Source organism: Pezoporus flaviventris, unplaced genomic scaffold, assembly GCF_033815535.1.
Source record: "Pezoporus flaviventris isolate CSIRO_AGI_PZ_B2104156 unplaced genomic scaffold, CSIRO_AGI_Pfla_v1 ptg000096l, whole genome shotgun sequence".
NCBI classification, from domain to species: Eukaryota; Metazoa; Chordata; class Aves; order Psittaciformes; family Psittacidae; genus Pezoporus; species Pezoporus flaviventris.
Genome location: NW_026892644.1, coordinates 817,016 through 1,105,373, shown reverse-complemented (window position 1 = coordinate 1,105,373; position 288,358 = coordinate 817,016). Strand labels below are relative to the sequence as shown.

At 42.9% G+C, this 288,358-nt stretch overlaps 5 protein-coding genes and 2 long non-coding RNA genes across 22 annotated transcripts; 3 read left to right on the top strand and 4 right to left on the bottom strand.

Moving 5' to 3' along the window:
- Positions 1-81,893: 81,893 nt before the first annotated feature.
- Positions 81,894-92,919, top strand: GPR19 (G protein-coupled receptor 19). The gene is made up of 3 exons (XM_061476393.1): positions 81,894-82,021; positions 82,111-82,202; positions 91,505-92,919. The coding sequence occupies exon 3, from the start codon at positions 91,525-91,527 to the stop codon at positions 92,767-92,769; it is 1,245 nt and encodes a 414-aa protein (XP_061332377.1). The 5' UTR covers positions 81,894-82,021; positions 82,111-82,202; positions 91,505-91,524; the 3' UTR covers positions 92,770-92,919.
- A 13,952-nt stretch (positions 92,920-106,871) lies between these two features.
- Positions 106,872-120,036, bottom strand: CREBL2 (cAMP responsive element binding protein like 2). Of its 5 annotated transcripts, none has more exons than XR_009747391.1 (5): positions 119,851-120,036; positions 112,694-112,891; positions 111,410-111,557; positions 107,937-108,092; positions 106,872-107,366 (listed from the first exon to the last, which is right to left on the bottom strand). XR_009747391.1 is itself a non-coding variant. In XM_061476348.1 (4 exons), the coding sequence occupies exons 1-4, from the start codon at positions 119,863-119,865 to the stop codon at positions 107,362-107,364; spliced, it is 366 nt and encodes a 121-aa protein (XP_061332332.1). In that variant the 5' UTR covers positions 119,866-120,032; the 3' UTR covers positions 106,872-107,361. The 5 variants fall into 5 exon arrangements, 3 of the variants coding, with proteins under 3 accessions (XP_061332332.1, XP_061332334.1, XP_061332333.1); XR_009747392.1 differs by having other exon boundaries at positions 107,937-108,082; positions 119,851-120,034; XM_061476348.1 differs by lacking the exon at positions 107,937-108,092 and having other exon boundaries at positions 119,851-120,032.
- An 863-nt stretch (positions 120,037-120,899) lies between these two features.
- On the bottom strand, positions 120,900-122,486 carry LOC133281153 (uncharacterized). The gene is made up of 2 exons (XR_009747402.1): positions 122,362-122,486; positions 120,900-121,203 (listed from the first exon to the last, which is right to left on the bottom strand). It is a non-coding gene; the product is annotated as an uncharacterized LOC133281153 (long non-coding RNA).
- A 13,185-nt stretch (positions 122,487-135,671) lies between these two features.
- On the bottom strand, positions 135,672-138,387 carry LOC133281145 (uncharacterized). The gene is made up of 2 exons (XR_009747400.1): positions 138,285-138,387; positions 135,672-137,407 (listed from the first exon to the last, which is right to left on the bottom strand). It is a non-coding gene; the product is annotated as an uncharacterized LOC133281145 (long non-coding RNA).
- Positions 138,388-139,066: 679 nt separating this feature from the next.
- On the top strand, positions 139,067-204,227 carry DUSP16 (dual specificity phosphatase 16). Of its 11 annotated transcripts, none has more exons than XM_061476381.1 (10): positions 139,079-139,187; positions 153,010-153,131; positions 154,120-154,174; positions 169,489-169,566; positions 175,918-176,518; positions 177,671-177,809; positions 190,826-190,989; positions 197,648-197,807; positions 198,502-198,625; positions 202,387-204,227. In XM_061476381.1, exons 5-10 carry the CDS (start codon positions 176,288-176,290, stop codon positions 203,552-203,554), a joined length of 1,986 nt encoding a protein of 661 aa, XP_061332365.1. In that variant the 5' UTR covers positions 139,079-139,187; positions 153,010-153,131; positions 154,120-154,174; positions 169,489-169,566; positions 175,918-176,287; the 3' UTR covers positions 203,555-204,227. The 11 variants fall into 11 exon arrangements, with proteins under 11 accessions (XP_061332371.1, XP_061332374.1, XP_061332370.1 ...); XM_061476380.1 differs by lacking the exon at positions 139,079-139,187 and adding an exon at positions 139,378-139,492; XM_061476386.1 differs by lacking the exon at positions 153,010-153,131 and having other exon boundaries at positions 139,076-139,187.
- A 4,564-nt stretch (positions 204,228-208,791) lies between these two features.
- On the bottom strand, positions 208,792-275,994 carry BORCS5 (BLOC-1 related complex subunit 5). 2 transcript variants are annotated; one of them, XR_009747401.1, is made up of 5 exons: positions 275,865-275,994; positions 275,117-275,260; positions 230,437-230,594; positions 214,985-215,166; positions 212,798-212,935 (listed from the first exon to the last, which is right to left on the bottom strand). XR_009747401.1 is itself a non-coding variant. In XM_061476392.1 (4 exons), the coding sequence occupies exons 1-4, from the start codon at positions 275,920-275,922 to the stop codon at positions 212,705-212,707; spliced, it is 591 nt and encodes a 196-aa protein (XP_061332376.1). In that variant the 5' UTR covers positions 275,923-275,985; the 3' UTR covers positions 208,792-212,704. The 2 variants fall into 2 exon arrangements, 1 of the variants encoding a protein (XP_061332376.1); XM_061476392.1 differs by lacking the exon at positions 214,985-215,166 and having other exon boundaries at positions 208,792-212,935; positions 275,865-275,985.
- A 4,579-nt stretch (positions 275,995-280,573) lies between these two features.
- Positions 280,574-286,749, top strand: MANSC1 (MANSC domain containing 1). The gene is made up of 3 exons (XM_061476351.1): positions 280,574-280,952; positions 281,806-281,946; positions 285,409-286,749. The coding sequence occupies exons 1-3, from the start codon at positions 280,589-280,591 to the stop codon at positions 286,407-286,409; spliced, it is 1,506 nt and encodes a 501-aa protein (XP_061332335.1). The 5' UTR covers positions 280,574-280,588; the 3' UTR covers positions 286,410-286,749.
- The last annotated feature ends 1,609 nt before the right edge of the window (positions 286,750-288,358 follow it).

Genomic DNA, 288,358 nt, shown 5'->3' with positions numbered 1-288,358 from the left:
TTAAGGGGGTTGGACCAAGCTCACAAGCTTTCTCCATTTATAATTATTCAGCACTTTTACATAGGTTAAAACTCCTGTAAAGGAAGGAAAGTAAATTTCTGCTCCTGAGAGGCCATTTAGTGGGCTATGACCAGTACTTTTGTCCAGAATAAAAGCCTGCAATTCTGTATCAAGAAAAAACAATGGTTCATATGCTCAGCTTTCCACTGACAGCAATTAGACTTGTGATATTATGGTTGAAGGATGCATGTGTTGAACACTGCCTTCAGAAAGCTTAAAAGAGTAAAAGAGAAACGGTGGCAATGGGGAAAAATTGGGACCATTGTTGGTGTCAGTGTGGAACTGATGCAGCCATCTTCTTGAACACTGCACATCAGAAAGACTTAACTCGCCTATTAGATCTTTTCCATCTCCACTTTTAGGAGCTAGGAGTATCTAGCTAAAGATCCATCAGAAAGAGTCACGAGGAATACGGCTGTTGCTATAGGGTCCTTAGATTTCCTTGCTTTCCAATAGGATTTGCCAGGGCAGATGAAAAGCCCTCACTTGGAAAGGATGAGTCTGAACTCATGTGGTTCTGAACTCATTTGAATTGACCAAATGTGTCAATTATAAGTCTAATAGCAGAAAGCTTTTCTAAGGGAAGATGATTCACTTGGACCTGAGAGATCACCTTCCATGCCATGTTTTACTCTCTTTATGGTTTTGAGTTTTGTTGGGGTTTCGATTGGTTTAGCTTAGGTTTTTTATGTTTGGTGTTGGTTTTTGTTTTTTTGTTTGGTTTTTTTTTTTTGTCTTTAAGCAAGGTCTTTAAAATGAAATTGAAAAGAAAATAAAAAAAAGGGAAAGATTGTGAGGGAGGAATAATCCAGTTGATTTTGCAGCTCTACTCTAAACAGTTGCACTTTCTCAACGTCAACCTCAGATAAATTAGTGTGTTTATCAGAGAAAATTCAACTGAGAACATGTAAGTTTGTGTGCTGAGATCATACCACCAAGCCCCATTGTATGCTAAAAGGAACCAGTTAAAGAAAAACTTAACAAAAAAAACTAGATGTGCAAAGTAATAATTGACCATTTCTTTCAATGCCCACCTGCCAACTTCTGCCATCATTCAACTTAGGTTAAACACTAGCATGTGCTGTACCCTTCCAGCATGGGGTGGTGAAGACTGCAGAGACCATCTACACCAGTTTCACAGGGCACTCTGTTATTTAAATCATGGTAAAGTCTTTGATGATGAATGTTCCTATTCCTAACAAACATTTATACACTAGCATGCTTCTGATGACTGTAGTGAGGCTAAAAGTACCAGTCACCTGAGAGGCCCATCTACCCCAATTTCCTGTCTCTGACATTGTCTACAAGCAAATGCCTAGTGAAGAATGTAGCCTATAAATGCTATTTCCCAAGAGTATTCTCCCAAACTCTAATGGTTTCATAGTCAGGAATTTCCTGGTGGTTTAGTGTTTAATAGTCCAGGATGGATTTCCCTTCTGCAAGCTTGTTCAATCACCACTTGAGCCTGTGTAATACCTTAATACCTACATCTGCTGGTGACAAGTCCCAGGGCTTCACTGAGCCTGATGGGAAGAACTGCTCACCCTTTGTTTTTCTGAACTGTCACCTTGACGGCTTCTTTGCTTTGTACTGGGAGAGACAGTCAACAATCCCCCCCTCCAAGACTTATATGAGTTGATAGGCTTCTACCATGGATGTCCTCAATCAATCCTCTCACAGGCTGAAGAATGAGAGAAGCTTAAAAGAGCTGGTTTAATTAGTTGTTCCTTATAAACAATCCTAAGAGTTAGATCACCTTTCTTATCCTTCTCTCAACATTTTCCATTTCCGCACTTCTTTTCCCAGGTGAGAAGAGCAGAACTGCTCATGGATGTAGGCACTCCACAGATTTGTACAGGGGCAGAGTCAAGATTTCTGATTTGCTCCCTAAGATGAGATGAGGTCTTTGACCTATGCTGGTCTCCGGGTGGCTTCCTGTATTACAGCCCATAACTGCATTCCTCAGTGATGGCGGTGAGCATTTAGCCCATTGTTTTCCATGTGAAGCAAGACTGCTTTATCCCATATGTATCACTCTGTGTTTATCCACAGTGACATTAATAATGTATCTGTGCTTCACATTCAGCTTAAGCTGCTCCTTGCTGCTCTTCAGCTTTGTCATACCCTCTTAGCCCAGTGCCTCCCCACAGCTCACTTTTTGGCCACAGAGCATATAATAGAGTTGCAACTTGTAGAGCTGGCTTTCATCTAGGTATTGAGCCAGAGGCCAGGAGGCAATATGCCCAGTCCTGGAGGGATAACGGTGGGGATAACTGGCAAGTACAGGCAGAATATCAGGCTCAGATACCGCTTACCTGCCCCTTTACACATATCCCTACACCTCACAGCCAAGCCACAATGAACTTCTGGCCACAGACTGTACTCCTAATTGTAAAGACAATTGACAGCTCATGGACTCTTTCCTCCTCCCTGACACATTCTGAAAGAAACAAACAACAGTGCTTAGAAACCTAGTATTTCAACCTTTGTCCCATTACTCTGCCTGTTTGGGTCATACTTAAATGATTCTTATTACACACTCATAATTTTTCTTGCCATTTGCACTCCTTGTTGTTTCCTTGGGTCAAATGGCAAATCCATTAAAATCAGACTGACCACACAAGAGACCACCAAGCTCCTGGGTGGGCTTCTATAACCCCTGCTTAGCGCTGCCCAGATATCGCTGTACTCTTTAATCCCACATATAAAGCCCCAGGCCCAGTGGCTGTGATTGAAAGAAGGAGCTGGTTTTCTTTCTCCTGTTCCCAAGTGTTAGGAGCATGCCTCTGGTCACTGGACAAAAACACAGATGCACAGGGTCTTCTGACGATCAAGAGGAAGACCCAGGTAGGGCATGGCATGGCATGGCATGCCTTTGACTAGCCTTTGCCTCCCCAGATCTGGTCCAGAGCAGCTGAGGAGCCAAAGACACCTGAAGCACAATCTGCTCCCCACAACCCAGCTAGATAGCAAGGCTTCTATAGAGAAACCAGCACTGTAACCAGACATACAACAAATCTAACATGTTTAAAAAGACTTTTATGATTAGAGATGCCAAAAAGAGGTACTAAGATAGGACATGAAGAATTTTGTTGTTTGGGCTTTTTACTTGTGTCATAGGCACATGCTTTATTTATGCTTGGAGTGACTACTCAATTTTACAGTGCACATAAACACGAACTACTTGGTACGAGATCCACTTGTATGTGAATGTAATAATGATTAATGAAAGAAATCCCAGATATTGTAAGGTATTTCATCTGTACCATTTCAAAGAGAATCTGATAAAAGACAAACAGAACACAGATCTGTATTAAATTAAAGGGCCCCCACTACTCCCTCCACCCCTACTCATGAAGTCATTAAAGTGATTTGGGGAAAAAATGTAAGCTTGGAACATCAGCTTATTGCAAAACTGCAGGATAAAAGAAAAAAAGCAGTTGCTCTCATTGACTTCACTAGGAGCAAATGCCATTCTTGTTTCTTAAAGATTCATAGGTTAATGCCAAGGAATTTGGGAGAAGAATATAAATCACTTTATGCCTGCATGTCATGGGCTGTGTTATCTATAATACATACAACAAAAAGAGGAGTAAAATAAGCTAACCTAATTTTTCTCTATTTATATTACTAGAATCCACACTTCACCATGCATTTATTAACAGTCTGAAGGATGGGGATTAAAAGTAAGGTGATAAAATTTGGCTGTTGATAAAGATCCTTACATTGCCTTCCTCATACAAGTTCAGATGTGCTTTACTATGAGAAATTTCATATGGGATGAGAGATCAGTAAAAGGTGACAGAATGTGACTTGCAATAATTAGGCTGATCAAGTTTTGTGAAAAGCAAGAAATCATGAGCAGTGGTCTTTTGGTTGATTGCTAGCCCAGTGTTGATAGTATCTGCTGAAGGCACTCATGTAACAGAGTGCTAAATGGGTTCAAATGACGGAAAACTGACATAAGAAACCAAGAAACACTTTGTGGCCCAGAAGCATAACCACATATATGAGAGTGAACTGTTGAGTCAGAAGTCCTTAGGAAGAGTTGAAGCCCTCCAGAGGCTCACTGGTCACTCAGCATGGCCACTGAAGACCTTACCCAGAGGACAGCATGAAGCAGAGCAGTGTCCAAGACATGGCACTGGTTTTGGATTAGATAATAGGAAAAATGTCCTCACAAAAGGGTTGTCAATCATTGGAACTGGCTGCCCAGGGAAGTAGTTGAGTCACCATTCCTGGAGGTGTTTAACAGACGTTTAGATGTGGTGCTTAGGGACATGGTTCAGTGGTGGACTTGGCAGTGATAGGTTAATGGTTAGACTTGATGATCTTAAATAACTTTTCCAACCAAAATGTTTCTGTGATTCTATGATTCTAAGCTCATAGCTGTTCTTTGAAGAACCCTTTGCACAACCCCTTGATATGAGGATGGCCGTTAGAAGAACAAACAAGGCATAGGACCACAGTGCACAACATTTTTGAGAATTCTGAGATTAAAGTCATGAAGAACAGCAGTGTCTGAACAACTCTCCCTGCCACCCCTGCCCATAGAAAAAGGGCTTTTTTCTTTACTTCTTTTACAATTAATTAGCATACACAAAGAACATCTCAAAAGAATGAAAAATAGCCCCTTCCTGAAACATCTGTGCTAATTTTTGGGCTTCGCAGGTAAAGGTAATTGAACATTAATTTACCCAAGAGAGTCACCAATAGTGTGTTGTAAAAGTTATTATGATACCATATGCAAGGCTGGGCTAGAAACGTACCTTGGTTAAATTATCCTGCAGATTTCAAAATATTTCAGACCACATCAGCAAGAAAGCAGAAGAGCTCAGAACCAAGTTCCCACGGAGGGCACACAAACAATGACTCAAAAAGGAAGTTTGTGAGATGTGGGGAAATATTCAGTAATTACTTTTTGGCTTTTTGTTTTGCTTTATCCAAAACAACTAAACAAGGGAACATGAAACATGAAATAAAAGCATACAGTAAACAGCAATAATGAACTTAGCCCAGACTAAGCTCCTTGTTTATGAACCTACTACCTCTACAAAACAAACCTAACACATTCCATGCCAGAAAACATCTCTGATGAAATGCGGGAAGATGTACCTTGAAAACTATGACCAAAAGAGAGAAGAAAACATGTTTTATTTAAGCACTAGCCTGACTCACATTAAAAGGGAAAGCTCTCCATTATCTTCAAAGGGAGATGGATGTTGAACAGCAGAGGAGAATGATCTACAAGCTGAGGTCCTCTTTCAACCTCTCTTGATAAATTCCTCCAGCCCAAGGTTTTGCCCTGTCCGGGTACCATATTTCTGGGTCAAAACACGACTCTTTTATATATAAAGCATGTGTCTGTGTCTTGAGAGAGTAAGAAAGGCGCAAACCCCTGCAGGAGTTGTCCCAAGCACTAGGTGTCACTCTGAGCTGTGGGGGAATAGGAAAGGGACAGTAGAAGGAAAACGAAGACCACAGAAACGTTTCCCATCGTAGAGGTGGGATGGAGGTGAGCAGCAACACGGTACATCAGCTGGGATGCACAGATGCAATTATAAAACCAGAGAAGCTGTTTAGGTGGCAACTCAAACCGGGAAAAAAGAAAGTGATTTTAGGGAACATTGGAGAGAGGTTACTGGGACTGTCTGTATTCTTGAAGCACCAGGCAAGAATTGGCCTAGCCAGTTTTTCCCTTCCATGAGGCTGAGGGGAAGATCTCAGCTGATGGCAACATGCAAACCAGCCTCTGAACACAGATGTCAGCATCAACACTCTAGGGACGATGTGGGCTAAAAGTCAATGTTGTTTCCTTGCTTAAGCCAAGCCAAAGAACTGAATGAAAATGCCTTTTTGCAATTTATTTTCCACCTCCCTCCCCATTTCTCCCCAAACAGTAGCAGGAGGATCTTGCCACCCACATTTGCACTGTCCTTAGGAATGTGTGTGCCTATTTTTGGACAATTTGGAAACCTTTGGGAACATTCCTTATTATAAACTCACTTTCTTTTTTTTTTTTTTTCTGTATTCTCCTGTGAATTTCCTCATCTTCCTTTGCCAGTTATTGTGTAGTGAGACATTCATGACCCAATAGCAAGGCAGTCCCTGGAACTCCAGGAATCCTAACCTGGTGAAGCACTTAGCATGGAGGGGGGAAATTATTCCCTTGACGCAGAAAGCAGTTGTCTTTCCAGTCAGCTCTAGGCCTGCAGTGTTACAGTCAAGCTGTTTTGTCTGGAAGGCAGAAATAGGGGAACCTTAAAAGGTTCTGCTCAGAAAACTCCTCCAGTCTGTCATGTGTACAGGGGACAAGGACAAGGAGGAACAAGTTCACATGGGTCTCTTGCTGTTTACTAAAAATACTGCCGACATGATGGTTTTGATAATTTTGTTTGCAGTCCTGGTCCAGAAGGAGGAAGTGTAGATGAGTGAGGAGATATAAAAAGCATTTGTTTTTCTTCTCCTCGTGACATGTTGTGTAACTGCAGTCCTGGAGAGAGAGCTGCCACTGAGGACAATCATTAGGGTCTGCTCCTCTATCCCCAGGTGGGTATCCAGGGAGGATACAAAGCTGCTCACCTCACGATCCCACATGCCATCCTCTCTGAGTCTAGGATGAAGTTTTAACTTATTTTTACTCCCCAGCTAGTCCATATATTGTCATCCTATACAGTCAGTTATCAATTGGAGACCAGGTTAAACCAAACAACATTCACCCAGTAGCCTTCTAACAGCTAGCAGGTATCAAAACTATTTTGCCCACTATCATCTTGTGCTGTATTTAAATCAAGATAGTGATTCAGTGCAAAAACAGCTCAAGTAATCTGATTTAGTTTTGCTCAGGCATAGAAGTTTAAACTTCCCCCCAAAATAGTCAGAAGACTTTATCCTTTTGAGGTATTCTGAACACAACTGGTTGTGGCCCTGAGCAACCTGCTCCAGCTGACTGTGCTCTGAGCAGGATGGTTGAACCAGATGATCTCCAGAGATGACTTCCAACTTCAAAGACCAGAGAGTCTGAAGCTTAAGAAAGGCAATTCCTGTGTTTAAGGGACACCACTGAGAGTCAGGAAAACTGAATCCACTCCTGCTTTTCTTAGAAAGTCACAGCCTCACTGTTAACTTCTCTACACAAGGGATCTAATAACTAACTCTCAGAAACATTTTGAAGGTTAAAGTAAGTGATGCCTGGTAGGTCATTTGGAATTCACTCAAGAAAGGTGCTGTAGGAAAGCTAAGCGCTGTGATGCACTCAGGGTTTGCATGCCCACTGGATTTTAGGCCTTTCTGTGGCATGCTGTGCCACATCTCTGCCATATTTATCCTGACAACACTCCCGTGAAGCAGGGGAGTCCTGTTTACCCATTAACTCAAGGGGAACAGAAGCTCATATGCCCAAGTGACTTGTCCAAGGTCATCCAGTGACCCTCCAGGTCTAATGCTCTTGCAACTAAGCCTTCCTTCTTCTTGCCTACACAAGAGATTTGTACCCCCACCTCCCCAGGCCACTGCAGCTGCATTAGGACAAGTTTCAAATTCAGACAAGTAGAGAGGCTTCTCTTTTATAACCCTACAAGCAGAAGGACCTCAGTGACTACCACAGAGAATTCCCAGTATAGATACTGATTCTTTATATCAATCAGTTCATACAGGACTGTATGCTGCCTCTGTTACCTCCATGTACCTCATTGAGGTTTTAGGCTTCCATTCTACACCAAATAGGGGCAAAGTACAGTGCTGTGTGCAGGCTGAGGCACTGAGCAGTATAAAGCCAGCCTTCCTGAACAGAGATGACTTGTTTGAGAACTTGGGCCTTGCCAAAACGTTCTTCTGGATTTGCCTTTATTATTATTGTGATTCTTGCTCCTAAGGGATCCCAGTGAACTGTCAGGATCACAAAATAGAAGGTATAAAACAAGGGTCACACAAAGGTCTTTGGCAACAAGAGAAATTTAGTTTCTGCCTGGAACAGCTACTAGCCACAGGCAGCCCAGGAGAAAGGCATTTTACCAGAGCTGTGAGCTCACAGGTAACAAATTCAACCATTATTGCTTAATCCATGGGTACTAAGCAGGTCCAACACCCTGACTGCTTTAAGACCCTTTGCTTACACCATCCTAAGCAGTGCTGCTGCACGTTGGCAGCAGAGCTATGCACAGCTGCACATCAGCTGTGCAAGAGCAGCTCGCTGCAGACAGGTCTCAGGGACTGTATATGCCGGGGCTACCTACACACAGCTCAGAGATTGGGCTGCATCTTCCTCTTGCGTTCCTAAAACACCCTATAACAAGCATGTAAAAAGGTTGATGGTAATAAGTCAGATGAAAACAAGATGCAGTTAAGCAGTACTGAGCATATTGTCAGCTACTGAGGAGGCATTCTGCTCCGTCTTGAATTATTTAACCAGTGAAATTAGTAACACATCTTTCAAGATGGAGTGAATATTGCATTACTTGGTAAAGCTGAGCAGTGGAAACCAGTCCATGGTGTTCAAATTCTTCAGGACAGGAATACTCAGAAAGCTTTTTGACCCCAAAGGACAGGAATATTGTTAGAATTTCTGGAGGATATGTCAATGGGGTCTGGGAGGAGTCTGAAAGGTGCAGTGAGTCTTCCCCCCTCTCTCAGTTAAGCCTCTGCTCCCCACTTAGTCTACTCTCTGTGAGGTCAGGATCTTCATTTCATGGTGGAAGCTGCACCTTGGTGCATAAGCAGGACTCTTGACTCATTTCTCAGACAAACTGATACTACACCAGCCCCACGATACCCCCTACCCCAGCCCTGAGCCCTTAGCACTTTGGTCCAACAGCTCTGCCTGGCTTTGGCACCTCATTACAGGAAGAAAGGGAGAGAAGAATATTGCCAGGCACGGGGATAGCAAGGGGACTATGACCTGCCTCCAGTCTTAGCCCTCTGAGTGCTGACACAGAGAAGAGCTGTGTAGAGCTGGCACCTGCAGAGAAGGGGCAGGCCTGGAGGAAAAGGTGCAGAAGAGCTGGGGAGCATGCTGCCCTGATGTGTACCTTGCAGATCACAGCCCTGTTCTTTATCAGGGATACTGCAGCAGTATCAGCAACTGTGCTCATGTTGCTAGCACTTTCATTTCAAGTCAAGGTCCTCCCACATGAACTGCTGCATCTAGCTAAAGGTCCTCCACCACCGTGCCCAGACAGACTGGCATGGCTCAGCAAGAGTTCCCTTCCTCCTAATGCCTCACACAGCTTCCTTGACAGTGCTCTAACTCCAGCATTGCAGTACACACCAAACAGGAGCACCAACATAAAGGAGAGAATTAACCTTCCTTCACTGAAGTCAGCTATCTCCAAGTTATCTGAAACTAAGGCTCTTTTTCAACAGTGAGTCAGTCATCTCCAGCTCAGATGCCAAAAACAACATGGCAGATGCTGAAGAGCAGCATAAAATGATTATAAAGACCTAGTGCTGTCCAGATGCACGGAAAGGGGAAGATGTGCTGAGCTACATCTCCCAGGTCATGGTTTCAGAAGGGTTATGCATCCACACAGAGCCACAGCCCCTCCCAGGGTCAGCACAGTGTCTTGGCTGCCCTCATGCCCTATGTCCCAGCTTCTACTCACTCTTTTGTAATAGAAGGAAAGATGCAGCTCAGCATCTTTGTAAAGTGGCCCACCCCACTTTGGAAACTCCCAGGCACTACCACTGAAGTGATCCACCCATGGAAGAGGAGTTGAGGAAGGCAAGAAAAACTTAATGGAGGTGTTGAATGTGCTGCCATACCCATGGCCTAGAGGTCTGTGTGCCTCAGGAAACTCAAGATTTTCTGTATGTCACATGGATGAACAAAATTACTAGCATTTCTGTGATGCTTAGCTTCTTGAGGCCACTGGTGTGCTCATGGAAATGGATAGCTTCACTCTGCTGTTAATATAGGCTTTTCCCAATACCAGACGGAGAATAAGAAGGAGTTTTTTCACCAACAGAGAAGTTCGTAGTTTGACAGACTTGTAGTAAACACAAATTAACAAGCAGGTCATGGTCCAGACCCTGAAAATTCACAGCAGCAGCTACTAAGACTAATGGTGGGGATTTCCCTTGCATGCTGAACTGTAGCTATAATTAGACCATTGAGATACTATCTTCCTAACAGAAAATTGCTCAGCTCCACAATGCCTGCTACTGCTGATCCTGGAAGTTCCCCCATATAGATAGTTACACAAAATCAAAGATCCAAACTCTGTTTTCTTTGCTGAAACAAAACTCTGCCTTCCTTCACAGAATCCCTACCCCAGGTAGTTCAGGATTAGCCTTTTAGATACTTGGAATAAGAAGATACTTAGTTATTTACATTGTTCACCTCTTTCCTTCCCCCTTTACTTCCATCCCTCAGGGACTTCTCTCTTATGGGTGATGAGCTGTAAACAGTGCAATATACATTGCAAATTGTGAGTGCAAAGAGGATGGGTAACTGTTCTGAAAATACAAAATACCATGTAATCACTCCTTTCATCCGTATCAAAACCCTTCAGCTCCCAGACAAGCTGCCAGTTCCTGAATTTACACATAATGTGGAAAGTCAAGATCTTTCTGCAAGCTCCTTTATGCAAATGGCATAGCAGAGGACTAGTCCAAAGACTCATTTCCCAGCTTCCCTGGGCACTAGCATCTTTGCTGGGGACATCTTTTCATCATCTTACTGTCCCATTCTCCCTGAAATATGGTTAGCCTTTTTCCCATAGGACTGTACTGAAAAACCTCTTGCAGAACAGCCTGAATTCACTTCCAAGGAAAATTTGGGTTGCCTTACAGAGGAAAAATGTTGAAATTTTTTAAGGTGCCTGTTAACGAACACCTTGCATCTCCACTGATCTCATCGCAATAACATGAAAGGAGATATCACCCCACCTCCCTGGACAGAAATGCAAGCTGAAGTCATGCAGATTGCTTCAGGACATTCTCACCTATTCTGCAGCCCTGTTCCACTGCAGACAGCTGAGTCTGTATCTTAGAATCATAGAATCATAGAATCATAGAATCATAGAATCATAGAATCATAGAATCATAGAATCATAGAATCATAGAATAGTTAGGGTTGGAAAGGACCTTAAGATCATCAGGTTCCAACCCCCCTGCCATGGGCAGGGACACCTCACACTAAACCATACCACCCAAGCCTCGTCCAACCTGGCCTTGAACACTGCCAGGGATGGAGCATTCACAACTTCCCTGGGCAACCCATTCCAGTGCCTCACCACCCTAACAGGAAAGAATTTCCTCCTTATATCCAATCTAAACTTCCTCTATTTAAGTTTTAACCCATTACCCTTTGTCCTGTCACTACAGTCCCTAATGAAGAGTCCCTCCCCAGCATCCCTATAGGCCCCCTTCAGATACTGGAAGGCTGCTATGAGGTCTCCACGCAGCCTTCTCTTCTCCAGGCTGAACAGCCCCAACTTCCTCAGCCTGTCTTCATACAGGAGGTGCTCCAGTCCCCTGATCATCCTCGTGGCCCTCCTCTGGACTTGTTCCAACAGTTCCATGCCCTTTTTATGTTGAGGACACCAGAACTGCACACAATACTCCAGGTGAGGTCTCACAAGAGCAGAGTAGAGGGGCAGGATCACCTCCTTCTACCTGCTGGTCACACTCTTTTTGATGCAGCCCAGGATACGGTTGGCTTTCTGGGCTGTGAGCGCACACTGAAGCCAGCTCATGTTCATTTTCTCATTGACCAACACCCCCAAGTCCTTCTCCACAGGGCTGCTCTGAATCTCTTCTCTGCCCAACCTGTAGCTGTGCCTGGGCAAGTCTGTGTCTTCTTGGCAAGTTCACTCCTTTCAGAGTTGGGAATATGAAAGGAAAGAAAGAAATACCTTGTCTGAGAGCTGATGGCAACTGAATTTGAATTCTTGTGTCTTGCTGTTGTCAGAAAAAGGAGTGTTTTCAGAGACAGACTCTATGAGGTCAATCTTGAGCTCATTGCAGGATGAGGAGCCTAAAGTAAGTGGTTTTTCTTACACCACTGTTACCATTGTTGAGGATACAATTCTTTGCTTTGCATCCTGTGCTAACAGATTGTCAATCTCTTTTCCAGCTGCTGATGGAAGTTTTCCCCAGGAGCTCCTGGTGAGGAAAGAGTCAGCACTGACGAAAACAGAAGAATCCAGCTGAGGCTGGTGCAGACAAATATAAAGAAGGATAGCACCACTGGCTGGTGGGTGCTGGTTTCTATCATCCAAACATTCACAGATGCCAGGAGGCAGCTACTGTCACACACCTCACATTATCTATTCATTTTAGCTGTGCAACAGCTTCACATAGCGAAGACAAGAGAAGCAGGAGTGTAAGGGATTAGAACAGGACACTTTCATGTATTTCCCACTGTATGTCATTGTTGATTCTGCAGACTTGGGTCTCACATTAGCCTAAGCATCATTATGCAGCATTGTGCACCCCCCAAGCTCTGCAAAGGCCTTCACACAGAGATATGAAGCCACTTTCATTAACCATTACCCCAAGGACAGAGCCAACCCATGGTGAAAGGACACCTGGGGAAGTAAGGAGGGAAGGGCATAGACAGCCCCAAAAACTGTAAAAGGGATTCGGATATTCCTACCATGGAACAATTCATGTGTGAATCAGGAAAGAGCTGAGCTTTAAGGTCTCTTTGACAGTTTCAGCAGAGGTTTAAGAGAAAGAGTATGCCTGGCTGGGCAGAAAGGGAGGCTGTGGGCTTCTGCTTTGAGGAATAGTTGTTATTTTGAGTTTTCCCCTATACTACCAGGTAAAAACCAGAAGTGGGCTCCCTTTTAACTCTCCTTTGGCCTTTTGAGAGCAGCTCGTGGCTGTAAAATCAGTGTCTGGCAGAGGTTTGGTTCCCCATGACCTCTTGGTGAAGGCTTACAAACTACCATGTTGCAAACCACAGGAGAAGTTTCTCTTCACTTGGCATTTACACTCTCACAAACACCTCCCAAGGAGTCCAACAGTGCGCAGAAATAAGCATGACTTGCACCCTACCTATGGATGTCAGGAGTAATTTCAGACTGCTTTTCTGACAACATTCATCATCTGATTTCACCAACCAGATTTATGGCAAAGTTGCCGTTTACTTATTTGGATACTTAAATAACTGCAGCCCTTAGGCTGTGCACGCCCATTCTCTTGTAGCTGCAGCCATGCTTGTTAAAGAGATTATGACAGCCTGTCCACAGCTGCTCTTCAGTCCCCTGCCAAAGCTGCCAGCCCCCCAGGTCTGCCTGATTATCTGTTGGCATGAGCAGTTCTAAATGCATTCCAGCCTAAAGGAGAGGGACCAGGAACATCTCATTCCTTTGATCATTTCAATTAACCTGGTTTATGTCAAATCAACCCAAAGCTTTGTTTAGGACTCTGACCAAACCTGAATTTCTTAGGCATTTGAAAAAAAAGTTACCACTTTTACAGTTACCTCGGCACTTAGTGTAAAATCTCAGACTTCTGATCTAAACTTTGCTAAACGAAGCTGTTTTTAAACCCAGAGAGGTTAGAGCCATGTGCACCAATAAACTGGAAACTTGCTTTATGAATGCTAGAATGCCATAGGAAAGTTTGTATCACGGTGTTTCCAGGCTGGCTGCAATTACCATGTTATTTTCAGCCCTTGGATGAGTGAAGCAAGTCTTCACACTTTTACAGTGGCATAAATCAGTATTTACTACACTTGAAGGATAGGAGGGTGAGCGCACAGGATCCCAGACATGACATTCACACGTTGGCACGCATTCCCTAACAGCCAAGGATATGGCTTGTGCATTTAGGCAGTGTAGCAGAAAGGCTTTACATATTGTTACACCATGTATGAACTGCGGATGACAATGGCACTACACACAGGTGGTACTATAGATAATGCTGGAAAAAGCCATACCAGAAGGTAAGGTTCACAGCTACAAACTGCTGACACATCACAGCTTGTATCACACAGCTGGAAGCATCAGACATGTCCTGCCACATGATCTTAAGGTATTTCCTTGCTGCTCTTGAAGACACCTGAGAAGTCTTATTTAGTGAAACACAGGAAAATCAAGCCAACTCGTTTCTCCACAGCTTAGCATTGTAGGTCTCTTCCACCTTCATATGAAACAGATGTAAAATAGCTGTCCCTTGTTATTAATTCTGGTTTGAATGTGATTCCCCTGGCCAATTTCATTCCTTATGGTAAATGACTAGGCTCCAAGCTTGCCAACACTTACATATATTTGTGGTTAATTTATAAGCACGTCATTGGTTCCACTGAAATTCATAAGACACTTGGGTAAAACTCAGAGTTCAAAATCAGGCCTTTCAGGATGATCTGCCAGTAAAGTGGCTGGTGTATCACGACAGCTGAGCCTCCATGAAACACCATTTCACACTCAGTGCTGGAAAATATGGGTATTTGCTGGTGAATGTACAAAAGTATATGCACACCACCAAACTACTTGATGACCGTGGCTTCAATTTTAATGTACTTTTAGGATATCCAGATAATACTATTTGTTTCCGCCTGCCAAGTTGCCTTTAGCTTCTTCAAAGTTTAAGACTCCACATTCTTTTCTCCATGATATTTCTGCTTGTTATACTTTTTAATGCAATACCAGACACTCAAAGCAAATTGATGCAGACTTGGATGTTCACTCCATTTTGCTTCAGCTTCACACCATCATCAGTCCACCACATTCAGTTCACTTTTCCTCCCTGATTTGCAAAACAAGACTCGAGAGGCAAATCAGCTCTGTGTATCTTGGGACAAATTCATTCAGCCCCAGACTCCTAACAAGACCACAAGTAAACATTTCCAAACAATCTCTCAGTGATTTAGGTGCTTGTGTGCTACTCTCAAAAGTGATTTGTGTTTACATTTTAAAGGGACTTCATTGTGTAAAGTTTGGACTAGGAATAAAAGCTCTGTTTTGAGCTCTTGAGACATGATGTTTGGGACAGCCAGTCCAAAACATCTGTCAATAAGCTCCACAGCCACAGCTGCCTTTGCTGCTTGTTCAGGAGGACCCAAGAGCAAAGGACCCAGGCTGCTGGTTCAGGATCCTGAGTGGGATACAATTGAACCTTTTAAAAGCTCCAAGACTGGCAAAAATACGACTTCATCCTTCGCAGTGCTCGGAACTGCAGGCTAACCAAAGAGTGGGAAAGCCCAAGTAACACTCCAGCAGCTCTAGCTGGAGCACGTTGGCCAGTCCCCTCCCGGGAAAATGCTCTTCATCTGAACTACCTGGTTCCTTACCCACGAAACACTGCCAGAGAGGCAAACTATAGTGTCCCTGTGTCAACCTAACCAAGAGGCAGGAGCAGTGAACAGGACATGCTAAACAAGTCATGGGTGCAGCCCCAATGGGAACAGCAAGGGAGATGTCATGCAGATGAGGGGGGATGGGGGGGGGGGGGGGGGGGGAGGGAAGTGCTGTCAAACCAGGGAGATTAAGAGGGCTGCAAGGTCACACAGAGCTCCATAGAGGGAGGTTCAGGACTAAGAGAGTGTGGGCAGGAGAGCAGCACAGGTTGGGGACATGGACCAACCTGTGGGAAGCACCCAGGACTGTGATGGCTGGAAGAAAAGAATAGGAAGGAGAGATCAGAGCAGGAAAAGCCCAGGAAAGGAGGGACAGGGGGGCTACAGGGCAGAGCTGGGCATGTTGCAGGGGAGGCTCAGAGGTAACAGTTAGGTATGGATGGGGAGGAAGATCTAGGATAAGAGCAGCACCCAAGCTGAATTGCAGGTCTGAGGGTACTTTATAGAGGTCATCCCATGTGCTGGCATGGGATGGCAAGGAGCTGAGGGGCATAAGCCAGGTTCTCGGGAAAAGCCAAGAGATTCTTTTGCATAGTCCAGTCATTATGACTGTGTCTACACTGCAGCACAAATGTTTGCTCCTTTCACAGTCCTGGTCCTTCAGGTGTCCAGATAGCCTGGACTTGATGGAGAAGGCAGCAACACTCTCTCAGCCCAGGCATCCTTTGCCTGAATAGCAGGATGCAAGAAGAGAGAAGAGAGGCACTCCCAGGTCCTGCCCGGAAATGAAGGCAGGCTGCAGCCTAGGGTTTACCTTGTTTAACCAGCAACAGTGTCATAGACAATTAGAATCATAGAATCACAGAATGGATTGGGTTGGAAGCGACCTTAAAGCTCATCCAGTTCCACCCCCCTGTCATAGGCAGGGACACCTTCCACTAGACCAGGTTGCTCCAGGCCTGCAGTTAAATTCCTTCCTCCATATGAATTAAAATTCCTTCGAGTGGCAGAAAACACTGAAGCAATCAAAAAATGTCTGAACAGAGCTGCAGCCAGTGCTTTCCTGTTTCTGTCTTAACTGGGTATATTCCTCTGCTAGGGTGACAGTAATGTAACCATGACCAGGGAAACCAAGTGCTGTATCTGTCAGGGGCTCATTTACTGTAAGAAGTGCTTTAGAAAGGTCTCTGGTGGTGTGTATAACTGCTCTTTCCCAGCACAGCATGAGATATCCCTCATCAATTAAAAATTAATTAGAAAGGAACCAGCTGCACACATCAATCTGCAGTGAGGATTGTGGAAAAACATGTTCTGATTAACACCCAAGGAGAAGTTCTTGCTATTCACATAGTGAAGACATGCAGGCAATTCCTGTTAGAGTTAACAAGATCTATATATATGCCAAAAGCCTTTGTTTGCCACCTATCTTGGGAAAAACAATATTCGAAAACAAGGCTCTGAACCCTTAGACAGAAAGCAGGGACGTAACAGGACAGAGGCATCTCTTGTCCCTGATCAGCATCTGCTACAACACATGCTAATGAAGTACTGACTGACAGACAGAAAAACCCAACTGGACCTGGGAAAGAGCCTTGTGTATTATACCAAACAGCTTTAATAGCTCCCCTGCCTAAAGGAAGCCCAGCCCATACTGTGACGGAATGCACTCAGGCTGAGCCAGAGCAAAAGCATCGCTCCTGCTCCTCCCTTCTCCTGCTCAGATATCAGATTTGGCAGCACAAAGGACAGGACTCCACTCAAGCTCCAACAAAAATCCTTCTCTCTATAAAGTACTGCTTGGTCTGGAGGTGAGAAGAGAAGTTTTTCTGCCTCAGTGGTTGGCAAGTCCTTTTCTCCCCCAAATCTCTTTCTTTACTCCGCCCTTCATAAATATATATATGTATTTTTTAAGGGAATAAGAGGGAAAACACATTAAACAACCAACCAACCAACCAAACCTCTTATTTCCTTCCATTTCCAAATAAAACCAAAGACAGGCAAAAGCAAGCTGGGACACCAAACTTCATAAAGCATCTTGCTCCCAAACATGCCTCCTGCCAAGCCTCCCGTGAAATCACAAAGCAGACTACCCCTACATGCACACAACACGTGCACAACCCTATGTAAAAAATTCCTCTACTTCAAGAGCTCCTTAGAGCGGCAGCAGCAGAAACAGTGACATAAGCACAACCACTGTCCTCCCGTTCCTAACATTTTTGGTGTGTTCCTCCCACTCTCCCCCCCCCGTTCCTTCAAAGACAGCTGTGGTGCTGTTGAAAACTGGTGGCTTTGCAGCTCCCCTCCCAGCTCTCCAGACGTGGTTGTGCCTGCTGAGTGCCACTATCAACCCTCTGCTTCCAGCTGCAAGCCTTGTGACTCAGATCCTCCAGAAAAAACCTTGGCTCAGCATTATAAGCAGAAGGGATTAAAACTCATGAAAAATGAGCTTGTACCAACCCTTTTTATAAGTCTCTAATGGAGGGTCATATGAACTGGTCAGACCCCCTGCCCTCCCCTCCTCCCCCCTTCCCCTTCTCTGATCCTCCTGTTATTTTTGGCCGCAAACTGCTGGGCGTCCCAACCGGGGCACTTGGATTGGGAGAGGTATCCCATTCAAAAGCCCTATTCCCAGCGTGGCCTTTTCCTGCTGGAAGCAGTTGTAAAATTTCTTTCTTTTTAATTTTTTCCCTTTTTTTGGTACAGTTTGCCTGACCTACATATCCCAGCGTGCTGTGACTTACGCTCTACCACTGACCTACATTTCCAAACTGAAAAACAAAAACTCTGGGAAGACATGCTTGTATGGGAAGCAGGAACCCACCCCTGTGGGGAGATCTCTAAGTAGCTGCCTGAAAGTAAGGCTGATTAAGCAGCTTCTTTTTATCCCCCCCCCCCCCCCCCCATCCTTTCACCCCATCTGTTTCTACTTAGGAACCAAAACAAAATGCAGATCTCCTGCTAGTTCAGTTTCAGACTGGGAGAGATTCTGAACAAATCACTCAGGCTGCTCTAGGTAGTTCCCCTTTACCTGTAGCACATCAAAAAATGGAGGCCTATCACCCCCAAAGTGATTTGAGCTCCTGACATCCCCCAGGAATTAGACTCTTGACTGCTTCCAGGATCTGAGCCCCCATGCAATAGCAGAGCCCCCTGAAAAGCATCACTGCCTGGGGCTGTAGGTTTTTGCTGCGTTGGTGGTGGGAAGGGCAGCAGGCAGAGGTGGTGGAAACCAAGCTACAAACTGTGGAGGGGACACCAGGAGTGACCCCCTGGGCTGGAGGGGCTGGACTCAGGGGTAGAGAGACGGGGACTGGAGGAGGATAGCTGGAGAAGCACAGCCCTGCTCTCAGCTCCCCAGTGTCCCACGGGGTCGCTCCTCTTACTCTCCCAGCTTTAGCTGCCCTCCCAGAGCTGACAGGCCACAGATGCACATGTCTCCCCACCCTATCTCCATCTCTCGGTGCCAGCCCCATGACTCTACCTGTCCTTCGTATACTTCTTAACAAATCAAATTTAATATAGCTAAGATCAAACACATTTTCCTTCCTCCAAACCCCTCCTGTCTTTATTCACCTCTCTCCCTCCACTCTCCATTGTAGCTGACCACCTTAACCCTCTCTCTGTCATGCAAACTCATCATCCAGGAGCTAACTTTCCTCCCCCCTGCTTTTCCCCCATTTATCAAAATTACTTTTCCATAGTACTTACAAAATTCAGCCTTGTCCTTGTGCAGTGGCAGAAATGCCCAAGACATTATCTTCTGCGCCAGTATAAAGAGCATGTTGATCTGACATCTACACATCACTTCCTCCGGCATCACTAACACGGCTGCTGAACCTGGTCCCTTTTCTTTAGATCTGAGAGAATATAACTGACAGTGTCTTCCTCCATGGGCTTCCCACCAACCTCTGCAGCAACTTTGGACCATCTGTTGCTCCCTGCAAAGCTCACTGTTTATGTAGCTGAGCTGAAAAGACAAACTCAGACTACTCAAGGATAGTGCTCAGAAAGAACTAAATTGTTAAATGGTAAGCATAGCTCAGCCCTTAGCACAGAACAGTTACCAGGCACTATGAAACAATCCGATATACTGAATAAGACAGTCTGATTTCTAGAGGAAAATAGATTTTCCCAAAATCAGAAATGAAGAGGACAGTAGCCTGTGTGCATCCTCCCATTGCACTCTCTTTTTCCACTAAGTGTGAAAAAAAACCCACCATGCAACATAAAAAGTCAGTTCCTGCAACTCTAAAGCTCCTCAGTGCTTTTTAAGCTCATGGACACAATCATGGCCATGCGGATGGTGATGCCAATCCCCCATTAACTTCTGTCAGAGTGATATTTGATACAATTTTGCTTCAGCTGCAACAGCCTCTTGCAGGGCAAAGCCATCAGTACCCCATATGATGATGTGTGGCTGAAGGCAGGTGCACGCAACTGTTTGCCCTTTGGTGGGATTTTTAGCAGCAATTGGCAGTGGCCAAAAGCTGTTCTCTTCTAAGCCCAAAAAACCAGTCTCTGGACTTCAGGGGAAAAGTTATGCCAATATATCTTTTTTTTTTTTTCAAATCCCCATAGCAGTAAAATATTACATCAATGTATAATGTGTCTCTAGTGAAAAATATGCACTTATGTTTGCAGGTATATGCAATCACTCACCACTGCTATTATTGTACTTACTGCTGGCCATTGAAGGGTAGTCCTTAGAATTCAAATGCTGTTATAGCTTCACAACACAACATGTTAAATGTTTAAAGTCTACAAAGCCATGGAGCTGGGGTTACAGACCTCACCGAATTACAGCCTAACTCTCAAAAAACTTGTTGGCAACCACAGCTGCAATACCAGTTTCAGACCATGGGGTCTTGTTCTAGGCACCTTTCCACCACAGATTTCTAACAGTAATTAAAGTATAGCTGAGTATCTGCTTAAGTATTCTAGTGTATTGTTTTTATTTAATTCTGTGCTTGTCAATTTAGATGGTCAGAAAGTCAGCAGATGTAAAAGTGTTCAACTCGATGTACTTCCACATAGGAGAGATGATTTCTGCTGTACAGACAGGCTGAGAGAGCTGGGCTTGTTCAGCCTGGAGAAGAGAAGGCTCAGGGGAGACCTTAGAACAGCTGCCAGTGACTAAAAGGGACCTACAAGAAAGCTGGAGAGGAACTTCCTACAGGTCCCTTGCCTGGCACAAAGCCATGTCCTGCAATGGAGAACAGGAGATGAGGGGATCCAGCAGCAGTTCAGTGCCATTGGTGAGGAACTGTTTAGGCACAGGAAGGATCTGGAGGTGGCACATGGCAGTGGGCACACAGGCTGGCACATCAGCTAGCTGTGTGCTGCCACACTTGCCTGTTCTGCTCAGCATAATGTGGACAGGGTCCAGGCACAGCTCCCTGTCTGCCTGGGCAACTGCTATGCTTCCAAAGCACTCCATCACCTGCAGCAGCCTGACACAAGCTCTCCTAGGCCAAGGAAGGGGAATGTCAAGCAGACAAGCCTGTCCTTGAGCAGTTACCACAAGTAGAAAGGGCTCTACCCCAGAACAAGGGGAGAATTCCTCACTGAATGCAGGGCACAGGGAGGGACGCCAGGCACCACAAGCACAGCCAACCAGCAGAGCAGGAGCCAAAACTGGGCAAAGCCATAGGTACAAAGACTTAGAAATCTGAATTTTAAAAACAGTTTTTAAATACCTTGAAAAAAAGCAACAAACCAACAAAAACCCAACCAAATCCTGCCCAAAATAATAATAATAAAAATATTATTGGAGCATTGTATTATCTCTCCTTCCAGCCCTGCCCTATCTGGTCTCTGACTGTAAGCAGAAAAGAGATATTTTTTTTGCATGGGTGTTCAGGGATGGATTTCAGAGACTAACACGGGAGTCTTGATTTGGAAATACTGAGTATGCTCAAACATACTTTGGTTTCTAAGCAGTCACCTTAAAGAAGGAGAAAGGAATTTACCTACAGCAAGAAAGCTCTGCCATGTGGATGGCTGGTTTTCCCTTCTGGGCATATTTCTCAGGAGAAATCAGTGAGGGCTGAGACTCCTCTTTGTGTTCTGTCTTTACATTATACCAACCAGCCAGGTTTCTTGCTGAAACATGCACTTCTCCCATTCATTTCCTGAACTTAAAACCCTGCATGATCTCAAGTGTTTAATGGGGACTTTCCTGGTGAGTATTTTGTGATGCTATGGCTTAGCAGGGGGAGGAGGTAAGTACTCCTGGTTTTCTTTCTTTCTTGTCCCTTACAATATGACCCATTTTAAGAGAAAATGGGCACCTTAATCCCTGCAACACAGTCCCCACTCAATCATATGGTCAATGAAAGGGTGCTGTGCTGCTAACACGATGCAGTGGTTAGGCTGAAGGGAAACACCTTCACAGTGGGGTCACCACCATCCTATGACAAAGAGAATGTGTCACACCAAGAGGGTTGAGCCACTTCATGAAATCTTTCCCTAAATAAAATCATGGAACAAGGAAAGCCATGGTTATACCAAGCCTATGTGATCTGCAAACATTCAGGGAGGGGGCAATGAAAGAACAAAAGGACTCAGACACCCCAGCAGTGATCTGCAGGGATTTCATTAGCTAACACCAGGCCAAGCAAGCTGTCCCAGGGGAACAGTGCAGTGTGAACATAGGAATGTTAATTTTGAAATCTCAGCAGCTTTGAATATGGTGTTTGTGAAGAAACGACCAAGCCGGGGTTGATCTCAACAAGACAGGAGGGTTGTAAGAGGGGCTGAAGAATAACACATAAGGAATGACAGGAAAACAGAGACACAGGGTAACTTCAGTGAAAGAGTAGGATCACAACAGCAACAAGAACAAAATTCGCATTAGCTTTGGCCACAGAGTTGAACTTCAGTTTTACAACACCCAAGTCAGAGTCAACTAAGGAGGCTGCGAGTCTGCTTTCTTTGCTTGACCCCAGATCTATGCCCTTACAAAGAGTGGACCCCTTTGGAAGCCCCTGTGGGAAACCAAGCCACCTCCAAGGGTCTTGCCAGGCAACTGCTTGGACTCAGATGTGAGCTGATCACCTTGTGGGATGGCTATGGCACTAATAATAGCAATAACCAGAATAGCCTAATATTACAGCAAGTGCAAACAAGACCTTATATGGAGAAGGATCTCCAGCTGCCTTGAGCTAAATAGCTGAGACTACCAAAAGGAGCCTAAGTGAGTTGGACACCCACTCTCTACTGAACCAGCAACTATCAAGTGCCTGATTTGTCCTGCCCAACCTCCCCTTATGCACTGCACTTAATATTTTGAATGACCAGCCACCTGTAAAGGTCTTGAACCAGCCCACTGGAGAGATAAACAAGGATCTGGGCAGAGTTTAGGACCTACCCCAGGGCTGCATATCTACCCTTGCACATCAACTTGTCCAGCAAAATAGCCACTGTGGTCTGGGAGGAAAACTGGTGGTCTTCAGCTAACAATGCCATGTCAAGCACTGACTCTTAAGATACCATTAGGTATTTAGATTGTAAGAGTTAAATACAGAATAGGATAGAGTTTAATCTTCAATGGTTTCATGCGAAAGACCACTTACAGATCCCTTTGAGAGAGATAAGAAGAATTCAGGTTAGATGCCCTGGATTTTCCAAAGAACCTCCAGGTTCTTAACCTATTCTTATGATTTTACTACAAATAGCAGGGACTTTTTGGAGTCAGGGGCCCTGCACAAAAACCAAAGAGACCTTCTTTAAGTTTAGACGCTTAGAAATCAGGAATCTAAATCTGTTTCTTGATCCCCTAACAGTAAGTGACCCAAATTTCCAGAAGTGCTGAGCAGCCGTGGCTCACACAGCAGAGGTGAGGCAGGGTGCTACACAGTCTGCCAGCAAAACGAAGTGAGCCACGGACCTGGAAGCCCAAATGACCCATTTCTTTTTCACAAATCATGGTTTCCTGACCTGGTTGTTCATGACTGCAAAAAAATCCAAGTGTGGATCCAAAGCTTGCGTCTCAGAAAAATCCAGGCTGGAAAATTCACCATGAGAATGTGAACAGAGAGTTGCGGTTTCCTCCCCCCTCCAGATGACTAATGAAAAGCTTTCAGGACACCGAGTGAAAGAACTAAGAAAACAACAGTGACATGTGACGCAGCAGTCACATTGCACGTAACTGATGCATAGCAATAACCCACAATCCTCCTTTAGAGGCTGGGAGGGAGCAGGTGGCAAATGAGCCAATGTTTTGAGGCTGTAAAGGCTCTCAAGTGGAGCAAGTCATCAGGCTCCAAGAATGTCAGCAGACTGTAGCCTCTGTTCATTGCAGCACCAAAAGGTGAGGTCTCTCCCCGCAGGCTATTGAAGTGCAACGCTTTTAAGATCCCCAAGATAAGTAAACCTGACATTGCTTTGTTTTGGCTGGAAAGAAACCTCCAGTATCAGAAGCAGTAGTAGTGAAAGACTGTATTTTCTTCTTCCACCCCCTTATGCATCCTGTAATCTGTACAAATTTTGTGAGCCACAAATAAATTTTCAGCACTTTGATGTGCTGTAGAACAACACACCAGTACTAGCAGAAACCTGAACTAATGGGGAATGAGAGAAAGGCTCATTTAAAATCAAGTAAGGCAGAAATCACAAACCAATTTCTGGGAGGATCAAAGGAATATTTATGTCACCCTTATGATAATAAAAATATGCACTTAAAAGCCTTTTGGGAAGCCATTGTTAGTCACTGAAACTGGCCATCTGGCTGGCTTAATGTTCTTTCCAGATATACCTGTTACCAGGACTGGATGCTGTTCTATCAGTCCGCACAGAAGTAAAACGTGCCTTTCCAGAAACACTGCTGACCACACAAAGGAACAACTGGAAACATCCACTTGCACTGGCTGGTGCTTGACCATCTGCACTACAGACCCCTGAAGAGTCTTCCTCAGTACCCAGGGCTTCTCAAGTAGTTCAGGTGTCCATGTCTACCTATAGGAGAGAGGGGAGGAGAGGTCCAGCACATGTAACAGGTCATGCTATGGAGAGAGGCCATGAATCTAAAGTGCAGAAAGGCACTGTGCAAAGAGGAGAGAGCCCCAGAAACTGCAGAAACTCAGACTGGTTGAGGTTGGCAGGGACCTCTGGAAGTCATCTTATCCGATCCCCCTGCTCAAGCAGGGCCAGCTACAGCTGGTTACCCAGGACTGTGTCCAGACTGCTTTTGAGTATTTCCAAGAAGAGAGACTCCACAAACCTCTGGGCAACCTGTGCCAGCGCTCAGTCACTCTCACACTGCAAAACTGTTTCCTGATGTTCAGATAGACCCTCCTGTGCTGCAGGTTGTGCCTATCGCCTCTGGTCCTGGATGGAGCCAGGATCCTCTTTGTGCCTTAACTTCAGCTATTACATTGGTAAGATCCCCCCTCAGCCTTCTCCTCTCCAGCCTTTCCCCGCTGGAGAAATACTGCAATCCCTTCCAACACTGTAGCTGCCCTTTGCTAGACTGTCTCCCACATGTCCAGGGCTGGACACAGAATTCCAGAGTGGTCTCACCAGGACTCAGTAAAGGAAAAGGATCACCTCCTTCAACCTGATGCCAATACTACGTCTAATGCAGCCCAGGATACCATTTGCCCTCTTAGCTGCTAAAGGCACATCATTTGCTCATATTCAACTTCTTGTCCACCGTGACCCCCAGGTCCTTTTCTGCAAAGTTCTTTCCAGCTGTGCAGCCCCCAGCATCTATGAGTACAAGGGGTTGTTTCTGTCATGATACTTTGCACTTCCCATTGTTGAACTGCACAAGGTTCCTTGCCAGCACACCATGGCTGGCAAAGTTAAGAGGTGAATAACTGCCTGAAGTGGGGAGTAGGGTAGGGTTGGGCAAAACCATATTGGCTCATCAGCAAGACTGATGCCCTTTGTTACCTGAGCTAAGCATCAAGTCATTGAAAAGATGTCCCTGTACTACAGCCAAATGGGACGTGATGCCCTGAGGTTTCACAGAACCTGGTCAGCAGGGGAGGATCAGGAACCCTGGTTCCCCTTGGTTTGAGGGGGCTGTGCTCCTTGAACAGACACTTCTTACAAACTGTTGCAGATGAGCCTTTTCCTGCGCTGTCCTGTTTTATCTCCTCAGTGTTTCTGGTTTCCTACTCCAGGCCTCTCTTTCCCAGTTAGCCAAGGCACACCACTAATCTCTGTTTTCCAGCAAAACAGCCAAACCTCCAATCTCTGCTCTCACTCTCCTCCTGTTCTCCTGCTTTTACTGGTCCTCCTCCAGCCTGCTGTGTTCCCCAGCTTGGCCACCAGTCAGACCTCCACTGTTCCAGCTTCATTTTTAACAACCTGCTCATATTCACCACTATGGTCCCTTCGCACTGCTTGACCTGTGCTCTGACAGTGCAGCACTGATGCACAAAATCCAGGTCCCCAAGAGAAGCTGTGGGTGTCCCATTGCCTGTCCCTCAGCATCCATTTCTTGGTAGGGATTGCCACCACACCAAGATGGAAACATCAGAGCGCATTCCATACAGTGATGAAGCAGCAGCCATGGGATGAATGTGAAGAGCTTGAAGACCACAACAAAATGCGGGCCTAGAGATGGTGTTTGTGGCTACCTGCACCCAAATGATCAGTGCTGGAGCAGCTTCACTGTGACATACGGTGGCAGAGATGCAGCACTCACACAGCAGAGCCAGTGTATCATGCAACACTAAAAATACCCAACCCACAACAATTGTACATTCAGACATTTCCCCACTCATCTCACAGAGGAGTCAAGTGCATCAAGAGACAATAGCTGTCAGAAGCCTTGCTCCCATGTCCATCTTTTTTTCTGCATCCCTACCTCTATAATAACAACAGCTTAACTTCCCTTCCTCTGAATGAGAAAAGCACATTATTCATCCAGTGAAGGATAAATTAAGACCATCACAAAAATACTCTGCCTGCCTGTAGGGCTAAACTCTCTGCCAGACCTCAGTGCCACTGGCAAAGCATGACAACATCCCAATAAAGATAATAATTAATTAACAATCTTTCACACTCCGAACCTTTGAATTTGCATAGCTTTCTGACTCCAGGAAGCCAAGGTTTTAGCAATGCCTGCACCATCTGTCTTTTGTCTGTGGAGGAATTTATCCCTGTTTTCAGACGCCAGCAGGCAAACCGGGTCTGTTTAGCATTCTCACCTAGTTACAGTCAGTACGCTGTGTGCTGCTACTGGAAATAAATGTGTGCCTCTTGCTTAGACTTAAGAGAAGATGATGTGTGCCAATTTATGGGGTTTTTACGTATTCTGTTGAAAAACATAGTTAATTCCAATCTGGGAAATGTTTTATGGACAATTCCTTACTTGGTAAGTAATTCTACATCTGCCTTGTTTATTTGTTAAAAGAAATGGCAACAATGGTTTAAATGCTTAATCTAGAGGGAAGTGGGAAGTTTCCAGCATCGCACCTAATTCCAGTCTCCCTCTGTATCATGTTTTTTCCTCTGTACTGCCTAACATGCTGGAAGTGTTCTCGCATTACAGACTTTTCTGATGGATAGGTCAGACAGGAGTACGGGAACCGCAGGCCAGTGGAAAGGATTTGGGATGGGATACCAGAGAAGTGAGTCAGCCCATTCCTGGACAGAGCGTGCCACTTCAAGTAAACCTCTTCTCTTGGCTGCGTCTCAGCCTCCTCATATGAGCAAAATATGGATAACAGTCTTCCCTGCTCTTTGCCAGGTGCATAGAGCTGTAGGGATGAAAAACTGCGTCTCCTGGTTAGTGACCCACTACTGTGTGAACATGGCACACTGCCGTCCTTTTGTGAGTAAGAAACTCACAAAAAATTGAGGGAAAGCTGGAATCAGGATCAGGAGTAGATCCAGCTCAGTCCCTAGGGGCAGGTAGTGGGTGGGAGAGGACAAGAGAGCAAGTGTAGGAAGGAGAATGGAGAGTACGGAGAAGGAGGAAAGCTAGGCAGAAAGAGGGACATGTCATGTTAATTGGCACCCGAGACACTGTGGTTTTTCATATGAGCAAGGATTAATGGGCAGGAATTAACTGGGGAGCAGGAACAGCAGAGGTCAGAAAAGAAGGGCTGCTCATGCAGGACCAGTTTGGGACTGGTTTTGTTTGTTCATTTTCTCATTCTTTGCCCCATTTGGTTTTAAAAAATCCTGTCCTCGTGATTTCCCCTGGGAAACTAGTCAACAATATAACAGCTGACAGAACATCTTTCCTGAAACTGAGACTAAACTTTGCTTTTGTATATCCTATATCCCAGTCTTTGGCTCCTCGTTACTCACAATGTGCCATGCGAAACACTCCCTGCTTTGCCTCTTGAAATGCTAGCAGGCTACTCTAACCTCCCCTTTACTCCCTTCTCCCGCTGATCATCTTTCAACCAAATGATGCTGATGTCATTTCATATCCATCTCTTCTGCTCAGTCGGACAGGGACCTCAGGGACAACACTGAAAGAAGCATCAGTATGGTATTTCCATCGCATACCTGCGCTGATGAACTGATACCACCACTGCTGCCGTAACGTTTTCTAGCCTGAACAGTTAGCTCAATGTCATGCCATTTTTTTTAGTTACAGGGAAAAATTTGCTTATGCTTCTCTCTCTTAGTACAGAGCATGTATACAGGCTGTAACCTCCAGACACACTGCTGGAATGAAACAGCAGCAGAGAGTGTCTTTGCTCACAGTTTCTAACCTCCTTCTACCTAGCACAGAGACAAAAAGCTCCCCTCCCAGCATTTTCTGGGGGTTAGTCTAGCAGTCATACTTCTGTGCCTGTTTTTAATCTTCCTTGACACTTCTGCAGCAATGCACACGCCCCTGAGACTTCACTTGTCCCAGCTGAGCTGTTTCAGAGCGCATAATGTGAAAACAGGATAAAAAAATCTGCCATCTCCCTCCACGATGCAGGCTCACTTTAGCCCCTGATGAAAGCATAAGCTGTATAAAGAGATGTCCAGCCAACTGGCGAACTGCTTCAGCTGGGGACTAGCCAGAACTAGGAGTAAACATTTGGGCTGGAGATTAGAAAATCTACCCTGTGAAGGATGTTACAGGCCATTGTCTGGGCTATCGCCCCTGGTGTTCAGAAGAAATGAGGTAAGTAACTGAAACGGGGAAACTGGAATAAAAATAAAGAAGTCCCAAGAAAGATCCTAATCTGATTAATGTTGTGTTTGGCTCCTGATTCTCTTCTTCTCTGTCAACATGTCAGATGATGGGTTAAGGGATGGGAAATTGATCCTGAGAGCTCTTTTTGCAGATTAAACCATTAGGGCAGGGTTTTTGGTGAGCATTTTTTGTGCAGGGTGAGCATTCGTGTTTCCCCCAGGAGGAGAAGGAGGGAAAAGAGGGAGGGCTCGTGCTCTGGTCAGCCTTTGCCAAGCTCCTCCCTCTGCTCTTGTACGCCCTGCCACCCTCAAGGGGGGGAGACAGAAAGAGAGCTGGAGAGAGACAGCTCATTTGCAAACACTTGTTTCATTCGAATGGCTTTATTTTTGGTAATGCCACACCAAGGCTGCGAGCAGCTAGAGCAGCGGATGGTGCTAAAACTGTGTCCTGGGCACATTACCAGCTGGAAAGAAATCACAGGACGCTAGCCCACCAGGGAGACAGCAATGTCAGCATTGCAACACTGGGGCAGACCAATGCTTCATCCAACTCAGCGTCCTGTCTCAGACAGTGATCGGCACCAGATGCTCCAGAGGAAGGCATAAAACACCCACTGCACACCTAATTGCATAGCATTACGCAAGGAAGAAAGCTCCACTCTTTCACCTGCTGCCCACCAGGAACTGCGCTGGGAATTCAAGACTTTGTGATCTCCCTCTAGCCAGCGTAGCCACAGATGCAGCTTGGGGACCAAAAGCAGGTCAATCCTGGCCCCAGGTGTGAGCAAAGTTGCTTGAAAGGGTCAAAATTGAGCTGAGGCTCCCCCAGTGATGGTGGTACTGGCAGCAAAAGGAGCCCAGATGCATCTCTTCAAAGACTTGACAGACCAGGGGCTAATTTGAAGGTAACAAAAGGTTACAGAATCATAGAATGGCTGGAGTTGGAAGGGACCTTAAAGCTCATCTAGTTCCAACCGCCCTGCTGTGGGCAGGGACACCTCATGCTAGACTGACCAGGTTGCTCAAAGCCCCATCTAACCTGGCCTTGAAGCCTTTGCTCTTCTGTCTCACCAAAACCAAGCATCTTCGCCAGGAAAAAAAATTACAAAATCACAAAATAAAATGAAGCTCTGCACTGTGAGCTCCCTCCATTGCTATGAAACCTCAGGTGGTGCTAAATGACCATCCAGACTGGATCCTGCCAGTCTCTTCTGTCTCCCTCAGTGCCTGTCTTGTATGAAACAGCAGGTCACCTCTTCACCATGGACTTCTCCCCCTCCTGTCCCTTTCATGCTGACCCATCCCATCCAAACCAGCTTTCAGGAATTCAGTTTCATTCCCAAGTCACACAAAGGCCTAATCCAAGTCATGGTGAACAGTAGAGTGCCGTAAGATCTACAGCCTTTCTCCGGTTTAGGCTGTCTCCTATGTTTTGTATGGCGCGTCTTGCTCCATCTCACATACTAAACAGCTCTTTTAGCAGAAACTCAGCAAGTGAGAGATACCACATCTGCTCTGCTAAAATAGGACCAGTTATTAACTGCAGACATAATGACAGAGGTGCAAACAGACCTACGAACACTGACCAACAGCTTTTAACCCAGATCCCATGCTGGGGAAGATTTCCTATTTTTAATGAATGTTTTCCATAGTGTGACAAACACTGATGCTTGCCTTTTGGGCATTATGTGTGTTAAGTAGGAAAACATGCATCTACTGGATAATAACTACAGTAAGAACATTTCCCAGAGTTTTAGGTCAGAGGAGAGGTTGGAGGAGGCCAGGTTCACTACCCCATCAAGTTCATTTCCTCCTCAGGAAGCTGCACCATACCTAAAAACTCAAGTTGTTCTCTATAGTTTTCAGGCAGCCGTGAAAGACCTCATGTGCCAGGCCACCCTGCAAGACAGGGTCCACCACCTTTAGTCTGCACTGCACCTTGCTAACATGCATACAAAGCTCACATCTGACTTAGAGCCCATGCAAGGGCTCTCGTGTTGGCCTACCGTGGAGCCCTACCTAAGTAAATGCTTTTCCAAAGGCAACTTGCAGCCCAGCACACCTTTCTCATGATGAGTCAACTTCTCCCCAGACAGCACTGGCAGCATGCACACCAAGCACCCTTATCACTGAGGGTTTAAAATCCCATTGAGATAATTAGTGCTGGCCTAAATTGCATTATGCAGCATCTTAATTATTATTTCACTGAAAAAATATTAGCTGTTGAGGTTGTAAAAAGGAAATAAATCTGATTAACGTTTAGATAGGCCTTTTTTGTGCTATTACAGGTAACTTCGTTCAAGCAAGCTTTGGCCTTACAAATCCATGATTGCAGTTGAAGAGCCTCACTTTGCTTTGAAAAAAGTCTGATGTGCAGCCTATCCTTACTGCCAACAAAACAGAGGTAGAGAGACACAGGCAGCATTTGCAATGGTAAGTGAAACAGGGTCAGAGACTATTCTTTGACTGTGAGGCTAAGCAGCACATGCTGCCTACATCCCTGCAATGTAGCTTTTGGCCCATTGAGCCCATTGTGTCTGCTACTCTTAAGGGCTGATTTATTTATTTCTCAGTTCAAAGTAGGAAGTACTGCACATCCTGGAGCATGCCATGAAAGCATGTATATGTGTTTGAGGGTACAAAGCCCACTGAAGTAGGGCTAAAAAAAACATGTTGCATGGATGGCACCAAAGTTCACGCACTCCCATTCACAGTGCCAATCAGAAATGGTCCTTGGCAGGTGGTCCTCCAAACCATGCAGAGCATCACCTCAGAGCATGCAATCTGGCCCACGCTTCCTTGCCAAGCTTGGAAGCAAGCTAACGCCTACAGACTAAGGGTGGCCAGGACCAAGTGATAACTAGAAGTTCGTACATCAGTTTGTGAGAGTAAACAGCAGAAGATCAAGGATAACCATGACCATATGGGTCCCCAGTAGTGAGACCTTTGCCACTTTGTGCTCCTCAGATCTCACAGGCCTCCTGGATGAATACTAGAGACACCAAAATGCTCTAACTTACATCCTATTTTTCATGGCTTCATGCCCATATATACATATATACAGGATGAATCAGAAAAAGGTGGCATGGAGAGCAGATAACAGCCATAACATGCTGCATTTGTTCCACTCCTAATCAGCTGCCATTTTTGTCTGCTCTCTAAAGAGAATGAGATTTGTCCTCATCCACCCTGCTGTCAAACCTCCCCTGGCAGCTTCGTAATCTGTTGGCTCATTTTGCAGAAGGGAAGAAATATCAAAGAAAATGGTGTTTTCACAAGTCTTGTGGAAACTGGCAGCTGAGTAAAGGAAGTGCACTCAAATTAAAGTGCCAGTGCAGAAGACAAACAGAGCTCAGTCATGTACTCTAATCTGGTGGCATCCAGCTGGTCAGGCAAGGTATGCATAGTTTGAACCTCACCACAGGTCACGTGTGTCTCAGCTCACTGGGCAAGAGAGTGGGCAAAAGACTCAAGTCCTTAAGAAGCACGTTTATCGCTTCTGACACTTACAGAGCATTGGTTACACTGGTGTCCTTCTGAGAAAAAATTACTGAAGCCTTTTGGTCTCCCATGTCCTTCAGGCTCCTACCAGCTTTGTGAGATAGGAAAAAAAAGGGAAAAAAAATACTGTCAAATTTAGAATCACAGAATGGTTTGGGTTGGAAGGGACCTTAAAGCTCATTCAGTTCCAACCCCCTGCCATGGGGAGGGACACCTTCCACTAGACCAGGCTGCTCCAAAGTCGTCCAACCTGGCCTTGAACACTGCCAGGGATGGGGCAGCCACAGCTTGTCTGGAAAAATTTGGACACCTCCTGAGGAAACAAGGCCTAAGTGGTGAGGCCGTTTGGCAGTTCTCCCCTAATCACTTTTAAGCACGTGGCTCAGCATCCACCAGCTTTGAGGAACAACAGGCCATGCCAATGCCCAGGCTTCCTTGGATACCATATATATTCTTGATGTGCCTGCTTTTGCGTCTGACAATGGCTAAGATGTGCATACTGCTTTACACAGTACACCCAAGGAGTAGTGCCTAGATCTAGATCAGTGCCTGCTGTCCAAACAGAGAAAGAAGAAAGCCTCAGGAGTGCTGTTTCCACCTGCTGCTTACACCTGTGACATCCCTACATGGGAGCACCAGTTCTCTTCACAAAGAATGCCCAAAGTAACCATCCTGTTCTTCCTCCCTGCAGGGGAAAAAATGGAAAATGGTTTTGCATTTACTGTCTCGTCATACAACAGACAGTTTTCCCTTTCCTCCATTCCGCATTGGCTTTCCCTGCACTAGCGTCTATGTTACATCTGCGCAATCACTTTTACTATTTATGGCAATAACCTTCCTCTTTGTTTTAGACGTATGCTTTCTTTTCCAGTATTTGTTCTTGATCTCCCTGCAGAGGGATATGTCAACAGGCAAAAGGCCATGTAACTGTTACATCCCTAATATGGGGTATACTTTCTAAAAAATATTACATAGTTATATTTTTAGGAATGCCATCCAGAGGGACCTTGACACACTTGTGAGGTGGGCTGATGCCGACCTCATGAAGTTTAACCATGCCAAGGGCAAGGTCCTACACCTGGGTTGGAGCAATCCCAGGCACAGCTACAGGTTGGGCAGAGAAGAGATTCAGAGCAGCCCTGTGGAGAAGGACTTGGGGGTGCTGGTCAATGAGAAAATGTACTTGAGCCAGCTTCAGTGTGCGCTTGCAGCCCAGAAAGCCAACTGTATCCTGGGCTGCATCAAAAGGAGCGTGACCAGCAGGTCGAAGGAGGTGATCCTGCCCCTCTACTCTGCTCTTGTGAGACCTCACCTGGAGTATTGTGCGCAGTTCTGGTTTCCTCAGCATAAAAGGACATGGAACTGTTGGAACAAGTCCAGAGGAGGGCCACGAGGATGATCAGGGGACTGGAGCACCTCCCGTATAAAGACAGGCTGAGGAAATTGGGGCTGTTCAGCCTGGAGAAGAGAAGGCTGCATGGAGACCTCATAGCAGCCTTCCAGTATCTGAAGGGGGCCTATAGGGATGCTGGGGAGGGACTCTTCATTAGGAACTGTAGTGATAGGACAAAGGGGAATGGGTTAAAACTTAAACAGTGGAAGTTTAGGTTGGCTATAAGGAGGAAATTCTTTCCTGTTAGGGTGGTGAGGCACTGGAATGGGTTGCTCAGGGAAGTTGTGAATGCTCCATCCCTGGCAGTGTTCAAGACCAGGCTGGACGAGGCCTTGGGTGGCATGGTTTAGTGTGAGGTGTCCCTGCCCATGGCAGGGGGGTTGGAACTTGATGATCTTAAGGTCCTTTCCAACCCTAACTATTCTATGATTCTATGATTTTGTATATGCTAACTAAATTACACAGAACATTTTTCTCACTCTTCAGAAAGTAAAGCTAGTTTTGTTTTCAATGGGGGATATTGCAGATATGAAAACTAAAGGAATACTTGTTTTCTGGGGAGTAGGAGGAAGAAAACGTTTTCCTGTGCCCTCAAAATCTTAGAGTCTGGTTTCCGTGACTGAACTTTAAAAGCAGTGTTAAGAGGATAAATGGAGTGTGAAAGATTGTCTAGCTTTTCATTTTTCTTGTGTTTATGTCTGGGTTTTATGTTATGGTCAATACCCCTAAGCCTATTTGAAAATGAATCTCCAGTGAACAGGTGAATAGATAATGGAGCAGTGATTCTTCTGCCTCCATTTATCTTTTCACTAACACAGTTAATTGAATATAGGAACTTAGTAATGCCTTTCAAGGCACACACTATTAGAGAGCACTGTCATCTTGCAGCAATTTGTCTTTTGGTTCACTGGCACTTCATAAAGGCTACAAGTGACAGAAAATACAAGCCCCTAGCTTTGCACTGAGTCCAGAACTGATATAATAATAAGGTAGATGTCACTCTCCACATTTATCCCAGTTGCCTAAATTTAACAACCTTTTCTCACCAAACCCACCATTGTCCTTCATTATTCTTCATTATTTTGGTCACACGATGTCCAGGAACACAGGATATGGAGGATGCAATCAGAACATGGAAGAGAGACACATTTATATAGCCTTCTTTCTGCTGCAAGCCTTTCCATCATGCTGTTGTCCTCTCCTGCTGTCAGTGAACTGTAAGGCAGTACCTGTGTATCGAGTTGAGAGCAAGAGGTATCAAAGCAGAGGTGATCTCAGACATTCAAAATGGATGGCAAACCTAACTCAGAGGATAAGCCCTTGCGGAGCAATCCTCTGTAAAAAGCACACTGCAAAACAAAAAGCAAAACCTTGAGGATGAGGTGATGCTTAAACATTAATTGCCTTTGTAATCATATAAAACCTCAGATCATGACTGGAAATGGCTAAAAAGATGATTCACAGCATTTGGCACAAACACACCCTGTGCCTAGATAAGGCACGTGATGACACGTAGCTATGACAGAAACTGTATTATTAATTTGAGCTTCCCCCCAAAAGAAATCCAGTGATAAAAAATGGAATTCTGTTTCCAAAGAGTTCAGTTTTGTGTGGAACAAACTGAGCCCTCACATAAATGGCATTGCTAATTCCATAGGAAATTACTTTACCTAGACTACAATAAAAACAAATGTCACCAGCAAAACAAACGGTTTCATAGTTTGTGATTTGACAAAGGAACAATCCCAAGAAAAAAAGAGCCTAAAATATGAGGCTTAAAAGATGAAGGACAATCAAAAACCACTTTGCAATGCTCAGGGGTGGAATATGAAAGTACACTGTGAATCTTATATGCTGTGGTGGAGGAACATGGGGAAAAGGGCCCTGATGCTTGAATTTAAGAAACAGTCATATTCTCATAGAATTAGTATTTCATCCTTCTCTCAGCTGAAATCTTCACCTTTCTGATCATTAATCATATTTTTATGACTGGTTTGTAAATAAACTAAAAAACCCGTAGCCTTTCTCCCGTTCTTCCCTCTTTTCATGCTCTCGAACATCAGTATAGAAACCCAGAAAAATAGAAACAAGCAGGCCTTTCAGATTCAGAAATGGAAACTCCAGAGATGGAGTTTCCCAACTGTAACAAAAGTCCTGCTCGCTCTGCCTGTATATCATAACCTGAAAAATGAAGACCCCTTTTTCAGCCATAGCTGAGATGTGTCTGAGAATAAGGTTTATAGCTAGCAACTTTCAGTCTCAAAATTATTTAGGAAGCAGACCTTCACTGAAAGAATGGAAATTAAATATCCACAGTGTTAATTCTCTTGCTTGTTGTCGTCTGTTTCTTTAACATGTACATAAATAGGAAGTTCAGAATTGTGAGGTAACTTTCCTCTGATGCTCTGAATTTCGATGCAAGGAGCAAGCATTGAACTGCCTAGGAAGTCAGCATCTGTTTCCAGCTCATTCAAGCTAGCACAGAACCAGAGAGAAAGCAGAAGTGGCCACTGTTATTGCATAGTTCCAGCCCACAGCATTTGTCCTGCGTCTTGGCTCAGTAAGGGTGCATGTATGGACAGGTATGAGTTGGATGGAGTGGGGCTCACAGCTTTTGAGCTCTTAGGTGGTGTAGAAATTGTGGGTTAAGAAAGGATGGACCTTACCAGTGATGTTTTTGCATTTCAGAAACGTTTCCATCTCACTTAATGGGTGTTTTAACACACCCACGCAACTCAGACTGAGCTGTGGGAATAGTGACGGTGCAGCTTTGGAGCCAAGAGCTGGAAAGAGTCCTGAGGAAAGCGAGGAGCCGCATCCTGGTTCTGAGGCGGTGAACTTGCACTGACTTCTGCAGGGCCAGAATGAGACTGTGAATAATGGAAATGATAACAGGCAGTATATAAACACAATAAAAATTTAGAAGAGTTGAAAGTATTTATGATTCATGACGTAACTAAGCATATTAGGAGGAAACTTTGCATAGGGAAAGGTTATTCTATAATTACCCTCCCTGTGGGCTTTTTTATCTCCCTTTGAAATACTTGGAATTAGACAGTCTTAAGGCACTGGATTCACAGGCTGGTCTGGAATAGCTATAATCATTAACAGAGCAAGGCAGAGCATTTGCTACTTCATTCCTTTGTGATATTAAAATGTGCTATTAGGAAAGTTGTTTGACAAATGCCTTCTTGTTTCCTAACCCTGACTCACTGATATCAAACAGCTCCTAATATATATGAGGAAAGTTTCTAACACAGAGGGGTATTCCTGCAAAACACTGCATATCCTTTCCTTAGATATTTGCCTTTTCCTAAGACCCAATTGCCTTTAAATGAACTCGGTTTAAACTGCCAGGAGCTTGGCACCAGATGAAGGAGCTGCGGAAGTGTGATGGTTATTAGCTATGGTGACAGCCAGCACTTCCATGTATCCTGATGGCAAAGGGCAAGGCTGTGCACACCCCTGGAAAAGCTCTGTGTGAAGTTTGGGGATTCTGGATGCCACCTAGAGGATTATCCTTGTTGTTGTGCTCTTGGCTGCTTTTTGCCTGGAAGAGTGTTTTTCCACCTTCCCTGGGCCCTGCAGGGATTCAGGAGCTTCTGGTGGGCACCTGCCAGCCTTGCACCCATTGCAGCTGAATGCTGCAGGCTCACACTGAATGAGCTGAATTAACCACACAGCTCAGTGCAGTACCATCACTGAAACCTGGCTGGGGCCCAGGAGACATTACTGTCCCATTCAGACCTAGTGATCAGCCCCAGATGGTGTTCCAGACAAGCTACCCTGTTTCCTGTCCTGGAGCTCCATGGAAGACACCAGGCTCCAGAGGAGGAAATCAATCCATGCACCAGAAGGGCAGCCCAAACTTGGCACTCTCTGGTTTAATTTCCTGTGGCCGTGGGCCATGCATTTGCAGGACACTAGTTCAGAGAGCTAAGGGCAGGGAATAAGATTGTACATGGATGCAGGAGCCAGTCCATCTCTCTGGACCTCTGCTGCTCAGGTGTGTTACCAGTGGCAGAACTGACATTCAGCTTCCTCCTAGGAGGAGGTAGCCACATCCCTCAGCATGTGAGTTTTCTGTGGCAGACTACATGCAGAACCATCTAAGTGGTAACATTGACCCACTGCTGACAAGCTCTTGATACTGAAGCCACTGAGTGACATTCCCAGAGTAAGTACTAGGGATGCTCAGAGTTCAAGTGGATTAGATAGAACCATGCAAAGATAGTATGTGAGGGGTGATTCTCATCTGGTGAGGGCTAGTCTCATCTGGTTTTGTGTTTGCTGTGGCTGAAGCTCCCTTTGGGATGTTGGAGAAGCCCAGAGTTTGAGGTGCTGCAGTTCTTCTGCTGTTATGTTTGCATGGTCTGTAGACAAATCACAAGTTGACCTATCTCAGCTCGGTCCCCAAACTCTTTCTGCTCTTCCAAATTCAGTAGCACAACAAATCCATGAAGTGGCTCTTTGCTAATGTCACTCTGAGGTTTCTTTTTAGCCTGTTAACTGCAGCACATAACAGCTTGTGAGAGGGGCTGAATTTTGTGAATCAAGAGAAAGAATTGAATGACCTCTAAGATTTTTAAGCTCTCCCAGAAATTAAAGGCCTCGTTCAGGAGTTAGTAGGTTAATGGTACATTTATGCCCTTCTGGCCTATGATATCTGCAAAATGCCTGCTATATCTTCTCCGTCTTGCTACATCCCCACCTTACTTGCCAGAGGAGGGTACACACCCCATCTCTTCTGTCCCCATACCAGCCTACCAAGTGGGAAATCCACCTACTTGTGTTTGCATGGGATTTGCCATTGTAGGAAAGATGGTGTTTGTGACGGGGACCATTTCTCAGGCAATTGCTTCAAGAAAAGTGAATTAAAATGTCAGTCAAGAATCAGGCAATTGCTCTGATCACCTTTAGCTTCCAACCTGGCTGACACTGTAAAACAAATGCTGTGTAGAGTAGTCAGGAGATACCACCTCCACTGTAAATTTAAGCATGTCTTCTGTTTTACTGGTTTCCCTCAGCCTTTGCTGCCTTGGAAGTCTTCCTTTTCAGGCCCCTTCCTTGTTTAAGGGATACTTCCCAGGTACCACTTCTGTGCTTTCTGTCTTTTGCTGCACTGCCCCAAGGGATGTTGTCCACTTCCTCATGTGTCTCTTGTCCCATAGGGCAAACCCTTACTCAATGTACACTGAAATGAGGAAGCACAAAAGAGGTGAGGGCTTTTCACCCTTCTCCAGCCTTCTATAAATAAGACCCATAGATGGGAATTCTCATTCTGGACTGAAGATCAGGATGAATTTATTTCAAAATAAGCCAAGATTTCCTGTAGTAGGACCAAAAGTATCTAGGACACACACCCTAAGGAGCATGCAGTGCCTACTAAACTGAGCGTGCAAAGGGTGACTGATGGTCTTTCTGTCCTTGGCAGGGAGTCACTGCTCTATATACTCACTGGAGAGTGGCACCAGGGATAAAAGATGGAGTGGAGGCCAGGCAAGACAACCGCTGCTTGCAGGAACCACTTTGGCCCAGGACTTCCAGCATATGTTGCACAACAGCACTGAGGGCACCTACCAGAAGTGGAACTCCTATTTCCCCCAGGACATGCCAGCAGACAGTCCCCTGCATAGAAGACCTTGAGGACCACAAGGTGCCCCCCCTTCTACCACAGCTGTGTGGTGGGAGATGTTTGGGGATGATTGCAGCACTTGAACTCTTTGGGCAGGGAGGACAAGAGTCACCACTTTGCCCAGGTGTCACTGCCTGAGAAACCCAAAACTTCCAAGGAAACACTAGCAAGAGTCTCTCAGAAGGGAAGAAAAGAAGACAGGCATCTTTGACAGATGTGTGAGACCCTGCTGTGGCTCAGATGATCAAACCTGGTCCCTGTAGCTGCTTAGAAACTCTCCAGTGGGTCCATAAACCAGTTTTGCTTTAAGAAAGTGCAGTCCTTCAAAGAAGCATCTGTAAGAGGAGGAAGACACACTCTGAATCAACGGGCACGGGGCTTGTGTTTTGAAAAGATGCTGTGCCACAACCCCCTTCCTGGCTCTGGGGTCTGTTTAGGACTTGCTACAGAGCAATAAGATACTGACTGCTTCTTGCAGGAGAATAGTTGGGATGTTTTAAAAGATAGTCTAAGACAAGTAGTGAGGTGATTTCTCAGTCAAGATTCTGACAGGAAAACAGGGTTGTTCATCAGATGGGAGTCTGGGGGGTTTTGCTTCCTCATAGGTTTGGCTGTGGGCACCCTTTCCCAAGTGCCTTAAGGAACACCTTTGAGCCAGCTAAGCTGGAGAAAGACCAGAAACCAGAGAAAGCAGCCAGGTCTCCTGCTAACTTCAGCTTGGATATTATACTCAGTGAAGGCATCCAGGAATTTTAAGGGCAAATCAATCTTAAACTTGGCTAGGTGGCAGAAGGAGTTAGGTTTTCAAATGCTGCTTACCAGGACTTGTTGCCAGAAGTGGGTTTCAGCACCCATAAAAGAGCTTTAGGTTTTTGAAAGTCCTCAGCATCTTGCATGCTAAGCTCTTCTGAACTTCTGGCATCTCATTTTATCCTCTCAATGGGATTTGAGCTTGTTTGAAATATCTAATCCCATATATTAGATCTCCCATGTCCATATTGGGGGTTTGGTTTATCCAAGACTGAGATTTTCAAGACGTAGTCCAAGGATTTTCTTTTGGGAATTTGATGTGAGGCACCAGCTTGAAATTGCCTAGAAGATAATTGAAGCTACAGTTTCAGGAAACAATTTCTGCACAGTGATGTTGATCTCAGTTAAGTCAGACAATAGACTAATTTGCTATTTGAGGGTATGAAAATTAATTGCTAGCGAGATGTTCAGGAAGAGGTTGGAGATTAATGAGGAGTGGAACATTACACACTGGAGTACAAAACAATGTTATTTAATGAGTGCTCTTTTCTTCTCCAAAGCACTTTACAGCCATTAACTAATTAACAGTATAATTTACAGGTAGGAGTACAGAAGTGTAATTCAGAGCACAATGTTGTGATGGTTTGAGGGAACTGCTGTTCAATTGTAAATCTCTCACTAGGTGTGTGGGAGTAAATTATGCAGATATTTCCAGGGGATATTTTTCTTCCGTTTTGTTTTCCCCAGGCAAGAAGCATTTCATCAGGGGACGTGGAAACCAAAATACCATGCTGCACAGTTTAACGCTTTCCCACATGTCTTTCATAACGGAAAACACTTTAGCCTAACAACCAGTACCCTTCTCCTCAAGGCATCTGAGTGTGCAGGATGGCCAGGAAATAATTTGCAGTCTTCTCTTTTGGTGAGGCTTGGAGATCTGTCCCTCTCTCAGTGCTTCTCTCAGAGGTACATGCACACAAATCCCTCCTGGCCAGGCGAAGGATACATTAGCAGTTTCCCTCTACCTGCGGGAACCTTGCCCCTTCAGGCACAACTGAAGTAACTCAGGCAAAGCTGAGACAGGGAAAGTCACATCTACTGGTATGGTCTGACCTCACACTTCCACCCCTTCGCTCATCTTTGCCATCCCTTAATGAAAAGTTAGTTTAGGATTAGGATCTGAGGTTGGATTTGAACCTAGTTATCTTGTTCTGCTTTGGTCAACAAGATCACTGTAATGCTTTACATGAAGATCCAACAGTGTGTGTTTAATGCAGACTTTCAAAGACAGCTGTGGTCCATTAAATAAATATCAATATATTAAAAACCAGCCATAGGGTTTTGTGGACATTGGCACCTCTAGAGTGGAAGGAGCAGCGGTTTTCCTGCTGCATTTGACTCCTCAGACATGCAGAGAGCAAACCAGTGCGAAAGTAGGTTTTTCCTTTTATATATCAATCCTTTTATGTAGACATACTCCATCTCTATTTTTTCTTTTTCATTGCAGACCCTGGATGGTTCTGCTCTATTCTGTGGGAGAGTCTCAAAATCAAAAAGCAGCTCCAATGCAGGCTAAAAACTTTCAATTTCTTCTTCTTTTTATTGTTTATTTTATTTTAAATTCACTAATCAAGGTTGGTGAACCATACCAGCTCTTTAAACCTCTTCTCTTCCAAACTTTTCAGCTTGCCTCAGTCTGATACACTTAGACCTTGGCTTTCTGGGGAGACATTCATAAATCCATGCCTCTGTTGCTAAAATGTCAAAGAGAGAAAATTGTTAAAAATCCTGCGTTTTCACTAGCTGGTCTTAATTCTGAAGCAGATAGTTCATGCAAGATGGCTGTGGAGATGATAACAGCCAGTAAAGAAAAGCAGGTATTTAGGTAGCTATATTTAAACAACAGAAATCTTTCCCTCCCATGCCCCTGTGCTTTCCTACTGGCAGGCTGTAGGCAGCATCCTTGTCAGTACCTTACTTATGCCAGTACAGGTGCTCTTTAAGGTCCCTTAGGCAAAGCAGCCAATTTCCATGGACTCTAGCATCGTAGGTGGAGGCTAAACCATATAAATATGACTGTGGGAAATTTGTATTCCTTTGTCTTTTAAAAGCACCTATACCAGTTTTAAAATGAAGCACCATTATGTGGGCATCTGAGAAGCTAAGCTCTTGCTAAAATTCTTCACAGGCAGAAATGGGAATACTGACTATTTACGTCTTTTCTGAATTTTGTCTACTAGGCATAATTCCGAATGCATTTCTTTTTCCAGAATAAAATGGAGACCTATATAGAAGTCTTTCAAATGGAAGAAATAAGTAGCAAGGATTACTTTTGGTAATGTAGCTTTTTTTTTTCTTACTGCTATTCCTTTCCTGGGCTGCTCCACTGAAGGAGTAGAGCAGGTTTTAGCAATAGCAAGATTTTCTACTGAGTTAGTAATGCATGCCTCTGCCTGGGAGAATGCAGTCTCTCTGGTGTCATGTCTTGCTCCAGGAATTTAACTTAGGTCTAGTTCAGGTACCGCTGTATGCCATTGCACTATGCCATGCAGATGTATCCTTAAGGAAGCTGGCTGCAGGAATCTCATTGTAAAAATTTGGCTGTGAAAACCTACAGAATTCCAGTAATTCTGCTAGTAACGTTCTACACTGAAATCAGTGTAAGACTTTATGCTGCGAGGACTTGATAGCTGTTGCCAGTTTGACTATATAGAAAGTTCAGGTTTAAGTATCATGGAGCCTACATCCTCAACTGAAATTGGAGCAAATTTCTTGCGATAATACAAAAAATTTATACCAGGTAAATCCCATGAACATAAAACGTAAATAATCATCTAGCTTCCATTTCAGCTAATTCTGCCCTATGAACTGAAAAAAAGTATGGATACATTTGCAAGGGTGGGAGACAGGGAAGGAATTGATAGGGAAGCTCCTGCATTGTAATCACCGTTCTGTAGTTAAGGTTGACTTACATTTGCACTTGAAAAAAAGATTTAACCACACGCATGTATAAAAATGTAATGGATGTTCTCCCCGTGTTCCACAGTGCTTTCTCTCTGAGCAAAGAATTAGCTACAATTCAGTCATAGTACAAGATTTTATGCAGTCCTTGAATCTGCAGTTTAATCTAATAAACAGAAATAACATGTCCCATATATATAGTTCTTCTGATGTTATTTTACAGAGTATTTTTATTACTTTTAAGGAGGGAAAAAAAACCCAACTGTTTCTGTTTGGAAGGCAGTGGATCTAAAAGTTGGGGTGAAATGTCGCATTGCTTAGCTTGCCTAAGAGGGTCCAAAGTCTTTTGATCTCAACTGGATGAAAGCCAGCACATTTCCTTTGTTTGGCTTGGTATTACACAGCTTTATGTAGAACATACTAAAGGTATTAGTTTTGTTCATTCATGAGCCGTAGAGAAGTCTAAATGTCTTCTTTAACGTGAAAACGAGATTTGAGAGGTTTCTTGAAAAGCGACCCTTACCAGTGTTGTAGCTCTGACTCTGTGTATGTGGTGTTCTCCAGAATACTACTCAGCAAAGAAGCGAGTCAGAACGCATATACAAGCTGCTGCAAAGAAGTCAGCTTCTTGAAAGCAAGGAGAGTATTGCTCTGCACCAGAGAGTTTGGAAACATCTGCCAAGCTCATTCGACCTTCAGAAACCATGTGCACAGCCTGTGGACAATAAGGGGCATCACACAGAGATAGATGTATTTCTGAAAGAAGCAGTGAAAACAGAAAATACTTTCACTGGGATGAGGTCAGACCAGATCAACTGGAATCACTTTGATGAGAAATTACTGGCCTTAAAAACTGCTGCTTAGCAAGTCTGGACACTACATCTAAGGCGAGCAGTTTAATGTGCATTAAAAATAACTGTACATGAGAAATCGGTAAATAGTTAAAACAACTGTGTATGTGTAATCACGTGCTTGGACAAGTCACTGTACAGTGCACATCATGTCTTCACATACTCTCTTTCGGTTTTAGCAGGGACAGCTTACTAGATTTCAGCATCTCAGCTTTACAGTTTTGATACACCAGAAAAGATTCCCAGCCTTTTCTCTGGTTTTGTGTTTTTCAGGCACAGATTTTTGCGCTAGCAACTATTCAGGGTATAAGTAGCAGCACTTGGGTACCAAACACTGGGATGTAAATGGAGAAAGCTGGAATTACTCTGGAACATTTCCGTTTATATCAGCAGCCATTTTAGCCCTGTGGGTCTGCTCCACACACAAGAATTAGGTTGTTAAACTTATGGGGAGAACTTGCAGATGCATTCCTGTATCTTTCAAGTCATTCCTGTTTTAGCTGGGCCAGATCCAGCCTTTAATTTGCATTGTGCTGTTCCATCTATGTCTATGAGTCTGCACAGTGAAAACAAAGATAAAATTTGCTGTGTATTTGTCCATGGCATTTTAAAATGTCTGCTGCTTGTAAGAAAGTAGTAAGAAGGAGCAAGACAGTTGCTATTTTGTGGGTTTTATTCATGCTACTAATCTTTCTATAAGAAGAGAAAGGACATTAATAACACTGAAATGTCACACGTGCAGCAATCTGGGTGTTACATGCACTGCTTTTCTATGGCATTTGTTAACATATACTTTTCCATCACCTACTTTTTATTTCCCCTTTTTATTCCCCTGACTAGTTGGGATAATTGAAATTTTACAGCACATAATAATCAGCGGGTAAACCAGCAAAAGAAACCTATAAAATATACACTCTAAATTATACTGCTGCATATGGCCTTAAGATGCATGCAGTGTTTAGTGAACTCGTTTGGAAAGAGCTCTGTAAATGTCAGGAGTTTAGAACAATATAAGATGATGGGCTGCTGGTTCTTGTCTCAAATCTAAACAAATGTTTCTCTTGGGTAGTAAAAATTAACGTGCTCTTGTGTGTGCATCAGGTGTATGCATAAGTCACGTAAAAAGTCATACACGCTGCATTACATGCAACATCAGGAGGGTTTTAGCATATTTCTTTTCCCATTAAGATCTACAAGTGTTTAGACGTAAATAGTAGTTGGTTTTCTCCCAAATGGCAAAAGACAGTGTTTCCAGTCTGCTTCTGTATGCTGAGATAAAGATATTCAGGGTCAGAGCCCATATCCAGCTACATGTAAGAGTCATGAGTTGTGATTTTTCCCTCTTGAAGTTTTGATTTAGTGAGAAACAAACCTTATTCTAGCTGATGTCAAAGGGAGTTTTACCCAAATGAAGCAGGATGAGGACCAGCCTGGCAACTGCTGCTTACAGGGCCTTCCATGTGTTTGCGGGCCAGGCCAGTCTGTTACAGCAGAAAGGTGTGGGACTGGGATTTTGTATATTTGGTTTTATTTTAAACTTTGCTTGTAAATGGAATGGTCTATTTTTCTTTTTAAAATGTGGTGATTTTCTCTCATTAAGAAAAATTGCACAGCTGTTTCTCCAGGTGTTTGTGATTTTAAAGCAGACCAATGACACTGCACCTTTTTGGTTTGCAGCAAGGTTATTTGAAGAATTACTTTTGGACAGGATGGCATGACTTGTGCATAAAAGCTCTAACATCAGGCCTGCACAAGGTTATCATGAAGCATCTGAGTCTTTTTCTTCTGAGGAAAAGGGATGATTATTAGAAAAATAATGACTGTCAATGTGCTGCTGTCCCTGAGAAACAAGAAAGGATTTTTTTATGCCTCATAATCAGGACACTATAGGGTCATAGGAATTCATAAAACAACTGTTTAAACTATCAGTAATACAGGTTTGAATACCAAAGGACTTAGAGTGGAACTTCACTAAATTCAGACTGAAAGGTGGAGACCATGCCTGAACATTTGTCCTGTCTTTGTTTGTAGCATCTCAATTAGCTGTGATTGTGACTGGGAGCTCAGGGCTAGGGTGGGAAAGAGTTTTCTGCTGATTGCCTTTCTGCTTGCCAATTATACCTTTATCCATTGTTTTTGAAGTGTCAGAATATTGGGGATGAGATTACACAGTAAAACTAAAAAATATTGGGGGAATAAGGGTTTTATACCAGTGTTTGCAATTAGAAGATTTTAGACTTGTACCAGAGGGCCTAATCTTCCCCTGATGTACACTATATTACAGCTCCACTGAACTGTGGTGGAACTTACACCAGACAAGAACTGAGGTTGAGAAGTTTTCGTAGAACTGTAAAACAGTTTGGGTTGGAATGGACCTTCACAGGTCATCTAGTTCAACCCCCTGCAATGACCAGGGACATCTTCAACTAGATCATGTTGAAGATGTTTTGCACTAGTCCTTTTAGTTACTCTACAGAATAAAGGGACAAGCAGCTAACTCTGCAAAGCCACTGCCTCCTTTCTACATACATGGGTTTTAAAAGAAAATAAAAATGGTTTCTGCTTTAGTTTTTTTGTGTGTGACAGCCAATAATAACAACAAACCTCTGATTAGTGTCTGAGCATCATCATCAAGATAAAGTATATCTGTGTTTCATTACCATGATGATGAAGAAACAGCGAAACATGGAACGTTTCATTATTTTCTTCAATTGTGAATTGCACTTTGTTGTTTAACACAATATGCACAAGGGGATATGTCAGCATGTAGCTGTAGTCCATGTAGTCCACATGTAGCCCACATGTAGCAAAGCTGTAATAATAATATTTGTTTAATAGTAGGTGGGTCTAAAACATTCTTTAAAACAAGGCAGCAGACCTGGTTGAAAAAGCAATACACTGAAGCTTTGGTCTGCTTCATTCCCTAGGCATAAACAGTGCATTGAACATACCAAGCCTAATCCTGTAACAAAGCTGCTGAGGGTTTATTTGCTGACTTGTGGCTTTGATGGGCTGCAGGGGACTACGGCTGTCCATCAAACCCCACTTTTTTGCAGTGAGAAGCAAGGGGATGTGTTCAGGCTTTGGGCATTAGTAGACAGAATAGCAGCACTGGTGTAAAGCCTTGTATAGCTATGTGAGGATTGCACAGGAAAAGGGACACTACAACAGGAGCCCACAGCATACCGTAGCCTTGGCATGCTGATAAGTGAGTATAACTGTGTCTGCCTGAGCCTCCTCCTACCCTTCTTTTGACTATAAGCTGCGTGTATGACTCAGGGCCATTTGTTACCCAACAGCCACAACGTAGCTTCCGCTGATACCATGGTGTGACCAACGCATACATTAGGGAAATCAGCAGTTGAGATTTTTTTCCATCTGAGATAAATGTGTCCCATGTGCCACACAACCTGAGATGAAAATGGGACAGAGGAAGTCCAGAACACTTGGTTTATGTTTTGTACAAACATGGAAATAATCTCTCGGGTATGGATTATTTCATTAAATTCCTTTCAGCAGCAACTGGAGAAGGTTGTTTCACTTGGGTGAAAAAGCCAGGAAAAGAGATTCTCCACATGCTTCTAGTTATTTTCAGAGTGATGCAAGTAGAGCTTTCTTCTACTTAAAGCAACACCTCTGCAAAATCTTCTGAAGTACCATTCTGTAGGGTGGTACTGGTTTTCTGGAGAAGCTATCACTTGCTCTGGTAGATGCTTGATTATTTTTACCATTATCTTTTAGATCCCTGTTAATAGGCTTTAGCGGTGGGCCTTAATATCACAGAAATGTTTGGCTGGAAGGGAACGTAGAAAATCACCTACTCCATTCCTCCCTCACTAAAGCAGGATCAAGACTGGCTTATTCCAAAGCTTGCAAACTGCTGTGAGAAATTATTTGCTGTGCTCACATGGCAAATCTCAGGGGTAGCCAAGATCAACAGTGCTCCTCCTGAGATTCAGAGGGTCCATGTTATACAAGATGTTTTCTTTCAGGTATTCATTTTGCTTTGCTTGTTTTGTTGCAATGCTTTAGACTCAGTTGAACCCCACATAAACTGGTGTGTTGAACCATTTGGTTGTCAGATGTGGGTATTTGCAATGTCATCAATAAATGCTGGTGCATAAATATGTTATAATAGCAAAAGAAGTTTATTTTTCTTCTTTTTAGGCAGGTTTTGTTTCTGCACTGCTCTGACCTGGCCTCCCTACACTAATCCCCCTGTGCTGTTCCACTGTCTACAATTCATCACTTTCACACACAAAACGTTGGCTCGGGCTGTGAGGTACTATAAGCTAAGCTAACCTACAGCCCAGAAAATACGTTTCTGCAGTGGATATTTCATGGTTTCCCACTGAGGTGTCACAAACCATATAGGAAGAAACTTTTTTTCCTCCTTTCTCTATTTTCTGAGATTTTTCTTCTTAGGAAATGCTCTCTCTTGCTTTCAGCAATCTGTTGCCTTGGCAAGAAATATGACTATCAGGTGTTTAAAATTAAAGTTGTTAAAATAAAATTTGCAAAGGCAGGAGGGTTTGCCCCAGTGTCCTGGATATAGTCCAACTTTGGTAATTACGTCTCACCTAACTAAATCCTTCTTGCAGTTTCACAGCATTTTTCCTGTCCCACTGCAATCTGCTACAGAGAGCTGCTGTGACATGACATGTTAAACATCTGCCATGTTTCTACCCAGAAGTGGTTGGGCTTCAACAGGAGATGAAGTGATTTGTAATATATGGCATGCGTATGCACAGAATTTATTTCAATGACTTATACTGTGCTGGAGGAGTTACTTGGGAGCAGCACTGCTGAAAAAAAATAATCTCAGGAGCTAAAGGTCTGAGTCGCTACGTCCCTCTTTCAGATGATCTTTTCCAATCCCATCCCTTTCTCTTATAAGGAGGCACTGCAAAGTGGCTGGTTCATGTGATCAGCTGTGTTTACAGGATAATAACCTTCACCCTGGCCATTAATCCCCTCCATAAAGGCAAGGAGCATTCCAAAGTGCTGAGCAGACCCAGGGCCTGGGGTAAAACCAACACGTACGCACCTGCTAAATAAATATTTTCCCCGGCTTGGTACGAACATGATATTCCTTCCTGCACAGTTACATCAGCCAAAGAGACCAAAGACAGTAGTTTGTCACACTGCAATGCCAAGGAGCCAAGATAAGCTGGAAAGGAGTTGCCCCAGACAAGCGTTTTGCGGCACTGGCTGGGGACCTCTAGTGTTCCCTGAAACTTCAGGAAAGGTGGTCCTCGGGCTGAAGAAAGAGAAGAAACGCTCTCATGGTTCCCCTGGAAAGGGAAAATCACCTTATTCAGGAAATGCATAGCACTTGCTCCTGGTTTTAAAGAATCAAACATTTTTATACTTCAAAATCATAATGTTATAGTTAGCAGAAAAACTTTATTATGGATATTTTTAAATTCCTGCCTCAGACACATCCCTGGAGCTGGAGCCATGCCACTAAGTATACAATGAATGAAATCTCTTTAAAACTCTGTGATAGGAAAATTCCCATTCTAATTGTTTCGGATCATCTGCATCCTGTGTTTGGTTACAGGGGGTAATAGAGACCATCTGTCTCCCTTCTTTCCAATATATGGATTTATATCTGTGTGCAGAGCTGTTTGCACTGACATAGCGCTCTGACCTTCCCCAAATGTGTTAAGAAAATGCATATCCCCAGGGATGGCCAACTTTTCTGACCTTATAAACCATGTATTAAACTATTCATGTGGCTAAGAGTCACAAGATGCACATTTTGGTGTGTTGAGGAAAGTGAGGAACTTGAGAAATTAATGGGAAGTGCCAGTGACTCTGCTCTGCACCCACCAGTCTGTCAGGGCACAGCAGGAACAGCAGGAACAGCACAGGGATGCTGTTGTCAGCAGCAGCATCTGGCACTACCTCCCCTAATGGGAAATAAGTGACATTATCTGAATCTCTGTCCTTTTACGGGGTTTTATGCAGCCTTCTATACAACCCGCTCATATGTGGCCCTTGTGGCCATATAAATGCCTCCGCACAAAAATCTCACCAGCAGCATCAGGACCCTGTGAAACAGTAAGTTGGGCTAAGAGAGGAAGTATAGAGCTGGAGAAGAGGGATGAAGGGGCTCATGTCAGGCACTTCAGCCATGTAAAAAGAGCATCAGGATGTCACCAGCCCCTGGGGAGCAAAAGCTAATTTCTGTTCAAGAAGAAATTGTGCTGTTCAGTGCATTTCCCTGTGGTTTCAGAACAAAAAGCTGGGTTGAAGTTTTCCTTTTCTTACAGCATAGGTTGTTTGAAAACCTACATCAGCAATCATCTGGCTTGCCCGGCTGCAGGGTGATGGGGGCAGAGCCCCTCAGACAAGGGCAGTGCCAGGGGAGCAGAGTACATCCCCCTGACTCTATGGCAAGCACCTCTAAAGGTTTCTTGGCCAAAAACGTAGCAAGGCAGCTATTGAGAACTTTAAATCAAGCCCAGTGGGGATAAATAAGCTTTATGGCGCAGCTACATTAAGCTACAGCTCCCCCTTCCCCAAGTACACCTTTTGCTGAGATGTTGCAACAGTAGACTTTGAAGGCAGCCGAGCAGTACAGCACATTTCTTCCCTCAGATTAAAAGCATTGTTTAAATTCTTGTGGCTAGACAATTTGTCTTGTCCTTAAAAAAAGAAAGAAGCCATATTAAACAGCAAAGCAGCACAAAGAGGCTGGGATGCAGGACTGAGAGACTGCAGGGAATTTTTAGCTTGCCTGCTGCAAATCAAGATCAGCCCTTTTACCTTTCCACAATCTTTCTCCGTTTGCTATTTGCGGTTGCCATAAAATCCTATTCTGAGGTTTTCTCAGATGTTAGAATTAGATAATGTCTCTGGAAGATGGAGCCATGGTCTGGATAAACATAGTCATTAATAATATATTTTGTGTTACGACACCTTTCATCCAGCAAGACTCCAGGGAAAAAAATATATAAAAGCACAGATTTATTATTTAGTAAATAATAAAATGTTTATATATGTTATAATTCATTGTCTATATGTATCCATATATCCCTATACGAATATATAGAGATACAGGTATATTTGCATCTTAGACACAAGGACTTTTTTGCCCAATACAAAGCAATCTTATTCCAGGGATGAACTGCAGCAGCAGATGGGTAACTCACTCATAACACTCCTGTTGCTTTTCATGTAACAAGGAAGTAACACAAAGCTCTTCCTGAGAGATGGGCCTTGCAAAACAATAAGTCACAATCTCGCCTGGGATTTCCAAGGATCAGGAGGGCATCCATCACAGAACAGGACGAGGGAATGTGAGATTTTCTGGTAGCCAGTGGCATTTGTTTGCATCCCATCCAAAACAGGAATCATACCAGGCTCAGCAGAGGTGATTGCAGAGAACACCTGTGATGTTTTAGAGCCATGCTGGGAGCTTCTTATCTTACTGCGTGCTACCTGTCAGGAAAAGGACTGTGTTTACTGTCTCCATGTCACTCTGGAAATATTTTGTTGTAATTTGACATGGAAAGAAACTGTAATGCGGACAGCTGGGGTAGCAGCCTCCTTTCATCTGCAGCCTGTTTTATGCAGATCCATGTTAATGACTCTATAATATACATGTAAACTTTGACATCTTACAGGTCAGAATGAGCAGGTACATCCATGAAGCCACAGAACTCATTCAATAACACTGGTTGTATAAAACAAAAGTCTTACTCATGCCATTTTTCAGCCCCCACCAGTTCCAGCATCGTGTCCATGCGTAGCAGAGCCATTGGATCCTGCAGCAACTTTGCAATTCCAGGTGCCACAGTTTGCTTCAGCCCACTTCCAGCTTCGTTTTTTGTTGTTCTTTTTTTTTTTTTGAAAGAACTGCCCCTCTTAGGGAACAATAATGAGATTGTCTGATACTCTGGTGAAGGTGTCCGATGGGTGTCTGAAAGAGAGGAAATGACAAAGCACCCAAGCTCTTGTTCTTGCAGAGCAAACCTTTGCAGTGAGTATGCTGGTTTGGTTTTCTGAAGAAACCCTCAAACTCAGGGTTTCACGCTAAGTGCAAACGAGCAGGCTGCTCTGACTTGCATATTTGTACATGAATCCAGCCCAGTGGAAAAAAAGAAAAAGGGAAAATCTATTGAAGGCATTGAAAAGAAAAAAAAATAAAATCAGTGCGTGGAAAGGGGTTTAATACATTCACACGTTATTTAGCTCTAACAAAGAGCAGCAACCCCAGATGACCTCCTGGCTCCTGTCTCCACCCAAGTTCCTGGCCTCTGTTCAACGTCCTGGCAAAAGTTGCAGACATCCGCAACACAATGCCAAGTAGCTGTTTTGTCTGTAGATATGTAATAGAGATTAGCTGAGTGGTGGTGAGGAGCTGCTATGCATAATCCAGCACCTCCAAACAGGGAGCTGGCATCCAATACCCATCAAAGAGCCTTTTTCCCAGAGGTGCCAAGCACCTCCTCAGGACTTGGGTGGCTGGGCAAGAGAGAAAGATTTCCACCACCACTTCAGCTCAGGGGGGTTTATGTGTTGTCCTCCCCGTCCCCTCCCACGTCAGTGCCCAGGCGACTCTTCCATGTCAATGATTAACTCAATGGGAAGGGGGCTCTGAGGCCCCACATGAAGGATGGATTGAGCACAGGGCCCATTACATCATACCTTTCTGATGTGCTCAGCCATGGATCACTGATTTGCCTCCCTGATTGCAAGCTAGCAAAGTTGACACTTGAATGGAAAGGAGAATGTAACCCTGTGCACATGGCTTGTTAACACCTCCCGTGTGTGATCACTTTTAAAGAGAGGCTGAACTGTGCTCGTAATGGAAACAGCTTTTGTTTTCCCGTAGTAAAAAATTCATTTTGACTTTAAATACTTCTTCTTTTTTCCTCCCTTTTTCCACCAGAGACAGGAAACGGTCCTTTCATGTGTTCAGAAATACAAATTATGATTGGCAGAACATTAGAGTGCAGAAAAAGCGCTTTTGAAAGCGATCCTGGAGGAGCGATAAAGGCAGATTAAAGGTTAGCCCCTGCGCCTAGCCAGCCAATCTCCCTGAGTCACACTCCCCAGCTCTCTGGATTTTGTTTGTATTTTTATCACAGGACTGGCTAGACCTGCAATTTCAGTAAAATGCAAAGTGGGAAGGGAAAAGTGCTGGGATCTTCTCCTCCTTCTTTCTCCTTCTCCTCCTTCCTTATGTATGAGTTATAAAGGAAACATCAGCTACTAAATGTTTTGCTCCAGCATGTGTTCATTATTACCATTTTATTCTTTTACCAAGACCACTGTGACTGGGGAATGACTGCAAAGGAAGCTGCTCTGAAACAGTATGTTAATTCTGTGTAACATAGTACATCCGTCACATTGCATTTTATAGAATACGTGATAATTATGTAATATGTTAATAAATTCCCATTGTGCTAATACGCTGGCTGGGTTTAATAGCAGGCTGTCATGAGGAATAAAGCAAGAGAGCCTGAGGTCTCAGTTAAGCACACAGATTTGGTAAACACTTTGGGTTTGTTAGAAGGGGCAGCCCAGGCTGCGTGCTGCGAGGCTTTGCTTCCTGCCCTAACCAAGGTACAAATCTTGTCTCTCAGGACCATCACTGAGGAGCAGAAGAGCTAGAAGACAGTAGCACTTTGAAGAATTTATATTTTCCCATCTCAAAAAGGGGCTCCACTACTGATGACCGAATCCCATCATGGCATGAGAAGGGGCACTCTCTGGAGTGCATAAAAATGCTTGGCAGAAACCTTGCTGTGATCATTTATTCTTCGTTCCTATGACTAAATAAACAATATCTTATAGGAAGATGACAAAAACTAGATAAAACACATTCAGCACTGACTACTGATCTGTAAATGGAAGAGTAACAGGTGCCAAACTCACTTGGCCCTTCAACCTAAAAGCGTAAGTAGCTTGAGGTCTGAAATACGGAAGGGGGAAACCAAGAAGATAGAACAAGGGGGTTGTTCAGATAGAGCAGCAGGTGAGCAGAGCTGCTTTCCCTGCCCCCACGCTCCTTTTCCTCTACCTCTGGAGCAGGTTGGGATTCATTTGGCAGCGCAGCTTCGTGTGGGAGGATGCTGCGCTTATACGTTCCCTCTGGGAATAATTAGCCAAGGTCAATGTTGCTGGATCCTTGGATGGGAAACTGTCAAGGAAAATATAAGCCCTACAGAGAGTGCTGCTGGTAAGTCGGCATATGGGAAACCATCCCTGAGTCAGAGATGAGCCGAGCCCTTTACATAGCACTAAGGACCTTTGCAGATGTATCATTCCTGGTTGTTAGCTTTAATCTCACACTGCACGACATCTACACCACACAACATCTACACTGCAAGCCCCTGACGGCAGCTCCAGGCCTTGGAAACTCCTCTGAGGTTCTGTGTCTGAAGTCAGCTGCCTCACCTGCCCCCTTCCCTGCCTCCCTCCTCTGTGAATTTGGGGTTTGTTCAAGCACAGGAAGTCCAGCATCACCGCACTCAGACGCTCTGTTTCTGGCCTCCAGGCACTCCAGCGTCTCCCTATCTGCTTGAGCTGCACATAGATAGGAACATAACAGGCTGGTTAAGCAATTGACCCCACAGCGTGGGCAGATGTAGTGCAGGTTTCTGGGTGTTATCCAAGGTGGACACAGCAGCTCTGATGTGATGATGTGAGGTGAAAGCACATGCAATTCCAGGTTTTTTCTGCAGCAAATCAGCGTGTGGTAGTACATACGGGAAAAAGCTGCTTGCTTCACTTTGGCTGCTTGAGGGCAACTTCCACTCTATCCCAAGTATTGCTCAGCAAGGACAGAAAATGGAGATCCTAACAAGCACATGCCATTGCACTTATCACAGAAACAGGCTTTTGAGACTGAACCATGCACACTGGCTCTTCAACCCTCCCCTGCTGAACTGCTATTTGGGGTAGTATTCTCCACATACATTGCACTGTACACTAGGCAGCAAGCACGGCCACTCTACTTTTGTGCAAGAGAGAGATAGCAGCAGTTTGGTTTTCTTGAGAAGTGATCTGTATCCAGCTCATAAAATGCTTCTGAATTCTTTGAAAAAAAAAGAGGATGTTGATAAATGATTTCTATCCCACCACTGTAATTCCTCCCTCCTTCATTTTTTCTGTAGTTCCCTGTACAACTGAAAACCATTCTTCCTCTCCTCTTCTAAACAGGGGTTGCCTGATTTCATTATATTTTTTCCAGTTAATAATGAAAATAACAAATGCATACTGGAGACTTGAAGAGAGCTGTGCTTGAGAGCACAGATATGTTGTGAAGATGAGAGGGTGAGAGAAGAGACCTTTGGCTGTGATGAGACCCAGATGTCCCATTCTGGATGCGTCCAGCAAAGTTACCCTGTCAAGTCTTTGTTTAAATTGGGTCCCGCTACACAAGTGTATTTATTAGTATAACAAATTTGTAATGGCCAAGGAAAGGGAAAAAATGACTTGCCTAATAGAAATGAATTGTGCAGCATAACCTGGTGGAACTTAGGACTCCCTCATGGTATTTAATGTCTCTCCTCATGCTGAAAGAAAGAGTCTTGACACAGGCGCCAGTAGGTCTGTAGAGCCATTGGTAGACAACCAGGGCAAACCATTTAATGGAAGGACATCATTAAATATGCCTTTACTTTTATTACTTTGTAATATTATTATGCAGCTGAAATAAATCACCAGTTGTTCTTAGTGGGATTCGGTCACAGCCACAAAAGCAGTGAGCTGGGGGGCTTGCTTCTCAGTCTTCCTTGTAAGCAACCTTCTGTACTCTCTACAAAGAGCAAAACTTTTGCATGAGGGTCAGCCCAAGACCTCTTCCACTTTCAATATGTTTAAAATGCATTAATAAATATGTACGATTTCTTGAACTTCCAGGACCAAGTTCTAGGTTCCTGCAGCCCAGATCCGCAGGAAAACATGAGCTGCAGAGCCCCCAGATCAAACTGGATGCTTTGCTACTGATTCTACATCACCCCCTCACTGGCCCAGGGCTAGTACATGCTAAAGGAGTAATGGGAGGAGTCTGGTGGAGGCCAAAGGTGTTTCAGCTATCTAACCTAGCTCCTGCATGGTTCCCTGATCCCCTCCAAAATCGGGAAGGTGCAAAGATGCTGCATGCTCACCTAAGTAGTATGCTGCAGTACAGCATCAACGAAATGAATTTGTCTCAGCCTTTCACAGCCACTTAGGCAAAACATGAAGTCTTTAAGCATACAGAAGGGAAGTCAAAAAGGAGATGTAAAAATCTGTTTGGACTTTGACCAAACTGTCTGATTGTCCTAAGAACTCTTTCCTCACTTGTGTACATCAGCGAGGATGCATCACAGCGGTTCTAAATGGAAGGGACACCCAAAGCTTTTCTACACACTCATTTTCTTATCTTTCATGCAAGTAGGAACTTTGTGGTGCAAAGCATCCTGTAGAAAAACTAAATATGCCAGTAGGAAGTTATTACCCATCATGTGATAGTTTTAGCTTAATACATTTTGTGTTTACTCTGCTCCAAGTCCCTTCTGAAAGTGCTGCTAGGTCTGCAAGCTCTCCCTTGGACACTTCTTTTCTCTTTTTTCTTTATACATTATTTCAGAGGGAAGAAGAATGGCAGACTGATTTAGAGAGTAGTGCTGAAATAGCAGCATTATTTGCGTAAAACACCCATTAGTTCCTTATTGTCACCTTTAAGATGCCATTTTATTTCTCCTTTTTTGCAGGTAAATGTTAAGAGGAGGTTTATCTTTAACCACCTTTGGGTCTTTAGAAGAGTTTATATTATTCATGAACAGTGTGTGTTGCAAGACCCCCTTTTTCACTATTTAGATAAGTATTATTGAGAGCTTGAGTTTTGGTTAAGCTGAAGACAAACCGAAATAGATAAACTCAGACTCAAAAAGGAACCTCAAAAAGCCTCAGTTTGAGTTCAGTTACAATACAAGTATCACCTACTTAGATACTGAAAAGAGTGCAAATCAGAGAAAGGCGTTATTGGGCTCCGGGGTCAAGAAGAAACACTGTGATGTTGAATTTGAGGCGATCATTCAATTCATCCATTCCATAAGTTCAAAACCAAATCTTTACAGCCTGCTCTTTTCTGCAGTGAAGTTGTATCTCAGTCAAGCTTATTCTTACCATGGCAAGGAGCAAAAGGTGGGCTCAAAAGTAGATCTTATCATCTGATGAGTAAAAGTCAGAAAGGAGACAAACAACTACTCTTCCAAAATTTCATTGACACTCCTGTGAAAAGCACTTTTGTTTGTTATCAGAAACAAACTGGAAGTTCTCTGTTATTTTGCAATCAAAGACTGGCTACTATCTAGATTTCTACAGAAATGACATCCCTGATGACTTCCACGTGTTCCACAGTCAGTAACACATAGCCCAGGTTCACCACATAGGTATGAGCAGCAGCGACAGCCACAGAATAGACAAAATCTGCTCAGGAGATTTTCTTCCTAAATGAAAAGGGGCTGTGGAAGAGACAACTCTGAGTAAGGTGTCAAAGAAAGACAGTAAATCCAAACCCGGTTCCTGGTTCTGCTACAGATCTCCCAGATCGTATTATCTCAGTGTGCTTCAGAGTTCATCCCTCAGATGACAACTACTTCACACAGCCACAGCAGGAGGAAGCCATAAAGGGGAAGGAAGAGAGCTGGGGTACAGATGCACCCATCCCATCAGTTCCCAAACATCAACGCCGTGAGAAAGCCTTCAAAAGGACTGTTCCATTAGCAGAAATATTCAGCATCACCTGCCAACACTGGTTTCACAATTAGTCCTTGGCGTCCTTCTGGGAGAAGGATTCTATATAGGAACATATCAGTATAGAAGAAATAGATACTTTAATATTTCTCATTATCCTACAGCTTCTGTTTCTGAACTGCAGGAATGCCCCTTTACCATGTCTTATTTATATCCCTCTGCTATGCACACACATACAGACAAAATTCTTTTTTGTATTTAGGATATGGATTACAGAGGGATTCTGCTCATACAGCTAGAGGGACCTGTGCTTCCCGGACTGCCTCTTCAGAGTGCTAATTCCCCCCTCCTTCTTTTGCTATGTTTGCCAGTGGAAAAAATTAGCAAACCCTATTTACAAATATTTTTGCCTCTTGGCCCTCTGCCTAATGCTGCGCTATTAAGGCTGTCGTTGTTCCACTAAACAATTGCCAAATGCTTTTGCATGCATGCATTGGCTTGCTTTTGAGTTCAGATATTCTTGTTCCACCAGCTGCCCCCCTTTGCTTAATTCAAGGTGAATGCTACAGGCTTCATTCTTGTCAGAAGATTTCCCCTTTACTACCCCACTAAAATACACTATCCCAGCAGCAGTGGTAAAACTCCTCCACTGGGATGTTTTCCTGCAAACAGTTTTTCTGACCCAGACTCTCCTTTCATGATAGAGAACGTTCTGCTCACATTGGAGCAGTATGCCCCAAAGCCTCACACTTACATCAGACGAGGTCAACAAGTCTGTAGCCAGTGAGACCTCGAGGGAATTTGGGTACCCGGTTCCAAAAACTGTGTCCTGGAGAAACATTTCCCCAGCTGAAGGCTGATCCCAGAGACAAGTAATCTCCATTTCTGCATGCCCAAAGATGTCTGAGCAGCTTAGTGTCTAAGCCGATCCATGATCAAGGAACAAAACATTTCTCCTCCTCTTTTCCCTGAGGCTCTTGACCTAATAACTATCCTCAGAACATATTTTCAGGATTCTCCCCCTTCCAAAAGGCTGTGGTGGCCAACACATTCTATTAAGATACGGAATGAAGTAGTAGTCCACATTCATCTTCCTGCCATCTTTCTTTTTCTTTACACTCCTCTTGGTTAGAGCACTGGCATAGAAAGGTGGGTACCCACTTTCCCTTCTCTCTATCTGCAAGGACTCAGTCTCCTGGGATGCCCTTAAGAGCATCTGCCACCCAGCTGGGGACCAGATGCCCCAGCTAGCCTCATTCCTCACCACTCCTGCTGAACCTAGGCCAGCATTGCTCGAAGGACTGTATCACATATGCCCCATTAGAAGGATCACTGCCACAATGAATGATTTCTTTCTGCCTTTTCTAGTTAGTGGAGAAGTCTCTCAGGTCTACTCTGTGCCTGTACAGGCCATTTTGATTAGGGATTGACACATTAGTGAGTCACACTATTTGCTCTAGTGAGCAAATAGCAAGGGTAATGGTAAAGTTACATGCTTCGAAACATGCCATCAACATACACAGCCCATGGAAGACCTCATCATTCTGTTGTACATCAGTTTGGTACTCACACAAAATATGGATTACATACACAAATTATATATAGCAAATCCATAAAATAAAAGGAAATTTCATGTATGCTTAGTCTCTTTTTTAATTCCTGTGCAAGTATATTCATGCTTCTGTGTATCGTGTTTAGTCCCAAATGTAAGGGTGATACAGTTTACTAGCATTTCAATGGCAGCTGAAACAGCCAGTGATAAATGGATGTTGAAGAGCAGTCAAAGAAAGCAAGTTTCATAGCTGTAATTGCAAATGGTAGCATGGGAAATGTGACTCTGAAACAACAAAAGAAAGATTTATGTCTCTAACGAAAACAGCTCTAGTGTCAGATACAGCATAGCTTCCCAGACCAGATAAAAACACAAGAATTATCTCCAGAAATTACTCAGTGAAAAATTCTGAATAACAAATGCAGTTGAGAAAATTGCTCAGACAGAATGCAAATAGGAAAAAAGGAGGGCATAACAGATTTATTAATCAGTATGATTTATGCATCTAGCTTTACTAGCAATGCAAAACAATAAGTTAAAGCACAGCCAAGTTTTCCTCCACACTATTTGGTCAATGAACCTTCATCCTGGCCTGAGGCACTGCTGATTTTAAGCCAGTCCTGCCAAGCTTGACGGTGTTTCTAGGATCATGAAATGCCAACTCACAAGATCCAGAGAGTCTTCAAGAAGAGCATTCCAGCAATTGATTTTTTGTCTCTGCATTTGAAAACTGATGGTACAGGAGATATAACTGCAGACACATAACAGCTTGTCTGTATAGCCTAACCTAGCTATACAATTAACCGTAAGAGTGAAGTTGAGCCATGCAGCCTTTAGTTCAGACAACGTCACAGAGCACAACACTTTGAAGGACTGCTGGTTCCCATCCCAAGCACACACCAAAGCCAATGCCCATCCCTTCCCTGCTCTCATTGCTCAGGCTGGCACATGTGGAAATTGCACCTCTTCCTTTGCTGTATAAACAAGTGTTAGATCACCACCACTTTCTTGGCCCTCTGGTTTGTCACCACATCCAACTATGCTGATTTAACTCTAAATCTGGCTTCAGGGGGAAGGGACAAGTTAAAACACACACCTCCTTTGTTTTGGCTGTTCAGTCATAACAAATACTAAGCAACTGATCACACTCAGCTAAACACAGCCTTGACTTTTGGGGTTGTATAGAGACGTTTTTTCTCCTGGATTCCTCACTTTCACTCATCCGGCACTAATGTGATATTCATCTTGACCAGAAGGACAGCAAAGTTTGTTGTCCAGGTGTAAACTCATCCAATGGGAAGATTACAACATGAGCAATTAAGCCTGTTTTTTCCCATGTTGGGCACTTTCTAAGTGCCCACTTGATGAACACCCATGCTGGGACAGGCTGTGAAGAGAAAGTCTGGAGGCAGAGCCACGAGGACTATTGAGTATGTTGGGTTTGGCCATCCTATCCATCTGTTCAAACTCTGCTCCAGGACTGTGCCTCTAACAAATCAGTGACAATTTAAGACACAAGTTTGTGATTTTTAGGTTTATATTAAGAAAGTTCAAGATGTTGCAAGAGCCAGTGACAGCGCACTGGAATCACGTGGGGTTTAAATGCTGCTTCAGAGTCACGGGAGAGCAGAGCCACTCAGAGCCTCTTTTTATTATATTTCCAGATCATGCCACAAAACGCTGAGTTTATGAGGATGGAGAACATTTTCAGAATACATGCAAAATCTGCTTTGGTCTTGTATATCCCTTGTGAAAGAAACACAGTCGTTCTTGGCAGGGATTAGAGTCAAACCTTTTCCTGTAGCTAACACTCCTAGCCTAGCCTGAGTTGCTCCACTGTGACCAACTGCCCTTAATTAATGAAAAGGAAGCAGTAAGATACGTACTTCGCCAGCTCCATCATTAAGTTCTTTTTATGGGTGCTGCCAGACCATGCACAAGTCTTGGGCCAAGTCTCTGTCACACCCAAGAAGTGGAATTCAACCTTCCTGATGACCTAATTGTGGCATCATCACAAATGAGGTCTTGTAACTTAGTGCCACAGGGCACTAAAGCCCACTAGCCAGCTCTTCCTTTGTGTTTTATTTCTTCATAAAAAGACACTGGCACAATTGTCCTCGCTGGAAATTGAGGTGACTTAGTAATGCCTTAAGACATAAGAGATTTACTGGGTAAATCTCTGTAACGTCCCCAGCTCCATTCAAGCCATATTCCTAACCCCCTGGGGTAAAGAGCACTGTACTGGAGATAGGTCAGTCCAGTTCAACAAAACAACTGTCAAAAACATGTTGCTAGTGAGCTCCTGCTCCATCCTTGCTGCATCCTTGTGCTTCCAAGATTCAGACTGTGCACCACCTCAAGTCTCCCCTCCTAAATCCCTTAGAGATACAACCAAGAAAGCTGCACCCCACCTTCCACAAAACCAATGTCTTTTATGTTTCTTGAGGAACGTGCATCACCTCTGTATTTTAAGGCTAAGAAATGCTGTATCCAAGGGTCCTCTGCAGCCCTTTTCAACAACTTAATGAGAGACATCCCACTACCACTCTTCTTTACAGTGTTCGCTTTTAAACATGGCCCCAAAGCTGCTTATTATTTAAAAGACAGAACTTGAGGGCTTTTAAGTACATTACACTAATTAATTTCCTTTGCAGGGGGAAAAGGGGTGAAGTCTGGGGAATCTGCCCACAACTTAAGCACTGGTCTTGTGGTCTGAGATGTTGCTACCACCCCCCTTTCATGCTATGGTTTTTTTCAGGCCTAAATCAATCTAAACCCTCTGTTGCCCTCCAAACACACGACATATAGAGCCTGAAATGGCAGACAGTCATTCCTCCACCAGCCTAGATCACACAGCAGGGGTATATCCAAACCTCCACCAACAGCTATAAGCTGGTTGTGAAATGGGGTGACCACATGATGTACCCCAGCTAGCTACTGCTCAGCACAGCATTAAAGCACAATTGTAGAGTGCCTGGGACACTTTTGCATATAGAAGCCTTCCCAGCAAACACAGCTCAAAAAAAAAAAAAATAAAGAGAAACGAGAAGGGTACAAGCAGCCATGAGTGAAGCATTAAATCAGTCAGTTCTGGACTCCTTTTTCAACATTACTGCAATGTGGCTTCTGAAACAAAAAGATTGTATTGAATTAGTGCGAGTGGAAAATTGGTTCTTCGACCAAAAAGGAAAAAGCAGGGGGAGGGGGGAGCTGCGTGGGAAAGATTCTTTTAAATAAACTTTTTTTTTTTTTTTTTAATCCTTAATTGGAGAATTTAAAAAATAAGAGGTTGGCAAATTTTTGTCAAAACATTTCAATAGCCAAAGCCCAAATGCTGGATACATTTCACTGTACAAATGACAAAACCTTTTGAAAAATGTCAATAACAAGAGAAAAAGTTATTTTTGTTTTAGTTTTCAGAAAAAAAAAAAAGAGCCTGTGAGAGTACAACTCTCATTTCAGTCTCTACCCATCATAAGCTCCACGGGCAGATGTTCTTTCCTTCAAAGGACTTCTGTCCACTAAAACTTTCCTGGGGAAGGGAAAACAAGAGAAAGAAATGGGAGGAAGAGAAGAGCAGTAAAGGAATCACACAGTAAGGGATACAAGAGAAGAAAAGAGGATGAAAGTTCCCAGCAAAATACCAGGAAGTGTGGAAAAAAAAATCAGCAGGAAGCGTGAAAGAAAGCACAGGGATATGTTTTTCCCCACTTCCCATTACAATGAGTTTAATTTTCTTCAGGTGTTGCAGGAAACCCAACATGTTTCTGATTTAAGTGGTTAAGACAAAGGCTGGGAGGGGAAACAGAGCAAAGCAAGTTTTACAAGGTCATGGCCTGTTTCATCAGCTGAATCAAGGTCTACACCTTTGTGCACACTACTTCAGATCTAATTGACATTTACTGATCTGCTGTCCATTAGCTTCCTAAGCAGCCCATAGATAACAAGATGGCAATGAAAAATTTTAAGTGAAACTGATTTAACACTGCAGCATTTGAGAAAGTTATAAAATGTCGGAAACTATTGCTTTAAAATGCTACAAAATACATTGCTCTGGGGATTTCTGGCATGCAAGACAAGAGGACAGCCTCAGTTCTGAGAACTTATCTGCCTAGCATTTTCATGACACAGATACAGAAAGCTGGCAGCTCACACTGCTCTTTGGTGTGCCAAGAGACATCTAGCATTTTGAAAATGCCTACCCACATCCATAGTTCAGAGAAGAGCTGTTTGGAAACAGAGAGGTCAGGAGCTGGGAAATATTTGCAGGGAAAAAAAAATAATCATTTTCTGTAGTACATTTCTTTCAGAATGCAATGGGTAAACAAGCCCATATTAAAGAAATCGAATAAGAAAACCTTTCAGAGACACAAAATGGATTCAGGCACTGTTTTGCTTGCAAAATATTAGTTCTTCCCTTGAAAACAAATGTCAAATTGGGATGGAGATGCTTAGCCTGCATACAATATTGACTGCTTCTTCCTTAATATGCCTATGCTATTTATCCCTTGAGGTATGCTTATCACAAAACCATCCAACCATGCCAGATAACCAAAGGACTATGGATGAAAACAAACACAAGAGCTGTGCCTCACCCATCCCCTTCTCTGCAAAGTCCTGACTGAGCAGATGGGCATCAGCCCAACACTGAGAAACTCCTTTCTGAGCTGCTAGCAGAGCTTGTTGACTGTCAAAGACCTGGCAGGGTGGCTGCAACAGGGAATAGCTTGCAACACTTTAGGCACTGAGCATGTACTTGATTTGGTGAGCAAGGAGGTTAGAGAAGCCCACTGCCACTTGGCTGCCCAGCTGATGCAGGTGCGTCCCTACAAGCTCTGGTGGTTTGTGGGGCATGTGGGCGAGACGTTTGCATTGTTTTTTGCCTTGGCCACATAAGCACATGGTGAACGTCCCTGGTACATGGAGTTCCTGCTGGAAAGGGTATGTTCACTTTTCCTGAAAGCTTGGCAAGAAGAGGTGGTGAGCTGCAGCCATTTGTGCTGAGCTGAGCTGAGTGACATGCCAGCAGTCCTGGTGCCCAAATGTGTGGCTAGGGGAAGAAATGAAGCAGCAGGCTCTGAGCAGGACACGATAATACCGCCAGGCATGGTGATTCTTTATGCCAGGGACAGTCCAGCTCAGAAATCAAGTGGTGAGCTCTCCTTTCCACCTTTGAGCAGTCCTTCAGCACTCAGAGACCTGAGTATTTCAGTATGTACCTTCTGGAGTCTGGAAGTGGCTCAGAGCACACAAACACCTTTTTGGAGCCATAGGGCCAGGGAACTGTGTCTGACTCAAGTAGAAGTCTTCTAAGCAAACTTACTTCTGATTGAGTGGTTCCAGGCTGCAAACCATAAAAACCTAAATCATTCATTTAGCCATAGAAAAAATCATAGGAAATACCTCTTAAGGCTTTACAAAGAACTATTATTTAACTGTATTCCCCCCCCCTCCCCCCCCCCCCCAAGAATATTGCAGATGAACATACATTTCTCAGAAAGATTTCAGTAGGTTTTGACAGAAAGTGAATTTATCACTGCTGACTGTGGGTACTCTTGGTGGAAATCTCAGGGTTGCACTCATGCAACTGTGGAATAGAAATGACATTTTGACTACCTAAATGCTCGTAGGCAAGCTACAAATAAATAATTATTCACAGAAATTATGGGCAGTATTATTTGAAACAACAAACACATTCAAGAACATGCAGGCAGGCTCACAAATAGTTTGCAAACAGAAAAAAGGCCAAACACTTCCATTCAGTTACTTGCTGTAGATTATTCACACAGCTCTAATAACAGTCCCCTGTCTCCACAAGCCTGCATTAGATGCGGTCCAAAACTAGGGTGGTGGTGAAAGCTCCCACTCTATCATTATGAAAACCCATAGTTGAAGCTTTTTTTTTTCTTGCCCATTCATTTCTACAAAACAAAAACAAAGGATGGGATTTTCTTCACAGGGGTTGGTTTGGAGTTGCTTCATTTCAGTGGTATGCAGATATTTTCACTGTGATTTTGCAGGGTGACCAGAAACACCTGTTAACTCTAAAAGAAAAGCACAAAATCCCTGAAAAGCCTTTTCTTCTGTTTTTTTCTTCATCCTATAATGATCTGGTCTTGACATTATGACAGCAAACACAGCTTGCAGCTAACATTGTTTGGAAGCTGTAAAAAAAAACAGTAATTGCTGTTGATCGGTGCCTGGTTGCACGGTGTATGATAAATGGCCTACCAATGGCTACACTTAACACAGCCACCAGGCTCTCGGCCAGATGCCCTCAATGGCTCACAGCTTCCCACCACCCCTCTCCAGAGGTAGCATCCACCTCCCAGCTGCCCTCCCTTCCCTTACTGATGCTGTGAAATACTCTTACACCACACTCAGGACTCAGGCAGCTGGGATGCACACCACAAACATCAAGCATTAACCCTCTCTCCTGAGGTAGGGAGCTGAAAAGGGTGTCCAGTGGAGCTGCTCTTGCTGCAGGCAGCTGAAGGTATTGATTTCCCTGGTTCAAGCCCATCCTCTTCACCCTTGGTAGTCAGCATGGCTCAAGACACTGATTTGGACTGGTGGTATGCACTGCTGTTCACCTGGATATGCTCCTGTCTTTCTCCTAGAAAGGTTGGTTGCATCTTCAAGCTTTCTGTGAACCAGAGAGTGGTTTGATCTCTTCAGCTCAAGGGTTTTCAACAGCAACTCACCTTTTATGGGTCAGTCTGAGAACTGGATAACCATACTACTGTAGCCTGGACCCAAACTCCCATCACTTGATGCGCTCTTCACACATAGAAGTAGGGCTGTGTGGCTTCTGTGCCAACTCTGGTTCAAACCTGGTCCCCTGAGAAATGCTGAGCACTGTCTGCCACAGGCATTGCCTGTAGGGGCCCCCTTTGCTTGAAGGATTTGCTAGTGTGCCTTAATTAAATGCTATGCAGGTCTGCGGTTGTTTGCTGCAAGAAATAAACTGTGATACATCTGTGCCAAGCTCTTAAACAGATGCCTCTGTGCTGTCAGCCAGCACTCCAACAGTGCCCTGGGCGGCCTGCCCATCGGCATATGAGGGGATGTGCAAGGCAAAGGTGCACATTTGTCCAGGTCAGTCATACAGCACTTTATTTTTTGGACTCACATGGGTGAAATTCAAAGGTGTTCCTGTGCTGCACATCAACTGGGTTGGTAGAAGAGCAAGAGAAGGGCTGACAACGATATGCCCTGCCACAGCCAGATTCTCTGCTGAAGGAGCACAGCACATTAGAAAGATACTGTTCACTCCTGTTTATCCCAACAACCCTTCTGCATGTCTGTTTCTCACACAGCCTGACTCAGTGTGCCAACTTTACATGTTATGTGGAAGAAATCCAGGGGGTAGTTCTCCTTATTCAGGAAGAACGGCATGAAGTTGTCTCTGCCTAGGGATGACCCACCTGCCAGCCCAGATGAGAGTGTCCATGTAGGTTTTAGCCCGTGGGCTCAGCCAGTTCAAGTTCAGAGAGCTGCCATGGGCAGGCGAGGAGATCTGATGTGCTTGCAAGGAAAATCAAACTGGATTACTTTAGAGGGAACCAGGCAGGGGCTTCAAGGACCCTCTTTTCTCCCACTGGCATTTTGGAGTACTTACTGTCCTCCCAGGACAGCAATTGCCCAAGATGGTCATGCCTGTAACTTACTCTGATCAAGGATGAAACGTCTGCAAGGAGATCTACCCATCAAAGCAGCCACACTTGCATGGATGCCTTGAGGGTGGAAGCTCTGCCCTCTTCAATTAGGCCATATCTGTATGTCCATGAGAGAGGGCTCACAAGCTGCTTCTTGGGTTTATTACTCTATGTTTCTGCAAGAGGGAATGGTAACAGAGACTGGGAAGTTGTCCCATGTGCTCCAGCAGATTGGGCAGCACCATCAGAGAGCGCAACTGCTTGTTTTCCAACAGGTCTTTCTAAACCATGGAGCAGGATGTGTTAAAAGCATGTTAACTTCTTTTCAAGGCCTCCTGTCAGAGCTAGTCTTTTACCAGCTGGCGTGTTTTGAAAAGAATCAAATTACATGCCAAATTGTGTTTAAAATCATAGGCAGGCCAATACATTTTCTAATAGGCTTGGTTTCTTGGCTCTTACCTGCTGGAACAGGCAAACCAGTTCTAGCTTCAGTTGCAGGGTTACTGCATCAAAACTCCATTTGAGACCCCACAGGGGATACACTCCTTGTTCACTGCAAAAAGGGAAGAAGTGAGGAAAACAGAAAAGGAGCTCATAGAAACATCATGTCTGATGCCTTGGGCTGGGCCTTCACATCCTGCCCAATATTGACACAGCTTTTTATTAACTTCTTCATCTCAGTTAAGTCATGGACACATAAACAAACAAAAGACCCACCTGCAGATGTTTTCAGACCTCAGCATTCTGGGATGAAGAATCAGGAAAAGCTTTCCAATTGTGACCAGAAAGGTTCTTTGCTGGTTTTGTTTCAAAGCTATTGTTGTTTAACTGTTATTCACCTGAACAATAAGCAACCATAAAGGCACCACTGCTATCCATCTTCTCCTCTGCCCCTTGGCCTGGCACATGAACAGCTTTTGTTGAACCAGGGCTGGGCAAACGGCTTCTCAAACACAAAACTTTCTGGAAAACAGGAAGTTTCCAAAACAAAATCCTAATTGTTGTTGAAAAGAAAACTCTGTTAACTGGAGAAGCCAATGTTTTCACACAATGATTGTCAAGGAAATGAAAACCTTTCAGATGAAAGTTTAGAAATGTTAGGTTTCAACCCCTCAAAAAAAAATGTGATGAAGAAAAGCAGGCATTTTCTAAAAACAGTCATTTTACTAAAGCCTGAGTTTTCAATCAAAAAATTAACAGTGAAACAGTCAGGCATAAAAAACTCACATTACCCTCCAAATAGTCTCCTTGTTTGTCAAGAGAGCTGGAGATGGAGTAAAATGACCTGTAAGATCAGCAGCAATAGGTTAATATTTAACACAGGGAGGCTGTTGGGGAGCTGCTGTTTGAAAGGAACACCTCTTTCCCCAGCCAGCACACACCAGCTCTTTGGTGGCAAAGCCAGGCAGCAGGATGTTTGGACAATTTCAAGTACTATAACTACACTGAATAGCAAACAAGTTTGGACAACACAGACAGACTCTATACGGAGCAATCCTCCTTCTGCCAGAGGAACGACAGCTGCCCAGGGACGTGGTGGGAGATCTGAGTTTTATAGCACAGCGTCACAGGAGCAGGCTCTAAGCGCTTCCTAAACTGCATGGGCAGCATAAAATACTCAAACACGGGAACCGTGTGATGCTGCCTAGCCATTCCTAGCCCAGGCAGCAAGCTCAGGGTCCCAGGGGAGGGAGGAAAAGGAAAGTAACCTTTTCTTTCTGAGCTGCATTAAGTCTGCTCCCTTCCTCAGCTCCAGGACTGAACACAAAGCTCCCTCTGCTGAGCCTGCCACACAACTGTTGTCTGCCGGGCGCAGCCTATGAGGGTGGCTTCCAAACTCTTGACATGTCCTGCACCTTCATCTCACCTTCTAGGCAGATGGCAGGCCATGGAAAAGCCAGAGAAGGACCTCTCTCCCTGCTCCCCTATTGCAGAAAAAAAGAGCTGGAGGCGCAGAACAGGACAGCATCAGCTCCAGGGGAGAATTTTTCTCAGATAAATGTGCATGTATACATAGAATCCTAGAATCATAGAAAGGTTTGGGTTGGAAAGGACCTTAAGATCATCAAGTTCCAACCCCCTTGCCATGGGCAGGGATGCCTTGCACTAAACCATGTCACCCAAGGCTTCATCCAACCTGGCCTTGAACACTGCCAGGGATGGAGCATTCGCAACTTCTTGGGCAACCCATTCCAGTCAGCACCCTCACAGTGAAGAACTTCTCCCTTATATCCAATCTAAACTTCCCCTGATTAAGTTTTAACTCGCTGCTCCTTGTCCTATCACTACAGTCCCTAATGAAGAGTCCCTCCCCAGCATCCCTATAGGCCCCCTTCAGATACTGGAAGGCTGCTATGAGGTCTCCACACAGCCTTCTCTTCTCCAGGCTGAACAGCTCCAACTTCCTCAGCCTGTCTTCATACAAGAGGTTCTCCAGTCCCCTGATCATCCTCATGGCCCTCCTCTGGACTTGTTCCAACAGTTCCATGTCCTTTTTATGTTGAGGACACCAGAACTGCACACAATACTTCAAGTGAGGTCTCACGAGAGCAGAGTAGAGGGGCAGGATCACCTCCTTCTACCTGCTGGTCACGCTCCTTTTGATGCAGCCCGAGATACGGTTGGCTTTCTGGTCTGTGAGCTCACACTGAAGCTGGCTCATGTTGAGTTTCTCATTAATCAATACCCCCATGAATACTTAGCTATCTCCAAAGTCTTGTTAAAGATCATTGTTGCAGTTTCACTGAAGGACAGTAGCTCAGCCAGCCTCAGTGTCTGGGCTGAAGACCTATCAGCAGCTGCTCAATCTGGTTAACTGGAGAGATGCTATTACCAAGATAGGAATAAAACAATCTCTCAGATTCAAACCAGATTTTGGAGGCTTCTATATCAGATGCAGGCCAAACCAAGTGTTGTCTCAGCTGGAAGCTGAAATATGGTATGAACAGGCAATTTTACTTCAGACTATCTTTGTGATTTTTCCATGTTACCCCAATAAAATGTTAAGTAAAAGGTGAGAATTACCTGTTGTATATGCACAGGTATTTTTTCTCACTGCTACATTACTCCTCACTTAACTACACACCTTCATAACTGTACTATCCTGTTCTCAGAGCCTTACATTTCTACACATCCTCCATTTCCATCCCTTTCATATCATGGCTTTTCAAAGCACATGCCTTTTTCCTCACTGCAAAAAAAAATTAATTCTGCCTTCCACCTCTCAAAATGCATTCTTATCTTCCCACAGCCCATGAAAAAAGCTTGCAGCTACACAATCCCTTCCCTGTTTCCTCCTTTAACTATGTTCAGGTCTTCTGATTTCCATTTCTACCAAGTAATCTAACTAATCTCTGTAAGAAAACTCTCATGCCTAGGGTTGCCAGGAAATCCATTTGAGGCATTAAGACCCATATTAGATCCTTTCTTTCCTGAAGTCAAGCATTTGGTGCCCACAAGTTAAGTGGATTAATCACATGCCTTCTATAGGGTATTGTACAGTAAAGCACCAAAGTGCTGTTGCCCATAAGGACATTGCTGCAGGACCTCAGAGTTTCTGTCACCTGTACTCGTCCCTCATGCTCAGAAATGCCAAATACATCTCCAGACGATACTGTGACTTGTTATTATTTTATGAAGGGTATTTGAGCAGACAAAGGATTCCTGGTATTTTTTGGTAGCCTTCAGTTCCTCAGCTTCAGAACTTCAGAGCTCAGTGGTGTAGCAGCAGCCTGTCTGTAAGCTGGATGAGTTTCCCCCCAAAATCCATCAACATGCTCCATAACCAGAGAGGCAGATTAGGAGCAGCCTCTTTCCTCATTCCCTGTCCCACAGACAGGCTGAGCAAGTCCATCTCTAACCCTCCCTCGCTCTGTTTCCAAAACATACACTCTCTTGTTTATAAAGCCATCTCTGTAAATTGAATAGTAAATAATAATGTTCTGCCTATATGTTTTGCCACCACAGTAACAAGACAGCAGAAAATACCACATCCCTGAGGTATTTATACTGTCAGCATAGCTGCAAAGTATCCCTATCTATATCCTAAGAAAAAGGGAGCTGAAGCACAGAAGGATTAAAGGCTATAGATAAACCACCTACTGTGGCATCTGTAAGAGACTTACATTTATGTGGTGCCTAATTCAAAAGACTGAAGGAGTGTTTAGACCTCCTGTTCCCAGGGCTGCCAGCCCTTGGCTCCCTGCAAGACATTAAAAACAAGTAGAGTTGCATTCAGTTCCCCTCTCCGGGTAACTTAGCTCAAATGTTGTGTCACAATACAACGCCTCACTCACTATATAAGAAAGTTGTCTCCTGCCTGCAGAGCAGGAGCTGAGAATCTATCCTTGCTCCTTTTAGCCCAGACCCCAGACCTTATCTTCTGGCAGCCACAGCTGGGTATGATTCCCCATAAGTAGCGTGGACAGCACTGGTAGGGCCAGATAGAAAATTCCATCTACGTCTAACTCAACCTGCCACTGCCACCAGCATTTCATTAACTCACCACCTCAGAAACTGGTTTTTACACAAGAGAATCATGTCAATCTCTGCTGTGTGCAGCCACCTCCAGCATAGAGCAGAGCAACGATGAAAGGCAATTTGATTATACCTGCACCCATTCAATTACTTAGTCTAGATCTCAAAAGATAGTCACCATGGGCTTCACAGCTCACTTATAAAAAGCAGCATTGTTCCCAAGCTACACTTACCAGCTGTCTTTACAAACCAGCAAAGTTGTCACTTTCGCAGATGAGTCCAAAGATGGCAAGAACGGAGACACTGCACAAACGTCCCCATCTCAGGGCATAGCATCTCTATTCCTAACATATTATAATTGCTTGAGTCAGGTGTGCAACAAGTGATTTGTGCTGTAGCCCTGGCACACCAGTTTTTTACCATCTTTATTTTACAGATGGGCAAATCAAGGCCTGTGAGATGAGGCTATCTGCCCAAGGAAACCACACCAGCAAAGTCAGGATGAGGTAAATCTGTTTAAAACATAGTGGGGGACTTATCTATAGAGTGCTAAAAAACTTAGGAGCATGTTTTAACCAGTCACAAAGCTCCCTCCTGCAGCTTTCCGCAGTGCGCAGCCGACAGTGGGGAGTTTACCCTAACTCACCGAGGAGAAACTCCCCCAAACATCCCTTGTCTCTGTGACATTGCTGTCCTCGCACTCCATCCTCCACTCATTTGTCTGACCCATATTTCTTCTGGGTTTCACCAGGGTTGTCTCCGCGCAGGATGCTCGGGAGATGGGCTGGTGGGGCTGGGAGCGTTGGCTGGAGCTCGCTGACACCTACTGACTGAAGCAAGGAGTGCACAGGGGCTGGGAAGCAGGGCAGGAGGTAAGGACAGGCTGCCCGGTGGTGTCTGGAGTCTCCATCCCTGCAGATATGGAAAACCTGAGTGGACATGTCCCTGGACAGATTGAGTGTGTCTGCTTGAGCCGGAGGTCGGACCACACAGCTTCCAGAGGTCCCTACCAGCTTCAGCCATTTGTGTGTGCGCAAAGAATGGAGAGAAGGAGAGGAAGGACACGGCTTCCGGATGCCACGGGACCAAGAAGACCCAAACGCTGTCAACGAGGCACTTCCCACCTCTGAACTAATGAGCACCTCACATGTGCAGCCTCACAGGGTCCAAATTCAGTCACGACAGGCTGATGTGCTGATGTACACCCAGGGCCTTGCTCTTCTGTAACTGCAGAGCCTCCATGCCTGCTCTCCACCTCTGGAAGTCCCCCTAGGCACCTCTGTTACAGTCCTGTTCCTTTCACACCATGCCCCACCACTGGTTATTTGCCTTGCAGCAGCCATGCCCTCCTCTCAAGCACTACAGGCCAAAGATATCTTCCACAACCCCTTGGCAGTCGGTGCCTACATGGCCTGATTCAGCATCCCTGTGAGATAAGAAAAGTGCTGCTATACTTTACACATAATGGCTGACACACAGATTGTTTAAGTAGCATCCAGTGTTACAAAGACCATGTCTTTCCATTAGCACCCAGGAGCCCTTCTCCCCTTGATTCCCAACATTCTGATAACCCAGCTCTTTGCTGTCTTGAGACCAATCTATGTCATGTCAGAAGCACCAAAGACAAACCATTTTCAACCCCTTCCAATAAGATTATTCATCATTCCCATTTACAGGTACTCACACCTAGCAGGCCATGTCCATCTACACAAATTTCAGGTACCATATACCACCCAGTTTAAGCAGAAAGGTAGGATTTAACCTTAAATGAACAGAATGCTCCCTCAAGTATAAGCACTACAACCCAGAGACAACTCTTAGGAAACATAACCCCTGTCATCCCAAGAGGCCGCTGTGCACCAGTATGTGCCGTAGTAGGGTGTGCTTTTGTTAGCAAGCCAGTGCCCCACACACAAGAGAACAGCTTTGCCAGCTCTCACTGCATTAACTTGGGTCTCACAATACCTGGCAGTTTTCCTATCATCCCGTTACTGATATTCTATGGCTGCTTTCATTTTAGAAGAGAGGAAGAGAGGTTTTAACGCTCTCCGGTTGCAGTAAAAGCCTGATCCAGGCATTTAGACTGTGCCAGGGGAAAGAAAAAAAGGTATAAATTGATACTTATTTTTTAATCCTTTCTAAGCCAAATTCACGGTTTAAGGGAGGGCTAAACACTTTAAAAGAGTAAAGTCTGCAGTGCTAAATCTACAGCCTTCTACAGCAAAAAAGAAATATCCTCTAGTCACCTGATCTACCTCATTTCACAAAAGAGCCCATTAAGGACACTTCCTTCCTCTCCTCTTCCCTGAAGTGCTCACATGCTAAATGATACACGGGAGAAAGTACAGGAAAAAAGGTCAGACAGTATGAATAACAACAGGGGAGACATCTGTCTCAATTTTCCTTTCCTAAGAATGTCAGGATTCCCATAACTTCATCGCTACGGAGCACCAGCTAGCATAAACCAGCACAGCAGCGTCAATTTCAGCCAAACTTGGGTTCATTTGCAATCTAAGGCTGGGGACACTGGTATCGGCAGATGTTTTTGTGAATGATGCTGGTTTGGAAGAAGAGAAATAGCATTGTCATAGTGAAACACATGCTGAATTTCACCAGACTATGCAGGTCCTGGGGGAAGAGGTAGCATGAGGCCTGGCTTGCTGAGGTGAGGCAAGTAATTCATTTCAGGGCACCAGCAGAAGGTTTCCAGCAGCAAACTGGGGCATTACAGATCTGACCACTGCTCTTAAAGCCAGTATGCACATACAGCACCTGCACATCAACCATGTGGCTGATGTGCCCTTTTATTACAGAGGTGGCAACCCTAAACCACCCGTAATTACAACCCTAATTATATATAATGCATTTTAATCTGCTACAAGTATGGTCCCTCAGCACCAACTTACATGCCCAGCCATTTCTCAGCGCAAGTAATACCTCACCTGGGCTTCATTATACTTCCTATGAACTTCACATCTGACAAGCATTAAAATCCAGTCAAAAAATAGAAAATCTGCTTCTGCAAGAGCAGTCTTGCCCTCTGGAGCGATTCCTTATGACTCTTGGCTCCCCTTCCCAACTATGGAGCTGGGGGATGGGAACACTCAAGAGATGCCAAATTTTCCCCTCAGATGTGCATACCCTCAGATGCTGATGTCAGCAGGATTTGCATGTGAGGAGAGAAGTCATCCTGGTGTCTTTCTGCTCACAACATTCGAAGTGTCTCTGTTGAAACAGGTATGCGTCTTGGTTGACCCACTGCTCAGCTACAATAAGCCCAGGTGTGCTGTTTTTTGTCTTGCTTATGGAAGCTCAAGTAGAGCTGAACTACACTGAAACATGCAGGTGTATGATGGTGTAAATGAGACCAGAGTCTGGGCTTCTTTTATCCATTAACCCCTCTAAAAACAGAGTGATGTGGTATAAGAAGCTAGCCCCAGAAATGCTATTAGAAAAGAGGAGAAATAGTTGGTCAGAGCTGCTGGATTTCACTCTGTCTTGATCTAACTTTTCCTGAAACTCTTCATCTGCTGCACTTTTTCCTGTAATCACAAGGCCAGCTTCTGCTCTCCATACAAGGGAGTCAGTCCAGTTACTCCAGTTACTCCAGGGTAGTTACTCCAGATTTAAACTTAGTACAGCATTTAGCCCTGTTTAACACATCACCACCTCCCCAGCGTGCCAGCTGTTAGCCAGCATAGCACATTTGTTTAATCTACAACCGCTGTTGTCTTGACATTCCTTCACTAAAAACCCTCCCTCGCTGAAGTCTCATTATAGCAGTGCAGGCATCTCTGGCCCTCGATGGCCAGCAGATGCAGGTCATCAGAAGTGTCCTGGATATTTTTTAGTACAAGGAATGGGTGTATTTGTGTGAAATAGGGAAGATAGATGAGACAGTGTAGCCTCTTGAAGAGCCACCACCTTCTCCATCCAGTGGCTGAGAAGTCCTAAACAGGCAATGCAGTTAAAAAAACAGGATTCAGGGAAGCCTGGCTGTGGTCAGCACTGTCATTGCCCAGAGACTGTGCAGGCACCGATGGCTGCTCAGGCTCCTGAGTCTGCATTGGTGGTCTCGAGTTCCCACTCCAGGGAAAAGGGCAATTTTCTCCAACAGGCAATGATGAACAACTCAGTTAAGTTTATCTGTTATCATTCTGTTTTCATTCTTTGATTTACCAGGTGGGAATTCAGACTCAGTCACCTAATTGCGCTGTCAGAATGGGGGGAAGTGTGAAAAGCCGGAGGGTGGAAATCCCACTGCCTGACGGCTCTCCCTTCTTCCTCCAGAGCAGAACAGTCACGCAGAGGTTGATGGACATACGCAGTTTCTTCCTGGCAAGGAGATCCCGAGGCCGCAGGAGGGCAGCATTGGTTTTCTTTCGAAGAGCCGTGTACGGGCTCTCAGATAAATCCATTCTTCAGGGAGGGAAGAAGCTTTTGCAAGAGAAATTACGCGAAACTGTTGTGAGTCTTTGTCTCGGTGAAAGTGTGAAAAGTTGCAATGGAGTGTCACTAAGAAAGTATAAATGCAGCCTTGGCAGATCGCTGGTGGGCAAAGGCAGCACCTCTTTTCTGGTTTATAAGATACTCAAGTAAAATTCACAATGGTAGAGACTCCTTGGCTGGGACAAGGAACATTGCTGTCCTGAAAGCATGCTGAATATAGACAGTAAATAACAATAACCACCTATGGCCACTGCTTTGTGTATCTCTTTGGAGTATATTTCTCTCTTGTATAGTTTCATGCATATGAGAATTTTCTATGCCGTGACTATGAAAATCTGTTGGGGAGGTAGGGAGGAGGTGGAAGCCCCTGTAATGTGCGTCCTTCTCTGTCCTGCTAGAGCAGTTCCTAAGAGGTGCACGCTTATGTAAGCTCTCCCAGCTCCTAGCAGCCTTCAGAAAGCGGCTCAAAGAGTAAAACCTGAACCTGTCTTAAGAAGGATTAATGACCTGGGTGCTGAGCTGATGCTCCAGAGAGGAATTTACATCCTGACTCTAGCACGTCCCTACCAAATCCACCTCAGGTACCCTGCAAGCAGAAGAGGTCATCCTGGTTACCACCACCTCCCAAACCCTTGCTGCACCCCCCTTGGTGCAGTATCAGAGCCGGTGTCCCCATGGTCACCCCCATCTTCCTGCATCAGCATAGTCCCTGGGATTTGACGCTGGGATATAGTATGCAGCTACTGCTTCCCCCAGGGAAGACAAAGGACCTGGACCCGGCAGCACTGCTGTCGACACTTCAAAGGGGTGACTCCTTTTAGGCTCTTCCCAGCGAGACAGGGTTCGAGCTAAGGACTGGAGCACTTCACAAATAGCCTCAAAGTTTATTGCACAGTGGGGGAAAAGAAATTACCATATCTGTTCAAGTAAGAAAATCTGGTGTCCCTTGTGAGTGACAGTTGATGCAGTTGATGGCTATTTTTATAATAGACACATATAATAGCCTCACACTCATTTTTAAGAGCAAATTCAGAGGTTAGGGGAAACAAGAGCCAATATGTGGCAAAACCTGGTGCCTATTTGCAGGGCTTGTCCATCATTTGTTTTATTTTTGTCTGAAATCATTTCCCCATTTCTCTTTCACAATGGTAAAGCTAAGCCAGAAAACAAGTTGCCTTTCTAATGATACATTATGCACAAAGCTTTCTATCTCATGTTCTCCTGGAAATATATTTCACAACTGTAGTAACATTCAGTTTACCAACCGGGTGTTCTGTAGACATCAATAGTGACTTGGGTTTCCAAACTTCGTGCGCAGCTTTCTGACACAGAAGTTACTTGCTTTGTTAGTCAAGATTTATAACAATATGGCACTTATAAGTAGTTCATAAAAGACTGATGGATAAGCATGATATGCCTATCAGCAGCATTTATCATGGGTGCTGTGAGAACATCAGTCAGGAGTGGTTTATCAGTTGCTGTAAGCAGCCCTTTGACCTCTGGTCTCTGTAAGAATTGAGTCATCAGTTATTAACCCTGTAATAAGTTATTTATGTAAGTAGCTTTAAGACAAAGCCTGACCTTGCTTCCCTTGTGTAACTCAAGCAGACACTTCCAGGGTAGGAAATTATTTCCATACTGAAGTCAGTATGAGTCTTTTTATTGATTTTAATGATACTGCCATCAGGCTGAAAGCAACTGTGCCTGTAGCACTTCTTGGGTGCATTTTCTTTGCTACAGCAAGGAAATTCCATTGATTGCATCTTTTGGAGGGACCTGATTTTCCAGCCATCTTTGTCAGCCAGGCTTGATCAGAAGGCTGTGAACAAAGATAATCAGAACATACAGGACTCCTAAGCCCTATGCCAGATTTGGTGAATGCACTCCATCTTAGAACAGTCAAGTAGCTAAATGTTTAAAAAGGCAGCATGAGAAAGGAAGAATGTAACATAAGAAGGTCATTGAGACCTCATGTGGGCTCAGGCTGTGTAGGAAGGTCCCTGGCCCTCCTTCACTGAAACAGAAACCAAGTATAACAAGGCAAGATTTTATGAAGGGTATCTGAAAATAGCCATTGCACTAAATGTGAACATGTAAAAATGCTTATTGGAGTGTTTATCTGAGGAATCCTTCCAGTTTAGATTACTTCCTGGGAAAACTCAAGAAGTCCATATTACTGATCAAAAAATTAATATGTCCTATTACTTTATTTCCCTAGGCCAAGTGAGGAGCATGCTTTCGCTGTTGATAAAGGCTCAATTCACAGTTCTACCAGTATCTAGCATTTTACTTCTTTTTTCTTCTGTTTCTCCAAGCATAAGACAGAGCTTATCAGAATTTGGCCCAGATAGTGGAAATATATTTAAACATTGCTGTAAAGCAAAGTTAACATTGTGGGAACCCTACCCTGCCTATTGATAAGCATGTTAAACTTACAATGGGGATAGTTCTTCTAAGGAGAGCCATGGAAGCCTACAGTAGGCCAGTCTTCTTACTGTTTTGATTCGGTTTGGTTTAGGGCAAGCTCACATTGTCAGTTCTGGCCTACACCAGGCCCCCAAACTCAGCTGACTCACTACAATGGATCATTTCTGTCACCTCTCTCACACCAACCCTAAGAAAAAATATACAGTTCTTCATCAGGAAAGTAAAAGCTCCTTTTTTGCTCTGTGAAGTAGAAGATAACAATCCAAAGAAGATCTCCTATTCAGTCATGTTCAATCAGGAATGTGCATCAGATTAAAATAATAAATTGTGACTCCTTTTTACTTCACACTGGCTGCCTCCATGCCTCCTGTGCTTGCCATAGCACCCTTTATAGCACTACTCTCCCTGTTTAGGATTCCTTGATTGGCATTGCCAGAAATCCTTTCTGTCCTGATCCTGGTGACCTGACTTTGACATCATTGCATGACTGGAAACTGCCTCCGAGTAAGAGGCACAGGATCAGTGTCTCCAGGGAAATGAGTTCCTCTTTGAAGCAGGTACAGATCTTACTGCTGCTTCTGAATGAATGCTTCAGTGTCAGTCTTTCCCCTCGTTTTAAATATATGCATTAATTTAAGAATGTAGATGTGGCCGCCACAGAATTCTGACTCATCCCAGCTGCACTCTGTGCATGTAGGTCACATGAAATGTCATCTGTTAGAATGCACAATACACTATATTAACTTCAAGGGCCAGAGAATCCTGCTTTGCATGCGATGCGTGGGGAGGAGACAAAGAAAACAAGTTCACATTAAGCTTTGATTAAAGAGAAACCTAGACATTCCCCCAGTTTTCTGAACGCAAATAAGAATGAGTCATATTTCTTCAAGGCATCTTACTATTTCCCACACCAAGAAGATATGACATGACCCCAGAGCTTATTATCCCAGAATTTCACTTCCTTTTCAGGGGTCTGTGCTCAGACCTTACAGGGGTCTAAGCACAGCTATGCAAAGCTGTGGCTTTTGCTCAGCAGTGGGACATTTCTCACTACTCTCTGAACTACTGCTGGGATTTAAACAGGTGAAACCAACAAGCAAACCCAAAAAACCCAACCCTTAATGGGCTGTCCATTAGGGGCACAATTCATACCAGACTTAAAGTCCAAAGGGATCTTGCCTGAGATATATAGCAAGTCGCCAGCCCATCGCTCAAATGAAACCAGGCTGAAAGGCAGCGTTCTTAGAGAACATGGAGTCATTCATGAACTGGTCCCAGTTCTCAAAGCCCTGAACAAAGTTCCGCTCAGAGTTTGGCCCCATGAATAAATCACAGCTGCTTTCCCATTCTCTGATCCTGCAAATACAGAGGTACGTACCTTGTGAAGTACCTCAGGCATAATGGTCCCAATACACAGAAGGCACAGCATAGCATGTATTTTTATCTGCACCTATTATCCCATATCTCTTAGTATGATTTGGTTTTCTGCTTCTTCCCTTTCCCCCCCTAAGCAAACTTTCTGTCACTGAACGCCCTTTTGTCTCTGGTCAGGTGTCAGCTGAGGGACCTGACGTCTCTGTCTGGGTTTGTTGCTGTATTCATTGATAGGAATAAAAGCTTCTTTAATACCAGGAAAGTGACAGGTGTCAAAAAAAGAATTTGAGATTTACTTCCAGCTTTGGTCAAACAAATGCACAATTCAAGACAGACCAATACTGAGTGAAAATATATTTGCCCTGCAAAAACAATTCCAAAATAATCAACAGCAACTGTGACTCTGGCAACAGTTGACAACAGATTTGGGATAACCTGGGTCATTCGGGACAAACTTAAGAGAACACTAAGGTCTTGTCAGAGAAACAAATGTCCAAATAACAGCAGCTACGCCGAATGAGGTGCACATCATCGCCTCTCTTCCAGTTTATCAATACTGCAATAAGGTACTTAGATTTTATAAAGGCTCGATTAATTCAGCAGTGACTAGAAGAGATAATGTAAGCTAAGCTCATGAGAAACCAGTATCACTGTATTTCAAGCTCTGATCCTTATGTCGAAGTAGCAAGAAAGAGAAAATGAACCCCCAAACAACTGTCAAGTTCTTATGCTTTCTCTCAAAACATCGTGCATTTACCACTGCCAAAGGCTGCAATCCTAAACTAGAGGAACAATCATGTGTGTCAGTCCAGAGGTTTCCATGTCCCTGTGAAGCACTCCATCACCACCAGTGTCAGATAACCTTTCTTCACCTTCCTTCACTGTCAGTGAAAGCATGTTTGAAAGAATGTGAAAAATAAGATTATCTTTCATTGATACTGAAAATCACAGGGAAGAAAACAGTCAAAATAGAAACTTGCTCAGGAAAATCAGCAGTTTGAAATATGGAATGTGAAATATCTGGAAATGAGCTGGTGGATGGTCAAGCTGCCATTACTACTGCCATTCTCTAGCTGGGCAAGAATATATTGTAGATGTATTTGGAAAGTCACACTCCCACCTCAAACTTTATAAAATCATTGGCTTGATTATAACTTTCACCGAACCTCAGTACAATACTTTCTCTAGGAGTTCTCCCAACTTCCAACTGTTCTGAGCTCAGAGTTTAGGTCTGTTGAGCCCTTTTCCAAACATTCATTCAATCTCCCCTCACACTCACATGAAGTTCTGCACCCACAACATCGTTTGGCAAGGAGCCCCATAGAGCTACACCCACACTTCGGGAAACCCCCACCTTCTGTGTGTTCTGAACCAGATTCCTGTATTTGATGTCTCCTTCTAAGTTCTTCAAGTTGGAAGATGAACAGAAAGTCCCTGTGCATACTCTTCATGTAATTCGCTCTATCAATCAAATTTGTTCACATTTAACCCATTTCTAACTGAGAAACACAGTCCTCATCTAATTGAACCATTCCTTGTATAGAAGCTATCCCATATTTCTGACTTGATTCCCAGGGTACCTGCTCCACTGCAGGTAATGCACTACGAAAATACAAAATACAGGAAATGAAACTATCCTGCAGTAATTACTCGGGGGGGTTGGGGGAGGAACACTGTTTATTTCAATGTTCTTCCTTGAAAGTAACTTTCAAAAAGCAAATGTACTGCTCCTTCAGTGCCCTAAAGACATGTAGTAAAAACCATAAAATTATACCTGGGGTTCTCTGCTGAAAAATGAGGACAAACAAGGGAAAGCACCCAGCCTTTGAGTCAGCCTGTGTTGGTTCAGCTTACCCATGTACCTAATGAGACATCCTGGAACAGGATAAATCTATCCCCCAAACAAATTTCTTGGTTAGCTCACAAGCAGAAAGTTTGTCAAGGCTATAATGATATATTCCTGCCTTAAACTGATACTGCAATATAATTCATGGATCTGTTGTACTTCTGTGGGACAAACATGGAAGTGATCAGTTCGCTGGTGAGAGACTGCTCAGTTTGATTTGGGGACGGTTGTTGTTACTCCACCTTGCTTAATAAAGTGTATGTGGCAGAGAACATAAAGAAATGTTGTCAGTGTCATGCCCTATAAAATGCAAAAAAGAAGGTGGCCAATGCTGAAAGGGGGGACCAGACAATTTGATTTCTCCTTTTTTCCATAACGAGTTTCCGTGTCTATGTGGTAATTTAAGAAAAAAACAACAAAAAAAAAACCAAACAAACAAACAAAAACCACCATAAATTCCCAGAGGCATCTAATTAAATATTCTCTTCACCTCCTCCTCCTTATTCATTCGCTCTGTTTCTTTCAATGGGCAGGGTCCCATGACGACCATCGTGGAAGACAAGCATCCTCTTCAGCAGCCGCACCTCGCCATAGCAACCGTCACGTCAGCGCCGGCAGCCAAACCCGGCGGCGGGCCGAGGGACAGCCCTGCCCCCGGGGCTGCCCTCCCCTGCCCCCTGGGGCCTTGCGGCGGGGAGAACGGGGACCGTGAAGGGATCGGGGGGCTACAGAGAGCCCCGCCGCTACGGGGTGGTGGGGACGGCACACGACACGTCCCGGTGCCCGCCCCGTCGGGGTCCGGGCGGCTCGCCGCTGTCCGTGGTGCTGACCGGCCCAGCGCCGCCGGGCACCGACGGGGCGGAGGGTGGGCACCCCGCAGGGAGAGGGGAGAAGAGAGAGGAGGCGGCGGGCTTCTGGGGAGGTCCTGGGGCGTCTGAGTGCTGAGGAGGGACTGCCACATGATCCGCATCCCACATGACACAGAAAGAAACTGGTGGCAGCAGCCAGCCCCGAAAAACGTCATCTTTTCCTCCGTCAAAGAAGAGGGGTAGAATACCCCATCCCTCCCCCTCAGCCAGATTCGCAGCTATTCAGGAAGAGGAAGGCACAGATGTGAATATACTGTGCGGTTTCCAGTATGATTGGCACCTGCCCAGAGGTGCCTCCACTTGGGACAACAAGCAGAGAAAGGACGAGACCGGCGCCTCTGGGATTATGCTTTGGAGCAGGTATGTGGATGGATAGGTACTGTGATGAAGACTGCTGTAGCTAAAAGGATAGCTTTCTTTACCGAGGTGATCTTTCCCAGTAATTTATCTTCTTATATTTACTTACTTGCATATAAAATCCTTGGGGTTTAGCAAAGAGGACTCATTCCTCACGAGCAAATGCCCTGCAGGGCTTTAATTTTAAACTGATTCTGCTGAAAGCAGGGAAGTGTGTAGAATTACTGCAGAATAAATGTCCATAATTTCTGTACAAATCTACATTGTGTGCATCTATATTCATTATTTTTAAATTATGCTACTTATTTGTCTTAAATGAGTCCCCTGACATGATTAGTTCGCTGAAAGCAGAAAATTATTTTAACTGAGATGAAGCAGACCAATCTGCCCATCTGTTTTTTCCCTGTCTCTAGATACATTCAAACAGCTTCTTCCTTCCTGGTGTTACTGCACTAAAACATCTGCTTTTGTATTTTTCAGTCATTAATTTGAAGTCACCCTTTCTGAAAGCCTTGTCTCCCTTTTTTTTCTGTGGGGATGCCTGGATGCAGCTACTTAGGGCAACACCACAGGCATAGTAATCTTTGCTTATATGTAGCTCGCAGAGACAAGAAGGCGATTCTGGTTTTGCTAATTCAGGCACATACTCTCTAAGAATGCATTGCAATATTTTTCATTCACCCAGCTGGCTTCCGGCATGTCAAACAGTATGTTGGCTCCATGGAGTAATGGAGAAGTAAAACTGCTCTCAAAAAGTGATTTGTGTGTATGAGGCAGGATTCACAGCCGGTTCTTTCTGGCAAAGGTTTTTAAATGTGGTTCTTGAAGATTTGTTGTTAGAGACCCTGTTAATGGCTTAAACAAGTGGCTTGATTTGCAGGAAAATTGGGTGCCAACCCAGAGGCATCCTTAAAAGCTGATCTTTATTTGGGTGTCTTCGGATTTTTAGAAGCTTGATTCGTGGGTTTATTTTAAACATTTTGGTCTTGGATGAGTCAGTAAGGGGAGGAATTTCTATACCTCAGGCACATTCAGGGAGCTCTGCTCCTTAGCTTGAAGTAAGAGCTTTCAGACTCTTACTCCCCCACAGTTCTCCTGTGAAGCCTCTATTTGCAAACCTGTGCAATGCAGTTCCCCCATCTGGGTCACACCATATGATCTCCATCTGCATCTTCCTTTGCAGCCCCGCCAGTCATCCCTCCTCAGGTGCTTACCAATCTATGGAGCAATTTCAACCAGATGCAGAATAGCCCCTAACATCCTCAGTCTGCTCCCCTTCCCCACTACAAACACAGTTCACCACCACCAAAACATGAAACAGCACTTATGTGTTTGGGATTTCTCCATTCCAGCAGCTTCCATCATTCCCTAAACTTCGTATCTGACAGGCAGACAAAATAGTTCTTGCCACTGGCACCCTTTGTAAGAAAACATCTCCAGTTCAGCAGTTACCAGCAGGCCAGCACCTTGCCTCAGTGGTTTTTCCTACCTTTTTTTGTCTACCCTGAGCCTAACTCAGCTGAAACATCCATTCCAACAAACATCTCTGCATCAGACATTTCCAGCCTAACTATGGCTTTTGCCCTTGTGGCTTCTCCAGGAAAGTTAATATAGAAAAGCTATGGAATGCTCTCACTAATGGCCATATCCTCTGACATAGGAACACCCTTTTACTGCTCATTCAGGTCTCCTCCTCTTATTCCTGTCAGATAAGTCTTCCCGGAAGCATCTTAAGATCTCTGGCAACTCTATCCATAGTATGATTATTAGTCACCAGTGCTACCCCACTTTCTACCACTATGTCTTGCATAGGTGACCTCTGTCTTGTGAGCACTACATCCAAGTTACTGAGAAAGGTCATTAACCATATGACAGGGACTCCTAGATCCCAGCACAGTTGTTTGCACCAATGTGAAAATTCTGTTACCACATTAACTTCTTGTGTGCTGAAAAAAACAGTTTTCACAAGATTTAATATCAAGAATTAACTGTAACATGACATCTTCATACAGAAAGAACAAAAAAATCCCACACTTAATGTTCTCCTAGGATGACAACTTGTGTTTATTGCTAGTGAGAGGGTGAGCTAAGCTGCCAGAGTCCTCACTGATGCTGCTGGCATGTTCTTCCTGTGGGGGAGAGGACACTCAGCAGGGAGGGGGTGAGAATTGCCAAGAGATGGGCAGAGAAATCAGCCAAGTGTGAGATTCACCACAGCTTATCTGTCAACACCCACCGTGGAAAACCAGCCCTGGTAAGCACTGTGTTCCTCACATCAAGCAGGAGAGCATGCTGTGTTGTGGGCAGGACCTGGCGTTGCCAAAAAATAATATAAGTGTGTGGGAGAGAGCATCTATTTTTTTACCTCTGAATCAGGAAAGGGTCCAACCCAGCTGTGTCCAAGGACAGACTCAATCCCTATTAAGAAGGCAAGCAACCTGCAAAGGTGTATTTCAAGCTTCTCCACACTCTCCTTGGACAGCACCAGTGGGTGAGAACCTAGCTTGACAGCAGAGTTGGAAATTAGGTCAGTCCCTCTTCTCCTTGTTCCCACTTTTTCATGCCCCCATAGACACACTGGGCAGAGATCTGGGTTTTGCTATCATTTTTAGAACAGCCCTAACCTAGAGTTTTACTACTAGTCGCTAGTAATAATACTAATAGTAACTGCCCCCATAGACGCATTGGGCAGAGATCTGGGTTTTGCTATCATTTTTAGAACAGTCCTAATCTAGAGTTTTACTACTAGTTGCTAGTAGTAATACTAATAGCAACTACTAGGATGATAGAATAAAGCCTGAGACATGATAAAAGTCTGACACACTTAAAACTCTGTGGGTCTTTCCTTTGGGGAAGAAAAGCTTCTACAAGAAGCCCATATCCACTGTGCACCTGTTTGTAAACAGTGTGTTGTACTCATGCTCGTGAGGCAGTAGACAAAGCACTGTGCTATGTGTCTCTCTTATCATTAGCCAGACCATGCTGTGGGCAAGAGTAGAGGGAGCAGATTGAAGAAACAGGCAGTCCAAAGGCCATTACAGACCCAACAATTTATTTGGCACAGCCCAGGTCTGTGGAAGGAAGACTGTGTCCTCCCTGGGCCTTGCACATGACCCCACCCTACAGCTACTGGATGATTAACTTCCCACTGCATGTGATCCTGCCTATGTCATCCTTTCTACAGATCTGGAGGTTGCAACCTCCACCTGTGCTTCAGCATAGCCCTGGCTGAAGAGAGTTACACCTCTGTCCCTCACTCTGCAGATACAGATGAGGTAAGGGTGTCTATCTAGGCAGTGTTGAGCACAAATATGGCTCATATTTTACCACTGTCTGTCGCTGAACCAAAGAATGATGTTTGGTATAAGTGGAATCTGCAGTTACCATAAGGTCTCCTTCCCACCACCAACAAAGAATAAACATGCTCTTAGGGTTAGGTGCATGAATAAATTACTGGGTCTTAGAAACTCACCTCAAGTTAATAGACCTATGGTGGCTGCCTGTGTGTCAGTCTTAACCCACAGTAAATACATGAGAAAAAGTCATTGACTTCAGATGCAGGAAAAAGCTAGTGTTCTTACAACCTTTAATACCACAATGAGCTTCAAAAGATGGCACTGTCTCTTAAGTAGACTCAGCCAATATACAGTAACTTATGACCTACATACGGTTTTGAACCCTGAATGTTCATCAGAATCATGGCCCATGAATTTGCCCCAGGCCAGGCCTTAGTGCTACAGGTATGCAGAGTAGTTAACTCCAGATTTCAGCTTACAGACCCAGAAGCTTTAGATGGACCCTGTTCTTGGACTATTTAGCTACTGCATGGTTCACCACTTATTAAGCTCAGTTAAAACGATAAAGCTGAAAAAGCATTATTCCTTAGGCAACCAGTACAAGAAATATAAATTTGCTCAAATCCCAGCAAGTGTTGTAGTATATTATATCCTTGTTCTCAGCTTTAATACCTTGTTAAAATGGTCAGGAAAGAACACAAAGAGTTGATGAAGGTTGAAGGCAAAGAGACTGTCTACTTGCCCTTACTTTCCTCAAGCATACAGTAGAAAAATCTTGTTTAGATTCATGCTCATGCAGTAGCTAACAGCATCTTCACATCTTTAGATGTGCTGGAAATTAAGTACATTTCCTTCCTTTATTTGATTCCATCTGTATTTCCTGCTCCCATGACCGCACCCTGCAATACAGGCTAGGCTCTCAGATGCTGATAAAAGATGCAATAATGTGTATTGACTTACATCAGCAGTACAGAATCTGTAAGTTGAACTGCGACCACACTGGTACTGAAAGCTTCATCCATGAAATAGCCCATCCACACTTCTAGTCATGTCATCTTTAGCTACCTATGCTGCAGAACAGGAATCTCCACCAGTGGAGTAGAGCAGGGAGCAGGCAGAGGCATTTGAGAAATGCCTATGGATCACAAAAATTTCCTTGTGTCCAACCCATGTTATTATCCTGATAAAATAGAGGCAGATGTTTTCTATCCCCATATACTGGAATGCAGAGAGCGAGGAAGAACACACTTCACTTCAAGAGATTTTCAGGCTTTGCTCTGCAGAGCTGCTCGAAGAATAGAAAAGCCTTCGTAAGGGCAAAATAGCTGAGCATTTTTATGAGCACTAGACCAGAGAGAAGAACTGGCAGGGAATCTGCGTGCTTACAGAAGCATGTGTATCCACATTCCTCCACTGCAAGCAGAAGTGCTGGATGGCCTCAATATGCGCACAGTTATCTCTACATAGCAAGAAACAGGGGTTAAAAGAGTCTGTGTTCTTCTATAAAAGGATTATTACATTGAGACAATGCACACACAGGGTAGTTAACTTGAATTTAGTCAAGGATGAATGTTACCTTCTAGCACCTTACACCCAGACAAAAGTCCCCCCATTCTGATTCAATTTGCTCCCATTTCTAATGTTGATTAAACTCAGTTAGATGAAGCATTTCTCTTCCAGTCTGGCAGCTATTGCTAAGATATTCTTCAGAAAGGGAATTTTATGGAGTAAATGACCAGCTTAATGCTTTTCAAATAATTTGCTGGACCAAAGCTTGCCTGGTATTTTGAAGGTATGATGCAGAAAGGTAAAATATGTTGACTAAAAAAGCCCCTTCTGTTAGTGCAAGGTTAAATAATGTATAGCAATCTATTTTTTAGCTACCTTTTTAATCCTGAAAAGCTATGGCTGGGAAACAAAAGGTATATTATTTTGATTAAACATTTTAAAAGCCATTTAATGCATTCCTTTGCAAATCTTATTAAGTTTTACTCTTCCAAATGGCAGTGAACACTTATTTTGTTGAGAGGACACTAAACATGCAAACACACAGCAACTATGCCATATGGGCTTTATGCAACAGCAAAGTAGACATGGCAGTGATTTTATGAAGTTCTGGTGGCTCAAAGACTTAATCTCTAAGAAACAGATCTGTTTTGGAGAGTTAGCAAGAATATATTTAACTTGCTATCAACCCAAGGGATAATCCTGAAAATGGAATGTTCGTGCCTTCAAACTGCAAATTAAGGTCCATGACATAGGAACTGTGGCACCAGGAAATCCCTCTGATAATTATGAGTCATTTCACATGCCCCTTATTTTTTCAAGCAAATGCAAAAAACTTTGGGGTTTTAAACAGAAATACAGGAAGTCCTTATACCAGTTTTAAAAGGATTCCCACTCTATAATGTTCAAAAAAAAAGTGAGATTTTTGGCACTGCTGCATTAATGCAGACTCAGTAACTAGAAAGTAGCCTTTCACTCAGCACAGTATTACACAGGTTTAAAGGTAAAATCAAACAAAAGCATTTTTCTTAAGCAAAAATGTAATTAGGTCTCAAGTAATTTTTACTTTTGTATTTCTAATACTTCCTTTTTGACCTGCAAGCAGAGGGAGACTAAAGAGCTCATTCCTATTTTCTTATGGATCTGGTATTTGCTAGCTGAGCAGTTCACTAACACTTAAACCATATTTCAGTAATGATGCAGCAGTCAGGAATGTGGGATACCTAATGTAGCAAGATAGAGAATCTGTGGTTATTTGCATCCCAGACCCAAGAAGAACAATGCATACACTGAGATTTTCTTGCTCATGCTGCCAACAGGAGCATTACTTATTATGTAGAAGTTTATGTCTCCATTATAAAAAACAAACTTGCCCACCGAAGAAGAGATGCTGGGCAATAGACACAAAGGTTCTTACTGCTAAATCAAGGCATGATTCTGATCTTGTTACCACCTACGAAAAATAGGGTTGAATACAGATCCTTTAATATAAAAGAAAATCAGCTTCTGGTCCCTCTGACAGAAAAAATATTTATGACTAGGAATGCAGGAATCTCAGTGCTCCTTAATCAGATAGTATTTATTTTTCAGAAAATAAAACAAGTAATTGACATTCAACCAGAGCAATTGAATGGTCAGGATAGTTAAAGTCGCTATATTGCCCTTATACATTCACCTGGACCTTGTGGGCAGTGTGCTAAATGACTTTAGATTTTCCCAAGGAAGAAAGAATCACAAAATAAAGTATCACTTTCACCTGTGTTTGGTGCCTCTCCTGTTACACTCACAGTGGAGGAACCAGCACCACCACGGACACATAACCAAATACTCTCTCTCTCAATGCAAACACATGGTATCTGGTGAAGGATGGAAAAAGGAAGGTTTCTCCCATTGAGGTGCTGCTTCTTCTGTTAGCAAAGCTCAAACACAAGACAGCTGGATACAGCTCTTGCCATTGTCCTTTCTCTGTAGGCACCCACTAGTTAGCTCACCTCACACACCTCTGAGGATGACACATACTGTTCCATGGTGGGGTTGCTGAATTCCCAGCTTCTTATAGGCGTGCTGGCAGATAACCTGAGTTCTCCATTAAAGAGTGTCTGGGCTGACTTTTAGTCAAAATGAAACAGAAATACTATCTGAGTGTTACAACCTGCATAACTAAATGTCTCGGGTCTGAACTGACACAGACAGCAAATTTGGCTTGCCAGGAGAATTATCATGAGAACAGCGCTAGAGAGTCTGCATATTTTAACAGCTTAGGAAGGTCATTTCATTCTCGTGCCTGACTTCCACTGTTCTTCCGTATTGGTCAAGAAAATGTCATCTGGTTATTCTTCTATGAAGCATAATGTGTGCAGCTGGTTATTTTTAAATAACACATGCTTCTGCATAGCAAGAAGCGAAATTAAGGAAGCAAAATAGCCCATAATGTTCTTTTCTATCTGGTTAATAGGCTCCATGTGTATCATTCTATTACAGATAATTCTAACATGTAATTTAGTGGGTTGTACTGTCAGTACATCCTGCCATTCTGCCAGAGACAGCAGTTCAAATACTGTGCTGACAGCTGGTGATGGCAGGATATCTCCAGGGGGCCAGATCGAGCCGATGGAGGGTAAGGAAAGGCAAGCAGGAGCTGTTTGAGAAACCAGGAATCATCTGCCAGGAAAAGCTAATAAGAAAACAATGAGAGAAGGGATGAGGGAAAGTGAAGGCCAGGCTGGGCAGCACCCACAGCCCTCCAGCAGAAGACGGGATGAGGGGCAATGTATCATCTGCAGATGGTGCCCCTTGCACAGTTGGTAACTCAGACACCAGCAACACATTGGGTCTCACTGCTGGTGTCCTGAGTGCTATTTTGACAGGAGGCTAGCATGTGAAACTCCTTGTTTAACACACCCCTGAAACAAACCCAGCTGTTGACTAGCCCCAGACTGCTTCAGCTACGAGTCCAACTTAACCTGAGTCATGCTGTCAGCTCCCAGACACTACCTGCACACAAAAGCTCCAAAATAAAGCTAGCTGCATTGGAAGCAGCATTGATGACATATATTGGCCCATTTTCTGCTGATGCACAGTAGGCAGCTGGGCATGGTGCAGGGCATAGAGAGGTACAGGGGGGTCCAGCAGCTCTGTGGCTGCAGCTACACAGACTGGCAGTGCCCATGCAGCTGTGCCACACTGCAAGCACACTCTGCATTTTCAAGTATGCTAAATTCATGCCTGTGCTGTGCAGCTGATTGTACATCAAGCCTGTTCGTATGAAACATGCATATTGTATGTTCTAATAAGTGCAGCTAATGAATACAGCTAGAGGAAACAAAACCTTTAGCCACATGAAGCAATTAATAGATCTTTTTCTCTTCCACATCTGACTATGCATTGCATTATTGAAGATGACACATGAAACAGCACAAAGATTCCATGTTCATCCAGTGGCTTTGCACCATGGAGCTCCAGTCTGAGTAGGGAGACAAGGAGAAAGTAATTGGTGATAGATGCAGAGCTGGAGCAGGCACAGCAAAAAGCATAAGGATAACACTGGGGACAAAAATACTCAGAAAGGAAGGTTGGGAATTTGGATTGCTTGGAAAGCTGAGGAGGATGCTGGTGGCTTTTTGAACTTGTCCATTTGGTTTCTGGGATGAACACTTGAACTTCTGATCATTAACTGAAGACAGATTTATCTTTTGTGGTATCAAGACTCTGGACTTACGCATTCACACAACATATCCACAGAAACACAGATTTTCTGTTTCTAATGAATAAGAATTTGCATCTAAACACCATGATTTGAAAGGATACTTCGGGATCATTAGGCCCAGGCAAGGTGTTTGCATACACACAGCCACTAATATTTAGCACTTTTACATTTTAACCCTGTAATAGCCTAGGACCAAGACAACAGACTGAATTCAAGATTGCAGACTCTGTCTAGTAATATATTCATTCCTGTCTCACTTCTTAAAACAGGAAGTCATATATATGTCATACCATGGTGTGTCCCATATCTGCCACAAAGGACAGGCTAGAGTTTGATCCAAGGATTGATCCACTGAATCCAAGGATTCAGTGACAGCTTGGAAACACAGAAGTCATTAGAGCACCCTGGCAGCTGAAAAACACCATCTAAAAAGAAGATACAGTAGTGATCGTGTTTGCCTTAGGGTGGTGGTGGTGTAGTCAGCGTATTCCTCTCACTCAGTTTGCAGGTCACCAGCATGGGTGAAAAGGCACCTCAGTCTCTAGCTGTGAAAGGAACATTTATCTTTCAGAGGACAGAGGTGGATGTCCTAAAACAGTCAGGTTCTTAATAAAACTCAACACAAAACTGAATGGCCTCTGCTGTAACAGAGAGACTAACCGTATACTTCTGACTGTTTCTCTGATATCCATATGTTAAGCAGTATGTAGGTTACTTAAAATTATCTTTCATTGCTTAAGGTAGGTTTTTCCCACAGACCTGTTAAATAGAACCTTGCTTCTTCTCCTTTTATGCAGCCTGAGCAAAAGACGTGGCCATGATTGCTCACAGCATGGATAACAACGGCGGTACTGTTGTTCTCCCTACCTTCCTGCTTCTGCTGCAGAGCGAGAGCTACTCGAACAGCCCCATCCCCTCTGCTGGCTATGAGATGACAGCATCACCCACAGGACCCAGCTCAAGCAGGAACCGCACTGCCTCGCTGTATGACCTGCAGCAGGGGGAAATTACAGCAGCCAGCATGGTTTTGGGAGCGCTGTGGCTGGTGTCCCTCGTTGGAAACTCCCTCGTTTGCTTAGTGATCCATCGGAGCAGGAGGACGCAATCCACCACCAACTATTTTGTTGTCTCCATGGCTTGTGCAGACCTGCTGACTAGTGTCACAAGCGTGCCCTTTGTGCTGCTTCAGTTCACCTATGGCAGGTGGACACTGGGGAACTCAATGTGCAAGCTGGTAAGGTACATCCAGCACATCACCCCTGGAGTCCAGATATATGTGCTCCTCTCTATATGTGTGGACAGATTCTACACTATCATTTACCCCCTGAGCTTCAAAGTGTCCAGGGAGAAAGCCAAGAAAATGATTCTGGCCTCTTGGCTCTTTGAGGCTGCATTTGCATCACCGGCTTTCCTTTTCTACAGCTCCAACAGTGACGACCACTGCAACTTTTTTCTCCCCAGATCTTGGGAAGGAGTTACCTATGGTGTCATCCGCCTCTTGGTGGTGTTTTTGATGCCGTCTACCCTCATTGTCTTCTTCTACCAGAGGGTCATCAAGTACATTTGGAGAATAGGCACTGATGGCAGGACTGTCAGGAGGACAACGAATACTGTTCCGAGAGCAAAAGTGAAAACCATCAAAATGTTCTTAATGTTAAACTCAGTCTTTCTCCTCTCCTGGCTCCCTTTCTACATGGTACAGCTGTGGCACCCACAGGAAATCAACTACAGAAAAAGCTCCCTGGTTTTCCTGTTCATCACCTGGATCTCCTTCAGTTCTTCAGCTGCTAAGCCAACCATCTACTCCGTGTATAATGCAAACTTCAGAAGAGGGATGAAAGAAACTTTCTGCATGTCTGCCATGAAATGTTACAGAAGCAATGCATACACCATCACCACCAGTTCCAGAATAGCCAAAAAGAATCATGTTGGGATCGCAGATATCCCAGCTCCAGCCAAAACTGTCATGAAAGACTCCATCTATGATGCTTTTAACAGAGAAGAAAAGGAAAAAAAGGTTGCCTGGCCTATTCAGTCCAATCCCCCCAATACATTTGTCTAGTTGGCTGCATTGCTTTGAAGAAACCACTATGTACCCACAGAACAAGGAGCTTTATATCCTTTCTGAATATTGATGTATATTTACATATTTTTAACACAGATTTGGGGAAGAAGACAAGATGTTTTATTTTATTAAATGCCTTGATTTTGATGTGTCCAGTTTATTTAATTCCCCTTACCTTCTGCTTTCTGGAAAGACTCTCCCTGAGTCACAAGCATCCCTTTTCTACAAAACAGGAAATTTCTCAGACTTTCCCTAGACAGGCAAAAAAGGGTAGGAAGAAACACTGCTTTTTTTGAATCCCTGTACACTGGCCACTGTGTATCAATGCATATATCCACCCAAGGCCATCTATACTTCTGTCTGTTACGTCCCTGCAAATACCAGCGCACTGTGGTTTTCCTTCTTGTGCAGACCCCATGGGCAAGAGGTCCACAGGTGGGCAGTCAGGCTTAATCCTGACATCAGTGGTGAAACTCCCAGAGCCCCACAGGGTCAGCATCAGTCCAGCATTAAATGCTTTTGCACTTTCGTTGTTGCGCCTCTCCAGAGGTCCTGTGGTCCAAACCACCTCCTCTCAAGCTGCTTCTACACCCACCCTAGTGCATCCACACAGAAGATGGGGCTGGGCACAGCCTGAGAGAAGACCTGCTGGTCAAAGCAGTGCCAGGCACACAGGGACTCCTCACAGCCTCAGTTTGGTGTGTCTCCTGGCCTGAGTTCCTTCTGCTGAGGTTTTCTGCACTCACACACCCTCCTGGGAGCATCCTCCTCCATGGGAGCACCTTTGAATAGGTCCCTCACAGGCATCCCGGAGGAGATGAGCTGGCAGACAGCCGTGGCTGCAGGTGGAGCTGACTCCTGCCGCTCTTTATCTGCCAGCACAGAGAGAAAACAACCCAACAGCACCAGTCAGGGCTTCAGCTTCCCACCAGTGTGAGAAGGGGGATGGCACCTCCTGTGCCATCTGCACTTACTGGAAGAGACAGGCTGGGTTTTGGTGGGGTTTTTGTCAGTTATTGACCTCATTAATAAGAAACGGGCTGAATCCGTGAGATGAAAATTGATTTATTCTCCTAATTCTCACAGTATTTCCCAGAAGTAAAGTAGTCCACCCTCAGAAAACACTGATAATACATGTCTGGTTGGTGAATTCCCTTCCCTCTGCCCAATTAATGTGTTCCCGTGGGCTGGACATGTGGAACGTCCAGGCCAGGCCACTCTAGCATTTGCCTGGGAAGTTTCCTTTTTGCTTTCCTGCAGTGTCTACAGGAGAGTCCCACAGGGTTCAGACCAGACATCCGTCCATGCCAGTATTTTACTGTCTACTGCAGCCATCAGCAGGTGCTTGAAGATAGAGCATAGGTACCAGGGAAGCTACAGAGTGGTCTCCTGACACCTCATTCTAGTCTCTGGCAGTCGCTGCTAAGAACTAACACCTCTCACAGGGCAGCTGCCAAAAAGCAGTGCCATTCAATAAATATGGAGCAGGTCCAGAATGGGCTTAGTCATAAAATTCCACAGGTGGGAAAGAACACACACCCCCCCACCCCCCACCCCCCCGCTTTTCAGGCTCCATCTGAGTGGATTTCAAGAGAGTTTTGCCTGAGAATCAAGGTTTTAACCTCTTTTCAGTTGAGAATCTCAAGTGCTTTTTTTCCTACTCTCTATTTCCTTCTCAACTAGCTCTGACAAAGTCAGTACCTGGTGAATAGCTGCTCCCCACCCACACTCTCTGTGCCACTCTTGCGTTTGTAAACATCTATCATGTATTCTCCCAGTTATTTCTTTTCTGCATTCAAGAATTTCATCCTACTCAGTAATTTCTTGCACAGAACTGGCTCCAGACCAGGCTCTCCTTGGAGCACCCTAATGTAGCAGCCAGGGCTTGGCCAAGCATCCTCAAATCCAGAGTACTAGCAGGCATTTCACCCTCCAGTCATCCTAACAGCATTGTGAGAGCTTTGATTGCAGGTGTCAAACTGGAAGACAGTGTGCAGGTGACAGTTACTCCTCCACATACTCCTGGGTTCAACCTTAAACAGTGGAGATTTGTGTTAGATCTTAGGAAGAAGTTCTTTACTATGAGGGTGGTGAGGCACTGGCACAGGTTGCCCAGAGAAGCTGTGGCTGCCCCATCCCTGGCAGTGTTCAAGGCCAGGCTGGATGGGGCTTGGAGCAACCTGGTCTAGTGGAAGGTGTCCCTGCCTGTGGCAGGGGTTGGAACTGGATGATCTTAAAGGTCCTTTCCAACCCAAACCATTCTATGGTTCTATGATTCTACGACTCTACGATTCTATTACAAAATCTCTAGCTCCCCACTGTATGTCTAAAAGAGACATCCCTCAACCACAACCTCCTCAGAGAAGGATTGTCTTTTTCTTCTGCTTTCAGAGCAAATGTGGCACAGTTGGGCTCCTGCTGGTGCCTAGGGACTGGAAGTGCTGAGTTAATGAAAGTTAATAGACCAAGAGCAGCAAGTACTACAGGGTGTATTAAACACACTTGGGTACCTCCCTTTCCCATCAGCAGGGAGCAGAAGCACACGTGGTGGAGCCCCAAGCTGACATCCTCTGAAAAGACTCTCATGCTGGCAATATGGGTGGGGAGACTCCTTTGTTGAGAAACAATCCTGTATGTATGGTAGAAAGCTTCCTTCTTCCTCCTCTACCATACAAAGTACGGTTGTGAGAACCCTCACGGATTGCAGGAACACTTCCAGTATCTATTTCACAAATTCAGAAATCCCCATTAAATGAGGATCTGGTATTTCTCACTGAAGTCATTAGCAAAAACTCCCATGAACAGGGAGGAGAGAGGATCTTGTAACTGAGACAAGACCAATATTTTCTGTGTGGTTCATGTTCTGAGCAAGTTGTTTCTCCCTTAAACGTCACCATATGCTTAGTTTTTCTTTGCCACTTAATTACCTCTGTCATGGTAAAGTCAGACCTAGGGTATGCAGGCCAGGTCAACCTTGCAATGTTATTTTTAATGTTGGGTTGTGAGACCGAAACCCAACAGTTGTTCTTTCGGTTAGTCACTTTATTAAAGAAATGTGACTGAACAGAATAAGCCCTGAGATTGCAGAAGACCACAGGGTCGTGGTTGCCCACCTCCTGCTAGGTCTGATTCCAGAGGGACCCAGGACACTTGTTCCTTCAAGTCAACATGAATAGGAGTGCGTGAGGAAGCCTTTCTATCTGGACATAATGGACAGGACAGGCCATGACAGTCACTGTCCTGTCAAGGTGCAACCAGAGGTACTGTAAGGGGCGAGTCCTTGAACCGTCGGACCCCAAAGATGTTCCAGTGAATGTTGCCTGCGCACTTCCAGCCCACAGATAAAGGACACTCCTCAGACCATTGCAGATCCCAAAGGAAAATACTGCTGCAGCCACCACATGCAGGGCTGATCTCTCAAACCTGCTCCACTGCTGAAAAGGACAGGAGAGAGGCAGTCCACCCCTAAGGTGCCAGCACCACGCTGCAGACCCACAGCCTGCCAGATGTCTTTTCACATAGAAAGCCCAAAGAACACACTGGCAGGTGTGAAACCACAGGCTTCTGTGCAACCTTCCCTCTTCTGAACTCAACCATGTTCCTCCACCCCCCAGAAGCCATAGAACTACACAAGCTGGCCAGGAAAAGTGCTATGACACAATAGGTAGGGACAGTGTCCCCAGGTTGAAGAAGCTGGCAGTTCTTCCCTGAAATCATGGGCCTAACTGGCCCTGCAGCCATCAGTGAAGTCTGGAGGTTGGCTTTCCTAAGCCACCTTTCCCTATCAGTAAAGCCCAGTCACAGCTGTATCAGAGTGTGACCCTGCTTATATAGCTTCTTTTAGCCAAACTACACTGGTAAAAACACATCCTCACAAATACAAGCTGCATTTGAACTTGGAGGAGTTGGCCAGTGCAGCTGCCCCTTTATGCAGTTATACTGATAAACCTTCCTGATTTCTACTTCTGTATGACACAGCTTTTGGTACAGTTAAAAAAGATTATCCAGAGCAATCAAATAAACCCCATTGCTTCAATTGCTGACATATCCTCAGTCTGAAAAGCCAGCCTTCACCACACAGCACAAGCAAAAGGAGCACTGATGTGCCTGTACGTCAGGTGCATATGCACGTGCTCACTCCCATCTCCTTCCTTTTGCTTTTTTTCCAAGTTCTGCCAGGCATCTCTATCCATTCTCCCAGCAGCCGTGGCTGCTGACCAGGCTCAATGCCCTGGTGAACACTGTGCTTCTGGGAGTGGTGCCTAAGGAAAGGCTGCCTGAGCCACCCCAGCAGCTCCAGCCCTCAGGTAACATCCAGCCACTGACAGTTTGGCGCTGCCACTGTTAGAGCTGAAGAAAACACCACAGTACAGCGGTGCTGAAGATGGAAAATATCCGGCAGCTTGACTTTTGAAATGGCAGCTACTCCATGCTTAGTGCTGACTTTGGAAACCTGTAATGAAATGGATGGACACTGACAAGTGCTGACCTGGTGCCAGAACAAACAGCAAACTTTTCCATTCCTTCCATCATTTTAGGACAGGTAATGGATGGGTTTGATAGCACCCATCCAGGTCCTTCTGGTCCTTCTGGTCTGCCAAGGCCCCAGAGGTGCCAGAGACTCAGAAGGAAGATCATGCGTTACCTAAGCAAGAAATGGAAAATGATGAAGGATTTGCCTGATCAATATAAACAAATCTCTCCACACTCCCTCACAACTCTTCATTGCCAACACACAGTTTCAGTGATACATCTAAAGCAACAATAAAATTAATGAGGTGTGGGGAAAAAAGAAAGATTGGCAAGGAGGATTATAAATACACTCAAGTGACCTGCACCTGTGCAGAACACATATACCATACTAATTGTTGTTTAGCCTTGTCTGTCAGACAGGTAGAACATCTGTGTTTCGGTAACATAAGCCTGTGATAGAGGCAGCTTGAGATTCCTGCCCTGCGGTAGGAGATATCAAGGCACTGTGGTAAACTATGCCTGCCCTGAAACATAGGTGAAACCAGGAGGTTCAGAGATCCTCTAGCACGGACCGAGCATCATGGTACCTGCATCCACGCTTGTGTGCCTCTGCTGGGTGCCCCTTTGGGGCTCCCTAATTGGTGAGGTAATGAAAATAAATTTACTCTTTGCATTTCATCCATGGTTTGTGGTTGTTTCTGTGTCCTGCATCCTTTGTGGCTGTTTCTGTGTCCTGCATCCTTTGTGGCTGTTTCTGTGTCCTGCATCCTGCCTGTGCCGGCTCATACAGAGAGGTGTGGAAACTTCAGGACTAAACCAAGCAACACTCCTCAGATAAAGGCATCTTGAAGAATCCACAATTTAATGTGGGAATAGCCAGTGACTGTCCCTGGAGCTTGATACGGAGAAAACTCCAGGAACAAACTTGCCAACAAAGTTTTCAAGCTGACAAGCAGGTATTCTTTATTGGGGTGCCGGGAGACACGGGGGATAGCTCCTCCTAACGTGTGTCCCCCAATTGCCACGCAAGCCGTCCTTTTATAGCCACTGGGCATACATACATATTCATGAGGCTACGTATGGATTACATCATTTTCCAGAAAGTTCCCCGCATGCGTACAGAATTGTGGTGGTGGTCTCTGAGGGTCGTTTACTTCTTCCAACAATCTTCATCACTTCTGGCCACCTTTGGAGCACGCGCAGTAGATGCTTATACCAGCTTAATTGGTTCGTTAGCACCAGAGACATAATAATCCTCCTGTCCTCCTACTTATCAGTTAGTTTAACTGTAGCCCATCCTGGACACCTGCCATTCCCAGATACTCCTTATCCCTGCATCCTGTTCTTCTAGACTGTTTTTCTTAGACTATGTCACAACTATAACAATTTATCCTGTGATAATTCTCAGTATGTTCTCTAGCTGTACTCTATTTCTTTTCTCTATGTATCAAGCTTCACACAGTTCTTGAGACACTGTGTCCCCCTGAAAGGTTGGTAGGTGCCCAGGATGCCAGCCACTGCTCCTGCATGGGTACGTGTGTGTGCTCATGAGCACACATCTAAGCAAGGAGGAAACCAGCAGACATGGGCTGAAGCTGGCAGGGTCACAAGGGCACGTTTGGCACTGAGCAAACAAAACCTCCCAGTTCTCAAACACATCTCAGCCCCATCTGCAAACAAGCAGTTCTGGGAGAGAGTACTCCTGGGTCTCTAGCCATTCACCCCTTAGTCTTAACTGTTTTCTGTGTAAGAACATGACAGTGCCAACTATTAAACACTTTTTTTTCCATTAAGTGGACATCCATTAAGTGGAAATTCCATCACTGCCGTTTACTTTTGGTATCAAGTGGCTTGTACTTGGGAATTACTATTACAAATCATTAAATTATGTGTGTGTCCCCCCTTTTTTATTTCAGCAGAAAGCTGGATTTTTGGCTAAACATACTTTACAAATTTCCAGTTGAGGGGTGAGGGCTAGTGAGAAGCAGACACACACCACTTGAACCTATTTTTCAGCCAGCCTCCTGGAGGTGATAGCGAGGTGGCTATCACTCATAATTAGACTTAAGAGTTTCCATATGGCCAGTTAAGTATCCCCTGAGTTTTCTAAGTCTCCTCAACTCAACCAGTTTGACTTCAGAATTAATTGACATTGATTTAGGAGTGGGTTTTCCAAGGTGTTGAACGCACGCCATCGATTTTAGCTGAAATTCTGAGTGCTCAGCCTCTCTCAGTATCAGATCCTTCCTGTTTAAAAGAACAAAAAACAGATTTGAAGTTTATTAAAGCCAGACCCATGCACTCAAAGGAAGGGTTATTAGCCCCCTAAGTGATTTTGTAAGTTAATACGTCTTTATTAGTTGGCTCTTTTCAACCTAGCAAGTGTTGTGGAATAGGCCATTATGAATTACATGAGCTTTATTTGAACTGGCTTCTAGTAAAACATAGCGCACCTACTGGAAGATTGTTATATAAATGTCACCTTCTGGTGAGCAGCCTGGCCTAAACCACGGATTTATTCTACATTACTGCTAACACACACAAAGTCTTCTTTCAGTTTATCTCCTGGATAAAATTCAGAAGTGGCATAGACAGCAGTAATTCCCTTGTGCTCAGCATCTCAACCATTTTAGGCCAGCTCTTGATTTGGTCCTACATTTGCGGGGAATAGAAAAGATTGCATCACCAAATAATTTCATTTGTCCTCATCTTATACCTGCCCAGACACATTTCATCACACGTATCACACAGTAAGGGTTGAGGGCTGCCTTGGTTGCAGCGACCACGAGATGGTGGAATTCAGGATCTTGTGTGGTAGGACCAGTAGAATAGCAAGTAGAATTGCACCCCTGGACTTCAGCAGGGCAAACTTTGGCCTTTTCAAGCAATTGCTAGGGGAAATCCCATGGGCAAGGCTGTTTGAAGGTAAAGGGGCCCAAGATAATTGGTTGGCATTCAAGGATTGCTTTTTCCGAGCTCAAGATCGGAGCATCCCGACACATAGGAAGTCAAGGAAGAGGGCCAGGAGGCCTGCGTGGCTAAATAGGGAATTGCTGGGTATGCTCAAGTGGAAGAGGAGAGTTTACAGGTCATGGAAGGAGGGGCTGGCCACTTGGGAGGAATATAAAGCTGCTGCTAGAGGATGTAGGAAGGCAGCTAGGATGACTAAGGCATCCTTAGAATTAAACCTGGCGAGAAGGGTCAAGGACAGCAAAAAGAGCTTTTTCAAATACATGGCAGATAAAACTAACACCAGAGGCAATGTAGGCCCACTGATGAACGGGATGGGTGCCCTGGTGACAGAAGATACAGAGATGGCAGAGTTACTGAATGCCTTCTTTGTCTCTGTCTACTCTGCTGCAGGCAGTCCTGAAGAGCCCTGTACCCCGGAGACCTTAGATGAAGTCAGGTCAACGGAGTGGTATGCCTTAGTCGATGAGGAATGGGTTAGAGACCAGTTGAGCAATCTGGACATCCATAAATCCATGGGTCCAGATGGGATGCACCCACGGGTGCTGAGGGAACTGGTGGAAGTCATTGCTAGACCACTCTCCATCATCTTTACCAAGTCTTGGGAAACGGGAGAGGTGCCTGAGGACTGGAGGAAAGCAAATGTCACTCCGGTCTTCAAAAGGGGCAAGAAGGAGGACCTGGGTAACTATAGACCGGTCAGCCTCACCTCCATCCCTGGGAAAGTGATGGAACACCTTATCCTTGGTGCCATCTTAAGGCATATCAAGGATAAGAGGGTTATGAGGGGCAGTCAACATGGCTTCACCAGGGGGAAATCATGCTTGACCAATCTCTTAGCCTTTTATGAGGAAATAACATGGTGGATGGATGATGGCAGAGAGGTGGATGTGGTCTACCTTGACTTCAGCAACGCATCTGACACAGTCTCCCACAGCATCCTCACGGCTAAATTGAGGAAGTGTGGTCTGGATGATCAGGTAGTGAGGTGGGTTGCGAACTGGCTGAAGGAGAGAAGCCAGAGAGTTGTAGTCTATGGGGCGGAGTCTAGTTGGAGGCCTGTAACTAGTGGAGTGCCTCAAGGGTCAGTACTGGGACCAGTATTATTTAACATATTCATCAATGATTTAGATGAGGGAATTGAGTGTACTATCAGCAAGTTTGCTGATGACACTAAGCTGGGAGGAGTGGCTGACACGCCAGAAGGCTGTGCTGCCATCCAGCGAGACCTGGACAGGCTGGAGAGTTGGGCAGGGAATAACTTGATGAAATATAACAAGGGAAAGTGTAGAGTCCTGCATCTGGGCAGGAACAACCCCAGGTTCCAGTATGGTTGGGGAATGACCTGTTAGAGAGCAGTGCAGGGGAGAGAGACCTGGGGGTCCTAGTGGACGACAGGATGACCACGAGTCAACACTGTGCCCTTGTGGCCAAGAAGGCCAATGGCATCCTGGGGTGTATTAGAAGGGGGGTGGTTAGTAGGTCGAGAGAGGTCCTCCTTCCCCTCTACTCTGCCCTGGTGAGACCGCATCTGGAATATTGTGTCCAGTTCTGGGCCCCTCAGTACAAGAAGGACAGGGAGCTGCTGGAGAGAGTCCAGCGCAGGGCAACTAAGATGATTAAGGGAGTGGAGCATCTCCCTTATGAGGAAAGACTGAGGGAGCTGGGTCTCTATAGTTTAGAGAAGAGGAGACTGAGGGGTGGCCTTATTAGTGTATATAAATATATAAAGGGGGAGTGTCACGAGGATGGAGCCAGGCTCTACTAGTGGTAAACAATGATAGGACAAGGGGTAATGGGTACAAACTGGAACACAAGAGGTTCCACTTAAACTTGAGAAGAAACTTCTTCTCAGTGAGGGTGACAGAACACTGGAACAGGCTGCCCAGGGAGGTTGTGGAGTCTCCTTCCCTGGAGACATTCAAAACTCGCCTGGACACATTCCTGTGTAACATTATCTAGGTGTTCCTGCTCTGGCAGGGGGATTGGACCAGATGATCTTTTGAGGTCCCTTCCAATCTCTAGCATTCTGTGACTGTGACTGTATAAGTAAAAGCGAGAGATGCTTTTGTTTCCATGGTCTGGGGAGGAAGGACTGATCAAGGCCTTTAATTTTGTTGAGGGCATGTAGAATTAGATAGCAGAGACAACATACACATAGGTGTAATTACCCATCTTATTTCCAAAGTCACTACAGCAGTTCTCTTTATCCCTGGAGATTTAGTCTCCACTGCCATACACATTCTGCAGAGCCCCTCTCTGTACTGATCCAAATACAGGAAGGAAAATGATTAAGCAACATCCAAAGCCAGAAAGATTTCAGATTATTTACCAGTTAGCTGTAAATGTGGTAGGAGTAGCCCTGATTTTCTTATTAACTCACAGCATTGCTGAGAGCTGATCTGCTGTCAAGCTTTTTGCAGACTCTGAAACACCTCTTGCCACATCATTGACTTAGTCTTTTATATCGATCCAGAGCATCTTTCTTGGAATGAAGTCTTGAGGGTGTATATTTTTTCCTTAAGAGGAGGGATGTTAGATGTGACCCTTGGCCCTCATACCAGGAGCTGCACTGCCTGCACCAGACTATGGCAGAAAGCATCAAGTTTTCAGAGCTAACCCACGCATAATCTTAGAACAGCAGCAGAAGGCAGCCACCACTTCAGGCCAAAAAGAAGTTAGATAGACATATAAAGGGCTATTTCAAAATATTGCAAGGGAGGGTGATGCAGCACAAGGTGGCCTTCCAAAAACTGCTCTTGAACTGTCAACAGCACCCATGACTCCCACCCAAGAGCTCCAGGCCTGGGTGCAATGACAGACACACTGCCTTTCCACTATCACACTACTGTTCCCTGCCCCCAAACAGCAGCTGCCACCTGCACATCCTGACACTATTAATAGCCAGGTCCTAACAGCCATACAATGGTTTTGATGGTAGTCACCTAGTTGTATCTTAAAAGACCACTTCCTGCTTGTTCATAGCATTAACCATCATGAGAAATTCCTATCAAGGTAACAAAGCATTTGAAGTTTTGTCTTCAAGGGAAATAATAATCTCTTTCCTCCACTAAAAATCTATTCATACTAGGAAACATTTTTTAAATGTACATTTCACATTTCAGGTATTTGATGTTATTGTGGACACTTTGCTTGAGAAAGGACACAGGAGGAATGTCTTTGATTGAAAACGACACTTTCAGCAATCTACCAAGACTCTCCACAGATCTGGCGCAGCTGGAAGAGTGTAAAAGGAAGGACTTACTGCAGCGGCTTTTGTAGCACAAGCAGAGTGTGCACAGGATGTACAATAGCATCCGCCTTGCACAGTTCCAGCTCACACTGCACATATGCAGAATCAAATTCAGTGCGACCTCATCATTAGCATGCAGAAATCTTGCTGGGAGGTGGTACCTCTCTTTAGTCTTCCCAGCTAACCTCCAGCTTGGTGAAGGGAGGAACAATGGTCTGTACAGAAAACTCTTCTCAGAGCCCAACTACCCGCCTGCCACACTGATCTAGAAATGAGTGTTCCTTACACTTTTCAGAGCACTCTGTAAGTCGTTCCTTACATCCAGGGTTTTTTTCCCCAACTATTGAAAAACCAGTAGCATTCTCACCCTAGTTCTCAGGATTACTTTCTTCTAAATTTCCATGAAACCACACTTTATTTCTCAAAGGTTTTTTAACTTACACCATAGAATGGTTTGGGTTGGAAAGGACCTTAAGATCATTTAGTTCCACCCCCCAACCATGGGTAGAGACATACTCATGAAGACAGGAAAAAAGATTTTTCAGTAACAAAGAAAATAATTTTAGTCAATATTAACAGGTAATATTTAAAGTTACAGCTGATTATTGTATTTCTGACAGACCAAGGCAAAGTTGTGCTAATAACAGGCAAATTTGTTCACTTTATATGACTTATTTCATGCAAAGAGCATGATTCAGAAAAAAGCTGCAAGGTGAATGGAAGCAACCCCGAGAGGCCATTCATCATTGTGCCTACGTTTTCTTATTAATACATCCACTGAACTGCAATTGTGGTCATTCCACAAGCAATTCATGGCAGAGGGATTAAAACAGACAGCCTTTATAATCATTCTCCAGCTGTCAGTCAGCCTTTTTTATCTGCTAGCATGTGTAGACAATATCAGCTTCATTAACAATGCCACTCCTTTAGTGTGGTGATGACAACGATGACAACACTGAGCAGCTACTGCGAAAAGACACAAGATTACGTAAATCCAGAAAGCTGTAGTAGTTAATTGGCTGTTTCTCAAACACCTGCAGTAATCCACTTTGGTTCCATTGGTATATTAGTAATTAAAAAGCTAATTACTATTTTATTTCAGAAAGCAAGAAGTCCTAAGAATAAAGTAATGAGAAACGCAGCTTGCTGAAGTGAGAATGGAAACGCTCTTGGTTCTCATCAACAGTCCCCTGCAGTATGAATGAGCTACCACCCTGTGAAGGTTTACACAGATACTGGTCACAAGAGTAATTAGCTGAGCAGAAATCTAGGAGATACCTCTGGCCTCTGTCTCTAGCTGAGATCCCAGACAAGATTTTAGGTTTAAATGGAAAACTAATGCTACTACTCTGTTTGATGAAACCTCTTCTGGCTGATGTTCATGAGGTAAAGGCCTTGGGGCCAAAATTTTCTCTCTTGCAAACAAATTCTCCTCTAGCTCCATAGAGTGCTTCAGGTACGTAAATCTAAGCTGAATTCACCCTTTTGTTTAAGAACCTTGTCACTGGGCAAAATGCTGGGCAATCTGCAATTACACAGAAATACAAGTAACAGAATAATCTAAATCTCAGTGTTTCAAATGAAAGAAGACATACAGCTTTGTAAGTAGTGCAACTGTTTCAACACGTGTCCAACATCTACAGCTGCACAATGTTGTCATTGGTGCCTGCTGCTGCTGTCTGCTAACAGTGTCACCTTCCTCCTGATCATACAGCTAAACAGAACCACAGAAAGGTTTGGGTTGGAAAGGGCCTTAAAAACCATGTGGTTCCAACCCGCTGCCACAAGCAGGACACCTTCCACTAGACCAGGTTGCTCCAAGCCCCGTCCAACCTGACCTTGAACACTGCCAGGGATTGGCAGCCACAGCTTGTCTGGGCAACCTGTGCCAGTGCCTCACCACCCTCACAGTAAAATATTTCTTCCTAATGTTTAATCTGAATCTACTCTCTTTCAGTTTAAAACTATTCCCCCTTGTCCTGTCCCTACAAGCTGTTGTAACTCTTGTAGGCTGCCTTTAGATACTGGAAGCTGCCCTAAGGTGTCCTTGGAGCCTTCTCTTCTCCAGGCTGAACAAGCCCAGCTCTCTCAGCCTGTCTCCATAGAGGAGGTGCTCCAGCCCCCGGAGCATCTTTTGGCTTCCTCTGGACATGCTCAAGCAGGTCCATGTCCCTCTTGTACTGGGGGTCCCTGAGCAGTAAGAGTGCTTGAACAAGCACTCTGTGGTGAGCTGGTATCAGCACTACTTCCGCTAGGCTGCAAAACAAGAACCAGGTCCAGAGCTACCAAGGATGATAATACTATTAAGAGCTTGTAGTGCAGAAAGAGTATTTATGCTGATATTACCAAGAGCTTAAAATGCAGAGTAGGTATTCAGGGTGAGTTGGTGCGCGTGACAGAGCATGTTGCAGAGGCAAAGAGAAACAGGAGAATAACCCCTGGTTTTATGTAGTCCTCTGGAGAAGGAACCCTTGACAGCTTTTGAGAAATAGCTGCCAGGCCACCTGGGAAGAAAGATTTACAGAACACTGTTTTTCTGTAGGTAAAGAGGAATGCATACTAAGAAGTAGATTTCAAAGGGGAAAGAAAAAGCCCAGAAATGCAAAACAGAAAACACTGACCTAGCAACACAGCAGGATCTATGTTTGATAGGGAATAGGAAAGAATTGTTCTTACACCAAGAGGCATTCAGAGCATGCCACATAAGGAGATGGTGAAGTTGGAGGACACTGCTGGTATGCTTTACTAGAGGAATACACAGCACTGCTGTCGCCAGCACTGTATGACTTGATCAAAATGTATTCTGAAAGTCGCTATGAGAAAGAAGGTATGGAAAAAAGTCACCTTTCACAGCAAGCTACTTCTATTCACATGGAACACCCTGTCTCATGAAAACACATACTTAATCCACTTGTAGTCTTTTACTCACAAATCCTTCATCATTAGAATACCTATCAGCTGCAGCATAGTTAAAAATGCCACCATTACCCATCCTAATATATAAAGATCACACAGAATAGCTTGAAGCAGCAGTTAGTGTTAGTAGCATTGATCAGGCAGTTGTGAGCTACAGGCAGAAACACAAAAAAGCAAGGCAAATCTTGTACTACTTATGGAAGCAAAACTTCTACCTCCCAAGTGCTTTTAATGGGGGAAACAAAGAAACTGAAAGTCAGTTGTTTAGGAGTTTGGGTTTGTTTTTTTGTTTTAATGAGGTGTTGCTGAAAATCATTAGCTGAACAATGACAGCATTTTTTAGTTAAAATGTGAAGATGAAATACAAATAATGGTATAAATAATATCAAGCAACAGTCTTTGCAGAAATTGCTTAAGGCAATTCCTGTGACTGACACTACAAATTCTACTTGTATATCCACCTATACAAATCTATACATTCCATAGGTACAGCATCAGTTGAATTTTAGTCCATTGATGTGCTATTCAGTATACAATACCTCCGATTTTACTGAGGATTAGAAGCTTCTGTTTTCCCATACAAATTCACAAGAGTCATACAAGAAGTTCAGTTATTGACACAACTTATACAGAAATTAATGCTCAGCAGCACTAAGAGCAGGACACTCACAAGCTGGTGTTTTGCCTTGCTTACCTACAAAAGGTATTTCTACATCAGATGATCATCTGTCACTCATGCTGTATCTCATAAGCATAATGAGAAGGACCAGGGTTCTTATTTCAGCTTTTCCTTTGATTTCTCTGCATTTTTAGACTAGTCTCACATATTTGGTCCTTATATTAACAGTAATTTCATAGCTAATTATAGAGATTATAATTTATTGGAAAGTAGGAAATGGAATTATGATGTCAAATCTCCTCCATCTCTTCATGAGATGCCAGGAAGAACTAGACTCATTATTTATGTAGATTTATCTTTACCCTAAAATGTAAAAGAGAAAGAAGGAAAAATAAGTCACAGGCATTCTCACAAAGCTAATCAGGTGTCAGCTGTTAAGTAGGAGAAAAGCTTTTTGAAATTTATCTCATCCATTAAAAAAATGAACACCTCTGATACATGTCTTTTGAAGAGCACTTATTAGAATACAGATTCTTTGACAACATTTATTATTATCAGGTATAACAGCAGACTGATTTTTTTTTTTTTTACATATGAATACAAAATGTTCTCAGGTAAGTGACAAGCCAATTAAATGTATCCACTTTTTAGGAGTCTATGCACAAAGCACATATACAGCATATGAAAAGGCAAGACTTACTGCATGTTTTTGTGTTTGGTTTGGTTTTTTTTTTATGAAATTTCTACTATCTGGTAAATCTTTAGGTTACATTCTCCAAAAGGATTGTGTAACTTTGCGGTGCTTACTCCATCAGCATGAACTGAGTTCAGTCTTATTACCTTACTGTAGCAGAGTTCCAGCGTTGTTGTGAACGCCAAATTCTGCAGACAGCATTTTCTGAAGACTGTGGATAGTTTCCAAAAGATACCCACCTTTAGCTGGACAAATAGTTCTAGATGACCATCAGATTTCCATGGCAATTGGGAAAATGAAGCATTTCCAGGTTTACTTCCTTTCTTCAATGTTTGTGAGAGAGAACCAGCTGCACACACTCACTGCAGGAGAAATGGATGGAAGGCTGTACCCATCTCACACAAAAAGAGGATAAGACTAAACCATCCTCCTTTATTTAGGGTACCATACGAGACTCCTAGTCAGTCCTGGTTATACCGCTTCTAGGAGACACCTCAATATGGATGAAGACTGTAAGTATCAAATGAGCATGAACCACAAATATTTGTTAGGTTTCAAGGGGAGCTGCTAAACTTTAAACTCCAAAATAAAGGACTCCTGAAGATCCATCCAAGGCCAGAACATTTATAACATAGCACAACCTGCCATGTGATGGAAGCCACAGAACTTTATCTAATTAATGATCGTTGCAGGGAATCCTAAATTTGTAATGAACCACAGCATCCAGAGCAGGTTTGAAAATTGCAGTTAGAGCCTCTAACTATGTATCACATGTATTTTGGCTTGCAGGACAAACAAGGAAATGGTTTAAGATGATGTAGGCTGTAACACATCTCCTGTTCCATTTGCGTGAAGCACAAAGAACCTGTTAGAACATGGATGCCACTGTTCACGCCACAGAGCTGGGCCCAGGCTTGTCAAAAACAATCCTGTAATGCCAACTGCTGGCTAAGCCATGAAGCAGGGGCCACCATGATGGGGAACAGAAGAAAACTTTTGCTCATCACAATGCGAAATTCTAACGCTCTGTTTCCTCCACAAAAGAAAACTCCCAAGAAGTTTCTTGTTCGATACCACAGAAAGTGACACAAAGAAAAAGTGGCAGGAAGAGAGCAAGTAGGGCATTTCTGGTGAGATGAGAGCTGCATTTGTCACATTACCTAGTGCTGAGTGGAGTTGTTCTGGTCACGAATACCATAACTCTTCTGCATGTTTTTTACAACCCCGATTCAGAAAGACACTTAAATAGACACATTACATTTGAAATACATGTTTAATTACAAAACACAGTTTACATTTGAAACTAGACTGTGTAAGTCTAATTCTAACATATTATACTTCTGGCACGATCCTGTTACAAAGCCCAACTGCAAAGTTCACAGAGTATACTTTTGGACATCTGGCCTGGGGTTTGGTTGTGGTTTTTTTCTTCCAAAGAATCCAGAAAAAGGACAGGCAAGCATTCAACATAGACAAAAATCCCAAAACTTATGGGTTGGGTTTCTTGCTATTTTTCAGGACAAACTGCAGTTCAGAGCTTAAAATACAGGGCACAAGGACACAACACAACTCTCATATCCTCCCCTTCTCTGCTTCACTGTTACTTATCGTTTCATGATAGTTTTCTATGTCTATGCAATATTTCTAGCAATTGATAACTAAGGACATACGTGGAGGGTCTAGAGGATAAACTTAAAACTATGCTTTAAGAATTAATATATGAGTTCTTAGAATGGAATTCTGAAAATAACTGTGCTGTACACTGAAATACAGCACTTTATTATTTCCAGTGCTGTTGACTAATTCTGAATTGAGATAATGCTAAACAAACCAAATTATTTCAGTAAAAAGAAGACAACAGTCTAGCAAAGTCATTCATTATAATATTTATTCTATGAAACGAAGAAAATATGAGATTAAAAAATGTTCCATGCACTTCGTATAACACAGAGAAAGACACTGTCACAAACAAAAGAGTAAGAAAGCAAAACTTCCACTGAAAATCCTAAGAGCTACACTCTCCACATCGCATCACATCAGTGCAAAAAGCATATACAGGAGAAAGAGAGGTCTAAAGAAAGTGGCAGGTTATCTGTCAATACCTAAGATAAGCAAACCAACCTGCAAGAATTTGCCATCACCTCTCTTCCCATAAAACCAAACCGATGCAACTTGTTTTCCTTGCTACCAAATTCTTGGCATTATCTTTGGCTAAGAAACAAGGATAGCATAGCAAAATTCATATTAAGTTGCAGTTTAGAAAGATACAGAAAGATAGCAGGGCATGATGGGTGGGAGGAGATTGCAGCTGTTCCACTGCTAGAAGCAAGGTAGAGGGACATGATCTGACCAAGAGCACAGGGGGTGGGAAATACATCCTGTGAAAGAAGTATGGGCAGAGAATATATCTAGTGCCTCTCCTCAATCGCATAAAAGCCATGCTGCATTATAAAAGGATGCTGAGAGCAACATCTTTATGTAGGTTACAAATTACATTATTATAAACCTTACTGCTGAAAGCTTTTGATCCAGTTTCTTTTCCTCGACCTACAATACTGCATTTGACTTTAGCAAAGTTGTTATGAGATCCTCCTCTTGCTTTTATTTTACAGAACCTCTCAGACTCCCATAACAGTTACCAACCACATAACTACAACCACAGAGCCAGTTAATTCTGGGCTCTGACACAAAAGCAACCCCCATCTCTTACTGGGAGTGCCCAAAAGCTGCCATAGCTGTATTTGGGGAGGGTGGTGTAGAGAAAGGAAGTACAAAGCTCTGCTTACACAAACACCCAGAAGCCCCATTCCACGCAGGCTTAGGAACACCATAATCAAGGAGTTGCATGTGGGGAGGAGCAAAAAGAAGACAGGAGACTGGGATCCTTCCCCCTGCATCTGGGGATGCGTCCACTTCTCTCACAACAGCATTCTTCTGCTAGTTACCAAGCTATCTCTGCTGCAGTGCTGAAGGTTCTGCATTGACCTCCTGCGAATGATGCACCATGGGGGAAGATTGTTACAGTTACAGATGTGATTTTCACATTTCTTAAGAACATAAAGGTAGAAATTCCTACTTTAAAAAATGTACAGTAATTTAACCTTTCACATGAAATATTACATAATTAGAAGATGTGAGATATAGAACTGCCCATGCTACACTTTTAACTTTCCTCTGCATGTACAGATCAGGAATATGACTCTATCTCACACGATCTTTTCACCTTTCAATACCCAGAAGAACCTAATTTCATCCCCTGGACAAGAACAAACGAGGCACAAAGAAGACTCCAAAGGAAATCCCAAGTCCAGCATTTCTCACTTCTGAGTGCTTGCAGCTAGAATAATGTTTTCTTGATGGAGTTTTTAAAATTCAATTATGTTTTATGTGCTCCATTTACTTTGCATTAGGAAAGTAGAAAACACTCTAAAAGACGAAGGTCTCAGGTCTTCACAGGTCTCCACAGGCCTTGGTGAGACACAAAGACTGAGTCTTCTTTTAAAATTAACTGCCCAGCTTCCTAGCTAGTGTAATTTCTATGTTGTTCATGTAAACATTACACAGAGTCTTTGTACCACCCACTAAGCTCTTTGCTTCAATCAACTATTTGTGCCCAAAAGCACATCCTTATGTTTCTTCCTACACCACAGCCACCCTCCTACACCACAAAAGATGTAACAAAATAGGAATTAATCATAGTCTGCATACTTACAGGGATTGCTGCTGTTTGCTTCTGTCTTCCCAGCCTTGGCAAGTTTCGCTGAGTTCTGCTGTGCTTTGCCATGCTCCTCTCCAGTTAGCAGGGCTTTTATTTCAGAGGGGATTTTCCCTTGGTCCATCGCCATGCACCATTGCTTATACTGAAATATGCAAACACATTAGGCATTAGCAAACTGCCAGGATCACATTAGCAGACAAAACAGAACTGTAGTCTTTACCTTCCGGTATATTCATTTAAGGTTTGAATTTACTGGGCTGAAGCCTCTTACAAAACTGCAGAGGACTAATGAGCTAAGCACGTGTCCATGGTTGCATACCTGTCCTCAGTAAATTCAGTTTCAGGCAATAAACTGCTACTTGGTGGCAGTACTAGACAGAATACTGTAATTATTAAACAACATGGAACACTTTGTGAATTTTCTCGCTGCTGCCCTGCCAGAATACCGTTCCAGTTCATGGCCTATTAAAAAAAAAAAAAGTATTTCACATGACTCTGGGGCTGAGTGACTATTAAGAGGGCCTTTCTGATTGTGTAAGGCACAGTTAAGCACATGGACCTTATTCCTAGTTCCCGCATCTTGAATTCTTCATTGACAAACCCTGAAGCACACTGAAAAAATCTGTGGTCAGACGGCTGACTTTCCACCCAATCCTAACCCTATTCACTTGTGATTAGCCCTGCATGTTCAAACAAACCTACTGCAAGGTCAAGGCAACAGCCTCGGCTCCAGTGGAATTTCAACAGCATCTCAATATCACCGAGGAGCAGAGTTTTTGTTTCCAGATGAAACATTCTCTTGGGATAATGTAGCTTATTTGGCCAAGACACCCATCTTATACATGCTAGAACACAGGACAGATGTGCAATCAACTACACAGTGAGTATGCTGCAAGAATCAACTTCCCCAACAGAGACAACCATCTGTGGGAAGCAGTGACTTACTGTGGATATATATTCCCCCCTTGATATATTAACACATCTCTTTCCATCCTCTACCTCTTTCTACCTCTGTCAGAGGCTTTCCAAAACACACATTTCACAGTCATATGCGATGGCACTTTCTTTGCTTGCTTCCAGTTGAAAATCAGCAGATAACTGATGAGTTTTGTATTCAACATGTAAAGTAGACAAACAGCTGAATGCATCTGTTACTGATGTTTTGATACCTTATGGCTAGCCAAATCCCACTCTCAGACACAGTGATTTTGAGAATAAGAGTCCATGAGGACAGGTCCCAAATAATATTGAGGGTTAGGTTAAATGACAGTTTCTTACCATCTCAAGCTCTTCTCTGAGAGCACAGATGGCTCGTTCTCTGCTTGAAACCAGCTCTTCCAGGTACTGGTACCTCAGCTTCTTCCTGGCTCTGCACTCTCTTGCACTCTGACGACTTCTTTCAAGTTTTGCCTTCAAGTCTATCTTGGCTGGTTTACGACCTCGCTTGCCTGGTTTCTTTATCTTGCCTCCAACCACCTGGAAACAAAGGGTAAAGATCATGTTCTGCAAAGGTAATACTGTAACCATGTCACTGCGCCTACAAGATGTCTCAAGCAGACAATCTTCCATATGTTTTCACTGATTCTGGAGCAACAGACAAAGAAAGGGTGCTCATGTATGAAGTTTTCAGTGGCAACATCAAAAAAAAGCGAGGGATACAATTTCATAGTGAAGTCAGCGCTTAAGCAGTCCTACTGTAAATGCTATTAATCTGATCTGTAGGAGCTCCACAGAATGGCTGAGGGTGGCAGGGACCTCTGAGCACCATGTGGTTCAAACTCCCCCCAGCTCAAGCAGGGCCACCTAGAAATGACCACACAGGACAGTGTCCAAATGGCCTTTGAATATCTTCAAAGAGATTCCTTGAAGCCCTCTGGTCAACCTCTGGAAGTGCTCAGTCATCCTGACACCTGGTACCACTCAAGAGAGCATGTCTCAGTCTACTTGCCAGCTCTAGAAATACAATATTACAGAGTTTAACAGTTTAATTTGGAAGAAAAAAAAAGAAATATTTATTTGTATCAACATAACCCAAAACTTAGCTTTGTTGCAATAGAATGACTACAGTTTCAGCCTATTTTAAAGATGAAAATTGTCAGAATTATTCATTAGCCATCTGAGCTTCTCCAGCCCCAATTTCTTTCAAAAGAATACTCTGAGGAGTTCTACTCAACAGGGAACTCAGTAACACTGAGTCCTGCCTCTGTTCCAGTTGTATCAATCCACTCTGTTCATGTTTACCTTCAAAACACTACTACACAGCCTGGCAAACTGTCTCTCCTACCTCTTCGTGCAACCTAATCCAGTGTTCAACTCCTCCCCAGTGCTTAATTTAGATCTTCCTTTCAGAAATGTAACTTCATAGTTTCCTGCCCTGTGGAGTGCAGATTTGGCACCATTTTCTCCAGCCTTCTTTGTGGTTCATTTTTAGAGGTCTGAAAGCCTCTCTTGCTACAAATAACAAAAAAAGGGAATAGTTTCCTCAATGCTTACTCTATGCTTCCCCACACAAATATTCTACCCTTAACATGACGGCATGACACGAGTTAAAGTCTTAAATATTGCCTGAAACTTAGTACACTGGCCATCAGATAGTATTGCCCTGTAAAAGCATTACGTTAGCTACAGTCCCCACCTACCCTCTGAAGTAAGGATTTCTCTTTATTTGCATTCTGACCACACTGTTTAAATGGAAGGGGTGTGGAGAAACACACCTAACACACACCTGTATACAAGAATTTCACTGCTGGCTTCATGTTTCACCACGCTGTATACAAAAAAGACTTCTTCTAATAGGCAGTGTACAAAATACCAGAGTTCATCATAAAAAAAGCACTTTTAGCTGTGCAATACTACAAAACAAGCTGGCTTTGACATTCAAAGAAGTCACTTGTTCTACAAACTTAGCAGGCTGCAATAAAAACAACAACATAGTGAACTGATGTGTTAGAATGGAGGAAAAAAAGGATTATACAATTGAGCCTATTCTCTTTGGAAAGTGAGTCAACAATCACATGCCAACATAATTCTATCCTCTCTATGTAGCCTCTCCTAATTTATTCAGGAGAGTTGCCCACCATAAGCAAATGGAGGAACAGAAAGTATTTAATGGACATCTAGTGATAATGCAACAAACACAATACATTCAGAAAAGCAAAGGAAAAAAAAACAAAATCAAGCTCTTTAACATTTGAGCTGCTGAATACAGTTTGAACAATCCATTCACTCTGACAAGGTGTTCTCCTTACGATCACCTAGTTCAGAGACTATATTCACCAACATAGGACAAAACTAACCAGCCATGGCCCAAGAGAAAAGGAGCTCCAAAGAGAGGAAAGTGTTTGTCCCCTTTTGGGCATGACAAGCACAGCTCTGTCCTCTCATGGAACCACAATCGTATTTATGCATGGTGTATTTTATAGTCCTAGCTCAGGAGGAGTTAGAAATACGCATAGTCTTCCAGGAGGGGCTGTAGGCACTTGACATTTGCCATCTATTACTACTTGCACTTTAAAGATTTCTTGCTATTACTTTATACACTACAGCCAAAGTACTTCAGTCCTCAAACACTTTTAGTACCTGAGGGTTTTTTGTGTCAATGGAAGGTAGTTTCAAGAAAATCTTTGAATTCAAGAGGTTGATAAGGTCTGGTAGACACATATACTCTAGCTCTCCTAAAAAACTTTTGCCACCCTTGAGTTCTGACCCTCTAGAAGAGTGAGCTAGCATTCAACGTCAGAGCTCCAGCACACCACATACTGCCGTATGAACAAAACGCTGCATCAACCCTTAGTCCCACACAGGAGCATCTCACAGCCATGCTCTTTCACCAGAACCTCAGGCAGGACAATAGTTGCTACCACTCTGCTTCTCACTAACAGCAACAACACTAGCGAATAGTACCCAGCCCTTCCCCAGCCAGCACCTTGGTGTAAACTGTTTTGAACATTGAAAATGCATCCTTGATCCACCATTATCGTTTTCCCTCTGGAGAGCTTTCTACAGATAGGTAACCAAGTGCTCTCGCTCCCCCAAGATCTTTTACCACTGCAGCACTACACAAGATCTCTTAAGGAAGGGAGAAGGCTTGTACCCCTTGGGTCACTGCTTGCCAATGCTCTAACCACTAGGACTACGGAAATAATTAAAAGCTTCCTTCCCTTTTAACTCTGACTTTAAGCAGTAAAGCCCTTATAATCTGTCTTCACACCACCCTGAAAGACTCATGCTGTCTTCATGGCTGCTGAATTGGAGTTCCCCATACACTTATGCATCATCCTGCACAGCTAGTTTGGTAAACAATTTAATCAAACCCTGCATCCTAAACAGTTTTTACTCACCAATATTTAGAAGCTCATCCTGTAACCTTAAGCAACCCAGACAGGGAAAAAAAAAAAAAAATAGGCCTGATAAATCCTTTGCCACCATCCCACGTCCCCAGCCCAGCTTCTAGTCATGTTTGCCTGCCCAGCTGCCATGCAGATGTGACAGAAAGAAGACAAAGAAGCGCTAGCTTGAACGTGGCAACAAACCAAGAAAAAACAAGCAAGCAAACATTTTTTTATTCCCTTTGCATTCCTCTAGAGTGATCTATTAGCATTCAGAAGTCAGGATCTGGGGTTCTTTTCAGGGAGCCACGTGCAATCAAGACCCAGAACAACATTAATCATAAAACATGCCATAGAAATATTCATAATGGCATGCATTTGTCAGAAATCTGACTAACCTCCTATTTCAGTTCACTCAGACTTAAGAAAATAGTAAAACGTAACTCCCTCCCTTTTAATACAGTACTTGGATCATAACATTACTCTTGCTTGGCATCAGGGTTCAGGTACAAAATCATGTGACCTGGAATTGGAAATAGCTGCAATTACTTGCCCCAATAAAGAAAAATATCTCAGATTTCTGGATTTTTTTTATTAGAGGGATTCAGCAGACCTCTACAGAAGCACTGCCAGATTGCACAATGAAGAGGTCCTCCTTAGGAAGGAGATACATACATAACATGGCTACTAGTATTCACAAGCACACAGGAACCAAGCCACTCCAACAGAAGATTGTGATAAAGCTGACCTCACCATGACATGTGCAGGTTTGCAACAATTTGGCAGATTAAAACAATACTTTCTGAAGCACTGTTCAGCACTACTGATCAGCAATGCTGATAGCATTGATCAGTTCAGCACCTTCCAGCAGCTCTTCGTTCATTCTCTGATAACTAAGACGTTCTTAAGTGTTCCATTAACCGGCACTTGAGATCCAGCTCAAGGAATCATCTTAAACGGAGTCTTGGTTGCATTGCTAGCTGAAGGTCTGAAGAATTTAACTTAGCATAAAGAAGACGATAACCTCACCTATAAAGGCTGAAATCTGAGTGACACTTTTACTTATAAAAAAATAAATTAAAAAAAGACATTTATAAATAAGGTATTTCTCTAAAAAAAAAAATCACTTATTAAAACTCTACCTGCTCATTCATGTTTTGGCTCAGTTCATATAGCAGAATTAAAACAAGTGCAAGGGATTGAGACCTACTCTTAAAAAAACCTGACGAGTGGACAGCTTTATTGTCATCAGAACCGGGTAACAAAAGGTCTTCCTAAGTCTACTTTTTTTACATTCCTTCGTGTATCCAACTGTAAGTAACTGCTTTGATCTAGCAAAGCATTTAAAGAAGCTGTTGGATGTAGGGTACACTGGCAATACTTATATGAGTAATTGATTTCTCATGGGTAGAAATGAGTGACAAAATTTCTCTTTTTTCCTGTGCTCAAATACTTCAGAGGTACATAAGTGTTATTTTAACAGAGATTATTTGCCAAGAACACCTACATCACTACTCTCTTTCCCTTTCACAACCAATAGCTCAAACCACAGCAATGAGAAGCAAGACCAGTATCTGAACAAGCCCTAGTTTCAGAGTAGCTCTAGGAGAGAAATTAAAGGTTGTATTCTGGGTTTGGTTGGGTTTTTTTTCTGTGAATAATTAAGAACATGCTATAAAAATGAAACATAGAAGTTTTCTAGATCTGACATTCAGCTATTCTACCTCTCCCTTTATTTCTTACTATTTCCTTCCCATTTTGAGAAATCTGTTAAAACGAACTATTTTTCTAATGCTCTTAAACCAGGTAAGGCTAAATTATACCGCACTAAGACTTTAGGAAAACGTAACAGCCTGCAAGCCCAATTCTAAATTCTTTATGACATTTAGATGAAGGAAAACACTGAACTTGAGTGGATGCAGCTATAGAATGGTTACTTCACTACTAATGTAACCTAGTTATCTCAGTTTCTAGAGGGAAATTCCCTTTACAGTCACATTTGTTCAGCTCACAGGTAAGACACTCTGAACAGGCAGACCAACCCTCTCAAGTAAGGAAGACAACATGACTCGGTGAACTTTTAGAAGATATTAAGGACAAGCTGGGTCAAGCTGTAAGACAGCACTGGCTGTAAAATGAAGTATAAATAGTGCTTGCCTCATCCTGACACAGCGATATGCAGCCTGAAGAGGCCTCCCAAGAGAAATGGGATCTCTTGAATGGAGCCACCAAACCCTTAGTGCAACCTGCTGCCTTACGAACTTGTTTTGAAAGGAACCACAGCCTTTCAAAACAGCTACAGTGAAGCCTTTCAGAGCAGTGAGCACTTACTGACTAACATCAGCTAGTTTCAACAGAAGATATGAGGAACCAGTATCCCCTGAGGTTATCACTTAATGAAAAACTTGCTGAGTTAAGAAAGATATTCAAAGCTTTGCTTAGGTACAGCCATACTCAGTGGTTCTGGGCTGGACCCTTTTCAGTGCCACTGTCCTCACAAGTATCTGGGCAATAAGTTCTAAGTCAAAACATCATACTAGGAAACTGTAGCTGAGACTGAAGATAGGAGGAGATACTCCACACTGATTGCCTTTTCTTTCTTTCCCCCTTCATTTGACATCCATTTTTCTAAGGAAAAAAAAAAAAAAAAAAGCACACAAAGACTTGTCTTACTGGGTGAAAAGATGTAGTTTATTTAGTAAAGGTGCCCAAAAATGTTTCAGGAGGAAAAAAAAAAAAAGCAAGCAAGCAGATTATCATGTCTCCACAAGACACAACAATCGATAAAAAATATTTTATAAATGAAAAATTTGGAAGTTTCCTGTTACCAGTGAGTTAATTCTGATACAGGACAAATGAAGTGCTCTTAACACTAAAAGAAACAAAAACCATCTAACACTCACAAGCTGCATATGCCTCCAGAATTACATCTTCTGGATCTTCTAAACTACTGCTCTTATTACATAACTTTCCTGCAGTTCTTGCATTTGGTTGACTTTAGTGATGCTGATTCCTCCCACCCTCCTTTGCAGCTTTCAGACAAAGGCTCAATAAAACAAAATAGTATACACATTAAATTGGCAAATTATTATGAATTTTTCAAATACTTACAGTCCATTCTGTGGATTTTCTATACTGTCAGATTATTGACCACATCTAAGTTTCTTAGATTTACTCCCTAAGAAACCACATCAAGTATTTTTTCCTCCTTTGAATTAAGGCAGATCAGCACTAGCATTGTAATTTTGTTTTACTAAAAATCAAGTGGGAAGAAAACCAGGTAGCTGGAGAATGGATAAGGTACCACAGGCTCATGACTACCACATGACCACTTTTAACATTCAAGCCAAGCTGAGTTTATTCCAAGTCAGAAGATGACTTACCTCAAGCATGGTTTCACCTAGCTTAGGTCCCCAGGAGCTAGCTATCTCCGACACAAACCCCAGGATACTACCATAACCACTCTAGTGATCTGGAATCTCAAACTCAACAGGTAACTTCAGTTGTCGATTGTTGCAGTGAGTGGACACAGCAGTTATTTTCTCATTCCTCACACATGCCCTATGGGTCCTGCTCTAGGGGCACCCTGGAACAAGCAGGTGAAAGAAGTATTCCTTGTTCATCTTCTGATGTTTCACTCTGCTTAAACGGAAGACCTGTACCTTCAGGGAAGCTGCTGTGCTGTTCTCATGCGCAGATGCAAGAAAAATGAAAGCACCAGCACACAAGGCTGCAGCCAAAGCTCCTACACAGGTGCTAGAGAGACGTGATCTACCCCACCAGACCACTAGCTTCTGGCCCATTTCTGGAGCTCTGAGGAAAAGCCAGAAGCAGCATCCAAGCGCTGTGCCTCATTGCGGGCAGCAAGCAAGAACAAAGGGGACAACCCCTCCTTTCTACCAACCAGAGGCCTTCAAGAGAAGGCTTCAGACAAAGTTTACTTCAGAAGCCTTTATCGGGAGCACTCCCCTCACGCGCAGTTCCCTGTCTATTCGCTGTTGCGGGGGCTCACATCACACATTTGCACATTGCTTGGAGCTTGAACCCGCCGGAGTCAGGCGCAGGAAGGCCACACGAGCTCCCTGCACTGCCGAGCCAGCTCCTTACCTTGCTGTCATCCATGTGTGCAGCCAGCCCCGAGCCCGTACCGCCGCAGCCCTGCCCGGGAAGCACCCCGGAGCCGCCGGCCCCGGCGCACACTAGCACTCACAGAACCACAGCAAAACCCACTACCACCGCCATCGCCCGGTTTGTTTACAGCCGCCGCTCCGCCCGGCGCCGGGCGGGCAGGAGCAACAGCTGCGGGGCGGGGGATGCTGGGAAGTGTAGTCTTTTCCGGCCCGCTGCTGCTGAGCTGTGCGACGGGAAGAACTACAATTCCCAGCGGACCCCGCGGGGGGAGGTGGGTAGCGGCGCTGCCATGGGTCTCCGCCTCGGGGGGAGGGAGGACTACACTTCCCGAAGGGCTGTGGCAGGCCTGCCACCGGGGTCCCGGGTCTCTTACGCAGACCCTGCTGGCGGGGCTGGTGAGCAGCCGAGCTGTCTGCTGCTTGCGGCCGGCCGTGAGGGCAGCTGTAGGCTCTGACCCAGTTCACGGGCTGTCCCTAGCGCTGAGCCCTAATAGTAACCTCAGTTAAAGCGGTGCCTTCTCCTCGAGTCCAAGCTCGCTGTGGTGACTTGCTACAGAGCTACTAGGATTTCAGCTGAGCAGCCGTGTAATGGCTTGAGCATTAAAATAACAAAACAAAACAAACAAAAAAAACCAACTCAACAAACTAAGCTTTCGCATATTGTTTGCCTTGCTTTGCCCCCTGAGTTCCTGAAGTCTGAATTGAGGCTGCCTGGTCACTTGGACACTGCGTGGTGTACTCAGCCTGTGATCGAGAGCCACCCGAATACCTGAAGAAGCAGTCCTTCCAATCGTTGGAGCAATATTGGGTTTCCCCTCCTTTTCATGTTGACACACAGCAGAAAAGGTTAATGTTGAAGATGCGAAACCAAGCTGAGCATCATAGTGTCCGCGTCGCTGCCCGCCCCCCCCCAGGTCCCTTGAAATGAGGCCCCTGCTTTCTCAAAAAGATGTGTGTACCCCAGTGAACAATTCTGTAAACTCAGCCTGTATTTCGAGATTGCGGTGAAACCTGAAGCTAGGCATGTTTCATGTTGCTGCATGTTCCTTTTTATTCCTGCAACCCCATTCACGAGAGTTTCCCATGACTTAATCTCTCTTACATGCAATTGTTAGGGCTAAAGGCTTTGTCATGGGATTTTCCCCCTGAATCACAGACCTTCCTCTTGGAGGGGTATGCTTTCTGGATGGCAGAGCCAAAGCACTTTAAGAAGGGGTTTTTTTTTTCCTATACGTTTGTACGCTTTCCAGTTGTTGAAGACCAGGCAGTTTGCACGCTGCTTCCTATTTGCCTGTCCAAAACCAATGAATCAGTTCTTGTAACTCTGGCCCTGAAGTAACAATAATAAAGAAGCAGGGATGATCAGTATTTTAAACTGGTGGCATCAGCTAATAAAGTGTAAGGAATAGCTCTCTGTGAGCTTGCTTAGGTTGTCTCCTGTAACACCCTCCCCCACCTTTGCCTCCAAATTCTTGAAGAAGGTGGTGGGGTGCCTCATACCGCCTTTGGCACTATCCTGGGGCCATAAAGCTGGCTTTAAAAGCCAGTTGGGGGTTTCCCTGGTGAAGGGAAATATTGAGTGGCAAAGAGCCAACATAGCTCACTTAGGCAACCCTCTGTTGCAACATGAGTGGAGGAAGGAGATTAGACAGAGCCCTGATGCTGATTCAGAAAGGCCAGAATCCTTTTAACCAGCAAATTAAAGTTATAGCTGCATCTTTTCCTTCCACTAGATTACCCCGCACTACCCATTCTACTTAAGAAGCAGAGTTCTCAGCTTGTGACCAGGATAAACACAAGTTCCCTGCCTAAGCACTTAAGGACTTCCTTATTTTAGCACAGAACAACTCAAAATATGCATTTCTGTCTGCTTTTTCCACTATGGCTGTACTGTCCTCCTGGATGAATATGAACATGTGTGTTGAGTGGAAGTCTGTCACAAAGAACAGTTGTGAATAGAACTGAATAATATATATAAAGCCATATATATAGCACATAAGTTTATGATGCTTTAAACTGATTTACCAGCTAGAAGAAAAGTACTTCTTTACACAGCAAACAGAGAACTCTTGGAGTTTACTGCCACAGGAAACTGTAAGACAGAGACTGCAGAAAGTTCAAAAAGGGATTAGAGAGATTTATGTTTCATAAAGAGCTACTAAAGGGATGTATTATCCACCATCCCTAATCTAACAGTGTAGGATATGGGGATGTATGAGAGGAGCAAAGCATGGAAAAAGGCCAAGTTCACATATCCTCCCTAAAAAGCACCTCCTCCTGTCATTCTGAGACAATAATGAACTAAATGGAACCATGGTCTGGCCGACCAGGCCTTTCTTTCTTTCATGTTGTCTCACAAGTCACCATTTTGACCCCCAAATACTCACAATTGAATTAAGATTTTTAAGTAAAACTTCATTGGTTAAAGTAAAGGCAGATGATCTATGTACTAGACCAGCTATCCTGACTAATTGCCATAATTACTTACCAGGCAAAATGCCAGGTTACTGTTTTTCCTTGTATGTGATGATCGCTAAGTGATTCTCCGAGACATCCTGATGGCCTTATTGCTAAACCATAGTGATGCACACTAAAGAAACACTACCTTTTACACTACCCAATTTCGCAAAGTGTCTTACGCAATAACTATTGGCAGTTCCTTGCTCAAATGAATTACATTTATTAAAAGAAGGGTTGTACTTCTGAGAACCAGAAAGACTTTGCATATATAAAGAAACTGGGTTCAGTAATCAGGCAGTAGTTTATGTCAGTGTGACTAAAAAAGAGATGGAACTCATGAGGTAATTTTGCACTATGTGCTTGTATTTGCAGTGATGTCAACACATCCCAAAGAGGTGTTTATTCTCTCTGGAACTGTAAATGTTATAATTCAGGCAAATGGAAATCTGTTCCTCTGAGAGCCTGCTTGAAATAAGAATAAATCTTGCAACCTGTTGGTATCATGACTCAGAATTTTGATGAAATTGCTCCATTGTCCATTCATGGAGTAATTGCAGACTCAGAGCCTTTGAAATCAGTTCATTCATGGATGAGAAAACAAGGATGCAGTTAAGATATTTTCTTGTGAGTTTTCCAAATGCACTGAGATACCAATTGCTTTAATAGAGATGCTAACTCTATTCTTAGCATCTTTAGGGAAGGATTGTACAACTACAGCCACTCTTTCAGTCCCTTCATTTTTATTTTTTTTTTTTAAACAATAAAGAAATGGCATTTTCCTATAGCCTTTAATCTGATACCCAAGAAACATTTCTGGAAATACAAGCAAAAACTCTGTCATTTAATTTTTAGACTGTTGATACTGGGGCAGAGAACACCCTCAACTTGTCATTTGTATCCCTCAGCTAAATTATTTATCATGAGGAAATAGCCAAAGATGTTTATTTGCATAATATTCTGTATCTTATTGTTGCTTATATAAATATGATAAAAGTATACTAGTGGTGCTTTTTTGCATTAGAGAAACAAGATGTGTATGCTAAAGCTCTGAACAACCTGGTAAATGCATGAACAGCACATGCTAACAAGTAGTGATTGATCACCTTGTTCATATGAGTAAAAGAAAATTCTGTTCCAAATGAAAACTTCCTGAAAGCCAATTTTTAAAATATAATTAGTGTTTAAACAAAGCACAGCACACTGGGAGCCTGATCTGTGACTACTTGCTGTACACTGTATAAGCAAATGTTGATAAGGGGTTTTCTCTCATATTTGCCAAATATTCCACTTTGTGAGAAGATGAGCACCTTCTGTAGTTACAAATCCTTGAAGTCTCATCTACAAGGGGAATTCTTTCTGTTTAGCTACTGTAAATTAACTTCTCAAGTAAAATGGATTCAACATAAGTTAATTTGGAATAATCAGCTCTTGTCTTATGAGTATACACACAGAGAAAAGTTACAGCTTTATTGAGCCAAACCAACTTTCCCATGTAAGCAAAATCTTGAAAGTGTTCATGAAGCATTTGTATTGCTGAATGGATGGACTATTTGTCAATTGAAATACTGCATGAAAATGCTCATGCTACAGTTGGAAAGGAGCTACTTCATGTTTTCCAGTTAGTAGAACGGAGAGAAAAAAACATCAGATGCTCCTACACTTTATATATATGATTGATAGTTCCAAATAAGATACGAGAGGAAAAATAGGAATGGTTCAAAAAGGCGTTTGAATAACATGGATTTCATGCATAATTTAAAGTAAATATAAAAACCTGAGAACCAAAGAGCAAGACAAATCACTGATTAGGAAGATGACGAAGAGTGGGTTAAAGTTCAGTGCGGTGCGCAAGTGAATAAAATTTAATCTTGTTCTGAAACAACAAACAAACAGAGCAGCACAATATGCCACGTTCAGGAATGTGAAAGCCATGTTGTATCTGGCACTTGAACAACAGAGAATTATTGCTGCTGATATGGTAATTGCAGAGGTACAGAAAAAAGTGGGTGGATCATGTGAAATTCATGAAATACTTGAGGTGAACTTACAGCAGGATTAGTCTTTTTCTTTTAGTGGTGTACATTGATCGCTATGTGCAACTGGTTTAGTAAAAAAGCATATTGTTCATTCTCAACAGCTTTAAAAATCTACTTCAGCTCAGTGTCATTTCTTGTTCTTAAGATATTTTGCAATGTGCTTCTCCCCTCTGGCCTACGCAAACAAATATGCCTGCATATGCATACCTATTAGGGCCAGCCCAAAACTGCTCCCTGTAGCTGACCATTCTGGTAAGAGCATTTCTGGTTGCTTTCCTCAGCACTTCAAATGATTTTAAACAGTTCTGTCCAGACACTGGTACTATGGCATGCGCTGTGCTCACACTCAAAACATGTACTAATCTAATACTGCTTGTTCAAGGGCACAAACAAGGTTTCTGTATAGCTCGAGTGCAAAACGAAGGACTCATACAGCAAGCTGGATCTGTGCTGTAACTGGGTTGGAGAACATAATGACATTGACTACTTTCAGAAATATCACTGTGTTTCATGTGAAGGGTCAGGTCACCACATACAGTGCTTCCCCCTATCTGCACTGCTCACCCCATCTTAAGGCAGCATTTTATCAGCTAACTCATGATTTGCAACTGTGTTTAAGCATATTAGATTTCCTAAGTATTGTTGTAACTGCTGATGAGCCTTGTATTTGCATTTAATGGGATTTGTATTTAATGACGCTGCTCATGTGAACAAAAGTTACTTTCAGGATCAAAGGCTGCACCTTGAAAAGTGTTCTATTAACTGGATATAAATCAAGTACACACTCCTGTATAACACAAACTCATTTTCAAGGCAACAGGCAAAATAAGCAGAATGTTACTGGGAGCTGGCAGGCTGCCTGCTTTGCCCATCCATACAGGGGAAATAAAAATGCGCTGTTTCAGAAAGATACAGAACAAAGCACAGAGACTCTTAACCTGTAATCAGTTCCCTTTTCTCTGGCTCTCAAAATCTTCCTCATTTGTCCCAGATCTCCCAAACCACCAGTATCTGAAAACTCAAGCTTTCTCTTCCCTTGCAAAGAGATCTACATGAAGATGTTCAGAGGGCTGGAGCACCTCTCCTATGAAGACAAGCTTAGAGAGTTGCGGTTGTTCAGCCTGGAGAAGAGAAAGCCCTAGAGAGACCTTAGAGCAGTCTTCTAGGACCTAAAGGGGGCCAAGAAGAATTACAAGGGCATGTAGGGACAGGACAAGGGGAAAATGGCTTTGAACTGAAAGAGGGTAGATTTAGATTAGATAGAAGAGAGAAATCCTTCACTATGAGAGTAGTGCAACACTGACACAGGTTGCCCAGAGAAGCTGTGGCTGCCCCAACCCTGGAAGTGTTCAGGGCCAGGCTGGACGGGGCTTGGAGCAACCTGGAAAATACTCTCATGCTTCTCTCTTAGTAATTCACAGCAAATTAGAATGGCTTCTCAGGTATTTAGAGTAATTTGTTATGACTAAAATGACAGATCCAGCAGCTCTGTTAAGCATATATGCTGATAACATCCAGTATCTGGGTGAGATCTAGGTTAAGAGCCAGCTCCTTTCTCTCCTCTCCAGTTTCTGTTCAAGGGGAACCTAAATGCATGCTCATGATGGAAGCTGTGTCATACTCAGGTGCCCTGCTTCGTGATGCTGGACCAGGATTTGCCCAAGTGACACCAGCTCAGTGTAGATATCGGCATACCCCCAGAGACACAGCACGATACGTTAGAGGATTTAGTGCATGTTTAGCCTTTTGCTACTCTGATTCTGCTCATTTCAGTCTTGATTTCACTGGAATAAATGGCATTTAAGTTTGTCAGTCAGACTGCTAGTTCTCAAATTATCATACGAAAAATATAACAGTGAAGAAAATTGTTGACTAAAATGCATATAAATACCTGGTCATTTTCTCATTCACACATAAAAATGTAATTGTAAGCTCCAGACTATGTCTGACTTGAAAGAATAACTGAGTTATGGTGACTGTTTGAAGATTTGGAGTATTAACTGCAATTATAAAATCAAAATTAAAAAATACTGCCTAGTTTGCAAAAAGCATTTAAGTACAAGACTGGGGGATGGCGGGGGGGGGGGGGGGGGGGGGTGTCCCTGTGTCTGAAAGGACTATATTTTAAATCAAAAAACACACTGTTGATTTTTATTTTTTCTTTTGAATGTTAGAGTACTGTTAAACAAATTTCAGACAAGACTGATCCAAGGGAAGAAGGATCTGTGAAACACTAGTACACACTGAAATCAAGCTGTTTTTTAAGCAAGTGGTCTGATTTTAACATCCACCTCAGGATTTCCCTTAGGAATTTGGGACTGGGAACTATATTGTCCCCTCAGAATTAGGGACTGACACTACAATTTCAGAAAACTATATAAAATAGCTTACTCCATTTACATCTCTCCTGTTTTGTGTTACAAACCATTCACAGAATGTTCGGTTGTACATGTAGCAGAAGCCCTCTGTGGCACTGTGCCCCTTTCCTGCACACTCTCTGGCAGTTTTGCTGTCAGACCCAGGAACAGTGTACATTAAAGCTGTATTAATTCTTGAATGGGTTCCCTCTATAGTGCTCTACAAGGGACCATTAATGGTTTCTGTCTACTGGGACAAAGCTATAGAAAAAAGATAAATGAGGTAATTTAAGAGTAGTAAACCTATAGCAAGAGGAGCTTTCATCTTCCTCAGCATCCCTGGAGATGCACAGCTGTCTGTTTCCAAACAGGACAGAGATGAGTTTTCTCAATGCATTTCCATGATTTTAAGACCAAGGTTAAGCTACAGGAGAAAGCTTGACATTCGTATGTAGTGTTGATGCCCATGTTAGGCATTAGTCTGCTTGGTTTGAAAGGCATCTCTAGAAACTGATTTAAAGCCTTTACATCAGTCTGCTGCTTGAAATCATTGAAACTTAAGAGGTAAGTAGCTAATTATGGATACCATGAATAGACCTGTCAGTGGTTATTTCATAGGGCCAAGTGATGTCATGCTACAGAATAGGTTGCCATCAGTTTGATAGGTATTTTACATAAAGAAATGCAGGTGAGGATTTGCATGTGTTTGTTCTAGATTTTTTTTTTGTTGTTTTTACCATCTCCAGTTCTTCACGCAAATGAGCTATTTATTAACCAACTGCTACAATGTCAGGTATAAACATTAACCAAGGAAGCAGGGAATCCATACACAGATAGACAGCTGTTTGCTAAATGTTCATTTTGATTGCATATATATATAGTCCTTAGCTGTCTACTGACTTGTTTTATTGAAAGAAGCGTCAGCTCCAGGGCACTGTAAACTTGCTTCAGTGAAATAATTCCCTGCCCTTTACCTTCATCTTTCTTTTTAGTCCTTTAAATGCCTAGCTATGTCAGGGAGAAAAGACCTTATTGCTGAGTCTGTGTTGAGACTGCTATGGAAAATTTTCCCCTGACAGTGTCAGAAATGTTATTCAGAGTCCCTCAGATAGCTACAGCATTCTTAAATGGAATACAACTCACCCTTTTCCCCCTTTAATGTGTTCAGCAGACAGGTGGCAACCCAACTGGTGGCAAATTCCTAAGTATTTATATCCTTTAACTCTCAAATGATACGAACAAGTAATAGGAAATGTCATGCACTGAGCATATGAGTAATGTTCCCATTAATCAATCATCCAAAATAAACTGGATTATTATGTCTGTTTATACTATACTGTAGCTATTTGCAGATAGATGTACAGAGAGAGCAAGCCTGATTCGTATTGGCTTTGCTCCATGTGGAGATTTAAGGGCAGAATCTCTTACAAGTTCACGCCTCTTCCATATGTGCTTTGGCCAGAGAGATTCACAAATGCAGAATACCACCAGGCTGCAATTGTCTACTTTCTGGTGTCAGCATTTGACTCCCACTTAGACATAATTTTCAACTGAGTATAGAAGCTATGAGGCAGCACAGACACACTCCTGAAGAATGAGATCTTTAGCTGCTCTAAACCAGCAATCAGACCCAGCATGTTTTAGAGACAACTGGGATTTTGAAAATGAGGTCCAAGCAAAACGAATAATTTTTGAACTCCTAGTTTTAGGAAAGAATGGTTGATTCACTGCTTAAGTTGGTGACTGGTGGCCTACACATCAATTCAAAGAATGAAACTGGAATTTGTGAGTTATGCTGGTGGTTTCGCATGGCTCCATTCATTATTTTCTTGCATCAGTTTTGGCAGGAGACTACTACTTTTGATGGATGTGTCACAGGGCATCCAGGAATCTAGAAAAGTGCTGCTGTGTATGTACCTGGTGCAACTGATTTAACATCTGGTATAGAAAAAAATCTCTGCAAAAGAACATACAGTTCCGGACAGGTTGCAGTCACTGACTGTACTACAGATTCCTACTGCATAGAAACTTGCACAGGCAACCACCCTGAGGCAAATTTATTTGCAACACACTTATTTGGTGGGCACGGAAGGGCAATACATGCATGATCTGTTCAGCACACGGCAGGTCCAAATCCCCTGGTGCCAGACAATTTGCAGCGTGGTTGCATTTGTGCCTGCCCCCCTCTCTTGACACAATGTGGAGTCTATGTCCGTGTTCCCACCAAAATACATCTAAATGCTATAGGAAGTACATACATATTTAAAAGTCTGCTTGAAAGGCTAGAATCTGAAACCATTTGAGTGTACATGCATAAACCACTGAAAAGAGACGTGATCAGGAGAAGGTTGTACTGACTTGTCCTCAAATGCAGAAAAGAGAGGCGCCCCTGAATCTGTAGTGCTGAGAGCCTGTATAAATGGAAATACATTAAAAAAAAAAATTATAAAACTCTTTGACATTACAATAATTCATAAACAATCTAGATGGCTTTGTTGCTTTGTCTTTGTATGGTTTTGGCTTATAAAGGTCATAATCTGGCTGCACAACTGGGAAGAAACAAGAGAATAGTACAATACAGCCCTTCTGCACCACTCCAGAAGTGCAGAGGAACATCTAGCTGGAAGTAAATATACCCGGTACAGCTACGTTACCAGTTTATGAACAGCTATGGAGAGAGAGAGGTATGTAATTGAGAACAAGACTCTGGGATTTTTAAAAGATATATTTTCATATGCATTTGTTACTAGGGATTTTGTTGTTGCTATTGAAGGACTTCATACCTCCATTGCTTCAATTACTTACATATAGCCTTGACTCATTTTATTCCAGAGCCTTTATTCACACCCCTACCAGTGTGAAAGGGCCTCTATATGGATGTAAAAGTAATTTGCTACCATAAAAAAGTTCAATTGCTAAGCACAACAACAACTTTTATTGGTCCAATAAAATCCAGAAGCCATGCTGCATTGCAGGCATGCCACAGAGACAAAGAAGGGAGAACCTGAGTGTGTTTTTAACATCCACTGAGATTAATCTGGATCGGTTAAAATGCATTATGTATTATCATAGATTATTGTAAAGTCTTTCTTCAACATAAATTTAAGCTTGTTTGTAAACTTTAACTGTGTACGTGTTAGTTTGATATTTTTTACAGTATACATTCATATTTAATAACCTGGCTTTATGATATTTGGTTTAGCAATAATGAGATCAGTGACTTTTACCATCTAAACAAATGTCCTCCTCAAATTGCTTTGCTCATAGACATTTGTACCTAGAAATTTATACACTGAAATTTCATAAGAGTGACAGGACTACCTTAGTATTTGAGAGATGATAGATTTTCAGCCAGGGGTGCTGATGCACTGAGATTTCTCAGTGTAAAATAAGGGTACAAGAACAGGAATCAGGACTGCCTCTCTACGCCATATAAGAATTTAGGTTGGAAGGGACCACTAGAAGCTAGCTAGTCTAACTCCCTGTACACAACAGAGCCAACTTCAACATTAAATCCAAATGCAAAGTTAGATCAGGTTGCTCGAGGCCTTGTCCATTTGAGCATTGGGCATATCCAAGGATGGACAATCCACAGCCTCTCTAGGCACCTGTTCCAGTGTTTGACCACCCTCTTTACTAATATCATTGGATGGCAAATGTCAACCTAATGACTGTTAAAGGAGTAGCTCGCTCTACTTCTGCTGGATTAGCAAGCTGAATTGACTTACATCACATTATAACAATGCCAGATCCACAGCAAAGGAAGTGGCAGGAGCTCAGAGTTAGGAGAAGGTAGGAAACCGTGAGCTACAGCATCTTCTTTCATCATTGGCAGCCTGTTAAATAATCTTAACCAAGTCATCTGCCTGCATTTTCTCTTCCACTGTGAGTCAGGACTGCCACTGCCACACGCTGGTTCACTTTTTCCCTACTGATTGCTATGCATCCCTGTTCCTAAGCTGTGTGTCCTCTGTAGTGGTCCAAGCCTTTGTTCATTCACCAAATGGAAGACCAAGCTCTTCTTTTAGTGACATCCAGCTTACAGTGTTTGTGCAACTACATCCTAATCTCCTGCTGACACTATATGGTAAGAAGGTACTTTAAATGATTCATCAGTTATAATAACCATTTTTCTTAAACTGTAGCTGACATCATTTAATTGTAAGTCCTAGTACAAAATAACAGATGAATAAACATACAATTTCTGCAACTTAGTAATTAGACAAGCCCTTCTAACAAGGACTTCTTTTTCCTTTTAAATTCTGGAACTCAAATTGCATCTCCCATTTTCCCATAAATGTCTCCACTGACTGGCTCACAAAATAATCTGTACTCATGTTCCTGTCTAGGAAGTTCTTCTGAGCTTACACAGTTGCCAAGAAATAATGACTTGGAAAGTCATGTCCTCTACTTGAAATTCCCCCTCTTAAAAAACCTTCTGTCCCATTTGATTTCATATCTCATTTAGATTTTAAATGATCATGAAGATGCACATTCTTCAGCATAAGTTTATCTGGAACTCATCATCATTTGATCAGTGACTTGAAACAATTTTTTAATGACTAAAGTCAACAAGCCAAATTTATATCTGAGGTAAGAGGGTGCAGCTTCAAGCAAGTCATGAGAAGTCTGAGGCAAGCCTTCACATAGAAAATAAAACATTGGATTTGGAGCCCTGTGTTTTATCCTCACTGATCTTCTCCCCTTCTGTCTGCAGGCTGAACATAAACCAGGGTTTTAAACATTTTTAATATGTTAATGATTCTTCACCCCAGCAACAAGGAGAACAAGTGGCAAACTGCTTTGAAGCAAAAACATTCCTGCAAGATTTTCAACACCCCCACCCCCCACCCTAGAGCTAAAAGAGTTGTACCCATACCCAGTATACAGAAACCAGTTTGTTGCTGAACATCGGAAGGGTACACAAAAAGGCTACATAAAAATAAACAAGCAGTCCTTCACCTCACCTCCACCTTAGAGTTTTGAACTCAGATTGCTACTAAAATAGACATATTCTAACCTTGCATCCTGACAAAAAATTACAAATGACACGCTCTGAAATTTTCACATGCTTCTTTTCCCTGTAACCTGATATTTTCACCTGTCCTTCTCAACAAACTCTGCTGTCTGTTGTTGACAATTGGGTTAGTACCAGACTGACAATATTCTGACCAGTGCATTCAACAAAACAAGACACTCTTCAAAGTTAACAGGGCTTTTTTTCCTATGAATGTTTTTACTGTGAGGCGCAAATATTGATGTTCTGAGTGTATCCACTTAAAGATTTATATGAATGAAAGCTTATAAATGCAGGTCATTGTGGTGCTCATGCCTTTCTTTCCCACAGCAACAACAAATAAACAGTCATTAACTCAGTTTCTTTTCCCTTTTAGAACTCAAGATTTTTTTCATTTCCATTAAAGTTTTTTCTGTCCTTCATTTTTTGATACGAGGGTCTTTCCACATATTAAGCGCATTTTAATGATTCCACTAAGAGAAATCTTTCTCTTTCACAATCTGTTTGAATAACAACATCGTTTCACTTGGGTATTACTGCAACACCCAAACGGCACTTTAGAAATAGAAATACAATGAACATTAACCTATCAAATCCACAAGGCTCAGGTTATCTGTAGGTATCAGGAGTTGTTAAAGGTAGGCAGAGACAACAAAATGCATTAGAAGAAATGGGGAAGACTCTAAAACTGTCAGAAGATTTCCTCTCTTGTGTACATCTTGAAAATATTTTTATAAATAAATATAAATAAAATATAAACTGGTCTTTAATACCACAGGTTGACAATTCAGTTTCTGCATTCATCTTTTTGTCAAATTTCCTGATTGTGAGCTAACTTTAACATGCTATCAAGACAGTAATTTTGTACTAAATAGTTTATATTGGCCCAGATTACATTTCATGTATCACAACTTTAGAGCATTTTATGGATGCTGCCCTTTTTCATTGTATCCTAGGCACTTTTAAGAAAATATTTCATTGCCAGGAACAAAAAGTCTAAAATGTATTTAAGGTTGGTAATTACTATACTCACATTATCTAAAGTACTCAAGTAGTTAAAAAGAAGGTTATGAATAGTGAAAGACCTCATACATTTTATGTTGCCTTCATAATAAACAGAAATACATTTTAGTTCTGATTCATCATGGGCCACAAACAAAACATGAACATACAAAGCTACTCTTCAGATAGTATAAATTGGCATAGCAACTTCAGTGTTAGTTGAGCAATGATGATTTACACCATCTGTGCTTACAGCCCATTAACAAGTTGATTTCAATACAAGTACACCAGCCTAGACAAATGACTAGCGGTGAGTAAGAGCTAAAAGAAAGAAGGTACTTAAAGAAAGAAGGAACTTAATTTCTGGAATGTGTTTGTGATTTTGTTTTTTAATGTACTGGGGGGGGGGAGGGGGGGGGTGGTGTTGTTAATTAAATATTTTTTCTTTAGATACAGAGAAAAGGGAGAAAAGTTACTAGTTAAGATTCTCAGTTGCTGTAGATTTGTCTGAACTTGCTGTTTCTTGAGAACAGTATTTCATTATTCTGTTTCCTGATGACAACATGTTATTATGCTCCTTTTCTGTAAATAATACTTATTATGATCTCCAATTTCAAATGTTTTCTCAAAACTTAATCTTGCTGCTTCACACTGAAGTGGTTTGACTATCAAAATAGTCACTTTTTTTTTTCTGTTGAAGATGATTCTGATTGATCAAAAGCCCCTAAGCTTCATATGCCCATCTATGGAACCGGAAATTTTTATTACTTCTTCCTTTGTATTTTATCCTTGTCTTCTGTTGTCTATCTCACTTACAGACTTTTGTGTGTATGTGTGTCTAATTGCAAACTAAGCCAACAAACTTTTGTACAAGTGCTTAATTTTATTAAATGTCCCTGCTCAGGTTAACTAAAAAAAGTTACAATTTCTTTCAAGAGATGGAGAGAGGGAGAAGGATGACTTAGTAGTTAGATTCAGGATTTAAGGGAGTTCTCCAATCTGCAACTGGCTTGCTATACTAACCTGAATAAGCTACTTTATCTCAGTAACTCAGTCTTACACCAATAAAACATGGTATCCTCTGTCCCATGAAAGACTTACAAAAGTAATGGGTTCTCAGAAACTATAGCGACAGGGATCATGTAAATTCGTGTTGAGTAATGGATAGAGGATTTATGATTTAAGGAAAGCAGATAGCTGACAATCTCCTTCTCTTTTTTCTGTACTTTCTACTATTCTAGTTCCTGTAATTCTCCTTTTCCACTGCTCCAAATCATCCACTGTTGTCTTACAGAGAGCAGGAATATTGCTCCATCTTGTCTTACATTTCTCCTGGCATAAGAACCTATATCTGCATTGAACCTAGACTTCTCTGCTTGCATACTAACTCCGGCCTGTTTGACATGCAATGAATATGACAGTGCTGGAGAAGCTATAGGGAAGTAGTGGTATGAAAACTACCTGTAGCAACAGACTAGTGAGGCTATTCTCATTTCCGCATTCTCCAAAGGAGTAGAACTTCCCAAGGTCTGATACAAACAAGAAGAGAAGAATGGGGAGATAGTAATTGTTCTCAACTCACTGTTTTCCCTCGAGCATTGCTACTCTGCAGCCTGTGTCCCTGATGCCTGCACATCTCACCACTCAAATTCCCCCTCTCCAGACTGAACTCTGTGATCTCCCACTGAACTCTGTGATCTCCATCTGCAAACTTTTCTCTCTTCTGATCTTTCTCAATGCTCAGTCCTACATCTTCTATTCCTACCAGTTTCCAAATCCTCATGTTCCCATTGCTGCTCTCCCACAAACCTGCACTGCTACTCCTGCCGTACCCTGCTTTTTATGCCGACAAAGCTAGTAGTATCTAAAAATGCTATGAATGTTTCAATGTGGGTGCCTCGGCAACACTTCTATTTTTAAATACCCTGAAGAGTTGTCAGTAGCAGTTACGTCTGGTACAGCAGCCTGCTCTGAAAGCAGATTAGGCCGAACTACCCACTGCCCCTGAAGCTGTCCATGAAAAAAAGGTCATCCCCTCACTTCCCATCTGCTGACTTGGGTTTCCCCTAATCCATTTCAGCCATCCAAAACAAACCAGTTCAGCTGACATCTACTATTTAAACTTCTTAAGCTACTCCAGTCGTCTTTGGCCAAAACAAATTTGGGAGGGATTGCATGAGCAGCTTGCGGGTAGGTAGGAGAGGCGATAACCTTTGGCAGAAGATAGGTGTGACAGTGACTGAGAGCTGTCTGGGAATGGTAACCTCGTCAACAACCTTGCTTCAGCCCATGGTGGAAGTGAGCACCCACAAGGGGATTTTAAATCATGGTAAATTCTGTTCTTTAAGTTCAGTTCTCTCTGATTTCGCAAGAGGTTCCTCTGGCAAACCACTCCTTTCCACTGTGCAGAAAACATGATGACGTTACTCAGGCTGCCATTCATCTTTCCCCTGTTTAATCACTGCTAACTGATTAACCAAGTGAAGTGCCACCAAATCCACTAGTTGGAAAAGGAACAGAAAGCTCTGCTAGCTTTTATGAATAGAGACAGAGAAACCTTTGTAAACAAGGTGCATGACCTCCAGTTTTTGAAAGTAATCACCTATTCCTTCTCCCCAGCCCCCCAGCAACAGGAGCAGTGACGGGTGACACACAGCTGCTCCTGGCAGAAGCAGTATGTGTACTGGCAGGAGGACATGGGAACATGTTAAAGTTCGAGCACTGTTGCATAGCCTGCTGGATAGACACCACAATGTCTTTTGCCCTTGTTTTACCCCATATAGACACTTGAGGTCTTATCTCATGAGCTTGATAAGGAGGCACAAGAAAGGGAGGCTAACAGTAACTCTTTCGGTACCGTTTTGGCAAAAAGGGGCAGTGAGCGCTGAGGCAAAAAAAAAAAAAAAAAAGAATCACTGGGCAGAAATGTAGCAAGATAGATTTCATAGAATTGACAGACCTTTGGGAACCTGGGGAGGAAAGGTCAGCAGCCAGGGACACCCACAAAGCCAGGCAGCCCCTCTCCCAGATGGTTCAGGAGTTCACCAAGCTAAAGCCTGACTCTCTCCCTGTTCCGTGCATGCAGTTCAGATCATTTCCAGGAGCCTGCTGTGCAAATGGTAGGGAGGAAAAAAGCTTTCAAGGAAAAAAATTAAGCTGGAGTTAGACTGACATGCAGAGGAGTTACTGCTCCTTGATGAGTGACCACCTGCCAGCTGAGGCATGTCAGCTGCCAACACACGCACGCCTTGCCCATTGCAAACAGGAGGTAAAGGACACAGACACTAATCTCAGTGAAGTGAGGTCAGATGCTGCTGTGTTTGAGTCCTCCAGGCTCCTTCTGTTTGTGTCTTCAGGTTAGCAACAAACTTGTGCAGTTTCACCCTGCGATGGTCTCCCAGATCAGACTCTCAGCACAAGCTCAAGCTGAATATATATTCTTAGTAATAACTTCAGCCTGCAGGAGTCAATTGTGGTATCACAGGGGTTTAGTCGCACCTTTTATTACATCAGGAAAAAGAAATTGCCTGACTCTGTGTTGTGGTTTAAGCCCAGCCAGCTTACAGGACGCTCTATGTTAAAAAGGCTTTAACTTGCTCTCCTAGACTTTTTTGTATACAAATTTCTTCAGCTAAAAACAAAAATATTCCAAAATGGTCACAACTATTTTTATTCCAACAGTTCTACAGTGAGGAAACTTTTTCAGTGTCCCAGTTAAAAAAAAAAAAAAAAAAAAGAAAAGTTACATAAGGTGTTAGTGAGTTGAGGTGACAAAAGGGAAAACTCAAATGTCTTTCCTTCTCACCACGCACCCTCTCCACTGCTCCCCACTTCCCTTTGTGAGGATAACCGTGCTGGAACTATTTGTTCCTGCACTTCTTTGGTCTGAATAAGCTAGGGCACTGGCTGTCACCTTGAGTTTCTCTGGCACACTCTCCTCTGGTCCCCTTCATCGAAATGGGTCAGTTGTAGTTCCGCTAACCAGCAGTTGACTGTGCACACTTTCAATACTCTGGGCACTTTGGGGATCTGCGGAAGGTTTCTTCAGGGCAGCTGGTTAACTGAAACAGAAAGTTAAAACTGCTTTTTACCTTCTACAAGACTGACATATGCAAAATAGTGAACATACCAGCATGAGTTGCATTACCACAGTTTCTTCATTGCTTTTGGTCTTTCCTTCATCATTGCCTTAGGGAGACTGGGCTTCTCTTAGGAATTCTCTCTCCCCTGCACATTCTGCACTCCCTTGCAGAGGATGTGACTGTTCTGAAGTGCCAACAAGGCTTCCTCATGGGAGACAACTCGCAACTCCTTAGCACCAGGCCCTTCATCAAGGTTGTTCTTGGTCAATTTTGCCAGAACAGAGCCCAGCACTGTAAAATTTGTTCGAGCTCTCTGCTTTCTGACATACGAACCACACAAACCATTTTACTGTGGGTGATAGCTGCGTGCCTTTCCCAAAGCACTTAGTTTTAAGAGACAGCCACCATGAGTGTAAGGAGCCATGCAATTAATCCTCTTTCGCATGCTGTCTTCCAAGGGTTTGTGTTACAGGGATTCAAAAGCCAGCAGAGGTGACTGGCTGGAGTTTGAATTCAGCCATGTAAGACATCCCGCATACTCAGCAGCGCTGGCAGGCTCCCTGTAGTGACAGTGATGTCTCTGGGGGAGAAAAAAGGCTGCAGAATATTCTGGTGTACCTGGAAGAGGAATGTGTAAGAAAGGCAGGACCCACCAAACCCCTGAAGGATGCACTTTGCTAGTTATCATTGGTACTAGCCAGAAGAGATAGGTGTTAGATAAAAATAATTTCCTACCTGTTTAGACTAAACTTGCACTTTCCTCAAGCTATTAGTTTCAGATTTTTTTTAATTATTTTCTTTAACAAGGTTATTTAAAGGCCTTATAGCATAGCAGCCTTCCAGCACATAAAAGGACCCTACAAGAAATCTGGCATATGGTGACAGGACAAGGGGGAATGGATTTAAACTGCCAGAGGGGAGATTTAGATTAGACATTAGGGTTTCCCAGAGAATCTGTGGCTGCCCCATCCCTGGCAGTGCTCAAGGCCAGGCTGGACAGGGCTTGGAGCAACCTGGTCTAGTGGAAGGTGTCCCTGCCCGTGGCAGGGGTTTGATCTAGATGGGTCTCTAAGGTTCCTCCTAACCCAACCAGTGTGTGATTCTACAAAAGCATGAAGACCCCCAGTGTGCAATGTAGCCCACAGGCCTCTGCCCACACCACCACCTCCACAAGAGGACCTGACACCCTAGAACTGCAATGGCTCTGCACCAGGTAACACAGCGCTACTTTAAAAGACAGGACCAGCATTTATAGAGCCACCTGGAGCGCTCGCTGTAGCACCGAGAACAACCCGGCTGGGCCCGCGCACGAGCGCAGGCCTCGTCTCGGCGGAACGGGCCGCTAAAAGGAGGCGGCCCCTGCGGACAGAGCACGGGAGAGGCGAGGCCCGCGGCCGGGCAGCGAGGGCAGGGCCGGCGGAGCCTGCCTCCCGGCCGGGCGAACAGCGGAGAAGGACCGCGGCGGCGGCCCGGTTGAATCGCTCCGCGGCCCCGGCTCCTCCCAGGGGCCGTCCCGGCGGCTGCAGCGGGGGACCGGGGGCTGCGGCCGTGTGTCGTCCCCCCCCCCGGTGACAGCGTGGTGCGGCATGAGACCCCCCCCCCAAGCCACCGCCTCCCGCCGCCGGGGCTGCGCGGCGGCTGCTGCTGCCTCGGTGTCCCCGCAGGGATCCTCGCTCCTCCTCTTTCTCCTTCACCCTCTCCCCCCACCTTCACCCCCCGGCTGAGTTCATTCACTGGGATTGGTTTCAAATGACGCCATCGCTTTATTTTTACACCAATGACCTCATCCCTGCAGCTTGAAGTTTACTGACCAGCAAAACTCTTTTCTCTCGTTCGCTCCCCTCCTTGTGCCTGCCTGCTCTGCCCGTTTGTTTCTAAACGTTTGAGCCCTCCGGGGAAACAGAAGGCTTAAAAAAAGCCCCAAAACCAAACACAAAAAAAACACCCCGAACCCCACGATTTTCTCCCCCCTCCCGATCTTTTCAGTGTGTGTGTGTGTGTGTGTGTGTCCCATCACTGTCCCCTTTTAATCTTCTCAAGCCATCTTGGGGGGGAGGGGGAAAGAAGAAGGAGAGGGGGGGGAAAAAGCTCCAAATGTTTCCTTTTTCTTCTGCTCTCCCCTCCCACCTTCACGCTTCCCCCTCTTTAAAAAAAGAGACGAATATAGTTTTGGTGTTCTTTTTATTTTTTTTTAATTACTGTTCTTTTTTATTATTATTATTGTAATTGAAAAAGAAGGAAAAAGGAGCTTCCCCAGCGGCTGGAAGGAGACAAAGTTGTTTCAGGCGGCAGCGGCGAGGCTGGTGGCAACAACTTTTATCCCCGCCGAGGGGATGGACAGGCAGACAGGGGGTGAAACAGTAAGTGCCGGGAAGAGCGCAAGGACCCCTCGCCCCGGGCCGCTCCGTGGAAGGCAGCCCGGGAGGGGGGCGAGGGGCGCGGGGGGTGGTGCGAGCCGAGCCGGGCCGGACCGGGCGGAGAGGAGGAGGAGGGAGGTGGGAGGTGAGGGAGAGGCGGTCGGCAAGAGCCAGCCCTCCCTCCATGTGTCCCTCCCTCCCTCCTCCCGCATGCCCTTCCCTGCCAGCCCCTCACCTCCGGAGGAGAGCGCCCGCACCAGACAGGTCGCTGCCCCGGCCCGGGCGGGCTCCTGCCGCCTCCACAGGTGGTAAGGCACCGGGGTGACAGGGAGTGGGGTACGGGACGGGGACGGTGCCGGCACCGGCTGGCCGCCCGCTCCACGCTCCCCCTACCTGCTGCGGGGCGGCCGGCACCCTGCTGCTGTCCGCGGGGGCTCCTGCCTCCTCGTCCGTTCCCTCGTCACCTCCCGATAGCCACCTGCCTCTCCTCGTAGAGGCAGGGGAAAGGGGGAGAAAGCTGGGGGCGTTTTGTGGGTGGAAGGGAGGCAGCTCGCCACGGGAAGGGATGAGCAGCAGCTCTCTCCAGCGCGCCCCGAAACCGGCTGCGGGGGATGTTTGGGGAGGCTCCTGATAAGCCGTGGGTGCGCGCCTGCCTTTCTAAACTTAGTAAACAGCGCTGGCTCCGAATAGGCTTTCCACTGCTTAAAATGCGCGAGGATGCTTTAAAGCCCCGAAGGGCTCCCCAAGAAATGTTGGAAGTTGTGCCGTTCAACTTGGAAAACGTTTAAATTGAGGCAGTTGACAAAATGGAGGGCTGCCGGGGAGTCCAGGAGTGAAGCAAATTGCAAATTGTTAACCTGGTGCTGCGCTCACGTAAACTCAGAACTCGGTGGCTGGTGCCAGGACGCGGCCTGACAGATAACCCGCTCCTGACTTCATTTTTTTTTCCCCCTATAGAAGCTGCAGGGATGAGGAGCTGAGTGTGCATCCGTGCATCCTGAACAAGGTGTATGGGATGTGCCTATTGCAAAGCCTGACCAATGGTAGGATTTTTCAGTGGCCAAAACCAATTTGATTAGATGTCAGTTGGGAAGGTGTTCTTTTAGAACACAAAAGCCAGGAGAATTTGCTTTCTCTTATTGTCATTTCAGCTGGTTGAAACAGAAAATCGATATTCTGGTTTTCCTTCAAGTGAAGGGTGTAGTCATAGGGACCTGTATTGTCTGACCTCTGACTAACTTTTTTTGTTCAAACATTCGGTGTATACCCAGCAGAATAAATAGATCTGTGTTAGTTTTGAAAGCTAAAAGCAGATTGAACTGTTTCTCCTTGTAAGGATGTGTGTTGGGGTTCTTAAAAGAGAAAACCCCAAAACCCCCAAATGATTTTGTAATCCTTGCTTTGAGATTTATGCTATTCCTGGCAGCATGTGGTTTGGTAGATACAGCGTTTACGAAGTCACAACTGACCAAACAGGAGTTGGTTTAGACTTTTGTGTTTTGAGAGGAGGTGGAAAAATAGTAAGTCTTAATTTCTTTTTATGGTGTTCATCCCACTGCCTGTTGGAGATTGAAGCATTCATCACAGTTGTTTATGTTGGTTGTCTGGGGGTTTCTATTTGAATGTGGAGCAAGTATGCAACAGGGGGAGTGTACATGTATTTTTAGCTTTAATTTCTAATGACAAAAGATACAAAGAATACTGATGCTCAAAGGTAAATCCTGCATTTACTGAGTATGCTTATTAATATTTTTTAGGAAGGAATCTATAAAAATGCCTGAAGTATGATAAATTCTGGTCATTATGCTTGTTTAATACAACAGTGCTTCAGTATACCTTAATGCACAATTTCAAAGTTTTTTATTAAATGAACACATAAGGAAAAGCAGCAGAGAAGGTGTCAGTTCCTGTGCTAATTGGAGGTGCTAGCTGTAAAATGCTTGTATGGTTTAATACATGTGCAAAGGTCCAGAAAGCCCAACCAAGCATTAAAAACCTCAGCATGTTGGATAAAGATACATAAATACATTCCTGTTCCAGTAGCTCTGGTCTGGTTAGCTATCTAAGCAGATACAAGGGAACAAAATCACACCAGAATACTGCTGTAGAAGAAAGTGAGCTCAATTCATCTTTGTTTCTGTAAAACGCATGCTCTTATTTCAGTGAAGGCAACTAGCCTGGCAAGGCTGTTTCCTTTTTAACTAGAATAGCTTCAACTGTCCGTAGGAACGGTATCGACAGAAGCTGTGCAGGAATGTGTTAAATGGATTTTGCTAGGAACTCCATCTCCCAAGCCAGCCTCGGCTCCTCTGGGGTCGTGCCAGCCCTCAGTCCGTGGGAGGAGTTCTGGTTGTATCTGCCATGTGCACCTTCCTTGGCAAAATGACTACCCTGGGAGCCCAGTGCTTCCTTTGCTTTCACAGCCAGCAGCTGGAGACAGGGTGAGTGAAGTCATATGGAGTTACTGGAGACTGGATGATGGGACAGGTCAGCCACTCTTGTGCCTTTAAGGTAAGATTCTTGTAGGCCTTAAGAAGCCCTCAAAGGGCAAATTCAGGCTCTCTTCTAGACCCCTGTAAGAAATGCCAAATAGACAGGTTAGCATTGGTCTTCAAGTGAGGTCTGCTCCAAGGCATTGTGCATTAAGAGCTACATGTGGGGTTAAGAGCCTTATTCAGTCACCTGTCTTCTCAAAGTTTGATGCCTTAATCCCAGACCTGTTCGGGAATATTCACTGTTTTCAAAATGGAGATTTTCTAAGAAATATAGTAAACACAGCATTTTTTCACTCAGGAAAAAGTAGGCAGGGTGATAGTTTTCACTTTATAGTACGTCTGTTGAATTTTCCTTTCCTGTAAGAGCAGTCAGGAAAGCATCATAGATATTCTTCAAGTGCTGAAAATCCTTAACAGCCATATGGCTTGGAGTAGTTACTGTTGAAGGATGAGGTGTGGAAGGATTGGCACATCCCTTTCTTTTTGTTTCACTTCTAGGAAGAAACATGGGTTTGGCCTGTGAATCCTGTGACTGTGTCCCTACTGATGTGTTGTTATGTTGATCAAGTGATTAAACATTTCTTGCAGTTTTGTAATATTTTATGCATGGTTGTGTAGCGGTACATCCATGATTATTTAAGAAGAATTGTCAAGAAGCTGTCTTTCTGGGTGATAGAGATGTAGCTGTGTCCTTGATGCGTTGAATGGTGTGTTCACTTTGCCTACAGTTCCTTAAGGATTGCTTCCAGATTTTGTGTAATGATATGGAAGGTTTCTGTAGAATATTTCAAATGTCAGTAACTATTCATCATATTAGTATTGATAAGGTTTCTCTGACTTATTTGGTGTCCCCCTTCATAAACAAAGGGTCATTCTTTAGGGCTGTTGATTGCATACGTGGCCTCTGCTTTCTGCATGAATCAAAAGCCATAGGTGATGGATAGCCAGGTGATGTGTATCAGGCTGTCTGGACTAAAGTCATTAATTAACTGAAGACCAAGAGTCATTTGCGTGAAGGTGAGCACTGTAACTTCAGGCTACTTCCTCGTCATTATTTGGGAGACCCTGTCCTCGGTATTTTCTTTATCACTAGTTTAATAGTAGTACCACCCTGATACCAAAGCTAATTGAGATGAAACTGGCTCTGCCGTAGAGCCTGTGGCTAGAGGCTGAGATGCCCTGTACTACTGCGGTGTTGCTACATACAGCTATGGCAACAGGGAAGTTCATATTGCCACTTCTCTGCTTTGCCAGACCTGATCTTTAGATTGGTATTAGCTTAACAGCTCCAAATAGGAAATCTCCATTATAGTTATTGTGTAACTTCCCATAACACCTGAAGGAAGCCAAAAATACACATTTAATGGTAAAATTTGGCATCTTAACTTCTGGGTTTCCATAGTTTTAATCTGAGCAGTTCTCTGTTTGCTTATGGATAGGGCCTGTTGGCAGCTGTCACAGTCTCCAGTGGAGATGATGTTGGCCACCAGCGAATTACTATTTCTCAGCGATCAAAGAAAATCGGTGTGTAGGGTGTATGTATGGAGGGCGAGAGGGAAGATGGGCATGAGTTCAAGGCCTTGTGTTTCCTTTTGCTGCGCTATGTGGTCTGCTGCTGAGCCAAGACTGACCTCGTCAGAGCTGGCTCTGGGAAGGCTGGCAGCTTGCCATGTTGTGTCCCTACGAGATGCTCTGGCAGCTGAAGAAGACCCCAAAATTAATAATTGGGCAGGGTAGGAGAGTATTGCCTCAGTGACTGGAGGTTTCCTGGGGCTGTGGGGATGCAGTGATCTCTTCTGCCACAGGCCTTCCCAAGCTCCTATGCTGCTGTTTTTCTGTACTTGCACTTTCTGAAGCTGTAACATTTGTGCTGTGTGAATATATGAAAGGAACTGCTGAAACAAGGTTCTTCTTTGAGAGGAAGTCAGTTATCTCTGCTTTTTCTTGGTCGCAATACGAGCCATATGTCACTAGTAACTTGTACAGCTTCTCTTTAGTGTATTCTTGCTACACATAGCAAAATTAGTTCCAAGTTTTTATCCTGTTTCTCATGAACTAGGATCAGCTCCTTGGACAGACCTCCTCAGGTGAATCTGCAGTCTAGTTTGGTGTCAGACTTCTGTCAGGTGTTTAACAAATAAAGATGCAGAAATGGATGTGTGCAGAGGCTTATATTAGTTGAGGGTAGATGTAATTATTTTCCTCCTAAGACCTTTTTACATGCTATTCAGGGTGATAGTCTGCTAAAATATTTTTCTTCATAAAATCATAACTGTGTTCCATTGCATTAGTTTGGCAGAAAACTCTGACACACAGTTTCTAATATCAAGACTGAAACAGCGTTGCCCATTTTCATTATGCTACACTTGATTTTGCTTTACTATAATAATCTACAAATTCTGTGTGTTTATTGACTAAATGGTAGATTAATGGCTTGTACAAATGCTATCTTTTTAGACATCCTTGCCTGCTTGTCTAATGTTTTCTACATTACTGAAGGCATTGTGGGAGGCAAAAAGATGGGTCTGAGTGCATAATGTAGAAGCATTGGAATGAGAACTTTACAGAGAGTATAAAACGAGGAGGACAACAGAGACTAATTGTATGAAATTCCTTTTATGCACACGTTCTTGAGTTTGAATAACTAGTATGTATTCAGCCTGCTGGATTAGAAGGCTTTGGCTCTGCATGTGTAGCATAGATGTTGCTCTCAAAATAGGAAAGCAGCTCTCCCTTCCCCCACACTATTACGAATAAAATTGATTCGGTACTCTTTTGCTCCTACTGCACCTCTAGTAAAGCTTAAAGGCTGCATAATTTGTAATGTCAGGGATATACACACCACACTTCTAATAGCCTGAGTGCTGTTCTTGCTTCTCACTTGCCAGGCATAAGAATCATTCACCCCAGACTTTGAACTCTCAACTCCAGTGTCAGGACTTTGGTTTCTACCTGCAAGATGGCGCTTGCAGGGGTGTAACTTTCTTGACAGTGCATATTTCGTTAAGTTTATACAGTCCCTTCAGCATGGAAGCTATCAGTCTTCTAAACACCAACTTCCAAATACATGCTCTTTTAAAGGGCTTCTGTCAGCATGCTGTCCTGCTGCTGAAACAAGCCTTAATTTCAAAGGTGGGTTGTAAGAACCAAGAATGTTTGCCTAAAGAACAGGCATGAGATTACTTTCAACTCATTGTATTAATGCTATCTGGAATAAGTACAGCGCATATCATCTATACAGTTCCCACAAGTATTTTGTTACAGGTGGGAACCTGCTTACGTGTTGGGATTGCATACCTTCGCAGCATTTTCTCTTACTTTCCAGCTCTGCTGTCCCTCACATGGAGTCTGTTTGAACTCTAGAAAACTGTGAGGGAAGAGAACTGGATGGGAGGAAACCTTGTATTATATGTCTGTCTTCTAACTCTGTCATACGCAGAGGTGCCTTTCTAAAATAAAAGAATTTAGGTGGAGGCCTCTTAATAGGAACACTTGGGCAGCAAACAGAATAAACTTTAACTTGGTTTCAACAAAGATGCATAAAGCTTTGCCAGTTCTTACGCAAGGACAAAGAATATTCCAGAAAAAAAAGGTACAGCAGTAGTCTTAGTGTGTTGGGTTGACTTGTTGTTAGGTCCAGGTAAATCTGAAAGAATAGACCAGATTGAATCCAGATTAGCAGGAGGCAGTTTGTGTCACCACTTTAGTAGGGCTCCCTCTGCCTGCCCCAGGACCCTGTGTGCAAGGCAGGTGTACTCCAAATTGAGGATAGGCTGTGAAAATCTCTCTTCCCGTTTGTTATTTCAAATTCCCAAAAGCTCTTAAGCTTTACAGTGAGTGCTCTGAGGCCTTACTGAAGAGACGTAATCCACACTGGCTGGTCTATAGGTTCATAGTCCTGATCTAGCTCATTGGAGGGATGTTTTACCAAATGACCTTCAGAGGTCCTTTCTAGCCCAAACTATTCTACAATTCTATGATCTTGGGAAGACATGGCAGCTGAAGGCAAACAGGCACTGTCGTAATGATGAGAGCCGGTAAACATCATGTTCTCCTAGCTAGCAGTAGATTTATTTAGGGCATATTTAGGCAAAATAATAAAGCTGCTTGTACTTTCCTTTGCTTCCTTGTTTGTTTCCTGTTATTGTCTCCCTTTCTCATTTTGGTTTGCTTTTTCTTGCGTGTAACTTACCATCTGAATATGTATATGATCTGTTTTTCCTGGTCAGTGGAGTGAGGTCTCTTGTCCAGCTGTTGAAAATACCCAACTTCTCATGGCTGAGAGGTTGTGCGCATGCTGTCAGCTTCTCAGTCATTCATTCTGATTGCTAGGTGATCCATGTTTGGATACCATCCAGCTGACAAAGCCTGTTTCCTCAGTGTGGCTCACTTCACCTGTCTGCTGTGACTTCCAAGTGGACCTGTTTGAAGATGCCTGAAAAAATCTATTTATCCAGCCCAGGCACGATTGTATGAGTAGCCTGTTTGTCACCTATTTAATCTCAAAATATTACTGAAAGAAAGTTAACTCCTTCAAGCATAAAATGTATGAAAAAAGAATAGTAATACAAGTCCAAATCTCCAAGATACTAGTCAGAACAGCAAAAGAAAGTATCAGAATACTAGTACTGTCATTGCAGTTTCCCAAGATACTCTTTCCGTGAAGAGAGCCACATCTTCCCTGCCCATGGCAGGAGGTTTATAACTGGATGATCTTTAAGGTCCCTTCCAACCCAAACCATTCTATGATCTTTCTGCCCTCTTAAATTTACAAGGCTCCAATCTTTTCCTCCAACTGAGGCTTGCATGACTTGCCACCTCTCCTGCAGGTGTGACCTGTTCTGGAACGAGGAAATGTGTAGTGTCTTTTCCCTTCTGCCTCATGTGTGGTTAAACCTATAGAAAGCTGTGGAGGAAGCTCAGGCATGCTGTTCCTCCGACAGCCTTCTGCAACTACAAGCTATTAATGACCATTGCCTTTCATGGGCAAAAACAGTACTGGCAATTCCTTTGTGCACTTTATTTAATGGCGTAACAAGCAAGCACATTAGCTATTTTTATTCAAATGCCTAGACGTATGCCAGTATGGTAAAGTGGCTATGAAATGTCTGCATAGCTAAGTGAAAATACAGCTGCTGTTTAACACTAGGTCTTTTTCTTTAAGTTACAGGATTTTGAGGGGGTTCAGCCAATGATCATCTAATCTTTCTAATTGAGCTGTGGTGAGGATTTTCAAGATTTTGCATAAAAATAGGCAGAATGTTCTTCTTAGTCATTGACTTTGTCTACTGTTTCAGCCAACAATAAGGAGGTAATGCAATAGGGGAGATGGGTGGGTGGGGAAGGAGGGACTGATTCAGGTTAAAGGTTCAGGTCTTGGCCTTTCAGGAAGCTTTGGGACTATCTCTTCGTAAGTGCTGCTTAGTGGCAGGCACACAAAAAATGTTGAATACAGTGACCCTGTTAGCAAATGCTAGCTTAGAGAGAAGCTGTGTTTGTTTTGGGGATTTTTAAAGGCTGCCAAGTCCTTCGATGGTGGTTTTTCCTCTTTTTTCTTTCCTTTCCCCTTTTCCTTGAAGCATGAGTCCATCTACATTGGCAGAAAAATGTTTTTCATGGCTTGGTGTATAATTGAAAATGAAAATAAGACAGTGTTGATTATTTAGATCTTTGAACATTTTGAAGCCAAGAATTTATCTTGCAGATTGTCTTGGGAGGGGTGTTGAGCATTTAGGGTTTTTGGTATATACATGCTCAGCAAATAGTCCTACCTCGGTATTGATGTGCATGGTCTTAAGTTCAATTTTGACTTAAAAAAAGACAAAAGGAAAACTTTAAGCATATGACAGATGTTAAAGATCCTAAGAAAAAAAAAAGAAAATCACTTAATATTGTGCTTTCCCTGACCTGGAACCTGACTGATACTGGAGTAGATATCCAGTGGTAGCATACTTTAAAATATCTTTGCTTAACTAAATAACAGAGTATGCTTACAGAATTCTTCTTGCTATAGCCACAAAAGTATGGCATTTCTACTAAGTGCTTAATATTTGGCCCAACTGGTGTTACTGCTTTTCAGTACAGTCAAACATGATTCTTATTTAGCTATAATCACCTGTTTTTTTCTGTTTATGTTGGCAAAATGAATCTACAAGTGTGACTTCCTCCTTGAAAGGTCCCTCCCTTTAACAGTCAATTGTTATACATCAAAACATAGCTGGAGAAGTCTACCTATTGGTAGAAAATAGCATTACTTTGTTGGACAGGTGGAGTGGGATGGGCATCAAGTTGATCAGTCGCTTTGGGACATGATGAAGGTGAAGTAATTAAACACCAGTATGTAATCATGTCTTTTAGCTTCTCCACTGGCAGTAAAATGGGCTTCCCTAAATTCAGATTTCTGCAGAATATGTTCTGATTTGGGTTTAAATGGTTAACTTGAAATGCAGTGCTGTGCTTTTGATGTTCATGGACAGAGCTGTGATCCTTGTGCTTTTACTCAAAACGGGGTTACATTGTGCTACAATGGAAAAATATTCAGGCTTATCACTTTCTGGAGCTGAAGTTTCAAATGGTATCTCCAGTTTCAAATGCTGTGTGGTATTAGGGGCAACTGTCATTGTGAAAATACTAGTAAAGGGAGATGTGTGTAAGGAACAGAGCTGGAGAGAGAGAGAATGGGGAATAATAGAAAAGGAGAGGTATTGATCAGATGTTGGAAAAATATACCCATATGGGCTAAATAAAGGAGGGAAGAATAAGAGAATAGAGTAAACAGGAGTGGGAAGTATTTTTTGAAAGGAAGAAAGAAGTTCTCCATTAGTTGCACATAAAAACGAGCTTTTTAAACCACAGAAAACAGATCTAAAGTGACAAGAGGGCAGGATCATTCCACTTTTCCTAGTAATACAAACTTTGTAGGTAGTAGATAGCAAAAGAGGTTTTTTCTATGTGTTTGAGGAAAAGCCTTTCGACAGGCTGTCTAAATGAAGTCAAATGACAAGTTACAGGAAGTACAGGGAAAGGTGTAGCTTCTAGTGAGTTCACTGGAAATACTGCATGTAGAAAATATCTTCTGAAGATTGTTAAACACTAATGAGTTAAGTGTTTTGTCCTTCTGAGTCTGTATTTTGGTTTATAATTGGTGTAACTGAAGATCTTAAAAACTAGAGTCTTAAACTCGATCTTAAAACCTAGAAATGATGGATTGGAATATGTGGCAGCTGTTGAGAGAATAATATTGCGTGGGTTTGTGTATTTGGTCTTTATCGCTAGACATTTGTAAATATTTAAGAATGAGTTGATTTCAAAACCTTGCACTATAGACCATGTCTTCATGTTGGACATCTATAAGGGTCAGACAGTTAAGCTTCAAATGGCATACTTCTGAGTCCACATTGATATATCTTTCAATGCAACTGAGAAGGTGGGAGGGAGCAAGGAAAATAATCTGTCTAAACACTTCTGTTGTGAGTTGCTATTTTTCTTCATGCTGTTACTAATTTATTTTTGGCTTTTTTAAAATCTGGCATGTTTGTAGTTATTCTAAATGGAAGAGAACCTTTTATCTTAAAAAAAAAAAACCCAAACTTGGCAAATTTTGTGTTTGCTTCTAGAATACGTCAGTTCGAGAGCCTCATGTTCTCTAACTTCATTGCAGGTACAGATGTGCCAACTTCCCCTGCTGTTTCTCTTCTAACATTTTTGTGTTACATTATATGGTGCTGTCGGTGTGAGGGCTTTGTAAGTACAACTAATCAGTGCCATAAGAAGCTTTAACCTGAATACACAAAGCAGAAGAACAGTAGTCTAAAGGCTATTGACAAAGTGTTTTTTTCCAGCTGTGCTCATAGAAAAGGTTACTGAGTCCAGCTGCTTGACACAGTCCCTCTACCTCTGGCTGCTGCCCTGGCTCTGCTCTTAGGGTAGCTTTTATGACTGTTCTTGACTTGAGGCCAAGACAGAGAATGAACTCACAAGTAGATTATTCTGCTGTTTGAGCTAACCTGTTCGTGCTTTGTTTGAAGCAGACCAGAAATTCATCATGCTGTTTGCTCCATAGGATCAAGGTGGTTGTTCACTCCATTCCAGACCTTAAATTACTTGCTTTTTTGTCATATAGACAAACCTTAAAAGTAGAATACTCTGTAGACTATCCTCTCCTTTCTTCTGTGTTCCTCCCAACTTGCTATTACGCTTGTTGTCCAAAAGAAATAGGTTCAGTAGCAGTAAAAGTGAAATGGGAGATCATTAGCATGGATCCACTGAAACTGATGGATCTGTCTCAGTTAGTATCCAGGTTAGTACAACACAGTGTACGTTTCTATGGCAGGTAACACAAAATGCTCACAGTTACTGTGATTCTTGTCTTCCCAGCCACTGTCATTGCAAACTCACTCTTTTAATGGCTCCGAGGATCCCACAGTGAGCCAGATCAGGGAACTAGAAATGGCTGAGAATTGTTTGGATGTGGTTTGTTTGTGTGTTTGTTTATTCTGCTTTTGTAGTTAGTTTATGACTGGTTTAGCTCTTTGAATCAGCTCACTGAATTAACGTATGAGCTGGCATAAGGGACACGATTGCTTTCTGGTAGCCATGAGTTAGCGTGTTTTAAGCTGCCATGGAGTGTAGCCCCTCAGTCTGCCCTATTGGTTTGATGCGTATATGTGTGTGAGGTTCTGAAACAGCAGTTCTTGGAGCAGCCAGAGGCATGATGGGCTCTGCCCCCTGTTCGTGTGACTGGCTGTTGAGGGGGTAGGAATGGGTTTTGTGGTTTAGTAGCCAGGCGTGCTGCAGCAAAAGAATTTCCTCTTGTTCCAGAGAACTTCCTTTTGCTCTTGTTTGGGGGTTTCCTGTGCTTGGCCAACAAGCCAAGTCTTGTGTTGAAGTTACCCATGTCCTGCAGTGCAGGTAAGCCTGTTGCAGTCCTTGGCAACCTGAAAGTAATTGAAACTCGGAAGAATTCTTTTCCAAGCTTGTCTTCTGAAGAGACAGCAAGAGGTATGTTCATAACATGGATCTACACGCTAGAAGCTAAAGCTGGAACTGTCAATCCAGGATAAAATACTGATTGCTGTTTGTTTGGCACTCTGCATTCAAGGTGACTTGGCTTGACTTCCAGGAGCTCCAAGAGCTTTGTTTTGTGCTTCATTGGAAACTTTTATTTGTCTGCCACCTGACAAGTTCAGAACTTGAGTTCTGTCAGGGTTCTTTTTTTTTTTTTTTTTAGAGCAGGACATATACGTGTGCTTGTTTTTCTATGAATACATCCACATACAAACTGTGTATCTATACATACATGAACATGCCCATATGTATAAATGCATCATACTCTGTCCAGAGCAGATTATTATCTTATAAAGCTTTCATTCAAAGTGATTTATTTATGTTTCCTATGGTAAGAAAAGCAATTAATTAGCTAGCAAAGCAAAACAACCTTGCAGATTAAGCTACATCTAGGTATAATGAATTGGGAAGATCTGGATACATGGTCTTCACAGAACACTTAGTACATGGTTTTAGTGGTTATAGCTATCTCAAGTAGGTAGAAAACTTTTGTCCAATCCATAGCTTATAGTGTATCTGGTTTGAATATGGTTGTGATTTATAGTTGTGATCATTAGTTGGTCTTTCAAGGAAATTGAAATGAAAACCTCATCCCTTTCTTCTTAAAACTTGGAATAATTTGTTTTCATTTTACCAAATAAGTATGATATAAAAATCTCTTTTCTGCCTTCCCCCTTGTCCTTGTATTAATTTAGATTGTACCGGTGTCTTCAGAGTTGTTGTACAGAGCTCTTCTTTTGCTCACTTTTTCATTGCTTGTCATCTCTGCCCACTGCTTTGGGGGAGGTGTCAATTAAAGCTGAAACTCAGTTTAGTACTCCCATTCCTCTTTAGGCAGTATTTCTAACTTCTTTTTAATTAGAAGACTGTATTTTTTGCATACTTTTGATTTCAATATCATTTGGGTTTTTTAAATGTTCTTTACATTTACTGTGAGTAATAGTATGCTGATGGAAGGATCATCTTCTTGGGGTCCTGCCTAGTTTAAAAGACTTCTGCTGGTTCAGCTGGAGCTCTGCAGAGCTCCTGTCACTGTATGGCTGTCTGCATTGATGAAATGCAGTGGCATCCACGCTGGAAGAGATGGTGTTGCAGGAGATCATTTATAGGGCAGGTGGGAATCCAGAGCATCCTACTGATGGAACTGCTGTCCCCACAGCATGTTAGTGCTAGCCTTGTTACTGATGGGACTTTGTCAGCTGAGAGCTTTTGTCATCCAGGGAAGAGACTTTTTTTCCATGCAGACCTGAGTTTTGCTGACTTGCACAGCAACTGAAGTAGCTTGTCTGTCGACACAGCTCTCTCATTCAGCCAGGTGCAAAGCTAAAGAATTAACCTAAAAAGTGGTTAATTTCCAGTGACTTAATCCAATATTGTTTCTGTCAGGCATCAGTTTGTCTTTTTTAACTCCTCTGCTACTCCTCTGAGGTTTTTTCGTCGCCTCCTCAGTGGTGGGGAATGGATGTGTGCATATAGTTGTAAATAGGTTTATTATGAAATTTATATTCCTTGGAATTTTTTGTTATAGACTACAAAATGACCTTTCTAGTGAGTCTACATAAACTTCCTTTAAACTGTTAAGCTGATATGCTCCAAGACGCATGGGCATTTACATTTAATGGTGAGTTTGGGTCTGATGGAGAAGAGTGGTTCTCTTTCCTTGTTTCTTATCTTATGCTCCTTTTTTTGCCTAGCATCAGGTCTGCAAGAGGTTCTGTGTGGCTAATGTTAAAAAACTTCTTCTAGTACTGAAGTTCACTGACTTTTATTTATTTTTCTTTCTTTGTCTTTTTTCCTGTCACCTATGGCATGTTTCACAAACACTTTCTACCTGTGCTGGAGTAGCTTGCTTTAATGAGCATTATATATTTCTGTTTTCTGCTCAGCCCTTACATTCTTCAATTTCTTCATAAATCTTGAGGACACGATGGCTTACTGTTAGCAAAAGAAGAGAAGAAAAAACTTTTAGTAACCATGTCAGTCAGTAGAAGTAGTAGTAGTTAATCTTGAACTTATCTTTTGACAGCATCCTGTGTGGGAGAGGCTTTTCCAAAGAAATCTATTCTTGCTTTCTCAGCTGTTATTATCTAGTGGCTGGTATCAAATTTAATTGCACTCTTCCATTTCTGTGCACCAGCTCTTAGGATTTTTCTCTTTATTTTGATACATTCTCCGATTTGATAACTCTGCTCTTCTGAAGTTCTTGTTGTTCTTTTTTCCCCCGATCTGCTGTCACTTATTCTGCTTTCTGTTTCTTTACCCAGGCTTGGATTCACATTTTTCAGAGGTATGCTCATTTGGCCTTTGCAACCCCACGAAAATGTTACCATTTGAACATAATGACTCTTTTCTTCCCTGGCTTCCTGTTCCCTTTCCTTGTGAAGTGGTATGTATACCTTCCACAACTTTCAGACTCAGCTGGGAGCTAAACATGCAGCTTTTCATTTCCTCTCTCTTCTTGAATTGAGGATCTTTTGGACCACCGGTGTCTTAATGGCCGTTTCTGAAGTGTAACGGTGTGGTGCTAGTTTTGGTAGGATTCCTTCCATGAGTGTGGTGAGCTCTGTTGTATTGTGGCCACCATCATTTAGCCGTGAACTAATGCAAACAGTAAAACTGGCTTTCTGACATAGTACTAAGATCACTCTTAAGTGAAGAGCAGGGGAAAAGCTTAGATTTTTGTTGCCAGGTAAAGAACAAACATGGAATGAAAAATGTCCCTTGGCATGTCCTGCTGTGGTTCAAAGGCTAAATTGAAATGTAGATTCTCCTTCATCAAATTAAATTCCTCTTGATTTTGACATAGTATTCCCTTCCTTCTCTAAACAGAATTGACTTGACTCTTCCCCCTTTTCCACAGTAACTGTATGATTCTTTGTTTAGTTTGTAGGAATTGCGACAGCTCTGATGTTTTCCTGTATTAAAAGATGCCGATTTGTAGTAATTTCTTCCTCCTTTCTGTTGTTCCTTTCTTCCTTCCAACAGCCCCATGCAGACTCTTTTGGGGCTTGTTTGGTGTGTTTTTATTTTCCCCTAGGAAAAGACTTTCTGTATCAGTCTTCATGGCAACTTACGGTTCCTTATATACAGCGTGCTTCAGTTGACTTCAAAAGTAATGCCAGTGCTATTTTACCAACTAAAAGAGTAAGGAAGGCTGGACCGTTAGCAGAGTGTGTTCTCTGCTTTTCCGTCAGCTGTCTTCCCTTCATTTGGGAAGCATGATTCTCTACATTCCTTCCTGATAGGTTTCCATTTTGAAATACAATCTGTCCGGAATGACGTGGCATCTCTGCAAGCACAAAATTTGTTATGAAACACTTAAGCACAGAGAAATTGTTATCAAAATACTTGTTTCTTCAGTATTTTTTGTTAAGGTCACTGTTGTGAAATGGAATGATCAACAACTGTTACTCCAGAAGTAGAGAAAAGGTATTGGAGATTGCATCTTCTTTTTCTTCTAAGAACAGTGCTGTCTTGAGACCCAGTTACTCAAAACCAAGTTGTAATGAAAATATACTAAAATCCTCAGCTTTAGCTTGGTTATATCAAATAACTTGGTAGAACTCCAAAGTGGTAAATAACTTGGTTATTTTCTTTATGGAGTACTAATCTTGTTTGCTTTGGCACCTAAAACCAAAGTTGCAGCTTATTTTTACTTAATGCACGCTTTTTTTAGAGTATCCCTTCCATGCAGTAATACAGGTATTTATTACAGAGCCCAGGAGGCCAGTCGCAGACCAGAGATTCTGCTGTGCTTGGTGGTCCCAGAGGCAGAGAGGAGTAGTTTTCACCTAGGCAATTCTGGTCAACAGAATAGGCTTGGTACTGGTACAAAAGTCCTTGTAGACATTGTGACAAAATAGTAGTTTTGAGACAGTGTTCAGAAGGAGTATGAAATAGGCGAGGATCTCATCTCCTATGACTTAAGAAGAAAATAAAGATGCATCTGGTCAAAGGAACAGGTCTGGAAAATTACATTTACTGCAGTGTTCCTTGTAGGTGTGAGTGGCATAGTCAAGGCCAAAGGAAATGCTACTGTGCTACTAGCAAGAAGAGATTGTGTGCATAGGAGAGTGGTTTTAATCCATTCACGCTGTTTAAATTGTTTTAATACCAAGTGGGAAAATGGGCAGGATACAACCCTAGCTTTGATACAGAAGTCTAGGGAAAAATCCATCATGAAATAAAGTAAGGTGATGGGAAAAGGCAGTGCAAAAAGGGGGGCATCTTGGTGGTAGCAGGTTTTTGAGTTCCTTCATGAGGGTATTAGAAATTATTTAAACATGCATTGACTTGATTTATAGGTGAAGCCATTAGCTAGTGATGTGTTTTTCTAGATTGGCCATCAGTTAATCATAGTTCCTTTCTATAGCTGTTTTTATTCCAGTGGGTGGTGGTTAAAATCTAGAAGAAGGTGTAGTGATCTCAGGTTGCTTGTCTTTAAAGTTACTTCCGTTAATGGCAAGGATTTGTTTTTGTTGGTGACTGCCAAAAGTGTCGTGCACAAGATGACATCTTCAAAGTAAGTCTTAAACAAACAAAGACACCTTTCTCTTGTAACTTCTGGTGTTAATTCCTGTCTTTCTACTTGTACTCTTGAGACCATGTTACAAGCAGTGGTAGTTTCCTTAATACATGATTAGGTTTGCAGTGGAGGTTTTAACAGAGCTAAATTTTGAGAGAGCAATCGTAAGGTAAGATGAGGTGTCAAAGTAATGGGTTTACACGTGGTGGTTCCTGACAGTTTGCAAAACACAGTTCATGTAAACTTGTCTCTGCTCCAGCAAGACACATCCCTTTGACCACTGTTGTTACTGTGTTCTCTGTGAATTTAGTGAAGTAGTGCATATGTGCGTTAAATTGAGATTTGTTTTAGGGTGAGTTTGGGGGTTTTTTTTGAGTCTCAAAGCTACAACAAATTGACAGCTTTTCTGATTGAATTTTCAGGTGCTAATATGTAACGCTGGGTTTTCACTAAACTGTTAGTATAGGATGCCACTAATTCTTTTATCTTTTAATGTGGCTGTCAACCTCAAACAGTTCAGCTCTGTTTACAGTTTTATAACGGATTAAGTAACTCACCTCTGGATTAAAAAATGAAAATCAAAATGGAATTGATCATGATAATAATATAAATACAGCAACAAAATTACTAGGCCTTTCAGGAGTCTTAATTTCTTGTTCTTTATGGTTTAGTTGAAACCTGTGAAGCATAATACATGGCCCAGAGTTGTTGTTCTCCTTCATAACTGTTTAATTTAAAGTTCTTTTTTAATTGTTATGAGACAATCAGATGATTCCTGTCTCTCTAAACTTGACGGCAGTGTTACCTCCAGGCTCTTTGCACATTGGCTGCTCTCTCTCTAAAGTTCTGAACTCTTCTGCCATGATGGGTGCAACACACCATACCTGCTTCTGGCATCGAATGGATTTTGCAAGTTTGTGTGTGTCTGAAACTATTGGTAATCTTAATTGCTGGGCTCAGACATGAAACTTGTTCTTCAGAAAAGCTTTCTTGTGAATAAACCTGAATGCATTTAAATGTCTGAAAGAGCAAGGGTTGGGTGGAGCACCACGGGAATTGCCTTTAGCTCTACTGGATGGTTAGACAGTCTGTGAAAGGCCCCAGGAGGATTTGATCATGCCTTAAAAATACTAAAAGAAGGTATGCATATTTAGATTATTAGTCTTGTCCTCTGTCATCATTTATCCCTAAAAAGAAACATAGAATCATTAGGGTTGGAAGGACCTTAAGATCATCAAGTTCCAACCCCCCTGCAGTGGGCAGGGACACCTTACACTAAACCGTGCCACCCAAGGCCTTGTCCACCCTGGTCTTGAACACTGCCAGGGATGGAGCATTCACAACCTCCCTGGGTAACCTATTCCAGTGCCTCACCACCCTAACAGGAAAGAATTTCCTTCTTATATCCAACATAAACTTCCCCTGTTTTAACCCATTACCCCTTGTCCTGTCACTACAGTCTCTAATGAAGAGTCCCTCTCCAGCATCCCCATAGGCCCCTCTTCAGATACTGGAAGGTTGCTATGAGGTCTCCATGCAGCCTTCTCTTCTCCAGGCTGAACAGCCCCAACTTTCTCAGCCTGTCTTCATACGGGAGGTGCTCCAGTCCCCTGATCATCCTCGTGGCCCTCCTCTGGACCTGTTCCAACAGCTCCATATCCTTTTTATGTTGAGGACACCAGAACTGCACACAATACTCCAGGTGAGGTCTCACAAGAGCAGAGTAGAGGGGCAGGATCACCTCCTTCGACCTGCTGGTCACGCTCCTTTTGATGCAGCCCGAGATACGGTTGGCTTTCTGGGCTGCAGGTGCACACTGAAGCCAGCTCATGTTCATTTTCTCGTCGACCAGCACCCCCAAGTTCTTCTCCGCAGGGCTGCTCTGAATCTCTTCCCTGCCCAGCCTGTAGCTGTGCCTGGGATTGCTCCGACCCAGGTGTAGGACCTTGCACTTGTCATGGTTAAACTTCATGAGGTTGGCATCAGCCCACCTCACAAGTGTGTCAAGGTCCCTCTGGATGGCATTCCTTCCCTCCAGTGTATCAACCGAACCACACAGCTTGGTGTCATCGGCAAACTTGCTGAGGGAGCACTCAATCCCACTGTCCATGTCAGCAACAAAGATGTTGAACAAGACCGGTCCCAACACCGATCCCTGAGGGACACCACTCGTTACTGGTCTCCAGCCAGACATTGAGCCATTGACAACTCTTTGCGTGTGGCCAGCCAGCCAGTTCTTTATCCACCGAGTGGTCCATCCATCAAATTGATGTCTCTCCAATTTAGAGACAAGGATGTCATGTGGGACAGTGTTGAACACTTTACACATGAATTCTAATTCAGTAAATCTTTTACTTGATGAGTGTTGTTCACCAAAAGAATTTTGGATATGACTATGGTTTTGTCAAAATAGGCATGTGCTAAAAGGTACTTACCTGTGACTGAATAGTCATTCAGTGGCCTATCTGGGAACCACTGCTTTAAGTCAGAGGAGTTACAAACAGTAGTAGGTGCAAAATGCAGTGAAGGAGTGGGCCACTTTATTCCACATCTCTGTATTGACTGCTGACAACACAAGTATTTTGTCAGATGTTCTTGGATCTGGTGAGCTTTTTCTGTTCATTCGTTCAGAAGAAACACCTCAAAAGCCTTTAAGTAAGTAATGCAGAAAAGGATTGTGTTTTTCTGTGGTTAAAAGCTTAGGTGCTGGTAGTAAAGGTATTTCCCTTGGGTAGGCAGAAATTGAAGCTGGTGTTCCTGGGTACATCTGTACCACTTAAATTGCTGCCTGGAGTGGGGCACTTTGCCTTGGGGAAGTCCTTTTTGTGTTTGTGAGGAACTGAAGTGTAACAAGAGAAATTTTTACTTCCTGCTGTTTTCCTCATGTGAGTCTACCTGAAGCAGAGAAGCCAATGGCTCCAGAATTGTCAATAAGCTTCCTAAGAGTACTTTTATTAATTGTAATTGTCTGTACAGTATAGTTTGACAAGATTAGCAAAGCATGGAGAGCACTTCCTACTGTTAGGCTTAAGGATTTTCTTTTAATGAGAGTTCTTCGGATTTGGCACGGTCTGTGTGCTGCAGACTTCTGAAGTACAAACAGTGATGACCTGGCAAGCAGCTCAGCATGGGTAAGAGGATATTTGGGCCAAGGACTCGTAGCCAAGCTCTTACCTTTTTGCATAAGATTTTCTTTAATGGGAGTGTGAAGGAGATGACACTGTGGTTAAATAATTACTCCTTGATTGAGCGAGTACTGCCCTGAGGAAGATGTCTATGGAAGGAACATCCCTATCATACTGCATAAGAACAAGGGTGCTGTGCTGAGACTGTGTGAGCAATCATCACGCTGATGCTTTCTCATTCTTGATTCTACAGACTTGTGCTGAAAGAAGTTATTAACTTCAGTTGTACCTTAAACACACCAAAAAACAGTGGCAGTCCAGTATAAAGGGCAGTGGTGCACTTCAGACTGTGCCACAGGGCTTTGGGTCTTTAGAGACAGGCAGCAGGCACTGTCTGTACCAGCAGAGCAGGAATTCTTTGTGGACAAGTCCCCCTTTCTGATTCAAGCAGTGCATGCAGTGTTTAAAGGCAAAGCCATATAAACTGGGAACGACTGTGGGTTTTGGGGATTAATACCTGGTGGCCAGATTCATCTTTTGTGGGGACTAGTGTATATTTTACTCTCCTTCAGTTAATCCAGCATGCTTCTCACTCAGTTTGTATACAGGCCACCCTTGCTGTTTGCAGCAACTTCTGTGTGCTGGTGGTATGATTATTTTCCATTACTTACGCTGTCTGTGTGTCCGAGCAGAAGTGATAATGCAACCTTAAGAGATCATTGCATTACCTGGTGCTTGGTATTGTAATGGCACACAGCAGCAATTGCAGAACAAATCATTCTGGATGTGGCAGTGAGGGGGACAGTGCAGCTTGAGGTGCTCAGCCTAGTCCATCTTGCCCTACACTGTGGAATGCCATGGAGAAAGTATTTAGCCCAGGTATGGAAAGCTCTGTAGCGATGCCATGTGCATGAGCTTGCACAAATCATAGAATCATAGAATAGTTTGGGTTGGAAGGGACCTTCAAAGCTCATGTCGTGCTGTGAGCAAGGGCATCTTCAACTAGGCCAGGTTGCCTAGAACCACATCCAGCCTGGCCTTAAATGTCTCCAGGGATGGTGCATCCACCCTCTCTGGGCAACCTGTGCCAGTGTTTTACCACCCTCATTGTAAAGAATTTTCTTCACATCCAGCCTGAATCGCCCCTCGTTTAGTTTAAAACTATCACCCCTTGTCCTATTGCAACAGGCCATGCTAGAAAGTATCTCCCCATCTTTCTTACAGGCACCTTCAAATAAACTCTCAGTTCTATCAAGGCTAGTTTGGGCACCAAGTTGGTGGTTTGGTTCAGAGCTAGCTTGTGAGTCTTAAATTTAAGTGCCTCCTCTGCACACTCTCTGTCCTTGCACTGAAGCACACATGTAATATCAGGAGAATTTAGCTGCCAAACACATTAAAAAAAAAGAAATAAAATCCCTGCAGCTTCTTGCTCTTTGGCTAAAATTGAGGCATATGGCCGCAGGCATACCTTTGATGCCAGATGGTCTCCCTGCCAAAATAAAGCTGGTTCTCAGGAGGATCTTATGTGGTTATGGTTTCATTAGAGTGCCAGAAAGCTGAACCTTGGCAAAACTATGCTTTAAACTGATGGCGAGAGCAAGATTAGGAAGAACATTTGTCCTGGATAGGCATTGTAGCTACAGGTAGACTAGATACATTTTCTTCTAGATCTGAGTCATAGGGTTTTTTTTATTATTAATTTGCCTGTTCCAAAGCAATCTAAGCTAAATTAAAGTTTAGATATTCTAAAAATTATTTGGATTTGTGCTTGATTTTACCTATCTCCCAGGTTATGGATTATTTGATTTCAGAAGCACATGCCCTAGGCATTTACTGCTCCAGCTTGAACTGATGGTGAGGCTGCAGAGGAAGAAGCCTGAAGGGGGTGGGAGGAGTGCTTCTCCTTCCCCTCTTTCCTGGTGACCTCTGCTTCTCTGCTTGCGTTCAACTCTTTTCCTGCACATTTTGACCCTTGCCGTATTCCTGTCAGAGAGGGCGATTGCAGTCAAGGATAAGTCTGCACAGCTGAAATGGTTTTGGCATTCATTGGTAGAAACTGACTGCTCTCAGGTGTGTGCTTTGCCATGACTGCGCATACTGTATTGTTAAAACTGCCAGGGTCAATCTTTTCATGCCACTCAGGAGATCCCATGGAGAACTGCATACACCACTCTAGGTGGCAAACCAGCTAGCTAACACTTCTTTAAACACTATTTAACACTCCTTTAATATAAAATAAACCCAAACCAAAACCCCAACAAACAAAACCCGGGTAACAAACACATCAGCTACATCTGTCACTGTCATAACTTTGTAAAGAAACATGCATCTAATCTCCCTTACTGTCTTTGTCACCAGTACCATTAAGTCAACTTGGAACTGAAGGAAAAGAAAATGGGATTTACTTTGAAAGAGCTAAGAGATTGCCTCCTCATCCCATTGCAGAGTGAAACTTCTAGTTCTATTAGTTTTATGATTTTGAGTAATGCAGTACATTTTTATGTTGTAACTTGAAAAATACTTCTGAGGAAACGATCTTTTTTTTTTGTATGCTGTTTTTGTGTGTTTTGTTGTTGGGTTTTTTTTTTTTGCTTGCTTGTGCTTGGGTTTTTTTTCCTCTCAGAAAATACAATTTTTTTCATACAGGCTATAAGAAAGGTTTGTAAGGAGAGGGATTGTTGGTTTTTTTTCTTTTCTGTTTAAACTGATTAGTGTAGGAAAGACAGGCAAGGTTTCAGGAACACAAATCCCACTTAAAACTTGAAACAAAAGCAGAGAATATAAAGCTAAATCTAGGTCAAGTTTGAGTTAAGAAACAACATGAAAATCCAGAGGAGTTTGTTTATGAAGAAAAATATACTACAAATCTAGTAACTCTATGATGACTCCAGATTTTCTTGTTCTGGTATTAACTCCAAGAATTCGGGGAGGGGAAAGCGTTCTTTCTTTAACGGTATCTTGTAGGTTTCTTTCTCTCTTTTATCATGTATTTTCAGTGGTGTGGCTTCAGCCAGACAGTTTCCATGAGGAATATGATTCATTGGGTAATTTATGACATACTTCGGGATGTGCTTTGGACTACTTCTTTTCCTGTTTGGGAAGAGGGACAGGCTGGATGTGGAGATGTTTTGGAAGCCTTGGCTTTTGTTTCTGTGTCATGGTTTGATTCTGTTTCAGGTCTGTGTGCAAGGAAGGGCTTGTACATTCTGGAGTTCATGCCCTCCCTCTTCTTACCGCTCTATACTAACTGGTATCGTAAAAGATGTCACCTCTCCCTGCAAGACTGGCCTTTCCTCTGTCCTTGGGATGCTCTATTATTATAGTGGAGCTCTGTTTGATATGCAGTTCTTGTGAACCACATCTGTATGTTTTCTTTTATAAACTAGCTGGAATTTAATGTGGTGCTGGAAGTGACCATGAGATAACGCATCCTTCCCTGATGCAGTGGGATGCTTTTCTAACCATGTTAAGAATTCATGCAGTAGCATTGTTTCATGGATGTGTAATATAGGTTTAAACATACTGACTTGATAGTTTAAAACAAACAACAAAGATATCTACCAGCTGGGAAACACAGCATCATGAACATGAGAGTGGGAGAGTCTGGACTGCTATTGTACTTCTCATAGTGTAGCCCCAAGAGAAATGCTTTAGCAGCATATAAATGGTCATCCTTTTTTCCTCTTTTGCTTTTGCTCAAGCTGAGCGTGAGATGGTTTCTGTGGTGGCTGCTGCACTGGGAAACATAGATTTGACTGCAGTTAAGATGCACATAATGTTAAGTATTTAGTAACAGGTTAAATGGTGTGAATTAGGGTTGCTAAGAACATGTTTGCAGATGGTCATTTTCAAACAGTGACTTTCTTTTTTTACTTACTGGTGTATTTTTAGATGGCTTTCCTCTGCTCCTACCTGAAATGGTTTTTTTGCCCTCAAGTTCAGCAGCCACGCAAAAGGCTGATTGGGCCTATATGAGAGGATGTGGGGGGAAAACTGTGGTGGAGATGCAGGATGGCAACTAGAGTGGGTCTCCTGCTGACAGGTGAGAAGGGGAAGGCTTCTAAAACTGATTTTATAATGCCTCCTTTATCTTTTTCAGTTTAATTTTGCCATTCAGCCAAAACAAGCAGCAATGGTGGTTCAGATAGCTGCTTTGCTTGGGTCTAGTTGAAGATGCTTGTATAAGCTTACTGCTGGGTCCAAGGCTCATGTGAAGTATTTTAGCTAGACAAACTTATCCTTCTGCTTCACAAACTGTAGTCTTTGTTAACGTCAGTAACTCTGCAGCAAGTTTTGTGTCAGAGATGGTATCTTCCTTGAACATCAAAACTTATGCAGAGAAATTAGCTTCTGTATGTAAGTGTGCTTTGTTTTTCTGGGATGGCTGCGTAAGAATCATTTCTATCCTAATCGAGTGGGATGCTTTACATCCTCAAGGTAGCTGAATTTGGGTAGAATACAGGGATAACTAGGATTTCTTTAGATCAGGTAAGGATGTGGAAATATGTAATGGTTTGGATTGGAAGTGACCTTAAGGCTCATCCAGCTCCAACTCTGTGCCATGGGCAGGGACACCTTCCACTAGACCAGGTTCCTCCAAGCCCTGTCCAACCTGGCCTTAAGCACTGCCAGGGGAGTGCTAGCCACAGCTTCTCTGGGCAACCTGTGCCAGTGCCTCACCACCCTCACAGGGAAGAGTTTCTTCCTAATGTCTAATTGAAATCTCCCCTCCATTAGTTTAAAGCCGTTCCCCCTTACTCTTGCAGAAAGTCCCTCTCCATCTTTCCTATAAGCCCCATTTAAGTATTGAAAGGTGGGTTGAATTTGTTAAAAACACCTGTTTCCCCCATCTTTTAATGGACAGCTCTCTTCTGGATGTTGTCTAATGAAGGTGAGTCCCAAAACGGTAACCTGAATATGGCACATGTTTTTAAACTTACAGTCAGTAAGAAAAAAAATCACCCCAAACTTTGCAGTATTTGACAGGAAGCCAGTGTAACTCCCTTGAATCTGGAGTGGCATGCCTGAGTCAGTGAAGTATGAGCTAAGAATCTGGCAGAAGCCTTTTGCACAAAGGAAGGCTGAGAGAGTCTCTCAGGAAGCCTGTACGCTGCTAAATGTGGCATGTTTGAACATGAGACTGACATCATTGTGAGTTCATAGTAGTGAAAGAACAAAGTATCAGCCACAAATTAGACTGACCTAATTTTTAAGTCACTTCTAAAAACTTAATAGCGCAGTGTGTTGCTTGTGCAAGCTGTTTATTTCCATTGCAGCCTCTGACTACTTCATTTAAACTACAAGTTAACCCTCTAAACTGTCAAAGGAGTTGTTCAGGAAGGTGTGCGTGTGCGTGTGTGTGTGTGTGTGTGTGTGTGTGTGTGAGAGGGGTGCTGCAGACTTCCTTCCTTGGCTCTTTTTCCACCCTGACCTCAATTTTCACATAAAGGAAGTGATTAAGGACCACCCATCATATACCTTTATCCTTCAGGATCAGCTTCCTGGAGGTAAAAACCTCCGGATTGTATATCAAAACCTAACTTGTTCCTATGGGCTGCTCATATGCAGACTGGAAGTCTGACTGAAAATGATCAGAATGCTTGCCATGGTGTCAACAAGAATTTATGTATAATCAATAAATTATTATAAAATTGAGAATTATTATTTATTACATATCTGTCCATGATCATAGATAAAGAACTGGTACTTCTTCCATTGCTGAACACTTAAGAAACACAAGGATCTTGCAGATTGCTGATGATATGCTTCTTTCCAAGTATTTTAGTTGGCTCCGTATGCGCTGAAGTTGATTCATTCTGTTGATGTATTACTTATTGCAGAAGTACATTGAACTCTCCTAGTTTGGGATTACTTTGATGACCGTCAGTGCTTTCTGGTTGCTTTTAAAGGGACTTTGTAAAACAGAGCACATCTATAATTTTTGGAGAAATATAAAATCTTGTTTGTCCATTTGTGCAGAACTGTGCATACACATAAGCACGCTTCAAACAGGATAATACAGATGTAATTGAAGGGATTACATTTTGTTTCTTTTTGCTACTCAAAATCCTGTTAGAAGCCTGGTGAGAGTGCTGCAAAGTATTTGTTGTGAAGCCTGGTCTTTGACTAAGGGACATATCAGATAATCACAACAGAGTTTACTCCTTTGGTTTGGTATTCAGAATTTAAAAAAAAAACAGTCCCTTTTAATTCTTGCAAACTAGATGTAATGGTGGTCACATTTTGTCAGCTGTTCTTAAGTAAGATTAGTCTATTTTGTGTTTATGTCACTCTTCTTCCTCTACTTAAATGGTAATGTTTATAGTGATGTAAGAGGCACAGCTGGGGAACGTAAGTCACCCTTTGCTCTCTCCTTCTATTATAAAGATATATATGGCTTCTGTTTTCAGCTGTGTAGTTACCATGCTATATGTGTCTTTAGCACCACTGCAGGTCTTGTATAATATGATTCAAGTTCAAAGAAACACTTGGGATCCTTTGGGAAGGACGTAGCATGGCAGGTTACCTGGAGTGTAACTGAGCGAGATACCATGACTTCTGCTTATGTTCCTGAACGGAGGCCCTGTTGATATTCTTGTCAGTTAAACTAAAGTTTGAAAGCAGTTGTAATAAGCAGGCCATCAGAATTACCTTTGTGGGTACAAATTAGGTATGAAATTATGTTCTGTTCCCAGTGTGTGAGCTATCAGGAGTCTTGAGACTCATCGCTCATCATCTCATCATGGTGAGAGATTTGGGTCCCAAATGTTTGGATCTCCCTGGTCCTCACCTGCAGTTCAGCAGTCACTCCATGTCATAAACCAAACCCCTTCTTGCTCTGCACGGCCCAGAATGGGAGAGCTCTTAACAGGATTACTGCAACTGTCAAATTTCTGAGGACACCTCAGAACAACTTCAGTTATTCCATCATGTTAATTGGGAGACATTGCTGTATACCATATACCTCTACGTTTCCTTCCCTACTCCCACCTTGAGACAGCTGGGCTGTACCTCGTTTGTGGATTTGCTGTTTTCCACCGTTTATTCTGTTTCCTTGACGTATAGATGTTTTTTAAGAAGAAACCCAGTTAAACTGAACTGCTTTACTGAGTAGGACTGGGCTTACAAACATGTAATGTCAATGTTCTGTTGGGCCCAGCATCCCTTCTGAAGGTGCTTCTGTGTGCTTTTCTCAGTGTGTAGCATACACTGCTCACAATATTAATTTTGCTTTGAGCATGCAGAGGGCTTTTTAAATGAGTTTGACAACAGATTTAATTATCACTTGTTAGGTATTTTCTCTGTAAACTTCTAGATGTTTCTCTGTGCAGCTGACAGGACATGCATGCAGTGCAGTGCAGCACTGTATTTTCAGACACAAGCAGGAAGAAACAAAGTATTAATGTTGACAGTTTAAAAAAATAAAAAAAAAAAAAAGAAATTCCTTCCAAACTTTCTCATGCCCTGAAGTGAAGGGGTTGAATGTGCCTGTTGCCTTCCGGGAGAACTGGTGTCATTTCCTCAAATGGGTGAAACACCAGAACATTTTAACTCCCAGCGTACCATACTGTGGAAGCAAGTTTACAAGTCTCTGTTCTTAAAGGAGATTGAGTCAGTGTGATCTTTAGTCATTCAATTTAATTTAGGAGAAGAGTCATTAAAAAGTGTGTTGCAAGAAATTTACCCCTGCCTTGCCCAGAAGCTATTCTGATTTATTTCCCTAATAAAATTACCGTCATTATCCTCTGCCTTTAATCTGTCCTGGTTCTTGTACGAAGGCTTCAGATCCACCTTCTGTTTTCATCATACAGTGACCACAAAGCAGATCAGAGTTGGTTTGTTTTTTTCTTTTTTTTCTTCTTTCTTATTTGCAGGCCCACATTATTTGAATGTCTCCCTCTGAAAGTCTCTCAGTAGGCACAAAGCCTCAAACTTAAATGCTAGCCATTATCTGAAGTCTTCTAAAGAAGTAGCCCTGATTATTAAAACAGCTGTGCTTGATGATTATTTAGTGCTACTCTTCAGAGTACTCTTCCTTTTAATCTGTTTCTCAGCAAAAAGATGACCATGTAAAATGCAAAAGTCACCTTTCATGCTGTTCTGCAGAGCTACAGAACACAGTCAATTGGGGATGTGCTGACTGTGTAGTAGTTGCAAACCTTGGTGTTATGAAAGAGGCTGCCGTGAAGCAGTCTTGTTCTACAAAGTGTACGGATATGCTGGAATTTCATCAGCTTGAGGTTTTATGAAGTAGTTCAACTATTTAAGGTTTTCCCTTTTTTGGACTTTGAGTCTTTGAATTGAAAGCTAAAATGCAGTTGCTGGTAGAGATGGCAGGCATGGACTTTGCCAGTTGTCAGAATTAAATGATGAATCTTCACCATTTAGTATACAGGACCCAAATAACCCTTGTGTTTTGTAAGGATAGGTAGCTGCCTTACAGTTAAAATTTGGTTTGGTTATTCTTACATTACGTGCTGTGGGTTGGTTCTCTGCAGACTTGGATTATATAAATAAATAATTTTATTACTTACTGTAAATCTTGTAAGTTTTATATCAGCTAATCCATACAAGATCAGGTTTTATGGGAAGGACAGGACTAAACTTTTAGGAAAGGAAAAGTAGGTACTGAGGTCCTTACAAGGATGCTGTCACGGTTCTCTGTTCATTTTCTCACAAGGCTTCTAGCTTGCTTGGTGCACAACTCTAGCTCCATGTGACCCAACTGGTTAGGTTTGTTTAGCTGCAGTGTAGGGAAGGCCCTGAGCAAGAGAGGAGAAAAAAAGGTTTCCATTTCTAATTCTGGAAAATAGAAAAAGGTATTTAAATAAGGCCTGGAGGACGTCTTATTTGCCAGGAGTATGTAAAAAGGCAAGTTTATATCCTTTTGTAATGCACTGTAATTGAAAGGATGTATATTTCTTTTCCTAAAGTCAGCAGAAAAATCCTGGCCTCATAATGAAAAAAGGCTTTTTAAAAACTTTCTCCTAAGCACAAAGAGCTGAAGTTTCCACTTTAAACTTGGGTGGCTCATTCATATTTCACTTAATGGTAATATGGTATTCTCTTTCTCCCTCCCCCTTCTTACCACCAAGGCTAAAAAGGAGGAGGGGACATATAAAATGTTTCTGAAAATTACAGGAAATGTCTGTTCCTTTAACAGCATTGCCAGGGAATTTCCAAATGCGCTTAATGCTTATGGCTGAACTTGCAGCAGCTCGGTCTTCAGTCGTGAGTGGATCCTGTTCTAAAAATGTGATACCTCCTTCCAGTAAACTGTGTTGAAATTGAGTGTATGCTTTGGTTTTCATCTGCTCTTCAGCAGAGTTAATTGCACCCAATGGTGAAATGAGGGCTCTTGGGGGCTGCTTTAAAAACCTGTTTTGCTTCTATTTATTGAAGTGTGGAAAATGGTATATAGTTTCCTGAAGGGGTAGCTGGTTTATTTGTAAGGACTTTGGAGAGGCATGGGGTGGCAGCTACCAGTGAATGTGAAGACTACCTCACAGTGTTCAGAGACTTCAGCAACTGCTTGTGAATCAGTAAGGAGCAAAGAGGGAGATGCTTTCTGTCCCAGTATTTTGTTTCCTTGGGCTGTCACAAGGTGGTCTCTGATCATAGGGTCTTGTCTCTAGCCTAATCAGTGTTGAGCACCAGGTTAGTTTTAATTTCCATTGATGAGATTAGAAAAGGGGATAGCGACAGATACAGTGAGTAGGATGAGTTTTTTCTTCATTCTCCTTTGCCTTCTGCCAGGCTTCTGTCACTGGATTAGGGGAAAAAGCAAGGGAGATCTGCAGAGCCTTTTCTTGGGCTCAAAAGGGCGTCTGCCAGCCCAGGCAGGCAGAGGGAGGAAGACATGGCACAGTCTTCCACAGTCCACCAGGTCTTCTCATCCACCTCTCTGCCCTGCTGCTCTCACATACTTACACCTGTGTGCTAATGGTGGGCAAGTGAGAGGATCTCCAGCCTGGGATACCCTAGGGACAAACACACAGGTCCCAAACAGGGTCTCCGTCCCAGTGGGCAGAGCATGTTCTGGGTAGCAAACTCTCATTACGTGTCTGAAGGGCTCTAGCCCCATTTTCTGCTGCTGGTGTTGGCAGGGTTTTTAGAGCAGTTGCGTAAAGACAGAGAGGTGATTCTTGTAGCTCCTTTTCTTGCGAGGTGACGTGGGATATGACTGTTGTAATGTGCTCAGCCCTCTGCTACAGTGGCTCTTTGTGGTTGTCGTATAGTTTACTACTTGGTTGGGAGCCACTCCTGGGTTTCGTAATACGGCAGTGCTCGGCAATAATTTATTACCATGGTTTATATTACAGTGATTAAGCGGAGCTGTCATCTCTTGATTGTGATGATTTGAATCTTGTTTTTAGCTGCCCAGGAAACGGTTTGGAATTGACACTAATGTGTTTGTTTTTACTTCCTCGTGTAAAGGTTGTAATTTAATTTGTTCACCTAGGAACAGCAAGTACTTTGTATAGAAGTTGTACGGGTATGACTATACGTAATGATTGCTGACGCCAGCGTTACCAGTTTCCAGTGTTGACTTTTCTAGTGTGTGGGGAGGTGGGATTAATTACCTGAGACGTTCTGTTTTCGTTAGTCTTTGTGAAAAATATTGTTGTAGTCAGACTTACATATGGCAGTCTCCTATATTAACAGACACTGAGTGATAGTGTGTGTGAACTTCCTTGAATTCAGGCAAGTGCTTCACCCATAGGTCCTAGTTACAGATTAGTTTTCTAGCAAGAAAATGTGTCAAATTTTTTTGAAGGCTACTGTTGCTTGGGGTTTTTTTGCTTGTTGGTTTGGTTTTTATTTAAGTATCTCCAACCTTTTTAAAGATAGTTGGGAGATTTGCTCTAGGTTTTTTTCTTTCCTTTTAGAAAATCAGTATAACATCGCTCTCTATTTCAGACCCTTTCCATGTAAACTAATGCTAGCATTTATAAAACTCTTCTCACTTAGGTTTTCACGTGTTTGGGGGAGTTTTACAGCAAATGACTGCACTGAAAATGTGAAATCTGTTTTCTGGGATGTTTTTTGTCTTGTAATAAGGATCTTTTTTTTTTTCCCTCAACTATGTTTAGGTATTTCATTCTGCTGACCTCTGTATGTGGATCGCCCTTTGTCCTGTTCAGCCCATTTAGATTTTGACTTATACGTAGGTGAGTAATTGCTTTTAACATGAAATGATAAATTCTGGACTACTTTGACATGAATTCATTTCATTTGCTTTGACTTGGAAGTCATACAGTTAGAATCATCTTCTAAAAATCCATTTACACTTCTCCTGGTTGCCTAGTGTCACAAGCAATATAAAACTAAGAATGTTATGTATTACAGTATTTGTTTGGAGTGGATTAGGTAAGCTTTCATTCTTGGTGTCACAGAGCAATATGCTGTGAACTTGCAATGAAAAAGTATTTTGAAATGAAAAGAGCTTCTTGCTTGTATGGGTGGAGAAGGGAGTCCCTGGATAAAGCCTGAGCTGTTGAGCAGAGTGACGTAACAGATCAAGAGCATGTTCTAACGCTTCCCATGAGCTCACATTCTATCAAGTTTCCCTGCTATAATACTTTAAAATGTCTGTTGTTCCACAGTAAATGTCAAAGAGGTTGGCTTCTTGGTAAATGCAAGTGATGGCAATCTGGTTTATTGCTTACAGTTGGTGATGGTGCATGGATGATTCTTGCAAGAACATTGAACATATTTGAGGGCTATGTTGGTAGTAGGTCAGCAAAATGTTTTGGTGGTGTGGGTTTTGGTTTTGGTTTGGTTTTGGTAGTAGAGCACATTATATTATTTCAAAATCACTATTTATATGAAAAGCAGTGTCTTACTGGTATCTAAATAGAAGGTCCATTCATTTTGCTTAGCCCAACTGTCTTAGAGGTAGGTGTAGTAGGCGTAGAAACTGAACGAGCTTGAAACTCTAGACTGGGGTCTTTTATGCAGCTTATGTATGAGAAATTGATTACTTTTCTGATTTTATCTCTCCATGTATCAGTCTTAGATTGGAGAAGGAGAAAAAACGTGGTATTATCCATTCTGACTGCTTACATAGATCTAAAGTGCAGATGTGCTGAAAGCAGGAGAGGAGGGAGCAGCCATTCTGATCATAGGGATAAGCAAAGGAAAGCAGCAAGAAATTATTAAAACTTCTTTTCTTTTATGAACATGGTACATAAGAGACTTAAAAAATATTAAAAATGTATGTGTTTCTATTTGAGTGATTTCCTCACTGCTCTCTTGCACTAAAGTGGAGTGTGCTTGGTAGAGTGGGGGAAAGTCTGTGTTCTTCAACTCCCCTCAATCAATGTGAGAAAATGATGGGCTTATGAGATGATGACACTTACTTGAGTCACCTCAAAAGCCAAAACACCCTCATTCCCCTCAGTTGAGAACGCGAGCCCTTGTTAACAGGGCTCTTTTAAATCACAAGCATTTGTAATCTCATTCCTGTGTGGTCTGCACAATGGCAGGCAAGACATAGGCTTATTGTAACTTCAGCTACATTTTTTCACCCAGACTTTACACTTTATTACAGAGTTGTCAATCTGGAATTTATTGGCTTGCTTGCTAAATTCAGAAGAAGTATAGCCATTTCTCACTTTCACTTAAAAATCTTATTTCCCTTGTGCTCCGTAGACACTTTGGGTTAAGTAGGAACTTGGGGAGGGATTGGCCCTCCTTGGTTGTCACTCAGTCTCTAGCAGAATAGGTTACAAGCATCTCTCCAGAACAACTTTTATTTCTGTCTTTCTGAGGCTGGCGAGGGAATGCTGTGACTGTCATAGATGGTGGGAAGGGGTGGGGGGAAATCTTGCAGGAGTGGGAATTCACCCTGTGATACTCAGATCAGGAGTTCCTTTCTGATGCAGGAGTTTGTGCAGGCTTGTTCGTTGAGTATCACCTGTGGCTGTGGTGATAGGGACTGGTATGGTATTGGCACCAGATACTGAACCACTGTCAGCTCCCAGCTAAGTAACACTGAAGCCAAATACTCCTTTGAAAACAGCTGATGTGCTAGCAGTGGCATGTTTCCTGCAGTTTAGGATCTCCTGACTCTGTGTTTTGATTCAGCTTTTGCGTTTCTTTTTTATGCTGGTGCCCATCCTGAGTAACATGAAAGGAAGCTTGGCTGTAGGAGCAGATAGTGTTTTTCTCATATGTGCATGTGTTTGCTTCTAGACAGCAGAAAAACACAAGGTTTTAAAAAGATCAACTTTCAGGTGTCTCAAGCTGACTATGCAAGAGCTGCCCTTCAGGACTTTCTGATGTCCAGGTGCTGTAAAGTTATTAGGTTGGCGTTTAGCCATGCAGTACTGATGTATGCAGGAGCATTGCTGTATGCACCTGACAAAGCAGGCATTGGTGACGTTGGGAACACAATTGCTGAGTGATTGTGACACCAAAGTCCAACTTCAAGGTTATCTTCTTACGTGAGGTAGACAGTCTTTCAGAGATTGTAGCAAGGCTTCTAGAAGCTCTTTGCTAGTTCCTTAACCAAGGTAGAATTAGAGCATCCTTCTGAGAATTTTAAAAATACATTCTTCTTCATCTGCCTCTTTAAAAAAAGTTGCTATTATATGAGTCAAAGACTGAGATCATTAAAAAAAACATCATGCCATGATGCAAGGGAATTGCTTGGACTCAAAATCATAGAAGTGAAATTAGTAGTGCAAACAAAATGTGAGTTATTTTGACTGAAGAATCAAACACACAACTTTAGTGCCAGGCTTACAGTTAAGTGGTTGCTTGCTTCGCTCCATCTGAGCCATTTGGGATGGTGGCAAAGAGAGATCTTGTAGTTCTGCGGCAGCATTACATACACATATTGGAGATCCACTATTGGTTGTATGGAAGGTTGTAGTGTTTTTGTTATTTTGGTAAGGAAAAACTGAAAACACTTGGCAAGTTTGGAACAGATCTTTCTAGTTTTACAGTGAGTTAAAAGTTCAGTTTTTTTCTTTAAAAGATATAACAGTGCCATGTTCCAGTCCATCTACAAGGAGGAAGAAGCCGTGCAGTGTTACCAGTATATATGTGACTTCATGCAGTATTCCCATAGCCCAATTCGGGATCACTTTTCTGTAATCCTGATTTCAGTGTAGAACATCCTATGACTAAGATGGTTTCCTAGCTTGAAGATCACCAACATAATGGCCTGTTTAGGGCAAAGCATTCATTATACTGCATCATTTTATGAGACACTATGGTGTCAATACATACCACTATGATCCAAGTCACAAATAGCGCTGCAGAAAGAGAACACTCAAGAAACTGAATTTTAGGTTTTTACAAACTATGATTAGGAATGAAATGTGTAACACCTTATAGTAGCTAAATGATAAGAGCAGTCACCAGGAAGGGGAGGAGAGCTCTAGTGTTTAGCTGAAGTAAGAGGCTGCCAGTTTCTCTTGTTTAGATAGGTCCCAAGGAAGAGTCCCAAAGGCTGATAGGACCAGAAAGAGAATTAAACAAAATGAAACTCCGTAACTGAAAGAAAATGTTGTTCTTCCCCTGCCCAATGGAGCTGTTCCTGTAAAAATAGGATTTCAATCACAGTAACTTGAGGTGACATTTCTGTCAAGTTTTCTACTTTCAGGCCATGGGCAGAATGCTTTCAGAAACCTAACACATAGATATATGTAAAGGTAATGGTGCTATCTAAAAGGATTGTTGACTGGTGGTCCACATGCGTTATGTTGTTTACATGCTTTTTCCCTAGTCACCATATATGACTGGTTTGAGTTCTTTTTAAGGGTTTTTTGAAACAAACTTCCATCACATGAGAGTGAAGGCTAAGACAGTGAGCAGTAAGCATTTAGAAGATTAGAAATCTAACCAAACTGAAAGTTGCAGAATAAAGATTACATCTTTTTAACAGCCTCCGGTTTAGAGATCTGTAGTTTCTCAGCTGCTTTATTTTCCTGTTATTACTTGGACTTTAAATCAGCAATTTACCCATCAAAACAAACTGTCTAGTTCATGAACAAACTGTCTAGCTCACAAAGGAGCTTGAGCCAATTCCCACTAGAGCCAGTGGAAAAGTTTTCATTGAGTTCAGTGGGTTTGGTATCTGGCAGTCGTTGATACAAATAAAAGAGAATCAAAATTCCTGACAGGACATGTTAAGAGAAAGAAGAAGAATTAAAAAAAAAAAAAGCAGAATATTTTTTTCTCTCTGGAAAAAAATGGACACAACTATCAAGTTTCACTTCTCCCGCTTGCATAATGCCATGGTCCTGTAATACCTTCCTCAGGCCAGTATATAGTGACTGCTCTTTGAGGGAGGAATATCTCTGAGAATAAAGTTGTAAAGATAGGGTTTTTTTTTTAAATAGGTTTAATTAAGGCTTGGGGTAGTAATTTTTCCAATAATATTTGTGTTTTAGAGCAACATGCATTTCACTGCTGTACACTTCCATTGATCTGGACAAACTTAAAAGCACCGGCTCTGTAGCACTAGAGTCAGGGCAAAGAGAAAATCACATCTTGTTAACCTAATGGCTGTTTATGTGAAACCTGGTGGGTTTGAGTTGCTACATGAAACTCTTAACCAAACAAGTTTCTTTCAGTTTCCTTTTTGGGTTGTTCAGGTGAAGGTTGCACTTTTCTCAGAATTTATTTAAGATTTTGTCTGTGTTGATCTGTATAATATATTTTATCAGTAAAACATCTGCTGACCTGGGATTTCCCATTGCTAAACAGAACTGACCTATTGCTGTAACAGGACTTTCAATAACTATCTATAGGTTAGTTTCAGTTCATTACTTCTGTTGCAATTAATATAGATAGCAAACATTTCAAACTGGAGCAGCAAGTCAAGGCAATAAGTAAAATCTAAGTTTTCCATCTGAACCTCTTGAAATACTTATTAATATTTAAAGTCTTCATTCTCATATATACCTGTATATGCAGTAAGACTCCAGGAAGACATAGCCTCATAACTTGCTTCTGTTCACAAATGCTTTACTGCCTCAAGGGTGTTAATTAAGTAGATTTTGGTTTTCTTCATCTGGCCAGTTCAGTTTTGTGATACTTGTGTTATTTTGCTTTGTTCCAGCCAGGAGAAAGCAGAGGTAGAAAGGCTCTTTGGGTCATAGGTTGTGTGGCATGGGCCAGAACTGACATAAGAGTTGCTTGAAGGCACACTGCCTTGTACAAGAGGTGTTGCATAGTTCTGCTGACCTAAAATCACTTCCCCTGACAGGGAAAGGGAGTGCGATGGTACGAGACATGCAAACTGACGTGTTTTTTTGCTGAGCTGGCTTTACCCTGCGCTGATCTGAGTGCAGATTAGTCTGCCACACTAACAAGGTGAGGAACTGTCAGGCTTGTTCTTTCACGGACAAGCTCTAACCTGCGGGCTCTGCTACCTAAGTTGAAAAAGTCATCACCCTCAGCTATCCCCTCTTGCTGGAGCTGGTGACCAAGGCAGCTCAACATATGGTTTGTCTTACTGTTGCAGCCTTTCAGTTCTTAAAAGGGGCCTATAACAAACATGGGGAGAGACTTTTTATGAGCACCTGTTGTGATAGGATGGGGGGTGATGGTTTTAAACTAAAAGAGGGGAGATTCAAGCTGGACATGAGGAATACTTTTTTTACAGTGAGGGTGGTAAAACACTGGCACAGGCTGCCCTGAGAGGTGGTGGATGCACCGTCCCTGGAGACATTCAGGGCCAGGCTGGATATGGTTCTGGGCAACCTGATTGAGTTGAAGATGTTCCTGCTCATCATAGGGGGGTTGGACTAGATGACCTTTGAAGGTCCCTTCCAACCCAAACTGTTCTATGACTCTATTCTGTGTCTCTAATGTCCCATCTACTTCAGAAGGTCCGAAGACAGTACTCACTGCTGTATCTTCCAGTAGTGTATTCATGAGGCCTTCATTTCCACGTCTGGTGGTTAATTCAAATAAAATGCTTGTGTTTTGTTGTAGTATCTTATTCTGGTTTCTCTTCAACCATGTTCTTAAAGAAAGGAGGTGGACGTACGTTTTGTCTCTTCTTTTACACAGTTTCAGTTCCCCAGTTCGCAGTGCTGGTTTGTGAAATACTTTCCAGGGCATTAAACTTTAAAAATGTATCTTAGTTAATTTTACAACTTTTTACTAAGTGGTGAAGTACTGAAACACATTTAATTAGTTTTGCTATTGAAAGGAATGCATGATTTAGGGTAGTATATCTTAATTATATTCTAACAAAGTCTTGTGAAGAGGCAGAGCTAGTGGTAAAAAGAGTCCGCAATTAAGACATGGTATGTTGCCTGAAATCAAGATAATTGTCCAGGCAAGATCATTGGAATAGCTTCAGAGACTGCAATTGCGACTGCTCTCTCTAGGTGTTTGGCCTATATAGCAGAGAGGGGAACTTCTCAGGAGCGTATTTATTATATGGTACAGACTACTGTGCAGTTGGCCTCAGAGTTGAACGTTTTGTTCTGCAAACTTGCATGGCCTCATCTGGTTTGTGGTTTATTTATTTTTTTTTCATCTTCCCTTTCTTACAGGCTCTTAGTCCGGTGTAAAGCTGATGGGTGGGCGCAAAGGTAAAGAATGATGTAATTCAGCAGCCACCAGAAAGCATCTTTTGTTTGAATTGTAAAATGGCTACTCCATAGTCATCTCCCAATGAATCAGATGTGAGGGGCTGCTTTGTGGAATGCACCCTTTGTAACGGCACATCAACTGGAAGCAGGAGGAGACATTCAGTTGAAGAGCTCTTTCTGAAAATGGGTTTAACTTTTCTTTTGCCAGTCACTACCAGCATGACCTCATACACTTCTAGTACAATGGTGTGGCTAAGCCTTTGAGTACACAGCCATTACATCATCGCAGCAAATTAGAGAGGGAGGTGGTGAAAGAGGCCTTATTGTTGTCATGGCCGATGAGATGATCAGGACTCAACTCATTGTCGCCGAGAAGTTGGTGGCTTTGCTGGAGAGTGGTACAGAAAAACTGCTGCTGATTGATAGCCGCCCCTTTGTGGAATACAATACGTCCCACATCTTGGATGCCATCAACATCAACTGCTCCAAGCTTATGAAGCGGAGGCTGCAGCAGGATAAAGTTTTGATTACTGAGCTCATTCAGCATTCAGCAAAACACAAGGTAGGGGTCATTTTCTGCTTCTTCTTTGTATTTGGTTAAAAGAGTGCCTGGAAGGCAACTTGTAGTAGTTTTTCTTTAGATATTTCATTTTAAGAGTCCAAAACTAAGAGACTGAGGTTTGCTGAGCTCTTACCTGACGTAAGAGGCTCTTGGATACTACTGAGTTTATCTTTGAGATTCTTTGTAGCCCAGTTTTCCCTAAGTGACAGAGTAATGGAAAGGGATTTAGAAATTACTCAGAAAGAATGCTCTCAGCATTCTTGTATGTCTGTCAAATCCCAGTCCCTAAAATGTATGTCATTAAGGCAGGAAACATTCTCCTTCTAAACTTTGAAGGACTCTTTAGAGTCTGTGGTGGTGGGGATTGCTTAGAAAGTCATCATGCAGTTTTCAAAGAAACCATAGCTCTGTCAATCCTGGCTTTTACTTTCTGTTAAAAATGCTTTTTGTGGGAGGAGTTTGATGGGGTTTGATTGTTGGGTTTGTTTGGTTTGGTCAGGGGTTTTAGTTTTGTTTTGTTTCTTTTTTCTTTAAATAGTGTTATCAGTGAAAAGAAATCAGCTGAGCTGTTTAAACTTAATGTGTATCTGTGTGTGAGGTTTGGGTTTCTTTTTTTAATCCACTGGTACTTGTTTCAAATGTTTTACTGAGTACAAAAAAAAACTATTACATTCTTGCTTTGACATGTTAAAAACTGAATACGATGATGTTATCTAAAGCATATTTTATATATAAAGTTCAGTAGATGGTTAAAATGTGTGTGGCTTTAGGCAGTTAAAGGTCTCTTTATACACAAAAACCCTAAAGCAGAAACTGAGGTAGGGCCTTCTATTTAAAAAGCTTAGTTTTTAAGCTAACCAACCAACCTAGCTGAAAGTGAAGCATTTTACAAGTGACATAAAACTATCTAATAGCAGAAGTTTAGAGAGTGTGCTTCAACTTGGAGCAAATAATCAATTTGCAAAGTCTCAAAGGGATTAAATCGGATCAGACATGTTAAGTTTTTATTTTAAACTGTTTTGTATGCAGCTGTATAAGAAATCTGTATCTGAGCTGCTGTATAGCAAATACGTGGGAACCCTGAGGTGGGTGATAATGTGGTGCTTTTAATCATCTTCCTTGACATCTTATTGTGAACTACTTGTGTTTCAGATTGAAATTGATTGCAAGCAGGAAGTGGTGGTGTATGACCAAAGCTCTAAAGATGTGTCCTCTCTCTCATCTGACTGCTTTCTTACTGTGCTCCTGGGCAAACTGGAGAAGAATTTCAGTTCTGTGTATCTGCTTTCAGGTATGATGTACCAAGAAAAAAACCTCTTGAATAAGTGAAGAAATTAAATGCTGTCATTAAGTAGACATGTACACTGTTTTGTAACAGTGCTGGTACAAATTTCAGTTGCAGCATAGTTTTTCCTGTAGTTATTTAAGCATATAGTGGCACTCACATATAAACGCTTAGAAATGATATCTTACAGGGGATATATTACACCATTAGTACTGTGTACATAGAAACTGCTCAATGCAGGTTTTTTTAGATGCAGTTGTCTCTATTTTAGGTGCAAAAATAGCAAACAAAATGTTTTTCCTTGGTCTTTTAAGTAATGCATGTGCTAGGAAGAAAATCTGATCCTCACTGTATTGGTAATTATTACAGTGAGAACAAGAGAAATGTTCTTCCTGAGTTATGGAGATTATTTTGTGTGACATCTTAAACTTCAGCTCCTTATGTGGTAGCACTCTATTTAGTTAGGTCTTCTCTCTCCCCATCTATTTATTTATTTATTTAAATTCTAGATCTAAGCATTCATAGACATTAAAGTCTTTATAAAACAGGATTTGTTGGTGTGGAAGTGTGCTTGTGGTGTCATTTCTGTCATGGAACAGTAGACCCACTGTTCACAAGAAGGAATAAGGAGGGACATGAAGGAGATCCAGGGCTGAAAGAAGAAGGAATGGCGAATACAAGTAGGAAATCCATTTGCAGTGAGTCAGTTGGTGATCTAATGAAGTGTATACATAGTCGCTGAGAAATAGTAAAACTACAGTCAGAAACTGAATAATGATGAGGAAATGGGAAAGAGAACTCCAGAGAGATACTTCCTCTTAGCAAGAAGCTTTTACTGGGGTTTGTATTGACTTCAGATGAAAGTGATAGGGAGGTGGTTGGGTTACTGAAAGAACCTTTCTCAAACTATTTGGAAAGTGAGTACAGAGAAAATGCGTAAATTTTTGCACTTGGGCAGCTGCGTTTGGTGCTCATATGAGCTGTACTTAAACAAAGTAGGGTTTTGCTTTGGCTGTGTTTGGTGCTTCCGTTTTCTTTGCTGTCTTGGTAAAGATTATACCTGTGGGTTGTGAACTACAATATTGGAATAAGTAACAGTTCTTCCATACAAGCTTCCAAGTAAATGGGTGGTGTCTAGGCACAGTAAATGTTTAATATAAAAGCAATGAAATATGTGGTTGATACTCCTGTAAATTTGAAACTTATTTAAAAAATAAGCTAATATAGAAGCAGTTCATTTTTCTTAAGACATCCTTTTATTGTTCAAATACCCAACTCTGCTCATCTGTCCTGAGATTTCTTTAATAACCAGAAGTGTATTAGAGCTCCATGCAGCAATACAGACTATTCACAACTTAATTTCCATGACAGAACAAGATACAGCTCTCTAATAACTGAGAGTTACACTTCATGGCAGGGAGGAGTTGTGGGGAATCCTTAATAAGGGCAAGCAGAGGGGAGTGTCACAAAACTTCCCTTCCTTCTACTGTCCTGCTACAGACAAGATAGATGAAACATGGCTTTGATCATGTATTTCCTCTGCTGGACCCCATGCAGGAGATGGTTAGAGTGTCTCCATCCTCAGACTTTCCCATGGCTCCTGTAAGAATGGACAGTACCAGGAAGGGACCATTCCCCAGTTTCCAAGTGCATACCAGTTGCATGTATCATAATGATGCTATGAAAAATAGATTTGGTTTTATTTCTAGCACACAGTAGTTGCCTGTTAAAGCTGAAAATGTAACTTAAACCACATGTAAAGATACTAGTGTGCATTAGCTAGGTGAGGTGAACTTAGCTATGTGCAGCTGGTAAGGATTATTTTGGGTGTCAGAGAGAGGGAAAGGGGATCTAATGCATTAAAACACTGTTTATACAAAGGAGGATTTTTATTTTAGCATATCAATGCATTTTTCCTAGAAAACATTAAATTTGACAGTTTAATCTTATTTTTGGTTAAATAGCAATAAGGATATTTATGAGTGCAAAAACAACTGATGGCTTTAAAACCAGTGGTTAGAGGAGTATAGAAAAAAAGGGGAATATAGGGGGAAGGGTTTACTCCTGATCTATTACAGATTAGTGCTTATTTCAGGAAATATACCCAACTAAGATGGCAGTAATGAATGTCAGTTGTATTACTTCAGCTCTCTACCATTTTCTTCTTTTATAATACGTTTGTTCTGATTTTAATCCTTACACAAGAAAAAGCATTTCACAGTCTTCTTGTTTTCTTGCATCTATTAAAAAACTAGCTACTTACTAAACACACCCACCCAAGAAACCTTAGGGATGTGGGGTGAAAGAGAAGATGCTAGATTCAGTGTTATGGAAAGCATCTTGGTGATTATTGATATGTGGCTCTAGAAAACTAGATAAAATGTGTCGTCTCAGCAAGCTGATGACGAACTCTCATAAATGTTTATGGCTGATAATGAGAGTAGGGGTCAGTGCACCATGTAAAAAGAGCAACCTTTGGACTTCAGTTTTCTCTGTGCCGCTCAATCAGGTTTATTTAAAATAGTGATCTTAAGTAAACACTGGGGGGTAGGAAAATATTTTTTTTTATTGGGATAGAATAAGGAGCAATTAACAAGTATCTGAAATTCCTGCATCTGTTCTTCCTGCCTCCCCCCATTACTGAGCAGTCGATGAGGTGGGGTTTTATTTAGGTTGTGCATAAAGGTATGCTCTACCCTGGAGGTTATTTTTCGGTAGCTGTAAATGTAAAGACCTCAGAGGAACCCTTGCCAGTTGGTTTAAGCTCTTGATCTAACCTCATAGATATATCTATAATCTGCTGGAGAGTGTTTTCAGGAATTTGGTTTAGTTCTTAACAGTGCACAAAACACTGAAATACGGGTACTGAAGGCTTAACCCCAGTCCCATCACTGCATCTACTCTGGTGAGTTAAATAAGATTTAAACATGGAGATGTTCTCTTTGAGAACTTTATTTACTTTAATGGAGTCCTTTTCCTAGTTACAGTGTTTTTATGATGTTCCTGCTTGCTCTGTAGAAACAAGAGAGACTACTGATTCTTGCTTGAATTACAATTAAAGCTATAAACATCAAGAGTCTTGCTTCTATTCCACTACGCCAATGAGAATCATTCGTGTCGTACTTTCCTACACACTCTTCCCTACTTCTGTTAATCTGTTTTACTCCTGCTTGAGCAAGTATAGATATCTATGTGATGGTTACCTGTCAAATTTTGCCTGTACAGAAAATGAAACCCATCTTTTTATTTTGTGTTGGGTTTTCATGGGTTTTTTGTTGTTTTTTTTTTTTTAATGGAAGACTCAACAGTCTTGTTGAGGAAGGATTTCTGAAAGGGAAGAAACCCAACTAGCCAACCACCCAACAACCCCCTAAGCCAGAGACCAGAGAAATGCCTACCTTTCTGTATTTCCAACCTGATGTTAAAACTTGTAAGGAGCCCCAGACAGACAGATTGTACTGGTTCTGAACTGAAGCCAAAAGCGAGAATTCTTGTACGTGGGTGGTGGATGTGGAGCAGTGTTAAATGTCCAAGAAGGACTAGCTAAACTTCAGAGTATTGTAATGCAGGGTCATAGAAACAGTTTCACTGAACTCTCTAGGAATTTCTTAGTGCTGCACGGTGACAGTGTATTTTGTGAGCAAACAACCAAGGACATATTTTTCTGTCAGTGGCAAACAGAATGAGTTCAGTGAGATTGGGCAAAGGTCCTGGAAACAAAGTAGCGATTAGCCAGGGACTGTTGCAAAAGGTATGTTTTTGCTGGAGTCCCAAATCGTTGTTTTCCCTCTGACCTGTCCCTCACCTGACAAGTGTGTGTACAGAGCGGAAGGCTTGCGTGGAGGATGCAAGAAGAAAACAAGTGAGGAACTCTTCTACAGTCTTGTTTATGCTGGCTTTTTTCTTAAAAATATTTGAAATTGGAAGCCCATTGAAAGGAATCCTAGTATAGAAATGCCAGTATCTCTAGGGTACATTTATCATGGCGTTGTATCTACTTGCCTAAAGCAAAGCTGGACAGAAAAAAAGCCCAGTGCTCTCTCCCTGCTTTGTCACTAGAGAAAACATGCCTTGTGGCAGAGGAGAAGGAAATCTTAACAATATTCCCTTATAGGTAGAGCTGGTAATTTTTATCTCCTGAAGTGACCAGCGCTGCAAAACCTGAGCTTTCTTCCCCACTTCTGCAGCCCCATATGCCAAGCAGGAGGGTACCCAGTGTGGACTGAAAGATGGCATGATGTAGCTGTGGTTTGTGCCATCTGATAAACTCCTGTCTGACATCTTTAACACTATTTAAGTGTTAAAGTGTTAAGCGTTGGAGTTTAGTAATTTCTGGTTGTGGCTGACTGAAGTTCTGAGTGTTCCCAATATGTAAGTCTTTGCAGAGTCCCGCAAGGAGAAGAGCACACCTTCAAACGGTGGTCATAGGTTAAAATAGTCAAGACATCTGCAAATTGAATTAATTAGAGCGAGAATGAGCTCTTAAATACCCTGCCAGTGTTCAGAGAAGGAAGGATGGTAGCACAATGATGCCAGCTTTCCTGGTACCCTGGCTGATGCTATTAGAAGCAAATCTATTGAAAGAGGTAAAAACTTTGCTGAGGGAGTGCAGTATTCCCCAGGTGGTCCTGTAACCCATGGAGTTCAGCCAGTATCAGTGGGGAGGAGACAAGAGTGAGAGAGGAGCTTAGCTGTGAATCACCCTCTTCAAAAGTCTCCCTTTCCATCAATTTTTAATGAGAGTGAGGAGAAACTAGTACCTTTGGCTACAGCCAGTCCTCTGCGAATATCCTCCCACCCTTTGTACTTAAAATGCAGTTTTGAGTGTTCGTTCAGTGCCATGATTGTTTTAAGCACTTGAAGAATGGGAGTAGGGTTTATTACTTTCATATGTGCATCCACTTGCTGTCTTTTGACAGGGAGAACAAAGTTTGACTAGTGTGGAGCTCTCATAACATTTCTCAAACCCAAGAATAACTTGTTAAGTTTGCTTTTGTTTTGGATACCTCTGGATGCTTGTGAAACTTAATTGACTGAAATTATGATGAAGGGTTTGTTGTTTTTTTTTTACTTCAAAGGCAGAAAGGGCAAGTGTGAGTGTCCAGTATGCTCTCTTTATTCAACATTAGTCGGACTTCTCTATATTCCACTTGGGTGGGAGGGGGGGCATGACCCCATTCTCGCCCCCCCAAACCTTGTTTGTTTAACCTGCCTATTAACCTTCTCTTACCAAAGGCAGAAACCCTCCAGGGCAAAGAACTTCCCTTGCTACTGTGCTTGTAAAACACCTGGCATAACGGGGCCACTTTCTGAATGCTGCCGTAATAAAAACAGCCCTCACTTTCCCAAACCCTGAAACCTGGAATCCTGTGGAAGGGCTCCCCGTGGCTGATGAGAGGGGATGGGAAGGGGAGGGCGGGCGCGGGCATGGCAGTGCTCCTAACGGGGCTCTCCAGCCTGAGCTTATGTAATGGAAAATGGCAAGCATCCCTGCGGAGCTGAGCTGGAATGCGTGAATTGTAATGGCCTGTGGAGGTCTGCAGCTCGTTTAAACAGAGTGGAAACATTGTAGATTCATAAAACTTGTGAGTCAGAAAGTTTACAACTTTCCTTCCTTAAGGCAAGGGAAAAATCTATACTGCAGCTTTTAGATAAACAGTTTAACGTGTGATGGGAATGGGACTGTGAAAATGCTGTTAAGTCACCTCAGTAAGAGCCGCTGATCTGATTTGAGGCAAAGTAATTGTTAAAGTTAGGGGTTTGTGTATTCTGTCTTCCCTGTAGTGCTGTTTGATTTATTTTTCTTTAGCATAGCTTTCAGTAACGTTACACTGTGTGCCTGGCACTAATCGGTATTTACAGTGACAAATCCTAAATTGCTATTAGGAGAAGAGTTAAAAAATAAGTGCTAAACATGAATGTAGTCCACTGCATGCTGTTGATGAATACAGAAGGGTGGCAGGGCTTCCTTAAAATTATAGGGTCCGAATACTGTGTTGTAAAGGTAGTTGAAAATTTTCATGTTTTTTTATTCTTCTTTTCCTTTAAAAAGGGATACCAATATAATATTTATTGGCATATGGTTAAATAAAATTATGAATAATTAGTGCCCTTAATGAAGAAGCAAATTCTGGATTTAACAAAGGTGCTGAAATAGTCTGTCAAATCCACGAGCTTCAAAGTCTCCTTCTTGCAGTGCTTTCCTAGTACATGCATGTAGTCTTTGCTTTTTGACTCATCACTTGGGTCTTAGATCTTTCCACTCCCTGCTTTAAAATAATTGTGTTTGATGCTGAGTTAACAGTGATGAACTGGCAGACAATTAGGTCTTGTGGGAAAGGGAAGGAAGTTGCTTAAAGCCTGTTTTCAAGAACTTACAGAAGAAAACCAATTTCTCCCTTTAGCATTTTCTGAACAGTCAGAATCCAAAGCAGGGAGGAAAAGGAGCAGTATCTGCTTTGAATGGCACTAAAGAGAAATGCCAAAGTTTGCTCTCTTACCAGTGTGCATTGTACTTGGGCTTCTCCAGCAGACTTCCTGACCTGTGAAAAACAGACACATTCACTGTATTCCATCAGGAGCACAAGGCAGGATCTCTCTGTGCATCCATGTGAGGCACACAGGAGCTGCACAGCCAGTTGGATCTGCAGAGATGTTGTATAAAACACTTCACAGGATTTTCTTAGCCTGAAGTTTTAGGGAAGCCACGCTCGCAGGAGTTGCCATGTTGTCTGTCTCTGCTATCACCCACAAATGATGTTTAAGCTTGTTGGTCAACTTCAATAAGGTTTGACAAAAGGAGCAATTAAATGAAAAAAATAATGGAGGTTCTTGTAAGCCCTATAGAAATGAGCACTGGTGCAGTGCAGACCCTCAGATCAGTGTTTCTTCCTGAAAAGCAGTTTTGGGTTGAGCTGAGCTGATTGTGGATTTGCTAGTGGGGCCAAGCAACAATGCTGTGTGCCCCCAGCAATGCAGGAAGGGCCATTGGGAGCTCAGGCTGCAATAGCTCCCAATGAGATGGGCACCAATGGCAGATGGGATTCTTTGGTTCTGCAGCCCCTCAAATTGCTTGGGTGAAAAACATGTTTGTTTAGGGCCAAAGTGGAAAGCTGCTCTTCTGGTCTTTAGAATCAGTCTTCATTGGTTTGAGAAGGTGGCAGTGACCTTCATCTCAGTTATCAACCTCTTCTCTAGCTGAATCTCTTCTTCCTCTGCCTGGGCTTTGCTGACAGCATCTGATGGTGGAAAGGAATTGCTGGGTTCTCCTTCAAGCTTTAGCTGACAGGCTCATAGGAAACCCATGAAGTGATGCGAACACCTATTTTTTTCCTTCCAAGTCACGTTTTGTGACTGCCTTTACAAAAAAGTAGTAAAAAATCCTCCCAGAACAAAAGCAATGTAAGTTTGTTGGCTGTTCTTTACAGTTAGAATATGTATGGGCATGGAGCTCACGTGTTTGCTGAAGTTGTCTCCATACTTGGACAGTTATATAGAAAAAGCAAGTTACACTTAACAGGAAGATCTCCTGTTTTCACATTTCCCTTTCATTGCAGAATTGTGAGCATGTCAGCACTTCAGTTTCATATGCAACCTTACTCCACTTTCCCTCTGAAGTATAGTCAGGTCTCTGCTCCTTTCTGTGCTTTGTCAGTATGCACTTGCCTGATTAGCAGGAGCAGCTATCTCTAGATGATTAAGGATGAAACATATCTCTGCAAACACTTGAGGATGGATGGAAAGGAATTACAGAATTGTCTGCTTCAACAGTCATTTTCAAAGCAATGTTAGATATTAGGATTGCTTTGTGATTGATTTTTTTGTATGTTAGAAATACATGCAAGTTGAGGCATAGGATGAATGGATGAGGGAACATCTGTGCTGCATTTGGGACGCATGCAAAGGAAAGGCTTATGTGTGGATATTGCTGAAGCAGGCCCGTTTGGCTAACGTAACCACTGGTAATTACAACCAGCCAACAGCCTGGTTACTGTACAATGGCACGTAAGCATTGGTAAGCTTTAAAAGCTCTAGAAGGAGAAAATCGAATCTTCCTCTCATTCCAGCACCCTGCAGAAAAGAAATATGCCTGGGGGAGGTGGAGGGCAGCAGAGCAAAGGGGTTACTGGGCTGGTGGATGGGGAAGTGTGCAGAGTAGATGCAAGTATCCATCTGCTCAGTAACAGATGAAGTTTCACTGGACCAGCCATGATATCCTAAAGCCAAAGCTGGGTAACCTCTGTTTGTGTGAAGAAGAGATTCCTGTTGATGTGAGTGAGGAACAACATTTACATTTTGAAACTGACTTTTTAGTAGATGGGATTTTCTGCTTAATTTCTTTGCTCTTCCCCATGCCAAATCAGTGTCACAAGTACTTGGCTTACTATAAGCAAAGAAAAATGCTTTTAGTTTTAAATTCAGAATTAGTATGTGTTCTGTGAATTTGCCTTGTCTAATTTTGGTTACAGCCCTGAGTTGCTTGACTCATTTGATGAAAAAATAAAGACAGGGAAGAGGAAGAGGTAACAGCTTCAAGCTGCACGAGGGGAGGTTTAGATTGGACATTAGGAACAATTTATTCCCCGAGAGGGTGCTCAGGCATTGGAACAGGCTGCCCAGGGGACTGGTGGAGTCCCCGTCCCTGAAGTGTTCACAAACTATGTAGATGAGGCCCTCACTGACATGGTTTACTGGTGGCCTTGGCAGTGCTGGGGTAATGGTTGGACCTGATGATGTTAAAGGTCTTTTCCAACACAGCTGATTGTATGATTCTAAGAGAAAACAGCTTAATGTGTAATGAATATAGGAAACATCCACCATTTCCCCCTCCCCCACTTTTCTGTCCTATTATGGTGTCATGTAACTGGAATTATTTCATTGAGTATTGTGAAAAGCAGTAAAACATTATCTGCACTTTACAACTCTGTATTAAGTGTTCAAATCAAGACTGTAGGGTTTAACTGGCCTCTTACTTACAAAACTCCATAGTGGTTTACAGGACTACTGTCCCTGCAACTACAGCATAGCAGCTGGCAGCACTGCGGAATGCTCCTGCTCTGTTTCCATAAAACATAACAGGTAAATGCTTGTGGTTCTCAATAGTTATTCCTCTGTATTAATTTAGGATCTGTCTCTGATGGTAGTTAAACTAAGTATTCATAAGGATCTGGATGGGTTCCATTCCCTCAATGAAAGGTAGCTCTTCCCAAATCAATAAAATCAATAAAATTTCTCTGGCTATCTTTTATTGCCAGCTGATCCCATCTTCTCTCTCTTTCCTCTTCCTGCTGCTGGCAAAGTTAGTTGGGAGTTTTATTTAAATGAGGATTTATGCAGTGAATCCATAAGAAGGAATAACTTTTACTGTGGAATCTCACTGAAACTTTTTCATCCCTTCTGGGTTTTGCCCTGTTTTGTTTCCTGATTTGGCTGAGACCAGAGCTGAAACTTTTAATGATCATACCTTTACAATTACAATCCTAGTTAGGAAACACTAGTGTCTTGATCAAAGGGAAGTCTGTAGTCACGACTTCGTAGAACCATAGCAACAGGGTAATTGAAGAGTTCACTGGATCTTGCCAAATTTCTGCTAATCTATGTGGAGCTTTCTAAGGAAGAAATGCAGGCTTTGCTGTGAAGACCTAGGAGGTGTTGGGTTGTCTGCCACACGCACAAGGGCTCAGGCTGCAAAACCACTGACAGCTTTTGGCACCTTAACATGGTTTTGTAGAAACTCCTGTGTGAGTTGCAGCCGCAAGAAGCGAACAGAACAAGTTGGCGCTGGAACAGGGTATGGTGCTGCTGTTCATTAAACGTGCTGCAGCCACTCAGGCTTAACATAAAACTGAAATAATTTCACTAGTTTGTTCAGTTTAACAAGTTACATAAGCAAGAGCTGAGTTACCTTGGGACAGTCACAGAACTTTGGTGCAGCATCTAAAATTAGAGCAGAATTTAATGAATTGATTTTTGTCTCAGAAGGATAAAGGACAACGAGCTGAATGTCACAATTTACCACTGCTACTTGTGATATCTTTTGCTTTCATGTTGGAAAAATAGATTGCATGATAAAATCTGAAATCATTTCTGCCCCATATTGCTTTAATTTGCTCCCATAATGATGGAAGTTATCATCCATAAAGACATTTTTCTTCAAACCTGGGTAGGGGCTATTACTCCTGTAAGACAGGTGTAGCTACTTGCTACCAGCCAGAGGATAGAGAGTCATGACAGAAGCAACCACCTATTTAAAACTGAAGAAGGAAGAGATGCATTGTGTTGCTCATCCTGCTTGACCATCAAGGTTTTCAGGTGTGATGGAACTATTGCATGAGCAGTGGTGAAAGAGTTTTCCATTTAATTCATTGATATCAGAAAAAGTAGAGCGAAAAACTTCAAAAGCCTCCAGGGAGGCAGGAGAGATCTTTTTAAAGACATTTTAAAGCAAAATTTTATAGTTATAATACATAAATGTTTCTTTGTTTCCTCCTTCCTCTGTCCATAACATTCAAATAGACAAGAAGTGGTTTCACCCTGTTGAATGTGAAGAGAGCTGTTTCAGCTCAGCTTCCTCAACAAGAATGCAGAAAACCTGAATGGCTCATAGCTATTTAGGAGAGAGTATTTTGGAGTTATTTGTCAGTCATCTATTTCCAGGGCACAATTATGTTTATCAAAGACTTCAGTGAAACTTTATTAACGCAGTAGCTCTGTTAATGACCTGTAGAATTTTTTTCCCCTGTCGGTTTCAGCTTTTCTTGTGATTGATTTATTATTTACAGAGCCTGGAGTAGTGGTGGGATAAAGGGTGTTATTTAGAAACTAGTTCCAGAAGAAAAGTGTATTTTCTCTTACTAAAACAAACTGCACAGTGCTGTCAGTGGCTGTATTCCAACTGAGGTAGGTTACGAGAAGAAATTTGCCTTGATGTAAAGGTCATTCTCAAATTACGGAATTTGAAACTAAACCCATCCCATCTTTCTTTCGAGGTTCAATTTTCTGTTCTGCATTCCCACCTGTAGACTAAATTCATTTTCCAGATGTTTAAAGTTCCGCTTATTGAAGATGTTCCGCTTCATTTACAGCAATATACAGGCAGTGTGAATGCTTAAAAGACTTCTCGTGAGAGGTTCCTCTAGTAGACTGTGCATAGATTTCACCTCTGGGGACTCATGGGGGCCTAATTTGTGTTAGAAATAGAGACACGTGAAATAAATACCTTTGAAAGGATGAATGTCCCAGAGCAAGTGTTGAAGCATCTAATCTTGAATCACTTCAGATTTGCCTTGACAGAGCCCTAGAATAAAAATAAAATTAAGGAATTGCTCCTTACACTGATGATGACAGAGCATGAGGTCTACATCCCAGAATCTCAGGGGTTTTGCGTATTAGCTTCTTGCTTAGTTTCTTCTTGCAATGTTCATACCAAAGTGAGACCAATCAATAGGCAGTTGGGAAAAATCTTGGTTTTGGTTGTGGTAGAACTTTGCCCATGTAGTCTTCTGCAAAGAAAGCACAGATGTAAAATCTCCTTGCTTGTGCAACTTCTTTGGAAAGAGGAAGGGTCATTTCTCTCCATCAGAGAGAGAGGATACAGAAAGCAATCAACAATCTTCCCAAGAAATAAAGAATAATCAAATGAAACCAAAGAACAATATTTGATTTGTTCCCCCAGACTCTCTTGGAACTGCTGGACACCCCGTCTTACATGACATTTTATCCAAGAGGCATATAATGCCTATAAATTCAAGGATTTCTTCCTATAACTAAGGGGGAAACATTATGCTATATGGAAAAAAGTGTGAAAGAATTGCTTGGCAAACTCCTCCTGTCATTCGATTGATATGTTGAAAAAGTGACACCTGTGCTCCTGAACAGGGAGGTTGTAAAGTAAGGAGGAGGAATCCCAGCTACTAGAAATAGAAAACATGAGAGCCAAACCTTTATTGTGCCCCTTGTCTGGGCTCCTCCATTTTGGGGAATGGCTCTGTGATGGGCAGTGCCTAGCTGAGCGTCCCCTCACCCATCCCATACATGCCAACCTCACCCTCCTAGTCTTATGATGAGCATTGTTACGGTTGGCTAAAATAATTTATCTGACAAAATAAACAAGTTTTGGGTTGGGTTTTGTTTGTTTGGATTTTTTTCTTGGGGGGGGGGGGGGTAATAGTGTTTTTTATTAAGTCAGGAGCCTGAACAGGAATCATTGTTCGTAAAACTTGTTCTGAAGTCCTCTTCTTGGCTTTTTTGTTTATCAGGTAGAACAGGCTGTTACACACATGGCTGTTACCTTGAGGTTTTTCTACATTTACTAATGATGCAGATTTTAAAATCCAAAGAGTAGGCATAATTCAGGCAATGGTAATGCAAGCCTTGACAAAACATTACGTTATCTTATTCCTGAATAATTTTAATTCATGTCTTCAAACTGTAATAATAGTGAACATAGCATTTGGCAGATTTAGCAAGCTAATACCTCAATTCCTTGATGAGAAAAAGGTGCCTTGTTCTGAATGAGTTATAATTATCCTTTCTTCAGTTAAAATTCCACTTGTCTCTATGGTTTGATATGAGGAAAAACTGAGGACTTTCAGTGTGGTTTGTGACTTTCACCTTCACTGTTTGGTTATTAAATGGTGAAAACAGTCAAGAAAAGCCTGTAACATACGGATTTAAGCAGCTGCCTCTGGTTCTTCTTCAGACTTCTTTGCAAGATGAAGTATGAGAATGAGCTGAGCTTGGTGTTTAGCCTCGCTTGGAAAAAGCTGGCTAGCTTTTGTGAGAACATATTTAGTCAGTGTATAAGTTCATTGCTGGAGGTTTCTTCAGGTTTGTTTTCTAACTGGGGGTAAGGCCAGTTAGACCACAGTTGGTAGCGCAGATGTATAATGCAGCCCTTGTGATGAGCAGGAAGCTTGGGAACTACCCAAGCAAAAATGAAATGGAGCTGCTTTACCAGAACTGGTACGGGCACCAATGCCTACAATGCTGCGTGTAAATTATACACACTGCTCCTCTCACAGGTGGATTTGCTGAGTTCTCCAGCTCTTTTCCTGGTCTCTGTGAAGGAAAATCCACGCTCATCCCTACTTGCATTTCTCAACCCTGCCTACCTGTGTCCAACAATGGCCCAACCAGAATCCTGCCTCATCTCTATCTTGGGTGTCAGCGAGATGTTCTCAACAAGGTGAGTGTTCTTGCTGTCACATTGTTTACTTAGATGAGTATATAATCTTCATGTGTCTTTGTCCGTGCTGCTGTGATGCTGCATCATTACAGCTGTGAAAGATTTAAAATAGCTGTAGGTAATAGCTCTCTGTGCATAAGCCATGGAAAGCTATGTGAGAACTAAGGATAAACAGACCATGTAATTAATCCACGTGTCATGTAACATGAAACTTGGTCTCCTTTCTTCATCTTGGAGAAGATTGTATAGTATCTTCTTCCTCAGTTACCTATCAGCCAATCTATCAAATCTGCCATTACAGGAGGTCAGGTACTTCATGTGTATAGCTCTCATGGGTTTGTTTTGGCAGGTCTTGAATGTTAACACAATTATATTAATGGTTACAGCAGGACAAAGGATGATTGTCTCGTTTTTAGTATTTTCTTCAAGTGCTGTAAAAAATAGTGCTTATATATCATGAATTGTATAATGAGGTACTACTGCAAACAAATCTTTGTGCACCTAATAAAATGTTCAGACCTGGACAATCAGCGGGGTCATTTAAAATGAATTTTTATGATAGCACTGCACTAAGAAACTTTTACTGTTTCTAAATACACGTGCATTTAATAATTTCTATTCCTGAAGTACAGCCCAGGATATTTTGGTATACTTAAAATAGTTGGCAAAGTCATTAAATATAGCACTTGTAGGGTGCTGGAATATCAGATGTCTGAAAGATCTTGTCTCAAGTTGCTACAGGTCTATATTCCTATGTATATCCACAGATGTTTGCCTCCGTGAGGAGACCAACTCATGCTGCTTACAATCTGCATCTTGGGTTCCTTCATAAGGGCATTTTTACTACTTCTGCTGCATGTGTCCTCTTGTCTCCCATATTTTCTGCCAGTCTATTCATTAGTTGAATCTCCAACAGCCTTTATAAGCTGGCATGGATGGGGGAGAGGGAAGAAGTGCTTCATCCTAGCATATTGCATTAATTATGTGCAGGCTTATGTGTATGGTTTTTATCCGTGTATAACGCTTAAGACAGGAACTATCCTAATAGTCCTGTAATTGGATCAAATTAATATACTTTGACCATTATCATGTTTTTCACTGTTTTTTTCTGCTTTCACTCCATCCCAAGTCTGGCCATTAATAGGCTATTTTTAGAGTTTTCACAATTGTTTTAAGGGGATTTTTGACACACAAGCAATTATTTAGAAGGTAATCATGCTTTAATAGAGTGCACAGAAAAATATTTTATACGGAGGATAGTCAGCAGTCTTTGTATTTACTTTGTCCTATAAGGTCGTCTGACTGCCAGGTAGCAAGTCAGCAATTCAAACTTGATTCGCTTATGATGGATGTCAAAGCAGCTTATTATTTTTCCAACCACAGAGGTAATTTGTGGTCCCCAGACAAAAGACAGCAGGAACTAATTAATCCAAAAAATAAACCAAAATCCTTTCTTTCAATGGTAGAGTATTAGAAAGATGCTTTTATGCTGTTTGTTTCAATGTGTGAATGGCAAGTGCTACCCAAGGTCACAGTGGGAGTGAAGGGGGAACTTGTTCTCCTCTAGGGCCATGGGTGTCCTACTTCAATTAGGATGTGACTAGAACTCCACTGCTGTGACTCTTAAGTGGTGAATAATCCCAGAGAGATGAAAGAAGCTGTTCCCTTTCCTTGCACTAAATTGGTGCTGATGAATAGGTGTTGGGCACAGGCACAGTATGTGTGCCTCACCAGGAAAGGAATCCAAGTGGTAGCAGCAGTCAGGAGTTCCATTATAGGGCTGGAGGAGGCTAAAACTGCTACTGGTGAGCCCTTAGTGTGTCAGAGTCATCTATGGGAAGAGTTCAGACCTCGTGGTGGCTCTTTTGCCTATTAATCTACAATCTTCATATTATTTCAGCATGTGTCGAGGGATACAGCTGCAGATACTTTAGAATTAATACAAAACCCCCAGGAGTTGGTCCGGTTTGTACTTCCTCACATATCCTTGGCAGTTATGATCCAGGATTACTTTGTTTCCCATTTTGTATGGAAAACCACAAAAACAACAGCATACAATCCACAGTAAGTTCTTACTGTCTAGCATCATCCTTGACAGTCAGTCCTTTGGAAGTTCTTCCATTGACAACTAAAATACCTCTTAGATTTCCTGCCCAATTTAGGACAAACACAGATCTTCTGGTTTCAGATCTGCTTGGGGTTTGTACTTTTTTTCTCTTTGAACAAACACAGGCAATGCTTTAGTCTGAGCAGTCACTTGTTCGCTGCACTGAAGTAGACCTTAGTGTTGGTAGATTTATCTTGCCTCTTGAGTTTCAGTGACTGCCTTTGGAAAATTCAAAATAGCTTCCATCTTCAATAGTGGTAACTTTATTAACTCAAAGAAGCTGTGGGAACAAGTTATGATTTCTACCTCTTAGAATCCACTCGAGTTTTCCCAGCTGTCAGCACCCTTCAATTTCCTAGGTTTAATCAGTTTCTTGGTTCAACTAAAATTTAGCAGTAGCTAGACATGTTAGAAACACAAACAGCAGATCTCTGCTGCTCTCCCTTCAACACGCCTTGCTCCTGGGGATGCCTGGACCCTATGCAGAGGTGTTGGGGAAAGCAAGGAGGATGATTCTTACTACACCAAGTGCCCAGAAATACCAACACATGGTGAGAAAGCTGGGAAGTGAAGAACGTTCAAAAGAGGAGAGCAAGAAGCAAGAGGCAGGGTTAAGTAGCCAAGTTCTGTTTCTGTTAGGACAGTCCAAGAGGTGATAAGTGGTTTAATGGCTTTGCTCTGGTTTAATGGCCTTGCTGGTTTGTTGGCTATTGGGAACAACTTTCTGGTAAAGTTAGAATACGAGGGAGTTTTATTCACATCCGGATTAAAAAAAACCAAACCAACCAAAAAACCTTAAGAAATGTAGTAAGATTCCCAAAACTATTGAGATGTCGTTGAATACGTTGACCTTATTTTTGCCTTCAGATGGTGTGTCTGAGTTCCCATGATTTCTTCCATTGACCAGACATACGATTTCTCTAAAATTAAAATGTCTCACAGATATCTACAGAAAGAACTCATAATCTGCACCACAGTTAAAGCTGATGACTTAAAGATGTGAATTTTTAGCATGGTTTATCAGGATGAGCTTATCTGTTCAGAATCTTTGTAAGCTTATCTATGAGTGCACACATAGGGAAATGCTTTCTTGTTGCAGGACAGTCTGCATTCATGACCTTATTGCCGTTAATACCTCTGATAAAGCAGACAGTGCTTTATTTATGAAGGACATGCAAACACAAATGCTTGGCTTGTCCCCTTTAGCAAAATCAGTGTTTACTTCAGAAAAGCCTTTGGAGATTTTTGTATTTTTGCTTTACTGATTTCTGTCTACTTGATTAATTCTGAAAATATTCCTAATATTTATTTGTAGTGTCAAAATACCAAAATCCTCATAAAAGGTCTTCATAAACATTCCAACAGAGAAGTTTCTTTCAGGTTCTGGGTCTCAGTGTGATATACGGTGATTATTTCAGTGTGATGTATTGCTGGTATCTCAAGAGGGTGTTTACTGTTACAGATCGTGTTGCTCTTTGTGAAAGAGGGGCAAGCTAAATTCTAACCTACATGGGATGGGAGTGACAGTGTCCTTGCTGAAAGGGAGTGTAATTGAAAAATTCTACGTTGTGGTTATGGGCACGAATGAGCCTCCTACTTACATCTCAATGTTTTGTACCAGCATTTAAACTGTAAAACTTTCTGCTTTGCTGCTTACATAACTATTTCTTTTCTTCCAGATCTGGATTTTATTTCCTGGAGCAAAATAACATTTTAGGGTGCCATTAATTTTCGGATTAAACTAGTCATAAAATGTAAATAAACTGACAAAAGAGCATTTACCTTCTTTTCACAAAGTTGTTAGTATTAGGATTTCTGGATCTTCCCCTCATCATAATTCACTTCTTCCTCTTGGGTGCCTTACAATGAAGGTACTGTTATGGTTATTATATTGGAGTGTGTTGCACAGGGTATGACTGATACTTTAGAACAGAAGGAAGCATAACTTCTTTCTTTAGCCTTAGTCTCAAAGACAAGCACTAACACATTTTTGGGTGTTTGTTTGGCTCAGAGATTTCAGACTTGGCATCTGCAGCCTTCTTATTGCCATCTGAATGATCAATTCCACATCAAAAACCTTGCGTAACTGTGGAAGTGTGATGGTTGGCCTGCACAGCCCACCAGCGCTTATACTGTAAAAGAAATAATGAGATTTTCAATTCTTCGTCTGAATTCATGAGCCTTCCCTTAGTGGTACATTCATTACCTCACTCCTTTATACATGGTAATGTTCATGACCTGACCCTGTATGTACTTTTGTACCTGCTGTACCGGTTGTTCCTCACTCACCTTCGAGCAGCAACAGCAGCAGGTGAGCTGGTTTGGGGGAAGTGTTTCACCACAGTCATCTAAAGCAGATATTTATTTTACAGAAGTTAAGGCTGAAGAGCTTGGGATCCTAGAAGGGGAAACCTGTGTAGCCCAGGACAATGAGGCAGAGATGTTGGGGATCAGGGGTCTCCCTCACACACCTAAGATATTGCAGACCTAGTGGTAGCTAGCCCCTTGTGGCTAGAACCCATTCCCAGTACCTTCCCTCTATGGATAATTCCAAATATTCCCCTACTTCCTTACAGTGCTCCTGCTTTTAAACTTGCAGGTCTGTTGGTGCGTGAGAGCTAAGTGTAGTAGAGGAAGGGGCAACAGCGTTGGCTATGAAAGGCAGTCAGGGCTGAAGGGAGCTTGGTGATTGCACTGGCGAGATGTGAAAGAAAGGGGGAAACCTGTGATATATTGGAGGTAACTGTCATCATTGAGAAGCTGAGCTTTACTGGGAGTGTGACCTAGGAAACCAGCAGGGTAAGAAGCAATGAGGCTGAGAACTTGCTTTAACACAGCCCTTTTATTTTATTTTACCACTGCTGCCAGTTCTGTTTCTGATGATTTGCTTTGGGAGTGCCCACACCTTCAGGTACTCCTGAATGTGCTGATGTGAGGGGCTGAAAGTTTGGGGGAACTGCTAATTTTGCTCCAGGCAACAAAGTACAGCTCCATAGCAGGAATTCATGTAAATTCTCTGCTTATGAACATTACTGGCTGGACTTCATGCTCTTTCCTTTGCAAATGACTGATATAGATTCCCTTCTCCCCTTCATTCTCATTGAACATTTAATTCATGCACGCATACACGTGTGTGTGTGTGTGGGTACACCACTTCTATGTCATACACCGTAACATACGTGTTGTGTACTCAACATCACATACTATTCAGGCTGCTCTGATTTGAACAAGATGGATTTCTGTCTTTTCAGCTCATTAGCCATATTCCTGTTTCTCCTCACCAAAGTATCTTTATGCTTGCAGAAAAATACATATGGGGAAGAAGAGACCATTTCTTGACTATGTTTTCATACTGGTAGATCTCCATTTGAAATCTGCAGTGTAAGAATTCATTCTTGCTAATGCTGCCGTGGATTGACATAACTTTTTTTATCTAATTGCTATAAAAGCAAGAGGATTAAAACTAGATTTATTTATTTTTTTGGCTTTTTTAATGTTTCAGTTTAGTTTTTATAGATATCTGGCCAAAAGCTCCACAGTGTTTGCATTCAGTGTAACTGTCCAAGCATCGTATTGCATGTCAGTTACTGCCCAAATCATATCTGAACCAGAGAGATAGTTCAATCAGTATTACTCCAACCTGCTTAAATGATTTGCTGTGTCCAGATGCTGACTTGCAGAAGACTGGATGGTTTTGGTAAAGCCATCTCTGGTTTCCTAATGCATCAGATACCACTTTGCACAACTCTAAATACAATGAGCATGGAAAGGTGCAGAAAACAGTCGTCAGTCTTTTATTTGCAGTCATGAAAATTGACTTAAAAAGACCAGTTGACTCTTACACATTGAGTGTCTGCTTGTTCCTGTGCCAGTCTGTGAGGTGCAAGAGGACTAAAGACTGAAAACGGAAATCTGAGCAACTAAAGTCATAAACCACAAAGTGGTACTCCTGTAAAACTGCAGCGAATGCTGTGTGGAAATGGTCTAATTCAAGGCCTTCAGTTCTTACCCAGCTTTCTCTCAAGGTTTTGAGTGAGTTTTGCATGTTGCCTTAGAAACAAGGAAGTCATAGAGGCTTTTAAGAGGTCACTGCAGGAGGCATCAGTATCATTTCATATTTCTCACCAGTATCTGTGATGGGGCAACATCAGTCTTACTAGATACGGGATCCAGAAAACACGTATCTATCTGGGTCGGCAAATTACACGTGGGAAGTGTTTGGTGTTCTGTTGTCAGCTTGCACAGTCAGAATTTAAACCAAAGTAGCAAAATAGTCTCTTGAAAGTGACACTTTGTAGCAGCAGAAAGTATTCTACCATTATTTCTGTTAACTTCTTTTTGAAAGGCTTTGCATTCCATATGTTATTTGGACACTAAATGTCCCATTAAAAGTTACTTGAAGAATTAAAAGCTGAGTTGTCTGTCTCACAGAAGAATGTTCCTCATACAGCTAGAGCAATTCCAACACGCATTTCAGTTTGGTTTTTAGCTTTGTAATGTGCCAAAGGTACCATTTGACTTCTCTAGGCTTAATCTTTCTCTCTTTCCTAGGAGCTGATGCAGCAGAATGATATTTGCTATGTACTGAATGCCAGCAATACTTGTCCAAAGCCTGATTTTATTCCAGAATCCCATTTCCTGAGAGTGCCTGTGAATGACAGCTTTTGTGAGAAAATTTTGCCTTGGTTGGATAAATCGGTCGACTTTATAGGTGAGAAGAAAGTTTAAATTCTCTAAAACAGTTTTTGGATTCCTTCATGTCTGCCTTGTTGTTTGGGCTGGAGAAGACCTGAATCCTATCTGGGTGGTATGAAAATACTAAGGATCTCCATACATGATTACCATCACTCTACAAGCACAGAGGCAAAGTAACGTAGGGAGATTCTGCCACTGCATGTTCCAGCACTTATGGATGTGCATGTTCAGCACAAAGAGACTTTTTAAGAGCACAGCTCTGCTTTCTGGTAGATGCCTGATACATTTCTGCAGAGAGCAAATTAGAAAATTAGACTTAGAGATCCTGTCTTTACCTTTGAGCAGTGAGCTAGCCAAATCTGAACTGGACAGATTGTTCCATCGTGAATGCTTGCTTTTTACTTGCATGTAAAATTAGAAACAATCACCTTTCCCAGACATCTAAATAAGGTTGTTTATGTGCACACTGAAATGTGGTATGCTGTAACTGCAGTATGTTTCCTGTGTGTAGTCACATGCTTTTTCTATACTCAATGCCATACAGTGCTAGAATAAATAGGTGATTCTTGTTTGAAGCTTCCATGAGATTGCAATTAGCAGTTAATTTGGAAGTTTTGCACAATTTGAAATAACATTGATTTCTTTGCAAACTTTTATCATGGTATAAATGCTGCTGAGTTTTGACACTTGCCAATTTCTTTGCGATATAGAAAAAGCAAAAGCATCAAATGGTCGTGTGTTAGTGCACTGTTTAGCTGGAATCTCTCGCTCTGCCACAATCGCTATTGCATATATCATGAAGAGAATGGATATGTCCTTAGATGAAGCTTACAGGTAAGGAGAAAATTTCCCTTCATACTAATTCTTGTACCTGTTTGCCTGTTCTTTAGGTGAATGATAAAAGGTTACATATATATGTGTATGTACATGATAAAGGTTATATATGTGGAGAGGGGCTTTTTACAAGGGCACGTAGTGAAGGCACAAGGGGAAATGGTTTTAAACTGACAGAGGGTATATTTAGATTAGACATTAGGAAGAAGTTCCTCACTGTGAGGGTGGTGAGGCACTGGCACAGGTTGCCCAGAGGAGCTGTGGCTGCTCCCTCCCTGGCAGTGTTCAAGGCCAGGTTGGACGGGGCTTGGAGCAACCTGACCTAGTGGAAGGTGTCCCTGCCCATGGCAGGGGGTTGGAACTGGATGAGCTTTAAGGTCCCATCCAACCCAGACATTCTGAGTCTGGGATTTTATATGACCAAAGGCAGAAGCAGATGTTGCTTTATCCGGTAGTTCACTGGTATCTGCATGCTGTTGTTTTAAATGTAGGCTTCCTTCATAAAGCAAATGAATAGTGTTGTGCAGACATGATGCAACTAGTATTAACTGCCCATCTGCCAAATGCTAATCTTGGTCCTTGCTCCAAGTAGGCAAATACACGGAATTTAAACTGCTTATTAAATGTGTGTGTATAGATACATACGCACATACAGCTATGGCACACATGTAACAGTATCTTGTAAGTCAGAGAATGGAACGGATGGGGTTAAAGAAAGAGAACTGAGGATATTTATGCTTATAACAAATGCTAGGCTGGCTATTGACTGCAGTTTGGTAATGCTCTCAAAGAACTGACTGCAGGTGAAATGTCTAGGTATTAAGAAAGCTTCTTTGTTGCTAGCAGAGCCAGCCAAAAACTCTGGGAGAAGGTATTTTGAAGTATCAGCTCTTTTTTTTGTGGAGAACCTCTTCCCTCCCTCCTTTTTTAGCCTTTCAGATCCTATTTTTGTCTGTATTTGGATTGTGAACACTTTACAGCATTCTAGGTGGCTTGGATGCAGTTTACCAGGACTTCGGTATTTCATTTAACAAACTGCTTTGTTGTGTTGTACAGAAAATGATGGTTTTCTTTATGATGGGCTGTATAGGCACAGCTGCTGCATCGCTGTGTTATGCAGACGCAATTTGAACAACTGTGTTGAGGCAGGTAGAGGGGGTACCTTCGAAATCACCGGTGTTTGTTGCTGTCGTCTTTAAAACACTGATGAGGACAGAACATTTAAAACTCCCTTGTGGAGCATGATTTTCATGGGGCATTTTCTTTAAAGCTGATGAATTATGTATGCAGTAAAAAGAGTGTATGTAAAGGATAACTGAATTACCCGCTCCCATTGCCTTTAGAAGTTTTCCAGTTTCTTTCTGGAGCCTGCTGACAGTTGGTGTTGTGCAGTCATTTCAACATGTATGGTGAAACAGGTCTGATTAAGAGGCATAGCTGAAAACTGTACACAGGTATAGATAATGTGGATTGAATTAGTGGATGTGGATGGATACTGTGCAAGGTATGAGCTTGAGTCACTGAAGAAACCTGCCTGGTCTCAGATGCAGTGGTCTGGAGGTTAGAGCTGTAGGATACCGAACACTTGTAAAATGCACAGCTTCAGGGAGCTTCTGACGTGCTGCTTCTAAACTCTTCTGTGAAATCTCTGTATGAAATTCCAGTTTGCTTCTTAACCAGAAGTGTGAATCGTGTGCGAAAGATTAATCATCCCAGGCCACCTTCTCTTTGCACTGTACACACTGAGCAACTACTGTGAAATTTATGTGATATTCCTTTGGTATGGCTTAGTGAGAACTGCCTGCAGCACATTTCACTCATTGGTCAGGGACTGTGTGTTGGCAAAGCTTGAATGAAAACTACTTTTCTCTGAGTTAATGAAAGTCATTAGAGAAATGTTTGTCTGACACTCTTACTACAATAAAAAGGTGATGGTGTTACTTGATGTGAGAGAGCTGAGGAAATAAATATTTCCTTTTGTATAATGGCCTATAGAGGGAAATAAACATCAACATGAAATGTTATGTATGTCTGCCAACTGGAAAAGAGTGCATTTTGAAATGACAAAGTTTGCAGTACCTGAAAACTTGGGAGGGGGATCCAGCAGCCTTTCTTGTACCCTTCTCATTTTTTAAAAAGCTAGTTTTACATTTAGGACTGCCCAGTATTTGGATTGAGATGAGGAGAAAGTGGAAGGAACAGAGATAGAGAGGCTGTGAGAACACAGCCCAGAAACTGCAGTGTTGACCAGAAGAATCTTGCTTTAAGTAACCCAATAACAAGCACAACTCGCTTTGACTGGAAAAGAAGTGAACAAAGACTGTATGAATTGTTGTGAGTGATTTGGTTACATTGGAATAAAAGCCCCCAAATTAAATGTAAAGAGCTCAACCTAGAGAATCTCTCCTGAGGAGACTTACTAGTTTTCTCTGACAGTGTTACACCTCATGGTGGAAGCTTCCACTATCAGTTTGTGCAACTTTGATATTCCAGATCATCATGTCAGCTCGACTCTCCCTGCTCATGTTTGCTGTGTGGCAACTTGGGAAACAAATAAACCCAAGTTTTGTTTGATAGTTTTCATGTGCTTACCTGCAGCTTTGCTAGTGTATGCACACATACACAAGTACACCTCTGAATTTTTCACATGCCATTTTTAACGGCTGCACATTCACCTTCTGTGCACATCCCCAGAGAGGCTTTGTTTTTAATATATTTAATTTTACCAGTGATGAATTATATGTGTGTAATGCTAGATTTAACTCCTCAAGGTTGCTTCCCCTGTTAATCCCGAGAGGAGGAAGGAGTTTGGCAGCTTTCTGTTTTGCAGCCTGTAAAAGTACTTACTTAGCTGTACTGCAAATCAGACAGGTAGGAAGTATGCTTTCGTATTTAACTTTGAATGTATGACATGACTTCTAATACTTAAGTCTTTCATACACTTAGAGTTCTGGTTCAGGAAAACATTGTAAGTATGCATTGCACCCTCTCCATATTCAACTGAGTATGTAAGTGCATGCTTAGGTATGCGAGTCAGGATGCTTCCTACAGGGCTCAAAACTAGATGAACTTTGCCAGTGATTTGGCAGTAATGTTGCCCTTCCCTGCTGAACACCTACATGTTTTTGTTTTGATGCTGTACTTGGTTCTTTCTGGTTTTCTGTTTTTGATTATCATATCAGTGGTCAATACCAGCGTGTGGTAGAAACTGGTGGCATTTGCTGTATGAGGTCAGCACATATCAGAGCTCTTTGTCAGGCAAGACAAAGAGAAGCAGGGTAGGAAGCACTCAGTGCAGTTAACAACAGCATGAGAGAGGTGAAAGGAACATGAGATTTCATACCTGTGAATGGTGGGGATGGTGATCTGCTTTTTGTAGTGCAGGAGAGGCCAAGGGCCCTTGGCTTGAGCTCTAAAGCTGTTAATGCAGAACTGGAGGAGCTTTTAACTTCGGTCAGAAACTGAGGGAGCAGAGATCCCACTGGTGAAGCAAAATAAGGAAAATGATTCACTTAAACCTTGCTGTGGCCATCATAAGTAATGTATAGAGACAACTGAGAGCATTCAGCATTATCTTATTTAAAAGCTGCCTTTTTTAAACTCCATTATCAGGTTACTTCTGCTTGATTGAACCTCAGTCCAGGCACCCCCATCAGTTAAGAAGAGGTTATTAACATTCACAGCAATTGCTGTAGGATTGTCTCAGGTCTGAACAGCAGCTCCTTAAGTTAATTCTCAGTTTGTTTGTCCCCTCTTTCCAGGTTTGTGAAAGAAAAAAGGCCAACCATTTCTCCCAACTTCAACTTCCTGGGCCAGCTTTTGGACTTTGAGAAGAAGATCAAGAACCAGAGCAGTCAGCCTGGCCATATCAGTAAGAGGAAACTTCTGCACCTGGAAAAGAGCAGCGAGCATGTGCTGGTCCCAGAAGGGGGGCAGAGCAGCCTCTCCACCGCCAGCCAGCTCTGCATTACCGCTACCTCTGAGATCGTGGAACAGAAGCCCATGGACTGCAGCAACCACTTGTCCCCTCTGGAAGACAGCCCGCTGGTCCAGGGCATAAACGGACTGCACGTCTCCCTGGATAAGGTGGAAGATAACAACCGGCTGAAGCGCTCCTTTTCCTTGGATATCAAATCTGTATCCTACTCGGCAAGTAGCAGCTGTGTGACTGCATCGGTTCAGGGCTTTGCCTCCTCTGAAGACACGCTGGAATACTACAAACACACGACTGCGTTAGAGGGCGGCAGCAAGTTGTGTCAGTTCTCCCCTGTCCAGGAGGTCTCGGAGCAGAGCCCAGAAACCAGCCCTGATAAAGAGGAAGCAAACCCTCCCAAGAAACCCCAGGCCCCCTGGCAGCTGGACAGCCAGAGCAAGCGGCAGCACCTGGGGAGAGCCAGTGGCACTGGCACCACCCAGCGCTCGCTCCTGTACCCCCTCCACCGGAGCGGCAGCGTGGAAGACAACTACCGAACGAACTTCTTGTTTGGTCTCTCCACCAGCCAGCAGCATTTGGCAAAGTCTGCTGTGGGGCTGGGCCTCAAAGGCTGGCACTCGGACATACTGGCTCCTCAGACATCGGCTACGTCCCTTACCAACAGCTGGTATTTTGCAGCGGAGTCCTCACATTTCTACTCTGCCTCTGCCATCTATGGGAACAGCGCTGCTTACTCTACCTACAGCTGCAGTCAGCTGCCCACGGGCTGTGACCAAGCCTGTGCTGTGCGCAGGAGGGCAAAGCAGGGTGATCGCGGTGACTCCAGGCGGAGCTGGCACGAGGAAAGCTCTTTTGAGAAGCAGTTTAAGCGCAGAAGCTGCCAGATGGAGTTTGGGGAGAGCATCATGTCAGACAACAGATCCAGAGAAGAACTGGGCAAAGTAGGCAGTCAGTCGAGCTTTTCGGGCAGCATGGAGATCATTGAAGTGTCTTGAGGGCAGCAGGCTCATGTGACTGTGTTGGAGTTGCTTCCCCCTCCAGGCTGCTCCCCCAGCGTTTGAGTGGTCCCTGTAAATCTGAAAAGAACAAACCGTGCAGAAAGCAGGTGGGGAGGGAAGAAACGCAAGTGAATGCTCCAGCGTGAACACAGGGACTAGATGAGTACAGCAAAGAATTGACAAGTTTGCCCAAGGAGACCAAGAGTACCGCTGGGTTTTCCTCCTCCTCCTTCCTGGAGAAGGGCAGAACATTTCAAAGACCTGTCCCTGACAGAGAAAGCAATGATATGCAATGGATTGCACAGCCTTTCAGTGGCCTTTAAAAAGGAAGCTCTCAGTATCAAACCCTTTCTCTGGTTCCACTGAAACATGCTCCTCCCCATCAAAGCTAGTTTTGTTCTCCCCTCCTCACGCCCCATATCCTCAACCAGTGCACCTTAGCCCTGACACTGAGCCAACCTCTGGAGGGAGACCTTTTTCCTGTAAGAAAGGAGGATGGGAGCGATTCCAAAGGACGTAGGGACTGGTTACAGCACGGCTCGTCTGGACACACGGTTCGGACCATTGTAAATACTGGTGTAACTATTGTTCTAATGGATAGGCTTTAGGTGATTTGCTAGAGAGCTGCTTCAGAGATAAACAAACCCAGTACCTCAAACATTCATATAAACTAGGGCTTTATGGCTGCCAGATGCTGGTGGTCAGTTCATAAGCAATGTGAACAAGTACTGACTGGCCACATTTGATTTTCTTTTCTATTTTGTCTCCAAAAGCTGTCTACGCACAAGTGTTTCAGTTGGTTCACCACAATTCCTAAAATTAGTGATTGAACCATCCTTGCCTATGACTGTTTCCCCCAGTCTTTTGAAACATAAAACAGTATTTGTATTTTTGATATTAAGCTGGCTTCTGGGAGAGGGGCAGCTGCTTTGGCTTTCCAGCTGTAATGGAGTGGTTAATGCTTAGGGTTATGCAGGAGAGAAGTAGCTGGTACAATATTGCAACATCCTTTTCTTGCCCGCTGACAATTCCATAGATGGCTTTTAAAGGCTTTTTTCCTGTTTTTTTGGGTTTTTTTTGAAAGCTGAAATTGCATTGAGGTGGGCTTTTGTCCTTAGTCGAGCAGTACCATTGAGAAACTGCTCTTCATACATGGTCCCAGTTACGCATGGGTTGGGGGCAACGCAGGTGGTTGGTTTTTCCCATCCTAATGTGGATGAGGACTTGGAGATAGAAGCTTCTCTTCAGTTGTGCTGACTTCATCTGAGAAACCTGGCTGCCTGTCCAAGGGAAACAGAAGGGGACTTCCAGCATCCCATCTGTCAGTGTGGGGTGAAGGAGAGGTGGTTTGGGAAGAGACAGCTTCAGACTGCTTACCTCCCACACTAGCAGCTGCAAGGAACTCAGTCCTGGCTCTTGTCCTCCATCCCAGTGCAGGGTCTTGGTTTCCCACTGCACTGATGCTGGCTGGTATCATGCCCTCACCTCCCAAGGAAATACATGGTTCATGCAAGATGAGGCACAGTCCTTCTTGTGTTGCTTCTGACAGCAAACCAGCTGCCTCCCTCCTGCTCACCCCTCATGCAGTGCCATGGCTCAAGCTGATGTACAGCCAGCAATGGGTGATACCAGAAGCACAGCGTAACGCTTCATCCTTCCTGCTCTGATGGGAGCTGCACGAGTTATCTCACCCCTCAGAACATGTGATTCAGGGGGAATGATATTGTTTTGTCCCATTTCAGTGCAGGCAGCTGAAAATTGTCATTCACATGTAATAAATACTTACCCCTGGCCAACAGCTTTAGAAAGAAATTCTCAGCAGCAAACTGAAGCCCTAATTCAAGTCAGCAGCTTGGGTTATGTTTGGTTTTTTTACTGTAAGTTTAGCTAGTTTGTGACTCAAATCTCAGGTTTTACTCTATTGAAAAGTGCAGAAGATTTTGTCATTGTTTTGTTTTGTGGCTAGGATGTGACTTTAATTTCCTACAGCGGACTGTTGAAAATAGCACTGAAAACTACAGCCTTAATTAACTCGATCCTAAAAAGTGCAAAAGGCACAGAGAGGCAGCACCAGGAGTAACTGAACCCAGTGGCTGTGTTCATGCCGGGTGTACAAGATGCTGGAAGAAGAGGTAGTCCAGACAAGGTATAGGCTGACACCACACTGGAAAGCATGTCAGGTTGTGGTTATTCATTAAACGTACTGACACTTGTCTCTGTTTATGTATCAAGTGAAAGCAATTACATTACAACCATTTGCAGCATATACACACACTCCAGTGTGTGTATACGTACATATGTAAACAGTTTAGCAGTGCTCCTCTCAGCCAGATTTCAGTGAAAGCCTGTGTCTGATTTAACTGATTTAAATCAGTTAATGGGGGGCTAACACAAATCAATCCCTAGAGGCAGAACCTTCCTGTCCTTTGTGCTCCTTTTGCACATGCGTGTTCTCCCCGCTTCTCTCTGTACAGATACGTATGGTTGGGTTTTTTTGGTTAATCACCTCCTGAGGAACCAAGATCTGGTCGTGTGGCTCCTCGTGATTTCCAATAGGCTACAGTCATCGAATGAATCAAAGCTGTAGGCTCAGTATTGCTAGGGGAGAGGGTCCTGTAGGAGGAAGCCTTAACCCCATGTCCTGCCCAGGGTAGTGCCCTGTCTCCTGTCTGAACTCGTGTCCTGTACCTGAACAATGCTGGAAATGGTTTGTAGAAGTTTGGAAGGCGAAGTGGAGGATGTAAGGGAGAAATGTGTACATGTTCAGTATGAATATAATGTTCTTCGGTGTATGGCAGGCTGTTTAAATGGTTCAGAGCAATGTGAGTTTCTCATCTTGTTGTGTCATGAGCATTACCTGTATGTTATGATGAAATAAAATCAGAAATGGTACCTGTTTATACAGAATGGCTGAGGAAGGAGCCTGTGTGCCTCTGGCTGTGGAGCGTGCGTTACCTGCCTGCAGTACAACCTGCTCCCTGGCACCCAGGTCGAGCAGGGGGCTTTGACCTTACTGTACGTACTCTCTGTGGCTATGAGCCTGTTAATGAATGACACAGGTTGGGTGGCTTTGGACCACTTGTCGCAAGCAGTAGTGATTTTACAGCACAAGAACAGTGTAGGCCTTTTACCTGTTCCTGCTTACTCCACCTCTTCTGCTCACTCAAACAATAGTACTTGTCTGCATTAACACCCTACAGTGCCTCATACTGCTGTGAGTGAACTGTTCCCAATGCAGCAGGGCTAGTCTTTCTGAAGTATTTCAAATTGATTAAGTTACCTAGAGTGGATCCCGTGTTTTTTTCTTGCCTTCCATACTTCTTACTTGAAGAAAAAATTACTTCCTTGTTTAAAGACTTGTTTTGACTGATTCTGCCAGTCCTGAAGCATTCAGAGCGACTTCTGGTTGCTGGGGGAGGCGTATGCCCCTTATTGCATGTGCAATACTAGACCTTAAGTGGCAGCCTGTTAGTCTACAAAACAGGCTGACTTGACAGTCTTCTAAGATTTACCTCCTCAAGCTTCCCTCACGCTATTCCAAAGTCAGCTTTGATCCCAAGTAGGTCAGACTAGCTGTGTTTGTTCCCTCAAGTTCTGTCTTCTAAGGCATGCACTTCAGCTTTCATCACTCCTTCTTTTGCCTGCTTTGCATGACTTGCTCTGCTCTTGTTCCCTCCATCCCTCTGCCCTTGCCTCTGCCAGCAGACAGCTCTCTGAAGAGACAGTCTAACTCCATCTCCAGTCAAAACCTGAGAGGCAACTGGAATGCGTCTCATAGATGTCATCAGTATCTCATTTCCATTTCACTGACTGGCATTACTGGGAAGAGGCCTCTGAGGTCACTGCGCTCTTGATGTAACCATCCACAGTTACATTCCTAGAGGGAAATGGACTGAAAACAGGTCAAGCCTCCCCCAGCATGGATCACGGCACCCTACTTTTGAGGGGCTAAGAGATGCAAGAGTAGGACTGCAGTAATTCCATGAACTGCTGTTTGTACTAACTCTGTGTTCATTAGCCAGCTGCTTTGTATGCTTTGGCTGACAGCAGAAGTTATAAATTGATTTCTACCAGAACATGGTGGTGGCAAAGGCCAGAGCCATGGCTGGCGCTTCTCCTGGGGAAGGCAGTGGGCTCCTAATAAGGCTGTTACTGCCACTTTTCAAATCTGAAATTACTGAGATCCAGCCAAACTCACCTACATTGTAACCCCGCCTGAACTCCTAGCTACCCTGCACTTGTTAAAAGTTTCCGAGATAAAAGTAGAGCTTTTCTAGCACGTTCAGACATTACAGCATTATAGTACAGTATCACTACTACAGTATACACAGAAGACCACAGCTGGAAATTCAGGTAGAATAACAGCGTTCATAATGCATCATCAGAGCTGTTCTCCCTTCCGTGCCACCTTGCTGGGCATCAGGCTGTCCCGTGCAGGCTCACATTATGAAGAAGGTAGAACCTCACAGTAGCTGTTGAAAGCAAACCAAAAGCCCCCTGAGAAGTACCACAGACCAGCTGAAAAGAGGCTGAAAGTGCAAACTGACCCATTCAGTGATGGGTGAACAATCGGTAGGAGATGAGGAGCTGGCAGGGCAGAGGCCTGCTCAGGGACACCCAGCTCCATGTCCTTCTGCAAAAAATGCTGATGGCAAGCATCTGTGAGGACATGGTCTCTTTCTGACAGGAATATAAGCGGGAGGGGGTAAGAAATGAGGAATACTTTGCTTTGAGGAATACATTTAGCCTTCCTACTGAATGTTAGGAAAGCTGCTGGGTGCAGGCAAGGTCCAAGTGCCCTAACAACATAGGCAGGGAGTACCTCACACCACAAGTGCTTTGCACAGGAAAGCTGCAATCTTACCAAGTGTCTGAATCCATCAGTCCCAGATCCTCTTCTTTACTTCCACGAGGCTACCAGAACAGAAAAGGTAGGCAGGCAGCTGAACTACTGTCCCACTGCTGGTGAGGTACAAGCAACGCTGCACACATCATTTATTTAAACTGGACATCAGTGCCAAGCAGAATTCCAACAGCACCAAAATAAATCCCAACATTTACTTTCATTCTGGGACACAGGTTTCCTTACAGCCGCAGGGCAGCCGGAACCAGACTTGTGTGCAAAGCACTGAAGCTGTGACCTACCGCGCTGAACAGTGTGTAGAGCCCATAGACATCACAGCAAGAAGTGGGCTGTAAATGAACAACTGAGGCAACTGGAGAAACAGCACAAAAAAAGAGCAATCCCAAACGTTTTAATGCTGGAGCTGGAGAACATGCAGCACGTAGGAAGCTGGAAGCAGAGCAAGTCTGCACACAGGATAGCCACCCATCAACCAAGGACTGCTCAGCCAGAAGGCTGGAGATCGAAATATATCCTGGCAGCTTGGGAATGGGAGACATATCACCATAGTACCTCAGGAAACCAGTGGCACACAGTCTGAGAGAGGAGTGGCTCATGCAGTGACTGGGCCTGTGAAAATATGTCTTTCTACTCTTTCTGTGTAAAAGCTTAGAGGAGGTGAAAATACACTTTAACTATTTAAATATATTTAAATATATTTAATTTTAAATACATATATTAAAAAAAACCCACAACATTATTTTCTGTCCCCTTCAGCAGATCTTCACAGAAATTGCCCTGCAGGTAGTTGGCACGTTAGCACCCTGTCAATGCATTAAATTACAAAAACAATGGAACAAAAACAACAAACCTGCGCCTGTAGCACACTCACCAGTGTAGGACACAAGCAGCACCAGTGGCAGCACAAAGCAGGGGTCACAACAGCAGAGTCAGGGGAGGAATCAAAGCAGATCAGGCCAGCAGGGAACAACAGACCCAGAGACTCGCCCTGTTCTCCAGCTTCTCAGAAGGTTGCATACCAAGAAGCTTAGCCCGTACCTGTACCACACACCACCTCCAAAAGTAGAACCGGGCAGAGAATGTTTGTTTTCAGTGGAGCACACCAGATTATTCTGTTTATAGCACTAACTTCATGGGAGAAATAACAGCTAGTACATTGAGAGATAACCTGAGGCCTTCTCCAAGAGCATTTGGCTTAGAAAAGGAAATTCATAAGCAGAAAGGTAATTCCAGTCACAGCTCAAATCTGCTAAACAGCAAAAAAGGGAGCAAAGCAACAACTTCACCTTGAGCATTGCCTGCCTCTGAGATGAATCTGAAAGCAGCGTGCAGAGCAAAGCAAACAAGGAGCAGCCAAGCAACAAACAGCAGCTCAAAAGGACATGGCAGGAAATGTCTTCCCCTCAGTGAGAGGGCCAAAGACTTACAGTTAATGAAGCCACAGACAATGTTTTAAATAAATCTGTAAACCATGTTTTGAGAACAATTAGAGGGTGCACGCTCTCTTACAGTACCCAATACAAGAGACTATCACCTGTGGAATGAAGGTGATGACCTCTGTGCTTTGGAAGAGATTGGCCTTCACATTTCAGCTCTAGTTAATTTCTTTCTAGTTAATCTATCATGTTGTTCACAACCTACCCTTGCTGTGCAGAAAGCTTTAGCTGGGCGGCCAAGTAGCATAGCCACAAGCTTGCAGGCCAGTGTTCATAGGAAGAAGTGCTTTCTCCCATTATCAGCCCACTGCCTGGGTGTTCTATAGCAAATGAGGAAGGAGCTGACTTGCTGCCTTCGTGCCTGCAGTCTTCAGACAGGAATACAATTCACTTGCCCTCATTAGCACCACAGTGCTTTGATCTGATACTTAATAGCATGAGGCCAAATGTGTAGAAGCTTTACAGGAGAGAGCACTGCAGCCTAACCCCTGCCTGGAGATCCAATATCGGGATCTTCCCACCAGTATAGGCTTCTAGCACACCAGGGTGTGGGATATCCATGATCCCGTCTGGCAGACGGGTGAATGTCGTGCATTCTAAACTTCCAGACGGCATCATCTGGATGAGGAGGACAAAACCGCCTGCAGCTGCTATTTAAAGCTGCTGAATATTCTGGTGTGTCTGATGGCGGGAGGCAGAGGCTGCTCCATGATGGACAATGAGGACCTGTATGGGCATGGCCACGACGAGCAGGTTTTCTTGGGTTGTTAAGTCTCACGTGAGCCTTTAACAAATCGAGTGTGAAATACTGCAGGACGCCTGAGCAAGGATCCCACGTTCTATCCTGTACAACATACAGCATATGTCTATGTATACACGCCTGTGTAACAACTCCAGGGTGGAGGCAGCAGACAAGAAGGCCCACTCTGCTGCCTTTACTAGAAAATCTCCAGCCAAGTTCCTTACTCTCTCTGACACAGTCAGTCACTCTTCCCAGGGCATCATTCCAGAGGGATTCATTTCTACAAGACTCTGCTTTCAGACAGTGCGCAGCATGTCCTGAGGTTCAATTACTGCTATGGTTCAGATATGTACCTCAGTTGCCTGCAATCTGTATCCCAGAAAACCACTCCAGGCTACATGGACTTTGGGAATGCAACTAAAGAACAGCCTGTTGCTTCCTGCCACCAGGTAATAATTAATACCATCAAAAACTTACTATGCTCTTACTCCAAATTGCCTAGAGACAATCTTTTGCTGCTAAGTACTCTTAAGTACTAAGAGGTACTGAAGCAAGTTGCCTTTGGCAATCACCTGGTCTTGTGTTGTCCTAGAAGATGGACTGTCACTGACTCCCAAATAGGGCTGCCCTCACCACTGGAACTGTGCTCCTGACATACGCCCAAACCATACATGGGGTTCTTGGGCATGCTTTTGCCTCTCACCAGCAACAGCATTCCAGGACTAACACTAACACACACAAACCTATCCCTGACCCAGCAAACCAAGTGGTCCACCCTTCTGGTTACATGCTCTTTCTGCTGCAGACAAGAGCTGCCACGCAATGGTGAAACAGGCTGATAAACCCCAGTTCTAGAGCTGCAAGTATTTTTACAGCAGTATTTTACAGCAAGTATTTTTACCCTCCAAAGCTCAGAGAGGTGCTGCAAATCACCTGCAGCCAGTACACCAGTGGCAAGCTTGGCAACCATCCTGTCTCCTACAGGCCAGCCCAGCACCCAGGGGGCATGGACACTCTGCCTGCCTTCCTTCAGGGCCCTCATCCTGGGAGAAGGGAAGAACGCCCTGTTGCCTTTGGAGCAGTTTGCTGAGCGCAGTCCCAAAGAGCAAGGTGGTTTCAGTCATTAAACACCACGCCTGGGCAAGCTCTCAGTGCAACAGCAGCTAAGCCAAAGCAAGGGCCAAAAGGCCTTCTTTTGTGTCTCCTCCTTCCAACTCCATACACTTGAAGGTAAACAACTGCATCCCTCTGGTAGAAAAGACAGCACCAAGACAACTCTCGTGTCCCAATAAAGAGAGACACCTCGTGTCTAACTTTGGATGCAAAATGTGCTCATCTGGTGAGTGCCAGTGCCTGTCAGAACCACTGTGCAAGGTGAAGAACACAAAATGCCAGCAGCTGGGGCACAGGGACATTACTAGGGCAAGGGGGAGAGGAAAACTAAAGCTTGCTTAACATTAACAGACATACATATCTGTAACAGTTGTTCCTTTACAGCCTCATAAATTAATGAGTCCAAAAAAACAGGAGCCTTGAGGAGGACATGCCAAACCCCTGCTGTGCAAGCCATGTTAATTATGATAATAGGCATATTTTAATAAGCCAGTCCCTAGCTCCTGTACTTTCACCTATAACACACACACACACATTTCCTAGGCCAGGGGATACCAAAAATACCTGCCAGCCATCTAATGGTCTAAACCCCAGTGGACAAAACCCATGTCAGAGTGTTTGTCACACCCCGTGTCCCTTTGAATTTTCCTAGTAAAAAAAAAAATCAGGTGAAAGAAAACTCCTCATCTGTAAACCCCTATCTCGTCACAGCAGTGGAACCGGGTGGCAGCAGTGGAGGAGACAGGAGGGCGAGAGGAGAGAGATGAAGGGATGGTAAATCATCTCCTCCAGACGACAGGGCCGGGGGGGCTCCTGCATTCCTGGCTGTGCAGTTCTGGCAGCTGGCGCTGCTCTTCCTCCAATGCCCTGGCAGAGAGTCCGGCAGCAGTGCCGTGAGCCCCAAACATCTGCCATCCAGCCCGCTGAAGTGTGTCTGTGCTGAACACTGGAGCCTGGAAGGTGAGGAGGACAACGGGAGCCTGACGGATCAGCTAAGACTTCAGCTCCCGCTCCAGTTTCATGCTGAAGGGCTCCAGCCTCTCACTCTCCGGTAGCATGCTGTTCAGCCGCTCCATCAGCGGGATCGTCTGGTCGATGCCCATCTGTATACGGCGGAGGATGGCAGACATTTCATTGACCTTCTGGATCTGCTCTGCATACTTGGCATACTTCTTCTGGCGCTCCTGCATGAGGCCATAAAGGGTTTCCACGGAGCAGTCCATCTGTTTAAAAACAATAAGTAGAGCGAGGCGCATTAGGCCAACTGTTAGCACAGGCCCTTCTGAAAAGCATCTTCCCTAAGAGCATCTGAGAAGCACCTTAAATACCCTACTGGAGATACCAGCCAGGTAGAAAGGAGTTCCTGTGTAGCTACATAACGAGTTTGTCATGAAATGGGATAATTCACAGCTGTATACTAGGGAAGGTAAATGACCACCTGAGTTCTACATCCAAACACTGAGAAAATTCTGTATTCACAGGGCTGAAAGCCAACAGGCACTGGCAGGGATATCCCAAATAAACCATCTGCATGTTCTCCAAGTTATCCAAACCCAGGGAGCTCATAGCCTCTGCCTACACCCGTAGTATATTTTCAGTGGAGACTGTTCATTTGCAAGTGTTAAGCTCTACCATACTTGCCAGACCTAATTTCTTCAGCTTAGCAAGGTTGCTCTGCAACTGAGCCACAGCTGTTATTACCATTATCACCTGGAAAACTCCTGCCTTGAGAGAGAACCACAATGGATTACTAGCATCCCTAATTTCCCCGAATCCTAAAAATAGAAGTGTTATGAGTGGCCCCAGGAGAGACATAAAGTGAATCAGCCATGCAATTAAACACAGTAAGTACCCAAACATGGCTGGAGCATGGTGACAATGACAGGAACTGCAGTGCTATTCCTGCCACTGAGTGACGAAGGCAGCCTTTATAATTCACAGCCCAACTTTCTCTTCAGACAGATCTGCAAACTTCAGGCAGGATAGCACTGTATGCACACGAGCCAGGTCAGACTGTTTCAGCTGTGTTACACTCTGTAAGACATGCTATGTCTTACAGAGTGCTTGGTAACAGGACTGCTCCAAGCCCTCAAGTGCACACCCGAAGCTTGGGTGCTCTGGATCACTGTAGCTGTGCTCAATGAGTGCAGTTACTTCAGTATGCTGGCTGTTCAAATTGAACAATGAGCATGCATCCTGCAAACATACTCTGTCCCCATGGAAAGCAGTACCCTCACCTGGGACTTGGTGCTTGCCCATAGTGGCTGCCGAGATAACGGCAGGAGTGGACACACACTGAGCAGTTGCCTCCCTCTTACCACTGTTTTTCTGAACCTCTGCCATCCAATTACCTCCAGAGGAAGGAGGTCATGGCTTGTGATGAAGCAGCCTCAGGGAATCAGTGCTGAGAACTCCTGGTCTACCAGGAAGCCCAGGCCAAATAACATCCCTCACTGGCAGTCAAACCATTTGGTGGAGGACAGCAACTGTACCTGTCATCAGGGACAACACCACTTTATCAGTGCAGTGCTAAAAACCAAGCCGTGCTGACCAGATCTGACTTACTTTGTACTTAATCAGCAAGCGTAATCCTGACCCAGTGTGCAGTGGTGACAAGCTGCAGAGGAGAGCCTGCAGCAAGGGAAGGATTGGGTGGAAAAGATGCAAAGCTGGAAGGGGCATCCTCCACTGAGCAGGGAAGTCCCACCAAACCGAGCACTGCCATCCCACTGGCAGCAGCAGGGTATAGCACTGGGGCAAAAGCTGAGGGAGTTGTGTTTGCTCCCTTTCAAGCCCTGGGGAAGAGTTCAAGTAAAAATAGTCAGGCAAGAAAGTATTTTATTGAGAAACCTAAGTTACAAACAGCATTGAAAACAAACACACAAGTTTCCGCTCAACTGTCATGGGGATTTAGAAGGCATTTTTTTCCGCCTATCACCTCCATCAGAGCTGGATACAGCACTAATCAACCTCCTATTTCGTCTGTACTTTCTAGTGCTCTCAGGCAGATTTCTTCCTCTTTGCCTCTGTGCTTTCCTGTGAATTCCTCCCTCCACGCTTTCATGCACGGGACAAAATAAAAACCAGCCGAGCAGGAAACTCCAAATAGAGTAGAAACAATTTAAGCCTACACAGGGGTTTCTATTAAAACCCCAGCTTAATAATTTAGTAGCTTGGTGCTAGCTCTGTAAATTGGAGTGTGTAAAAGCAGACCACCACCAGGTCTGTATGGGATGGAAGTAAATTCAACCCAGTGCCTAAAAACATCCCACCTAATGAGAGACAGTGGTGTGGAGTGGCAGCCAGTAGGAAACCTGCCAAAAGCCAGCATGCCTCATTAAACTGAGCAGCATGGCACCCAAGCAGAAACCTCCTCTGGTGCTGAAGTTCTCCTCCACAGGCAGGTTCTCCACGTGGCCTCAGCACAATAGGCAAAGCTCACACCCACCAAGCTCTGCAACAAAAAGATACAAAGGCCCCCTTTTCTCTCTATTCCAATAAATTCCATCTGTTGACTCTTTGGCTCCATATGTAAATACCAGTAACATCCACTTACTGAAGTGGAAGCTGAAGCTGACCTGCAAAAGGAGGAAGAAAGGCAGAGTGGCCTTCCAAGTTCTCAGCTACTTCTGGACACATTCACAATGGTTGTAAAAAAAGCTGCCTCACAAAAAAGAGAAAGGGTGGAAGTGAGTGCTTCCTATGGTTTCCCTACACCTAGTGTTCAAGTTTGCCAGCTGTGGGAGGCCACAGCAGCTGCACAGCCAGAGCCATGACAGAGGACTGAAACTGAGTAACTGTGAGGAAAAGTCAACTTTTACTCAGTCTGAACCTGGTGTTTTTAACTAACAAATTAAAAAAACCCTCTGCATGTTAACGCCTGTATAGAAATGCCAATGCCTCTTTGCAGCTTTCCCTGGAGCTGGCCTAAATACACACTTACATCCTTCCTGCCCCCTCCCCTCCAAGCAATCTCCAGTGCCAGACCTTGTGCTTTTACCTCTCCTGGCATGCAGACTCATTCCTCTGGCACTCAGACAAGGCCTTCAGTTGCAGGCCTCAGAGAGCCAGTGCTATTTGTCCACCACAGAGACTAAAACTGTCCTTTAGGAATCACTGTTCTGCAGTGAACAGGGAACACACATAAGAATCCGCTTAATTCCCATCTATTTAATTCCAAGCAGTAGCAGTAAAAAGCACCCAGAGAAAGGGAGCTTAGGCAGAGTCTGCACCCTTGCCTACAGCCAAGGAAGTCCATGCTTTTCAAGGCACCCTTGAGAGTCAGATGAGTGAATTTGCCTTCTCTGAGCAGCTTGTGTCAACTCCTCCCTGATGTGAGGCCCTGCCATGTTCTCTTCTGGAAAACACTCGGGTCTCAGCCTTCTTGCCCACCCCTGCCTGAGAAGCTCTCTGGGAAGCCCTATACCCATCTTTCAGTGCCCTGTACCCATCTGCAAGTGGGTACAAGCCACTGTTTCTGTTCTGCTTGCCTCCAGCTTCTCTATAGAGGCAAGCTACTGTTTCTGTTCTGCTTGCCTCCAGCTTGCTACTATGCCAGGCCACCACAGCTGCAGACAACTCCCCCATCAGCAGGTCACCACCCTGCACCCATAAACTGTGACAGATGAGGAGCTGTGCTGTCACCAGGCCCTCAATGACTTCACCACTGAGGCTTCACCATCACCAATTTCTTCTTCAAGCATCACCACTGAGAAATCTATCATTGTCCCCAACTTACAGAGGAGTTCAGAGAGTTGAAAGACATGACCTGAAATCTGTTAAGAACAGAAGCAGAGGGCAGAGCCCAGGAAGTAAAGTCAGGGTCGTAATTCTCATCAAAGCAAGAGGTTCTGCCCAGCCTGATCTTGGAGAAAAAAGACATGTTCTCAGTGATGGGGTGAGACCTCCCATTGCACATTTTCTTTCTTTCCAAAAACAGATCCTCCTTTTTCAGCAGCAAACCCAAGGCTGGACATGCCCAGAGCAGATGACAAGATATTTTTCCCTTCTGACATCAAAAAGGATGGAAGAGTTTTTTCAGTTTTACTTCTAGTATAGTATCATAAAAACAGACAGGCTGAAACTCACCTTCCAGCCTGACACACTTTTTTTGTACAGCCAGTGACATTCAGTATTTGGGTCTGTTCCTGTTTCAAAGCTCCTCCATAGATCAGTAGCAGCAGGACACTAATTTATGCTTCAGCTTCATGTTTTAAACATTAAACGACATCTACTGGTCTTTCCTTTCTTCAAATGAAAACAGATTCACAATTACTTCCTACAATAGGGCAAGATGGCTATTCCCCCACTTGAATGGGCCCCAGCACAGCCTCTCCTGCTACACCATTCCATGGTCAACCAGTAAGGACTTGCAGACTCTCCCCTGCATTACACACGCCCATTTGATGAAACACAAAAACAACTGAGGGTACTTTGAGACATCTTGCACACCACAAATTCTTGCATTCATTTTTGAATTCTTCTTGGCCCACACTGCCAAGCAGAATAAAGACATTAATTTAGTCACAAAAAGACTGAGGTCAGCACCGGACACTGCCCAGTTCCTTTCTAGAGACCACACTGAAAACAAACCAGTCAGTGCCCTGTATATACCTCTTACCTGGTGTGGTTTTATAGCACCTCCGTCATGGGCATGCTCTCAGCATGCCCAGTGTCCTAAGCTCTCAGAAACAGAGGTAACATCTCATTAGTTCAATGACTGAGACTGAAAACTGCAGCTAGACATATCTTCCTTGGTTGCAGAACATACAAATGCAATCAGAAGTTCATTAAACTTGGAATCAAATTGCTAGAGAGGCACTGCTGACATTCGTAACAAAACAAATACGTAACAAAACATAAGAGGAAGCTCTGTCATTCCCAGCTTCTCTACTCTCTCCTTAAAATGCCAACAGGCAAGATGATGTTTTGTTTCCCCCCAACTCAGCAACAGCCTTCAAGAGCTCAGCTAGACATCCATTTGTGCTGTGTCCCTCTGCTGTCAACTCCCATCCCCTATGGCTGCCACTCAAAAAACCACAGCAATTAAGGCACAAACCTTACTCCAGAAAGTTCACTTGCTAGAACAGCACCCCGAGCACAAGCAGCCTTTCCCTTCATGTTGTCAGGTGCCTGGCTGGGGTTAAATGGACTCCTTCCTGCAGCTGCACAAAAAAACCACATCAGAAAGTGACAGGCAGGAACATGACTGCATGGAATATTAGTCACAATGTGCTTCTGTGAAAATACTTCTCAATCAATGCACTTAAAACTGAAGACAGCTCCTCTTTCTGTACTGCTTCAAAACAAATGTGCTCAGTGAATGTTTGTTGGTTTTTTTTCTCACTCTTCCCCTCTCTCTTTGATAGCATCACGCAAAGCCAGCACAATAGGTCGTGATGACTTCCTGATGATGGGAACATCCTCTGTTTCTCCAACTCATCCCACACACTGGTAAGTGATAAACTCACTGGGTAGTATCTTTGCCAATGTAGAAAACAGAGATGCCCAGCCAAGGATCCCATGTCCTCTGAAGCATCGGTCACGAGTACAGCTCTCATGAGCACCCTTACTCTGCTCAACTGCCAGGTAAACAGTTAGTTTTGCTTATCACATCCAAGACTGAACCCTTTTGCTCCCTCTGTAATTTGTCATTGCTGTAAACAAGTGACAAGGATTATTCTGTCTAAGCACCGCATAGATCACAGTCATGTTAAGAGAATGAGGAGTAACCATTTTAACCAGCTCTAACATTGAGATTTAGTAACATTAATAGGTACATCAGAGCCCCTACTTTAAAAGTTCTACAGCTAAATCCATACCTGGTCCCTTAGAGCTATAGCAGATACATGCTAGCACAAGACAGGCTGCTGCAACTGTAACACCAAGATTCAACTATTTTGGGAGGCCCTGGGTTGCACAAAAGAAAAATCAGAATTCAGAAGAATTAGAAGGTTCATTCTTGAAATTAGCTCTTCCACCTTGATGTAAATCTTTTCCTGCATATTGTGTTATTGGACAGGATATGTTTGTCACTACCGCACAGTCTGACCTCCACAGCCCACGTCTCACTCACAGCTCCGACTCAAGCCTTCCCTGCTTGAGAGCTACCAGCATCCTTCTGCCAACTGGCAGTCCCCCAAGCTTAAGTTATGACTGCTATCACTAACTGTTGCTAAAAAAAGTCCTAAAGCTATGATTAAAACAACACCTACCTCTCACCCAGCACTAATGAACTAGTAAACTTCCAAGTGTTTGAAAAGGCAGGGCCTTACTTCACAGAGGTGGTCGAAAATGGACAGAAAAGCCCGACAACCAGCAGCCATCTGGAATCTGGTGCCATAGATACTGTAGTCAGCTCTCCAGCTTGGATACATCTCGTATCACCAGTCCTGTTCTACTGGACTTTCTTTACTTAATTTCCCTCAACACCACAGCTACTTATCATCTTTCCCTCTCAAAACAGCTAAACCACAACATAAGCAAGTGAAACTCAGGGCACAGTTTCACATTACACAAAACCCAACCCAACCCAACCTCAGGCTGCAAAGCAGCAGTCCCACCCTCCTCCTTCAAATTAGCTTCACAGTCACAGACTCAGTTCTGCACGTAAGCTGGCGGGGGACTCCAAAACAAGTTCAGTCTTCCCAGGCTCTCCTTCAGTGGCTTGGACTGTCCCATCAGCTTGCTTTACTGACCTGTCAGCCTAACAGCCACAGAAGTGGCAGGACCACCGCATGAAGAGAAGCACCATCTCTCTCACTGCACATGTTCTTAGACCCTAACCTGTGTCCCTCTGCTGTGGCTGCGTCAGACTTTAAAATGCACAACAGAATTCTTAGGGGGCAAACAATTACCTGATTTTATCACTAAGTTTTCTAAGCTGTCACCAAGAAAAGGTTATAGTAATTTCTAGCCTATTGACTTTAACTAGTAAGAACACTTTTTAGAGTTTTCCATTGCTGCTTTCATGGAACAACCTATATACCTCTAAAAAGTCATCCCTAAACCCTAATAATCATGACTAAAAAATATAATGTTACATCCAAAGCATCAGAAATGCTTCCATACCCCTCCTAAATGGCAAAGCAAGTTTAAGAAAAACTTTATCACAAGAAAGCACACGGACAGTACGTAAGATTAACGAACCTACGTGTGTGATGTCGTCACAAAACCTCTTTCACGGAGTCGAGCTCCACAGAAATTGGTAAGAAACTCCTACTCTGTATTCAATTAGCTGTTCCTGGAAAAAGAAAAATCTGTATCTGTTACAGTGATCTGCTACCTAAATGATAACTTGCACAACTCTTTATTTCAGGCTACCTAATAATTCCACTATGAAACATGGCCTCCACTTTCCTCATTCCCTGATCTTACACTGCTGTTGTATTACTCATCCAGAAGACTCCTATATCCAGCTAGAGCTTGCACATTATAGGACAACAGCACTCATAAATGTTATTTACCCTTAGGCTTTTATTTATCATAAATTTGAGTTCCATACTTTCAACATGTCAGAATGACTAGTTTTAAGCAAGTTGGTTTTCCATCAAAAATAAGCTTTGATTTGAAAAAGACACGACTACTATCAATAGTGAGGTGTTTCTCAAAAAACACTTCTCATTTCAAAGTGAAAAGCCCTATCTAGCCAGCATCATTACACTTGTAAGCTGTCTGATCCAGTGATACTATTCTTAGCTTTACACTTTGGACCTAATAGCTGTAGGTCTTCTTTTCCAGATGTCCTACAGAAGGTCTTTCCAAATTTTTCAAAGGGAGTTAATGCTACCTTTGCCATATTTAGTCAGGGTTAGACATACTGGAAAAAAGTGTTTTCTAGAAGAAAAAAAAACTACTTAAGATAAACCTCTTAAATCTGCCTCAAAGAATGCAAAGGAGCCAAGTTTCAACCATCTTCTAGTTTGTTAAGTGGTAAAAAGATTACCTAGGATTCCCTCTTTTTTGTTGTCTGGCTGGGGAATTGCAGACAAAGATGGGTTCAAGCACCCTGCCACGCTTACATAGCCAGTCCAACACATATGGTCACATCAGACCTGCTTCCCATGTGCTGTACAGATGTCCTGTATACACGCAAGAAGGCTGAAGCATGAGATGCACAGGGGCACAAGCCCAGCAGTCAGGAATCGAGGACTTCTGGACATCCGACAGCGCAGGTGAAGCTTTTGCTCTTTCCTTGACAGCCACATTTCTCATATGAAAGTCCACATCAACTTCTCGCCAGCAAAACTCAAAGGTATGTCAGCTCTAACAATGTTAGCCACTGATAATCTGAAAAATTCCTGAAAGATCTTTTTAAAGCTCTACATCAGCTCTTTCATTTTCAAACAGAACATGAAATAAGCCAAGTACATCCCAGTGATGATGAGAAGGGGAAGATTCATTCACAAAAGAGCTGCTTTTAAGACTCCGCCATACTTCCATAGTGCTAAAGCTCAAATGTCGCAGCAGTTGTCTGGAGGTCACAATACCCCATTGTAAGTTTCTGGCTTCAGGAAAGCCTCAAGGAAATCTTGAGCACTGTAGATCATTTCCACAGCAAGCTCTTCTGAGGCTATAGACTATTGTTCAAAATATGATAACAAGAGTTACATACCACCACCAATGATCAACAATTCAGATGAAAGTTCAATGAGTGGGCACTGGTAACTCTATTTCGCTCTGATAATTACCTTTTATTGTATTGAGCCGCAGTGGTCTCACATTTCACAAAGGGGTCAGTCTTTCTTCTTATTTATGTCTACAAATGGATCTCTAGAACAAACTGATCAAAAGCAAGAAGGCATTCAAAAATTTACAGTATGACCTGGAAAGAGAACTTACAATTGAAAAGCAAGTAGTTCATTTTCAGTTCCTATGTAGCCTAGTTCAGGCACAAGGCAAGAATTAATGCTATGGACTGGATTAAGCAAAAGGAAAGGCTATGATCTAAGAATCCTTTCTAACCTTAAAAACTCTTATAAACTCCTTGCCATATACTGCTGTTACGTTGATTTGTTTTACAAGAACTACCTAAGCACCTTCTTCAGCTTAAATTCATCTATGCGAGATTTTACCTTTTAGATAATTCAATTACTCTTCAAATACATCACTTTCTGTTCTGGTAAAAGAAAAATTAAAAAAAAAACCTAAATCTTATTTCTTGTTTACTACACCACAGTTCAGCACAGTTCATACACCTGATTACAGGGTATTCTACTATACTATAGTTCAGCATTTTATCCAGGTCTTCCAGAGATAAATGATACATCCAGTCAGGAACAATGCCCACACAAATTAATTACTAGTAAATGATGTGTTTCATACTTCTAGAGCAAGTGTTGAAATACTGGCTAATAATGTTCTCATATAGAAACATTCATGCCCCAATGGCACAGAAGCATTAAGGAAACCCTACCCTCCACAAAAAGCAAGATGAACAGATTACTTGCACTAAGGCTTTGTAATACTTTCAACATGAAGTCATTTCTGCAGACCACATCTGATTGTTATCAGAATGCTAATTATAGGGCTGCTAACACAAGGTCAACTGCGCTCCCCCAGCCTACCACCTAGCATCTTTAAGCCATCAGTGCAACTCCAAATATTTGCAAATAATACTGACTAACCAATCTAAAATGAACATCAAATTGAACAGCTTTTAGCTAACATTCCTCATACTCCCCCAACCCCTCAGATCTCACTTAGGGTTGACACCTTGAAAACTTCAATTCTACAGTGAAACAGGAGGTAATTGTTAAGAATGGAAGTCTGTAAAGTGACTTTTCCTATATCTAAACAATCCAGGCAGGATAAGACAATTTTCAATCTACATTAACCCCAGACTTACTGAGAAAGAAAAATCACACCATTTTCAGTCTTCTTTTGATTAAGCCAAACAAGAAAAGCTTCTCCAGTTTCTTCCCCAAGATTCTCCAATCCCCAGGCATCCTTATAGTCCTTCTGTTGTACTATGAACTCACCTTCCTTGAACATAACGGGAACTGCACACAGCGTGTCAGATGAAAACAACTCTCATCCTTGGGCAATACAATCAATACAGTTCTATTTCTTGTGGCAGTACCTTGTGTGATATGAAGAGAGCAAGCGTCAGCTTGGGGTGTATTTCAGATCTTTTTCATGCCCAAATTCAGTATCAAGTCTGCTAACTCTGGAATGGTCCTCCATAATTCTTACTCCTATTTGAAGGTAGGATGTTGGGATGGGGGGTGGTTATTTGGATGTTGCTTGGATTTTTTTCCTGGGATAACAAGGCTAGAATAAGAAACAACTTTCCTAGTTTAAACAAGCTGTGAGAAAAAAAATGGATTCTATTCCTTCTGGTGCCTGATAACCATAAACTCTATGCACTAATCCTGATGAAAACATTAATATAAGCCTTAGCATACCAGACTTCCAAACTTTAGTGCCCATCTCTTGAGCACGGAAGCTCTACATTAATACAAACCTTTTTGACTGCTAGATGCTTGTTTATGTTTAGTTTTCTACTCTTCCTTAGAAATTCAGTGGTGGAAAGGATTCCAGTTTAGATCTTTTCTCAAAAGGCCATAAGAAGCCAAAGCACGAGAGAAGTGAACATGCTGGAGCTGATTTCACACATTCTAGGAGTGAGGGACTGATCTTTTTTATGACACTAAATGAAGCAGTATGTGTTAATGTAACCAATTTCAGGCTGTCAGAAGTAAAAACAATCTTTCCTCTTGATAACTGCTAGATCACTTCATAAAGCTCATCTACAACAGGGCACTTGCCCATCTGCCTCAGGCATACACAGCATGACATTCATTCTATGCATTAAAGTAACAACTGTGAAGCTTTTTCAAAAGCCTTTTCCAATTTTGATCCTGGCTGGTTAAGACATCACCCTACCACTCGAGGGTTCAAGCTACTTACACATAAGGCTGGAGAAAAATGAGCAAAATGAACTCAAGGACACGAATGTAGTTTCCAGCTTAACAACCATGCACATTTATTTATGCATGATGGTGCCTGTTAAGATTCCAGTCTTTACAAACAGCACTTCATCATAGAAGAAAGGAGAAAAAGAGCCTGATAAATGACCCCAGTCCTCATCAATCTCATAATTCCAAGATGCCAAAGACTGGTACTGGTTTCTTTACAGAACACTAAGTTCCTTAGCTTCTCTAAAAAGGCATGGCATCATGGCATTAAATCCTGTGAAAACATAAGTTGCATTTCAAGCCAGGCTGTTCCCAATTTCAGAAATACTACACTCCAAGGAATTCTCTTTCCTGGCATTTGGGGCATTGCTAATTTAAGTCAGTGTACCAAAAGGCTCAATTTCACTTGCAAGTTAATATGGTGTCATCTGGAAAGTCTTTATATGTGTGTCAAAACTAAAAACAACTCCATTTTCGCTTTTGCCAGGCTTTATGTAACAGGCTTACTTTGGATCCTCTGAGCCCTCCACTTTAATAGGATGAAAGGTAACTTAGCAGTCTGATCCATATGAGCACATGTACCTTGAAGACCTGAAGTTGAAGAAGCACTCTGGCCATTTGTATTTCACTAGCCTAAGTCAGTTTAGTCAGAAGGTGTGTTGTTCTCAGGGCAAGTCTGCTGAAAACAGGTTTCACAAACAGTTTTGGAAACTCAACTCCGATACTACCTACAGGGAAACCATAATGAGCAGTAATGGCAATAAACATCTCACTCAGCAGAGTACTAAAAACAAAACCAAAGACCAGCAAAACACCTCCAAAACAGAAGCTTCCTCTTCGAGTCCATTCTCTGAAGAGACACTGGTTAACTGACTGAAGCATGGGATGAACCCCAGACACTCCAAATCTTTCTGCTCAGAGAGCAATGGAGTTAAGAGTGACTGTGACATATCACTCAGTAGAAAGTATGAGTACTTGCAGCAGATTAGTACCCCAAGTCTACTGATTCTATGTTAACTGCTGCCTTGGTTACTGGGATCACGCACTGCATCAACGTAGTTCCCCAGTCACGCGATGTTCTCCTAAGGTTTCTGGCCCAGGATTCATTTATGAATCCAGCTGTTCCAGGTGATGGAACAGCTTCCCACACTTAAACACCTTTTCCCTTTATCACCCCCTTCAAGGTACTTTGTCCTTTAATTTTCACCAGGGAATGTCAAATCTTTAGAAGCTATGCCTACCACTGCCAGCCTCTAACAATAAGGGTTCAAAGCCACAAGCCCTGCCCATAGCAAACCCATCCTTCCCTTGAGCTGTAACAAAACCATCTTCATGACCTCTGCAGGCCACATTCCCCAGCACACTTTGCCACTAGGTGACAGGTCTCTTCAATAAAACAAACGCTGCATGTCACAGAAACAACACAGTTGTGATAAAGGTCAAAAAGCCACAAGGCAGTCACATAAAATAAATTGAAATTCCTAAATCCCCAAATTGCTGGGCATGTTTTATTTCACACACGTGGTGACATGAATGGCTGAATCACAGTTTATGAGTTTAAATGCATGGGATAAGCTACAATGTGATTGTTTACAATGCTGGTGCATAAAAATGCTTTTCTTGTTAGTCTGTCAAACGCACTAGACTTGTTGCTTATAGAAAATAAGGATTTAAACTCCTATCCATAAATATAAACAGCTGAAACCTATTGGGAAACATGAATGTGCTGTGACTTCAAAAGTTATTTACTTGCCAAATATTAAGGGATGTATTTTTGGACGTCTTAACTATATACTAGCAGTATGTAGTTACCATACCTATTACAATGACTTTTTGCAGTAAGCTGGTAAAGGAAAAAAAAAAAGAAAAAACTAACAAATAAAAAAATAAAGATTTTTATATTTATAAAAAATAAAAATCTATACACATCCTGGAATTCTTGTTCAAAATAATGAGCTATTCCCATACAGGAATTCACAGGTATGAAACAAGCCATACACTGTAATTTGCTATATGCAAACCAATTACTGATATTAATGCCTACCTGGAAAAGAGTTGTTTAACTATTAAGAATAGTTAAGAATATAAAAGTAATGTTTACTGTATTTGAAAGAGTGTTTGTGTGGGGAGTGTTCCCCGTAGGTGTGTGCCAGCTTAGACTGAGACAGTTTAAGTTTCATTTTGTATTGTAAAATGGGTTCTGTTTTCAAAATTGTCAGTCTGAGACTCCTAGGGCAACAAAAGCTACAGATACCACTGCATCAGTATTTGTTTTTAGGGCAAAGCATAAAAGCCCTCCCTGTAATCCACTTTCAAATGCATTTTAAGCACAGTTTATCTAGGAGCTACAGTTGCCTTTAAAGGTACGCGAGATACTTAGAGTAGCACATCCCCTTTGCCAGTACTGGAAATCTAATAAGAAAATCTGAAGATCTTTTCACGCAAAGCTTATTTGAAAGGAACTTAGATGGCTTGCAGTTTCCCTTTGGCTTTCTTATAAAGAAGCTTGGCCTAAATTTTCAAGTGTGACTAGTAATTTTTGGATACTCAGCTTCAGATCAAGATGCAATTTTTGAGAAGCTTAGCACCTTGTGCATGAAAAATTTTCTTTAAGACACTGAAACTAGACAATTTGAGGCACACAAAATCATAGGCTCTTTCTGAAAATTTAGCTCTGCTCCCCAGGCTTTAACTTGTCTATGTTTCCCATTCCCTGTTATTCATCATTCCCTAGGAGATGACTCTCTAAATTCTCTCCCGGCTACCCAAAACAGATACCCTCCACTGATGAGGGCATCATGTAAAGTAGCTCTCTCTCCCTGCATTATTTCCTTCTTTCGTCAAAGTCATACCCTACTATAGTTAGTGCTGGTCAATGTTTGCCTTGAAACTACTCAACAGAAGCCCTACATTTTACACATTGCAAAACTGAGGCAGACACTCCTGCCAAAGACTGCACATGCATCTCTCATAAACCCAGCAGCAGCTGAAGTTGCTCAAAACTTCCAACTAGTTTTGATGCAGACCTACAGCACTGTCATGCCAGAGACAACTGTGGGATTTCACAAGTAAAGACCCAACTACAGATAGGACCCTAACCTCACCACAGAAACAAACACTGCAGTTGAGTTGAGCTTATGCTGACAGACACTGAAGATTATTTATTATTATTTTTTTTACATACAACACCCAAGAATAAGCAGTCTGAGACAGTTTTATCCCTGCTTAGCAAGTCATGGTTCATGCCTGTGATTTTTAGCCTAAAGTATCACATTCTCCATAAGGCGTGTCACCAACTCTGTCCCCATCATGAAACCCTCTGTGGTAAAAGCTTCAAGGTACAGGTAAGTGTAAAATCAGTTTAGCCTGTTAACCAGCTAAAGTTGCCTTTTATACCTTAGCATTTTAGAGCACATCTACTGAGCTTTAAAAATGCACCTTTTTCCTAGCATACGCAAGCTCACAGGGGTCCAACATACCATCAGGAGACAGGCTAGATCCCATTCCCACACCCATCTGAACAGAATGCTCTCAGAAGCCAGTAATGTGGTGATTCATCCAATAAGCTAGAAATCTTCATCCTACAAAATACCAAAGCATAGACAAATTACCCAGAAAATGCTGCACACAGGCTTTTTTCTTGAAAACTGTCAAATTTTGTGAGATGCCATAACCCTAGATTAACACAGACGTAAGTACCAAATTGCTGTTCTGTTGTTTTTTAACTGATAAGGAGAAAAAATTAAAAGGAATCCTAAACATTTCAGTGGTCCTGGAATTAATGCAGTATTGCAACATACAGTGAGTCAGCTGCCAAAAAATTAATATGAAACATAATATTTAATATATAGTGACTATTTTTCCTTAAAAAGATGCAAACACATCTCTTTTTTTGGCAGTGAAGACAAAGCCTATTGTCATAAAAGTCATTCCCTTCCAAAACCAATACTTCAGGTACAAGTGTTCAAGTTCAACTTGGAATTGTTCAAGGTCAGGCTGGATGGGGCTTTCAGCAGCCTGGTCTAGTGGAAGTTGTCCCTGCCCATGGCAGAGGGGTTGGAACTAGATGAGCTTCCAACTCTAACCAGTCTATGATTCTGTGAAGTAGTTGTAACTGCTGAAGAAACGCAGTTGAGTGAACTACCTTCAATCATACCTTCAGTTCTTTCCCCTTCAAGGAAATGCTTGGGTAAATGTATTTCTTCTTGAGAGAGAGCAGTCACAGCAACCTGGAAGCCACATGGGTTCTACATTTAGGAGCAGACAGGGATGTAGCCAATACACTGCAAAGAAATTCTGGCTGAAGTAGGAAATGGGATGGAGAGCAAAGCTAGACTGTTTTGGTCCCCAAAGTAAAAGAATGCACAGATGGGTCTATTTAGATCTGCAGTAACTGCTGTCATGCAATGTTGTTGTTTTCCTTAGCTTATTCTCCTTCCTATTAAGGACCATTTTAATTCAGATTGTGTGCTGATTTACAAACTATCACAGTTAATTATGAGTTATTGAGAACTAGTAAATTTACAGCAGTACTTTTAAGTTTTGGCAGAAACCAGGAAACTTCTTCTCTGGCCACACAGACAATGAGCAGAAGATATTTGCTCTGAGACAAGGAAAGACTAAAAAAAAGAATCCTGGCTGCAAGTAGTATGACTGTAGCATACTATACAGTAGGACTATTAACTGCACCGAATACAGTCAGTGATCCTGAAAAGTGAACATACCTTAGACAAGTGGTAGGAAATCAGGGACTGAAGCTCACCAACATGTTGCAGGAAAGTTAAAAGCACAGTCAATTGGTAAGCATTATCAAAAGAAAAAAACTTAAATGTTTACAGTGTTAAAGAAAGAAAAAGGGAAATCCTAAAACAAGGGTAGAAGAATTTACTGTCCAGCTCACGCACACATTATGCTTTTCACAAAACACTTAATTTTCTCCTTCATTTTTACCCTTTACCAACAGTCAAAACTTTGCCTACAAGGCGAAGCTAAATCACTGCTGACAATTGGTGCAGCCAAATGCAATTTCCTTTGTCTACACTTGTAAGGAGAGACATACCCTGCTCTAGTTCAGCTGTACCCTTGGTTGTCAACAACTGTCAACAGCAGTTCAATTTAGTGCACCAAGGAGAGCCCAACCAATCTGGAAAGAATGATCCCACCCAGCTCCTCCAGAACACACACGCAGAACAGCCAATGCAAGAAAAACACTGAAAAATTGTTAAGAACATGAACAGTAAAAACCCACCAGATCTGGCAGAGGGATTGGAACCATCTGAAATTACTTAAGTACTGTGACCAAAAAAAAAAAACCCACGTCCCAGCTGACTTCTCAGTTGCCTGTGTTACAGAGTTGCCCATTTCTCCTTCACTTTGTCAGAAAGGAGTCTGTTATAAAGACTACCATGACAATACCAGTATCCTCATTTTATTTATTTTACATGAAAAAAGCCCCAAAAACATAAGTGTTACGACCTAGAAGAAGATACCACTATAGCCACTTGACCTACACAAGGCAAATCCATCCAATGCAGACTGCACTGGTGGCGTCTACTGTGACTTTAAATCATGTCAATATCCCCTCTCACACTTTAACAGCCAAAAGAATTACAACCTTCTTGGATTAATGCAGTACCTGTCATTAGGCTGGCAATTAAATCCCATTTCCGAGATTGTGTGATCTGAGTCACCAACATCTGCAAATATCTTTATATCTTGTGTAATAGCTGGCCTCAGATCTTGATACACCAAAGTAAAAAGGCCTTTTTAATGGCTCCCATGTTAGTTTGGACTTAAAACTCCATGATGACAGCAGCTTCTCAAAACAGCCCATGAATCAAATTTATTATCCAGTTTGTCATGTGGGATTTTCTTAAGTCTAAGCCAATGGAGCAACAATGAATCAAGGTCATCACTTATACTGCATGAATAAAAATTAACCACCTGCTCGACAATTTTTCTTTTGATACCGAAAGGTATTTGTACTTTTGTACAACTGGGAGCATGTGAGAAAACATTCTTGAACAGCATCTCCTCTCATACCAGTCTGTCTTGACTTAAATAAAAAAACAACACCGCCAACAACAAAAGCAACTAAAAAACACCAAAAAACACCAAACCCCCCACAAAACTGCCAGCCATCTTACTGCTTCCAACATCAGTAGTTACACATGAGAAAGACAATCCAATTGCAGGATGCTCACTCCAGGAATTCATTTCCTTCCCAACAGTATTATTGAATATTTAAGCAGATCAGTGATTTTCAGATGATAGTTCAGTGCTAAAAACAGCAGCACAGGAAGATCTTTTTTCCATACAGATCAGAGAAGATACACCATATTATGGGCTTTGAAAACGAGTCTAGCTCTACATATACATTAAAGAACCGTATTGGAATTTAAAATAACCACTTCTTTTCTTAAATTAAAGCCTAACCATGAAACATAATAAAATGTATGCTATAAAGACCTAGATAAGAAATGTTACCTTTAGAATTCCAGTCATCTTTTACTTCTCCACCAATTATTTGGAATACTTGCCATACCAGAGGAACTGCTCCTATTTATGGCCAGGAATCATACAGCATAACTAACAAACACACCACCTAATAGTAACCACAATGACAGCCAGGAAACTTTGCCTGATGTACGCACCCACAGAGTTTCTCTACAGGGTTTACTGTGACGTGGACTGCTGCAAGTGACCCAGGGCCAATCTACAGCAAGCACCTGCATTCACAGCACAAGATGGCCAAGCTGATGCCCTGAGCCCTTCCCCACCAGAAGCAGGCACACTGCAGGCAGTACCTCTTTGATCCGCTTCACAAGTGCATTCTGATCAAAGGCGACAGCTTCTGCACACTGGTGAAGATGATCCTGGTACCGGAGACACAGCTGCAGCACCTGCTGGGGGTCCAGCTTTTCCAGTTTGGTGTTGGTCGGAGAGGTCTGCCCACTGAGAAGTCCTACAAGGCAAGGGAAGGACCAGAGTTAATCTGACAGTTCATGTAACCAGCCCAGCTGCAGGCCAAACAAACCCGAAGACAGTTTTTCATTACTCCATATAAAGTTAATTCAGGATCTTAGGCTGCTGAATGGACTTCAGGAATGTAATAGTCCAGTGAAAGCTTAAAGTGAGAAGGGCAGGATTGAAGATTTATGGATGTTTTGGATTTACAACAGTGCAAATACCAGTTTGCCATACAGCTTAGCCCTCCTTGAAAGAACTTAGACACAGAATCTAAATGCAGGTCCATAATGCACATCAGCTTGGTTTTCAGCAATACAGTGTGTAAACCAAGTCCTGTTTCTTCTCCTCCACAAACAATCCTAAACTGTGAAAAATGAACCCGCTCCTCATTTATGTATGTCAGAAGGGGAAGGAGTTGAGATCTGCATTCCCATATAGGCTAGGGACTCAAACTATTTTCACTAGAATCATGCTGTCAAAACCAAAGCCCTAAAAATTCACTGATGCCCCAAAACAAGCCTGAATGAAAAAATAATCCACCTAAGTTAAATTAGTAGAGGTGAAATAGCCGTGTTTTGCCTACACTGCCTTTTTTAAAACTCAAAACACTTTCATCTTCACAGATTTTTCATTACTATCTCAAAGATTAGCAATATGCTTTTTCTTTTTTTTAATTAAGATTTTGGAATTAGACTTAAAACTAGGACACGGGTAATATCCAAAGCAGCAAAACTGCCCAGAGAAGTTTCTCCTGCCCATTGTTTGTTGGGTTCATAGAGCAACTTGAGAACCTTTGCTGAGCTCAAGCATACGTCTGCCATACTGACCGCATTCTCTAAGGCTGCTGGAAAAAAAAATATGCTAAACTCTAAGGCCATCTTTTTTTTGCTATTTCATTTACTTACTTCCTTTCCATTTTCCTTCAGCATTAGCACAACTTTTTTCTTGTTGGGACACCATCTGTGACAAACAGCACATACGCACAATCTGCCTTTCCCAAAACATCCGTCAAGCTATGTAAACTGAATTCAGTGACTGCTCGCATGTGCCCTTTGGGACTCTCAGTTTACAGACAGGAAAAGACATTAAACCAGCAAATGTAAGCAAATATCACACTAAGCAATTAAAAAGTAATAAATGCCAGTTATTTGGGTTGGAAAAGTTCTTCTAAGAACGTACCTCAGTGGGAAATGGAAACTATTTTGGACAGCCCCCATGCCTATTGGAAGCTACAACTGGTGACAGAGTTCTTGCCAAAACGCAAGAACGTGATAGAAACCGAGATGTAAGTCAGATGCATCTTATGAATTTGAGAAAGTTAAACCTCTTTGAAAATATACTCAGATAGACTTCAAAACAAAACCAGGACACAGCAACTTCATCAGATACAATGAAGTTGTTTACTTTTCATCAACACTCAACATCTTATTCTTTCAGGATGCTCTCAATTACCCTTTGCACAAAACCTTCTCTTTCCTCATCTTAAGAAGAAAAAAGGTAATTTTGTTTTAATGACTTGTTGCCCACTACGACAGCACTGCCTGAGTCAAGAGGTCAGGAGAGGAAACAAGACACTTCACTGTTTAGTCTCAAACCCCTGTATATTAGTGAATTGGGTTTTATGTTTTAGAAAGAATCATCCCAAACAAAAATCTTAAGCCCAGCAATTTTAGCTGCAGATCTTTCCAGCCTACTTTCAGCTGAAGTACAAAACTTTGATGGGGGCAAACCCACTGAAGGAAATTAGACTATTTAAAAATGTGTATGTTCCATGCTCTAGTGTTTCCTTTGCTTGTTAGTTCTGAAATTATCTTGTCAGGATAAATGTTCAAATAACGATGTCAACTTTTAACATGCTGGATGTTCACACAGGAATGAAGAGTTCACCGTGCACCTGAGGCGGTTTTGCACTTTCTGCACTGATCAAATACATGATGCTATCAACCAACTAATTGCCTTTTATTACTAATCTCTCACCAGCTTCAAGAGTAGGAAGAAAATTAGACTCCATTTAAGAGGTTTAATTAACATGAAGTGTGTATTTTGGCCAACTTATGCTGCTTATAAGAATTTAGAAGTGAAATAGGCCAAGGACTGTAAAATGAGCTATAAAGGAAAACACTAATCAAATTTATATTATGTACTTACAACCTTGTACAGCTTACATAATGCTAAAAGCAAAATTAATAAACTGTAAGGAACCTCTAATTCACTATCCAGAAAAACATGAATTCAAGTGAAGGGAGACATTAACTGTTCAGCTGGAATTCCTTCCTAAGACAGCAGAAGTAGAAATACAATCCAGTACAAATGTTTGGAGTAGCGATAAAAAACAAACAGCATATGCTGCTTGAAGATAGACTATGGTATTGTTTTGGGTGATGAAGTAGGGAGAAGCCAAAGGAATTAGCTTCTCCAAAGACCTCTGGACTCATGCTGACAATGCCAGAGGAAAAAAACAGCTTAAGAGTTTCAGCTTGCAAGAAAGGAAAGAGCACAGTAAATAACAGCATGGAAAAGGCCATCCAGCTCTCCACCTGGCAGAAATTCCCATTGCCAAAAAGCTGACCCACCATTTTTGCTCACGCTAAGAGAGACAGCCAGCACTGGGAACTGGCAGGTATTACTAAACAACTACTCTCTTTAAAATGACTGTTTCCTTCTTAAAGCCTTGTCCCACTCTTTGAACTCTCAACTGAACAGGACCATGTCTCAGTGACTGGTTTACACATGGTTTGTAAGAGGATATGAGATCATATCTGTTGCAACAAAATATAAATTAGATCACTCTTACAAGTGCCAAAATGAGGAGAGACACAGGTCACTGATCGGTTCAGGCACATTCCCGAAACAGTCAGAACCTGGACCTGGTAACCAGTACATGTTAGAGCAGCTAAGTGCTGAGCTACTACCTCTTCTTCACTAAGGAAATAGTATACCTGGTTTCATCCGTGTGATTGTCATTTCCTGCACCCCAAGAGCATGGTTCTGCTCTTAAAAGCAAGAAAATAGTATATAATTTAATTTATTAAACTGAATTTATTAGTATTTATTAATTTATTAAACTAAATTTATTACTATTTAATTTATTAAACTGAATACTCATTTTTCAAGCTGTTGGTTCACTTCCGAAAAAGGAAGGTGGAATCTGAAGATGATTCCACCAGGAATCATCTTCGAATTGTTTGAAACCTCAAGAAGTGACTGCTTGGCACATGAATGATGCAACATACCCCAGCGTTGTATGGAAAGGCAGCATGGAGAATGTCATGGCTCAGGGTGGGGAAGAAACAATAAGGAAATGAGAGGACTACTGCAGAGCTTTAGTGCATGGACCAAACGCACTTTGACAACTGCCAAGCATGCATAGTCTTGGCTATCAAATTACACCATAAACCAAATAAGACGACAGACCCTATTATGTGCCTGCCACGATGAAGAGAAGTCAACATCTCCCACCTCCTGGGGATACATCTGATCAGTAAACAGCATGCCCATGAAGGTGATAAACAGCAACTGGGACAAAGATTCACATTTCAGCTCCCAAATGGTGCTTTAGAAAAAAAAACAACAAAAAACACAACCCAATACACCAAGTATGTTGTGCATAGAGAAATATCATATATCACTACAAGGCTAGCTCACCCACAGACTTGACAAATCTGTTATTGTTTCCATATTCCTTGGCAAAGCAGAGGCATGTTAAAACCATTTTCCTCCTACTTAGTCATCTCCTTGTTGGTTCCAGGTCAATATACACTTCCAACAAATCACATCCTACTGAGCAGAAGAAAGCTGTTAGTTTAAAAAGCACTTTTATGACTAGAAGTGAAGTTCTTGAAAAAATGCTTTACATGCTATACTGATTCTACACACATACAGAACACAGCAACCCACCACAGTTCTGTTCTGCTGCTTTAATGGACAATCCTAACAACTTGAGCACTTTCCAAATCTGAAAAGTATTCATACTTCTTTTTGACTTCCATATTTCTACTTGTCAATCCTCTTTTTCAACCAGTAAAAGCAGACATTACAAAAAGAAAACCAACAGGCCCACAGTTGTTAATTTATTATTAAAGACAGCAAAGCACATGATACTGTGCTCTTGTTACTAATTTTAAGGCCAGAAAGGGTTGCTGTCATCAGCTAACCAATCTTTCTGTGGAATATAAGGGAGGACTTTAAAAGTAACTCCTTTTTTAATCAGAACAGAAGTCTGTCTTGCCCGGAATACTGCTTTCAACATTTGGTAACAGTGGACATTTAGAAAACACCTTTATAAGTTGTTCTTCCACAGCCTTTCTGCCTCTAAAAGTTATCAACAAAAATTTAAGGCACAAAGTGCTGTGCTCAGTGAAGCTATGGTACTTGAGTTTCACTGAACCTTTGTGAAAGGTATACATTTATCTCCACAATATCCTGTGGTAATAAGCAAGATGCTTATTTATGCACAGCATGAAGAAAACTCTTTTCACTGGCTTTACACTTGGCTACACTGTAGTGCTGTGACACAACAGAAACCTATAGAGTGGTGTGTACTTTCTCCCATCACCTTTTCAAACTCAAGAACCCCACTGATCAGTCTCTTTTCCCACAGAAAAGGAGGGATTTATTAATTCTCTGATTAATTTCTCTGGTTACCTCTGTAACACCTTCAAATCCCTCTAACCTGAAGCCTGACTTTCCTCTTTAAAAGCCAAGTCAATTTTTCTACAATGTATAATGGTTACACCTCTAACAATCCAGTTACTTCTATGATTGCTTCCCCTTTGCTGGACCCACTAATCAGCAATAGTCTTTCTAAGACCGTGCATTAAAGTGTACTGCATGTCACCACCTCTTCTCCTGAGAGCAAGGTTAAATGAAGCAACAGACTACACACCATGATTAGCAATAGGTCATCAACTTTACAAAGGTGTTCCCGGCTCTGGTACCTGTTTATGGAAGTTTGTTGCTGTGTACATTACCATTTTTTTCCCTAAAAGCCTCTTCTGTGAGCACTTCTCATTGATCCCTATAAAGAATAATGTGCTACTTTTGCAGTAAATGCCGATTCAATTCATTTATTTTGCTTTTTTGAAACTCTCCTCTGAAGACAATCCAACAGACTCTTCAGCAAGTTCTAGAGAATCTATAAAGTATATGATAGTAGAAAGCTGTTTTCAAGGAATTTCCGCTCTGGTCCCCTGCTGATTTCCTATTTAACGTGCTAGAGTTTGTCAGCTTTTGCTCTCCTAACACAGGTTTCTTTTTGCCTTTTTTTTTGTGTGAATATCCTTTTGCCTACAGCTCACTTCACACTAGTTTAACTACACTTTTTCTCTCCCACCCTTAGAAATGACCTGTGCTGCCTGCAATTTACCTTATTTCAGCTGTTCCCAACTTCTCCTCTTACTACCCTTACTTTTAATTAAACTCCTCTTCATAAATTTAATCCAAGAGAGTAAAACCTTTCCAAGTCTTCTTACTGAATTTGAATAGACTATGGTTACTATTAATGTAATAGCACTAAGCCATTTCATTTACCCTCACTGAGACAGCATTAGTTTTAGCTTAAAACACACTAGTGTTTTTCAAGTCTCCAGGAATCTTCCTATGTTCCAAGAGTATCTAAAAATGATCAACCCCACAACTTGCCTTATCAAGCATTTCTAAAGCTCTTGGCTAGAAACTACCCATCTGGCCAGCTTCTTAAATAAAGTCTGGCCTCAGTGGCCACACGTTAACTATTATAGTCGCTTTCTTGTTACTGTTTGCATGGGGAGATTGTTTTGCCAGTACCTTCAGGCATCCCGAGTATCAAAAAAAGATCCACACAAGAAACAGAGGAAATTACATCCCTAAAGACCAAGTCTTCTTTCTTGACTGTTACTGCTTACACAAGCTTGGAGGCAGCAACTTGCTATTAGCTGACATAGAGAGCTCATTTCAATATATTCTTCATGCAGGAGGACTTTAATATGACCTATTGAAAATAAGTAATGACACATGTATGTGCAGGAGAACAAAAGGCATCACAATACTTCCAAACCAATAAGCTAATTGGATCTACAAGGCTCGTACTGACTAAATACTTTGAGTTTTAATTGCGTACTTCCTCTTTCATTCTTGAAGTCTGAAAATACTACATTTTCAGCAAAGCCTAAAGGGTCAAAATAGATTTTTTGTTTTGGGGCTTTCTGGTGTTTGGTTAGTTGGGTTTTTTTAATCAAAATTTGTACACCCAAACTTGGAAACCCAGGTTGCCCTTAAGAAAAGGGCATACACCACAGAATTAGTAAATGTCAACCATAAAGAAACTGAAAAAAAAAGATAAGAAAATAAAAAATCACTGCTACTCACCCAGAAAGCGCAAATGTAGAATAACCACACAATGTTTTTCACAGACCAGTTCATTTTCTAAAAATCTCACTGATAAAACACCTTGTAATAAAATATGTATTCACTCCAAGACAAAAGTTGGCTTTGTTGACTGTGCTATTTTCAATTCCTTTGAACTTTAATGGAGGAACACAATGACTGTAGGCAAACTGAATAGCTATTATGTGAGCAAAGAACATATTTGTATTGTGGCAAGGAATGTTGGCTGTAACAGCAGATTTTCCCTCTACTTTGGAGTCAGTACCATGTGACCGTTTACTTCTGCATGGGTGACAGATGGGCTGAAGACTCTCATCTTGTCACATCGTTTAACAAGCAACTTTTCTAACCGCAGAGCTCAAATGTGCTCTCAGTATGAATACTGTGCCTCAGTCTCCTAGCACAGTGTAAGCTGTTGCCTGTAAGACTTTACTCTACAAGATATTCAAAATGCCTCCTCTTTCTATTCCCCTACCATTTGTCTTAAAACTCCCAAACATTAAGAGGATTCAAGATATTTAGGCTTCTAAAAAAATGTAGCTTGCTACCATTCAAAGACAAAACCCCGACACTCTTAAAAATTTCCACCTATTAAGGTCACATAATTTACACTAGATGAAACTGTGATTCAGAGGAAGTTCTGTATTGTTATTATTATTGTTAAATGAGTATTCGTTTACGATATTTCTGCACTTCTATTGAGCCTCATTTTTGCACAGGACCAGACCGTGCAAAAATTTCTATATACCACCAAAGCTTTCACCTGTCACTTAGGGACGGCTATTACTAAGTCGCAAACAGTTGCCATAAAACTGGAAGCATGTCTACTGATAACCCTTTTTTTGAAGCTTCAGTTACAGAAAAAGGTACACAATATACTCCGAAGAAAAACACACAGCTGCACTTTGTCAACTAAAAGCAACCAAGATCCTACTCAGTCCATGTCCCCACTGATTTTTCACTTCTAGAGCACAGAAGTAATACAGAAAAGAAGTGGTTTTAACTACGCAGTTGCACTACTGTGTGGCCAACTTCCTGCAACAAACCCCAAAGTGTAAAAATAGGCACAAGGCTGGAAAAATGGATGCAATAATTCCCAGGAGAATGAGAGACGATGATCCTGTGTCATGCAATAAGCTGTATTTACTCTGCAGCAACATTTTCTTTTTATAAAAACACATTGAGAGACCCAAGACCTACCATGTCCTGATCCTGTAAGCATGTGATACCCGCAGGCTACAACTGACCCTGATATCCTAAGTACTCTGTAAACCCAAAGGCCAGAAGACTAACGTCATTTCATAAGATGAAGAATTCAGGCACCAAGAGATTAAATGATTTATCTGAGACCACATGGAAACTGCTGTCCCTTGAACTAATGACTTCACCGCTAGAACATCCCTTTCCTTCTCCTGCCCTCAAATGCCAAACACCAGCAGGGCAGGTGGCAGCAGAGCCTGCTTTCCTATAGCACTGTCAGCATTGACCATTGAGTATCAACATGGTCTCTCCCACACAGGTCCCTCAGACATCTAATAGAGGTTTGTAAGACAACCAGAGCCAAATCAACAGCTTCTTCCCTCCAACCCCCATGGAGATGCTCCACAAAATGGATGGTTCAACTCCCATCTTCCTCATCATGTGCCTCACCACAGCTCCTGCACAGAGCATTATTCACTTTACTAAAACCACAGAACTAATCCAGTGGTTTCCCTTTTCCTCTAGGGTAGCAAAAGGAATCAGAGCACCAGGAGATCAAAAAGTAGAGCTAGTCTCGGGAGAGGTGGGTTAGATGGAAGGAAAGGACAGAGGGGAATTCTCCATTTTAGCAACATCAAGCTGAAACTTCGATTTTTTTATACATGCAAATCATTGAGAATCTCAACTTTACCTGTTCACCCATCTTCCTTGAAATAATAGGACCATAACTACATTATGTATCTCTCTCCCAGTGCAAAATTTGGTTGAAGCTTGCCAGCAGATGCAAAGTTTTCTAGGCTGTACATGGAAGAGAAAAGGGACAGCAGGAACAAATAAACTCCATTTCTTTTAAATAAAATTTCTAAAAATTTACAAGCTAAAACTTATTTAAATGATCCTATTACTAGTAATAAAGATTAGCCTCCTTATTTTTAGGCCAAAGTGCATGGATATTCATCCACACGACACAGGACAAACTAGCAGAAAAAAAAAACCCAACAACCGGTGTTCACTGGTTTAGAGGAAAGGTGACATCTAAAGTCACCTCTGAACACAAGGGCACCCACGTGAAGCTGGGGCACATTTGCTATTCCACAATAACTAGCCTGTGTACACACATTAACAACAAGTAAATTCAGTGGGGGCAGAGTACACTGTGCTGCGCTTACATACAGGCAAAGGCACACACAGAGGCAATTACTACAGCATGTCTGAACTGCTGCAAGCCCCAGATCACTACCTAGTTTTCTCTATGGTAATTCACTCATAGGCCTTGTGCCTGAGCCCACATTACAGGAAAGAAATTAAGGCAAATGGTCAACCACTTCAGGCTCATGGATTACATCTATGACATGCCTGTAAATTAGGTATGCTTCTTCAATAAGTAACATCTTTTACTAGATTAACCAATATTGCTGCGTGTTGTTTTTTTCCAAACTTTTGGGCACTTTCTTCAGTTCAGATGTCAACTTGAGATTTTTATGTTTGCAACTTATTGCCACAGCGTAGCACAGAGCAAGACCATTTCCTTACAGATTCAGCAAGTCCAAGACTTCAGTTTGTTCTTCTAGAGACAAACTGTTTTAAAACTGCCAGAAAAAAACACCAAAACTTTAAAGAGAGCTTCACTGAAAGAGTTCCTTTTAAATAAATTGTAGGATCTGTGGATGAAACTTTTTATTAGTGCTTTATAATTGTAAACAAAGCACAGTGCTGATTCTGGTATAACCATCATTTATATACATGAAATACACAGTTTCTATTTCGTATATAGCATCGCCTCTGTCCACTTTTCCAAGAGCACTACCTAAAATATACATGAAAGAAGTACTGTCCAAAATATACTATTGACATTTTCTGGCCACAGGTACTAGGAATGGTAATTTTTCTCCACTATGTCCATTCAAGAAAACATAGCGAAGAACAAGCATAATTTGTAAATGCAACACAGCTGACATTTTCTACTTTATCTTCTTTTCTTAAATGCTACCCAACTTACCACTCAGCCATTTTGCTACCAATGTGGGCTGCCATTTCACATCCAAATTAAAATTTGGATGATACTTACTTCTTCTCTGAGGCTTTATCAGCATTACTTGCAATGGCTGCACTAGGAGTAGCAAAGTCCAAGTGGGCTGATAAAACTCTGTAAACTATACAACTGTGTCAGTGACAACAGATGGTGGTCTGCGGTGAAACACTCAAAGATAGAAAAAGTAAAAACTACTGTTTGTCCCCTTTGGCTCCTCCCTGGAAGGTCCAGCTTTGGCTCCTCCCAGAGAGTCCCGCTTTGGCTGCTCCCTGGAAAGTTCCGCTTTAGAACTTCCTGGAAAAGCCCCGACCCTTGGAGACCTTTCTAGATATTGCTGGCCACTTCTTCCGATGTAGGCTGGCCCTCTGCATCAGAATGAGTGGGCATTTTTGTTAGTATAAAAGCTTGAGCCTCATGTGATGGGGGGAAGCAGAACCTCATAGCACCCAGGTGCTATAGCAGAGCCAGCTGCCCCGCACCGCAATGAGGATTCTCGGAGCTGGCTTCCTGATCGTCCTCACAGGGTCCTGGGGTTGGCAAGATATCCACTCTTCAAAAATATCCTTTACTGTATCTGTTAGTATCTTTATATTTTCCTATATTAATAAACAAGGTTTGAGTTCTCTATTTGCGTCTCGTTTTTCTCACCCTGAATCCTCAAACTCCGGAACAACAACTCATATATACGTAGTCCATGCAGCATGTACTTCACAGAAATTAAGTAATTCTTGCTTACTTTTTCTTACAACAAGTTTTACTGGACTATTTTGTTTATTAGGTAAGTGGTTATCTACTAGCAAGTCCAACCAAGTAAAGGAGAGAGAGGTCTACTCACTGCATTCCTCCTGTTCAGCATGAAGTGAGGAAGCATCATTTTGGGAAGCTGGATGCCCTCACACAAACTTCTTTCTTTGTCAACCCCACAACCCAATCAGCACAAAATTATTCAGGAAGATCCATTTTCTATTTAAATGATCCTACCATCTGACATTTCTTCTGTGAACGCCTCCTGCCAAAGTCTGAACCATCCAGCGTTTCATCCCTGTCCTACCCCTCCCACATGTATCTGTATGTCAGGGTTTGTTCCTACCTTTCCAATTCAAGTAAGCCAAACTCAAGTGATGATGTGCTTTTCTTCCTCAGTCAGCTTTGATTCTTTTCCTGTATCCATTAGAACCAATTTTAGAAGTAACTCAATAGATAACATTTTCCAACCAATATTAATACCTAAGTAGCTATTACTGTTCCCAGCACTGTATTGAAACATAAGGGTATTTTCCCTGGCCAGAATGAAACATGAAGCTGATGTGAAATTATAACAACTAAATTTAGGATACTGAAATTACTCAAAGGTTGAGAAAACGAGGAGGCAATGCACACACTATTGACTTTTGACAGTGTGTTTAAAAAACTAATCACTCAGCTTTGTGGAGCTTATTAGGGCACCTAAAACATTCAACAGTTACACAGAAGTAAGTGGCCTGCTGTGCTCTGTATTACCTCCATGTTTATCATCTCCTGTCAAATACTGTCAAGTGGCAAAGTGCCTTGAAGAAAGACAAGGCACAATAAGGAATCCCTAGCATGAAGTGTTTTAATATCCCCAGAGGGGAAAGAGGAGAAAAAATCCCAACATCAAGCAAATTGCACCTCCTCTGTAGTAGTTTACATTCCTTTTGCACTTCAGTAAATGAACTCACTAGCAAAATATTATGAAAGAGCATCATCTTACTACTAAAATAAGGTACTACTTAAGCAAGCTTTGAATACCTAATGACAAAATTTGTCAACCCCATCCTTACAGGTAACCTGTAGGTAAGGGTAAATTAGGAGTACTGCTTTTATCAGTTACAACAAGTAACAGCACAGGGTTAGCAAGCCTGGGAGCTTCTTGAGCCCCAGCTCTCCACGCTAAAAGATGATGACTTGAGTCCCAGTGTGGCCATCAGCCCAGGAGACACATCTCAGAGCCAACACAGACAACTTCCACATTCCAGCTCTGCTGAGCACGTGCATCACTCCCTCTGCGGTTAGAGATACCCAGAACATTACAGTTCGTTTTTCCCTCCACACACCCCTCCCCCCAAACAGTGCAGCTGTAAAAACACACACCCCTTTTTTTTTAATATATACAGTCTGTTGCTGGTGTGCTCACACAGAGCACGAACCTACTTCCTAACTCTGTCATGGAAAGTATCAGTCATTTTAGAGCTAAGCTTCACTTCCTCACCATAATGGGTCTAAATAAGTGGTAGGTGGAGTTTTGCTCATCCTAAATCACATCTCCCTCAAGGTACTTTTAAGGTCCATTACAAGACCTGTAGAGCCTTTACAGCTGGAAAGCAGTAAGGAAAAGTCCCCTGCCCTTATTTAAGAAGGTACCTTCACATAACTATATCCTGAGCTGATCTTAGGGTGCTATGCCTCTGAAAAGGGGATGAATCTTGCTGTTCTGCCACCCCTCCTAGGACCCTTTTTGCCAGGCCTTGTCCTTGATCCAGTTCTGGTTCTCACTGAGCTCCTCCACAGATGGATTAGCTCATCAACCTACCCAAAAACTACCCACTCATCACTATTAGCTCCTCATCAACAAGCCTCAGAAGTAGCATAAAACACGCAGTTGTAGGAATGTCTTTCCTCCTCTCAGCTTAGATCAGCTCTCCCACTCTGTGGATGATCTGAAGACAGATATTCTTCCATGGTCTGGGGCAGTCTGGCATGGAAAATTTTAAGAGTCCCTGCAAGCACAGGACTCACTCTTGACATCCTCTGACTAAGAGAGAAAGAAACATACATCGTGGTAGTAACGCATATAGCATCAGAATACCACCAGAGTAATTACAGGTGAAGACATCCATCTACTCTTTTTGCTCATAACACTAGAAAATACACACATTAGCCAAATAAAACTGCAAACACTGAATACTCAACTGTAGAGTATTTTATCTGGTATGGCTTTAAAAAAAAAACAACAAACAAACCAGACTTTCTGACTTGGTTTACTATAATAGAAACTTAATGGCATTTCAATTAACACATCTCCATGAGGTTCTGCTTGTGCACAAAGCCCGCTGCAACTCTCAGTGAGGCTCCAGAACTGTAATCTCTCTAACAATTAGCAAAAGGCCTGACTCAGAGCACACACAGCCACTGTGGCTTACATGTTGAGAAGCAACGCTTGCTCCCCCATCTCAGGCCTCCTGCCACAGCAGAGGGGCAGCTCTCACCTCTTCACCCCCAAGCAACTGGCTGCCATGGGACTGCTCGGCCAGTAGCAGCCAGGGCCCCAGGATCCTGCAGTATCCAAGAGGAGTCCCTGAGCCAGAGAGAATCAGCCTCAAGAAAACCACATTATTCTATATTAATATGTGCATTTATGCCGATAAAGCTCAATTTCTCTTAAGGTCCTTTCCAACCCTAATCATTCTGTGATTCTGTGAAACAACAACTTGGTTTGTGACACTGACAGCAGTTAATTCTTACAATCTGTGCAGAAGGTTCTGACTTCAGATAAGAAATAAAAGGGATGAGCCGTAAAGCCAAAGACAGCCTTTTTCCCAGGAAAATCCTCTTCTTTGTTATAAAAACATGGAGGGGAAAAAACAAAACAAAACAAAAACAAAACAAACCACAAAGAAAGGAAAAGGCAGAACGTTCCTAAATGAAGTTTTCAAGATTTTACATGAAAGCATTTTTAAAATTAAACATTTGGTGCCACATTACCTACGTCTGCTATGTTAACATTATAAAAGGTGAGGAAGAGCTATTTTTCACTACACCTTGCATTTTTAAAGCTCTTAATAGCAAATTGTAGAGTCCCAGTGTTCCTGTGAGGCTGCATCTAAGACTTAGATTTTCAGATTATTAAAGACTGAAGAAAGGATGACACTCTAATGCCTACAAGTAGTTACTTGGTGCTGCTATCAGCCAGAGCTGGGCTGGTCATCCAGAGCAACTGCAGTTCAACAGACACAGGCTCAGCTCTTGTGCTGGCATTTGCAGGGTAAAGGGCGCCCAACCAGCTCCATAAGCGGTCCTTGCTCTGACAGCCAACTCCTTCCCAAAGGGAGGTGTGCCACTCTGATGCCAGCCACCCTTTCCCAGACTCAGCACTCACGTGCTGTGGTACATAATGGTTTCAAGCTGGCTGATCTAGAAAAAGCCTTCCCCTTTCAGCAGGACGGCTTCTCCCTCCCATAAGCCCAGCCAAGCAAAGCACCTGCTGGCTGTGCTCCTTACCTGAAGCAGCTTGCTCCTGTACACAGTCTGCAGACTTGGTAGCTTCAGTTTGACTTTAAGTAAACCCTTCATCAGGTCCAGTATATAAAACTGAACCCAGCAAAATAAAATAGCAAAGTCCTATGAAATGTATATCCAGGTCGAAGTGACCAACTATTACATGTACAACTGATTCACTGTAACTGGAATATGATCCTGACATTTGGTTCTCTATGTGCAGGATGCAATCCATGCTTTCTTAGGTTTCTTACGAAGGTGAACGACCTTGCATACTTAAACTTTGCTCACATTAGGCTCACCAGTAATGTCAGGATGGCTGTAAGGCCTGCAGCTGTTAACAGAAAGTAGCTGTTCCAGATGCTGTTTCGGTAGCATAAACATATCCACTTTTTGAATTATATTAGCACTGCTTTTTCAAGCTGTACAAAAACAGGCTCAGAGGTGCTTTCATAAAAAGGAGGCAGAAGGAGATGAGCCACAATGAGCCATATTTTTTTTTAGCAGTTGTAGGGGAAGAATTTTGATCATCTGGGAATTTGTAACCACAGACAGAAGTAACCACCACAGAAGAGCCTTACCATGTTTTACTCTGAAGTCATGAAGCATTTCTTGTTTTCACCATATCAACATCTCCACTCTAACAAAAAAAAAGTCTAAAAGCAATAGGAAAACAAACAATGGCAGTGCAGACACGTACGCATCTCTTCCTGGGTTGGGTGAGAAAGATAACAGGAAAACTAACTACCAGAAGACACAAGTGACAGCAACATACAACAGTAACTCCTCAAATGCCTTAAAATTGAGGTACAAAACATCTAGAACACATTAAAACTTGAAAGGCTGGAGCCTTAATTTCTTAAGACTCTCTTAGAAATGCATTGCTATCTTAAATGCTTTCATTCAACACTCTAGTTAACGAATATGTGATTACTTGTTTTCCTCTTCTTCTGACCTAATTTAAGAGAGGACAGCACTTGCAGCAGCAGTTAAATGGCTTGTTTGATTCTGATGGCTTTTGGTGAAGGAGTGGAACACACAACAAACCTAACTGTTTCTCCTTCCCAGCTACACTGCCTGCACTTCCAAACAGCTCCAGCACAAATGCAACAGCTTTTCCTTGTCCCAGTCTGCCTTCAAGCCTGGTACGCTGTTCTTTCCTCATACCCAGAGCTGAGTCATGGTAAAAGAGGTCTGAAGTGTGCACATGTCTAGTAAGGTCATTCAACAGAGAGCACTCAAATCTATTCAATCAACACCATAACACCATGCTAGCTGAATTTTTTGAATGAGATAGCGTGGTCTAGCAGGAAGTCATCAAATTGAAAAGCTTCCGGAGAGCAATGTACCACCTGAGGGATTCACATATGAAGAGGTCAGTGTAAAGCTTTGACTCCTTACACTACCAAGGTGGCTCTAAAAGCCTGGTGATATGAGCCAGTTGAATACAAGTTACACTGTAAAACTGATTGGCAAAGTTTGTGCCCCCAACAACCCAGTTTTTAAATCCTGTTACATTCTGAAAAAGAACAGCCCAATTTTCCACAAGCACTAATATCCTGAAAGGCTGTTTGTTACCACCACAAGCACCTTACAGATACTGTAAGGTACTGGGTACCTGTAGGCTGCTCGTAGCAACTTGTATACATAGTGGAGATGAGGAAAAAGAAGCATACAGGACACAAAGTACCTCATGTCTATACTGCTAGGGGGCTCAGTACTAGCAATTATTTCAGCTTAGGACAGCTCTTTCCTAGTTTAACTTGTGCCACTTTAGAAACAGTCTCCTCTGAACTAGAATGCATGACACAAACAGAGCAAACACCATATAACTCCTATTTTTGTTAGAGAAAAAAAAAGTCATTAGATCAAGCCATATGTTAAAAAAAAAGTAATAATAAAAAGTTGCGTCACTTCTATTCTCTCTTAAGAGCATTCATACAGGGGATGAGCAGCAGAAGTTCCTGTATAGAGACCTCACAGATTAGATGCCGTAAGTGATTTCCCTGCCTTTTTGGTTTGAGAAGACTCTTTTGTTTCTAGAAGCATTTTCTTCTAGGACTGTTGTATCATAACATTCACTCCTTGTATCTACACCTTTTCTGAGGTACTTGCCAACACTGCTCACCATCAAGATCACTAAACACCAGTAGTTACTTCTTAGCTTCAGTGGTACCCATTGGAAGACTGCCTTCACTGTTCTGTTGCCTGCCTGCCTGCCTGGTGTAAGATTTCTGTAATTAAAACACTGCATTATTTTAAGTATAAAATACGATGAAGCTTTAAAAGAAGGGTGTGCAGGGACTGAGAGTGAGGGGAGGTCCTCCTATTCACTGGCCAGGCACTGATGCTACCAGAGTTCACAAAAGCTGAACTTCTTTATTCAAGCAAAAATTCCCATTAAAGCCAAATGAGGTTTTGTTGAACAAGGGCCACGGGAATGAGCCCATAGCATGCTCTCAACTGGGAGCAAGTCAAAGCAAATTACGCAACAGCCATCAGAAATCTGTGTACAGCTCTCCAGAGCCACAGTGGAGGAGGAGCCCTGAAGCATCCTTAACCTTTGTCTATTTATGTCCCAGCACTGAGACCCTTTCCAACAAAACAAGCCATGCTTTTATATATTCTTATTAACCCAATTTAGAGCAAACAGCGTTCTCCTCTTCTTCCTCTTTCCCCTCCCCTCCTTCCCACTCTTCCCTCTCCTTCCCCCTTGCCATGTTGTGCTGTTTGTGTGGAAAAAAACCGAACTTCCACCCTTGCCAAGAGTGACATCAACTCATTCTTATCCGGTGATGTCCAGCAGAATCTTCCTCTGATAAACATTTGCTTAGAGTCAGAGCCCCAAGGTTACTGGCTGCATTTTGTTTTCATTGTCGCTTGTTTTCTGACACTTTGCTGCTCCTTATATATTGAAATATCCCCCTCCACTCCCCATGTCTTCGACCTGGAGCCAGTCAGGCAGTGAGCAGGACATTCCTCCCCACTTACCCAGGTCTTCCCACCACCCTGTTCCCTCAGGAACAAGAGTCTGTTTGTCTCTCTATGAACAATAAAAAGCTGACACTGTGGAGAAGAAAAAAAAAAATGGGAACAAAGTGTATGCAAAAAACAATTCAAAAGTGCAGATTTTTGATCTCTTTTTTTGTACAGATTTTCTTATATCCTTCCCTAGAATGCTCTAAAGTTAGTGAAGAGGCATAGCTGATTAATAGGCTGATGTACCTTCGTCTTGCACAACAGCACTCTCCACCAAGACTCAGCAGTATTTGCTCAAAACTGGCACCTATGCTGTCTCACGCTTCTCAGCTCACCCCCATCTGATAAAGTACCTCAGATGTTTTCCTCTTCTCCCCTCCCTCCTTTTGTTGTCTTCTCCTCACAAGCCACCAGCTTTCTGTAGCAAAGGGAAGTAGATGATCCTTTCCTTCGCACATCTATCTAAAGTACATCAACCTGTGCCTTCAGGCAACTAATGAATGAAATGCATTACTGTTTGTTCCAGCAACATGGAATCCACGGACAATCTATTAAAGCAAGGAGGAGAGAAGATTCTGACAAAACCGAAAGGATTTGAGTAACAGTGAAGAGCCCTGAAATATCCAGCACTGAATAAAGAATGAAGGCAAGCACCTTCAAGCTTGGGATAATTCCTATCTACAGCTCCTCTGAAGAGGAAGCACTCTCCAGAAACTTCAACTTACAGGACAATGGATACATTGCATCTACAATTGCATCCTTGCTTGGGGAGTAAATAAAAACCGTTTGTACAGTTTTCCAGAAGGAACAGTCTGGTGCAATTGGAAGACAATGTTCTAGTAGCATCAACCTACAGACTCCTGCTTTTCTAGGAAATTGGTTCTAAAACCGCCTCTGGTGTTCATGAAAAGGTTGCAGCTGTTCTGAACAGCTTATAAAAACAATGTCCTTTTAGCTTATACATGACAGAATGAAGATCAATTTCCTTCAGAAAGCAAGTGAAGAATAAAAATTACTTTGAATGTTACTATTAGCACATACCAACAGTACTAGAGCACTAGAAGTATGGAGAAAAAACCAACATAGAAAATTACTCCCTGCCACCATCACTTAAAGGAATCTGCCAGAAGAAAGCAAGCTAAGGTGGTGACCTGGCTTGAAACAAAGCATATACATCCAGTGTTCAGACAGGTCAGTTAAGTTGTCCTTTGATTTTTCAACCTCTCCAGTACTCAGTGGTGCAGTTAATATCACTTGTATCCAGCCGCTCTCGTGAATTCACAGATGTTAGTGATATCTGCTGCCACAGTGCTACCTGCAACAACATCCTCTTGCACAACAGCAAGATTGTGTAGATTCTCACTGCCTTTTATTTCAAACAGAAAATGTTAACAAACAGGACAGTTCCTCCACTCACAGCCTCATTTTCTAAAAGCCTTGACTGCTCCTATTAAAGCTCATGACCATGTCAGTGTCCTTTAGCAAGTAGACAGAGTACAAGTAATCACCACAGTCAAGGTCAGGCATGACTGAACAGCCAGTCAGATGCACCAACAGTTTACATAGGAACAACACTGCAAATCTATAACTGAAGATATAATACCATTCTAGGGAAGCATGCATAAAAACCTGAGTGATTTTCCAGAATACACAAAGCACAGTTTTAGCACCAAATTCATTACAAGCATTTGCACTGAAACGTATCTTCACTCAATGGTCAGAGCTCGGGTGGAAAAGAGATTTCTGAGGGCACACAAGCACTCACATTTGGTGCTACTGCACTGGTGGTTACTTTACTGCCCTAAAGGTGAAACAACTTCTGGTTGACACAAGGACATAGCTCCACAGAAAACCTGGGTGGTATTCATACTTGTGTTCATTTTAGGGTTCTTTACCAGGGTATCATAATTTATATGATATTTGAAGTACTTGAGTATTTCCAGTATCTGGAAATGGGACATTTGGTCACAGAAATACCGACAGGAACACAAATTCCGAAATGACCTTGACTATAATTAACCATCTAATTATAGTGGCATTTGGCCAGCCAACACCTTTCTGGCAGCCCCTGGCTGTTTTGTCTCAACAGACAGATTGACTGCAGAATTTGCCAGAGCTGCCCTCCCAGTAAGATAAACCCCTATGTAGCAAGAGGTGATAGTTGCAATACAGGAATTCATATGCCTATGAAGTAAATAGGCACTTTTTTTTCTACGACAGGAAGAAAAAACATATAGCAGGGCTGTCTCAGGGGTTTAATTAGCATAGCAGGAACACTGATAACAAGACATCTTATCAGAAACTCTGCTTTCAACAAAACAAATTAGTATCAATTTAAACAGAACAGAGATAAACGTGTACATAACTTGCATAACCTTGAGGTTCACAATGCCTAATAATTAAGTACTGGATCATTTCCCATATTCAAGAGGGAAAAGCTTGTATAAATCAACAGTAATCAAAGGAAAGTTGATTTCCTAGGGGGATGACAAGGATCCAATCCAGTACATTGATTTCAGCTAGTTGTCCTTGGGAAACTGAGCCATAGTAAGGCTCAGGGTTTTTGAAGGAGCTTTTTGAGATCTCCAAATTAGATTGCGAACTTTTCTTTCCATCATTTTGACTTATTTTCTTAAAAAAATAAAAACAGTCCACACTTCCAAAGTCTCTCACAGACAACGGAAAAGCTAAGCCTCAGCTTATTACCAGAACTCCCCTTCCAGCCAAAACTGTACTTACCCACCTCCCTTCCTCTACTGTTCTTTTGCAGCCTTCCCCATCGGCTTTTCCATTACTATTTTTCACCTCCTGTTTCCAGCAATATTTATCTGGATTTTTGAACTAACAATGGTTTGATGGGTCCTTATTTATTGAAATGGATTTTAACCTCATACAATCTCTAAATGGGCTGGATGAGCAGAAAGTAAGGTGGGCTGAAAACTGGCTGACCTGCTAGGCTCAAAGGGGTGTGATAAGTGACACGAAGGAGGCCAGTTACTCCAGTATACTGTTGTTACTCCAAAGTGGTACTGGGGACAACAGTGTTTAACACGTTCATTTATGACCTAATAATGGGACAGAGCACCCTCAGCAAACTTTCAGACAAAACTGGAACAGCTGATGCATAGAAGGACTGTGCTGTCATCCAGAGGCACCTTTGACAGGCTGGAGAAATGTGCTGATGCGAACCTCATTAAGTTCAGCAACAAGAAATTCAGAGCCCTGCACCTGGGGAGGAATCACCCCAAGCACCAGCACATGCTGGAGGCCAACTGGTTGGAAAGCAGCTTGCAGAGAGGGATTTGCAGGTCCTTCTTGCAGCAGACAGCAAGATGAATGTGAGCCAGCTGCACGCCTCTGCAGCAGAGACAGCAAACAGATTCTGGGCTGCTCTGGGCAGCTTTGCAAGCAAACTGAGCGAGGTGATCCTTCCCTTCTGCTCAGCACTGGAGAAGCCTCCTCTGCAATACTGTGGCCAGTGCTAGGCTTCCCAGTATGACAGACACACGGATACAGAATCATAAAATGGTTTGGTTTGGAAAGGACCTTAAGATCTTCCAACCCCCTGCCATGGGCAGGGGCACTTCACACTAGACCATGTAGCCCAAGGCTCTGTCCAACCTGGCCTTGAACACTGCCAGGGATGGAGCATTCACGACTTCTTTGGGCAACCTGCTCCAGTGCCTCACCACCCTCACAGTTAAGAACTTCCTTATATCCAACCTAAATCTCCCCTGTTTAAGTCTGAACCCATTCCCTCTTTTCCTGTCTCCTACAGTCCCTCCCCAGCATCCTTGTAGGCCCCCTTCAGATACTGGACGGCTGCTATGAGGTCTCCATGGAGCGTCTCCTCTTCATGCTGAACAGCCCCAATTTTCTCAGCCTGTCTTTGTATGGGAGGTGCTTGAACCCTGGCACAAGTCCAGTGAAGGGCCACAGACATGATTAAGGCACTAGAGATTTGTCACAAAGGGAAAGGCTGAGAGAGCTAGGACTGTTCAGCTTTAAAAAGAGAAGGCTCAGTGAGGAATCTGATCTGATGGGAGGCAATAAAGGTTTACGCAGAGAGGCTGCAAAGTCTCCATCCTTGGAGATACTCAAAGCACAACCAGACAGGCTCCTAGCAACCCACTCTTGCTGACCCTGCTCTGAACAACAGAATTGGACTAGGCTGTCTCCAGAGACACCTGCCACCCTTGGCAATTCTGAGCAACAGACAAAGACATAAATTAAGCTTCATAAGGGGACAGATGACTTCTAGAAGTGCTTATGTAATCCCTACTATTCTTAAAGAACATCATAAAACTACTCTGTATATTACCCCTTTGCAGTAGGCTCGTATCATATCCTTTTGAGTGCTACAAAGAACTGCTAGCAGAACAAGTCTTTTAACTTACAACCCAGCTCTAACTCAGTGCTTGCATAAGCCTTTTTCACCCCAATTGGTTAATGCAAACTAGTTAAGTTCAGCCTGAGTTAGAGAAGAAGCAGCAGCAGCAGCAAGAAGTACTCCGTCTGTATTCTGGTATATGGCAATCACTGCCTGCAAACATAAAATGCACATGTTTCTTATAACATGAAGGAATGCTTCTGGATCACTCAGGCCAACTGAGAGCATTTCAAATTCATTCACTGGGCCAAATTCCTTTCTTAGTTACTGAAAAATGGAGCAACATCACTGTGGTTGGGACATGAATTTTAGGCTATTGTAATTACTGTTGTATGTGTGAATGTACACACGCACCCACCCCACATGGTTAGACTCAGTGCTACTTCCATAACTGTATTGCAAGTTTCATAACATGTAGTATTTTTTCTTATGGCATTAGCAAGGTTATAGGACTATTCCCTGTACTTCTAGACATGCTGGCTGCAGAGAGCTTGGAAACACATGCTCTTCCCATACTTCATTTGCCTTTTGCTTTTCTTGTCTAAAAAGCAAAATTCCTGAGTGGCAACTTCTGTGGTTAGCATGCAACTCTTCAGTGCCTGAGGCTAATAAAGCGAGCTGTCATTCAACCAGAACACTTGGATCCACATCAAGCCTTTCCTTAGAGATAACCAAGGTAAACACAGGTGTTTCAACTTACAATTCCTGTGATGCCCCCATAAGTGCTTAAAAATCTTGAACTACTACCACCCCGAACTGGGGGAAGTCAGGAAGGCTCCCCTGAGGCCATTCACAAACCAGCCACTAAACCCCTCACTCATGCAACTTCTTTCACCTGCAACCACCAGCTTCAATCATACAGAAACTGTTGTTTTAACACAAGCAGCTTTGCCCTCCCCTCTTCCCAGCAAAGGTCCTGAAGCCCCTCTCAGGTCCTCCTTACCAAGAGCATTCCAAGCTCTAGATCAGAAATCCACCCCTTCTGCCTCATTTATCCCAAACTCTACCCTCCTAGAGCATGCCAAATTTCACAGCTACTTATCTCCAGCTTCCCCACTTTCAGTCTTTAAGAATACACAAGGCCAATACCATAAAACATGTTTTACAGGCTCCACCAGGTTTGAGACCAGGATACCATCATGTCTCAGTACAATTTAAAGAGAAGAAAAAATGTCTTTGTACGTTTTGCAATAGCTGCTCCACCATTTCTCTACATGCTTTAACCAATCCATCCTGCTTTAACCAGGTGAAATACAGGTTGAGGACTTACTCTTGCAGCAGGGTGAATCCTCCAGGTTTCACTGCAAGAGTCCCATTAGAGACAGCAGTAGAGAGTCTGGAAGAAGGCAAGCAGTTTGCATCCCAGACTTCAACCTCCACCTGACCACTGCCAGATTGTCAGGTTCCAAACACAGAAAAACACAGGGCAGAAAACCCCTGCTCTACATAAACGAAACACTTCTCAGCTACGCCCCACCCCTGTCAGTATTCAAGGCCAGGCTGGACAGGGCTTTGAGAAACCTGGTCTGGTGGAAGGTGTCCCTGCCTGTGGCAGAGGGGTTGGAACTGGGTGCCTTTTCAACCCAAACCATTCTGTGGTTCTACAATGACTCTATGGCTGCAGCACAAAAATCACAATGTAAAAAACCTGTAAGGTTCTCCGGCATTAACCATGCCTTATTGAAGGTAACCTCTGGCATTAACCATGCCTTAGTGAAGGTAACATTGTCTTTGACTCGTCACCCAAACAATTAAAAATGTGGTGACTTTCCCTACAGACAAATGCCAACTTCTCCACAGTCACCAGACTGTATGCTGTAAGGCTTCATTCACTCATTCCTGGTTCTGCATACACTGGAATCCTGGAAGTTTCTTTCCATCCTACTGTTATTTCATAAAGAGAATTTTTTAAACTGGTAGATCTATAGTATAAGAGCCTACCATTCAACTATCAAAAAATTACATTATTGCTAAGGAATGTTAACAAGCATTACTTGACAATATCACTGCTTTTGTTTGTACCAGGTTGTTCCAGCAAACATAGGAAAGGATTAAAATTCTCTCCTTTTCACTTTTATCCAAAAGCACTAGAATTAACTTACAGGATTTTTTTACAAATTTTCTTAAATCTTAAAACTGGCAGGAGAATAAATAACGTCTTTGAAGAGGAGGACAGTTCATAGAAACCTAAGCTCAAAGACTGAAAGTTTCTTTTTTCTTAAAAGAAAGGGGACAAACCCCTCATTTTTTTTCTGCTTTGCATCTGTTTTAGGATTGCAGGAAGAAATACTGTATATCTCAGCATACAGGGTAAGCCAATTAAAGTCAAAGTGCTGTCCTACACCCCCATATATAACTGCCCACATTATACTGACCTCTCCTTTTACATTGTCACTGGCACTTCTACAGCTGCGTAGAAAGCTAGCTTAGGGAGCTGAGACTGAGGAAAACTAGCATTATTTTAAAGAGGGTAGGGTTAAGTTTTCAGTTGGCTCAGCTCCCTGTCTGGCTGCATGAGAAGCAGGGATAACACAAGGGAGTAAGGAAAACAAGTCTGCCTTCAACTAGCTTTAAGCTCAAACTGAACTTGGCGAGCCAGCTGGAACATCAGGAGATGAAACCTGCTGTGCTCATGCCACTCCCCAAAGACCACTGCAGTGCCTGAGGTGTGTACAATGCACATGTGAGGCAAACATGCTTAAAAACAAAAAGCAGTATGAGTCAACATCAAACAAGCAAGGACAGCTACAAAGCCCAATGCAGTCCCCTGCAAAAGACAGTCTTAGGTCTGGAGGGAGTGGATACGCTTAATAGCTTTATAAGCCAAGATTCTGCCTCACTGGTTTGGTTTAAGTCTTTGTGATACCGCCTTTCACTGCCTAAAAGTCAGCCCCCCACATATATTACTCCTCCCCAAAGCACTTTGGGAGTTCACATAGGAATGGTTCTACTGCTGAAGGTGCATGTATCTTCCCTTAAGACAGCAGTCCACTCCAAAAGTGTTTTAAATCAAGAGGACACCACACTGCAAGCCAAACCTACAGATGGTAGGTTTGCAGTCCCCAGAAGCCTCGGCCACAGCTTCCTGAACCTAGAACTGCCAAAGTGGATCACTAACTAGAGGTCTGACTAGTCCTGCATCTCACCTGCAATATTAGGAGCCCTAAATCCAGAAGACAGGTAATCTAGCCCAATACATAAAAACCAGCACAGACTCAAAAACATAAGGCTTGAGACTACCTCCAAAACGTTTGGTAATCATTTATTCTGACAACTCCCTCTATTCCTAGCCCCTAAGCAAACATCCAACTCCTTTTTGAACCTTGTTGAATTCTTGGCCCTGTCAGCATCCTGTGGTCGACTGTTCCAGCATCTAATTGCAATTCCTAACTTCTGTAGCCGCCTGCCGTGGTCTTTCTCACTTGAGCACTGAGCCCACTCCGCCCACATGCAAATGAAGAATGTTTCTGATAATCCTTTTGAACACATCTGCTTCAGAGCTGAGCGCTGCTGCAACACAAGTCCCTGAAACCCACATATTAGACCATCAGGAATTGTAGAATGGCAGACCAATCCCTGCAGCAGTATTTTTAAGCAGCAATTAATTCACTATGCCAGGCAAAAAGGAATAGTATTTTTCTGCAAAGGCAGAAAACAGGAAAGCTGAATCAGAACAACAGAATATTCAACTAATGTCAAGGAGATGCTCTGGTCTTACCAGAGCATACCTGAATTAAAGATGTGCTCTAGTAACATGGGAGTCCCTAAAAACCAAAACAGACAACACAGACCAAATGTGTCAGGCACATATGCTCACTAATACTGTATCACCTCCTCCCTTGCATCCTGTACATCAGGGAGCTCAACCATATTGGCCATTTTCCAGAATGAAGTCATATAGTCTGCTATCAGCACTATGAATTTATATTTCCAGAAAATCCTGATGTCATAGCCTAAGAGTAATTATCAATGAGGAATTATTGATTTTTTAATGTCAAGTTGTGCAACCACTTGAGAGGAGAAGGAATAGAAAGAAAAGGCCAAAAATGAACAGGCTATTCAATGGCTTTAAAAACAAAGAAGAATTACTAAGAGTCTTTGATACTCAGAACAATTACAGTCATAGCCAAAAGAAAAAGAAATAATCTGATTTTATTCCACTAGAGACTTATTGTTGTGTCCAAACTGTAGTTTGCTGGAGCAGACAAAAATCACACAGTTCAGCTGAAACAGTCAATATGCATGCAACTGACAATATAAATGGCAGAAGTAGGATCTATTAGACTGATTTTACCCAGCAAATGCTGGAATCAGACATGGAAGGTGTGACCTCATCTAAAGGGACCGACGCACCCTGGAGTTCTGAGCAGGTTGTGGGGGCAGACATCATGATACACATGTGCCACATGATACCAATATGCCCCTACCAGGCTAATGCCAGCAGAAGTTGAAGTCCTCTGCAAAACCTGGAGAAGCTCACCAAGAGTAAAACAGGCAAAGAAAGTTCTTCTATCACACAGGCAGACCATAGTTTCATGGCAGCTTAGGTGCTGATGTGTTTCAGCCCATCATCCAAGCCAGTGCTGGAGCCAGCACAAAGGAAAAGTGGGAAGAGACTGGGTCATCAAGCAGCAACACTCACCTAAGTGCCACACAAGCAAAGCCATGGCACGGAGTTCTATCAGCTCACTCCTAATGGTTCATCATTATCAGAAAGGGGTGGCCCTGCATCTACCTCCTTTCTTGTACCAACCCTGGCACTTGTCTGATAGAGCAGTAAACCAAACCAGCTTATTAATGATGAAAAATTAACATGGTACAAAGAATTTTCTGCCAGGTTAAGAAAACAAATCTGCTTCACGCAGGGTCAGATAAATGTCAGGCTCAATGAGATGAATGGAGGGGGGACAACACACGGAGGAGGAATGCGAGGGGGTGTATTCTCTTTCTTTGGACAGGAGGGAGCCATTACATCAGCTCCAGCTGATTACATACATTGCATAACTTGACCCTGAGGAGCCAGACTGTCTCACTGTGCCTTGGAGAAGACATCAACCTCCCCCATTAGCCTCTGCATTTTGAGTTTTCCAGTTGTGTACAGCATCATTTTAATGTCCTCCCATCAATCCGCACAGGCAAATGAACTACACAAACCCTAGGTACAACCTGCATGGAAGACGTGAATGACATTCCTGTCCTGGGTTCAGCAGTAGCAATCATGTTTCTCCTTCATGGTAGCTGGTGCAGTGCTGTGTTTTGACTTCCAGCCTGGGAACAGGGCTGATGATACCGATGTTTTCAGCTGTTGCTAAGTGATGTTTACCCTGACCAAGGACTTTGTGAGCCTCATGCTCTGCCAGGGAGGAGGGGAAGCCGGGAGGAAGCAGAGATGGGGCGCCTGACCCAGGCTAGCGAAGGAGGTATTCCATACCACAGCATGTCATGCCCAGGATGTAACTGGGAGTTAGCCAGAAGGGCTGGCAGACTGCAGGGTTGGAGGAGGTTTGAGTCGGTGCTTGGTCGGGCTGGGGGGGGGTGATTTATCGGTTGGCTGGTGGTGAGGTGATGTATTCTCTTCCCTTGTTATTTCCTTTACCATTGTTATTATTGGTAGTAGCAGTAGTGATTTGTGTTATACCTTAGTTACTAAACTGTTCTTATCTCAACCCGTGGGAGTTGCATTCTTTTTGACTCTCTTCTCCATCCCTCCAGGAGTAGGGGTAGGGCAAGAAGGGGGGGGAAGTGAGTGAATGAGTTACCTGACTGGGTTCAAACCACGACACATTCCCCATAGTACTCATCCTACAGGTAGAGCCCAAGCCAAGGACTCTGCTCACATAGGCTAGAGAAATTTTGCCTTCTGTAAGCTTTCAGAACAAATGCCCTTTAAACCTGCAGTTCTTCAGTGATTGCCTCACTCGAACACAAAAAGGATTATAAAATTTCAAGGCAACATATGTCATTTTGATAGGAATCAAATGTTCATTTAAGAAGGAAAAAAAAGCAGCATATTTCCCTATTTTACTTTCCAAATCCTCCATGAGGTGCTAGCTTGCTAGATGTAGCCAAAAAGCAGAACTAATGCATCAGTCTGATCCCTCTACTAAGAAATGATGCATCTAGAACATTTCTGAACTATATTACATCATTCCTCTCCACGCAGCCACTGATTAGCAGTTCAGCCATGCACTGGACTGCTGCTCAAGTAACAGACAGATCATATTCAATTTGCAGAAATAGCTTCCTTTCAAAGACAGAGAGCCACTATGCAATGACTGCTTATTTGCATTTGAAGCAGGAAACAGTGAAAAGTCAAGTTTGTGACCATTCACTTAAAATGGCCCGAATCAAAGTCACTGACAAAAAGGTTGCAGTGGTTTAAGATGTTCTTAAATAGCTTTTTTTGACTTAACTAGGGGTCTGTACACTGAAACACATAAAAGGGACTCCTCTGATGTGCTTTGCTGTCTCTGCTTCTAAGAATAGTAATTTTTACCTGCCAGTAAAAACCACCAGCTGAGCCAACCCAGAAGTCCACAGCCAGCAAAAGTAAGTGCCCTCTTTCCTCACACCTCCCCTGTGCTCCTGACTACGTCGTCTCATCTCCATCGGTACTCATTAGACCTCTCCATGAAACAATCCAACCCCCTAGCCCCAGAGCAAACCCATCTGCTCTCATTGCTTTAGTTCATTGCAGGTCCACCAGGTCAGGTGCAGTGAGAGGAAAGAAGGATGGAAGGGACAGGGTACGACCTACTCTAACAGCAGTGCAAGGCTAGGTTAGCTAGACCTGCCTTGTGCAACAGCCCTCTATGGCAGCCCAGTCCTACCAGCCATGCTACTGGTATGATGAGCAGCAGCCACCAGTGGAATAACACCCCTCAAGCTTCATACCTGCTCCTACAGCACACGTAAAGCTGCAGCCTGAGGCATTGGAGATGCTTTCGCTACTAGGGTACCACAAACAGTTGCAGCTTGTGGAAAGGGTCCTTTATTTTAGGACTGTTTGAAGACATTATTAAAACCAAGTATCCAAAACCCAAAGGATCCCATTATCACTGATTATTCTTGAAAATATTAACATTTTCTTTTACAGTAAGCTTGTACACAAAAGTCTTTAAAATTTCCTTCTGCAAGGAAGATATATGTCTACCTAGGAAGACAGTTTGCACAACAAGAACATATCTCAGGGCAAGCATATTTAATACCATGCCAGACTCCCCTGTGACACCTCAGAAGAGCAAAGCTCTCTGGGCCTACAGCAATTAACTGCCTTCTATATTGGAGAAGCAAATAATCAATGTAACCATCTCTTCTGCCTCTTTAGTGCAGGAAAGTATACTGTCCAAAACTAAAGAGATCACTTCAGTATCTTTACACTGCCACTTCACATGAGAATGGGAATGTAAGGCATCCCCTTGAACTAAACTGTACATTCTACAATTAATTAATCCCTACTTACATACAGGCAACAAACATCTTAAAACCTTACAATTTTTGATGGAATCATCCTACTGAGGTCCTTCTAATGAAGACACAACAGTGTGCTTCCAAGCACAAGAATACTGTAGAGACTTTCCTACTTCAGTTCTGAATCAAAAGCTGCCACTTTGGGGTAATTTTGAACATTAAGGCCTATTAAGTGAATCTGTTTTTTACTTCGTAAGTATCATAGGGCATATAGTTAAAGAAGAATAAGGGGGAAAAAAACAGCTTTGGCATTGTCATTTATCTTACTGCTTTCTAATGTGCAGAAATCCTGGTGACCCATTTCTACTTAATGCTGAATATTCATTAAAACAAAAACCAGCTACTTAACTTTTATTAAGCAGAATGACACGGGTCGGAAATCCCACATCTTGTTTCAAAGGCTCACAGTTGAAACCAAAGGCAAAAATTAGCCTAATCTGATAAGAAATTATCTGTTTTGACCCAAAATATCAGCAAACCTGTGGCCTCTAGGCCAGTGTAAAGCAGTGCTTTTAAAACCATACATCTCCATTCCCTGAACTGTTTTACAATAGCAATACCAGAGGCAGCATCCCTGGCTGTGAGTGTCCCTGGAACTACAGGAAGCTCCACGGGAAGCAGCTGCTCTTCCACCACTACATATCCTGATGTGAAGTATTATTTTAAGAATAAGGCTCTTCAGGTAGGCAAAATCTAAAATGTCACCAAGAAGAAAAAAATAGAAAGGAAAAGAACACACATGAACACAGGAGTCTATCAGCTTTCTGGTCCTTACAGTCAAAGACTGTTTATTCTTTCTGTAAGAAAAAAAAAATGGAGTTGAAGTTTAGTATAAACATGAGATAAGGCACGAGTTTAAGGTCATTTATTACATTTCCTGTGGAAGAATGAAATATTTTTCTTTTCAGATTAAAATTTTCTTATCCCTGTATTTCATGATCAACATTTTGGCTGGAACAAGTCTAGCATGTTAAATGAACAAAATTATATATAAGTGAGGTACAGCAGAGTCCAAACTTTGATAACTGAGACTCAAGGGAAAAAAAAGGCATTTGCACACAGCTTCATGCACGTGAGCACATCCTGGCTTAATTTCAGGAGAAAATATCCCACAGCTGAGAATGTAAAGTGGGATAGCAATAGCTCTGAGCAAAATACCAACATTTAATGAAATAGCACTTAAGATACCACCAAGAGAACTCCTGTCCCTCCCCTGAGTTACACTGACACAGAGTTACATGGAGTAGATGGTGTGGCAAGTTTGTGACAGGAGACCTCTCATCCTATTACCACTATGCAGAGGGAGTGGAAACGTACTTACGGAGTAGCCAACACCAGTATGGTAAAGCATAATACAGCTAGGATCTTGTCATGGATTCCTTCCCTTGTGCTCAAACTGCGGATCCAGCCCCTTTTTCCACTGCATCCCACCTCATCCTACTTTTGCTTTTTTGCTGTTCTTGCTCCACCACAGCATGGCACAAAGCATGCAGCTGTGGATCACAAACAGCAACTTACATGCTCGTCAACCTATGTGTTCCTGTGAAGCCATCAAGGAGCAAGTCCCAGTGCACATGCAGAGCTACTCCTGTCACAGATGCTCAGCAGAAACTGCCCTATAGATACAGAGTGTGAAGCAAGTTTGGATAGGAGGGCATTTAAAGTAAATATTATTGTTGAGTGAAAGCAGTCAAAGCACACTGATGAATGTACACTCTAGATCTGTCCATGGAAAATGACAACTACTCAAATGCTTTGGAGAAGCTTTTCTAGTTCATTGAAAGTTCTGAGAAAAATAAGTTACGTAGGCATTACATGTTCTCACATAAAGACTAATATACTGAGGTCCAAAGATTTATTACCATATACTTGAAAGAGGAGCAAGATCATTCTCATTTTTACTATAAGCTATCTACAAGTACCAAGGATGTACCTGGTTTGTAGCCTGACATACTAAGCTGAATATAGAGACTAAGTAACACCCTTGTGGGCGCTGGTAAATACTAAGCTAAAGCCCATTCCCCTGCCCCGCCCTCATCCTATCGAGACACTGTCTCCACCTATACCTAATATAAAATGAGTAATAGTGAAACATACAACCTGCCTTTAATTCCAAGAAACTACCCAACAACTAGTCTTGCAGAACAAATACATTTAGCGTACTATGACGCACTTGTTTTAGCACATTACCTGATAGTCTAGCCCCCCTCATCCACCTCATGCTTGAGCAATGCCTCTGCTTCTAAGAATTCACATACTAGAAAGTCTTGAATGCTATCAACCCAAATCCATTCTATGTCATGCAAGGGTGCATTTGTAGTTCCATTTTGCAAAGGAAATATTTCAAAGGGGAAGTAGACAGTGTGGTGGGCCACAGGAGGAGAAAAGCACTTGGGAAGAGGGCAAATTTATTTTGTTCATGCAGGCACACAGATTTCAGTCAGAGACAGGAACTCGCACAAACTGCAAGTTTCATTTAAGGCATGTAGTACAGACTACAAATTGGGGAAATGGAAGAGGAGAGAGACTTCTGTGGTTTTCAACTGTATAGCAAGAGTTATTTCTTCTTTTTTTAATCTGACATTCAGGGCTTGAACACCACAATAATATGCTCCTATCTCAATTTCACTGTACCATATTTTGATAAATGAGAAAAATAAGCCTAGCAATGTGGATAACAAAGAGTCATTTTAGCACAGTATAGTCTGTGCTTAAAAGTCCTTTGAAAATCTTCAGCAGGGTCAAAAATTAGAAGTCGTACAGATTTTGTTTTCCTGTTAAGCCTCTTGAGTTAAGAAAGGAGGGGGAAAATCAAAAGCATCAAAATAGTCGGCATCAAAACAGTTTCTAAACAAAAGGCTTGCGAATAGTCTCAGCACTTTTTATCAGTTATCTCTGATGGCTGCTTTCCAAAAAAAAAAGATGAATTCTGCTGCTTTTAGGGTAGAAAAGCCAGAAATCATTAGCTTAATCTGTTCTGTTCATCCCTGCTTTTGTAAAAAAAATCACTAAACCAAACCAGGAATCAAAGAGCAGAATACAAAATTTGTCCAGAAAGGAACACCAGTCCCGCTAAGACAGCCGGACCTCTGCTCCTGCCACCCCATCACCACCCTGAGCTGCTTCACGGCTGCCCTTCCACCCTGCTGCACACTCCCAAGGGGGTAAGCTGGTCAGCAAAGCTGAGAGGCAAATCCAGCCAGGACACTTGATAGAAAACATGAGCGTCTCAATAAATTCTGCTCACATTATCTTCTCCACATCAAATCCAGAACCTAATTTGGCAGCATGCTCAGCTTAAAACCACCAAGGTAAGAATCTCCTTAGTTCTGAAGTACCTAGTCAGGACAGCTAGTTGAACCAGCACTGTGCCAGATGTTTCCAGATTGAAATTTGTGATGGATTTATGGAGAATGATGCAGCAACCACAGCTGTAAGCCTGTACACTCCAGTGTTACTCAACCACATGAGGTTGCAGCTCCACAACTGGTAAAGCTGATCTCAGCTGGCTCCAATGTGACCTCACTCCACAACCCATGGGATTTCTCTCCACGCCAGCCCCAAAGCCTGCTGGATCCCATGATGAGCCAATTCACATTCCTTGCCTGCCAGAAGTGTTTTCCCTTATTCATTTCCCAGATAATTCCTTGGTTATGCTGATCACCCTATTTTTCTTTCATCTTAAAACTGCATTTACCAGGAACAGCCAGTAGAGAGGAGTCGCCCATGACCACTGGTTAAATATTAACTGACTGGAGGTCAGAATATCTTCAGTTTTTCCCCTTTTTTCAAAAGTATACCTCATCCATCAATATTTAATAACTTCTCCCTTTTCTTTAGTCCTGTATGCACTACCCTTATCTTTCCCTGTTGCACACTGAACATGATAGCACACACGAACACAGCCCATTTTCGGCCAACTCAACCAGTTTTCTCTATCCTTATTGAGAGCTCACATCAGCCCTACCGCTGGAGTAGAGTGAGTTAGATATTGAGGCACTGATGTCATTTCACTGCACAGGAAAACTACTTCATTTTAATTCAGATTTTAAATATTTGATGCAATCAAAACTTTAACCTGCACCTTTGTACATGGCTTTCTTCTGCAAGCTGAGGTGGTACAAATTTAGACTAAACACCACAATTTTCTTTGCACGAGTAAGAGATATGACATGAAAAATAAATCTACTCTTCCCCCATCTGTCCCATTGCCTGGCATTAAAAGCTAGGTTGAGTCTTCATATTCTTCATGCAAGTAGAGATGCAAACACTGACAACAACAGTAACTGGATTTAGATACTAATAAAGGCATTTGGCATTTAAAGAACAGGAAGTCTAAAACACCACTGCAGCTCAGTCATCAGTTGATGTGCTAGACAGATCATTAGACAAGAGAAATAATTTATGTACTCGAGTGATTAGTCCACAAAACCATGCAATGGTACCCAACTTTTGGATCCACTTCTATTTTCACCTGTTGGATGTTACCACAGGCATGCAAGTTTAAGAGGCCCTCTGGAGAAACATGCTTCAGGCAAGTACCTATCTAGAATCCAACAAATTAGCCATTTGGACCCTTGAAATGATTACTACTTGAGATCAATTTAATATGTGAACCAAAGTCTGCTTTTTGTCTCTTGCGGTATTTATTAGGAAATGAAGCTAGCAAATCCCAAATGCCTGCAGTGATATTTTCTTACAGGACACTGCACTTGTCACCAGGCTTTTCGTCTTACTGGTAAGGTGCTGAAGACAACATGGACAAAACCTCCATGGGTTTGCACTTTTTGTAACTTCTGTGCTGCCAAGTAAGAGGCCAAATCTCCCACAGAATATGAAGCCACAGCCAAATCCCCCTCCTCCCCAATGTAAGATCCTGCAGCACTTAATGTGCTAGGTTGGCCAAAGAGAATCCATGCTAGCACCTCAAGTCTCTAGACCACCCTGTGTTAGCAAAACGCAGAGGTGCAGTCAATTCCCTTTTAAAGCTCCATTGGGCTCTTGACTCCAAATACAACAGAGCTGTGTGAAGTTCACATTAATATCTGATCAAACAGCAATTTTGTTTCTGCCACCCATACATCCAAGCACATGTCAGAGCTTGGGAATGATTTTGGTTAAAAAAAAAAACAAAACAAAACACAACTATGCAAACAGAAAAGAAATTAAGCCTCTCATCTCAGTGATTAATATATGTTCCTTACTGCCTTCTCTACCACAGAATGCTATAAATCAGACAGATAACTAAGGAAATGAAGAACAGTGGAGAATTTCAAAATATTGCAATGAAAATAACCCAACCACCACCCAAATTGACTCCAAATTTAAGTTAATACTTAAACTGGTGATAAGACCCCCTCAATGGGAGGCAGTCAAAAGCAAAAGTATTCTAGTCTACTGCATTCTGTTTGTACAAACGCATAAATGCAAGCATGTACTTCCATTCCAATCATCTGCCTTTTTCTATTTTCATATCACAGAAAACCAAGATTTAATCTCACAGGAGGTAAAGCAGCACACGTTACTTCACAACTTCCATCTCCAGTATCTCTTTCACTTCCTATTACAGATAAAAATCCAGTTTACTCAGATGAAGTCAAGACCTAAGGATGAAAAGGAAAAAAAAATAAAAATCAAGCTTTCCCTTTAGTTTCAGGCTTTGTTTAGATAACAGAAATCTTCCAAGACTGCTATTACAAAGAATGAGAATTGATAAAACCCTGACCAACCTTTTGCCCATCCTGCTTCTTAGACAGCTGAACATCCCCAACCCATTCCTGGCAAACAGAGATCAGTCAGCACCAAGAGTATCAGCAGTGCCTTTCCAGTAGTTTTATTCATGGTTGGTATCATGTTGAAAGGAATGTTTTAAAACATAAGCAACTTTATTTAAAACTTGTGAAACGTATTGCTAGGATAATGTGTACTGCAGCATCATGCTTTTTGGAGCACATCACACCATCTTCTTGGTCTCACCATGAAGTAAAACCAAAGGGTTACTCACTGAAACAAGGCCCAGTGAAAATTATCAAGAAGCCTCGTGATCACTGTGACTTACAGTGCCCTGATCCATAAGATGATCATACTTTCCAGGTAGCTCTTTGGAAATGTCCTATTTACACTGCCACAACCATGATTATCTGCAGTGCAGTGGACTCCAGGTCAGCTTCCAATTGCACACAGTGGGCATAGAGAGGGTGCAATATGCCAAGGTACATTAGGGGCAGGTAAGTCACAGAAACACCCTGTCCTTGAAGAATTGCCCCCACACACACACAGAAAAAATCCACCATGATCAGGATATAACAGTGAAAACCTAATAGGAAGAGATGTTCACTTGTCTGAGATCCAGGTAATATTTGAAAAAGGGATTCTTCAGGAGATAGGTCTTCCTCGGCACTCTGCTTCTGGTTTAATTTGAAACATGACTTCCCATCCCTTGTAGCTGGCACATGAGTTTAGAAAGAGTTTGCAGAAACAAGAATTTTAAACATGGAAACTCAGAATCCATAAATTTTATACCAAGGTCCAAGTGCTGAAGAGATGGGTCTCACCACCAATCTCACTTTGAACAGTGAGATGAGGAGAACACATACCAAGAAATTGTGCATGGTGTCTTGCTGGAAACAAGTTTAGGAAAGCATTAAGCTTGCCTCTATTAGCATTTTGATTTTAAAACCCCAGCTATATTCAAATAGGTTATAGCCTGAAGTTCTGGTGAGTGCCAACACCTTCCCAAGCACCAAAAGGTTTGGAGAGCATATAGTGAAGGACATGATTCTCCAGCTGATACCCAGATGTTTTGCTACACACCTCCCACTAACACATTAAAGGAAAGAGAACCACATAAATCCCTCATAGATTCAAAGGACTTTCACTGGCATAATAGACTGGAGACAAGATATCTTAATAACATTTCCAAAGCAACAGAGATGAAGGTTCAAGACATTCCCTTTCCATGCTCCCGCTCCTACAAAATAACTTGGGAATTAGCAAAGCATTGGGTTTTAAGCTGAATAGACATACGAGATGAATACAGAGATCCTCCCCAAACACATGTGTTACATTTGCATGATCTTAGCTGCACCCCACACACTAGGAAGGTAGCATAAAAGTCTGGATCACTTCATAGATGCATAATTTCTTTACCTTTCTCTCTTTTTCAGTTCACCTCTCTCCCTCACTAGCTAAAGGGTCTCAGGCTATACAGTGTTGTGCACCCTGGCAGCAACACTGTTTTGTAGGGCTGGTGATGAAATGGAAAAAAGATCTGATTGAGCCGAACATTTTTGGGCTGAGGTTGGGGAGGACAGAGTGTTGCAACTGTTTTCGAGAAACATGAGTTCCTCAGTTCTACTCCCTATGCTAGATAAGCATTTCTTCCCAGCACAGTGACCGACTAGAGAAAAACCTTCTAAGCACCAGTAACTTGGGGATGAGAATACTACAGTCTTCAACACACCTATGATCAAGTTGCCAGGAAAATGCTATTAAATTCCATGTTACAGATGGTGTACTGAGGTAAGGATCAACAGCAATGGACAGGAGCCAAACCTCAAGTGCTTCCATCCGAATTACTGCAGATCTGTACTTCCATTTTCTTAGCATACACACTTAGAAAACCCCTATTATTTACAACTAAAATTAAGTAGCACACAAGATTTTTATTTTTCAAGATCATAAAGACTTCTGAAAGACTTTCAGCTGAAGATCTCTGCACCATCTCCTCCTCCCAGACCCAGGACTGTTTGACCCTGTAGTTACCTTTCATGAGAGGCAACTGCAAACCCAGCTTGCCAGCAATGCCACCAAGACCTTGGTCACTTCGTACAACGAACGCAAGTAGAACACAAATGCTCATGAGAAGAGCTTGAAAACAAAGCAGTTTCCAATGTGCTGTTTCAGCATGGTTTTCTTTTCAATCACATCTACTACTCCTTTTGTATTCCAGTGACACCTTGTGGCAGTTACTTAGACTGCAGTCTTTCCAAGTCTCATGTTGACAAAGGACTACAGGGGTAAAGAACAGTAAATCAGAAAACAGAGAAAGAACATAGCGGCACTGAGTTACAGGATTGCTGCTCCACCTCATTACTTAAGAGGCATGAAATGCACAAGCTTCCCTTGCACCGCAGAGCCACTTAACCAGCAACCTATCACAAGCCATCCCCTTGACTCCTCAAGCCACAGTTCAGCAGGCAGATTGAGAGGCAGTACTCTACCCCCTGCAACACCTCTCCCTTGGGCACAGTACATCACTGCCAGGCTGATATAACATGTTGGAAAGAATGTAGTTTTATTGCCCAAGCCTCTCATGTCTTCTACTGCAACATCAAACTGCACTTCAAACTCTGATATTTCTGCCTGTGCAAGTTACACAAGTGACTTCTGAGGCATACCCAAACCGTATTAATTAGCTGACTCTAGCCTGCCATCATGAATTCCCAGTTTTTACTGCATTAGAACAGACTCACCTACCATTTCAAGAGTACAATTTCTGTATGTACCACCTACTGAAAGGAAAATAAAAACACACCAACCACAAGTGAATTCAAACAGCAGTCTAGTATTGTTTGCTCTTAACCTCTATAAAATACCTCTTGTAATAGCATACGCATTTACTTTTACTCATCTCTTTACCACATGAAACACATGTGAAAATTTCATGCTCCTTACAGTATGAAAAACATACTCTATACAGAGACTCAAATCAGCTCAAAGTGGATCTCTAATACAAGACTCAATCAGGACGGAGATACTGCACTGCATGACATTTTACATTTAATGAACACTTCAAGGCCAATCAGGACATATGTGTCTTCTCTGAAATCATGTGCCAAAACTACAGTTAGTAAACATTTTGGAACATGAGAGAACTTTAACATGTGCAACACAGGTGAAAGTACCCAGGGAGCTCTTCCATTCACACAAGAAGAAAACCTCCAACAAAAAAACTCCACACACCTAAGACATCAGCCCACTTAAGGCACTCACACCCCTGCAGGACAATCTTCAGAAGTTCTCAAGTGTCTGAAGATGGCTGGAGGATAGCTTCCACCATAATAAAGATAAGTAGATAGAGAGACAGACAGACAGACACTGCCACAGAGTATGCCAAGGATGAGTTTTATGAAGGCTGAGTAGCATCTCAGCATCTGGAGCCCCTTAGCATAGTATGCAAGATCAAGGAATAGCCAAGAGGGAGGTGGATAAATAAAAGGAGGAGAGCCAGAGTGAAGGCAGTGGTGCACATCTTGCTCTCCAATCCCTTCTTCTGAGCTACAAATCCTTCTAGCTTGTGGTTATGGAATATAGAGTATATAAACAGACAGGCCATCACAAAAACTCTGAAGTTGCTCCCTCACAGCTTCTTGTGCCCCTCCTTGCTGGCAGAGCATGAGAGACTGACAAGTCCTTGACCAGAATAAGTGCTACTGAGCAACAGCTAAAACATCAGTTGTTATCAGCATTGAGAAAAAACACAGCACTGTACCAGCTACTAGGAATAAAATTAACTGTATCCCAGCCAAAACCAGGACACAGTTTTACTGATTTCTAATGGCAGATCTATCCTGAAGTTAACAGCAAAGTGACCTTTGGCATGTCTAGCTCATTTTCTTCTAAGAGAATCACAGACCATGAGGTTGGAAGGGACCTAGAAAGATTCATCAGCAACACTCCAGCAGAGCACATTAGCTGCTATACATTATCAGTGCATCTGATTTCCAATCTCCTCTTGACATAAAGAAACCACACCATCTGTAAACATTTCTAATCATACTATATATTTTTGATGTTAGAAATAATTACTTTCATTTCACTTGAACCAATTAATAATGATTTCAATGTACTCTGGCAAACATGCAGGTACTCGTCCTCAAAGTGTGTGGCAAATCTATAAGCCAGGACATGGTTAACTCCTTACCACACGGTATTTTTCCCTCAGCACATCCTCTAATGTATCCAAAGGATGGCTGCACCACAAGAGCCATACAGGCCAGCTGGAGAGCTCTGTCACAGAAGCTCTGTGAAGATAAAGGAAGGACAATCTACAGGTGACTTGAGATGACCAGCAAAGTTTATTCACATGCAGCAATATGGTGAGGAGGATTCATACATGCCTGTGGAGCTCCAGACAGGAGCCACAGCTATTTGGAGCTCAAGAGTACCCACCCCAGAAAGAGGAGTACAGGCTGTCTAAGCAGATATGCTCACAGTCATTCTGTTTATCTGCCAATGCACAAATGATACTACAGTGTGGAACAGCTTGCAAAGGGACAGGGGGGAAATGGTAGACAACCGAGTATCCACAGTCCCCAGTACTCTTCCAACCAGTGCTGAGCATATTGCCTGAATAATACTTAACCACAGACTCAAATCCTCTCACACATAAAATTGAGTTAGTCCAGGTCTCCAGACAGTCACAAACCATTGAGGAACACATGGAAATAGGACATCACCATCATCTTCCTCTCCTCCAGCTACCTTTTGAAAGGAAAGTTCCTCTCCTCAAAACTGGAGCATCTTCTAGGTTGTGTTTTCAGGAGCTAGTTTCAAGTCATGAAGCCATAACAGAGAGACAGCTCTATAATAAAGAAAACAGCTCCACAAGCCTAAATAAATAAAATACTAATTAAAAATGAAAAACAAACCAGCACCAAAACAAAACAAAACAAAACCAACCAACAAATAAACAACCCACCAGCAGATGCGCATCCACATTATCATTCTTGCTATTTCTTTCTGCCCAGCTTGCTTATTATTTGTAACAAGGTATACGAATATGAGCAAGAGGTCCATCCAACAAACCTGGATGTTGCAAATTCTCTTGGAGCCCTATGCCCTCAGCATTACTTTCAAGTGTGCAATAAACAGATCCTCCACGTAAGGTATAAGTGCAGAACTAAAAAGGATTGAAGTACTGGAAGGAGTAAAGAATTACAGGAACAAAATTCACTACCATATCCTATTAGCTAAATTCCCTAGACAGCAGAGAATGGAAGAAGTAGCATACAGTGGAGTACAGGAAAAAAGAGAGGATGTAAATCAGCATAAAATACTGAAGAGCAAGATGTGACCAAATACACTGCTTTAAAGGCAATAAACTCTAAACACCCATCCTTCCTCTACTTGCTATGCCAGAAAGACAAATACACTGATATTTTTCAGACAAGTAGTTTTCTTGCTTGAAAAAAGTGACCTCATAAAAAAAATTATAAAGGTATAAACAATCCTTCCAAGCTGCCTAACATAAGCTTATGTTTCCTGTGACTGAAGGACAACAGAATAGCAGCACAGCATCAGTACAGCAGCACAAGTTTTACCACTGTTCTCTCTCACAGAAAATATCTCAGCACCTCCTTTTGCTTCTCTGCTGAAGACATGAATCAGCTAGAATAAAAATATCACTGCCAACTTTTACTTTAAACCATACTGAGAGACAAAAAGGACACTCCTTATGCTGGACCTATCTTTCAAGACTCTTTCTCGCATGTAACTTCAGTTTCTTTCTTACCTTACTGCTAGGTACTGCACCCTAGATTCTTCAGAGTAAAGGACTCATTTTTTAATTTGTAAAATACATTTATTGATAAAGAAGCAATGTAAATATGGATAATGGGCAGCATGGTAAGGAAAGATCTCACTGGGTTAGCCATAACCTATTCATTTACTTCTAATTCATGCCTTGACAGGTCTTGGCTTAATGTGTGCTTAACAATACACCTGTCAAAGTTTTTGTTCCTACTATCAAGCTTTTGTTTGCCTTAGGTCTTGCTGACCTTAGCTCAGAATAGGAATTGTACCTGTACTTGGATGACTAGTTCTTAAACAGTCTCTTCTATATTAATAACACAAACCAATAGATCCTTCATATGTATCCACCTTTTTTGTTTACCGTAACACTTCACTGCTACCAGAAAGACAGACCTCACCTTTCTTGAGGCTTGAGATGCTGATGCCTTCTGGAAGAACACAGTGAGCATTCTGTTTTCACAGCACAAACTTAAAACCTAAACACCTTTTCAAAACCTTTGGGAAGCCCTGTAACAATGTTTAATTCCTTACCCCACCCCTCTTACTTGAATTACCAAGAAAAACTGCATGGAAAAAAATACTCATCATTCACTTTTCAACCCTATCCACTGCTTCCTCACTTAACTGTGGTCATTAATCACCATTCTTGTTTTGAAATTATTACTCAGAGTAGACGACTTTGATTTTATACACAGCTGGCGATGACTTCATGCTATGAACAGACTCTAAGAACCAGGGATGAACAGCCAGAAGTTTAATTTTCATGCAAATACCCTCAGGAACCCATGCAAAGGAAAGACACAGCACATCACGTGTGTTCTGTATCCCTTACAAAGAGGTCTCTACAGGGAATGCTTGCAACCAAGGAGAAGGTTGGAGACTTCCTCTGTTGCTCCCAGGAGTGTAGATTATACATTTTCCTTTCACCAAAAAGCAACCAAAAACCATCCTCTTGTTTCATCAAACAGTGAAGTCCTCTTCTAACATTTCTACCAGAATTTTTTTTTCATACAAGGAAAAGAAATATGCATGCATGACCTCTCTGTACTCCAAATATATAGCAGCTTCAGGCACTTCACTCCCAGGTGTATTCCTTACAAGTAGTTAGAGTATGTTTTCTTCTCCTCTCAGTTAAAGTGCGACTGGGATTTCATGTTGGCAAATGGCAATTTAACAGTCATCCCCAGGGATTTTTCCTAACCCCACTGTTAGGGGAAACTCTCTCCTCTCTGTCCATGTGAATATAGTCCAGAGAAGGCATTCCCTACCATTATAAAAAGGACACGCTCCAGTCCTTGACTCACTGTAGGAGGGGCGACACAGCTACTTCAGGACAGTAGTACTTGCCCCAGCCAGCCGTGTCCAACAGGTTCAAACACTGGAGTAAGCAGAATCTTAAATGCCGACCTCTCAAACGCTGCTTATTACGCATGCTCCGTAACCACAACACAACTTCAAAGAAGGCAAACACTACTCAGAAGGACCCTACAGAGTCATAGCTGTAACTGAGGTGCAGTATTTGCTGCAGAAGTCAAGGAAAACCTAGTATGAAAGATGTAACAGACATGACACTGGCATTTGCTTCCAAGTGAGAGTGTACAACACTAAAGACCTCCAGCTTCATTGATCACAAGCTCAACTCAATATGGCTAAAAGAGACTAATGCTTTTGTCTCTCAAGAACAGTTTCTTCATGACTACATGCTTCCCCAGTTCATTAACTATCTGGCTTCTTTTGAGACTTAAAAGCAAAATAAAACCCCTTGGCTTTGCTTAGCCAAGGAGAAAGTGAAAAGAATAATGAAGCCCACAAGGGCTCCAAGTTCACCTCTTCAGCTTTCCAAGCTGGTAGATCAAAAAAAAAAAAACCCAAGTTTTTAGTATTAGCTCCTAGAAGATCTACAGTATCCTTCTTCATCCAACATTATCTTGCATGTTAAGAACACATATAAAAAAACAGTCCAAAACAGAAATCTTCTCAAGCAGGCCTGTGGCAGATCTGGGGTCTCTAAAAAATCAACTCACTCAATAGCCCACTCTGCTTTCAAGTAATAAGAAGTATCTGAGGCTGAAAAAGCCTTATCTTTATGTGCGTATCTTAATCACAGAAGTGATTAAGCATGCAATACTCTGAAGCAGTCACCAGATGTCACCAGATCTCCAGAGACTCAAGGAAATTCAGCAGGCCAACGCATACAAAGAGATAAGGCACGTATGTAGCCTACAGACACAGCTTCAGGTCGAAAGACAGACTAGAAAAAGCATCTCGGTGACTGAGACAACTTCCCACCAAACAGTGCACGCATTAGAGTTAAAGGACCTGCACTGGCCATCTATGCAATGCCTTCCAATCCTTTTCTCAGCTATGTGGCTACTATCTCTTATGTCTCACTTCCCACCTCAAGCCCTGTATCCTTGCACCTTAAACACCCACACAGGAACACCGCCTCTGGAAGCAATCACGAACCCTGGTTCCCAGTACTTCCACAGCTCTTGTGCAACCCAGATTCACTCACCACATTTAAGGCTGGGGGGAACTGAAACTCTTCGTCACTGCGTTCTTTTGCATACGCAAACTACTCAGTACCGGATGTTAATGCACCTTCTAATTTGGTCTTTCAAATTAAAACTTCCTTATTTCTTTTCTGGATTTGGGTTCCATCACTTACATTCTAAACTGTCACTGGCAAGATCCAGGTTCTGCCTTTTATACAAGGCAGGACTCCAGCAAAGCATATTCTGCCCACCCGTAATGACCTAGCCTGTGGCTGAGATGAACGCTGTGCCAGCACCAGTGACCTTAACAGTTCATTCTAAACTGGCAGTGAAAGTGTCAGGAATAAATCAGATACAGATTTCAATATCACTCTCTGTAAAGCTCAAAAAAATCCCAGCAGTATAACCAACACACACATTCTCTCCTTGGTCGAGAGGGACTGCAGTATCAGCCCCCAGAACATCCATGTTTGGCTTTCTCCAGTTTAGTGGCCTATCTTTCTGCCCCTTCTGCTGGAAACAGCGGTCAGTGCTGCACACATCTAGACCCCTAAGAAGCAGTACGTAATAAATATCTGTCCCAATGGGCTATCGTAGCATCCATGTTCCAAGTTCTAGTCATGCTCCAAGGTCTGCATCCAGTAGACACAAGAAAAAAAGAAAACCAACCAAACAAATAAGAGTTTCTGTCCAAAAAGTGATGTGATGTTACATCACCTCTGGAGATGCCTGCGGGGCAAAGTGGCTGCCTCATCTTCTCAGCGGCCATGTGTGAACCAGTGACACTCAAACCAGGTAGTGCCTAAACTCTCTGCTGTTTGAAGCCACATCATTTCTCCCAGTAGCACAGATGGCTAAACATCCCAACTCCTTCCTCTCTGTCATTGCAGGCACAAGCAAGCGCTGCAGCCAAGGTATGCATGCGCAGCAAGCCTCACATTTTCAAAAAGCATTGTCTCACCGAGTGTCCACTCACACAAGTTTGCTGACCCACACTGTTTCAAGTGAGAGGAGCTCAGCAGCAGGCTGCTCCAGACAACTTCCTTCCCAAGGGGCTTTCAGATACTAAGCACACTGCATGGTCTCCACAAAAAGAGTTAGCTAGAAGCCTGACTACAAAATGTACAAACGGTTTTTGGTAAATGTAGGCATGACAACTCTGATTTAAATCTTCACTTCCCTTTGAACAGAATAGAAAGAACAAAGAATGCAGGAGAAGAAAGAGAAGAAGACTGGGAGAAAAAGAAACAAAGCAAAAAGACATGGAAGGAATTTACAAAGTCCACTGATACAGAGGGATGTTGTCAACACAGGGCTCAAGGACCCACACTAGCTTCAGCTCACCCGCCCCACAAAACAAGAACAAAATCTGCTGTGTTAGAAACTCCCACAAGATAATTGATTTCAAGCAACTGCACCCATACACAGGTAGCTATGCCTCCGAGAGAGTAACACACAGATGTTGTTAAAAGCCTAAAGCCAAACTGGAGACTGCAGTCCATTATATATCTGAACATAACACAGCACCTCTCATCAACAAGTGGTACAGGGCAAGCTGGCATGCTTGGAGCTGTAGTATCTTCACAGTAGATGGGCCCACTGCAGTGAGCATTAGTAGTACATCTCTAAACCAGTTCCCACGCTATTTAGAAGACTGGGAATAATTAAAGTAAGGTTTGAAACAAGACAAGTAGTGAAAAATATACATGGAAGCATGAACGTCAGCAGGAACCTCGGGATACACAAAGCACACACTCTGCTAGGTAAAAACAAAAAAAAATAAGGCCTTTAAAAACAGTGGAAGAACAATAGCTTACCTTTCAAAAGGGGCTGGAAAGTTGGAATTTCCTGCAGTTTTATGACATCAGGATCATTGCTGACATTCCGGGAGGACTGTGTCCCTGGGGCTACCACCACAATGTCATCCATTTTTGCTCGCTGCTTGGCTGGTGATGGAGATGCTGGAAGGATACGTGAGGTAAAGGGAACAATCAAATCAAGAAGGAGATTCCATCAGAATTCAACCCTAGGCAACCGTCACTATATTTAACACAGCTCAGGTACATTTTTTATAGCATAAGCACATTACTGAGAGCACCGAAGTACCACAAGCTCCCTTACCCCCTTTAAGAACACATGATGTTCAGCACAGGTCTGTTAAGACCCGTGAAGGGCAAGCCATGACACACCTGCCCCACTGACACACTCCTTGGTACTCTCCCCCGAGCTCTGCACGCCGCTCCCCGTGTTCCACGCCCGCCACCAGGCACAGGGCCCTCAACCCGCCGCCTCTGCCTCCCCCGACCCAGGCGGTGCCGCCCGAAAAAGGCCCGGCGCTCTCCCTCTCTCCCGCCCTCCCTCCCAGAGGAAGGGCCGGGCCGCCGCCAGCTGCAGCCTCGCAAGGGAAGCAAAGCCGTTCCCTTCTCCACAGCAACCGCCTCCCCGCCGCCAGGCCCCTGCAGCGAAGCCGAGCTTCGCACCGCCACACCGCCGCACCCCCTTCCTCCGGGCCGCGGGCAGACAGCACGAACCCCGCTCCCCGCTCGCCTCGCCCCGAGCAACCACCTGAGGTGCTGGGCTCGCCCGCGCGGCTCTCGGCCTCCGCGCTGTGCTCCGCTCCCATTGCCGAGCCGCCGCCGCCTCCTCCCCGCCCTCCTGCAGCGCGGGGGGCAGCGGCACCCGCCCGGCTGCCACCGCCGCCCGCCACCGCCGCTCGCCGACGGGTCTTCCGGCTGCGCCGGCCGGCGGCTGCGCCCGGGTCACGGGCAGGCTCCGCCCGACGCGGCGGGCAGGCGGGGCTCTGCTACGACGCGGAGGCTGCAGCGAAGGAGAAGCGGCGGAGGGCGGCTCTCAGAGGGTGGGGGATTCTTGTCACTACCTCCCCGGGCCTGCGGGGGACCCGGCTCTCGGCTCGGGCCTCCTGCAAGCTGCCCTGCCGGAGCCGCGGGGAACGTGGCGGGGAGCGAACACGGCTCGGGGCAAAACATTGCTAATCTAATTTTTAATTACGGGTATAGTCATCAAAGGTCTGGACCACCTCTCCTATGGGGAAAGGCTGAGAGAGTGGGGGTTGTTCAGTCTGCAGAAGAGAAAGCTCCGGGGAGACCTCAGAGCAGCCTTTCAGTTCTTAAAAGGTGCCTGTAAGAAAGAAGGGAGATACTTTCTAGCATGGTCTGTTGCAGTAGGATGAGGGGCGATGCTTTTAAAGAGGGAGATTCAGGCTGGATGTGAGGAACAGATTCTTTACAAGGAGGGTGGTAAAACACTGTCACAAGTTGCTCAGAAAGGGTAGATGCACCATCCCGGGAGACATTAAAGGATGAGCAACCTGATCTAGTTGAAGATGCTCATTGCAGGGGGGTTGGGCTAGATGAGCTTTGATGGTCCTTTCCAGCCCTCTGATTCTGTATTAATTTTCCTGTTCTAAGTCAAACCCTGCAAACCCCAGCATGCGGGGTCTTCAGCTCATACTGCCTGATAAATGATCCTAAAAGTCTTTTCCAACCTAAACGATTCTGTAACTCTGTAAAGCAACCCCTGGTAGGTGGGCCATGCTGTTCTCCCATGGGTTGCTTGGTGGGCTCACAGACATTCCCCCCCCCAAACTGCAGCCCGTTGCCTGCAGCAGGGCCCCAGCAGAGTCCCATGCAGGAAACAGCCATCCCAACTGCCTTTATCCTTGTGCTGGGAAGCAGGTAAAGGAAAGATATGCTGAGATTTCAGACTGACTGTTTTCATATCTGACACATTGGAAAAGAAGCCACACAAATGTCTGTGACAGAAGAATTGCCTATAAATCATTGCACCATCATACAATCACAGACTGGTTTGGGTTGGAAGAGACCTTAAAGTTCACCTAGCCCAACCTCCCTGCCAGAGGCAGGGACACCTTCCATGACACCAGGTTCCTCCAAGCCCTGTCCAATGTGGCCTTGAACACTGCCAGGGGTGGGGCATCCATCAGAATGGAATACAAAATAAAATACAGAACAGTGCTTGTGTGTGCTAGCTGCTGACTGAATCTGTTCCCTGCTCATGCATGATGTCCAGCATCATCAAAAGCTCTGCACTGAACTCAGCGTCATTTCTCTTGGTTGCCTTTGCTGATTGCCACCACACTTGTATTAAACACAAAAATAATGCTACTATTTCTTGGGAACTGTGCCTCACAACTGTTACCGAGGTCAAGGCTGTGGGAAGGCAATCCCAGTCCAACACCACCTTTTGCTAGCTGTAGACAGTACTCTGCTTTTGTAACCTAATAATAATAGACCTTTCTTTCAACTACCTGAACAACTGCCTGATTCCTGCCAAAATAACAAGTAAATAGTATGAAAACAATATAATTTTTTGGGGGGGAAGAACCAACTACTGTTGGCACAAGTCAGTTTACAAACTCGAGTTCCTAATCTGCAACATGCACACACATAATTAAAGTCACACCCATGAGTAGTCTCAGTGGCTTGTATGGGAGGACTGGCAGTGTTTAAACATAAATGCAGCCTTTACAGCTGAAGTGCATGACATCTGTAGGGCTACAGCCTAACCAGTGCCTGCCATAAGGTAATTTGACATTATCTAACTCAGACAAATGTTTAAATTAACTGCTTTGCATCAGCAAGTTTACCTTCAATTCACATCCCTTTTGCTCCTGTGTAATGGACAACTCACTCCTCTCTGAAGTGTTTCCATATATTATTTTGAAAGTGTGAATTTGCTGTACATCACCACCCCAAGGAGTTTTAATTTATCTGTCAACCAACGCGTGTCTATCACATGGAATTTTACCACATGGAAACCATTTTTAAAATAAAGGTATATATTAGTGTGTTAGATGTGTAAATGACTTCTTTATTTTGTTTCTGATGTGGATACAATGCAAGTCTTCTGTGGCATCCTGTATCAAGTGCCTAACTGAATGTACCTGAAACAGTGCACAGCTATATCTATATTAGAATATACATCTGATGTTTTACCTATATTACCATAACCCAAGTAACTTAAGGACTTTGGCAAATATTTTATACCATTTCTTATCTGTTTAATTTTTCCTTTATGACTTACTCAGTATATTCAATATACTCAGTACTCAAAATACACAATCATGTCATCCCATGCTCTCTCTTTTTCCCTGTAATCATATTATATATCACATCAGCCCTGCTCATATCCCCGTAATCATTTACGCCTGTCTCACACAGTAGTCTCTGCATAGGGCTTCACATTCACTATCATTCTGGTACCCTGACACCCCTAACCCTTACCACTATCCCAGCAGTCCCAGTGAAGAACCTTTCAGTTACAACCACTCCAGCCAGACATTTAGCCTTTTTTCTTTCCAGCTTCTTCAAGCTTGGCTTCTTCCACCATCACTATGCAAGCAAAGGCAGGTGGCAGCTGGGACTCTGCCCAATGCATAGCACAGGCAGTATTTGTGCTTGCTGTTGGTATTCCATCCCATAGGTCATTCACTGTGTGACACAGTTCATAGGTGACACTTAAAATGTTCACATTCTCTTAGAGCATTTTAACAGTGAAAATAATTGTACCAGCTTATGAAATAAGGGAAACCTGGCTACCAAAATCATTCCTCTACATTTCCAAAACTGAGAAATACACGTTTTCTTAAACAAATGCAGGTGAAAAATCAGGAAAAAGTACCAAGAATGCAAAAGTCACAATGAAACATGAGGAATTGCCCCAGATAGGCTATTTGATGTGCAACGAGATGATGGGCTCAGCCTCTTACAGCATGATGTCCAAATAAAAGCCAACATAAAGCTGTATTAGCAAAGGAGACAGGAACTGACTGAGCATGAAGAACAAGTCAGCCACTCATCCCTTGGCCTGGGCCCATGGTGTTAGGCATGGTGAAGGGCAGGCAGCATGGAGAAGGATGTGCCCCCACTGCTGCTGCTGGCACTGCGCCCCTTCCAGGGATCTCAGAGAAGGAAGAAGTTTCACCTCAATTTATGTTTCTTTCTCCACTATACAAAAATCTGTGGACAGGCTGGAGAGGGTCCACAGAAGGGCCACAAAGATGAGCAAAGGACTGGGAAGCCTGCCTATGAGGAAAGGCTGGGAGAGCTGGGTTTGTTCAGCTGGGAGAAAAGAAGGTTCAGGGGAGACCTTACCACCATGTTTCAATATTTAAAGGCTGGCTATAAAGGTGGAGTCTCTCTTTCTACAAGGAGCTGCATGGAAACGAGGAGGGGTGATGGGCACAAGTTTCTCCTGGGGAGATTCCAACTGGACTCAAGGAAAATTTTTCACAATGAGAACAACCAGCCCCTGGAATAATATCCCCAGGGAAGCAGTGGATTCCCCAGCACTGGACGCTTTTTAAGATTCAGCTGGACAGGGGCTGGGACATCTAGTCTAGGTCATGCTTTCCCTAGAAGGGCTGGACCACGTGATCCTCAAAGTCCCTTCTAACCTGGTAGTCTGTGATTCTATGAGATTCTTTCAAATAGACAGCAGATGATTGCCAGACACAACCAGACTCCCTAGTTTCATTATACTACCCAAACCATTACCATGTGTAAAATAACCTGCCCTTTGGTATCTCTTCAGGTAATGGACCATGGTTAAAAAGAAAATGTATTTTATTTACAGACAACTGTATTATTCTAACTATTCATAGCATGCTCATCCTTTTAAAGATGAGAGACCTGAAAAAAAGAGGAATATATCTTAAAATCTTTTTATTCCTTGCACTCCTTATTCTCTGGGCCAGTTTTATTCTGAGACATTATGTTTCTCCCTCCCCCAAAGAAAGCCAAACCAAACCAAAAAACCCAACAAAACAAAGAGGAAATGAAAGACAAAGATTCCCAAGCAAAAACATTACTTAATCAAGCACTAAGGCTGTTGAGGGATAAGCCTCCAGTCCATGCTTCCAGCAGACAGGCTTATCCATACAACACCCTTTCAGTAAACACCCTGTGCTTGTCTATGATTTGAACAGGATTACTCAGGTAGTAAAGAGACGTTTACGCATTAAAATACACATATGTGCATTTAGACCAGGATATGCATATTAATCGCTTTAATACAGCCTCCTCTCGGAGGAGCGGCAGGTCAGGCTGCGAGTAGAAACACACCAGCCCGGCCCCCACCGCCTCCACCTGAAGAGTTTCTACGGGTGGCTTTCCCACTGCCCTCGACTGTCGGGACGAGCCCCTGAGCCTGCGAACTGCTGAAAGAGCAGGGGCATCACCGCAGCCACGCCTGGGACAGCGGGAAGGAGGGCAGGTGAGCGGGCGGGAGGCGGGGGCAGGAGAACAGGCATGCGGCCCGGGCCCGCCTCCCTCCGTCCCTCCTCCCGGACGTACCGGCGGCCCGGGGCAGCCGCCGTTTCCTCGCTGCTGCTTTCACGCCCGGGTTGTGTCGGAGAAGAGGCGGGCCCCGCAGGGCCCCTGCTCCGAGAGACCATGGCCCCCGGCAGCGGGCGGTGGCCGGTGTGCCTGCTGGTGGTCACCGGCGTGATGGCGGGGCCACCCCCGGGCCGGGAGTGCTCCGCAGAGAGGATGGAAAACACCATCATAGATATCAACCTCTCCTTGCCCAAAGGCGTCCGGGGAGCGGAGCCCATGTACGTCCCAGCCACCGAGGCTTGTGTCCGCGCCTGCTGCTCGGGGGTAAAGATCTCAGGTAACCCGTTTCTCCCTGGCCCTCTCTGTTGGGAATTGACTTAGGGAGTTGGGCTCGCGTGCTATTCGAGTGCTGTCCTCTGTATTTGGCGTAGAAACGTTAATTTATCCCTCCATGCGCGCTGCGATTAGTAAGTTTGCGGCTGCTGAGCCTGCTTCACCGAACGTGAGGAGAGATCTCGCTGCAGGACCCCTCAATGCTCAGGAAAATAGATGCATCTAAGAAACAGCGGTAGTTTTAAATGTTAAAGCCCCTCAGATCACCAGACTCAGATGTGTAAGCTGCGGTTAGCAGATGCACTGAGTGAGTAACTGACATTTAGTAAAAGTAACTGATATTTTACACTACGTTTAAGGGGGGAAAAAAGGAGTGCTTACCCTTCTCTGAGACCACTGGTTTGCATTAAGCTTTTGGAGCCCTAGAGAGGCAAGTAGAAATGACGTGGTAAAGGTGACCCCACAAGCAGGAATGTGCCAAGCAATTCCTGGGATGGATAAGGAAAAGTGTATAAATAATTTCCTCCCCCATGGGCATACTGAGGAGGTTCTCCAATTTTATCAGGATTTGCAAGCAAGAAATTATAAAGTGATGCCAGCGTGGAGGGAGCAAGGGGAAGGTGAGGGATTAAACTCATTATTTTCCTAAATTCATCTGTACAGGAAGAGGAAGGTGTGACCTTCTGTATATTGGCCCTGGGCCATTCTTTTGCAGTCCTGGGCTGGTTTTCCTGTAGGAATGTTATGTCAGTACTTTTCCTGTTACTCACATGAAGAAAATTTAACAAACTAGAGCTCATTATCAAGACTCTATAAATGTTCTTATTGCTGAAATATGTCTTTATCATGTTTTGCAGGAGACAAGAAGTGCAATCTGATGATTTTTGATGCTCGAAGGACAAGCGCACATCCAAACTGCTACCTGTTTTACTGCCCTAGTACTGAGGCTTGTCCAGTGAAACCCGCAACAGGACTTGTGAGCTACAAAATAACTAGAGGTAAATAACAGTAGGAGCCACCAGTTCCCAAGCTAGATGGGTTTGGCACCTGTGAGTTTTCAGTAGTGACCAGAAAATGTTTGGGGGTTGCTGTTCTAGTAAAATGCTCTAAGGCACGCACTGTAGCTTGAAAATGTTGCTCTTTTGCTTTATGGATGTTGGATGGGCAGGTGTGTGGTGAACTCCTGTGTGGACTCTGCCTCATTGGAGTGACATCCTGACCCTTATGAAATTCCTTCACATTAGATTCAGAACTCCTCATAATTTTCCCTTGCTTAAACCAAAAAGAAGCTGCTTCCATGTTAATGTATTCAAGAAGGAAAATTTCCTGTACATAATGCTGAAGAGTATCACTGAAAGCAATGGACGATGCCCTTGTAGCCTTCTCTGTATTCCAAGGAACCATGCTACACTGATGAACACCATATACATGTGGTCAGAAACATCGAGCAAATGCTGGGCAAGCCTCGAAGCATCACTGTGGTGGTGTTGTGATGGCAATAGTAATGGTTATTTTCTGCTTTCAGTCAGGGAACCTGAAGCATGGATGCAAACTGACTAAACTCAGCTTTATGCCATGTGGGCTGGATGCTCAGAAATTTCTCCCTATCTGTCATGTGCAGTGGGATTTTTTTTTATAGCAACCTGTACTTGTTGACTGATGTTGACTTGCTAGTTCAAACTAAACCTGTTTGAACACTTGAGATAAGAAACTGATAGACTATCTTCCTGCCAAGAGCTCACAAGGTGCTTTCAGTGTGGCTGCTTGAGAGAGCAGATAGTTCTTATTTCCAGAGACTGATCCTTTGCTGAAGAAGAGAACTTTTCCAAGAGGAACTATGCAACAGCAGGATATGTAGAAAGATTATTCATGTACATTACCAAATACTGTGCAAGCACAATCACACAAGATTTGGTCAAAAGCAATGCGCAACAAATGAACTGTATGCCTATAAAATTATCATTGGAACTATTATTTTCTCCAGCTCTTTTTCCCCTTGTTTCAAACAAACAAGAAATGTAATCGTGCATGTGCTTTCATCTTATCCTGCATGTAGTGTAATACTTAGTTAACAACTTGGTTGCGTATTCCTTCTAATTTTGCGTTTTTTTAGCTTCTGTAAACACTGAATTGTGAAAAGATTATGCCAACTTCTTTTTATGTTCCTAGTAAGTTTTCAAAGGTAGCACCTGAGTGGTGCTGGCACTGACAAACCTGTCAAGCTTCATTCCTTCATATTAGAATCTGAATGTGGTTACACTGAAAACCAAACTAAAAGGAGGCAAGACACTTTACTGATAATAAAGCAACATAAAATACTGATGCTATGTTAGCAGTGATTTATTTAATTTTCTTCTTTTTTAACTACTCTTGTGGCTGCTAACTAATGGAAACAACCTATGGCTTGGGAAGTAGGATATGGACTCAGCATGGACTCAGCTGCAAAAAGCTATGGCTAAAAAAGAAAGAACATCTCTGGTTTCTGCTGTTCATGTACTTTTGTGGCACTTGCCTTTGCCACCCCACTAAGATACCCAGGCAGGACTGGTGGGTTCTAGCAAAGTTATGTTCAGGAGGTGCTATTTGGTTTTTAGCAAACAATCTGAAGTTTGGTTTCTAATGCAGCTTATTGGATTTGAGATATCAGGAGGACCACTTTGGGGTTTTCATCTCTTTCTAAAGTTTGACTTGTGTAGTGTCCCGGTTCTTCCTTACTAACAAGCCTATCCTAGTACTCCAGCTGTTCCTCTCACAGGACAGGTTTGGGCCACTGCATCTGGGACCTGATAGTCTCAAATGGAGACAAAGAATACTGTGAAATCAAGGTTTGATACTGAAAATGTGGAGTAGAGTTCATGCAGGCAGTTACATTAGTTAATCTGAGTGCTGCAGAGTAGCAGTGATACTTAACTCGTGTATGGGACTCATACACAGCTTCCCTGTATTCCCTCCTCCATCCTTGGAACGCTGTGGGATTGCTCCATGCTTTTCTAGCTGTTGCCCAGGCAAAGGAACTGAAGATGACATAGCATGCTGCAAGTGCTTTGTAGCTGTCACGCTACATCCGCTGTTTGTTTAAGCACACAGGGGGGAGCTCCATGGGAGTGTGTTGGGAACAGGGAAAAAGTGAATTGGTGACTGACTCCATGGTGGTGACAGCCCATTTCCTCGCTGGTGTGGAAATGTGTCCAGAGCTGCAGAAGCAGTCTGGCTGTCTTTGAGCATACAGTTTCTGATTATGCATATACTGTATATGCATATATATATAGTGCAATAACTGAACATCTTGTTATTTAAAGCCACTCTCTAGAAACACAGTATGGCTTTTCTCTAAGTCAGTCCATTATCTGTGTTTAAGATGTTACTTTGGTAACACGCTGGTGCTTGACTGGAAGGTGAGGATAAAAGTTGGTGTCTATTATTGCAGATGTATTTGCTGTGCTCTTGTTTAAAGCATTGAGGTTTTTGGTTTGCTGTTTTGGGTTGGGGTTTTTTATTGACTTTATCTTTTGTGGGGTCTTAAGGCTTGTAAATATACATGGAAGCAGCAGCCAAGTAGGCTTCTTTGCATGTATAATAAAACTGAAAAGATACCATCCCTTTAGATAAGAGTTCCTACTTAGATGAAGTGGCAATGAAAATAATACCTGTTTAGAATCAGTTAACTGCTATGATTATTGCTTGTGTGGAATTTCTGTCATATAACACTCTTGACTTGCTTCCAAATTCTATTAAATGACATTCACCCACGTTTTGCAAGGAATACTTATCGACTTCTGGAGAAATTGTAAAGCGTAATCTGCTTCTTGTGGAGGTCTTCACTGCAAATAGCTCAGAGACTCTTGGAGCAATGTCTTTCTTCTAGAATGGCAGTAGGAGCTCAGGTCTTTCCTACAAATCAGTATGTATATAAAATGGCCTATGAAATGGGGATATTATTGCCACCTTGTATTGTAAGACAATTTTGTGTGTAAATTGATTTGTGTCAAGCAATCACAGGGTGCTTGGGTATTACAAGAAAGGAAGGATATAATTATCTTGACTAGGTAGAAATGTGTACATCTGACAAATAAAAGTGAAGTTGGTGATACCGACTTCTTAACTGACAAGGGCTGAGAATGGTTTGAAGACAATGAGCCTACTCTGCTTTTCAAATCTAGAGAAATGCTTACATGCATGCAATATGAGTATAAAACAGTCAGATTGGGATGATGGCTCTTCACAGGTAAATTCTATCGGAAGTTGCTGTCAGGATCTGATGGGTCCAGGCTTGAGGCCGACACGTCTTAGGACACAGACAGGACTTAGAAGTCATTCTGCATATTTTAAAGAAAGGAAGATAGTGATGCCTCAGTTTCATTAGTGTTTTTGGAGCCCTCTTATATCTTACTGAGAAACACAGAGTAAGCCCGTAGTAATAAAAAAATAATGAAATACTGGTGTTTCCTTTCTGTTTCCAGATACCCATGCCCCAGAGGATACATCCTTCGGAAGTGAGGACTTTTCGTCAAATGAGTATTCTTTGTCTTCAGATGCTGGAGCCTTTATTTCTCACAGCCAGACTAGCCATCAGAATCGTACTGCTGCTTTGCAACAATCTGTCTTTCATCAGGCATTTGAACTCCCAAACCACATGGGCAAGCATTTAGACAACACTGAATTTCATACAGTTTTTCCTGAATATCAAAGGGCAAAACATCCTGAGAGCTTAGACCCCATCCCAAAGCAGAAAGTAATTGACCTGCCACCAAACATGTCTTTTGCTGATCAAAATGGAAACCCTTCTGCTTTGTTCCCCGCCACTCAGTCTAATGTTCCTGAACCAAGCAGTAGTACTCTCACTCCTCTGCCTACAAGTACCACCCAACTGGAATCTCATACAACCTCTCTGCATTCTGGTGGTGCTAAACTTACTACTGTCACCACCACCACCAGAGCTACCTTTCCACCTACTGCTACTGCCAGAGCTAAGCCTGGTATCCCTGCCACCAGCATTGCTGTTACTCAGGTTCCTCTTTCGAGCTCCACAACTTCTGCTTCTGCTTCTACAACCAAGCGGGTGACCACAACTTCCAGATCTGCTGCTACCTCATCAGGGCTAAGAACACCAGCTATCCCTCCTGAGCCAACAGTTGTCTCTTCCAACATTACTAGCCATGTAACCCTCTTCTCTTTTTCAGGTTTCACTCTGTTTGCTAGTGATTCCCCCATGTCTTCCCAAAACAATGCTCAGGGTTATGACCCATCTGATTTAGAAAGCTATCTGCCGGAAAGCCATCTGAGAGGGAGGGGCATCACTCAGCTGGGAGAAAAAAGCAGACTTGTAGCAGCTTTGCTTTTTGGGGTGATATTCTTATTGCTAGTTATTGCATTGACTGGGAAGAAAATACGTGAATCTTTTCAGAAGAGGCATTATACTAGGCTGGATTACTTGATCAATGGAATGTATGCTGATGTATGATATGGAGAGGGGTAAGATTGTGAGGAGCATCTCTCATCTTTGAGAGGACAACTCTAAAATGGAACTGTAGACTGTGGAATCTCAGAAGAGGATGGACTCCTTTTTTGGCCGCTAATGGGAAAGTGGCAGATGGCTTTGGTGGAGTAGAGAAATGCTCTTTCTACACTGAATGTCTGTCATTTTTGATTTATGACTGAATCCTGAAAATAAACACTCACATCCAAGTTAAGCTAAGAAGGTCTTATATTTAAGGAGAAAAAGCATTTTAAGAGCTTAATCTGTACTATGACGAGATTAGTGGCATAGAAGTACACCTAATAAACTGAGTACCTGTGCAGTGCTTGAGCATTTTCAGTGCTTTTCCACCAAATGCTATAGTGCTACATGATTGCCTGGCAATCCTATTTACTCTATTTGTAGCCTTAAAGCAGTACTTAGTAGTAGAGCTTTGCATCCAAATGGTTTTAGGTGCAAACAGTAAAACTTCTGGTATACATACCATAGCTTAATTTTCCTTAGCCACATACAGTTTGTGGATATATGTGTATCCTTAACGTTTTGTTTTTTTTTTCTGCATATATCACAACCTATTGAAACCAAATGGGGCAGACCTGATTTTGCCTTTTCCAAGGAGCCTGATGCCCTGTACCATATTAGTTTTTTTTGAGAGTTTTTATCATATCAAAGTAAAGCAAGCTGCAGTCAAGCTCTTGTGACAAACAGCATGATCAAGTGACTTGGCATATGCACAAGAGAGAATCTGTTCTAATGCATTTAGATCCCTAACAGTTGACACTCAACACCTGACTGAAGAGCAGGCAGAAACTTATGAGGGGGCTTAGCAAAGACAACAGCTGTATTACTGGCAGAAGACACACAGAAAGGGGTGGTCTCCACCTGATGAACGCCTAGAGGCAGGTAAAAAAGTTTTAGAGGAGAATGGTGGCTATGTTGTAGGAGGGTGCTTACCTCAAAGAAGTTTCCTACAGTTGCCAAAAGCAGTCTGCATTACCTTCACGCGTCTGGTGTTCTACTTCCCTCACCAGGCTGGTGGCTCTCAAAAGAGCTGCTTGCAAAAGTGATGGACTGTACCTCCTGAACACACAGAGCTCTTACTGGCTCTCGAAGCCCACCCTCCTCCCTTCTAGAGTCATCTCCATGTGACTGGTAATAATCATAGCTGCTTCTTATTTTTTTCCTGACTCTGCAACAAGAGATGAGCGAGAGCACATGTGAGCTAAACAACTTTCAGTTTGTATTATTCACATTTCCATTCACATACACCCAGTCTAAACCTGGTTTTAGAGTGAAAGACGAGATTTCAAAGTATCTCTGTGGCAGACAGCATAAGCAACAGCAAACATCAGGACAGAGAAGGAAGAGTACCTCATGAATACAAGGAAATAATTCTATTACAAAATATAAAACATGACTCATGTCAAAGAGGTTCTTAGATCTGTCAAGCCTAGTGCAGTGGGAAACAGGCATGATCCAAAAATGGCCTCAAGCCAAGTTTTCTGAGAGCTAAAAAGATGAGATTTGGGGTAAAGATGATAATCTCATCTGGGCAAAGATGAGATTCAGAGCAGCCCTGTGGATAATGACTTGGGGGTGTTGGTTGATGAGAAAATGAACATGAGCTGGCTTCAGTGCGTGCTCGCAGCCCAGGAAGCCAACCGTATCCTTGGCTGCATCAAAAGGAGCGTGACCAGCATGTAGAAGGAGGTGATACTGTCCCTCTACTCTGCTCTCGTGACACCTCACCTGGAGTATTGTGTGCAGTTCTGGTGTCCTCAACATAAAAAGGACATGGAACTGTTGGAACAAGTCCAAAGGAGGGCCACGAGGATGATCAGGGAACTGGAGCACCTCTTGTATGAAGACAGGCTGAGGAAATTGGGGCTGTTCAGCCTGGAGAAGAGAAGGCTGTGTGGAGACCTCATAGCAAC

Coding starts and splice junctions, on each gene's coding strand:
- GPR19 (XM_061476393.1), top strand. CDS start 91,525: ATGATTGCTCACAGCATGGATAACAACGGCGGTACTGTTGTTCTCCCT.
- CREBL2 (XM_061476348.1), bottom strand. Junction 111,558..112,693: donor TCAGAGAAGAGCTTGAGATG/GTAAGAAACTGT, acceptor TGCATATTTCAG/TATAAGCAATGGTGCATGGC.
- DUSP16 (XM_061476390.1), top strand. CDS start 176,288: ATGGCCGATGAGATGATCAGGACTCAACTCATTGTCGCCGAGAAGTTG. Junction 190,990..197,647: donor AGCGAGATGTTCTCAACAAG/GTGAGTGTTCTT, acceptor TCTCTTTCCTAG/GAGCTGATGCAGCAGAATGA. Junction 198,626..202,386: donor TCCTTAGATGAAGCTTACAG/GTAAGGAGAAAA, acceptor CCCTCTTTCCAG/GTTTGTGAAAGAAAAAAGGC.
- BORCS5 (XM_061476392.1), bottom strand. CDS start 275,922: ATGGGAGCGGAGCACAGCGCGGAGGCCGAGAGCCGCGCGGGCGAGCCC. Junction 275,261..275,864: donor GGGCGAGCCCAGCACCTCAG/GTGGTTGCTCGG, acceptor GTATCCTTCCAG/CATCTCCATCACCAGCCAAG. Junction 212,936..230,436: donor TTGTGAAGCGGATCAAAGAG/GTACTGCCTGCA, acceptor GTTTTTAAACAG/ATGGACTGCTCCGTGGAAAC.
- MANSC1 (XM_061476351.1), top strand. CDS start 280,589: ATGCGGCCCGGGCCCGCCTCCCTCCGTCCCTCCTCCCGGACGTACCGG. Junction 280,953..281,805: donor CTCGGGGGTAAAGATCTCAG/GTAACCCGTTTC, acceptor CATGTTTTGCAG/GAGACAAGAAGTGCAATCTG. Junction 281,947..285,408: donor GAGCTACAAAATAACTAGAG/GTAAATAACAGT, acceptor TTCTGTTTCCAG/ATACCCATGCCCCAGAGGAT.